This window comes from Haliotis cracherodii, unplaced genomic scaffold (genome assembly GCF_022045235.1).
Source record: "Haliotis cracherodii isolate W230 unplaced genomic scaffold, xgHalCrac1.p SCAF_1, whole genome shotgun sequence".
NCBI lineage: Eukaryota > Metazoa > Mollusca > Gastropoda > Lepetellida > Haliotidae > Haliotis > Haliotis cracherodii.
Window position 1 is genome coordinate 69,472,038 of NW_027266264.1, and position 222,681 is coordinate 69,694,718.

The 222,681-nt window shown below is 42.1% G+C and overlaps 11 protein-coding genes across 14 annotated transcripts; 3 read left to right on the top strand and 8 right to left on the bottom strand.

The window, feature by feature from the left end:
• Positions 1 to 1,454: 1,454 nt before the first annotated feature.
• Positions 1,455 to 3,721, bottom strand: LOC139457231 (ribosome-binding protein 1-like). Its single transcript, XM_071238646.1, has 2 exons — positions 3,682 to 3,721; positions 1,455 to 2,590 (listed from the first exon to the last, which is right to left on the bottom strand). Exons 1-2 carry the CDS (start codon positions 3,719 to 3,721, stop codon positions 1,455 to 1,457), a joined length of 1,176 nt encoding a protein of 391 aa, XP_071094747.1.
• An 11,183-nt stretch (positions 3,722 to 14,904) lies between these two features.
• On the bottom strand, positions 14,905 to 30,272 carry LOC139467928 (tRNA (guanine(10)-N(2))-methyltransferase homolog). Its single transcript, XM_071249518.1, has 14 exons — positions 30,168 to 30,272; positions 28,758 to 28,826; positions 28,418 to 28,491; positions 26,964 to 27,045; positions 26,248 to 26,340; positions 23,704 to 23,844; positions 22,845 to 22,905; positions 22,232 to 22,327; positions 21,348 to 21,428; positions 19,939 to 20,106; positions 19,044 to 19,110; positions 18,321 to 18,452; positions 16,748 to 16,868; positions 14,905 to 15,820 (listed from the first exon to the last, which is right to left on the bottom strand). Exons 1-14 carry the CDS (start codon positions 30,270 to 30,272, stop codon positions 15,575 to 15,577), a joined length of 1,536 nt encoding a protein of 511 aa, XP_071105619.1. The 3' UTR covers positions 14,905 to 15,574.
• A 277-nt stretch (positions 30,273 to 30,549) lies between these two features.
• LOC139465475 (proteasome inhibitor PI31 subunit-like) lies at positions 30,550 to 38,640 on the top strand. Its single transcript, XM_071247230.1, has 7 exons — positions 30,550 to 30,760; positions 31,504 to 31,656; positions 31,996 to 32,075; positions 32,523 to 32,714; positions 36,279 to 36,428; positions 37,034 to 37,093; positions 37,434 to 38,640. Exons 1-7 carry the CDS (start codon positions 30,629 to 30,631, stop codon positions 37,483 to 37,485), a joined length of 819 nt encoding a protein of 272 aa, XP_071103331.1. The 5' UTR covers positions 30,550 to 30,628; the 3' UTR covers positions 37,486 to 38,640.
• A 786-nt stretch (positions 38,641 to 39,426) lies between these two features.
• On the bottom strand, positions 39,427 to 57,854 carry LOC139465378 (neuroglian-like). The gene is made up of 12 exons (XM_071247123.1): positions 57,580 to 57,854; positions 54,518 to 54,626; positions 52,608 to 52,783; positions 51,260 to 51,445; positions 50,982 to 51,116; positions 49,187 to 49,283; positions 48,262 to 48,455; positions 46,373 to 46,519; positions 45,411 to 45,545; positions 44,176 to 44,532; positions 42,431 to 42,562; positions 39,427 to 41,715 (listed from the first exon to the last, which is right to left on the bottom strand). Exons 1-12 carry the CDS (start codon positions 57,659 to 57,661, stop codon positions 41,642 to 41,644), a joined length of 1,824 nt encoding a protein of 607 aa, XP_071103224.1. The 5' UTR covers positions 57,662 to 57,854; the 3' UTR covers positions 39,427 to 41,641.
• Positions 57,855 to 58,798: 944 nt separating this feature from the next.
• Positions 58,799 to 59,263, bottom strand: LOC139457243 (uncharacterized). The gene has a single exon (XM_071238657.1). The coding sequence runs from the start codon at positions 59,261 to 59,263 to the stop codon at positions 58,799 to 58,801; it is 465 nt and encodes a 154-aa protein (XP_071094758.1).
• A 9,343-nt stretch (positions 59,264 to 68,606) lies between these two features.
• LOC139465581 (structural maintenance of chromosomes flexible hinge domain-containing protein 1-like) lies at positions 68,607 to 144,901 on the top strand. 2 transcript variants are annotated; one of them, XM_071247320.1, is made up of 48 exons: positions 68,607 to 68,756; positions 68,913 to 68,991; positions 71,768 to 71,926; positions 73,252 to 73,334; positions 73,978 to 74,111; positions 76,588 to 76,726; positions 77,554 to 77,673; positions 78,031 to 78,194; positions 79,711 to 79,810; positions 80,474 to 80,687; positions 81,905 to 82,025; positions 82,796 to 82,855; positions 83,456 to 83,579; positions 84,706 to 84,900; positions 85,946 to 86,059; positions 86,307 to 86,413; positions 86,587 to 86,669; positions 87,815 to 87,925; positions 88,226 to 88,303; positions 88,887 to 89,006; positions 90,828 to 90,972; positions 92,056 to 92,155; positions 100,109 to 100,181; positions 101,241 to 101,377; positions 101,906 to 102,040; positions 102,145 to 102,316; positions 103,227 to 103,294; positions 104,332 to 104,477; positions 105,019 to 105,148; positions 109,126 to 109,206; positions 109,894 to 110,049; positions 110,319 to 110,444; positions 110,883 to 110,962; positions 111,899 to 112,175; positions 113,184 to 113,245; positions 115,448 to 115,532; positions 116,979 to 117,260; positions 118,383 to 118,515; positions 126,529 to 126,648; positions 127,751 to 127,836; positions 128,128 to 128,247; positions 129,140 to 129,241; positions 130,284 to 130,372; positions 136,760 to 136,866; positions 138,715 to 138,785; positions 141,935 to 142,106; positions 142,517 to 142,675; positions 143,582 to 144,901. In XM_071247320.1, the coding sequence occupies exons 1-48, from the start codon at positions 68,607 to 68,609 to the stop codon at positions 143,824 to 143,826; spliced, it is 6,114 nt and encodes a 2,037-aa protein (XP_071103421.1). In that variant the 3' UTR covers positions 143,827 to 144,901. The 2 variants fall into 2 exon arrangements, with proteins under 2 accessions (XP_071103421.1, XP_071103505.1); XM_071247404.1 differs by lacking the exon at positions 129,140 to 129,241.
• On the bottom strand, positions 120,276 to 125,104 carry LOC139465699 (protein scribble homolog). Its single transcript, XM_071247542.1, has 5 exons — positions 124,747 to 125,104; positions 122,904 to 124,257; positions 122,127 to 122,340; positions 121,130 to 121,407; positions 120,276 to 120,430 (listed from the first exon to the last, which is right to left on the bottom strand). The coding sequence occupies exons 1-5, from the start codon at positions 125,102 to 125,104 to the stop codon at positions 120,325 to 120,327; spliced, it is 2,310 nt and encodes a 769-aa protein (XP_071103643.1). The 3' UTR covers positions 120,276 to 120,324.
• Positions 144,902 to 150,423: 5,522 nt separating the features above from the next.
• LOC139465760 (solute carrier family 25 member 32-like) lies at positions 150,424 to 170,345 on the bottom strand. Its single transcript, XM_071247677.1, has 7 exons — positions 170,068 to 170,345; positions 168,734 to 168,890; positions 167,767 to 167,855; positions 163,420 to 163,583; positions 162,799 to 162,912; positions 161,122 to 161,267; positions 150,424 to 153,407 (listed from the first exon to the last, which is right to left on the bottom strand). Exons 1-7 carry the CDS (start codon positions 170,222 to 170,224, stop codon positions 153,284 to 153,286), a joined length of 951 nt encoding a protein of 316 aa, XP_071103778.1. The 5' UTR covers positions 170,225 to 170,345; the 3' UTR covers positions 150,424 to 153,283.
• Positions 170,346 to 170,831: 486 nt separating this feature from the next.
• On the top strand, positions 170,832 to 189,532 carry LOC139465826 (V-type proton ATPase subunit H-like). 2 transcript variants are annotated; one of them, XM_071247804.1, is made up of 15 exons: positions 170,832 to 171,000; positions 172,924 to 172,941; positions 177,742 to 177,823; positions 178,959 to 179,058; positions 179,816 to 179,905; positions 181,013 to 181,126; positions 182,818 to 182,922; positions 183,205 to 183,302; positions 184,088 to 184,198; positions 184,883 to 184,967; positions 185,949 to 186,127; positions 186,305 to 186,430; positions 187,515 to 187,616; positions 188,386 to 188,499; positions 188,915 to 189,532. In XM_071247804.1, the coding sequence occupies exons 1-15, from the start codon at positions 170,943 to 170,945 to the stop codon at positions 188,982 to 188,984; spliced, it is 1,452 nt and encodes a 483-aa protein (XP_071103905.1). In that variant the 5' UTR covers positions 170,832 to 170,942; the 3' UTR covers positions 188,985 to 189,532. The 2 variants fall into 2 exon arrangements, with proteins under 2 accessions (XP_071103905.1, XP_071103990.1); XM_071247889.1 differs by lacking the exon at positions 172,924 to 172,941.
• A 4,654-nt stretch (positions 189,533 to 194,186) lies between these two features.
• LOC139467936 (IgGFc-binding protein-like) lies at positions 194,187 to 201,062 on the bottom strand. Its single transcript, XM_071249531.1, has 4 exons — positions 200,954 to 201,062; positions 197,027 to 197,703; positions 195,128 to 195,722; positions 194,187 to 194,479 (listed from the first exon to the last, which is right to left on the bottom strand). The coding sequence occupies exons 1-4, from the start codon at positions 201,009 to 201,011 to the stop codon at positions 194,268 to 194,270; spliced, it is 1,542 nt and encodes a 513-aa protein (XP_071105632.1). The 5' UTR covers positions 201,012 to 201,062; the 3' UTR covers positions 194,187 to 194,267.
• A 6,453-nt stretch (positions 201,063 to 207,515) lies between these two features.
• On the bottom strand, positions 207,516 to 219,880 carry LOC139467943 (tRNA-splicing endonuclease subunit Sen2-like). Of its 2 annotated transcripts, XM_071249544.1 has the most exons (9): positions 219,613 to 219,880; positions 217,815 to 218,028; positions 216,364 to 216,491; positions 214,045 to 215,032; positions 213,648 to 213,701; positions 212,140 to 212,278; positions 210,737 to 210,897; positions 209,062 to 209,151; positions 207,516 to 208,284 (listed from the first exon to the last, which is right to left on the bottom strand). In XM_071249544.1, the coding sequence occupies exons 2-9, from the start codon at positions 218,007 to 218,009 to the stop codon at positions 208,216 to 208,218; spliced, it is 1,824 nt and encodes a 607-aa protein (XP_071105645.1). In that variant the 5' UTR covers positions 218,010 to 218,028; positions 219,613 to 219,880; the 3' UTR covers positions 207,516 to 208,215. The 2 variants fall into 2 exon arrangements, with proteins under 2 accessions (XP_071105645.1, XP_071105653.1); XM_071249552.1 differs by lacking the exons at positions 216,364 to 216,491; positions 217,815 to 218,028; positions 219,613 to 219,880 and adding an exon at positions 215,276 to 215,279.
• Between the last annotated feature and the right edge of the window lie 2,801 nt (positions 219,881 to 222,681).

Below are 222,681 nucleotides of genomic sequence, written 5' to 3' on the forward strand. Positions count from 1 at the left end.
CACAGAATGGTGGCGCCCAATCAGGACGATCTGATCGATAATCAAGATCTATATTGTGACAAAACGTGTCTTACATCGCGAAATGCATCAAATCACGTGAGCACCTTGATTAAAAACATGAAAACATTTGGAAAATATCTGCTGACAACGAGTTGGCGGTGCACATGCTTTGCAAATCCTGCAATCGATCGAAATCTGCACGACAGTTTACGAACCGGATTTCGATTTCGATTTCGATCCCGTTAGACGCCTTTTACGACAAGCATAGTCGCCTTTTACGGCAAGCAATGGTTGCTGAAGACCTATTCTACCCCGGAATCTTCACGGGTAGTTCGGTAAGGGTGGAAACTGGACTTATAGAGTCAGTAAATTCTCTTGCTTCGGGAAGATGACTAACATGTGGCTACCGCCCGATGGACGAAAAGCACCCATGGTACCATCAGGTGAAGGTAATCGTCCTTGATGCAGGGACACCTGTTCCGAAACGTTTGAAACATGTTGAGATCCATCAGCAAACAGTTTGTGCCTTGCCTCATATTGTTTCTTTTATATGTATTCTGTGCAGACACCGGCGAGGCCTGATATCCGGCAGTAGGCGCACATCATGAGAAGCCCCGTAACTGCCAGGTGTATCATTCCTGACCAGATGGATGCCTTGTTCTGTATACCGCCATAGCTGGACCAAGAGACACAGAGATACATAAAACATCAGGTCTCCTTTTGCATACTGCCATATTTAGACGAAGATTGACAGAGATATAGAAAACATCAGGTCATCTCGTGTTCTGCGTTCCATCAAATTCTTAAGATGAGACGTCACGTCCTCCATATCGCCATATATAGCTGGGCAGTGAAGTCGACACTTCACGCTTTAATAGTATTAGTACCGTATCCATTGGATGTGTTCTTATTTGTTGGTTAAACGGTGCAGCTTTATTGGATTTTCATACACATTTATACTCCCGCTTTTACAACTACTTAATCCAAGACATAGATCTTTAAACAATTTACGGAATGGGGCAGTGATTCTAGGTTAGGTGAAGTGTTGACCAACCTGTTAGTCCTGCACCATGACTGTGGAATATATTTATTTTATGAAACAAAAACACAATCTAGAAACGTATACAAAAGCAAGTCTAGCCAGCTCTTGCTTGCTCTATTCCACATATGAAATCACATCGGGAAAGTGTTTTTAATTATGTTTAGAGTCAAGAAGGGTATTGTGTAATATAAGATTTCAGACTAAATGTTAGTCTACCAACCCGTCTAAGATGCCAGCTATGCTCAGAACTCCCATGGATATCCACTGCTCGCCGCTCAGCTGCATCAACAACTGTACTGTCTTTTTACTTTTCAGGATTGCATTAGGTTGATACGATTTGTAACTTCTATACAGGGAAACAAGGAATACGTTCGCCAGCCCCAGACACTAGCTACATGTGTACCATGCCCTGTTAGTCAGTTCCCAGTTTGTCAGGGCCGTCTATGTCAGTTCCCTGTTTGGCTGGGCCGTCTATGTCAGTTACCTGTTTGTCTGGGCCGTCTAAGTCAGTTCCCTGTTTGGCTGGGCCGTCTATGTCAGTTACCTGTTTGTCTGGGCCGTCTAAGTCAGTTCCCAGTTTGTCTGGGCCGTCTAAGTCAGTTCCCTGTTTGGCTGGGCCGTCTATGTCAGTTACCTGTTTGTCAGGGCCGTCTAAGTCAGTTCCCTGTTTGTCAGGGCCGTCTAAGTCAGTTCCCTGTTTGTCTGGGCCGTCTAAGTCAGGTACCTGTTTGTCAGGGCCGTCTAAGTCAGTTCCCTGTTTGTCTGGGCCGTCTAAGTCAGTTCCCCGTTTGTCAGGGCCGTCTAAGTCAGTTCCCTGTTTGTCTGGGCCGTCTAAGTCAGTTACCTGTTTGTCAGGGCCGTCTAAGTCAGTTCCCTGTTTGTCAGGGCCGTCTAAGTCAGTTCCCTGTTTGTCAGGGCCGTCTAAGTCAGTTCCCTGTTTGTCAGGGCCGTCTAAGTCAGTTCCCTGTTTGTCAGGGCCGTCTAAGTCAGTTCCCTGTTTGTCTGGGCCGTCTATGTCAGTTCCCTGTTTGTCTGGGCCGTCTAAGTCAGTTCCCTGTTTGTCTGGGCCGTCTAAGTCAGTTCCCTGTTTGTCAGGGCCGTCTAAGTCAGTTCCCTGTTTGTCAGGGCCGTCTAAGTCAGTTCCCTGTTTGTCAGGGCCGTCTAAGTCAGTTCCCTGTTTGTCTGGGCCGTCTAAGTCAGTTACCTGTTTGTCAGGGCCGTCTAAGTCAGTTCCCTGTTTGTCAGGGCCGTCTATGTCAGTTCCCTGTTTGTCAGGGCCGTCTAAGTCAGTTCCCTGTTTGTCAGGGCCGTCTAAGTCAGTTCCCTGTTTGTCAGGGCCGTCTAAGTCAGTTCCCTGTTTGTCTTGGCCGTCTAAGTCAGTTCCCTGTTTGCCTGGGCCGTCTAAGTCAGTGCCCTGTTTGTCTGGGCCGTCTAAGTCAGTTCCCTGTTTGTCTGGGCCGTCTATGTCAGTTCCCTGTTTGTCAGGGCCGTCTAAGTCAGTTCCCTGTTTGTCTTGGCCGTCTAAGTCAGTATCCCGTTTGCCAAGTCCTATTAGTCAGACATTTCAAGTCAGTATGTTTGATCACCAAGTCCCCTGTTGTGCCCTGTTAATCATTTTTAAGTCAGTATTCTGCGCACCCAGTCCGCTATTGTACACTATGGGCATGGATATTTTTAGTCAGCATCTCATTCAACCAGCCGCTATTTTGTCATGTATAAGGGATATATGAAGATGATTTTCTATGGTCGTTAGACAAGGCAATGAGACTAGGCGTAAGATACCATCATGTCTTTATGTATCAATTTTCACATTGCATTGGACTTTTAAGTGCACAATTCATGTTCATTTAAGTATTTTATTTCAGTAGCAAATTGTTTCTGAACTCACTACAGAATGTGTTAGAGATGTATGCTTAACTTTATACAGTATGTAATGAACAAAGGAGTAAGTAAGTCGTGACCATCTCAGTGCCAGGAGTATCAAAATAAACGTTATTTATTACTCAAAACATTCCGAGTGCTGTAGCAGAACCTTCAGAAGCGCTCGTAAAATCAAAACAAAAATAGTATCACCTCCAGCCCAAATTGCATCGATGTTCATCGTAATTATCGTTGTCACGCAATACCGTAATGTAACGTTTGCGGGTGACTAAAAGAATAGGTGTAAATGCGACTGTACAGACACAGGCACTTATACCAGTGGTGGGACCTGAACCCGGCTGCTCAGGAACTCTTTCACTGGATGATGACAAGTATAGCAGTTCGAATACATCGTAGCTGGTTATTCCACAACACTTTACGTTACATCCAGTAGTAATAAAATGTTCAGTACTGAATGGCCGATTATGCCCCAGTTTACTAACCGTTGTATTATGCTCCTGTACAGTTGATTGATTGATTGGTTTGTTGTTTAACGCCGCACTCAGCAATATATTCCAGCTATATGACGGCGGTCTGTGAATAATTGAGTCTTGACCAGACAATCCAGTGTTTAATATCATGAGCATCGATCCCCCAATTGGAATCGATGACATGCATCAACCAAGTCAGCGAGCCTGACCACCCGATCCCGTTAGTCGCCTTTTACGACAAGCATAAGCGCCTTTTACGCCAAACATGGGTTGCTGAAGAATCTTCACGGGTCCTCCTGTACAGGATTGCCATGGTTGCCACCTTCATGTTGTCCTGAGTTGTCCAATTTTATTTCGTTATAAGCATTATGTAAGCCTATACACAGCAAATGAACAGGTCACAAAAACAGTTCGTTTTTGACGTGTTCGTTCTAAACGTAGTTCACTGTACATCATAAACATCTGTTATGTTTTTGCTGGGTTTTTGTTGTTGTTTAACGCCCCACTCAGCAATATTTCAGCTATATGACGGTGGTCTGTAAATAATCGATCTTGCCTAGACAATCCAGTGATTGATATCATGAACATCGATCCACGCAATTTGGATCGATGACATGAATCAACCAAGTCAGCGAGCCTGACCACCCGATCCCGTTAGTCGCCTTTTATGGCAAGCATGGGTTGCTGAAGACCTATTCTACCCCTGATCTTCACGGGTCAACATCTGTTGTCAATTAGTGATGATATCAAGCGTTGCCCTTCTTGTGGCAACCGCAACAAACACATGCAAAGGCAAGTCGTGTGTTTACCTGAAAATAAAATACGGGAACATATGGTACAACTCAAATAATGGAATTGTATCCGCAACAATTTGTCACTTTTGCCGAAACTTTGAAAATGTCCCATAGATGTCCACAATAAAACGTTTGAAAGTTTTACTGATCCCTTAGATACTGTAACCCTGGTCAAGCAGCTTTTGAGCAAGAGTATGAAGGCTGGAAGCGCTGCAATGAAGGAATAATTCTTGCCATTCAGCCTTGTGGATATTTTAATGTCACTCTGCTTTTTAATGTATTGATCTATAAATGAATCAGATGAGGCGATTTCAATGGTACAGTAAACTACGGTTATAACGAACACGCTTATAACGAACTAACGGATATAACGAACTAACTTTTTAGTCCCGACTGTATGCTGTTGTTATGCTGTATATATGCTTATAACGAATTACGGTTATAACGAACTAAAATTAGTAGTCCCTTTGAGTTCGTTATAACCGTAGTTTACTGTATCTTTTATTTCTAGCTCAGATGGGTAATTCATATACCTTCGATATACCTATGCTTAAGTTAAACTCCTTTCCATGGTTTTGATTTTGCTATCAGAGCAGAAATTCTGAGTCGTGTGCATAAAGTGAGTGAGTGAGTTGGGTTTAACGCCGCTTTTAACATTATTCCAGTTATATCAGGGCGTGGCAGCTTAATGTGGTAGGATAGCCCGAAATGATGCAGGTCTCAGACGTTTACCACTTCGGTTAAACCCACGAGCACGGGTATGGTGCTGACAAACCTTGAAACATAATCGGGGCGAACCGGGATTCGAACCCACAATCATAGAGTTCTGGCGTGCCCAAGGGACGCAACTCTGCACAGCGAATCGCGGCGCCTTAGACTGGGCCACCCGTGCCCCGTGTGCATAAGGAAACAGATCAGCCAGGAGGGTAGCACAATGGGTGCCTATGAGGATTTGCCTTGGATTCGTGTCATTTTTCAAATTAAGCAAATATGCTGTCGTAAACCTGCAACCTTGATTAAAGCAGAGCTCAACTGAACTAAGAAACATGTCCAGTGCACCTTCAATAGGCCACAATACATTCAGCACTACGTTATTTCTTCTGAGTACTCTATTTATAACAAATCCCCAATGTCTCCAAGTGGAGTACAGTATGTGTTGTATACAGCAGACTTTCACACCTCAAATGTCTTAACCACTGACTAAAGGTAATCTGTAACCGAGGTATTCTGGTTTTACTTTACAGTCATTGAACCATTTAGAATGAAAAAATGAACAAATATTTTGTTTCTGTGTTGAGAACTTTTGCCATCATTTGGAGAAAGCGCCTATGAAATGATTTACTTGCTTGATTAGTTGCTGCAAATATGGCTTAGGAGTGAGTGAGTGAGTTTGGTTTTACGCCGCTTTTAGCAATATTCCAGCAATATCACGGCGGGGGACACCAGAAATGGGCTTCACACATTGTACCCATGTCAGGAATCGAACCCGGGTCTTCGGCGTGACAAGCGAACGCTTTAACCACTAGGCTACCCGACCGCCCCTATGGCTTAGGAACGTGTTGACATGACTAGTGTCGATTATTGTATCGCATTTTATCCTTTAAAGTGTTATGATAGAATGGTGTCGACAATCCATAGATCGTCACCAAGGTGAATCTGGAATTCGAACCCACGACCTCATCCTGACACGGCTAATGGACGCATCAGCCATTTGCGGTACCTCAAACCACCAATATTCCTTGTTACGTTGATAACATAACACAATATTGTTCATTTATTTTTTTTATTTAAGATATTTTCCAATAAGTATGAACAAAGACAACCTATACTCATGTTGACACAGACGTGTTTTTTTTAAACATCGTTCTCAATCAGGTTTCTACTAACAGGGTGAGTATGCAAACATCAAGGTGAGATGGAGGCACTGTACACAAAATATACATGTACATCTGAGGGGGTAAGGCCGCTTTTAGCAGTATATAAATCTATCTGAACATCAAGAAGGACGTCATGAATGTCGGGATCGAACCCTGGTCTTAGGCTTGGAGGAGAAAACACTTTAACCACGAGGCCATACTACCACCTCACGGTAGGTTGGTTGGTTGGTTTTTTAACGCCGCACTTAGCAATAGTCCAGCTATATGACGTCGGTCTGTAAATAATCGAGTCTGGACCAGACAATCCAGTGATTGATATCATGAGCATCGATCCACGCAATTGAGATCGATGACATGCATCATCTAAGTTAGCGAGCCTGACCACCCGATCCCGTTAGTCGCCTTTTACGACATGCAGTCACCTTACCACCTCACGATTTTGTGAGCCTAAACATTAATATTGTAAAGTACACTGCGAATACACAAAACATGTCTGAATTGCTACAGATATGAAATACAATCATCACTTTAATCAATATTAGTATCACTTGTATTGGTATTTACACTGACACCGATAGAATATGACCCGGATCTGTAAAGGACCGCTTGTCTATAAAGTTGACTAAGGCTAGGTATCCCAGTGTGTACCGATACTATGGAGAACCCCTGGGCTTGTTAGGAAGGTTGTCAAATGAATACATCCAGAGCAGCATGGCTCAACCACATCTGTATATATCCTTTCTCCTGAATTGTAAACACCACTCACTTGGCGGAACCCTACGTCAACCCACAGCAACAAAACACTGAGCTTTGAATAACAAAACAATTAGTGAAATTCAAATATCTACGTTTGGTTTAATTTTTAAATATGCTTATTAAGAATGTCACTTGGCTGAATATATCCAGGGTAGCATGGCTCAACTACGCCTGTATATAGCCCCCCTCCTGACAGAGACCCAAAATAATGTGATATGTACATGTTTCAGAATCCAATGAGTATTTTCAAAACAGTTATGATGTGGTCATAGCGTTTTGTAATATTGTCCACTCTAATACCACCCAACGTGAGATTTCAGCTGACGAAAGAGAAGGCCCACTATCTGGTTGAAGATTGAATTTAGTTAACAAGGATAGTGAGTGAGTGAGTGAGTGAGTATGGTTTTACGCCGCTTTTAGCAATATTCCAGCAATATCACGGCGGAGGACACCAGAAATGGGCTTCACATATTGTACCCAAGTCGGGAATCGAACCCGGGTCTTCGGCGTGACGAGCGAACGCTTTAACCACTAGGCTACACGACCGCCCCTTACCAAGGATACTGACGCAATGGGTGTCAGTGATATTATACCACAGTTAGACAACAGCACTGACAATGATAATACTGATAGGATGTGCTGCGTTCACGGTCACAACCCAACACAGGTGTGATGCAACCTGGTCCTTAGTCCACTCCAGTCTTTGAGAATGTATACAATACAATATGTACAACATGCTGACTTGATGCAGCACAGATGGTCAGAGTCAAATCTAGTAATTAAGATTTTTGTTTGTTGTTTAACGCCGCACTCAGCAATATTCTAGCTATATGACGCCGTTTTGTACATAATCGAGTCTGGAGCAGATAATCCAGTGATTGACATAATGAGCATAGATCCACGCAATTGGGATGACTTGCATCGACCAAGTCGACGATCCTGACCACCCGATAGATGCCTCTTTTGACAAGCATAGCCGCCTTTTAAGGCAAGCATGGGTTGCTTCACGTCCTTGAGATTACGCGGAGTAAGGGCGGGAATCCAGACTAGTACACTCTCAGTTCTTGAGTTCCGATACATCGCGGAGGAAGGAAGTCCATTTCGACAAGTCCAATCTGGTCGTTGAGAGGTCGCATAAGGAGGTGGGACCTTGACCTTGAAACTTGGAGCAAAAGCCTGTTGGACAAAGTTTGCTTGATATCAATTCAGAGGATGGCTGTTTGAACATACATGTATAGACACGTTTCTGTTATATACATGGGGACATTTTGCACATTATTTGAGCAAGACGGTTTAAAGGTGCAGAATAATTAGTGTGTTATACTATACTGTTATGCCTATATACGTTTTTGCCAACTGTTGTCTCAAGTTATTATAATGATGGTGTTTTTTTCCATTGTAAACAACATGATACCGTCGTAAATTGGACGAGGTTATTTTTTTATAGGGAAGTATCCAGGGGGTTGTTCCAAATAGAGTAAGCTGGGCAAAGTCAATTAGCGCATATGGACGCAACTACTACAGAAAAGCATGCATTCCATGCAAAAGTTGACTTTTGTGCAAGCCCAATGCATTTCACAAGAATGGGTATAAAAACATGTGCGTTAACGGAATTCCATATGTATTGTTCAGCATCGTGCTGACAACAACCACTCAGAAAAACAACAAAATTACGCAATTTTTCAACATTACGAAATGGTACGCCTGTCCGAAATGGTATGCTTGAAGCAGGATCGAGGCAACGTGATGCAAGACAATTTTTTATGAAATCACGCATTTTCTGAAGTCAGTATGGCAAATTAAACCATCTGAACACTTACAGGAGTCTTTTATCTGTTACAAACCGAAATTGTTTCCGATTTGGTAAAAAACATAACTTTGCATTTAATCTTATTCAATGTCACAGGAACTTTTGTTGTTCAGTATATATTGTCAGTTATCTGAATTTGTCACAAACATGACAGGGTGGCAGAAAATTGACATTGTTACATCGCAGAGAGACACGCCCCATGTGCACCTATACATCAAGAACAAGACTGGTCGATTCTACTAAAAGTGGCAATTTTGACACATGCTTACATCACAAATTGAGTTCATAAATGTATTAGGTTTGGCATAGGTATTGTAACCTACGTTAATTAACTTTAATTAAAAACATACCCAGGAGGGAACTTTGCAAGATATTAATTTATAAACGTAGAGAAGAACATAAGAGATCAACATGAGGTAATGGGACCTGAACATGTAGAAATTGTGTTCAGATTTTATTTCACATACACCAGGAACATTTATTAAGTAAGTGAGTGAGTTGGGTTAACGCCGCTTTTAACATTATTCCAGTTATATCACGGCGTGTCAGCTTAATGTGGGAGGAAGCCCGAAGTGATGCAGGTCTCGGACGTTTACCATTTCGGTGAAACCCACGAGCACGGGTATGGTGCTGACAAACCTAGAAACATAATCGGGGCGAACCGGGATTCGGACCCACAATCATAGGTTTCTGGCGTGCCGAAGGGACGCAACTGTGCACAGCGAATCGCGGCGCCTTAGACGACTGGGCAACCCAGAATAGAATAGAATAGACCAAATGAATGTTCTGAAAACGAAAATACAGACAGGATGTCCTGTATCTACGAATAAATTAAAGATATAATTAAGATGCATACTTTTCAAACATCAAATAAAGTATATAGTTTGAAACTCACCCTTTGAATTTGTTGTGCTGAAGATGCATCCATCTTTGTGGTAGACATGAGATCACGTGTCATGTGGTGTAATCAGGGGCGGTGGCATCAGGGGAGGACCGTCCTCCAGTTCAGACATACATATATCCAGCAGTAGGTCCACTGGGGTAGTATTGCTCTTATAGCACATCATGACGTCATTCACAGGCGGGCAAACGACGCTACCCCTCATAATGCCAATGACATCGAAAATGGTCAGGAATATACTCCGTCTTTAACGTCTAGTGACAAGAATATTAATTGAAATATATTGATTCCGTAGCCAAGGGTAAATTAATATTGTACAAGAAATACTCGTGTGATAAGAGCTGCTCATTTTAAAGTACGAATAACCTTTCTGCTTTATAATCCTTCGAAAACGTCACTGACTAAAGACGCTAACTAAATACCACTACCGAGAAGATGCTTGTGAATACAACCGAGTCACCGTTCAACTAGAGGGTGTTAGCGGGTGTTTCAGGTAGGAGAACGAGCCATGAAACATAAAACACCCCTCAACACCTTAAAGCAGCCGAGTCATCAGGAAGTACACATGACCAGCCAGGTGTTGTAAGTGGACGATCGTCCGGTGAGTGAGTGAGTTGGGTTTAACGCCGCTTTTAACAGTATTCCAGTTAAATCGCGGCGTGTCAGCTTAATTTGGGAGGAAAACACGAAGTGTTGCAGGTCTCAGATGTTTTACCACTTCGGTTAAACCCACGAGCACGGTATGGTGCTGACAAACCTAGAAACATAATCGGGGCGAACCGGGATTTGAACCCTCAATCCTAGGTTTCTGGCGTGCCCAAGGGACGCAACTCTGCACAGCGAATCGCGGCGCCTTAGACGATTGGGCCACTATGTACCTTGCCCCAGTGGGCAGTAGTGACATAAGACGAGCACGAGTACAATAGCTGCTATTAACAGTAAACCATTGATTCAAGGGGAATTGCTGTGTAGGTAAAACGTTTACGTTTGTTAACTATGGCACCAACGTGTTGAGGTGAAACTGAATTAAACATGCAGATATGTTCAAAGGGCCAAAATACGGTGCTGAGATACCTTCGTTATATTGTACATTAAAGGAAGCAATAAACCTGTACATGTCCATTCAAACATTCCAACAGAAAAATAGCCTCTATAGGCTGCCCTTATTCGGACCATGGGTATAGAAATGAAGCCTAATTCCTGCACATGAAGCGATGTAACTGGCAGGTGTTAGGGAAGGTAACTGGACTGTACCAAACCTGAAGAAGAAAGATTTTTTGTTGAACAGAATAATTCAGTGGCTTTTTAAAACGTAGATAATTGCATTTGAGTTGCCAAATACTTTCGATAATGGACGAACGGATACTATTGACACTTGTTCAACAATGATATACATAGAAATAAAGCTATTTACATCTTGAACTAAAATTAAATTAAGTTCTACTGTATGTAGAGGAGCAACGCCTACTTGACTTGGTTGCTGAGGCTGGCAACAGGGTCGGTCAACTGAGGCTGTCTGACAACAGAGTAGGGCGACCGAGGTTGTCTGGCAACAAAGTAGGGCGACCGAGGCTGTCTGACAACAGAGTAGGGCGACCGAGGTTGTCTGGCAACAAAGTAGGGCGACCGAGGCTGTCTGGCAACAGAGTAGGGCGACCGAGGTTGTCTGGCAACAAAGTAGGGCGACCGAGGTTGTCTGGCAACAGAGTAGGGCGACCGAGGCTGTCTGGCAACAAAGTAGGGCGACCGAGGTTGTCTGGCAACAAAGTAGGGCGACCGAGGTTGTCTGGCAACAAAGTAGGGCGACCGAGGTTGTCTGGCAACAGAGTAGGGCGACCGAGGTTGTCTGGCAACAAAGTAGGGCGACCGAGGTTGTCTGGCAACAAAGTAGGGCGACCGAGGCTGTCTGGCAACAGAGTAGGGCGACCGAGGTTGTCTGGTATAGTTGAAGTAATGGTGTAGCAAGGTCACAGACTGACCATTTGGGATCGAACATAAGACCTAAGTCTTATTGTATGTAGAGCCTTTATCACACAGACACTGGTAGGAATCGACCATGAGTTTGACTGGGGGATCCCGGGACCATAGGTCCCGAGTCCCGTGAGTCGACCGCCACCCCGGCTGTGTCTCTCCCCATACCAGTACTTGCTTAACTTACTTAGTTTGTGTTTTAACGTGTGCTTATTTTAGCGCACAGCAAAGTATACAGTCAGTGTTATACATGATAGTGAATGCATTTACAGTAGTAAACATTCTGATTGGACAATGTACGCAATGAATATTTTACAGTTTCATTTGAATGGACTTAGACTTGATTGACATTTATGCATATCTAATATATAATGATGCTGAGACTTGACATGCATGACAGGTGGCATGTCACTTGGGGCGTCAATCAACAATCTGCAATGACAAATGATGGACATTGTCTAATTATATAATAGTATTTTTACTGTGTGACGTCAGTGCACCAGGGTTATGACTTATCATTTAAATTTATATATTATTTAAATGATTTATGCTTATACATTATGTATACACGTAAAAGTAGCTGAATGACATTATCCGTTTGGGTGCGAGTCTGCTCCACAATGAAAATATAAGCAGTATTGTTTTGAGTCTGAAGGTCTACATAATATAAAGGTATGATGCTATATATACATCGAGAAATTACATGTACGATAATACACAATATCGCGAGTGTAAGGTGTATACAAAGATTCGTGATAAATCATATACATGCTAAAACATCATAAAATACAATATCATGAATATGACAATCCGTGACATACATTATCAAGACAATACTGACAGTTTTGTGCTGGTAAGAGTATATTTTCAGTTCTAACTACCTGATGAAGATCCGGGGTAGAATAGGTCTTCAGGACCCATGCTTGCCGTAAAAGGCGGCTATGCTTGTCGTAAGAAGCAACTAATGGGATCGGGTGGTCAGGCTTGCTGACTTGGTTAGTGCATGTCATCGTATCCCGATTGTGTGGATTGATGCTCATGATGTTAATCACTGGATTGTCTGGTCCAGACTTGATTATTTACAGACCGCTGTTATATGAATGAAATATTGATGAGTGCGGCATTAAACAACAAACAAACTGTTCGAACTTTCCCAGTGATCTCCAACTTCCAATTATAGCTTTAGTGCAGGATACTCTCGTCTTAATTCTTACACTGACTTGCAAAACTGATTACTCACTTCTCTCCACAGAGAGTCAAAACTGCTCCGAAACCTTTCTGAATAGCATCTACATACAACTCAATAAAAAGAGAAAATTCACAGAAACCGGTGGTGAAAGTAAACTGGCACGTAACTCACATGATAATTGTCCCTGCTCTGGTCCTCATTCCCATATTCTCTCCAGAATCTTACTTTTCCATTTTCCTTTTCGTGGGGAATGAGGTAGAGGTTTACCCCAAGGTCTGGCGATTTGCAAAATTGGCAACAAAACGTAGATAGTAACCAGCACAGCCTAGAGAAGTTGGTCTGGGCCATGAAGACATCCTAGAGAAGTTGGTCTGGGCCATGAAGACATCCTAGAGAAGTTGGTCTGGGCCATGAAGACATCCTAGAGAAGTTGGTCTGGGCGTGAAGACATCCTAGAGAAGTTGGTCTGGACGTGAAGACATCCTAGAGAAGTTGGTCTGGACGTGAAGATATCCTAGAGAAGTTGGTCTGGGCGTGAAGACATCCAAGAGAAGTTGGTCTGGGCGTGAAGACATCCAAGAGAAGTTGGTCTGGCCATGAAGACATCCTAGAGAAGTTGGTCTGGGCGTGAAGACATTCCAAGAGAAGTTGGTCTGGGCGTGAAGACATCCAAGAGAAGTTGGTCTTCAAAACAACTGTACGCTTGTGTTCAAAGACATCTTGAATAACATCAGCTGTATGGTGGGTAACCAATGACAATCTAGCATCACATCAGATGTGTGGTGGGGAACCAATGACGATCTTGCATCACAGGTGTGTGGTGGGTAACCAATGACGATCTTGCATCACATCAGGTGTGTGGTGGGGAACCAATGACGATCTTGCATCACATCAGGTGTGTGGTGGGGAACCAATGACGATCTTGCATCACATCAGGTGTGTGGTGGGTAACCAATGACGATCTTGCATCACATAAGCTGTGTGGTGGGTAACCAAAAAGGATCTTACATCACATCAGGTGTGTGGTTGGTAACCAATGACGATCTTGCATCACATTAGCTGTGTGGTGGGTAACTAATGACGATCTTGCATCACATCAGGTGTGTGGTGGGTCACCAATGACGATCTTGCATCACATCAGGTGTGTGGTGGGTAGCCAATGACGATCTTGCATCACATCAGGTGTGTGTTGGGTAACCAATGACTGTCCAGTGACCATACCTTCATACTCATGGTTAAGGTATTTCCAAATTTCATGAAGATTTGTCAGATGTTGTTTCCATAGCATATTATGAAGACATCTTTTCCCTATAAATAACATCATAAATATTGACACCTTATGTAAAGATTGATTAGGACGTGTAAAGATAGGTAGAGAATAGGTCTCCAGCAACCCATGCTTGATGTAAGAGGAGACTATGTCGTAAGAGGTGACTAATGTGATCGGGTGGTCCCAATTGCGTGGATTGATGCTCATGTCAATCACTGGATCGTCTGGTCCAGACTCAATTATTTACAGACCGCCATCATATAGCTGGAATATTGCTGAGTGCAGCGTTCAAAAACAAACAAACAAGACTGATAACCTAAGCATTTGGTCAATGTTTTCCATCTTCTTGGGGCAGGGGATAAAAAATAAGAAAAGGATGACTATTTATTTGGCATATCACAGACACATTTGACATATAATGCACAATTTCAACATCTTAAATATATTTCTAATTATGAAAGAGAAACAAGCTCTTGTTCTAACGACACAAAACGGCCGACCTTTACCTGTAGGCATCATGCAGCCATGACTACAATCAAGATCATGTCCTGGTGAAGGTAAAGGACCATGATCAGATGGTGATATCAACAGCTTCCATGCAGTAACCATTCCACTAGGGCCGTGATTGACTAATACTACAGAGAGAGTGTTGCGTCATCAAGCTGGGCTTGGTGTCCCAAGGTGCACACTGAGTGAAGCTCAAGGTGACATACCATCATGCCATTCTTCCCCTACATACCAAAGGGTTTCTTATTTGTTATAAGTTGGCTCATAAAACATCTGGCTTAAAAGCCAATGTTGGTGGTCGAAAAAGATATGATACTTTTTAACTTCCACATTAGTACTGCTACTAATGAATGAAAAGAAACCTGTAGGTCACACCATCAAAGATGTTTCACTGCGAAATTAGACCAAAAAGAAGATTTTTATTTCTTGTTAGAATGAATATTTTTATGTATATTATTCACATTTATTACAAACAGTGACTATAAAATCAGATGTTTTTTAATTGTAATTAAAAATTATTTTTGTCAAATGTCATTTCATTTTACTTCTAATTTCAGTTTGTATTTGTCAATTGGTCTTGTAAACCAACTCCAAAAATATAAGGCCTCACTGGGATCGTAACGATTCACAGATTCAGTCCATCAGATGAGGTTTGCGTTGACATACTGTATTCAATCGTGAGGCGGTGTATGATACAAAACGATACATGTACGTATTAGGAGCACATTTTAGTTTCGATGAAATGAGAATATTGTAAAATGCTGTTTTCCAATGATTTGCACATTAGTTCTGAAACCATTGTTAGTTTCACGGATGCAGGTTAACATCATATGTTTAGGATTTGTCCCAAGTAGTTCCCCCTGGTGGTAGATATGTCCAGACCTTTTTGTGCCATTGGGATTCCATGTATCTTGGTGCTTATCGTTCCCTATCCAGATAATTGTATCACAACTAAATGTATCCTGACAGCACTACATTCCACAGCCCAGCACCTGCCCTGTTGAATAAATGCTTGTAGAATGCTGGCCCGTACATCACCTTTCCACCTGCCAGAACTATCCTTGTGCCTAGGGAGAGTGTACCGAACATACACTTCCACCAGTCGGTCATGTGCCGGTGCTGCTCTCAGGTTCTACCCAAGTCTCACCATTGTCAGACTGTTCTACAGATACTGTCTGGGAGTCGGTGCTACTCTCCACACACACTTCATCAGCTTTGCTATTGTTTTTCCTGTGATTTCTTGGACTGTTTGGGGATGAGTCTCTAGATAAAGACCTGAAGTATCTGTCGCGGAAGGAGGCGCCAGCGAAGTGGTCGACGTCGTACGTAGCTCCCAAGTCATCTTCCTCCACCTGAAACACATACACAACATGATACTGGTGAATGGGTTACTGGTAATGAGTACCAGGTAATGTCAGAATGAGAGTGATTTGATCACGAGGACCTGGTGTCATTGTAATGATAAGTCAGACCAGGAGGAGCGGAACCCTATCAACATTTAAAGAACCTTAGCATCTATAATGTTGAAACATTACAGTCTTGATAACCATTGTAAAAAAAAAGATATTCAAAAATTGTGAAAACAATTTGAGTTGCCTCTATTTGATGCATGTGAAAAGTGTTCATAAAGTGTTCAATTAGTGTCATTAGTGTTCATTTTGTGTTCATTTTGTGTTCATTTTGTGTTCATTTAGTGTTCATTTAGTGTTCTTTTTGTGTTCATTTTGTGTTCATTTAGTGTTCATTTAATGTTCATTTAGTGTTCATTTAATGTTCATTTTGTGTTCATTAAGAGTTCATTTTGTGTTCATTTAGTGTTCATTAAGTGTTCATTTTGTGTTCATTTAGTGTTTATTTTGTGTTCATTTAGTCTTCATTTTGTGTTCATTAAGAGTTCATTTTGTGTTCATTTAGTGTTCATTAAGTGTTCATTTTGTGTTCATTTTGTGTTCATGTAGTGTTCATTTTGTGTTCATTTAGTGTTCATTTTGTGTTCTTAAGTGTTCATTTTGTGTTCATTAAGTGTTCATTAAGTGTTCATTTTGTGTTCATTTTGTGTTCATTTTGTATTCATTTAGCCTTCCGCTGTTTGGGGACTCGGGTTATGATATGCTTGTTCTGGGGCAAGGATACAACTTCTATAGGACAAATTCAAGCACATTTATCAATCATTTAAATATTGACTGCCCATGTTGATAGGCATTTTGAAGAAAATGTTCTCTATTCGAGTCTGAATGAAAAGTTACTACATCACACGAAGGTGTCCAGTGACCTCCTACCTGTTGTTCCTGCACCTTCTCCATGGTGATGAGTCGGCGGCCTACGCGAGACGTCAGACACTGCTCCGAGTTGGCCACCAGGTGGAAGCACGGGTGGCGGGGCACGTTGGCGTCCGAGTACCTGCAACACAAGCATGGTATCAGTCTTCTCACGTAAGTGTGTGCTTCTCCTTGTGCATGCATGTTTGTTTTTGCATGTGAGGTGAGGGGAAATTGGGTTTAACATCGCGTCCAAGATTTTTGCACTTATATAGTGACGTGCATGCACGTGTGTGTGTGTGTGTGTGTGTGTGGCTGCTTGTACTAGACCGGACTGATGCCGATTTATAGTGCTAGCCCACTGAGATACCATGCCGCAGTTTAACATGAATACCCCACTCAGACACAGTATACTGACTCTGAGTCGACCAATCCTTGCTTTAACCCCTTAATGCCGAGCCCCAGACAGGGTAACAACAAGTACCATCTTTTAACGTCTTTTGGTATAACGCGGCCGGGGATCGAACCCCGGACCTTCCACTCTCCGGGCGGACGCTCTACCACTAGACCGCGGAGGCGGTCTTGTTTTTGCATGTGTGTGTGTCAATGTGCACATACTTATATGGGTTTGTAAGTACTCGGGGATATAGGCCATTATAGATGGATAATAGATAATGTCATAAATGTGTCTCATAATCTGAACATGATGACTAGCTTAGGTATTCTGATCACTGATCTAAGGACAGAGAGTGGGGGTATCATAAGCACTTGTCATGCCTACATTGGTTTGAAGATAGGGATCAGAGGTATCAAATGCTTGTGTGATGCCTTCACTGTTCTGAAGACAGATTGAGGCTATCATAAGCACCTGTCATGCCTACACCAACTTGAAGACAGGGTTCAGAGGTATTAATTGCTCTTGGAATGCCTACACTGATCTCAAGACAGAGATCAGAGGTATTAAATGCTCGTGGTATGCCAACACTGATCTCAAGACAGAGATCAGAGGTATTAAATGCTCGTGGTATGCCCACACTGATCTCAAGACAGAGATCAGAGGTATTAAATGCTCGTGGTATGCCCACACTGATCTCAAGACAGAGATCAGAGGTATTAAATGCTCGTGGTATGCCCACACTGATCTCAAGACAGAGATCAGAGGTATCAAATGCTCGTGGTATGCCAACACTGATCTCAAGACAGAGATCAGAGGTATTAAATGCGCGTGGTATGCCAACACTGATCTCAAGACAGAGATCAGAGGTACTAATGCTCTTTGCCCAGCTACACTGATCAGAGGTACTAATGCTCGTGGCATGCCAACACTGATCTAAAGACAGAGAGTGGGGGTATCACATGCTCTGAATCTAAAGCCTCAACGGGTCTCCCATTAAGGACTACAATTAAAGCTTGTTTGAGACAAAACCATTTATATATCTACAAGATTTATGGAGTGATTAAACTGACCAATAAGCTGGCAACATACCCAAGATTTATGAAACTAGTGGCCTGAATGATTATGTAGCACCTCCCTGATCCAGATGTCATGTTCAGTAATCACACTGCAGGGTACATGAGGGTGTCCTTTACTTACTCCGTTCTGATGGTGGGGAACCAGAAGACTAGACGACCGTGAAGACGGAGAAACTTGGCAGAGAAGTTGAGAAGATCCTTGAATATATCAGACAGCTGGTACTGTGTGCGCTGTGGGATGTGGTTCTCCCTGCTGTGGAGATGAACGCACTGATCACAAGTAGGTTTGCATATTAAGAACTGCCAACTATTTTATTCTTCTGTCTTTCGCTTATTTCACAAAATACATAAAAATAGCACAAAAGGTGTAGCTCATAAAATAATAAACAAAATGTGTATTCTCTACAACTGCTCTCACCTATTTCTACTGAAAATCCTCTTCATGCATAAATATATATATACAAACTGCAAAAATTTGAAGCAAAAATATTTTTTCTGGTATTTATGGAACAATTTGTTTTCAAAGAATACCAAGCTTCCCAACAAATGTGGTCCCTATGAACTTTGGTTTGTTTGTTATTTAGCAATACACTCAACAATATTCGGCTACATGATGGTAGTCTGCACCAAACAATACAGTGATTGATATCATGAGCATCGATCTATGCAACTGGGATACAATGATCTATGCACATTGGAATACAATGACATTCATTGACCAAGTCTGCGAGCCTGGCCGCCCAATGATGTTAGTCGCCAATTATGACAAGCATGGGTTGCTGAAGGCCAATTCGAACCCAGATCTTCATGGATCTCCTATGAAGTAACAAGCTGCTATACTGACTCATCCTCCGGGATCTCCTTTTCATTGTTGCCGATCTTCTTGGCTGGTTCTCGGATGCCATAGGGAGCTAGACATAGAATACACAGGTCAGATTCAGACACACGTCCTCAGACCTAGCAGAACAACTGGGGGATTACAACTTACAGTGATGGTTAATAAAAATACCTTCTGGGCAAAAAGAGCTTCCCTAACCAAGAATCAGGGCCTACCTTTAGAATTCAGCACCACACATGTTTACAAACACGACGAATACTCTATGATGTTTGTTTTTTTTTGTTTTATGCCACACTCAGCAATATTCTGGCTATATGACAGCGGTCTGTAAATAATCAAATCTGGACCGGACAAACCAGTGATTGACATCATGAGCATCGATCCACTAAATTGGGATCGATGACATGCATCAACCAAGTCAGCGAGCCTGACCATCCGATCCCGTTAGTCGCCTTTTACGACAAGCATGGGTTGCTGAAGACCTATTCTACCCCGGATCTTCACTGGTCACTCTATGATGTAATTTGTTGAAAAGAAAAACACACCAGCGAAACAATGCCAAGTGATGTCAGCCTATATTGACAGGATGCTTGGGTCTTCAAGTGTGCTTTAGCCCCTCTCAGTGATGTATCATCTTTTCAATATTTGCTTACTATTTATAGACTTCAGCGGTGCATTTTATGGCAAGCGCCAGTTTATAGTTTATAAATTATACTAGATGTTCATCCCTGCCCTCCTCTCCACCACACCAAGCCTCACATCTGTTGAACTTCCCTACAGACAAAGAGTACGCATGCATAAGTGTGTAATGAAAACATTTGCACTACCAATTAATAATGCTTGATGATTGATAATAACACAACATTGTCTACAGCAATGAATGGACAAGGAAACAACTTACGATCAGTAATGATTGCATCAAACATTCCCTGATGCCTCCACATCTTGTACTTGGAAGCGTCTCCCACCAACACATCAATGTAGGCCTTCTCGAACCCGTACTGACGAAGGTTGGCTCGGATACTCTCCCCCGGATCCCTCTTGGTCTGATTGTGTCGGCTCGGCTTGCCTGCAACAACATACACAGCAAGTACCTGGTTAGTGAAGGATCAACACCATCAGGGTACAATGACATGCAATCACACAAGTTATCGATTCCAACCAACCAGTTCCATAAGTCCCCTCTTATGACCAGTGTAGTTTGCTGGGGACCTATTCTAACCTGGAATCCCCATGGGGTGGAACAGCGTAGGTTCCTGGGACCAATTCTAACCTGGAATCCCCAAGGGGTGGACCAGAATAGGTTGCTTGGGATCTATTCTAACCTGGAATCCCCAGGGGTGGAACAGCGTAGGTTGCTGGGGACCTATTCTAACCTGGAATCCCCAAGGGGTGGACCAGAATAGGTTGCTTGGGATCTATTCTAACCTGGAATCCCCAAGGGGTGGAACAGCGTAGGTTGCTGGGGACCTATTCTAACCTGGAATCCCCAAGGGATGGACCAGAATAGGTTGCTTGGGATCTATTCTAACCTGGAATCACCATGGGGTGGAACAGCGTAGGTTGCTGGGGACCTATTCTAACCTGGAATCCCCAAGGGGTGGACCAGCATAGGTTGCTGGGGACGTATTCTAACCTGGAATCCCCATGGGGTGGACCAGCATAGGTTGCTTGGGACGTATTCTAACCTGGAATCCCCATGGGGTGGACCAGCATAGGTTGCTGGGGACCTATTCTAACCTGGAATCCTCAAGGGGTGGACCAGCATAGGTTGCTAGGGACGTATTCTAACCTGGAATCCCCATGGGGTGGACCAACATAGGTTACTGGGGACCTATTCGAACCCAGAATCCCCATGGGGTGGACCAGCATGGATGCTGTAGATCTATTCTAACCTGGAATCCCCATGTGGTGGACCAGCGTAGGTTGCTGGGGATCTATTCTAACCCAGAATCCCCATGGGGTGGACCAGCGTAGGTTGCTGGGGATCTATTCTAACCTGGAATCCCCATGGGGTGGACCAGCATGGATGCTGTGGACCTCTTCTAACCTGGAATCCCCATGGGGTGGACCAGCATAGGTTGCTGGGGACCTATTCTAACCTGGAATCCCCACGGGGTGGACCAGCGTAGGTTGCTGGGAACGTATTCTAACCTGGAATCCCCATGGGGTGGACCAGCGTAGGTTGCTGGGGACGTATTCTAACCTGGAATCCCCATGGGGGTAAGAACATTGGCCATTGCTGTGACCATTGTTTCCAGGTCTAATGCTGCTGGGGATACTGTAACCATGATAACTGCTTGTCCTCACCCCGAGCATGCAGCAGGAGGTAGTCGATGTCTGTCCCCATCACATAACCACCGAAGTGGGCGCTCGCCACCAACAGACTCCCTGTGACATGAGAATAGTGCAGTCAGATGTATTTTATCATCCAAATGTGTTATCATGCAAAACTAAACAGCCTTCAATCTTTATTATTTTTAAGACTAATCAAGACTTGTCCTCAGAGTTTGAGTGAGTGAGTGTATGAGTTTGATTTTACGCCGCGTTTAGCAATATTCCAGCAATATCAAGGCAGGGACACCAGAAATGGGCTTCACACATTGTACCCATCTTGGGAATCGAACCCGGGTCTTCGGCGTGACGAGTGAATGCTTTAACCACTAGGCTATCCGACCACCCCCCTCAGAGTTTGAAGCTAGACCTGATTGTAAGAGACAGAAATGGCTACTATGGTTACATTTTCTGTCAGATTTATTCAGTTCCAATTGGTAGCAAAATTGAAGCATGAGAACTGGTTTAGAATCACCATCATTGGATTTTTACTTGTCCTAACAATTTATTAGTGTTAGGCTACCGGTCTAACATGTATTTCAAAGGCTCCTATATGAATTATCCATTACCATGCACAATTGTCATAATACATGTACTGTTGATTCTGACAGCATCACCATCTTTCTCATAGTCTTAATAATCAGAGTTAGTCTCAGATGTTTACCACTTTGGGTGAAACCCATGAGCATGGATATGGTGCTGACAAACCTAGAAACATAAATGGAATTCGAACCCACAATCAGGTTTCTACAATGCTCAAGGGACACAACTCTGGCCAGCGAAATACAGCGCTTTAGACAGATAACAAATGGTATGACTATCTTAATATGCAAGGGGAAAACTAAAACTGTTCCACCCACCTGTCCCCACGAAGGGGTCAAAGACGAAGGTGTTTTCCTTGACCAGCCCCATGTTGGCCATGATGAGGGAGAGACAGGCGTCCATGCTGGTGTTCCCTGAAACAATAGTGGAGTATCTTGTCTCACAAGCACTGACGAGTTAACTCATCATGCTCATGGTTCATGTGTTCATTGTGAAATGAGAGATGGAGGTGTTCAGTCTGTTGTTCCATCAATAAATTTGAAAATAATCCCAAAGTGGTCCTTGATTAGGTTTGCTTGTTTGCTGTTTAATGCTGCACTCAGCAATGTTTTAGCTAACTGATGGCAGTGTGGGCCAGACAATCCAGTGATTGATATTGTGAGCAACGATCCATGCTGTTGAGTATGATGACACACAATCAACCCTGTTACTGAGCCTGAACACTCGACCTGATTAAGATCCCAGTACCTTGCCAGTTATACTTGGAGGGGAGTACCTGATTAAGCTCCCAGCACCTAGCCAGTTATACTTGGAGGGGAGTCCCTGATTAAGCTCCCAGCACCTAGCCAGATGTACTTCAAGTGGAGTATACTTTCAGACTGTCCACCTGGGTAACACAGGGATAACATAGCTTGTAATACCAAGTCTCACCAATAAACTGCCTCTTCTGTAGGTGGTAGGCCTGTATCTTGTCTCTCTGCCCATTAGCAATCTGGCAGTGAACATAAAGGGTTGACATAAGTGAAAGGTGTTTTAGTTTTACTCTTATGGCATGCATGTGTGTGAGGCTGCTTGTACTCGTCCGGACTAATGCCAGTCAGAGATACCATGCCACAGTTTAACATGTATCATGATGTATGCCACACTCGGAAACAGGATACTGACTCAGAACTGGCCAGTCCTTGTTTCCTCCTCCTAATGTTTGTTTGTTTGTAAATAATCGAGTCTGGACCAGACAACCCAGTGATTGAAATCATGAGCCTTGAAACACGCAATTGGGATATGATAACATGCATCAACCAAGTCAGTGAGTCTGACCACCCGATCCCGTTAGTCGCCTCTTACGACAAGTACAGTCGCTTTTGACTACAAGCAAGGGTTGCTGAAGACCTATTCTATCCCAGATCTCCACGGGTTCATCCCCCTAATGCCAAGTGCCAGGCAAGGTCACAACAAGTACCATCTTTCAATGTCTTTTGGCATCTCGTAGACCACGGATGCAATCTTCATGTCAATAGTATCACATCGTAAATCAAGTTGTTGTTTTTTTAAAACATAGATGTTAGGCGTAAAAAAAGTCTTGGTTCTCAGGCACCACACGCATCATTAAAAATTCTGTTGCACATTTTGTTTTTATTTCCATTTTCCAAAAAAATATTAAAAAATCCTAATACTTTAACACAATGCACAAAAAAAGTGAAAACGGAAACAAAAACGAAACCTGCTATGAACTTTATGATGGTGTGGGCAATGCCTGAGAACCAAGGCTATTATTTTTTTTAGCACTTACCCATCTCCCGAAGAACATGAGGTAGGGGTGGTCTGGTGGCGGGGAACCCTCAGGGCCATAGTACTCTAGCAGGCTGAAGGTGTGGGTGGGGTCTTTCAAGTTGACCTTCCCCTTGAAGCTGACAGCCTCCAGAGTGATGTCCTGTACAGAGAGAGATGCACAACACTTGGGAGGAGGCACAGCATGTGATGCACAACACCTGGGAGGAGGCACAGCATGTGATGCACAACACTTGGGAGGAGGCACAGCATGCGATACACAACACTTGGGAGGAGGCACAGCATGCGATGCACAACACTTGGGAGGAGGCACAGCATGCGATACACAACACTTGGGAGGAGGCACAGCATGCGATGCACAACACTTGGGAGGAGGCACAGCATGCGATACACAACACTTGGGAGGAGGCACAGCATGCGATGCACAACACTTGGGAGGAGGCACAGCATGCGATGCACAACACCTGGGAGGAGGCACAGCATGCGATACACAACACTTGGGAGGAGGCACAGCATGCGATACACAACACTTGGGAGGAGGCACAGCATGCGATACACAACACTTGGGAGGAGGCACAGCATGCGATGCACAACACTTGGGAGGAGGCACAGCATGCGATACACAACACTTGGGAGGAGGCACAGCATGCGATACACAACACTTGGGAGGAGGCACAGCATGCGATGCACAACACTTGGGAGGAGGCACAGCATGCGATGCACAACACTTGGGAGGAGGCACAGCATGTGATGCACAACACTTGGGAGGAGGCACAGCATGCGATGCACAACACTTGGGAGGAGGCACAGCATGCGATGCACAACACTTGGGAGGAGGCACAGCATGCGATGCACAACACTTGGGAGGAGGCACAGCATGCGATACACAACACTTGGGAGGAGGCACAGCATGCGATACACAACACTTGGGAGGAGGCACAGCATGCGATGCACAACACTTGGGAGGAGGCACAGCATGCGATGCACAACACTTGGGAGGAGGCACAGCATGCGATGCACAACACTTGGGAGGAGGCACAGCATGTGATGCACAACACTTGGGAGGAGGCACAGCATGCGATACACAACACTTGGGAGGAGGCACAGCATGCGATACACAACACTTGGGAGGAGGCACAGCATGCGATGCACAACACTTTCCTAGGAACAGTGTAAGTTGTACCATCACACCTTAACTTGAAGATAAGACATGACACAGAACACTTTAAGATGCTAAGATAAACAAAATGTCCTTTGCATTCAATCCTACCAAAGAAGCCATGAAGATGAGGCTTCAGACTTTACAGGGGATTTTGTGCAGGACTATCATGACAAGTTATATATCAGATATCTATGTCTGCTCAGAATCTGGAATTTTCACACTCTAATGTAAAGAGTCATACAGTGGTCACAATTAGCAAGCTTAGGTTGTTGGTTGGTTGTTGGTTGGTTGTTTGTTTGTTTTAGCAATATTCCAGCTCTATGACGGCGGTCTGTAAATAATCGAGTCTGGACCAGACAATCCAGTGATTGACGTCATGAACATCGATCCACGCAATTGAGATTGGTGACATGCATCAACCAAATCAGCGAGTTAATTAATATGTTACTGACAGATTAAGCACTGGTTTATATGCTGGCACACACTTCCATATATGTGCTACATACACTGTCACGCTGACATGGAGTTGTCTCTATTTGTGACGCTCCTTCACAGACACACACCATCCTCTTCATATGACACACTTTTACACACACCACCCTGTTCATATGACACACCTTTACACACACACACACCACCCTGTTCAAATGACACACTTTCTCTCTCACACACACACACACGCACGCACGCACGCACGCACGCACGCACGCACGCACGCACACACGCACGCACACACACGCACACACGCACACACCACCCTGTTCATATGACACACCTTTACACACACACACACACACACACACACACACACACACACACACACACGCACGCACGCACGCACGCACGCACGCACGCACACGCACGCACACACGCACACCACCCTGTTCATATGACACACTTTTACACACACACCAACCTCTTCATACGTCATACTTTTACACACACACCAACCTCTCTGTATGAAACACTTTCACACAGACACACATAAACCTTTTCATATGAAACACATTCATACAGACACACGCCAACGACTTCATATGAAACACTTTTACACAGACACACACCAACCTCTTCATATGAAACACATGCACACAGACACAGGCCAACGACTTCCTATGAAACACATTCACACAGACACACCTCTTCATATGATTTGGTTGGTTTGTTGTTTCCGCACTCAGCAATATTCGAGCTATATGACGGTGGTCTGTAAATAATCAAGTCTGGACCAGAATATCCAGTGATAAATATCATGAGCATCGATCTACCGAATTGGGATCTATGATATGCATCAACCAGGTCAGCGAGTCTGACCACCTGATCCCGATAGTCGCCTTTTACTGCAAGCATGGTCATCAAAAGAAGAAAGAAAACATACGCTACCTCAATTTTTTGGACTTTTTCTTTCAGCAACATTTTCTTGTTAAAGGTATCCACAACAATTTTGAATGTAGTGTCCTCCATCAAATAAGGTTTCTGAAAGAAAACAAATTACAATTGAATTGATTAACAACAAAGATGTTGTGTGCAAATATTGCAACATACAATGTATCTGGTATTTCTTTATCTCATAGTGTTAGATGTCTTACAGAGAAAGTTAGATGTCTACAGAGAAAGATTGTGAAATTGTTTAATGTCTCACTTCATGTCAATATTCAAGCTATATGACGGTGGTCTGGGCCAGACAATCCAATGATTGACATCATGAGCATCTGTCTATGCAAGTGGAATACGATGACATGCATCAGCTAAGTCAGCGAGTCGGACCAACGGATTCTGTTAGTCACATGTTTGTTTCACGCCACACTCAGCAATATTCCAGCTTTATGACAGCGATCTGTAAATATATGACGGTGGTCTGGACCAGACAATCCAGTGATTGATATCATGAGCATCGATCCACGTAAATGACATGCATCAACCAAGTCAGCGAGTCTGACCACCCAATCGCCTCTTACGACAAGTAGAAGACTTAGTCTAACCCAGATCTTCACGGGTTTGGATCCAACGTGAAGTCTATGTGTAGTCATTAATGATCATCTTGATGAAAACTTGAATAAACCGTAATATTGGCAAATGATCATGCTAGTAGTATGTACACTTAGTTCCATGGGGTAATTCCTCAAGTTGGTGTACAGCTCCTGTTTACTAGAACCCTGTCCCCACAACTCGTACAGAGACCTGAAACAGATGAGGAGAGTCATACTGCTGATGTAAAGTTACTGTATTCCAGAGGGCTCACTTCTCAGTACAGCCTTTTTCCCTTTTTTTCATCTTCACCTGCTGAAACAACAAGGGCTGGTGGCAGCCAATACATTGTACCTTGAGGACAGGGGGGTGTATCAAATACTGAGAATCCCATAGACTTACGTCTCTCAGAAATACTCCAGCTATATGATGGAGGCTAGTATACAATCGAGTTTGCACCAGACAAACCAGTGATTGACATCATGAGCATCGATCCACTCAAATGGGATCGATGACATGCATCAACCAAGTCAGCGAGCCTGACCACCCGATCCCGTTAGTCACCTTTTACGACAAGTATGGGTTGCTGAAGACCTATTCTACCCCGGATCTTCACTGGTCACTCTATGATGTAATTTGTTGAAAAGAAAAACACACCAGCGAAACAATGCCGAGTGACGTCAGCCTATATCGACAGGATGCTTGGGTCTCCAAGTGTGCTTTAGCCCCTCTCAGTGATGTATCATCTTTTCAATATTTGCTTACTAGATATAGACTTCGGCGGTGCATTTTACAGCAAGCGCCAGTTTATAGTTTATAAATTATGCTAGATGTTCATCCCTGCCCTCCTCTCCACCACACCAAGCCTCACATCTGTTGAACTTCCCTACAGACAAAGAGTACGCATGCAGAAGTGTGTAATGAAAACATTTGCACTACCAATTAATAATGCTGAGCCACAAGGATCCGTAACTAGATATGTCTGAGCAGGGTAATCATGTTGCAAAAAAGATATGCAGCTTCATTGCTAAAAATGTTCTTGTGTCCTTGAGAATAGATTTTCTACCATGTCTACAAATATGTACAGGGTGTAATTGGTGAATTGTTTGTCATCTTATGCACTGCAGGACATATATGGGCATGACGAGTGGAACACATGTTACCTGACTCAACCCTGTATCAACATGACCACATGTTTTCCTTATTATCATTGTTTATAACTTAGTCTGTAGAATTCATTTTCCAATGCATCAGGTAAGCATGGTCAGTGGTCGAAATAAAATTATGAAACAATATCTTTAAAAGTGATCGATAAATGATATAGTTGGTAGGAGGGTAAACATGGAGGAAACAATAAACTACATGACCACTGATGACCAGATTTACAACTACATGTATGAACATGATAAAAAAGAAAAACTTTCTGGAACCAGTAAGGAACAATAGCAATTATTGTAGTGAAATATAACATGATTAACAGACTCCGCAGGAATTAAAAAGAACATAAGCATAATAAATGCCCACTGTTTGTATTTTGCCATTGTTAGCCATCTTCAGCATGCTTGGCATAAACAAATCCACCTACTTCACAAGGACAGTCCGATTCATGATCCGCTTTGCATGTTCCAGTGATGGCAGCTCAACAACCAGAAAAGGATTCTGAAGAAACAAGCACAATTACAACATTCAAATACCATGATTACCAACAGGATGCATGATTACAGAGAATTAATGTTATCCAAATATAATGTTCATCTGAAAATTCCCTTCTCTATCATCTGATCATGAAAGAGTTAATAAAAGATATTTAATTGACTGCTAACCATGTTAATCACAGGGTTCTACAGGTCCCTGGTGTTTTCTACCCAATCCTTAAATAAAAAATATGTCCTTTTCACTGGATGTACATGTCATTAGTAACTTACTTTTTTTTCAAGCTTCTCTTCATTTATCTTGATGTCAAAGCCCAGCAATGACACAATTGATTTCAATTCCTGTAAGAATAAAAAACAATATGATACAAATACATGTATATATACTTGGTGACAGCAATGACACTGAAATGATGAAATGATAAACTTTTTATACAGAAACCATGGAAACATAATACGGCAACAATGCAGTTTACCGGAAGCAGCCCGAGTTCTACCATCATCAGCTCAATTACCGCGCTATAATGCGACCGCTGTCTCACTATACCGTTACCATGCCTCACACTCCAGTGACTCTCGATTCACGATCCAACACTCCTTTTCAGTCTTGGGTAAACTTACACGTCTTTACGATCCAACACCCATTTTCGGTCTTAAGGAAAGAACCAAATCACAAATGTAGACTACCTGGCATAAATTAGGACCTCAGGTGGTGGATTGTGTTCATTTCAAATAGTGAGAACAGATGCATTGTTTGGGCAACACCCCTTTTTGGTCTTAGGGAAACTTACATGTCTTTATGATCCAACACCCCTTTTCGGTCTTAGGGAAACTTACATGTCTTTATGATCCAACACCCCTTTTCAGTCTTAGGGAAACTTACATGTCTTTATGATCCAACACCCCTTTTCGGTCTTAGGGAAACTTACATGTCTTTATGATCCAACACCCCTTTTCGGTCTTAGGGAAACTTACATGTCTTTATGATCCAACACCCCTTTTCAGTCTTAGGGAAACTTACATGTCTTTATGATCCAACACCCCTTTTCGGTCCTTAGGGTTAGCTTGGTTTGGGGAAGGGTTAGCCATAAATTCTTACCTTTTCAAGTGTCAATCTGATTCACATTTGAGCCCCCACAGCACAAATTGGATCTGAAAAAGTGCACTACTCCCTATGATACCACTATTTCTGAAGGAACCGACCATGCCACTGAGTGAGTGGTTTACAGCAATATTATGGTGGGCGATACCAATAATGGGCCTCACACATTCTACCTATCTGACTTGGTTGAAGCATGTCATCGATCCCAATTGCGTGGATCGATGCACATAATATCAATCACTGGATTGTATGGTCCAGACACGATTATTAACAGACCGCCGTCGTATAGCTGGAATATTGCTGAGTGCGGCGTTAAACAACCAAAAAACCAACCAACCAAGACGAGACATTATGGTCTTACCCAGTAAACTGCATTGTTGCCAAAGTATTCCTACATCCTACATCCTAACGAATCTTTGGTTTCATGTTTACGGCTCTTGGAGTCAAAACAGGAGGACTAATCGGTGATCAGAGATGCTCATCATGAAGAAGTCTGAAAATAGCAATTTTCTATTTTTCCTTTGGAAAGGAAGCTAACATCCCCGAAAGGTCTCACAATACCGACAAAGCTGTATACTCACTGGTATTTTAAAGTCTATGTGTTCACTGGCAAAGTGAAAAAGAAATTTAGAACTAATCCCTTTAGCAGGTCCCGAAAGCACACTTTTACACATGGGCGCAGCCATGTTTTCACTCTTTGGTATTGAAAACAGCTAAAATGATACCTTCAAAAGAGACATGTGTATCTCCACTAAAACGAAAACGCCGCGTTAATATATTACAAATGTACTAGTGATGAAAATTATACTCACATAAAATTTTAAATAAAACCTATACCATCATTATCACTATTTATGTTATGCATCTACACGTCTAAATAAGACAATATAAAACATTTATTCGATTATGAATTCACTTTCCATTTCATTTTTAACGAAACACATACCGGAAGTTTACATCTGCACAACTTGCCGATTCATGACAGATAGATTACTTGTAGATTTCATCAAACTGTTGTGAAATATCGCTTTATTGGAGAAGGATGACACAGGCAGGCCTCGAACTACTGTTTGACACTGTGTCGGAGCAGCTGACATGCCCAGGGGACGCTGTCATTTGCGTCTTGCACTGGAATATAGTGTCAAATGGGTTTAAATGCACAGGAGTCGGCGAGGTATATAACTTTGGAAGAAACAGAAGTGAAAGTAGCCCATTAGTTATCACGTTCAGCTATAAGGAGTCCGTGAATATACTCCAGTCTCCTGTATTGTAAAGTGGCTTATGTATTGTATACTTGATGACATTGATGGAATAAAGCAGTTGTAATAATTTCAAAAAGCTAAACACACATATGCAGCGATAGAAACTAACAGTTTTAGACCACTAATCCTTATAATGATAACATATAGCAAAACCCTTAAAAAGGGCAAATTTCTACTTGTCCTTATGATACCTTAACTATTGGGCAGTTTGGCAAGGACTATAGGACTAGTGCCAATTTCTAACGCTGGTAATATGTAATAGTCTCTTCATTATCAATATTTTGTTTTGGGATTAGCTGTGAAGATGAAGGCATTTTTCTGTATTGGAAACTGTTCAAGAAAACTGCAGTGCCAAGATGACTTCAACACTGATGATAGATTGTGACAACAATTACTACTGTGACGTCATTACACACTGTGTTAACAACTTGTCTGTATTATGTCAGCAATGCTGCATGGCATGTGAAGTCATTGTTACTCTCGTGCTTTATATTATGTTTTTTATCAATGAGATAATCTTGAGCCATATGGATAATAAATTGATTTATCTCAAGACTTCCTGCAGCAGATGTTAAAGTGCTGTAAGATCACAGTTTTATTTACCCCTAGTGATTGTGTTTGATTCTAGTTTGTTTGATACATTTACTGATTTCAGGATGGGCTCCTGTCTAAAAAGACTGAGCGTTTACCCCAGGGATGGAACAATTCCAAAGAGCTGTACACACTCAAGTATAACCAAACCAAGTCTAATGATGACTTTGTACTTAAAGTGGTGAAAATCGATGAGAGTCTCCTTGTACATTTCATGGTAGGTAACAAAACTACTCACTGACTCTTCCTGTGTTAAGGGTCTCTGCCATTGTGTACTGTAACCATGGTAACAGTGTGTAAGTTTAACCCTGTTTGTATTCTGGGTCACAATAGCTCCTTGGCACCTCAAGCTTTTCAGTAGAGCTGTATAATATGAGGAATTATGGTTAACAGTATGCAACTTGGCAGGTAGTGTGTCAGTGTAGGCTGATGACTTGTATGGTTGCTCATGCTATCAACCACTGGTTTGCCTGTCCCATACTTGATTATTCAGAGGTCGCTGTGATGTAACTGCTGTGTATTGTTGTGCTCTAATGATATGTTTATTGTACTTCAGAGACGGAGAGATGAGAAGGTGTCGAGTATGAATATCCGTCTTGCAATGTACACAAATCAGGATCTCACAGATATGGATACGTGAGTTACATTTATATTTGTAAGACTACAATTTGTGGCAAAAATGTAAGTTTCCAATCTCACATGTCAGAGAAGATGTTGCATACACCATGTATGCATGACATCATTCTGGTTCCATCACGATCTGGATATGATGTCCTCATGGGATGCCACTCTTGTAGGATGTCTGTTTTTGTCTCAGTTATGATTGTAATATTTTTAATTGTGTTGGTTACCACAGATGTCTCATGCGTTTAATAAAATTTATTCTGTACCGGTACATATTATTTCCCAAATTACTTTGATCTGTTTGATCATCATGATTTTTTGCATCATTAGATGGTTTACAAACAGCCAGCTTCAACATTTCCATTTTATAATAGTAATAATAATAATAATGATAAGAAGAAGAAGAAGAATGATAATGATAAGTTTATTTGTTGTTAACCTTCAAAAATGTGCTTACAGAGCTTTCAAGAATTTAGGGGAGCTTGAAAAGAACATTACAAAAGAGATATTAAAAGATTTCCTGTCTGGCACCAAGACATCTTCCTCACAAGCATCAGCATCAAGGACACAGAGTAATCAAGGGAGATCGCCCTTGTTAGAAGATGATCCACTGCGAGTCCCAAGTCGTAGGCAGCCTGCCCCTCCCGACTGGTAGGTTCTCCATGTGTCATGATTATAGGATGTGGTTATTCTGTGAGTTGGGTGTTTTAGTTATGTCATGGCCTGTCAGCTCAATGTAGGAGAAAAATAACTTTATGTGAAGGTCATGGATGTTTGCCACTTTAGTGAAACAAAGAGTATGGCAGCCTTCAAAATTCACTCTAGTCCGCTAGCCCGAGACTACTGAACTGTGCTGAGGACAAGTTAGAATCAAGTGAAGGTAGTCCTTATTGACTGGTAACATTTGAGGACTGTAATTTTGAACCAGTTCTCAATGCTTCAGTTTTGCTACAGATAGGAATGGAATAAAACTGACAGAAAATGTAAACATAGTAAACATTATTTTCTTGTTCAAGGACTGCCTCCATGGCCTTGTGATAGAGGGTCTGCCCAGAGAAGGTCGGGGGTTTGATCCCCGGGCCAAGTTACGAGGGCTGGCTGAAATGTTCTAAGCCTAACTGTGAAAGACCCGTACCAAGTCGATGGTTTTCATTTATTTCTCCACATAGTCCCCTTCCAGGTTTACACACTTTTGCCAGTGATGCTGCAAGTCCTGGATGCCAGTCAAGAAGAAAATATTTTCAGCCACCATAAAAAGTCATTCAAAGCGGAAATGACGTCATCATTACTAGGAAAAGTTCCTTTTTCATTTTGGGAAACAGGTGGAAGTCTGACGGGGCTAAATCGGGTGAATAAGGGGGATGGTCAATGAGTTCGAAGCCACAATCATGGATTGCTGACATAGCAACCACTGATTTGTGAACAGGAGCATTGTCTTGGTGGAACAGGACTCCTTTGGTGAGCATGCCCTGTCGCTTACCTTTGATAGCTTCCCGCATCTGTCTCTGTAGGTCAGCATAATATCTTCCATTGATAGTCTTGCCTTTTTCAAGATAGTCAATCAGCAGAAAACCCTTGGAATCCCAAAAGACTGAAGCCATCACCTTTCCAGCAGAAGGAACCGACTTGGTTTTTTGGGGGGCTGGTGATTCCGGGTGCTTCCATTGTTTAGACTGAATTTTGGTTTCTGGTTGAACGTGATGAATCCAGGTCTCATCCATGGTTACAAATTGGGCCCAAAAATCATAGGGATCTGCATCAAAATGGCAAAAATTGTCACAGGACGTCAGGAATCTGACACGTTTCTGATCCGCTGTCAAGAGCTTTGGCACCCATCTTGCAGAAACTTTTGTCATTCCCAACTCGTTTGTGATAATGTGCTCAACCCTCTCACGAGAGATGCCCACAACACTGGCAATATGTCGAGTGGTCAATCGTCGATCAGCCATCACCATGTCATGCACCCGGGTAATGTTTTCCGGAATGGTTGCTGTTGAAGGCCTTCCTGTACGTAGGTCATCATCAAGGCTTTCTCTGCCATGCTTGAATTCCACAGCCCACTTCCTTACAGTGGAAAAGGAAGGGGCATCATCCCCTAAAGTGGAGATCATGTCAGCATATATCTATGTTGGAGTTAGCCCTTTCAGTTGCAGGTACTTGATGACTGCCCTATAGCCAGTTTTGTCCATTTTTGGTGATTTCAATGGGTAGGTTCACAAGATGGTCTTGTACAAAGACAATAATAACACTACAGTTGCATTTCTTATGTCCATGGTTCATTAAATGATTGTACTTGTTGATGGCAAAAGTTTGTTTCAATCCGATTGAGATATCCCACTTAGGCTTAGAACTTTTCAGCCAGACTTTTATATCAAAAGATGTGAAAAGATGGCACTTGTTGTTACTCTGCCTGAAGCTTGGCACTAAGGGGCTGAAGCAGGGACTGGTCGGCTCGGAGTCCGAGTGGGGTATTCATGTTAAACAGCAGCATGGTATCTCAGTGGGATAGAACTATGAAATCGGCATTAGTCCGGACTAGTACAAGCAGCCACACACACATGCATGCACATCGCTTTGTAAGTGCAATAATCTTGAACGTTTCACCTCACCTCTTGTTCAAGCAGGATCAGCTACAAACTCTAAGGATCAGTGTAATAACGTCAACACTCGTCCTCTGGACTAGTCTTAAGAAAACTGGGGGGCACGGGTGGCCCAGTTGTCTAAAGCACCGCGATTCGCTGTGCAGAGTTGTGTCCCTTGGGCACGCCAATATCCTATCATTTTGGGTTCAAATCCCGGTTTGCCATGATTATGTGTCTAGGTTTGTCAGCACCATACCCGTGCTCATGGGTTTCACTGAAGTGGAAAATGTCTGAGACCTGCATCACTTCGGGCTTTCCTCCCACATTAAGCTAACACGCTGTGATATAACTGTAATACTGTTAAAAGCGGCGTTAAACCCAACTCACTCACTTAGGAAAACTGAACTTGTAGGCTACATGGGTATTGTGCTCACGTGTGTTTGTGTTCTTATGATCTCATCTTCTAAATGTTTAAGTTTTCATTGACAGACTCTAAGTACATGTATTGCTCATGAACACTTGAGTCAAGAGCTGTATATGTCAAAGTTTAACTTTGTGCTACTATCCATCTACAAAAGACATGGCGTTGTCATTGAAAGACCCTTATGTAATAGGGAAATGCTTTCTGTTGGAACTGGTTTGCTGATCCATTTGTCTGAGATCTCACAAGCAGGACCTTCTGTATAAATTTGTGAGCCTTGACTTTGGTAATTTTAAAAATATGGCTATGTAATATTACGTATAGAACAACTTTATGAAGTAAAGAAACGACAGCTAGAAAAAACGTTATGTAATCTCGTGGCCGCTTAAGCTTGTAAAATACCCACCAAAACTTGTATGCAGTAGAGTAAATGCAACAATAGAAGGAACACCGAGGCAAGGGAACTATATAAGTCGTTTCCATGGACTTATATAGTCAGTTAACTCCCTTTGCTTGGGAAGATGCACATTCATTACCGGTCAAGGTTGTTATAACTAGAATCTGGAGATTAATCATCATTGTACAATCTGGGTTACTTTAATTAAGGATTGACTGTGTATATTTTTTCGGTTTATTGAGGTATGTATCGAAAAACCAATGTGCAAACTGTATGAATCCGTGTTAATTATTAGCAATTAACAGTGGTACAACTGCTTGCATCAAGCCACAATAAAGTAATTGTTACAGTTGCAAATTGTTCATTAATGTTAGATGGGAGCCATTTTATTTTCTATATTTTATTTTTTTAAAACAAACTGTTCAAGGCATCTGTGGACATTCAACTGTTGACAGATGCGATTCTGATGTTTATTAGGTTTATGTGTACAGGGCAGGGCTCTATTCAAGGAACTTCATGTATCTTGCATCAGGTGCATGTTGACATGAAAAATTAGTTGCACCAGACAATTAAAAATGCACTCTTGTTCCATAAAGTTATCAAAGATGAAACATAGAACATAAACTGCATAAGTACATCTCAGATCTCTGATGACTGTGTCATGATTTTACATATATATATATTGTTGTAAAACATGTAGTGATTTTCTTCATCTGTAAGTAATTGGGGAAAATAAATTGATGGGTGAGGATGAAAGTTTAAAAGAAATTGTTTTCTCAATATCTTATCGTGTTGTTGTTGTTTTCATGTTCTAGGATGCCATCCAGTGACCCATTCGCAGTCGGGCGATCTGACCTTGACCCTCTAGCTGGTGGGATGGGTGGGATGTTGATGGACCCCCGAAGGTCAGGTGTTCCTGGGTTTGCGCCTGACCCAAATGCTGGCCTACCAAGTAGGCTCCCACCGTAAGTAGTGCCGGGACTTGAAGAAACAAGTGAGGTCCAGGTCACTTTAACACCTTGAAATGCTGTAATCGTTTCAGAATCACTCACTTTTATATCCCAGATCTAAAGATGAGATATTGTGCAGATACATGTACGTAGTTGTTACCCCAAAATGTTGTGACTTTCACTTATGTACCCAGCTCATGGAGGTGTAGAATTTGAAAGAATCAACTGGTATTGATTTCTACTTAATTTCTTGGACTAGCAGCAGTGTCCTTATGAAATATGACTGTACTTCGTGACGTTATCCTGCTCAGGTTCTCATGATCAAAGGTAGCCTATACTCTCAATGAAGGAGTATGGTTTGATGATGACTTAGCAAAATGCAAGCAATATTATATCAGGGATGACCAGAAGGAAACTCACTTCATACCCATGTCGGATAACCCAGGTATTAGTTGAGTTCAGTGCTTTTATTTAGCCACTTGACTCCACATTTTGCCCTATAGACTACACACATGACCAAGTCATCATTGCATGTCATTCTGTCACAGATGTTGGTTCTGTGTTGAACATATCTGAGTGTGCTAAAGATCAAGTTATCAACAATGACTTCTACTTTCTAGGGGCTCTGTTCCACCAGGAGCGAGGTTCGACCCGTTTGGACCCCCTGGAGCCAGACCTGGGTGAGAACGGAGAACTACTGGCAGTCAGACGTGTCTATTTTACAGCTCATGCTTTCTAAAAATACATGTGCTTATGGTTCAGTGCAAAGTTCTAAAATGAGTCATACCGTATCAGTTGTGATCTATCGGACCATCATTCAGGCGATGTTTCTGACAGATCACGATCTGAAAAATACTATCATGAAAGTGTATCCAGTGGATAAGCCGACCCCTTTCTACAGAATCTTTTTTCTGGTCCTCAGAATTCGGCATATACGCGATCATGTCAACCAGTTATCATTTTTTTTAAATTGTTCTAAATTTGATGTCTTTAAACAATATGTTCTATTTCCCTTCACAGGCCTGATCCAGACCACATGAAACCCCCGGGCTATGATGACATGTTCATGTGACCTGGCTAGTACTGGATCATGTGACCTGGCTTGTACTGGATATTGTGACCTGGCTCATTCTGGATCATGTGACCTGGCTTGTACTGAATCATGTGACCTGGCTAGTACTGGATCATGTGACCTGGCTAGTACTGGATCATGTGACCTGGCTTGTACTGGATATTGTGACCTGGCTAGTACTGAACCATGTGACTTGGATTGTACTGAATCATGTGACCTGGCTTTTACTGGAACATGTGACCTTGCTAGTACTGGATCATGTGACCTGGCTATTACTGGATCATGTGACCTGGCTAGTACGGGATATTGTGACCTGGCTCATTCTGGATCATGTGACCTGGCTTGTACTGAACCATGTGACCTGGCTAGTACTGGATTATGTGACCTGGCTAGTACTGGATCATGTGACCTGGCTAGTACGGGATATTGTGACCTGGCTCATTCTGGATCATGTGACCAGGCTTGTACTGAACCATGTGACCTGGCTAGAACTGGATCATGTGACCTGGCTAGTACTGGATATTGTGACCTGGCTCATTCTGGATCATGTGACCTTGCTAGTACTGGATCATGTGACCTGGCTAGTACTGGATCATGTGACTTGGCTAGTACTGGATCATGTGACCTGGCTCATTCTGGATCATGTGACCTGGCTTGTACTGAACCATGTGACCTGGCTAGTACTGGATCATGTGACCTGGCAGTGAGGGACCACACACATGTTATAGCTGCCTGTTATACTCTTACTTCCTTGTGGTCATGGTGCTTGTTTTAACTTGTATATATTGTTTGTGGTCAAGCAGATCAAGTTCAAACTGTCAGTTATGGATTGGATGTAAAGTAACCTGTAAAACTACTCTCATGACATGTTCTTTGTTGATTCACATTCTTTGGAAATAAAACAGATTTGTTTTTAGACATATCACCAGCCATTTTCTGGAGGTTGTTGTACATGTTGTAAGATGGTGAGATATTTGGTTAGATAGAGGATTTGTTGTCAAGGGAAAACTGCCATATAAAACTGTTTTATTTTGTGAAGACACTTCTTTCCCCAATCCGGTTTAGAATAGATCCCCAGCAATCATGGCAATCTGTGCTGGTCGTAAGAGGCAATGATCGGTGGGTCAGGCTCAGTGACTTAGTTGTTGAAGTGTCACTAGACCCAGATAGCATGTTGTTCGCAATGTCAATCACTGGATTGTCAGATCGATTATTTACAGACCACCTTCACAGAGCTGGAATATTGCTCAGTGTGGCATTAACAACAAACAAACAACAGTAAAGAATGAGCCATCATTTAAAGTGCATCTGTTTCCTAGGAAGCCTTAGGCTTATAAAAAATAAAAGAACTGGTTCTCAGGCAATGACTTTTGAAATTCCAGTGCAGACAGGCCGTGTGTGTTTTTTTTTTGGCTTGTTCAAACTAGTATGTAACCAAATAACAGTTGTGTACCATCAACCTGGGAAAGAGCCTCCCTACACAAACAAGCATACAAACTCCAATTGCCACCATGACCATAACACAGGATGCACAGTAAAGCAGTGTGCATGTAAAGGGAAGTAACTGTGTACTATATTGGATTGCATTGTTTTGAAGTATTAGGATTTTTTATTTTTTTGAAAATGGAAAAAAAAAACGTAACGTGCGACCGACTTTATGAGGATGTGGGCAGTGCCTGAGAACCAAGGATATTATTTATTCTAGCCTTATAGCTTCTGATTGTAGGTTTGAAAATCTGAGTGGCCCTGATTATGAATATTTGTATTGTTGATGAAAGTCACACAGAATAGAGTGTTGGTAGTGAGCTAATTGTTCTGTCTCTTCCTTGCCTCCTGGTACCGTGGTGAGTTTCAATATGGACGTATTAGCTAGTGTGTAGTTTGCTTGCTGATAAATGTTTGTCACAAGGACCAGTAACATATCACAGTATTTTTGTTTATTTCAAACCTCAGGAATATACAACAAAATCAACTTCAAAATATATTACAAGATTTCAATGGAATGTTGCCGCTAGATTGAAACATGTTTGTACAATAAAATGAAAACCTAGTGTGAATATTATTATAGAATGTGATCATTGCATATTAACGACAAATACATAACAAAATGGAGATCCATATGACATTGTAAATATGTATATGTATACAAACATGAAAATGCTGCTCATTTAAAGAGGGACTAGTGAGCCCAAATGGCAGCCCAGTGATGTTCCATTCAGGTTGTTGAACACCAGTCACCAGGTGTGTGTATATAGCAGGTAATCGTTCCTCCATGCAATTATACAGAGATCAGGTCTCAGTCTCACATTCTGAACTCATATCTTATTAGAAATGGGCACCAGGGTGGAACATAGTCCAATTTGGTAACTCAGCATCAAAATAATTAATTTGATTCAATGTTTGACAAGAATACCTACATGTTCTACTGCCCTGAGAAGATCTAAGATAGAATTTGAACTTCAGGAACCCATGCTTGCCCTCTAAGGTGACTATGCTTGTCATAAGAGCCGACTAACGGATCGGGTGGTGAGGCTCGCTGACTTGGTTGATGCATATCATTGTATCCAAATTGCGTTGATCATGACATCAATCACTGGATTGTCTGGTCCAGACTATTATTTACAGACCGGCATCATATAACTGGAATATTGCTGAGTGCAGCATTAAACAACAAACAAACCTGTTCAACTACATTGGAGATATGTACATTTTGGTGGGAGGCATGTTTCAAGGGAGTATGGACAAGGGAGTAAACAATAACAGGCCGAACATGTACCTAAAGCTTGTATGAGAGAGAATGATTGTTTGGCCCTAACAAATCAAATATGAGTTTTGCAGAATGTCCATTTTATTAGAAAAAAGGTGTTTTTGGTCTGATCATGAATAGGTTACAGAGTTTAGGTGAAATCGCTTACAAAACAAAGTGTATGGCGATATTAAACTCTCAGGTGGTAAATCTTGAAAATCTGAAACCATTATTATAAAATCCTTGGTATTCCATCAGCTTATGAGATGCTGCATGCCCCACGAAAAATGTGCTCTTTTTGGGGGAAAGCAATAAAAGATGTGTAGAACAAATACTTGTTGTGGCCTTCCACAGAGGAGCCATGATACAGCATACAGTGCAACACATTGTTACAGTTGGTGTGCATTAGACGGGCAGATTCACTAAGCTTTTCACACATACATCAGACTTTACCCCATTACCGTGAGAATCCAGCGTACAAGATATTTACCAAAGGGATACAGGTCTATCATCTGTGTCACTTGGGCAGATCTCCCATATTAAACCAACACTGTGATTTTACAGAAATACTGTTCATATATGTAAATAAAAAATAACAGACTACAAATACATAAATGAATACTTCGTCCTCATCATAATCATCAACCTCCTCCTCCTCCCCCTCATCATCATCATCATCATCAACATCATCAACATCATCATCGCTGTCATCCACGGCAATGGTGAACCAGTATGAAAAAAACTCCTGACTTCATTATCTTTGGTTTTCAAGGGAATTACCAGGAATTTGTTTCTGTCATTTGGGTGCTACAGCTCGCATACAATAATAATGTTACAATTATATACAATAGCTAGATAATTCTCTCATTTGTGTAAGCTGTCTCACGTGGCCCTCAGGCTGACAGAAAACTATGGTCGTGGGTTCGAATCCCGGATTCCCCCTGATCATGTTTCTATGTGCTGCAGGACAAAGTGGTACTTCTTGAGACACACTTCAGGATTTCCTCCCATATCAAGCTGGCACTGTGCCATTTAACTGAAATACTGGTCCACTGGTCGTTAAACTACACGTTACTACACTCAATCACTCTGGAGGGGGCACGGTGGCCCAGTCGTCTAAGGCGCCGCGATTCGCTGTGCAGAGTTGCATCCCTTGGGCACGCCAGAAACCTATGATTGTGGGTTCGAATCCCAGTTCGCCCCGATTATGTTTCTATGTTTGTCAGCACCATACCGTGCTCGTGGGTTTCACCGAAGTGGTATCCGTCTGAGACCTGCATCACATCGGGCTTTCCTCCCACATTAAGCTGACACGCCGTGATATGACTGGACTACTGTTAAAAGCGGTGTTAAACCCAACTCACTCACTCACTCAATCACTCTGGAAATAATCACTCACTCACTCACTCTTCAGAGAGTCTGGAAATAATCATTCTCCAGATCTCGCATAGGGTCCAACTTGTTCTTCAGTTCCTTCTTCTCCACTGAAACACAGACGGAATATGTGTCAAAACACCTTGCAAATCTCTGTGGGGGGACTGTTAGCCTAAAAATGGCGGCACCACCTGTAATCAGTGAATTAGCGCCGAACTCGGCAATATTCCAGCTCTATGACGGTGGTCTGTAAATAATCGAGTCTGGACCAGACAGTCCAGTGATTGACATTATGAACATCGATCCACGCAGTTGGGATACGATAACATGCATCAACCAAGTCAGTGAGCCTGACCATCCGATCCCGTTAGTCGCATTTTACGGCAAGCATGGGTTGCTGAAGCCCTATTCTAACCGGGATCTTCACAGGCCAATCAGAGAAGTAGCACAAGGCTTCAATAAGTGAAGTTGCACAAGCTCCTTATGTTATTTCAGTATAGGTAACGGAATGTTTGTCAGGTGAACACATTTATGTGGTTTCCGTGAGATTCTCACCCAAATGCACACTTTCTTACGATTTTACTATCTGTGATTAAATACTTAAACAGGTAAATATGTTTTGGGTAGATTGGGTGGAACAAAGTTTTGGGTATCTGTGAATGTATATTGTAAACGCGCTTTGGGTACCTGTGAATAAATACTTACACAGATAACGCGCTTTGGGTACCTGTGAATGAATACTTACACAGATAACGCGCTTTGGGTATCTGTGAATGAATACTTACACAGAAAACGCGGTTTGGGTACCTGTGAATGAATACTTACATAGATAAACGCGCTTTGGATATCTGTGACGGAGAACAAAGACGATCAGGACGACGCTCCCCACCACAAGCAGCAGCCCCAACACCACCGCCAACACCCACCACATGCTCGTAGAGGCAGCCTCTATGATGCCTGCAATGGAACAACGTGTAGTGTATCATATAGCAAGCGTTGATGCCGCGTTAAACAATAACTAGCTGCTCAAATACACCCACCATAGACTGAGTACAGACAGCGTCCATAGAAGGAATCATGGGAAGAAACCACACATGACAGTTTCTCGGGGAGGGTCATAAAAAATAATACTGATTATAAAGTGGACATTTTCTTATAAAATTTTAAGTGCTTTTGCCTTTTTTTCGGGGAGGGTAAAAAAAGATACAAGATCATAGGGAGCGTTATTAAAAAAATATGACAAGCATTATTGGAGGGTAATTATTTTCAGTATGTTAGGGCATCAAAGAAAACTTGACACCCTTATTTGATCACTAAATTGCTAATATTCCCGACCAGAAATAAAGTGAAGTTATGTTATAATATACAGTGATTTCACGTAAATGCACAGTACAGGATAAGAAGGTTGCATTTGTGTTAAACCTACGGCGATCTTACATTCACACCAATATGGCCCAATTACGGACTGGAATGTGACATCTCAGATAAAGTGTATGGTTGTCTCATGTCAACACTAAGAGTGAGTGAGTGAGTTGGGTTTAACGCTCCAACACTCTTACGCCGCTTTAAACAGTATTACAGTTATATCGCGGCCTGTCGGCTTAATGTGGGAGGAAAGCCCGAAGTGATGCAGGTCTCAGACGTTTACCACTTCGGTGAAACCCACGAGCACAGTGCTGACAAATCTAGAAACATAATCGGGACGAACCGGGATTCGAACCCACAATCATAGGTTTCTGGCGTGCCCAAGGGAAGGCAAATCTGCACAGCGAATCGCGACGCCTTAGACGACTAGGCCCCCCCGGCCCCCGTCAAGGCTATAGCGGAAATTAGAGCCATGTTATAACATATGACTTGAACAGCTTGCTGACAGCATACAGTGATTTGCCTTGTAAACCTACAGCCACTTTTGCCTATTGTATTGTTGTGGGTATCTTGGTATTGTATTGTAACCTTGCGCCAGGTACTACTTGGATTCTTTTAATATGCATCTAATGTTGATTTTTGAATGGTTAAAAGTCAGATTCTTTTCTACCATGAAAATTCCATGACGTGAATCGAACCTGCAACTTCACATATCATGTTTTGTATTGTAACCCCACTGTTTTCCCACTGAGCAACCGGGGCAGGTGACGATAGGGTGTTCAATCTTACATGTCATGTATTCAGTTGTGTGCATGTTTCACATGATTTTTCTCTCGCCTGCTGTCATCGATTTCGTTTTATACTACGAGTGTTGTATTGCTTCACTCTAAGATATCCCTATGTTTTCTTATTCTTTCTGGTATTTCTTGCATTTTGACGGTTTATAAGTTAGTTGAAATACTTTTCCACTGTTCTGTTCATTTCCCGAGCCCAAGGTTTTATATTTTTAACCAAACCCGCGGAGTCGTGTTTTAACTACAATACACCTCACTATAATATCCTGGGCGATGTTGTATCCACAAAGCGAGGTTAGGGCTTTGTCGATCGTAACCCCCATTCTTTGACACTGACTTACGGCAGTCGTAGGGCTGAGATCGCCTATGGTTAGAGTTCTAAACAACACTGTCACAAACGTAAATACACACCTTCCGTGACTGGCTGCACCTCTGTTGTGGAGGGGTCTGTGGTGGGCGGCATCCTCATCACGTCGACACTGACGACCACATGCTGCACGTCGTGGCTGATCACACACGCGTATAGCCCCAACACAGTGTCCAGGTCCTCGGGGTTGAGTTCCGTGGTGTTGATGGTGATGCTGCTGTGAGTGTCGTTGCTACGCAGTGAAATACCAGGACGAGATTGTATAATGTCTTTGCTGTTGAGCGTCCAGCGGAACGCCAGCGTCCGACTGGGGTCAGTGACGGCGGAGACAGACAACGTCTTCACATCTCCATGTACCACTCGGACAACCGGAGACGGGCGGGACCCTATTGTGATTGGCGCTGGAAGGTTACAAAGAGAGTGAGTGAGTGAGTGAGTTGAAAGGGGTTTGCGCCGCTTTTAGCACTATTCCAGCAATATCAGGACGGGGAACACCAGTAATGGGCTTCATACTTTAAACCCATGTGGGGAATCGAACCAGCGTCTTTGGCAAGCGAACGCTTTAACGACGAGCCCCCCATTACAAAGAGGAATTGTAGTTGTATGCATAATCATAAACATGTATACATGCCATGCACTGAGTCACACGATTATTGTAGATTTTCCTGATTGGAACATCCTCGATTAAGTAGCATTATATCTCCTTTCTATCATGCTATATACCCTGGTCCCCTTCGCCACGATGACTTAGTTTCGGAAGTGGCATCACCTCATTCATCGTTTTTGCCTCTAACTTAGCACAAAATTTCTCTCGCCCATGAGAGTAATTTCATTGGATGGTTATTTTTAGTGTTGTACCGTTCGAATCGTGCTCAAAACGAACACATGGTATAGCGAATAGGTCCGTGGTATCAAATATAATAGTTAGTATATATTACACAGGATAATGGAGGGCGTGATTGGACTTTCTGTTTGTTTGTTTGTTGTTTAACGCTGCACTCAGCAATATTCCAATCATATCACTGGTGGTCTGTAAATACTCTGGTTGGATTGGGTTTCTGTTTTATTTTGGGATTCTGTATAATGTTGGGAAAAGACCAGTGAGAATCGAGGACTCGACACCAAGATCAGTGGATCCTGGCACGGCCAAGTGACGCAAAACTACACAGAAATTGCAAAGCCTCAGACGACTTAAACATCCGCCCCACCTCCCTCTGAGAGAAGAATAATGTATTCACACTATATACCAGAGAGCAAGGGATGACATTAGTGCACCTACTTAGAATATTCAGATATGCGTCCTTAAAGATGCTTCCAAACTCGTTTTGTACCAGACACTGCACGTTCATGATGTCCATATCACGTGACACGTGAAGCAACCGGAACTTGGTGAAATTGATGATCCTCTTGTCGTCTAGAAAAAAGCAACAATAACAGCAACCTCGCAGCAACACGTTACCATCAAGAGTAGCCTACCAAATGATATCCAATGTAACGGTCGAGTAAGTGAGTATGCTGAGTTTAACACAGATTTTAACAGTACTGCAGTTATATCAGCTTAATGTGGGAGGAAAGCCCGAAGTTATGCAGTCCACTGTAACGAATAGAATGAACACATCGCTTTTAGGCGTAGAATGGAACGTAACACATCGCTATTAGGCGTAGAATTAAACGTAACACGTCGCTATGAGGCGTACAGTGAAACGTGACACATCGCGAAACGCGTAGAGTGAAACGTGACACATCGCTATAACGCATAGAGTGAACGTAACACATCGCTATAACGCGTAGAATGAAACGTGACACATCGCTATAACGCGTAATGTGAGTGAGTGAGATAATGCTTTACGTATCCATGCCATATCGTGACGACTATAACGCGTAGAGTGAGAGTTAACTAAAGGTGTGATTGATTTGTTGGTTGTTTAACGCCGCACTCAGCAATATTCCAGCTATATGACGGCGGTCTGGACCAGACAATCCAGTGATTGAAATCATGAACATCTACCCACGCAATTGGAATACGATGACATGCATCAACCAAAACAGCGAGCTTGACTTCTCGATCCTGTTAGTCACCTCTTATGACAAGCATGGGTTGCTGAAGATCAACTCTAACCGGGATCTTCAAGAGGGTATCATGATTTTGAGTAAAATATGGCGAAATATGGCGAAAAAATGGACATCTCTATCTATCATGATATCTAACATTTATAAGACATAAAGACAGAAATGTCGTACTGTGGGGAAGCTGTTCGCCGTTCTGGTACCATATAGGAGGAGAAGGAGTGTTCTCCCTGTCTGCGCCTTTCGATATACAGTTGAACGTGACGTTGCTTCCCTCCACGACTGTCTGCGACAACGGGGGCTCCACCCACATCGGTCGGGCTGAAAACCACATGTTACAGTTATTAACAAATTATATATGCATGACAATGTCTGCATTCATGTTTGACAATGTATGTAACATGTATGACAATGTATGTAACATGTATGACAATGTTGTAACCGTGTATGACAATGTATGTAACATGTATGACAATGTCTGTAACCATGTATGACAATGTATGTGACCATGTATGACAGTGTATGTAACGATGTATAACAATGAATGTAACATGTATGACAATGTATGTAACCGTGTATGACAATGTATGTAACCTTGTATGACAATGCATGTAACATGTATGACAATGTATGTAACATGTTTGACAATGTATGTAACCGTGTATGACAATGTATGTAACCTTGTATGACAATGCATGTAACATGTATGACAATGTATGTAACCGTGTATGACAATGTATGTAACATGTATGACAATGCATGTAACATGTATGACAATGTATGTAACCGTGTATGACAATGTATGTAACATATATGACAATGTATGTAACCGTGTATGACAATGTATGCAACATGTATGACAATGTATGTAACCGTGTATGACAATGCATGTAACATGTATGACAATGTATGTAACCGTGTATGACAATGTATGTAACCTTGTATAACAATGTATGTAACATGTTTGACAATGTATGTAACCGTGTATGACAATGTATGTAACATGTATGACAAGGTATGTAACCTTTTATAACAATGTATGTAACCATGTATGACAATGTATGTTACCATGTATGACAGTGTGTGTAACGATGTATGACAATGTATGGTTGCCTTGTATCACAATGTACATGTATGTAACCATGTATGACAATGTATGGTTGCCTTGTATCACAATGTACATGTATGTAACCATGTATGACATATGTTACCATGTATGACAATGTCTGTAACCATGTCTGACAGTGTATGTTACCATGTATGACAGTGTGTGTAACATTGTATAACAATGTTTGTTACCATGTATGACAATGAGTGTTACCATGTATGACAATGTCTGTTACCAAGTATGACAGTGTGTGTAACGATGTATAGCAATGTATGTTACCATGTATGACAATGAGGGTTACCATGTATGACAATGTCTGTAACCATGTCTGACAATGTATGTTACCATGTATGACAGTGTGTGTAACATTGTATAACAATGTATGTTACCATGTATGACAATGAGTGTTACCATGTATGGCAATGTCTGTTACCAAGTATGACAGTGTGTGTAACGATGTATAACAATGTATGTTACCATGTGTGACAATGAGTGTTACCATGTATGACAATGTATGTAACCATGTATGACAATGTCTGTTACCAAGTATGACAATGTCTGTTACCATGTATGACAATGTCTGTTACCATGTATGACAATGTCTGTTACCATGTATGACAATGTCTGTTACCAAGCATAACAATGTCTGTTACCATGTATGACAATGTCTGTTACCAAGTATGACAATGAGTGTCACCATGTATGACAATGTATGTAACCATGTATGTCAATGCATGTTACCATGTATGACAATGTCTGTTACCATGTATGACCATGTCTGTAACCATGTATGACAATGCATGTAACATGTATGACAATTTATGTAACCATGTATGACAAGGTCTGTAACCGTGTATGACAATGTATGTAACATGTATGACAATGCATGTAACATGTATGACAATGCATGTAACATGTATGACAATGCATGTAACATGTATGACAATCAACGTACAGGTGACGTTGAGGAAGGTGATCTCCTTAAGTTTCCCTTGTGAGTTAGAGGCTTCACAGGTGTACTCCCCTTCGTCGTAGTCGGTGACGTTAAGAATCTCAACACGTCGCCCATGGTACTGGATGTCGAAGCGGGCGTTGCCAGGGAGTATAACCTTGTTGTACTTGTCAAACCAGCTGATTTCCGGAACAGGTCTGCCAGGAAGAAAATATTTACTTTGCAACGAGTAGTGTCAGAGCCTGTGATGTAGAACATGTCTATCACTCCTGAATAGCATGTGGTCATGGCATGTATTGATTCTAGTTCATGAAATACTTGTTTACATATCCAGGCGACTATCTTGGCATGGACTCTATACTTCGCTTGTCTGGATTTCCTGCTTCGAAGGAAGGCGTACTTAAATATAAAACGACTACACCAGAGAACAATCAGTCACGATTATCAGCCGAATCCTATTCAACTGGGCGCAAGGACAAAATAGAGGTGAAAATTCTATGAAGAGATCACTGAAAATCAGTGATGACACAAAGTCTTCACTCGTAAAGATCCAGGTAGAATAGGTCTTCAGCAACCCATGCTTGCCATAAAAGGCGACTATGCTTGTCGTAAGAGGCGACTGACGGGATCGGGTGGTCAGGCTCGCTGACTTGGTTGATGCATGTCATCGTATCCCAAATTGCGTGGATCAATGCGCATGATGTCAATCACTGGATCATCTAGTCTAGACTCGATTATTTACAGACCGCCGTCATATAGCTGGAATATTGCTGAATGCGTCGTTAAACACCAAACAAACAAACAAACCAGGTGTTCACGAAAAGGGTAAGCATGTCCTGTGTTCAAACTGTTCGAATCAAAGCATCATTGGACCAGACAGCGAGTCGTAACATGTTAACCTTGAGATGTCCTAGAAACATTATCTTACTTTCCACCGAAGAAACATTCCAGGGTGACGCTCTTGCCAATAAATCCTTTCTTCGCTCCGCTTTTGTATAGAAGGCGGGGTTTACTGTCATCGGTATCTGGGACAAAAGGGACATACAGATGTAACTACATGTAGCAGAGCCTCGTTAAAAGGTCTACATAGAGGCCCGGTGAGTGAGTGAGTGAGTGAGTGAGTGAGTTAAAGGTTCACATCGCATTGACAATATTGCAGCCACATAGTAATGATACGATAATGATAAATACATTCAGAATATATAACATCTGTCGACAAAGGACAGTAAAACAACTAGATTATCACAGAACTGTATTTATAACGAGTATGTAAGCGTAAAAAGATATGACGATACATAAAGAAAAGAGGCCAAACCCTTTCCATATTCATAAGAAATCTCGATTGTACGACTCCGACTACTAGTATATCATAAGCATGCGCTTATGAATCACTATCAAATAGTAATGATGCCAGTTATTCATGAAAAGGTGAGAGTATCCTGCCACATCGGTAGCACCCATCACAAACACATGCAAAGTCAATTGTCGACTGAAAAAAAGACCCGGAACATACGGTACAAGTCACAATAAGGAATTGCATCGGGCATAATTTGTGTCACTGATGTGTCAAATTTGGAAACGTCCTCCACATGTCTACCATAAAACTTTTTGAAAGCTACACTGCGGCCTTGAATGTTGAAACCTTGATCAAACAAGTTTTAGGCAAGAATCGTATGACGCTGTTTAAATATACTACTCAAAAGAAGTTCGGGATCACCCGATTCTTTCATATTGGTAATGTTAATCTGTCATGGCATGAGAGATTAACTATTGTAATATGAAAGAATCGGATGATCCTTAACTTCTTTTGAGAAGTATACAATACAAGACAGGCTATTCATTTGTAGATCACCAGTAACCAAAGTAAAGCCATTATACACGGTACCATGGAGACTAACGGTACATCTGCTACCTGCATGGTACCTCTTCAGCTGCTGGCGATTGATGACACATTTCGCTGAATATTGCAATAACACATATTCTACGATGAAGCTCATACAGTCTGGTTTAGATTTTACTATAGTGGTTAAAATTTATCATATTGAAAACAACAGATAGGTCACAATACCAACGCTACAATGTAATTTTATTAAATACTCAATCATTTAAGATGTCTCTAGTATACTGGGAATAGAGTAGTATCACATCCTTGATGTTATTTTTAAAAACAACAACATTATACAGCACACGCCTTGCTCTCTGAAAACAGAAGTCGTCCAAACTAAGTGATACGGGCCGACTTTTCGAACTTTTCGAGATTTCCACATAAGTATGCCCTTGATGATTATTGAACAATTACTTTAAGGCAAGGGGTGGCCGGGTAGCCTAGTGGTTAAAGCGTTCGCTCGTCACGCCGAAGACCCGGGTTCGGTTCCCGACATGGGTACAATGTGTGAAGCCCATTTCTGATGTCCCATTGCGGGAATATTGCTAAAAGCGGGGTTAAACCAAACTCACTCACTCACTCACTTTAAGACAGACAAATCCGGAATGAGTGAATATAAAAGGTCAACGTCAGAGAATAAATAATCCCGATTATCCGCTGAAACACATTGGGCCTAAAAGGCAAAATAGCTGTGGAAGTTTAGAAATCACTAAAAATCAGTAATAACTCCAGATATTCCCACAAAAAGGTAAGCATGTCCTTCCCTAACGGTGAACACGTATTTATTGCCTGTCGCAAGATATATGACCACCTTCGACGTGAGGTTTGGATGTCGTACCTGATCCAGGGACGACTGTGAGGTCGACCTTGCTGCCGAGGTAGATGTTGTCGGCCTGAGCGTTGTGGACGCCGCACGCATACAGCTTGGCTTGAATGTCGTCATCCACCTCCACGTACGCAAAATGTAGTGTTCCTAGAATACAAGGACACCATATAGACACCACACACCCAACTGTAAAACTGTCACACGTTGTAGCAATAGCGTTTAAAGACTTAGAAGTCAATTCCTTTACCGTTGCTTAGTGTTTTACAAACAGTGCTGATCAATGTACAGACCTCTCTCGTCCACGCCATGTCGCTTGGTAGGGTTGAAGCTGACTTGTTTGTCCTTGGCATCTGTGAGGTACCAGGCGAACGTGCCCGTAGGGACAGATTCAGGGGGATTTAAACACTCCATGGAAGCACTCTCCCCTGCAACCTTTGTCATCGGCCGGGCACTGACGTCATCAAACCTTTCCCCTCCTGGAAACCAAGGTACAACCTGAATCATTGTCGCATGTAACCATGTATGACAGTGTAGACAGTGTAACTATGTAGACACTTTGTAGACACACCTATATATCATCCTATATACATGTCAGACCAACTATATACCATCCTATATACATGTCAGACACACCTATATATCATCCTGTATACATGTCAGACCAACTATATATAATCCTATATACATGTCAGACACACCTATATATCATCCTGTATACATGTCAGACACACCTATATATCATCCTAAATACATGTCAGACATCTATATATCATCCTATATACATGTCAGACACACCTATATATCATCCTTTATACATGTCAGACCAACTATATAATCCTATATACATGTCAGACACACCTACATATGATCCTATATACATGTCAGACCAACTATATATAATCCTATATACATGTCAGACACACCTATATATCATCCTATATACATGTCAGACCAACTATATATCATCCTATATACATGTCAGACACACCTATATATCATCCTATATACATGTCAGACCAACTATATATAATCCTATATACATGTCAGACACACCTATATATAATCCTATATACATGTCAGACACACCTACATGTCATCCTGTATTCATGTCAGACACACCTACATGTCATCCTAAACACATGTCAGACACACCTATATATCATCCTATATACAAATCAGAGACATCTATATGTGATCCTTTATACATGTCAGACCAACTATATATCATCCTATATACATGTCAGACCATCTATATGTCATCCTATATACATGTCAGAGACAACACATGGGTACAATGTGTGAAGCTCATGTCTGGTGTTTTCCGCTGTGATATAGCTGGAACATTTAAAAAACTCACTCAGTCATTCTTACACAAGACACAAGATATGCACACAATCTTCGTGATTGACTAACTATTGTGTGTATATTATGCGTGATTGACTTACTGATTGCGTGCATTATGCGTGATTGACTTACTGATTGTGTATATATTATGCGTGATTGACTTACTGATTGCGTGCAGTAAGCGTGATTGACTTACTGATTGTGTATGTATTATGCGTGATTGACTTACTGATTGTGTATAGTATATGCATTATTGACTTACTGATTGTGTGTATTACATGCGTGATTACTTACTTATCATTGACATGTGAACCTCCTGTGACAGCGCCGTGCCCCACGTGTTGGTTGCTAGGCATCTGTACCGCCCCTGCTCACGTATCGTGGCGCTCTCCACCCACAGAAAGCCGGTGGTGGCGTTAAAATTGATGTAATCGGACGTGATGTTTGCACCATCTTTCTGCCAAGTGTACCTGTGTCAACATACGTAGCATTGGGGTGAAAGGAGATTGTGGTGCAAAAGACATAATGTTTCCTGTAAATAATACCGACTTGTAACTAGATCGATCTGGATCTATGTCAACTACCAACACTGCAGGTTGTGGAGGATACGGGAACATCATATTTCAGACCTCCAGCTCAGTTCTCTACTTCGTCCTCCCCTCCTTTCTCTCTCTTTTTCCCTTCCTCTCCCCCTCCCTCCCTCTCTCACCTTTCTCTATCTCTCTTTCTTTCTCTCTCTCTCTCCCATCTCCCTTTCTCCCTCCGACACCCTCTCTCTCCCTCCTCTCTCCCCCTTTCTCTTCCTCCCCCTCTCTCTTTCTCCCTCCCATCTTTCTATCTCACTCCCCTCTCTCACCCTTTCGTCTCTCTCTCCCTCCCGTCTCTCTCTCTCTCCCTCCCGTCTCTCTCTCTCCCTCTCTCTCCCACACACACACACACACACACACACACACACACACACACCATCCTCTTCATATGACACACTTTTACACACACCACCCTGTTCATATGACACACTTTATCACACACACACACACACACACACACACACACACACACACACACACACACACACACACACACACACACACACACACACACATACACACATACAGTGTGCACCTGGAATATACTAGCTATATACCTACTCAGGTTGTGGAGTTCCAGCGTGCACCTGGAGTATACTAGCTATATACCTACCTGACCCCTCCCACCCCTCTATAGCTATATACCTACTCAGGTTGTGGAGTTCCAGCGTGCACCTGGAGTATACTAGCTATATACCTACCTGACCCCTCCCTCCCCTCTATAGCTATATACCTACTCAGGTTGTGGAGTTCCAGTGTGCACCTGGAGTAAACTAGCTATATACCTACCTGACCCCTCCCTCCCCTCTATAGCTATATACCTACTCAGGTTGCGGGGTTCCAGCGTGCACCTGGAGTATACTAGCTATATACCTACCTAACCCCTCCCTCCCCTCTATAGCTATATACCTACTCAGGTTGCGGGGTTCCAGCGTGCACCTGGAGTATACTAGCTATATACCTACCTGACCCTTCCCACCCCTCTATAGCTATATACCTACTCAGGTTGTGGAGTTCCAGCGTGCACCTGGAGTATACTAGCTATATACCTACCTAACCCCTCCCTCCCCTCTATAGCTATATACCTACTCAGGTTGCGGGGTTCCAGTGTGCACCTGGAGTATACTAGCTATATACCTACCTGACCCCTCCCTCCCCTCTATAGCTATATACCTACTCAGGTTGTGGAGTTCCAGCGTGCACCTGGAGTATACTAGCTATATACCTACCTAACCCCTCCCTCCCCTCTATAGCTATATACCTACTCAGGTTGTGGAGTTCCAGCGTGCACCTGGAGTATACTAGCTATATACCTACCTGACCCCTCCCTCCCCTCTATAGCTATATACCTACTCAGGTTGTGGAGTTCCAGCGTGCACCTGGAGTATACTAGCTATATACCTACCTGACCCCTCCCTCCCCTCTATAGCTATATACCTACTCAGGTTGTGGAGTTCCAGTGTGCACCTGGAGTATACAAGCTATATACCTACCTGACCCCTCCCTCCCCTCTATAGCTATATACCTACTCAGGTTGTGGAGTTCCAGCGTGCACCTGGAGTATACTAGCTATATACCTACCTGACCCCTCCCTCCCCTCTACAGCTATATACCTACTCAGGTTGCGGGGTTCCAGTCGCATTACAGGACACTGTGAAGTTTAAGCCTTTGTTGAAGTACCGTGTCCGGGCGAACAGAGGAGCGTGCACGCTCGGGGGAGCTCGGACTGAAATCATAATGTCATTTTAACTTCATAGTATAAATTCATAGCTGCACTGAACAGCAGTGTATATTGTCTGATGACTACTCTGTGTGTGTGTTTGTGGAATCTGCCCCCGGAGCCACCATACAATGGCGGCGGTGTAGCGAGGAACGCAGGAAACATCCCCACACATATACATATCCGTGAAGATGTGGTGACGCACTCTGCTATCAGCCGGTTTTCTCACATCTGGTTTAGTTTCTTATATAAAAACTGACAATGGAAGTTCCCATGTATTGTGTCAGTGTAATCTAATATTAGGTGAAGCAGTCTGTCTCTGTACAGCTAATTCTGCCTACATCTCAGTCTGTCTGTGTACAGCTTATTCTGCCTACATCTAAGTCTGTCAATGTACAGCTCATTCTGCCTACATCTCAGTCTGTCTGTGTACAGCTCATTCTGCCCACATCTCAGTCTGTCTGTGTACAGCTCATTCTGCCTACATCTAAGTCTGTCTGTGTACAGCTTATTCTGCCTACATCTCAGTCTGTCTGTGTACAGCTCATTCTGCCTACATCTCAGTCTATGTACAGTTCATTCTGCCTACATCTCAGTCTGTCTGTGTACAGCTCATTCTGCCTACATCTAAGTCTGTCTCTGTACAGCTTATTCTGCCTACATCTCAGTCTGTCTCTGTACAGCTCATTCTGCCTACATCTCAGTCTGTCTCTGTACAGCTTATTCTGCCTACATCTAAGTCTGTCTGTGTACAGCTCATTCTGCCTACATCTCAGTCTATGTACAGCTCATTCTGCCTACATTTCAGTCTGTCTATGTACAGGTCATTCTGCCTACATCTCAGTCTGTCTGTGTACAGCTCATTCTGCCTACATCTCAGTCTATGTACAGCTCATTCTGCCTACATCTCAGTCTATGTACAGCTCATTCTGCCTACATCTCAGTTTGTCTGTGTACAGCTCATTCTGCCTACATCTAAGTCTGTCTGTGTACAGCTCATTCTGCCTACATCTAAGTCTGTCTGTGTACAGCTCATTCTGCCTACATCTCAGTTTGTCTGTGTACAGCTCATTCTGCCTACATCTAAGTCTGTCTGTGTACAGCTCATTCTGCCTACATCTAAGTCTGTCTGTGTACAGCTCATTCTGCCTACATCTCAGTTTGTCTGTGTACAGCTCATTCTGCCTACATCTCAGTCTGTCTGTGTACAGCTCATTCTGCCTACATCTAAGTCTGTCTGTGTACAGTTCATTCTGCCTACATCTTAGTCTATGTACCATGGCCAACGCGGGTTTAGCAGTGTCGGCCAGGGTTTTGAATGAGTGAGTGAGTATGGTTTTATGCCGCTTTTAGCAATATTCCAGCAATATCACGGCGGGGGACACCAGAACTGGGCTTCGCACATTGTACCCATGTCGGGAATCGAACCCGGGTCTTCGACGTGACGAGCGAACCCCCAGGGTTTTGAAATCCAACACAAGCACTTTAGATGTAGTCTGACAACGTGAGAGACGTTTTACGTGATGCTGACTTTGTCCGGCAATAAAAAACTGTTAACTCCTCATATTAATTCTTCCTCCTACATCAAGCTGGCACATAATGATACAAGCGGCGTTAAACACAACTCACTCACTCATACTAATGTAGATTAACATCTATTCTCTGAAATGAAAATAGTTTACGGAAAGTTGGTTTGTAGTTGGTAAATTATCGCAATAAGTTTAAAATCTCATTTTCAGAAACGGCATGTATTACAGACTAATATTAAAGCATAAGGCTATATCTTCTCCAGTCAACCATGTGCTGTTATGTCCTAGGTTGCATTTTGGTGTTTCATGTCAGGTTCTGTCCTGAGGTATCCTAGATTAACGCTGGTTAACTCTGGTTCAGTTAATCCTAATTAACCCAAGTTGCCAGAAATAGGATAACCTCAGTTGACGAAGCTCAGTCAAGTCTTAATAATCAAACGCACGTGCATATTTCGCATTCCCCGAATAAGTCGCTTCTACTCCGTCCTTCAGGAAATACAGGGCTTCTCATAGTGTGGCTTTGATCCCTGCTAATAATATGATAGGACTACTGTATCTCTGGTTGACGTTGGGTTCACTTTACGATCATAAAGTCTTCTGCTCTTTCATACAGTTAAATCAGTACTACTCTTTCCACCACTTAAACACATCTCTATGTTGCCCGAGGAGAACTCTCGCATCCTCGACCTATTCTTTCTTTCTTGCGATGCGATGCGACGCGACGCAATGCGATGCGATGCGATTCGATGCGATGTTGCTTCGGCCCTAGACCCACCTTATACGACTCGGTAATGTGCTTAAATAATCTCTGGATCACTTGATATAGTTGATATTTGTTCTAGAAGGTATTCTGGGACGACACATTCCATTCTTAGTAGAGTACTTATTTAAAAAGTATAGATTAAACAGGTTTTGATCTGTATATTATATAAAAGCATTTTTCTGTACAAAGTGCAATTCATAAAGTTGACGTTGGTATCCAGCGTACTAGTTTGAGAGCAGTAGACTAAAATTACCTACAAAAAAGACCTGCTTAGGCAAAAGAAAGTATTGGCTTTACCCAAACAATTACAAACGTTATCACAATGTTCCTAGGCTGAAAACAGTAGCGGAAACATTGCAAACTCGAGTGCCAAAACACAACTATGATACCCGTATCAAATACCCCACCATCAAAACCATTTCATTTTTAACCGGGACGGTCGGGTAGCCTAGTGGTTAAAGCGTTCGCTCGTCACGCCGAAGACCCGGGTTCGATGTGTGAAGCCCATTTCTGGTGTCCCCCGCCGTGATATTGCTGGAATATTGCTAAAAGCGGTGTAAAACCATACTCACTCACTCATTTTTAACCACCATCAAACGTGGATGGGTACTTTCTTTTGCCCTGTAGGTTACATTTGGAGATATTTATTTCACTAGATTATACTTACCATCGGACTGGGCTCGGCTTGAGGTATACCAACAGCACAGAATCAACACTATCGTCAACAGTTTCGTCTTCAACATATTCATCTCCAGTAAATAAGTACAGCAGTGTCTCTTATTCCGGTCTTAAATTTTCTGTCACCAACTCCGTGAATATTCACAGTCTTGTAGTCCGTTAACAGGTCCGGGTGCAGCTATTCCGTCCGCAGGCGTATTGTGAGTGCTGCTACTGCTGATGATGCTGGCCGCGTCAGTAGGCGTGCATGAACATCGCTGGGACGGGATGACGGCCAGGATGTAGAAGACAAGAGTATGATGGCGCAGACTCGTCCACTCCCTGCAGGCTTCTCATGGCATGCCTCACACACATCAGGCGGAACTGCGCTCTTCCGCCGTAGAGTCGGGGGAGGGGACCTAGCGTTCATCTCATGGCCTTAGGGGGAGTAGGGAGCTAGCGTCCATCTCATGGCCATTGGGGGAGGAGGGGAGCTAGCGTTCATCTCATGGCCTTTGGGGGAGTAGGGAGCTAGCGTCCATCTTATGGCCTTTGGGGGAAGGAGGGGAGCTAGCGTCCATCTTATGGCCTTTGGGGGAGTAGGGAGCTAGCGACCATCTTATGGCCTTTGGGGGAAGGAAGGGAGCTAGCGTCCATCTTATGGCCTTTGGGGGAGTAGGGAGCTAGCGTCCATCTCATGGCCTTTGGGGGAGTAGGGAGCTAGCGTCCATCTCATGGCCATTGGGGGAGGAGGGGAGCTAGCGTCCATCTTATGGCCTTTGGGGGAGTAGGGAGCTAGCGACCATCTTATGGCCTTTGGGGGAAGGAGGGGAGCTAGCGTCCATCTTATGGCCTTTGGGGGAAGGAGGGGAGCTAGCGTCCATCTTATGGCCTTTGGGGGAAGGAGGGGAGCTAGCGTCCATCTTATGGCCTTTGGGGGAAGGAGGGTAGCTAGCGTCCATCTTATGGCCTTTGGGGGAGTAGGGAGCTAGCGTCCATCTCATGGCCTTTGGGGGAGTAGGGAGCTAGCGTCCATCTCATGGCCATTGGGGGAGGAGGGGAGCTAGCGTCCATCTTATGGCCTTTGGGGGAGTAGGGAGCTAGCGACCATCTTATGGCCTTTGGGGGAAGGAGGGGAGCTAGCGTCCATCTTATGGCCTTTGGGGGAAGGAGGGGAGCTAGCGTCCATCTTATGGCCTTTGGGGGAAGGAGGGGAGCTAGCGTCCATCTTATGGCCTTTGGGGGAGTAGGGAGCTAGTGACCATCTTATGGCCATTGGGGGAAGGAGTAGAGCTAGCGTCCATCTTATAGCCTTTGGGGGAGTAGGGAGCTAGCGACCATCTTATGGACTTTTGGGGGAGTAGGGAGCTAGCGTCCATCTCATGGCCATTGGGGGAGGGAGGGGGGATAGGGTCCATCTCATGGCCTTTGGGGGAAGGAGGGGAGCTAGCGTCCATCTCATGGCCATTTGAGGAGGGAGGGGTGATAGGGTCCATCTCATGGCCATTTGGGGAGGGAGGGGAGCTAGCGTCCATCTCATGGCCCTTTGGGGAGGGAGGGGGGATAGGGTCCATCTCATGGCCATTGGATGAGGGGGGGGGGGGGATAGGGTCCAGCTCATGGCCATTTGGGGAGGGAAGGGGGATAGGGTCCATCTCATGGCCATTTGGGGAGGGAGGGGGGATAGGGTCCATCTCATGGCCATTGGATGAGGGGGGGGGGGGATAGGGTCCAGCTCATGGCCATTTGGGGAGGGAAGGGGGATAGGGTCCATCTCATGGCCATTTGGGGAGGGAGGGGGGATAGGGTCCATCTCATGGCCATTGGATGAGGGGGGGGGGGGGGATAGGGTCCAGCTCATGGCCATTTGGGGAGGGAAGGGGGATAGGGTCCATCTCATGGCCATTTGGGGAGGGAGGGGTGATAGGGTCCATACCATGGCCCTTTGGGGAGGGAGGGGTGATAGCGTCCATCTCATGGCCATTGGGGGAGGAGGGGGGGATAGGGTCCCTCTCGTTATCAGCTCATTATCAAAGCTGGCATATCAACTCACGGTTGAAGCTGGTATATCAACTCACGGCTGAAGCTGGTATGTTAACCTACTGTTGAAGCAGGTATATCAGGTCATTCTCTTGGCTGTTATATCAGCTCATTATCAAAGCTGGTACATTAACCAACGATTGAAGCTGGTATATCAACTCGCGATTGCAGCTGGTAGATCAATCATCGGTTGAAGCTGGCATGTTTACTCATTCTCGAAGCTGTTATATCAGCTCATTACAAAAGCTGGTATATTAACTCACGATTGAAGCTGGTAGTCAACTCACGGTTGAAGCTGGTATATTAACTCATTCTCGAAGCTGGTAAATCAGTTCATTACCAAAGCTGGTATATTAACTCACGATTGAAGCTGGTAGATCAACTCACGGTTGAAGCTGGTGTATTAACTCATTCTCGAAGCTTGTACATCAACCCACGATTAAAGCTTGTATATTAACTCACGAATGAAGCTGGTAGATCAACTCACGAATGAAGCTGGTAGATCAACTCACGAATGAAGCTCGTAGATCAACCCACGATTGAAGCTTGTATGAGACAAGTAGCGCTATACGCTTGGGCCAGTCTATGAGACACCATCGCTTCCACCAATGCAGCCAGGGACACGCTCAACACACGAGAAGAATACACGCAGTTCATAATATTTGATTTCTTTGTTTGATTTCATCCCAGAACGGTTTTCTATGTCGATGATCCGTGCCTGCGTGAAATGCAGGGAAGTGTCTGTCGAATACTGGTACGAAGGCCATGCTGATACCAGGTTTACCTATGCTGACCTCTCTCCCATGTCCTCCGCAGGGACCCGGTTGCCTTCCATGCTGTTGTGTTCTGTAGCTAGAGCCGCCATCAGCTGATGATCATTTCGTGTATACAAGCCGCTGGCGTGTATTTAGCTATCAAATGAGGACCATTGATTCTCATCTTGTCGAACACACGCTATGGTGATAATTGGCGTCATTGCACGTTACATTGTTCTTATACAGAGTGTATTAATGGGATATTTCATTCTACTTTCACAAACACACATCCTGAATAGTGTAACTTAACGTCACTCGTGTTGCTGGGAGTCTATACTTGTGGACGGGGGAAGGTGGGGGCAGCTGGTATTTAAAGGCGCACTCTTCATCACTACAGACAAGGGGTAGCATCGTGGTTGGACCGTTCGTGCTAAATGCCCTGGTTCAAACTCAGTGTGTAAAATCAGTTCTTGGAGAGTGCCTTTTTTGCTAACAGCGTGGTAAAGACACTCACACAATAATGTACATCTCCCACGAATGACGGGGCTGTAGGTGTTGATGAAGGTATTGTAACTACACAGACGTTACTTTATCAAAGCTGGAGGAGAAGTGGAGCTTTGATGGTTCCAGACAGTATGCAGCCCTACAAGATGATGCACTTCAGAATGCTGCACTACAAGATGATGCACAATATGCAGCACTACAATATACAGCACAAGATGCTGCACAATAGTTGGTGCACTACAAGATACAGCACTTCAAGATGCTGCACTATAATATGGATACTGCAAAATGTAGCATAAGATGCATCACTACAATATGCAGCACTACAAGATGCTGCACTATAATATGGATACTGCAAAATGTAGCATAAGATGCATCACTACAATATGCAGCACTACAAGATGCTGCACTATAATATGGATACTGCAAAATGTAGCATAAGATGCATCACTACAATATGCAGCACTACAAGATGCTGCACAACAGGATGCAGCACTACAAGATGCAGCACAAGATAAGCACTAAAAGACGAAGCACCAAATATGCAGCACAAGAAACAGCACTACAATATGCAGCACAAGCTGAAGCACTACAACTAGCAGCACTACAGGATGCAGCACAAGATACAGCACTACAATATGCAGCACTACAAGATACAGCACTGCAAGATGTTTCACTACAAGATACAGCGCTACTAAATGCAGCACTACAATATGCAGCACAAGATTCTGCACTACAATATGCAGCACTACAAGATGCTGCAATAGAAGACTTCAAACAAAACAAGATTTCAAACTTGGTCTTTAAATTTATTATTAAAGTGATTCGATTGTATTATATGAGGCAAAAACATGGGTCTTGTCCCCGGTAATCAGTAATTTGAGTGAAAGTGTCCAAATGATGGCGTTAAGCTCTTCTTAGGGGTTAAAAAACACCCTAAACCATGTTACCAGAGTTGAATGTGGGCGATGTCCGTTTTATATCTATGCATACAATGGCGTTGTCAAATATTGGTGTCCACTTCAGAAAATGTCAGATTCCAGATATGTAAAAGAAGCTACTTCACGCAACAACAGGCATTCTTCAGTAATGGGTAAATACACTGGTTCTAAAAAGTTGACTCTTTATCAGAACTGGTATAGTCGTGTTCGATGTAGTTCTCATCACCTTGGGACTGAGTCAGGTAGACATTGGAAGGTTGAAACTCTGCTGGGATACCATGCTGGTAGCAGAGGCACCGTAAGTCCCCATGTAATAGTCCTTCGTAAAGTGGCCTACCTTGGTTGGCTGGCGATCTGCAGCCTGAGTTTTGATAGTGTCCTTGTTTAAAGGTCTGTTCTTAACATTCTTTTCAAACTAGTTTTAAATTCAAATCTGTGATGTTTCTCTAGCGGTTATTTTATCATCATATGATGACAGGGTGTTAGGAAATATAACTACATTACCTAGTCCGTCACGACATGGTTGAAATACTGCCGACTCTCTCAGCTCCAATCACATAATCTTTCCGAAACTACATGGGTTTTGGCAACTGTTCATGTTCCTTTAGACGTCATGTGCACGTCCTCTGTTGTCCTCTGTGCACGTCCTCTGTTGTGAGATGCACATTGCTATGATGCATGTGATATCGCCAACGATACCCGTATCAAATACTAGTACATCGCCATAGATTAACCATTTCTCGTTTGCTTCATTTTTAGCAAGTGTATACTTTCGGCATTTTGTTTTAACTATATTTAGTCACCCGCTTTACTCACACAGCTGACACGCAGTTTGGTTAAAACATAGTTCATTGTCCAAGAGGACAGTGGGGTTGAGCACAAATGCAACCCTTATTGACGCCTTCACCATATATTTAAACACACTTTGCAGTATCCCAGCTATATGACAGCGGTCTGTAAATAATCGAGTCTAGGCCAGACAATCCAGTGACTGACATCATGAGCATATATCCACGCAAGTGGGATACGATGACATGCATCAACAAAGTCAGCGTGCCTGACCACCCGATCCCGTTAGTCGACCCTTACCACAAGCATAGTCACCTTTTACGGCAAGCATGGGTTGCTGAAGACCTATTTATAAATACAGTTAAACATAATATTACATAATAGAAATAAGCAATGTACAATTGAAGAATGCCATTATGGAAAAAACAATACCATAGTACTGATATACTGTATAATATTGTGCACTGTCTATCGACTATATCTTTAAGGGTACATTGTGCTTTTCCATTATGTAATATTATATATAGTCTATATTCATAATGTGCTGGAAAGTGAAAATAGTGTAGATCTCATAATTTGCAAATATACAGTTTAGTGTTTAAATATACATTTGACAATACATATAGTTATTATTATTTGGAAACAATGATATGGTAACAACCGTATGTCGTGACAATCACGTAACTAACACACCTCTGTTCGAACACGGACGTATATATACGTCTTTGGTTCAAACAATTACAGTTCGTCCACTCACGGCACTATTCATTCTGTGGCATACAGTTTACATATGGCCATATTGTACTAGCGGGGCTGCATAGGAAGAGGCTCGATGTTAACCTCTGGTGCGGTGACAATAGCAAGTGTTCGTCATAGTGTTAGGAAGGATATACTTGTCTATTCTTAGTTCTTCATTGCGTTGCAAACAATACGCGAGTGGGTACAGTATGCCGACATTTTCAGTCACTTAAAACAGACAGCGGAAGGGAATGTTACACGCGTGTTTATAGTTACGACTGTATAACGAATGTCCGAATTAAGGTTTATGTGGTATTGAAAAAAATAAAGTGTCCCCAAAAATTCTTGAAAATAATAATTGTTGAAAACAAATATCTAATCTTGAAACAAAATCCCAAATATTCGAAGTAACGAGAAAAAACTTGCTATTTAAAGAAACATCATCGAAAAACCGAGAAAATAATCGTTATTTCGAGTAAATAATTGAAATAACGAGAAATTTCAATTTATAAAATAAATAATGCAAGCAAAGTGGCACCATTAGACTTTCGTATATTTACACATTTGGGCCCCAAATATGGTATGGTTCAGTTCAGCTACATCGTTTGTCTGCATCAGAAAACTTATATAATATAGAATACAAATATATTCATACATTGTGTGTTGATTGTTGAACAATTGTAATGTTATTACTTTGTGTGATCTGCTTCTATATCGAAAGAATACTTAAGTAAGTGTTTTCGAATTATTACTTAGATCATGAAACAGATTGGTTAAACGTCCCATGTTCATAGTTCACTTAATTTGTTCTTGTGCACCCTGCGTAACCCTATACCACCCTACGTAACCCTATACAGCCTGCTTAACCCTAAACCACCCTGCATAACCCTAAACCACCCTGCATAACCCTATACCACCCTGCGTAACCCTTAACCACTCTGCGTAACCCCAAACTACCCCGTATAACCCTATACATCCCTACGTAGCCCTAAACCACCCTGCGTAAGCACTATACCACCCTGAGTAACCCTAAACCACCCTGCGTAGCCCTACACCGACCTGCGTAACCCTAAACCACCCTGCATAACCCTAAACAACCATGCGTAGGCCTATACATCCCTACGTAGCCATAAAACGCCATGTGTTAACCTATATCACCCTGCATTACCCGTTATCCCCTGCGTTACCCTATACCACCCTACGTTACCCGTTAAACCGTTACCCTATACCACCCTGCATTACCTGTTATCCCCTGCGTTAACCTATACCACCCTACGTAACCCATTATCCCCTGCGTTACGCTATACCACCCTGCATTACCTGTTATCCCATGTTACCCTATACCACCCTACGTAACCAATTATACCCTGCGTTACCCTATACCACCCTGCACTACCCATTACCCTATACCACACTACGTAACCCATTATACCCTGCGTTACCCGTTATCCCCTGTGTTACCCTATACCACCCTACGTAACTCTATACCGCCCTGCATTACCCTCTTTCCCCTGTATTACCTGTTTTCCCCTGTGTTACCCTTTACCACCCTGCTATACCCTATACCACCATGGGTTACCTGTTATTCGCCGCATTACCCAATGATCACCTTAACCAGCCCTCAATCACAAAACAAGTACCCTCAGTTAGTCTGTAATCAGCCCTCACTTTGTCTGTAAACAGCCCTTGGTTATACAAGTACCCTCAGTTAGTCTGTAATCAGCCCTCACTTTGTCTGTAAACAGCCCTTGGTTATAAAACAACTTACCCTCAATTAGTCTGTAATTAACCCTTGGTTATTATATCAATATTATACAGCCCCAGAGAGGACTGTTAATTCCCAATGTGCCTACATCCGAATTTGCCTAAAATTAATTACTATGTTTCAACCCTATTTATTGGAAAGGACTGAACCACTTACCACTATTCTTTTATCTACTTTGGCTAAGAGAAACGTGTAAGAATAAAACTGTTAGTAAATAAAAAAGACTGGGAAGAGTAATTATATACTTATTACTTTATTAAACAACAACAAAGATAATATAACCAAAAACATCAAGTAACTATTTAAAAGATATGTCTTTACAAGTTCAACTCTAATGAATGTAAAAGTATTGTCATCACCAAAATTGTTCTATTTTTTCTGTTAATATATGATAAATGTATTAAATCTGTGACTTTCATTATGTGTTCTATTTATTGTTTCATTACAAAAGTGTTTCCCATTGTAGGGAGGGGGGGGGGGGGGGGGGGGGGGGGGGTGTGTCTCAAGAGTTTCATGGCTGACATGATTCACTCGGTATTTAGTCCAATTAACGACACAGCTGAGGATTAACCCTCGCGTTGCACCAAGCAGGAAAAGTTAGTTGGTTCATTGTAGATTAATCCTATTTAAGCATTAATTGAGTGTAAACTTATTGAAAGTTGTATACTAAATACATGTACTAACCTTCAAGTAAACCACATTGCTTAAGAATACAAAAACAATGCAACCACAATTCAGTGACTGCTGATGGGACCACCAAAAAGCGTCTGAATTTGGAATACATAGATCTCTGATTACAGAGAGTCTACTGTAATCGAAACTTGGCCTTGAGACCAGTGGTCAATAGCACAAGAAACAAACCAGGCCGTCTAGGTACGAAGACACAATATAGCAAATCTTACAACCAAATATTGCATAACACAATTTTGAAACTATTCACCCCGAAATACAAAACTTCTTTGAGAGGCATTTAGAAGTTGGAGTACTAACCTAAAAGGCTTCAAAATCAGAAAACTACAAGAAGCCATCAACATGAAAAGACTTCAACAATCAATCAACTGTGATCAAGGCTATTACATACCTCTTGCATACCATCAACTCATCAAAAAACCCAATAAGTCATAATCCTTTAGGTTTTTATTACTGTCTTCACCCATTTGTTCTTACTGAAAGTGGATAACTGCTTTGTTAAATCTTTATTAGAAAAAATAATGACTTTTTCAATATAATTACAACGTTTTTCATCTTATATTTTTGAATATCTGCGAGTACCGGCACATGTCTTGCAGTCCGACTTCGCAGTGTTTTTTGCCTGTCACTTCCTGGTTCGGCTTATCTGCGGGTCATATCATTTTCTTTCGTATTTCAATGGTCAAGTTAACACCTCGGCTTATCTACGGGGTCGGCTTATCCGCGGTCATATACGGTACATACTTCACTGGTTAAATGTTAACCCTTTTGTGTACATAACATGCTTCCCCACTCCCGTGTAACTACATACCAATCTACTCTACTGTATAAACACTGCCTCCAGAGCTCCAGATAAGCTGCGTATCTGCGTGAAATACGCATCAGAAATGCAGAAATATGCAGTAAAATAAAATCCAAGCGTATCAACTACGCAACGAACATTACAGATACGCTTCAAAAATAAAACTTGTGCGTATCATAAAAATATTGTGAAGTAACCCTGCGTATTCGATTAGCAAATCAGCAACTTATTTTGAAATTATAAATGGGCATTCCGTCAACCTTGCCAAACGTTGACAGTTACATCATGATCATTTGCCATCACACTTTCTTGTGGAAGTATCGTGGTATTTTTGAGTCCCATAAAGCTCTCGAACCCTCACGACACCAGTTTGCAGGGACTAGATGAAGTGTTTTTAAATATTCAACTTAAATACCCACATGTGTAAAAACTAGTGGGTAACAGAAATTTGAATACCAAGATAGAATCACCGATACCCAATGATTTTAAAATGCATGGGTAAAATACCCACAACACCAAAAGCTTATCTGGAGCTCTGACTGCCTCATACCTGTATATATATATATATATATATATATGCTTGTATGCTTGTATATATGTATATATGTATACGCTTGCAACCATACTGTACATCCCTTGCTTGACAACGATGTTAGAACCTACACTGAATCGTCGCTCCTAATTGTAATAAAGAAGTTGTTCATCCGTATATCTTATCCTTACCCAAATACAAAGTTGAAGTAAAGGGAAACAGGGTTTTAAAGATTATTACACTTAGAGTGTGTGTGTGTGTTAAGGCTGGGACGGGTAACTCGGGTCGTGTGGGTACTGAGAAGGACCTGGGCCCACTTGCACAAAGCAATCTTAGCGCTAAGACTATTGTAAGCCTATGTTAAAGTATGGGAGTTACGATCATCTTAGCGCTAAGATCGCTTTGTGCAAGTGGGCCCAGGGTACCCACAGGACTATCCAAACTCATGAACATTGTACGCCCGTGAACAGAGTCTACACCAATCAGAGTATATATATGATCTTAGAACTGGAGCAGTCTCCATTTTATTACCCCTATGCAAATAATGTATCAAAAACCTTTATTAGGGGTGTAAGGTATTACCTGTATATAGGTAAATTGATGTTCTTTCTTTACATGTATCACAATATCATTTTTTCATGCTCAACAGCATGAGAAATTGGGACTAGTCCTGTAGTCCTTGCCAAACTGCCCAATAGTTAAGGTATCATAAAGTAAAGTAGAAATTTGCCCTTTTTAGGAGTTTTACTATTTGTTATCATTATAAGGACTGGTGGACTAAAATAGTTAGTTTCTATCGCTGCTTGATATATCGGGTGATTTTTTTAAATTGGGATTTTTATCACATGTTTAATGTGGTATACTTGCCAAAATTTTTGCCTTCGCTGCCCTGGGGCGAACATCCGGGGGCCCAAGATGTCTGCGTATTTATTGAATGAGTAAACACTATGGTACCAGCATCTTGTTTAGTTCCATTTGTGAACTTCAGTTCATACCTTTATCATGTTAATGTATCAGATTGCTTCAGAATTGATAAATTAGAATTACACAATTTATCATGATAGATATCGCAATACAGCCTTGTGCATTGCAAATTATTCTGATACACTTTTATCCTCCAATACCCATCCCTAATACATGTAAATGAAAAAATTGTCACTATATAATCACTATCCTGCTTTTGGGTCTCTTTGCCATCAAGCAAATGTGAAAACGTCCTTTCCCTTGCTGTAGTAGAAAATAATAACCAGTCATTTCATATACATATTCGTGTCAACAACTAAAAACAAATAAACCATCTTCTACGTTGAAAAAATAAGAAATCGATCAACGATGATCAGTTTACAGTTTCTTGCAGAGACCATATACCGATATATCGGTATATGGTCTCTGGTTTCTCGGAGTCGTGATTGATCATCAGGCGATGAAAGGGAGATAACTGTTGAAAACCTACATACGGGCATTCCACATATCGCGGATAAATGGCGTCATCAAAGATGGCAGCCCCCACTGTGGAGGACGATGATGCTTTTGTTTTTGTGTTTGACAGACGATCCACAGATGCACCCGAAGTTAAAATTCCTACCGGAGGGTTGTTTAATTTCGTTGATTTCAAAGAGAGAGTCAGAGAGGTAATGTGCATTGCTAACATTTGCAGAGCACGGTTGTAAACCATCGCAATATGCAATTGCTGATTTCCAAAATATGTTTGTTTGAAAATGAAATACAAACTCCTTTCCATGCCACTAGTCAGTATGTTGTAATAACCTACTCTTGCAATTTTACAGGCGCTTGATATAACGAAGAGAGACCAGTTTGTCATCGCAACTACCAATCGCGATGAGATCAAGGATGATGAATCTTGGGGTTTGTTTTTGTTTTGATTTGATGTTGTCCTGTTTTCGTGCACGCAATCTCAGTCTTTGCTTCCGGTCATTTGGAACCGGCTTACCATGAGTACGAGCTGTAAAGTCATTATATGGAAAGATAATTATGATTTTTAAAAATTAATTTTATTAATATAATGCTAAATTTAAGAAAACGTTTTATTTATTTTGTTTATTTTAACGTTTAACTGATTATTTTCGTCTTTGACTTCACTGGCAGTTCTCATTATTACAGAAACAGGAGTAGTGCACTTTACTGGGCACAGTTTTTCAGATCCAGTTAGTGCTGTGGGGGATTAAACGTGCTTCGCCGGCTCACTGCTCTACCACGAGCGCTATCACATGTAATCAGTGCTTGTTTGACGGGTCATTAGCACCCCAATAACATGCATGCGTAATTCAGTAAACAATGATGTCACGGTCCACTCTCCCATTGATCTTTTCTTGAAACCACACCTGCCATTGTTTATGTCAACATGACCGACCAATTGGATTAACCAGATTAACGCTTGAAAAAAAGGTAAGAATTGATGGTTAACCCTTGCCCTAAGCACTCTAACCCTAAAGACCGAAAAGGGCTGTTGGATCGTAAAGACGTGTAAGTTTCCCTTAGACTGTAAAGGAGTGTTGGATCGTGAAGCGAGATTCAATGGAGCGTGAGGCACGGTAACGGTATCTATAGCGAGACAGCGGTCGCATTATAGCATGGTAATTGAGCGGATGGTAGAGCTCTGGCTGCGCCCTGTAAACTGCATTGTTGCCCAGAAACATAGGAGAAAAACTTGCAAGATCTTTGAACAATTTTAGAAAAAAATCTGAATTGTTATGCATTATACCCGACCCCTATCCGCCATGTTTGTTTGATACCACTAATAAAGCCGCATGCGACAGCATCACTATTTAAACAATAAAGGCATTAAAGCTTTAAAAAAGCAGAAAAATTACCCCGATGCGTTTGTACACAGGCTCGTGTTGACCAACAAGTAATGAAAAAGGGGTACACATGCATTATACCCTATCCGCCATGTTTGTTTGATGCTACTAATAGAGCATCAATATTTGAAAATAGGGCGATAAAGCTCAAAATAAGCAGAAAAAGTTTCCCGGCTTACATTTGTATGGTTTAATGTGATTAAACCTTGAAATTGAATATCAAGGTGATGCATAAACGTTGAAAATTGGACATCAACATCAAAAAAGTACTCGAAAATTGAAGTTCCATCATTGCATGCTCATCAGCATGATCAGTGACAGTTGTCGGAGCCACATTTCAATGAACACATATTTTGTATCTACTGTGGTAATTAAACATTTTATTTACCTAGAAAGCATTAAATTCAAGATGTTGAGTGTTATTTTAGTGGCGTCTTAAAAACTTAGAAACTTACAAAGGAATGAGCTTGTGCACATCCCTTACCAAAATGTCGGAAGGTGTCTGGTATGCTGCATTCATGCCAGTATTTACATGTTCACTTTTGTTTTAATCCTTCTGCAAGATATATGAAGATGTGGTGACAATATAGATCTGCCAAACAATGCTAATACAGATCTGTCTCATTTGCCAGTGTTATATCATGAACACCTATGGAGATTTGCACAGCTGTACACTTTGACATCCAAGTAATCAGAGCACTTAGTATTGAACATGGTGAAGATATGGCTTGTATGGACTCTCACCTGAGTTTCTTTTGATCATGTTGATAATCTCATCACTTCCCAAATCTGTTTTTCTGAATTTGTCTACAAGTACGACAAGTTTTTATCTACATGATATCATAAGACATGTGGGTGAGATTTTTTTATTATCACTTATCAAAACTATGTATAAATCATGTTAATTTGTTGACCACTTTGATATTTTTTTACTCATCCTGATATTATTTAGGTGCACCACCTTGCAAGAAAATATCAAAATGTATTTCTTTATTTTTTTTCTGAAATATTTGCAGGCTAACTACGTATGATGTAATGGTTTACTATCTTTTTATTTCGTTGCATTTTGGGAAGAAGAAGAATGGAAATAGAGTCTATGTCTTTCATGTAAAATGTTGACATGTGATAAGTCATGTGAAGATTTGATTTGATTCGAAGGTTAGAATTGATCTTGAGCAACCAATGGTTGTCGGAACCGCCTCTGTGGTCTAGTGGTAAAGTGTCTGCCTGGAGAGCGGAAGGTACGGGGTTCGATCCCCGGCTGCGTCATACCAAAAGACGTCAAAAGACGTTAAAAGATGGTACTTGTTGTTACCCTGTCTGGCGCTCGGCATTAAGGGGCTAAAACAAGAATACCCCACTCAGACACAGTATACTGACTCCGAGCCGACCAGTCCATATTAAACTGCGGTATGGTATCTCAGTGGGCTAGCACTATAAATTGGCATCAGTCCGGACTAGTACAAGCAGCCACACACACACACACACACGTGCATGCACGTCGCTTTATAAGTGCAATAATCTTTGACGCGACGTTAAGTTCACCTCACCATGGTTGTCGTAAGAGGTAACTGATGGGATCAGGTGTTGGGACTTGCTGACTTTGTTGATGCATGTCATTTTATCCCAATTGCTTAGATCGATGTTCATGATGTCAATCACAGGATCATCTGGTCCAGACTTGATTATTTACAACTGCTGCCATATAGCCAGAATAGTGCTGAGTGCACCATGTAACAACAAACAAACACAAGTGATGTCTCCTGCCTAAACCAGTATCCTATAATAAATGTGCTTATTCTGACTTTGTTTTTCTCCACCAGATATGATTGACAAGGGGGACACCCTGTACGTCATGAAACATGTCCAGCAAGAGCTGTGTGCCCCAGCCCAGGAGCGTGTCAACTACCTGCCTCACTATGATACCATTGTCAAAGGTGGCATGTACGAGTATTATGCCTCTGAAGGACAAAATCCTCTCCGTAAGTTGCAGGCAAAGTGGTGGAAAACAAAGGAAAAAGTAACCGTGATCATGTTTTTCTTGTGATATTGACATGATTGAGATTTGTATGTCATCTAAACATACTTCTTTTTTCCAACTCTAAAAGTTTAGATCAGAATAGTGAGGTGGGGGGCACAGAGGCACCGCTATAGGACAATGACAGCGCAGCTGGGAGCGAGCTTCACATATTTAACTTGGTTCCTTTCAGAATGCATTGCCAGCCTTGGGACATGGCTTTCTATCATGTCTATTTGCAGTGTGGTTTATGCAACACACACCTGCGAAACTGTTCATGATCATGATTATTACAAATCAGGAGTGTTTATCAGCATGATCAGGTTTTGAAGCATTGGATGTCATTTTGGTACAACTGTGAATTTAGGTTGGAGTGGTTAGGAAATCAAAATAAAAATGTGATCCAAACTCCCTACCAATGTTCTTTCAAGAATTTATTTTGATCTTGTGGCCTTAAAAGGAACATCTCAACAATGCTTAAGCTCCTCTCTCTCTCTCTCTCTTGTAACGTTTAAAGTGACTGGTGTTTGATCATGCTAATTTCACTGAAGATGGATCTGCAGTCTTTCTAGACATGCTAGATATTACTTTGATTTGAAATTGTAATTACAACATTCAAATTCTGTCAGGCAGTGTTTGTGTTCTTTGCAAGGTAATGCTGAAAGGTGTTGCTATAATCGTTCCCTATTTGGCTATATATAAATGTACAGTAATGTAAACATGTCAAAAGGGAAAGAAACAATCAGGTCATGGCACTGTTGTATAACATGTATAAGTAAGGACACTGTTTTGTCTGCTTCAGAGTTGTTTAACATGTGTATTGTTCATGCATAGTGTCATCTGTAACAGCTGTTACAATGCTTCAACAGTGGGGAAAGTACGAGGGGCGTTCTATAAGTTTTGCAACTACAATATAAGACCAAGTCGCAGAATATCTTTTGCACTTTTATTTTTCAATATAATCTCCATTCAGCTCAATACACTTAATCCATTTGTCCTTCAAGCTTTTAATACCACTTTTATAGAAATCCGCAGATTGACCCTCTAACCACACCTCTGTGGCAGCCTTTATGTCCTCGTCATCCTGGAAGCGTCTTCCACGTAGGGCAGATTTCATTTGTCGGAACAGGAAATAGTCACTGGGGGCTAGGTATGGGCTGTAGGGTGGGTGATTTAACTGTACAGCCCAGACTTAGCCCCAAGTGCTAAAGATATTCTGCGACTAGGTCTTATATTGAAGTTACAAAACGTATTGAATGCCCCTTGTACCATGGTTACTGTGTGTTGCAGCCTATGCGTTTGCAGAGCTGATCGATAATGCTCTGGCAGCTACAGCTGACAACAATGGGCCCAGGAAGATAGACATTAGACTTGTGAGTTATTTTTGAAGTCTTATTTAACATATTTAACATGTGTTTAATTTATTTATATATATTTTTTTAATTTATTTCAATTAGAACAAATTCTACGTACAATACAAGGTCGTTATGTTTATATTTTAAAGAAAGTCACATTTGTATTTCTAGCTTAACATGTTTAACTCCCATGAAGATTCTGGGTTAAACTTGGTCTTCAGCAACCCATGCTTCTTGTAAGAGGCCACTTATGGGATCGGGTGGTCAGGCTTGCTGACTTGGTTGATGCATGTCATCGTATTGTAATTGCGTGCATTGATGCTCATGATATCAATCACTGGATCGTCAGGTCCAGACTCGATTATTTATAGACTGCCGTCATGTAGCTTGAATAGTGCTGAGTGCGGCATTAAACAACAAACAACCAAACTTCTAGCTTACCTGTCTGTAGTTTCAATATTAATAAATCAATGAGAGATTCGCGGAAGATTGTTTCATTCACTGCTCTCAGTTTACTTTTGTGCATTAACAGTTTTGAATACTTGTATCAACTTTATCTAATGATAACTGATTGGAATAGCTGATTGATCTGTAACCCTAAACGTGTCTCATTGTGGTGGCATTAGAAAACATTTACTCACTCACTCATTTGCTGTTACAGCATTTTGACGATGCCAATCCAAGCAGGAGCTGCATCTCTGTGATTGACAATGGCAAGGGCATGACCCCACGGCAGCTGAACAACTGGGCCATCTACAGACTGTCCAAGTTCATCAGGAAGGAGAAAGGCCGAGGGTGAGTGTGGCAGGCAGGCAGTTTCTACAATATAGAAGTGATTCACCTGATAACAGCTACAGGATTTTCTCATACAAGTTTTACTTAACATGCTTAGTTGATGTTGTCCAACATTTACCAGCTGGCTTTTGTTCTTCTTGATGTAAAATGTGCATACAACTTGCTCATCACTTTTTGTTGATAGCATGATATTGAACGTGTTAATTGAGTCAGTTGGGTTTACACCGTTTTGAACAGTGTTCCAGTTATATCATGGCGTGTCAGCTTATTGTTAGAGGAAAGCCTGAAATGATGCAGGTCTCAGACATTTACCATTTTGGTGAAACCCATGAGCATGGGTATGGGGCTGACAAACCTAGAAACATAATCAGGGTTCACCAGGATTCAAATCCTCAGTGATAGGTTTCTGGTGTGGATGAAACAATGTAGTGTGCGCAAGATTATGTTGGATGAACTAATGCCCTGTTCATAAGATTATGGTGAATGGACTGATGCCCTGTTCATAAGATTATGTTGAATTAAGTGATGCCCGGTTCATAAGATGATGTTGAATGAAGTGATGCCCGGTTCATAAGATGATGTTGAATGAACTGATGCCCTGTTCATAAGATTATGTTGAATTAAGTGATGCCCGGTTCATAAGATGATGTTGAATGAAGTGATGCCCTGTTCATAAGATTATGTTGAATTAAGTGATGCCCTGTTCATAAGATTATGTTGAATGAACTAATGCCCTGTTCATAAGATGATATTGAATGAACTGATGCCCTGTTCATAAGATTATGTTGGATGAACTGATGCCCTGTTCATAAGATGATGTTGAATGAACTTATGCCCTGTTCATAAGATGATGTTGAATGAACTGATGCGCTGTTCATAAGATTATGTTGAATTAAGTGATGCCCTGTTCATAAGATTATGTTGAATGAACTAATGCCCTGTTCATAAGATGATGTTGAATAAACTGATGCCCTGTTCATAAAATTATGTTGAATTAAGTGGTGCCCTGTTCATAAGATGATGTTGAATGAACTGATGCCCTGTTCATAAGATAATGTTGAATGAACTGATGCCCGGTTCATAAGATTATGTTGAATTATGTGATGCCCGGTTCATAAGATGATGTTGAATGAACTAATGCCCTGTTCATAAGATGATGTTGAATGAACTGATGCCCTGTTCATAAGATTATGTTGAATTAAGTGATGCCCTGTTCATAAGATGATGTTGAATAAACTGATGCCCTGTTCATAAAATTATGTTGAATTAAGTGGTGCCCTGTTCATAAGATGATGTTGAATGAACTGATGCCCTGTTCATAAGATGATGTTGAATGAACTGATGCCCTGTTCATAAGATTATGTTGAATTATGTGATGCCCGGTTCATAAGATGATGTTGAATGAACTAATGCCCTGTTAATAAGATGATGTTGAATGAACTGATGCCCTGCTCATAAGATTATGTTGAATTAAGTGATGCCCGGTTCATAAGATTATGTTGAATGAACTAATGCCCTGTTCATAAGATTATGTTGAATTAAGTGATGCCCGGTTCATAAAATGATGTTGAATGAACTGATGCCCTGTTCATAAGATTATGTTTAGTGAAATGATGCCCTGTTCATAAGATTATGTTGAATGAACTGATGCCCTGTTCACAAGATTATGTTGGATGAACTGATGCCCTGTTCACAAGATTATGTTGGATGAACTGATGCCCTGTTCACAAGATTATGTTGGATGAACTGATGCCCTGTTCACAAGATTATGTTGGATGAACTGATGCCATGTTCACGAAATTATGTTGAATGAACTGATGCCCTGTTTGTAAGATTATGTTGAATGAACTGATGCCCTGTTCACAAGATTATGTTGGATGAACTGATGCCATGTTCACGAGATTTTGTTGGAAGAACTGATGCCATGTTCACGAGATTATGTTGGATGAACTGATGCCCTGTTCACAAGATTATGTTGGATGAACTGATGCCATGTTCACGAGATTATGTTGGATGAACTGATGCCCTGTTCACAAGATTATGTTGTATGAACTGATGCCATGTTCACGAAATTATGTTGAATGAACTGATGCCCTGTTTGTAATATTATGTTGAATGAACTGATGCCCTGTTCACAAGATTTTGTTGGAAGAACTTATGCCATGTTCACGAGATTATGGTGGATGAACTGATGCTATGTTCACGAGATTATGTTGAATGAACTGATGCCCTGTTTGTAAGATTATGTTGGATGAACTGATGCCATGTTCACAAGATTAATATGTTGAATGAACTGATGCCCTGTTCACGAGATTATGTTGAATGAAATGATGCCCTGTTTGTAAGATTATGTTGGATGAACTGATGCCCTGTTTGTAAGATTATGTTGAATGAACTGATGCCCTGTTCACAAGATTATGCTGGATGGATTTGGTGAAGCAGTTGGTTTTTTAAATAAAAAAGCTCATCTTTCCAGTCCTGGCTCAGAGGCCCGAGATTCCAACAACTTGTCATTTGTTGGGGAGGAGAATGTCCCCCGCTACATGAACAGCGACATCTCCTACTTCGGTGTCGGTGGCAAACAGGCAATATTCTACATCGGCAGCTCAACCCGGGTAAGTATCCAAGTCCTACTGTGTATGTATGAGGACTGATTCAAGTGTGAGTTGCAAGAGATGAAAGTCTTTCAGATGACTTCCTTGATCTTCCAGTGAGTTGCATCTCCATTATGATCAATTCTCTGGACCCATTAGTTAGTTAGGATTAAGTTAAGGTGGCAAATGTGGCCAGGGTATATATCATCATACAATGGATATATGATACACATGATAACTGACATGACAGTCAATGCGGTTTGGAGCATGTACAGTTTTGAGCCCTTTACATTGCTTCATATTGCAGGGGTCAGATCATTGACCCTGAAAAATACAAAGGAAACTCCATTTCAATATTGGTCTCAAGGCCCTATAATTATTAAACCTCGTAACTCATTTTCCCCTTGTAATGGCTCGCTTAACCTATTAGTTAGTCTGAAGCTCTGGTATCAGTCGGGAAATCCTACCGTTTCGTCATTCACTGTGACATGTTTGTGACTTGTTATGTATCAGTGCAAGATCAGTTCCATGATATATTGGTACTGGACCCGTGAAGATCCGGGGTAGAATAGGTCTTCAGCAAACCCATACTTGCCGTAAAAGGCGACTATGCTTGTCGTAAGAAGCTACTAACAGGATCAGGTGGTAAGGCTTGCTGACTTGGTTGATGCATGTCATCGTATTCCAATATCGTTGATCCATGCTCATGATGTTAGTCACTGGATTGTCTGGTCTGGACTCTTTTATTTACAGACTGCGGTCAGATAGCTTGAATATTGCTGAGTGCGGCGTTAAACAGCAAACAAATAAACATTGGTGCTGATTGTGAAGGTTTTTTTTTTGTCCAGATGATCAGCAAACCGAAAGATTCCAGAGATGTTCACGAGTTGACGATATCAAAAGAGGAATTTGAGAAGAAGGAGAAAAACAATGAAGCAATATACAGTGGATTTATCAGGAACAGAAAGGTCAGAGTTCATATCCAAATGTTGAGAACAAGATTATGTTGTACTATGAACTCAAAAAGGATCGCGGTCGGTCGGGTAGCCTAGTGGTTAAGCGTTCGCTCGTCATGCTGAAGACCCGGGTTCAATTCCTAACATGGGTACAATGTGTGAAGTCCCTTTCTGGTGTCCCCCGCAGTGATATTGCTGGAATATTGCTAAAAGCGACGTAAAACCATACTCACTCAAAAAGGTCGCCAGTCCAAACAAATGAGGATTGAATGGTGAGAATGTTTGACCTGCTGGTCGTGTGTTATTGCACTGTTTGTACCTCGATGATGTGGTTGGTTGCTCATGCCGGAACATATGTTTCTCTTGTAGCCATGTGACAACTCTCATATTCCTGCGGAGGATGAGATTATCCGACGACTCGTCCTGGAGGAGAACAAGCGTGAGAGTTTCACGGCTGTCGTGATCCAGCTCATCAACCCGTCACACATTCCATACCTCAAACACAAGATGAAGGAGTGGACACGACAGCTATCGTATGTAGTCTTCATCCGAAGTAACATGGAGCATACCAGTTTTAAACATTAGATAGACTTCACAGAATCGTTCTTGATTATTAGTTTAGTATATGTATACTCTCTGTTAACCAATCCATACCATGTGTTTGTGTTATAACAGGTAGATAATAAGGAGATAAACCTATTCTGTTTCAAATTCTGAGGTGGTTCATTGTTGATTAAATACAGCTAAATGTTATTTATAACTGAATGCGTTATTTATAACCTAACATGATAGCATGAGGTTGCAAATGTAACTTTTAGCGTTGTTAATCAACGATGAACCATCCAAAATTTAAAACAGAATAAGTTTATCTCCATTGTACCATAACTAAACTGAGTTTTTTAAACACACTCTTTTTGCCCACGTACTCGCTGCAGTGATGTGTTCGGAACTTTGTTGACTACCATTTCTTGGAATCGCAATTGTACAGCCCATTGTTAGTTTGGGGGGACTCCTTGAGAGACATGATATCTTAACGATTTTTATGTCTTGGGGACTTTATTGTTGGGACTTTATCATATGTACTTGTAGTGCAAAATAACCGGGAAAATTATAACATTGATTGATCCAGGATCTAGTTTTGCGTGGTGAGATCATTACCATCCAACACCCCTACATTAAAAAGAGTCAACTATGACCTAGATCAATAGTTGATAACCACACAACTGTTACCAATTTGAAAGCCAGACATTCCAGCCTGGATACTCTGAGAAACATTCAACATGGATATGAAAACACAATACCATTTAGGAAGTGGTCAGATTTTAACAAGTGTTATGTTTTGGATAGCACTTTCTTAGTAAAGTACAAATTCTGGTACTTTTTTTGGGTTGAGTCCGGGGTCAGTCAGGTAGCCTAGTGGTTAAAGCATTCTCTTGTCACACCGAAGACCCAGGTTCGATTCCCGACATGGGTACAATGTGTGAAGCCCATTTCTGGTGTCCCCCGCCGTGATACTGCTGGAATATTGCTAAAAGCAGTGTAAAACCATACTCACTCACCCACTGACTGGTTGCGTCCGGGACAGTGCTACTAGTACTTTGGGCCGTATTTTCATCAACGTTGTGCAGGAGAGCTGTACATCACAAGTTCATATTTTGATTACCAAACAGTGGACATGAGATCATTTTTATTTATTTACCGGTAGATGGATTGATTACATTCTCGCTTGCAATTATTTGTATATATTTTGCAATTGCTAATGGCCCCGTCCATGTCGTAATTGTCAAACATGTTGCTGTTTGAAAAATTATCGATAGTCGATCATAGGTATCACTCATTAACCACTTTAAATTTAGCATGTTTAGTAAAATTAACCAACAAATTAGATCACCCTCCAATGTGATGGTAGAATGTATATTTGAAGCATCACATTGCAATGATTAACGCAATTGGTGTTAGTAATGAAAGGGATATGTTTGTGTCTTAAAGTTTATACATGTTAAAGTGCTGCTTGTTTGTAGTGTATTTATGTCTACCCTGCACCCACAGTCACATCTACCACTACTATCTACATGGACCTGACGGCAATGTAGATGACGACACTCTGGCAAGCAAGCAGAACAACCCATTCAAAAACATAGATATCGAGGTAGGGAGACTCGTGAGATTGCCTTTATGGCTTATGTGATTGGGTAACGTTTTTGTGTCATGGTGACCTCTTCCAGGCAAGATGTAGCCGTAATTAACTTACATTATTATTTTAAACTGACTACCAACATGTTCGCATGATCGTTGTTTTCACAAAACTTTGGACTATAATAAGCTTACACGTCTTGATAAAACTATAGTCATGATAATTCTGTTTAGAGCAGTGTTAATCTGGACTTGCTCATTCAATGTAATTGAGAATTGACTTCAGTATTTTTTGCTTTTATGCAGGTAGAAACATGATATATGTAAAAACAAGTGTTCACACTTTGTAAATTTGTGTAATCATTTTTTATTAATAAAAAGGTCAACAATAGCAAGTTTACAGACTGCTAATTTAATCCTTAACACACAAAAATGTTGACAGCGATACGAAATCAGTGACATCGTCCAGCACAAATGGAACATAAGCCTGTCCTTTCTCTTGTCAGCCAATCCTGAAACAGTAGTCTGTTAGTGGGCGTGGCCTAAGTTTTTGTGTGTGCTTGGTTAACCAGTTAAATGCCATGGAATCACTTCCTATGCATTAATTAGCGTTGTTAGCAATTTTGTTATGTTTAAAGTAGTAAATGACAGGGATATTGAGGATGTGTTTTGGGTGCAGGTGAGCCTATACACCAGAGGTGGGCCCCAGCCCAAGGTGGTCAATCTGCGAGATGTAGGCGACGACATGCAGTCCATGTTCCTGCACACTGCTTCCAGCAACTTTGAGTTCAAGGCTCTCGTAGACGGGACAAACATTGTGGAGGGGGTCCTCCGGTACCACCCCTTCCTGTACGACAGAGAGACCTTCCCTTCAGAGGCTTATGATCCAAGAAGTAAGATGTTTTTTTGAATTATTTAACATGTTTGGTTTTGAGAAAAACTTTCCCAGAACATCCCAGATGTGAATAAACTTGTATCATTTTACTTCCTGTCAGCAATACCAAGGTTGTTAGCAATCTTCAGTAATGAAAAAATACTTTGCAGTAAGTCAATATCTGACAGAGGCATCACTTTAATGTGTTTTTCTTGTCAATTATGGAAACAATTTGTCCTTCATTTTATTCTTTTTGTTTCATCCATTATGAATAAGTTTAACATGTAAGCATCATTTACATGTGCAAAGCTTCACCAATATTAAACCTTTTTTGTTTTAGTAGTTGCTTGCATAGTAGTGACCGTGAGGTTGGTAGAGTCCGTTAAGCCTGTAAGACTAACCAAATCACCAGATTTGGAAATTTACTGAAATTCTCAGGGTGATATTTTTTATTATAATTTAACACCAAAAGAAACGCGAACCATAGAAACATATAGAGAAGTATGTACATTAAGAAGAGATGTTTCCAGTGTGGAGAGAAGTATGTATGTTAAGAAGAGATGTTTCCAGTATTTACCTCTTACGAACAAAACTAACAATCAGTCAAGTGGTACCACAGTGGTCTTTATTCTGATCACAATATGCTGCACGTGATTTCTAAACTTTACACGCTAATCCTTCACGAGACAAATGGTGTATCTGGAGTCACGGGTCTATGATGTCACATGTGATGCGTTTATGAGTGTTAATTCACACAACATACCAGTATGTTTCGTTTGTGGGTCGAACCAATCTAATACCACTTGAATGTGAGTAATTCTTCATAGATTAACCAACAAGTATGGTATTGGCGTTTCTTTTGTGTGTGAGTATATGTGTTGTTATTTGAACATGTTGACATATAGAGAAATTTTAGCTGTCTTTTCTAATGAATAAGGAAAGGATTTTGTCGATTTTATTTATTTAACTGCACAGTAAATGACTTTTGTGCAACCTGGTTAGCTCAGAGTCAGAATACCGTGTCTGAGTGGGGTATTCATGCTAAACTGCTGCATGGTATCTCAGTGGGCTAGCACTATAAATTGGCATCAGTCGGGACTAGTACAAGCAGCCACACATACACACACGTACATGCACGTGGCTATATTTATAAGTGCAATAATCTTAGACGCAAGGGTAAACCCCATTTCACCTCAACTTTCACCTGTGGTGTAACTGTCACTGTATGTTCTCCAGTGGACCCCGAGCCAGAGGATGACCACGACTACGCCATCAATGACAGACCAGCTAGGGGAAGAAGACCTGTGTTTGAGTGCTACTGGAATGGACGACTCATACCATACACCCTGATTGAGGAGTAAGTTAGCCCCTTGTAAACATCCGGGTTAGAATTAGTCTTCAGCAACTCATGCTTGTCGTAAGAGGCGACTTACGGGATGGGGTGGTCAAGAGGTGACTAATGGATCAGGTTTTCAGGCTCATGCCGTCTTTGATGCGTGTTATTGTACCACAATTTGGTAGATCGAGGCTCATGATGTCAATGGGATTATCTGGTCCAGGCTTGGTTATTTAGAGAATATTGTTGAGTGCGGCATTAAACAAAAAACAACAAACAAAGGAATTATACCCTCGACTCTCACTTAGGTAAAATCTCATTCTTGGCATTGGTTGAGTACCTGGAAGGATGATATGGCAATGTGACTGTTAACTTTCTAGCGCCTGACAGGCAGCTTGGGCTGTATACTCCCCAGGGAGCTGAGAATGAAAACAGAGTGCACACTGAATGATTGGCCGGAGTAATAACATCATGCCATGAGTATTCACTAGAGTGGATTTTGGCACACTAGACAATAGACAGTTTATTATTATTAATTATTATTGTAGCAGTTTCTCCTCACAGGTGCACAAGCCTTTACCCTATTTTAGTGAGTATTCTTTCAGGGAATGCAAACAGCACCGATCTCAGGGTAGTTGTCTGTTAACCTCTGTTAACCCGATCTGGGGAGATCTGTTCAAGCTTTTAGATGGACACTGTTAGTTCTAGTGGTTCTGTGTTTGACTTGCTAGGAGTAAATCTATTCATGTGGTGTGTCATACGGTGTCAGAGTGTGTTGTATTTACCCACAGCTTTGAGTGGTGCTGCCCTCCCAAGAAGCCCAAGGCCATTCCATCCGATTGTTACAACAGGTAGGTGAATAATCAAGCTGTCCTTACAGGGCTTCAGGTAGGTGGACCTGTCTGTGAGGGGTAGTTATAAAGGGCATTTGATACAGAACCTCTCTCTTTGAACTATCATGCTCCAGGGACGTACAGGGGTGGACATGGTGGTCTGTGGCTTGTGGATGTACTAGGGGTAGGTGAAGCGGGACGATGAAGCTTCATAACTGACAGCTTGGGTTGGGGAGGAGGGTGCTCAATAACAGAAAAGTTGGGACAAATGTCAAAATAAATTGAGATGACAGGTCAAATATTGAGCATAAAGAAATTGAGTCTGTTTGTATTTAGTTACTGTTCTGGCAACAGTTCCTGTGGACATTATTATAATGCTACTACTACTACTAGGACATGTGGCAGTGGCAATGAAGTGTGCATTGTAGGAGGTGTAAGAGGATGGTTGTAGATCATTCCTAATGTATGCAGTTTGTCTTAGTTTCTTTTTCAACAGAACCCCTGTCTTTGAAATTGCAGGACTGTATTTAAGGATGTAATTGGAGTTAGTTCTTGAAGGTGTTTCATTGATACCGGTACTAAATATTCTCCTAAATCTTTTCTTCCCAATATCCTTAGAGTGTCGGGGGTGCTCTGGACCAATGACAGCTTCCAAGTGAGCACCAACAAGCTGACGTTCCTGGACCTGGAGATGAAACTGCGAGACAAGAGTACCAGCTTCAGCCGGATACACAGCGGCCATGTGAGTACAGCTGTCCCCCCCATGAAGATCTGGGTTAGAATTGGTCTTCAGCAACCCATGCTTGTCTCCCCCATGAAGATCTGGGTTAGAATTGGTCTTCAGCAACCCATGCTTGTCTCCCCCATGAAGATCTGGGTTAGAATTGGTCTTCAGCAACCCATGCTTGTCTCCCTCGCGAAGATCCTAGCTAGAATTGGTTTTAGGCAACCATGCTTGTTGTAAGAGGCGGCTAATGGGATTGGGTGGTCAGCCTCGCTGACTTGGTCTGCCATTGTATTCAAATTGCGTAGATTTTATGCTCATGATATCGATCACAGGACTGCCTGGTACATATTGTACCGTGTAATAACTTTCTGATATTTGCACATGTACATGTCAGTGATTCTCAGCGCTGATTGGTCAATTCATCATGTTCATTGTTGAGAACTTGGTGCATGCAGACATAAGTATCGGGTTGCATATTTCAATAATAGGTTGCACTGCTGCATGTTTTTATAGTTAAATCAAGCCCTTGTTACTCCTTATACTTCAATCCTGGTGTGGAAATGTCCTAGAACAGAGTTTCCAGCTTCATAAAACAACTCACCCACACACATTCCGTACATCACTATTGTCACTACTGTAATAATGGGTCATGCACCACTACAATCCTTCGATCCCTTGCGATCCAATCACCTGACATTCCCTGCCAGATTTCAAACTGACATAGGATATATTTTATGATCATCCATTTCGTGAAATAGTCGAGGCATTATTAATCATGTTAATGATAGTCTGTTAAATACACAGGAGTTTGATGAGGTAAGGATGTCAATGAAAAGATGGATGTCTGGTTTGACTGTACTGGGAACTGAAGGAGTCAAGTTGTATGTTACATACAATATATAAATTGCAAGTGATTCCATCGGGTTTCGCTCACCAAGCAAATATTTTTGGATTAATGTTTCGACATTAAATTAAATAGGCTACGCCCACAAGAGGAAAGTTTGTTTCTTGATTGGCTGATAATATAGTGGATGTTGCTTGTGTCATCCTCTGTCATTCTCAGATGTTATGGGTCCTGATAAATTGTATATCTATATATCATTATCTCATATATTTGATGTTCATATTTTTTGGCATCCAGGAAAAGAGAACATCTATCGAGAAGGAGTTTGTGTCATGGCTGAAGGAGTGTCATGACAAGCATGACAAACAGATCTTCTTCAGTAGTTTCCGTGGGACCATCACCAGGACGGACCTCCCCAAACACAAGCAGTCGCCGTGGGCAGTGTACGACCAAGTCGAGTGGGACGGTAGACTCTACAAGAAGGGCTCCCTGGTGAGTCTACTGTCGTGTTCTGTGGGGGATGATAGATCATAGAGATATCCAAAGTGAGATAGGTTATGCATTTGCTTGACTTGACTTTTAGTCTTTGCAGGTATTTACCATATTTCCTTGATTTAATGACCCTGGCGTAAATTTTACCCCCAGAGTTTAATTGTAAAGATAATAGTAAAGAGAAATGCATGCATGAATCCTGAGTTGTGTTTAATCAAAGATCCGGGGCATAATAGGTCTTCAGCAACCCATGCTTGCTGTAACAGTTGACTATGCTTTTCGTAAAAGGCAACTAACAGGATCGGGTGGTCAGGTTCGCTGACTTGGTTGACACATGTCATTGTATCCCAATTGCGTGGATAGATGCTCATGATGTCAATCACTGGATTATCTGGTCCAGGCTTGATTCTTTACAGACCGCCGTCATACAGCTGAAATATTGCTGAGTGCGGTGTTGAAACAATAAACAAACAAACAGAGTTTAATTAAGGCCCACGTTCAATCGAGATCCTGGCATTTATCTGAGGCCGGATGTTTAATCGATATGGTACAAGAATAAGCTTATGGCAGGAACAGTGTACGGTATGTGTAAAGTGGAGGTCAGTACATCTGTATTGGACAAAGGAACCCTTTCAATAAAACCAGGAGTAGGGTGTAAGAAACAGTCTCCGTTATGTTTCAATATTGTTCAGAAAGAATCTGTTTGTGAGAGTTATGCTGATAAGAAAAATATGTTTGTTATTCTGTAGTACTTATTCTGAAATAAAGTACAGCGATAGAAACTAACATTTTTTGTCCACTAGTCCTTATAATGATAACATATTGCAAGACTCTTAAAAATGGCAAATTTCTACTGGTCCTTATGATACCTTAACTATTGGGCGCTTTGGCAAGGACTACAGGACTAGTGCCAATCTCTAATGCTGAAGTACAAGTGAATGTTTAAGGTCATGTTTATGTCTGTTACGGACATGATAGACATGATAGAGGGTGTGGGAAGTGAGAAGGTGTTGGAGGAAGTTGAACATGATGTTGTCGGTTCCAGGTGAAGATCATGCGCACGCTGCCGCCCATGATGGGGACAATCAAGTGTTTCATGTTGTACGGAGACCACGATGGAGAAGTATACTCCACTGGGGGCGACCTCGAGATCATACAGGTTGGAATCACATACTGTTCAACAAATGTATCATTGACTGGTTGCAAAGGATTATTTTGGCTGAAACATTTGTACAGGACGATTAGAGTGCCTTGTGGCCATTAGGTTTGAGTGTGGTAACTCGCAAGTGTGAATCGTAATGTAATCGTACTTGTAATGCCACAAATATGCAGCTGGAAGAGTGGGAGTGTCTTCATTTTGTTGTTTGTTGAACCCTTAAGTGTTACCCCAGACTCTATACTTCCAGGAACCCAGATCGGTGTATGACGACACCAAGATAGTTCCGCTGTCCCGCCTTGACCGTACGGCCTCCCACCACGTGGTCAAGAAGTTTATTGAAGATGAAGAGGCCAAGTAAGATAACAAATTCAGATCGTGTACTGAAGTAAGGCAAAATTGTGCTTCATTCCCTAGGCTATCCAAAGCAGCCATCACTATCTGTCATAATTACATAAGGCCTCAAAACATTATCAGTGACACTGCCAGTCTGTATGTGGGGAATGATTGACTGACATCTGTTGTTGCAGACTCCCCGATAGCTTGATCATCAGTTGGCCAGAAGGTAATGAGGTGAAGCAGAATGGCCGCCGCCCAGCAGGAGAGACCGTTGGTAAGAATGGACTGTGGGTTGTGTGGACAATTTGCTGAAATATTGTAACCTGAATTAGAGTGAGTGAGTGAAGTTTGGTTTTACGCCGCTTTTAGCAATATTCCAGCAACATCACGGCGGGGGACACCAGAAATGGGCTTCACACATTGTACCCATGTCGGGAATCGAACCTGGGTCTTCGGCGTTATGAGCGAACGCTTTAACCACTAGGCTACCCAACCGCCCCTAACCTGAATTAGAGAAGTTCTACATACCAGGATTGTAGGTCCAAGTGGAAATGGAAATGTCCTTTTGTTCCTCATCTGTTTGTTGTCTGTCGGGTGACTAGAAGCTGCTCCCTTTACCATGCAACTATAGGGATGAGGAGGAAGACTGAATGTCTTTTAGAATCATTTTCATGTAAACCACAAGGCCTGAGAAGGGCCTCACCCTGTACAGACCCTGGTTAGAATGTGTTTCCAGCACCCATTGCTAGTTGTATGAGGCAATTATACTGGGAATCCATTTGGACTCTGGGTTAGAATTTGTCCCTAGCAACCTATGCCAGTTTACATGGAAAGTAATTAACACCATCATAACAGCCACCCTTTTCTTACCTGAAGATTTCTGTACATACTTTCATCCTACTCTGAATGTGTGTGTTGAGCTGCAATGCCTTGGGTGAGGTGAGGTGAAATAGGGTTTATCGTCGCGTCCGAGATTATTGCACTTATATAGCGACATGCATGTACGTGTGTGTGTTTGTGTGGCTGCTTGTACTAGTCAGGACTGATGCCGATTTATAGTGCTAGCTCACTGAGATACCATGCCATAGTTTAACATGAATACCCCACTCAGACACAGTATGCTGACTCCGAGCTGACCAGTCCTTGTTTTAGCCCCTGAATGCCAAGCGCCAGACAGGGTAACAACAAGTACCATCTTTTAACGTCTTTTGGTATGACGCGGCCGGGGATCAAACCCCGGGCCTTCCGCTCTACGGGCGGACGCTCTACCATTAGACCACGGAGGCGGTCAAAACGCCTTGGGACTCACACTGGAGTTTATTGTGCTTACATATTGATGTGTTGTCAAGTGATGTGAACTTGGAGATTTCCACAACACCTGTACAATGTAGAGTTGATCCTACACCTGATTGTCTGCAGGTGATGTGAAGGTAGAGATCTGTAACAAAAGGGGAGAAATGATCAGCAAGCTACCTGGGACAGCAGCCACATCCAAGAAGCTGCTGGTCGAGCTCAAGATCATCTGGCATTGTAAGTCTCACACTCGAACTTACGACTGTTCCTAATTTACATGGCAACTCCAAACATAATTCATCGTTGAAGTTTACAAAATCGTATGATGCTCCTGGAATCCCAGTGTGCACGATTCGCATCAGTTTGGTAGCTGGTAATTACCTAATGTTGTGATTTATCTATGTTTAGAGTTACTGTGATTTGAAATACACATGCATTATGTGATATTTAGACAACATAGGTTTCCACTGAAACTGTATCCATTCAGTGACATTGGAAGTGTTGTCACTTATGACTATGTAATTGTTGATGCTGCAGCTCCAGATGGCGACGAGGTGATTGTGTCTCACATCAGTCAGCATGGCAAGAACTGGCCATACTGGTTCAGGAAGATGGGTATGTTCATCTTACTTCTATTTCCATCAGTAACATTGAGACATGTCCCCCCACATCTGTCAGTGACATTGAGACATGTCCCTCCACATCCATCACTGAGACATGTCCCTCCACATCCATCACTGAGACATGTCCCTCCACATCCATCACTGAGACATGTCCCTCCACATCCATCAGTAACACTGAGACTTGTCCCTCCACATCCATCACTGAGACTTGTCCCTCCACATCCATCACTGAGACATGTCCCTCCACATCCATCACTGAGACATGTCCCTCCACATCCATCACTGAGACATGTCCTTCCACATCCATCACTGAGACATGTCCCTCCACATCCATCACTGAGACATGTCCCTCCACATCCATCACTGAGACATGTCACCCCACATCCATCAGTAACACTGAGACATGTCCCTCCACTTCCATCACTGAGACATGTCCCTCCACATCCATCACTGAGACATGTCCCTCCACATCCATCACTGAGACATGTCCCTCCACATCCATCACTAAGACATGTCCCTCCACATCCATCACTAAGACCTGTAGATAGTAATGATCAATGTGTAACATGTTGCAGAGAATGTGAAGAATCTTGGCCCCCACACACTACAGCTGCAGACAGTTCTCAATGAGAGTGGAGCCACGATGTTTGCAGGGAAGGAGCTTCCTTCATACAAGATCCGCTTTACTGTCACAGGTAGATACTCATATTCAAATCCACAGAAACAGCCTATCGCATAAAGGAGCACCTGCCCATCCGCCCAGATTAAGGAAGTCTGCTGGTCTGGATTCAGAATGTTTTACTTTCCTGATAAAAATTAGTTAAACCTCGAAGACATGAATGTTTCCAACTGAAAAAGGATGGCGGTTAGTGTGCATTATATTTCATGCTACACATTTTTTAAAGACCGTGCAGACCGCCTCCATGGTCCTGTGGTAGAGCGTCTGCCCGGAAAGCGGAAGGTCCGAAGTTCGATCCCCGATCGTGTCACACCAAAAGACGTTAAAAGATGGTACTTATTGTTACCCTGTCTGGCGCTCGGCATTAAGGGGCTAAAACAAGGACTGGTCGGCTCGGAGTCAGTATACTGTGTCTGAATGGGGTATTCATGTTAAACTGCGGCATGGTATCTCAGTGAGCTAGCACTATAAATCGGCATCAGTCCGGACTAGTACAAGCAGCCACACAAACACACACACGTACATGCACCTCGCTATATAAGTGCAATAATCTTGGATGCGACGTTAAACCCCATTTCACCTCACCTACAGACCATGCCAAATTCACACTTCATTATAGAGGCACAGGAGGCATAGGCCTGTGGGGAAATAACTCACAGTGTTCACAGCTTCACAGAAAAGTGTGATTGATAACATTTTAACGTTTTTAGACATTTTGATTTTTCTGTATGTTAGAGCTAATAGACTAAAACATATTCCTTTACGCTCTTGCTACTGCTGGGACGAGTCCATATTTATTACCCGGGCGCCCACCCTGCTATTACCTGACCCTACTGGGTACCCGATCATGGCGATGTAAGTCTCAAGAGTTGGGGAAAAAAATGTCCAATTGGGAATAGTTTGACCGTAGCCCTGGCAAAATGTATTTATAAACACTTTAAAAGCGTTCTGGTCATGCATACACTGATGTTGACGGAAGTTTTATTTTTTTTCAAACATATAAAGGTCAGAAGGAATTGGTGCATAGTCAGAAAGAAATGCAGCATTAGTGACTTGTAGTAAACCTTAATTCTAGATATTTTTTTTCATAAAACAATATATCATGTGACTAACCACAGGTCCAGGTAATCCTGTGGGTACCAAGGTCCTGCTGAGTACCCACCCGACCCGAGTACCCTAGTTACCCGTCCCAGCCCTAGTACTTGCCTTCATATCTAATGTGCAGCGAAGTTTCACTGATGATGTCATACAATGTTTTAATGCAGTGATGTCATAGCTTTTAGAACATTGCAGTGCTAGGCTCATTCGCATTTGCCGTAAGCAAAACGGAAATTTCTTCCCTTTTTGTTTAGTATTTGACTCATTATTCTGAACTATTTGAAGTTTAGTCTATGATTCTTGCCTTCGTATTGTGTCAAATATGTCACTGAAAGACTCGCGATACAAAACAATTCAGGATGTACAGTGAACATAGTGTCTTACCAGCAGACATCTTTATTGGAAAGACTGAGATAGTCCTTCAGTGTTTGTTGGCAATACAATTTAGCATTATAGCAATAATTAACATATTGGCACGTGTTTGAGTTCCTGTCTTGGGCCTATGTTTTTAGTCTGAATGTATTTCACAAATAGTTCACATACAGTTTGGGGATATATGTAGAAGCTAAATCTTTAGCAGAAGCTAAATCTTTAGCTAGCAAGCTAAAAGTGTTAGTTGTTTTGACATGTGCCACATCAGACCTACACTCCTAGTGGAAAACAGCCCATGCCTGGCATTATTCATACAGCCAATAAGCTATCCTGTACAGCATAATGAGTGAAGTGTACATACTTCTAGAGGCAGAGCCAGAAAGGTTCACCGTGGGCCTGCTGGATGGCCCGTTCAAGGTGGGCGTGCCCTTCCAGATACCGCTGGAGTTCCAGGACAAATACAACCACCCAGCCAAGCCTCCCTCCAAACTCAAGCCGGACTTCACTGCTGCGTAAGTCTGTTAAATACAAGGTGTATGTATGTTATTTTATGAACAGCGAACACTAAGGATTGAATCATGGAGGACAGTATCCATGAACTGTGAATCAAGATACACCTGCATTGAACAACATGCACACACTCCTGTGTGTTGACAAACAAATATTGGTACATTAAAACTGCAAGTACAAGAATATGTCTAAAACCTCTCATGAAAATAGTCCATTCTTCAATGTTACGAATTGGCAATGCTTTTGTGGTCAAATATAAATCTTATGCTTTTAGATAAAACTTGGCTTAAAGTAGATTTCAAATTGTGCTGACATCACCATGATGTATACAGTAGATGTTGATTGGTAGTCTTAAGACTTACAGTAGATTTCAAATTGTGCTGACATCACCATGATGTATACAGTAGATGTTGATTGGTAGTGTAAGACACATATGACCTAAGCTCTAATAATATCTACAGGTCCTGTGAAATGTTTTTGTATGTAAGCAGTATGTTTTGTATACCAGTCAGTAGACTGCATCAGTATTTCAGTGGAGAATTGGTCCCAAAAAATCTATGCTTGTTGTAAGATGACAAAGTTAATTGGAAGTTCGACTCTAACGTGGGGCGTTGCTCATAATATCAATCACTGTTTTGTGTGGTCGATACTCCATTGTTAACATTGTTATCATTGTTATACTGCTGGAATGTTACTACATGTCGTTCTGGAGAGCGGAAGGTCCGGGGTTTGATCCCCGATCGCGTCATACCAAAAGACGTTAAAAGATGGTACTTGTTGTTACCCTGTCTGGCGCTCGGCATTAAGGGGCTAAAACAAGGACTGGTCGGCTCGGAGTCAGTATACTGTGTCTGAGTGGGGTATTCATGTTAAACTGCGGCATGGTATCTCAGTGAGCTAGCACTATAAATCGGCATCTGTCCGGACTAGTACAAACAGCCACACAAACACACACACGTACATGCACGACGCTATATAAGTGCAATAATCTTGGACGCGACGTTAAACCCCATTTCACCTCACCTACTACATGTCATTAAGCTACAAACAAACAGTGACTGTTGTCATGCTGCTGTTGTTTACAGGGGACTGGAGTTGTCCTACAGTGATGCTCACATCAAGGGGAACAGCATCATCATCCGGGGAGTGGAAGCAAGGGGCACCGTCACAACCAGTGCCGGCAAGGTGAGGAGGGATACAGACACCAACAATATACACTTCTCACCTTGAAGCAGGCATACGGCCATGAGGGGCTGGCCTCCATGTGCTGATAACCTTAGGCTTGATATTATCAGTGCCGTGTATGAACTTGAAACATTGTCTCTGTGTATTCAGGGTGATCATAAATTGCTAGATTGATATGTACTAGTCAATATTTAATAGGGGTATTCTCAGTGTCCAGGGTGGGGGAAATCATTCTGTTGTTTGGAGATGTTGTTGTATGAATAGGATGTGATTTAGTTCCATGCCCAAATCACATCCTATTTGTTGGTCCTCACCAACAGGGGGCACGGGTGGCCCAGTCGTCTAAGGCGCCGCAATTCGCTGTGCAGAGTTGCGTTCCTTGGACACGCCAGAAACCTATGTTTGTGGGTTCGAATCCCGGTTCGCCCACATTATGTTTCTAGGTTTGACAACACCATACCCGTGCTCGTGGGTTTCACCGAAGTGTTAAACGTCTAAGACCTGCATCACTTTGGGCTTTCCTCCCACATGAAGCTGACACGCCGCGATATAACTGGAATAATGTTAAAAGCGGCGTTAAACCCAACTCACTCACTCACTCACTCACTCACTCCTACACCAACATCCCGTCAGATTTATCCCCCATCTGTACACTCAGAATATCCCTATCAAATGTTGTGTTGTATACTTCATGGTAAGATTTGCTTGGATCACGCCGGCTATGACCCCTCATGGAGCCTTGCCTGGTCCTCCTTCAACAATTAATGTCTTGGGAAGGATACTTTGTGCTAGGTATCAAGTGTAACCAACTGATCTCTTGAAATAATTGAACAATTTTTTATGTATTGGAGAAAACACGCTCACAAGGTTTTGGTAGACAGAGCATGCCCTGGGGAAAGGGAAACACCAAGGGGGCGAAGCCCCCGCGGTTTTTCCGGACCCCCAGGGCATGCTCTGTAAAACCGAGGGAAAGTGTTTTTCCATGCTTATAAACCGAAAAAAGAAACTTAAAACAACATTTATCAACATTTTTATGTTTCGAACACGTACGTAAAATATCTGTTGCTGGCGTACGGATCTTGAAAAGGACATTCTAAAAACCAGTGAGGCTTATCAATACCTCTGTAGCCTCGTGGTACACTCACTGGGCTACAGATATGAAGGTTGCGAGTTCGATCCTCGGGAATATAAAGAAAACATTTGTCATTTGATTTTACATTTCATTACATGTTACAATCTGAACGGAAGTTATATTAATAAAATACCCAGGACATTATATAAAATCCCTGGGATATTATATAAAATACCAGGGACATTACAACGTCCCTGTTTATGAGATTTAACCCGACTGGAAAGTAAAACCTACCAATAGTTCTCTTTCTGATTAAATCCTCCTTGGGGCACTTATTGCATTTTCCTTGCTCAAGAAAATCTACATGACATAGTTGTAACCATTTTCCTTAATAAAAAATGTTACCACACAAAAAACTTCGTTTTTGTATGATATACGACCACCCTTACGGGGCCTCACCACCAACGGCGCCTCACGCCAGGGGGAGCAACTCTCACCCAAATCACTTTCCTTATGTCATCTGTAAGAGACAGACGTGTTGATTTTTCACACAAGACAAAATAAGAGAAATCTATCGTTCGAAAGAACCATGGCTGACCAAACTGTATGTATGGTACATTTCTTTCATTGCAAAGGCGTAATACCTCGCATTGTGAAGTTATAGAGTTGTAATTATACGCCACGTGCACGGTACCTTTGAATTCAAATGGCCGTAATGGCGTCCATATTGTAGTTCCACGGGCTGATACATGTAACACCAAGGCCATTAAGAAACGGCTTGGGGTTTTGTTATATCACACAGCATTGGTCTACAATTTTTTCCTTTACAAAACCCAAGGTGGTGTGTTAATTCATAAACTACACTTACCTTTTTTACGGGTTTTACACCTTAGCGCGTAACACGCCACTTTGGTGTTATAATTATACTACGACATTGGCTATTAGTTTCGCGTTACAAATCGCATTCTACATTATGCCTTTGCTTCTAGTTTCACAATTTATGCACGTATCTTTCCGATCTTTATATCGCACTGATACACGTTAATACCCTTCCCGCCCACCTCAGAAATTACGGTCTTGTTTACAAGACCTTCAAACTGTGTACGGGTTGTTCTAAGACAGGCACGAACGCTGCCTAATATGTCTGGCGGAGGACATTGCCTTTACCCCCCGGGGCCCCAAAAAGAGACAAGTTGACTTGTTCCACTTTAAAGAGGTCTATTAAAGGCGGGGGTAGATATCAGATCTACTAAGACATCCCCCCCCTTCCCATCTAAAAAGGGTAAAACAGCTGCCGAGATTGTCTCCCCCGCTCCCTCTCCGGGGGCCGGGGGAGAAGGCTCGAGGGTCCCCGTAGTAAGCACTGCACCCTCTCCTGCACTCTTTGGCAGACTTTTCTGCGTTACTTAAGTTGCCGATGGCATCGATGATGGAGGAGGTGAAGTCTCGGCTCCGGCAGGAGCTACGGGCTGAGCCTTCCCCGTTGTTGGCGGCAGACGCGGCTTCGAGATCTGTGTTATGCCCGGCGTCGGCCGAGGCAGACCACTTGGTCTCGGGGACGATTCGAGACCGGGCTTCGGCTCCGGCTCGAGGTCGCTCCCCAGCGGAGGGGTGGCGGGTGCCGGCCCGTGCACTACCTACGCACAATTTTCCCTAGCGGAGCCAGACGCCTCTCCCGAGGCCGAGGCTTCCACTAGTGGATACCTAGCCCAGAGCCAGGGGGGTTCCCTTGGTCTCGGGGACGATCCGAGACTGAGCTTCGGCTCCGGTTCGTGGTCGCTCAACAGCGTAGTGGTGGCGGGCGCCGGCCCGTGCACTACCGACGCACAATTTTCCCTAGCGGAGCCAGACGCCTCTTCCGAGGCCGAGGCTTCCACTAGTGGATACCTAGCCCGGAGCCAGGTTGGTTCCCTTTGTCTCGGGGACGATCCGAGACCGAGCTCTGGCTCTGGCTCGAGGTCGCTCCCCAGCGGAGGGGTGGCAGGAGGGGTGGCAGGCGCCGGCCCGTGCACTACCGACGCACAATTTTCCCTAGCGGAGCCAGACGCCTCTTCCGAGGTCAAGGCTTCCACTAGTGGATACCTAGCCCAGTGCCAGGTAGGTTCCCTTGAACCTCCGGCACCTCGGCACCGGAACTTGGCCTCGGGCCGGGTGCAGAGGCACGTGCGGGACAGGATTGTCCAGGTACTGCCTCAGGTGGCTGCGCCCATGCCAGAGTCGGAGACACCCAACTTGACTAAGGTCAAGCAGGGCCGGCGGTTGCCCCCCTTTCCCGCGTGCGGTGCGGAGTTGAAGGCTGCTTACATATGCTTCGAGGAGCAATATCATAATGCATGCCAACAGCTCCGTGTGTCCGTACACTCCGCGTATCTGTCGACTGTACAGAGGGAGTTAGCGGGAGAGGGGCCGGCCGACTCTTCGGAGTTGGCCGCGCAACTAACGGAAGTTCTGTTATCTTGCGCGGGACGCTATTCGTAGCTGTGCCTCGCAGATGATGTGCGCTGTTATGGGCATGCGCAGGCGGTGGATGTTGGTATCTAAATACTCGACTTGCACACGCCAAGACCTACTTGCTTTGCCGTATAAGAGGGTGCCACCCTCTTCCCTGGGGCTCAGCAGGTGGTCCGAGGGGCCGCTCAATTGTATACTTCCATCAAAGACTCATAAGGCCTTGTTGGAGGTACCAAGCGTTAAAACCGCGTAAGCGGGCCTCTCCACTTGTCCCCTCCTACGCTAACGCACGGGTCAGACGTCCACACCTGCTTGGAAGCCGCCGCTTCCTTCAGGTATAAGGGCGCCGGGAGGAGCAAGAGAGGCACGGGCCGGGGCAAGGCAGCTGGTCGAGACCAACAGCTTATTCGCGGGGCTGGGAACGATGGGTTCCCATTAGCGCCCGAAGAGCCCCGGGTGAACCCACAGTCGCAAGTTATCGAACTGCCGACAGCCGGGGTCCACTGCCTCCAGCCGGATGTCCCCGTAGGCGGCCGACTGGCTCTATTCCTGAAGGAATCGGAGAAAGTTACATCACAATCCCCGGACCCCGTCCATTTTAAGGGATGGCCATTTGCCTCGGTGGAAACATCATCCGCCCCTCCCCTTCTCCGGGATAAAGCACACTCCGGTGCCTGCTACCCGAGAGAAGGCGGAATTCCTCCGTGCCGAGGTCGACGCACTTCTTATGAAAGCTGCGATCGAACCGGGTCCCGAGGGACAGGAAAGCGAGGGCTTCTACTCGACTTGTTTCCTAGTCACCAAACAGTGATCTCACCTGTCGAGACAGGAGAATGGCTAACGTCAATAGACTTAAATACGCCTATCTCCTCATACCAATACACCCCGAGCTCAAGAAATACCTGAGGTTTTCTTTCGACGGGAGGTGTTATCAGTTCAGGGTTCTACCATTCGGGATCTCCACGGCCCCGAGGGTGTTCACCAAGCTGATGTTGATTCCCGCCCAAGTGGCCAGGTCAAAAGGTCGGTTCTGCCATCCGTACCTCGACGACTGGTTACTAAGAGCTCTATCGCAATCCCTGAGTCAGATAGCTACACAACAAGTGATAGATATTCTGATCACTCTAGGGTGGATGGTCAATCTCAAGAAGTCAGATCTGAGCCCCACTCAGAATCTAGTCTTCCTAGTGGCTAATATCAACACGGTGAGAGGACGTGTATCTCTGTCACAAGATATCAAGTCCCTTAAGCGCACGTCACACTGCTCGTACATAGCTCCAGTTACTGGACAACATGGCGGCGACAGTGGATTTGGTCTGGCGGGGTGCTTGAGAATGAGTCCCATTCAACAAGCACTCTGTCGACTTTGGGCTAACTCGGAAGATCTCGAGACTGTGCTCGAGACTCCGTAGTGGCTCATTACACACCTCCAGTGGTGGACCGAGGTCGGGAATCTGTCCCGGGGGCTCCCCCTCGACACTCCCGTTCCGTCTCTCACAGTTCAAACAGACGCGTCACTCTCCGGCTGGGGAGGCGTTCTGAATGATCACACTGCCTCGGGACTATGGTCCCAGCAGGAGATCAAACTGCATATCAATGTGCTAGAACTGAGAGCGGTCAGGTTGGTGTTCCAACGCTTCCCGGGTCTGCTTCGTGGCCAAGTGGTTCGTCTAGAGATGGACAACCAAACGGCGATGACTTACATCCGGAAGCAGGGGGGAACGGCGTCTCCGTCGCTTCGACGAAAGACGTGGCAGTTCCTACTATAGTGCGACTCTCACGATATCAGGGTGCTACCTGTTTATCTCCCGGGGGTGGACAACGTCCGTACGGACGCTCTGTCTCGCCGGATCCTCGCTCCTCACGAGTGGAGGCTCGACCCGGGGATATTCGGGATTTTCTCCCTGTTATACAGGCCATTACAGGTGGATCTGTTTGCGTCTGTGATGAATCACCAGACACCAACGTTCTGCTCCCGAGTCCACGACCCGAGGTCGGTGGCACCGGACGCCTTGCAGCTAGATTGGACGGACAGAATTCTGTGGGCATTCCCCCCAGTACCTCTGATTTCCAAGGTCCTGTCTCAGCTAAGCACTCAGCCTGCGCGACTAATTGTGCTCCTGGCACCTCTTTAGTCGGCGCAGAGTGGGTTTCAAGTAATACTCAGGTGTCTGGCTCAGCCTCCTGTTATATTACCTTTATGACCGGACCTCCTATCCCAGAACGGGGCCCTCCACCCGAATCCCAGGATTCAAGGGGTGGCTTGGCCACTGTCAGGAATCGCCTCCAGAAGAGCGGTATTCCTGCACGAGTTGCAGACACAATACTGGCTTCGCGGAGGGATTCGACAAACGTTCAGTACGATAGATAGGCCTGCTATGCTCCCTGGTGTGTCGATAGAGGGATTGCAGATCTTTTTTTCTGCAGATCTCATATCCGTGCTTGAGTTTCTTCAGTCGCGACTAGATGACGGCCTGGCCGCATCAACAGTCCGGGGGTACTCTACAGCTATTGCAGCTTTTCACGTCACTGTCGACGGGGCACTTCTGGGTGCACACCCATTAGTGCAGCGCTTTTTAGCAGGTGTGGACAGGATCCGACCGCCAGTCCGGCGGATCAGTCCCCCTTGGGACTTGTCAATCATTCTCGATTGGCTGTCCGGTCCTTCCTTTCGGGATCCGTCGTCTCTCTCTCTTCAGCTGTTGAGCTGGGAGACGGCGTTCCTTGTGGTGGTAACGTCCGGCAGACGGGTAGGCGACATTCGTGTTATGTCAGCCGATCCCGAAATAACTGTCTTCCATGCGGTCGATAAATATCACCGGGACAGAGTCAGTTTTCGACTACCGGACTCTTACCGTCAAAGGGTCGCACACGCTTCTACGTGAACGGCTCCTATTGAGCTACCTGCTCTTTCACAGCCTTCCTCGTCGGGGACCACTGCAAGACATGCTCATGTCTTGGATGTCCGCACGACTCTCAAGGCCTATATCAGCAGAAATATTGGTGTCCGTAAGGATAACCAACTATTTTGCTGTTACGGCGGTAGGAAGGTTGGCTCACCTGCGAGTAAACAACCTATCTCGAGGTGGATAGTTTCAACCATTTGTACAGCGTATACGCTTACAGGCAGGGACCCCCCCTACCAGGTTGAAGGCTCATTAGGTTAGAGCAGTGGCTGCATCAAAAGCGTACGCCGCGGCTCTGCACATTGAGCAGATCTGCTCCGCGGCTATTTGGAGCCAGCCGAGCACGATTCATCAAACCTTACCAACTCGACAAACACTCAAGCGAGCGTACTCGGTTTGGTCAGTCAGTTCTCCGAACGGGGCAAAGTTATAATCTCTAGCCGATTGAGCATTCGAGATTTTAGACAGTCCTCCGGTTATACTGCTCAGTAATGGTCCGGATTTTATCATTTGCGGTCGATAAATATCAGTCCTTACTACTCGATAATACTCGTATTTTGCGCACGCGCTCCTTCGATCTTCGGGTACCCTCTGGCCTAGCTCAGCGCTGGTTATGGTCTCTCGTGATCTACGCCCCTATATCATTTGTTCAAAAAAAGTGTGGGGGTGGGAGGTGTTTCGAGTTCTCAACTTATGACAAGCCGCAAAAACAGGCTTTATCATAATATATGGTCGACCACGCCCTGTCTCTAGCCCCCGCCTTTCGACGGTGGTGCCTCACGATAAGGTTGGTTCCATTTATTGAACTCAATATTTTATTCTGTTGAATAATCAAATACGATGTATTTATTTACGCCTGTTGCTGACGGATGCCACTTCCTAGATTATCTTTGGGAGTCTGTCCTGATGCAATAAGTGCCCCAAGGAGGATTTAATCAGAAAGAGAATTTTACAAACCTGTAGAGGTTATGAATTCTCTGATGAAATCCTCCTTGGGGCACGGCCACCCACCTCCCCACATTCCGTCAGCATTTGACATATGGAAAGTGATTTGGTGAGAGTTGCTCCCCCTGGCGTGAGGCGCCGTTGGTGGTGAGGCCCCGTAAGGGTGGTCGTATATCATACAAAAGCGAAGTTTTTTGTGTGGTAACATTTTTTATTAAGGAAAATGGTTACAACTATGTCATGTAGATTTTCTTGAGCAAGGAAAATGCAATAAGTGCCCCAAGGAGGATTTCATCAGAGAATTCATAACCTCTACAGGTTTGTAAAAGTTTTAATGCCTATAGAAAGAAGTCTCTTACTTAATAGCGATCCAAATGAATAGGTTAATAAGCTCTCATTATGGAGTAGTCTTTTCTTTGAGCAGATAATTCAGATCCACTTGCCCGATTATTAGTAAACTGAAAGGATGCTTACACAACTGGACTGAATGAAGGTGTGGAAGTTGTGTTGAGGTATTCCTATTTGGGTTGTACTGGCCAGACTACTGATGTATGGCGATTGTTGCTGTCTGTGTTCCAGAACTTTAATCTAACTGTGAAGATCCCAGGGCTGGAGGAAGATTCACAATCTTTGAAGATACGGCTGTTACCAGGTACTGTTTCCCCACAATCTCTAGCTGCTACGTAGCCAACTGTCTCATATCCTTGTGGTCGAGTGGATACACTACCCTGAGAGGTGAAGGGGTGTGGTTCGTTCATGTCATACCAAAAGACATTATGAAATGGTTCTTGTTTCCCTGCCTGGCGCTCGGCATTAACAGGCTAAAACTGGTCAGCTCGGAGTCAGTATACTGTGTCTGAGTTGGGTATTCATGTTAAACTGCGGCATGGTATCTCAGTGAGCTAGCACTATAAATCTGGCATTAGTCTGGACTGGTACAGCAGCCACACAAACATACACACGTGCATGCACGTCGCTATATAAGTACAATCATTTTGGAAGCGACGTTAAATCCCATTTCCCCTCATCTCTCACACATGTGCTTGCACATCATTATATAAGTGGAATAATCTTGAATAAGATGTTGAACCCCATTTCCTGGGACCTCACCTCTTTCTATCCTCATACCTGACATCACAGAGTAGGACACATGGATGTTAGCCTTGTTCATTGAGATGGGGGTGCCCCAGGTGGCACAGGTGTCTGAGCTGCATCAACTTCCGGTCTCAACTGACCCCTAAAAACTTTAAGCCAAATTTTATTGCAAGAATTTCAGCTGCAGAAATATATCTCATACCTATTTCAATCTACTCAAGTTATTTGGTTAGCTAAATCTGTTAACATGAATGAAATGGTCGGCCACAAGTCATTAGAATTCCCAAATTTGAATTATAAATTTACCAGTTCATGCAATAACTAGTTGTGTTGCTTTGCAGAGGTAACCTGTATTTTACTTATAACACAATCAATGAAGAGTAAGAGGTTTTAATGTTAGGTTAATAATATTGTATTGAATCAATCCCATAATACAATGTTAAAATATCTCTGTATTTAAGAAAATAAGAACTTCTAAGACATCCCAGTTTGAATAACAATGATTTTATTCCTCAAATTGGCCGCCAGGGGCACTAAGTTATGATTTCTAGCGATGTCCCTGTACACTGTACAAGTTGAGTCAGGGGCTGTACCTCCATGTTGGGCAATGTTCCAGGTCCTGCCAACGCACTGGTCGTCACTCCGGAGGATATGCAGGAGATCGAGAACGGCAGCCCTGTGTCCTTCAATGTGGTCGTCCAAGACGTAGCCAATAATGTCACATCTGAAGGGAAGCAGATTATAACATGCAAGGTAAGAAAGACATTCGTAGTTTCTATAGTACACTGGTTTGTCTGGTACAGTGTGGATATACTTCTTGGATTGTGACAGCCTCAACCATTAATGTAGGGCTGGTATTGTTGAGTACTGTAAATTCCTTCAATACCCTGTCCCTGATCTGCCCCCATATGCTGTATGATACTATTCTGGGGTAGAGCAGCTTCCAACACAAACAGTCCAAGCTTAGGATTTCGGTGGTTCAATGTGTGACCTGGCTGAGTCATTGTACGATGACAGCATTTTATCACTCTATCCGATGCCGATTCCAGAGCATAAGAGGTCCCAAGTACCCTTTCTTTCAGAGAGAGCTGATAAAAATTAACTTGACCAGGGGTCCGTTCCTCAGAACTACCGTGGCACTAAGGTGATCACTCCCATACTTTAGCATAGAATTGCAACTGTTGTTGCGCTAGGATCGCCTCGAACAGGGCTCAGGCTGACTGTCTTCTGTTGTTCTCAGGCTGCGTGGAACGTTGCTCATCTCTGAGTTACTGTTGACAGTTTTCCGGTGCATCTGGCCTTCCGACGTACATAGCTGACTGCAGCAACAGCAGCAGCTGCACCCTGACTGGCGACGCCCTCACGCTGAAGAAGCTTGTCAAGGAGCAGGTCATCACAGCCAAAATAGACATTCAGGTGAGGCAGACATGCTAAGTAGGAATGTAATGATCTCTTTCGGCTTCGCTTATGAATATTTGTTTGCCCTGGACTCTTACTAAAGTCATATGTGTATTTTCTAGGGCATGAAGAATGTTCAGTCAGTCGAGAAGAAAATCCTTGTGAAGCCAAGTTTTCGTGTGACCAGCTTTAACTTGACCTATGGTTCTGAGGCTAACAACAAAGTTACCAGGGTCAGCATACCTAGCTCAGGGGAGATAACTGGTATTGCTGGGCAGCCTATCAAAGATATCTGTGAGTGAGGGGGTATACATGGGTGCTCTGGGTGTTGATCTTCTCTTGATTCTGAGTACATTCTACAACTTCATGTGTTATGCGTGACAGATAAACAGAGCACCCACTAAGAGACCGGACCACCTCTGTGGTCTAGTGGTAGAGTATCCGCCCGGCCGCGTCATACTAAAAGACGTTAAAAGATGGTACTTGTTGTTACCCTGTCTGGCGCTAGGCATTAAGGGGCTAAAACATGGACTTGTCGGCTCGGAGTCAGTATACTGCGTCTGAGTGGGATATTCATGTTAAACTGCGGCATGGTATCTCAGTGAGCTAGCACTATAAATCGGCATCAGTCCGGACTAGTACAAGCAGCCACACAAACACACACACATGCATGCACGTCGCTATACAAGTGCAATAATCTTGGACGCGATGTTAAACCACATTTCACCTAACCTCACCCACAAAGAGACTGGTCATTTATTACTGGGAGGTGATGGGTCAGAGTTTTTTTGTGTACTAATGTACAGAAAATAATGACCCTCCTCTAATGCTTGTCATGTTTTTCATTAACCTCTCCATGTCCTTTGGACATCCTTTTCATGATGTTATATTTTTTGTTGTCCCTCCTTCCTTCACTTTTTCAGCCTTCATGATAAAATTTTTTCATGATAAATTAAACTCCTTGATTGTTTTGCTTAATAATGTATTTATGTGTGATTATTTACACATTTATTGACACCCACACTCATTTATTGACATTTATTGGTATCAAATTTTATTGATTAATGGCATTTACAATTGTTCATTGCACAGAGAGTAGCATGCATCGATTATAATTACTAACTGTCAGATGACTGGCATGAACCACTGTATCCTGGTTAGCGATCTCCTCCCTGACTGAGAGTGTTCACCCTGTGTTTGCCAGGTTTCAAGCTGTTCGATGAGGGAGGACGTGAAACTACACTCGATGAACAGCTGGCAAGTAAGGTCAAGGTCAGTAGTTGTTGGCCTGAAATAGACCAGCTTTTAGATCTGATGATGTTCTGTCTGAAATCTGCATCGGCTCCAGTGTGTGAGTGGTAGGATCTGCTGTTTACTCTAAGTAAATACACTAACTTAACTATAATATGGAAGACATATATATTGGGATTTACATCAAGTTTTCTTTCTCATCTTTTCATTCCTCATAATTGGATTTGTTATCAGTTCCAAATATCAGGATACATTTGTGGGTTCCCTTAATTGTTTCATATGTATTAACAATTTCATTAATTCACTTGATGAGAAACTGGTCAGGGCTACTGATAATACGAGTGTGTTGTGTGTCAAGTCAACTGATTATAAGTGTGATGTGATGTCAAGTCAACTGATTATAAGTGTGATGTGATGTCAAGTCAACTGATTATAAGTGTGATGTGATGTCAGGTCAACTGATTATAAGTGTGATGTGATGTCAAGTCAACTGATTATAAGTGTGATGAGATGTCAAGTCAACTGATTATAAGTGTGATGTGATGTCAAGTCAACTGATTATAAGTGTGATGTGATGTCAAGTCAACTGATTATAAGTGTGATGTGATGTCAAGTCAACTGATTATAAGTGTGATGTGATGTCAAGTCAACTGATTATAAGTGTGATGTGATGTCAAGTCAACTGATTATAAGTGTGATGTGATGTCAAGTCAACTGATTATAAGTGTGATGTGATGTCAAGTCAACTGATTATAAGTGTGATGTGATGTCAGGTCAACTGATTATAAGTGTGATGTCAAGTCAACTGATTATAAGTGTGATGTGATGTCAAGTCAACTGATTATAAGTGTGATGTGATGTCAAGTCAACTGATTATAAGTGTGATGTGATGTCAAGTCAACTGATTATAAGTGTGATGTGATATCAAGTCAACTGATTATAAGAGTGTGTTGTGTGTCAAGTCTGATTATAAGTGTGATGTGATGTCAAGTCAACTGATTGTATGAGGTTGTCCTGTCTCTTAGAGCAACAGATTGTAAGTGTGTGTTGTGTATCAGGTCAACTGGGTGCCAAAGGTGTCAAGAGAGGTGATTCTCCAGGGAAAGCTGCCAGACATCAAGATCCCCAACTCTGTCAGCGAGTCCAAGTACTGTCACGTCAACCTGCTCCAGGGGCCGGGGGTAGAGTTCACCTTCACCGTCAGGTCAGTTGTATTCAGTGTTAGGACCTGGCCTAGACTGGGCGTCCACCACTCTTTTGATTTGTCTTAAGAGGCAACTTAACCACATATGGTTGACTGGGTCTCATTGTACCTTGTTTTATGGAATGCTGCTCATAATATATGCTACTTACATTTCCAGCAAAACCATGAAGCTGTTATATTGCTGACTGTGGTTCAGGTATGTGTGTCAGGGTAACACCGGATCTCTAGACATGTTGTTGTTGTAGGTGTGTCTCCTCTCACAGCTCAAGTGTGTGTGTCAGGGTAACACCGGCCTCTCTAGACATGTTGATGTTGTAGGTGTGTCTCCACTCACAGCTCAAGTGTGTGTGTGTCAGGGTAACACCGGCCTCTCTAGACATGTTAATGTTGTAAGTGTGTCTCCGCTCACAGCTCAAGTGTGTGTGTGTCAGGGTAACACCGGCCTCTATAGACATGTTGATGTTGTAGGTGTGTCTCCACTCACAGCTCAAGTGTGTGTGTCAGGGTAACACCGGCCCCTATAGACATGTTGATGTTGTAGGTGTGTCCCCGGTCCCCCCTCACAGCTCAAGTGTGTGTGTCAGGGTACCAAGGCTCTCCAGGTTGGCCAAGAGCTGGACCAACCCATCCTGGTCACTATCAAGGACAAGCATGGAAACAGCATCAATGATGTGAGTATTGAGATTGGCTCATGCTGGTATATGTGGACTCTATACTCATGTACTTTGGGTTCTGTTGAAAGTCAGGAGTTGGCTGTAAAATAGGAAAATGTACACATTAGCAAAATTTAATGTTTTATGTTGCTTTACTCATTCTGTGATGCTTTTGAGAAGTATGTAACTCAACAGTCCTCATTTACTTGAAGATTTAAAATGTACTGATGTTTAGTGAGGCTGATGATGCACAGGGGTATTGATACTGTTATTATGGCTGAAGACATGGAACTTATGGATAACTACTTCTGTGTTGTTCGTAACAACGTTTCAGGGGTACTTCTTGCCCATTCATCAGATGAATACTGAGTAGGTGTAGTGAGTTAATATATATACATGCTGATTGTTGATCGGTATTGTCCTGACTTTCCTGTTGCCAGTTATTGCAATGATGATTCAGATATTGCAATATGTACATAGAGGTTATCACGCGAGTGTGTTTGGGGATGGTAAATATCCTGCATTTGGAATAAACATTGTATTTAGCAAGCCTTGGCAAGCTAAATACATAGTGTTAATTCCTAATACAGGATATTCACCATCCCCAAACACACAAGCGTGATAACCTCTTTATCATATAATGGCATTCTTTAATTCTGTGCTTGAAAATAGCTTTCCCTCTCTCACAAACATTACCGAAATATTGCGAGTATTCCTGGAATGTGCGCATTAATATTTATTATGTCACAGGGTAAGTGATGTGTCAGTCGGACTGTCACAGTAGCCAATATAGGTCCAACTAAAATCTGTTTCTTACACAGTGGCGAAGCAACATATACGCAAAACAACAATTGTTTTTACTTGCCTTTCGCGGCAATCCATCGGTCTGTCCGCTAGAGTAACTGCCCTTTGTCAAAGGGAAGCTACTCTAACCGTAGTCTATGAGACATCACGGCCACGTTCAGACGTTGTTGACAGTTGGTCTGTCCTGTCATAACGTTAAGTACAGTCAGATGTACACAGAGCGACAAAACGAAACAAGGTAACAATTCAAACATATTTCGGCCAAATCCAACTATTTTAATTTGTGGAAAAGGTTTCAAGCCGCAGAGGTCTACAAGCACAGATATGGCTACTGATCCCGCTTTATATCTCCAAGTGTCCAAAAGCTATAAAATGCCTTGGCTACATCACAGTAAGACACTGATTTTCAGTATATTAGACTGTTCTTTTGATAATGATAGCAATTATCCCCTTAGTTTATCCAGATTCCCCATGGTTAATTCTGACTCGATTGTCGAATGACAAGGGCGACGCCATGTTTGTTTGTAAACACTGAAAGTAGTCCCTACCTGACCTTTGATATTTGCATGTCTATCCGCATATGACTCCAACGGATATCGTTTTTATCTGTTGGCTTTATCCTGCCGAGAAACCTACCCATTATATGATGATACAATATATTAGATGAGTTTTTTTCATCTATCGTTTGTGAAGCCCATTTCTGGTGTCCCCCGCCGTGATATTGCTCGAATATTGCTAAAAGCGGCGTAAAACCATACTCACTCACTCACTCACTCATCTATTGTTTGTTATGAACCTATCAACTTCATAGTAGTCTGCCATTTTGTTGGATGTTGCTATGGTCACAATAGATGTGTAATAGATGCATAATATATGGGAATCTGGTCACAAAAAATATCCCTTTTTCGGTTGCTAATTTCTAAATTTCTTAAATTTTAAATTTTTTCCTATCTCACACTATGCATTTCTTCCTTTCTGTTTTGATCTTGGTTTGGAAACGTCCTACAACAGAGATTCCAGCTTCTAAACCATTTCATCCAAACATCCCTTGCATCAACGAAGTCACCACCCAAAGAAACGGGTCATGCACATCAATCCTGTGCGACCTGATCTAAGAGGTTTGATTACCTGACACCCTATGCCACATCATTGACTTTCTTATTCCTACATTCTGGACTAGCTGCGAATAGCTGGAATATTGCTGATGCGGCTTAAAACATGTACTCACTCACTCCAACATTCTGGCAGTATCCCATTGGCAGGAGATCTCCGAGCGTCGCACCTCATAATCCAGTCGGACAATTTCTCAGTCATCTGGTATGTCAACAAGATGCGCTCCATCTAGTCATCACACCTCTTCTAAGGCGTTTTACGATCACAAATGGAAAGCCTTTGAGGGATATTGTTGTGGCTGTGACATCACTTCTGTAATCACTGCTTATCCACAACAGGTTGCCGAATATTTCCAGCATCTCTGGTCTACCATGACTGGCATGAAGATTTCCAAGGTTGCAGAACTCCAAGCTCTCATCTGCTCTTACAAGCTTGCTGACCAATCGTCCCGGTTTTGCCCACCTACTTGGGACCTGAATGTCATCCTGTGTCACCTGACTAGAAAGATCTGGAGCATGTCCCCCGGAAGATGTTCTTCCTCCTGGCTCTAGCAACAGCTGCTAGAGTCAGTGAGATTCATGCTCTTGACGTCAGTAAAGTCAGGTTTGAGAGGCACAATCAGGGCAAGGTTCATTTGGGTCTGCTGGGGCTTCATTTGTGAAGAATCAACTTCCGGGTCAACCAGACAGGCTGTTCATCCCATCCATCTTAAATTTGGGGGAACATGAAGACATCTCCTTCCGTCAGAGTGCGACGTATGTACTTCAAGGCTTTGGCGACGTGCTGACGTTCACGGAAGGGACTCTTCATCATGTTATCCACAGTGGCCAACTCAGAAGTCTCTCATCCTAGGGTTTTCTTCTGGTTACGCTCGACAATCCTGTGAGCTTACACCTGTGCCGGCTTGCCTACCCCTACAACATCTAATCCCCATGAGACGAGAGCTGTTGCCTCAATGATGGTACTGCACAGTAACTGCACTGGTTGCCATCATGGAGGGCTGCTTTTGGCATAGTCTGACATAGTCTTCGCTTCCCATTACCTATTGGACATATCAAGGCCTCCACTAATTTGGTCCGTTGGTGTTTGCACAACAGTTAACGACAGCTCATCGACACAGATAGAAGATACACATACCTGCTGCCACAGACTCATACTTCGTATCCTGTACATACTGAATATATGTTGGAACCCCATTCCTTTGTTTATTATTGGTACCACTAGGGTTCCCAGACTGAGTACCAATTGGAGGGTGACACCACTCGTCTGTAGAGGCTTCGGTCTTCAAGGGAGTTGCAACAAGCCCCGGTGTTTCGGAGGTGTCCCAAACCTTAACCTGCTCAGCTGTGCCTTAAGCATGTGATGTCTTAGTACTGGTTTGATCAAATGGTGGTATGCTGGTAATTGCACACGTCTAATGGTGATATGTTTACACAAGGTAGGATTAATGTACAAAGATAACAATATGATGAGGAAGCCAACAGGATTAACAGGAGAGAAGAAGGTCAAGTGCAGTGTGAAAGGATGGGTGTGTACATTATTCCTACTTTGTTCAAATATGCATACTCAGTATTCTCCTGATGATAGACGATGGTAAATAAGTTGTTATCCACAAGTTTCATGTCTTCAGCCATTATAACAGTAGACCAGTGAAGACCCGGGGTGGAATAGGTCTTCAGCAACCCATGCTTGCCGTAACAGGTGAACTATTGGGATCCAGTGGTCAGGCTCGCTGATTTGGTTGATGCATATCATCGTATCCCAATTGTGTGGATTGATACATAACTGGATTGTCTGGTCAAGACTTGCTTATTTACAGACTGCCATCATATAGCTGGAATATTGCTGAGTATGGCATTAAACAACAAACAAACAAACAAACAAACAAACATTGTAACAGTTCCCGTTTTAATAGATGAAGAGGAAAGAAGTAACCGTGAAACGTCATAACAAACAATACAGAATTTGTCATCCATTGTTTCGTGACTTTATGTTCTTCCAACTTCTATATATCTATTAAAGTCTTTATTATGATGCCTTTCAATGAAGCTGTGGTAAATTATGATGCAATATTTCAGCTGCCGCCATCAACAGCTCGTGAGATCAAGGTTTCTGGGGCGTTATTGAACTCTGACAGCATCCGGGTGTCATCACAGCAGGTTTGTGTATTTAACGATGAACTATCATGTATTGGTACCTGTGACCATACACTTGGAGCATCCATTATCAACTGATTATGTACAGCAGGAACTATCTTGTGGAACCTTTTTCCTTCGAATATCTCAGTATCTCTAATTTAGCATCATCAACGACTGTCTATTTCATCCAGTCATAGTCACAGTGACTTTCACAATCACTGAAGTGGGTAACTTAAGCCTTCCTTTCCACCCGTGAAGATCCGGGGTAGAATAGGTCTTCAGCCACCCATGCTTGCCATAAAAGGCTACTATGCTTGTCGTAAGAGGAGAATAACAGGATCGGGTGATCAGGCTTGCTGACTTGTTTGAAGCATGTCATGGTATCACAATTGCGTAGATTTATGCTCATGATGTCAATCTCTGGATTGTCTGGTCCAGACTTACTTATTTACAGATTGCCATCATTTAACTGGAATATTGTGTGAGAGCTGTGTTAAACAAACAAAACAAATTGTTATCACTTTTACGAAGTCTTTATATTTTCTTAATAGAGAATAGAGAATAATTAATAAAATGCACAATTAAGCAGAGGATTGTCATCTCAACGTAACATCATTAGTGTTATAGACAAGACTGATATATGTGTTTTTTTGTGCTATATAGTTTTAGCAATTGTACCATGTCAAGTTTACTGTTTCTGTGTTCCAGAAAAACTTTGTAGTTCATGGAGTGAAGTTTGACAAGGCTGGGGTGGGAACACAGGAGCTGGAGGTCACCTGGAATGGCCTCAAAGACTATGTGCGTCTCGAGGTCGCTGCAGGACCCCCTGCCCAGCTGGAGCTGATTGGCTGGACACTGGAGCAGGTCAGTGTCGCCCCAACATCCTGTGTGCTTGTCAGCATCTTTTCTTAGCCAGATTAGGCTTCTGGGACACTCTTGCTTGCTGTAACGGAGCACTTCAAAGGTTTTGAGACATCACCCCTCACGCACTTAAACAATTTTGACTTCCCCTTAGAGATAATTTTACTCCTTTGCATATAATGTAATAAAATGTAGTACAACATTGACACATATAAAATCTTTTTTCAGATTCATTGTTTCCTCCATTTGATGAAATGTCTGTTGTATTGCAGGCTGTGGCTGTGTACAATGACAGCAAGCTGCCCCATTCACTCAAAGTACAGCTTTTGGATGAGGCAGGGAATCCATCAAAAACTGCAGATATAAAAATACAGATCGCCAAGGATCCCAAGATAAAGGTGAGGAGGCTTACCATGCTGACGGCAGCTGCTGACGGATGTCACTATGAGGCATTGAGAAGCTGCAGGATCAGTGGATTGGTCATAGAGATAGTAGTATCTGCACCTAAACATCACATTAACAGCCTTCAATGTTACTGTGAGAGTGGTCCCAATCTGTATTATCATGGTACCATATGTGTAACCACACTTTCTATATATTTTCATTAATAACGCAAACATTTTGAAGTTTGGGTATTTTCCACTAAACAAAGTATTTGCGTGTTTTTTACCCTTGCTAGTGTACAATTAATTTTGTGCATATTTCTGAACAAATGATTCATTTTATGAAGTTTCCTCTTCATCTTTGAAATCAAACAGATGCTCCAATAGGTAATCATTGTGCAGTAGAACATTATTTTATCCTGATGTTACACCACACGTGTTGTGTTCCTCCAGCTGATACCAGCACCGCAGCCTCTGAAGACAAATGCTCAGGGTATTACTGATTTTGGGCTGCTCACAGTCAGTGCCACAAGGTAAGAAGTGAGATGGGTCATCACCAGTAGCCATTCTGGGTAACGAAAAGTATGATATCCACATATCCCCTCCGGCAGTTGTCATTTCAAAACTCTTAGTAATAGAAAGAGAAATGGCCAATTGTCTGTCATAGGAACATGTCCAATAGCTTTCCTAACAATTTTAAAAAAGCTTTTTTGTAACTTTGAGATCTGACACTTCCAGTGCTGCAACAATATAAGTTGCAGCAAGGTCACGGGGGATACATGGGGTTTTATGCGTCCAGCATTAGGTTTCAAACCACTCGCCTCCAGCTCATGGTATAAAACCTAACATGGGACGCATAAAACCCCCTGTATCCCTCGTGATCCTGCTGCAATGAATTTATCTTACCGGCATGTTTTAAAGTGACATTGTAAAAGAATTAACACAAATTCAAAAATTGATAGAATACAGCTGTTTGATAGTGCGGAGGTTTGAAAGTGAGTAGGTTAACTTGTTCTATGTCATGTGACTTCCATTGACTCAGGGGGAAAAGCGTGTGGATTTTAGTTTGAAGTGTGGTATAAGGGATTTATTCTGCCTCTCAGAAATTCACATGCAGACTGTATTGCTCATGGCGGGGTTTATGAAATTTGTTTCCCCGCTGAGAAATGTATTCCCGGTACACAGTATTTTATCAAGATCACATGGACCAATCAGATCTCATCATTCTGACATGGAGATATGATAATGAGTTGTATTTGCCCTTCTCACATTTGTATTTTGGGAATTGTCTATGAATTTGTAAGCTAGAAGGTACTGAGTTCTGTCTGTTCAATGTGGGTTTGAATGTCCTGCATGTAAAACTAACCCAGTACTCAGTCACTCATGTTGGTACTAGTTTATTATTTTGTGGTGTGCAGCAATTGTTCATGGAGACAAAAAATATTGGTGCTGAATTTGTATAATTTTAGAGGTGTGTATGACATTCAACCGAAAGCATTCTACAACAAGTCTGTGATATCAGGACCAAAAATAAAGCTGAACGTGCAGTCCGATCCCACGCGGCCTGTGGAGCTGCAGGTGGACTATAGCAAGAATGCAGCCTTCGTAGCAGGCGACATCTTCCCAGAGTTCTCAGTGAAGGTCATGGCCGAAGATGACAGTGTAATGGCGACTGCCAACCCAACACATCTCAGCATGAAGTTGTGGAAGTGTGACTCTGCCAATCAGAATATGCCCCCCTCAAGGGTGAGATTTATTGTGTGGTAACACTTTCTATGTTTTTCCTTATTTCAGAATCAACCAACTTGAGCCAAGAGCACATGTACAGAAAATAACATGAAATCTTAGATGGACAAGAAAAATAAATATGTAATAATAATAATAATAATAAATAATCATAAATAATCATAAATTCATTTGTATTGCGCAGCATTCACTGTGCATAAGTGCTCTGTGCGCTTTAAAAAATCTAAGGAAAAGTATCTGTTTCAGAAATTTACTATAATATATTGTGTCTCTTGGTAGGGCTGGGATGAATCCAAATTTACTACCCGGGCACCCGACCCTACCTGGATATCTTCTGTAGCTTCAAGAGTTGTGTACAAAATGTCAGATTAGGAACAGGGGGCACGGGTGTCCCAGTCGTCTAAGGCGCAGTGATTCGCTGGGCAGAGTTGCATCCTTTGGGCACGCCAGAAACCTATGATTACGGGTTTGAATCCTGGTTCGCCCCGGTTATGTTTCTAGGTTTGTCAGCACTGTACCCTTTCTCGTGGGTTTCACCGAAGTGGTAAACATCTGAGACTTGCATCACTTTGGGCTTTCCTCCCACATTAAGCTGACACGCCATGATATAACTGGAATACTGTTAAAAGCGGCGTTAAACCCAACTCACTCACTCACTCACTACTAAACCAGGAAACTGACAATCTGGACTCGCTCACTCACTCACTCACTCACTCACTCACTCACTCACTCACTCACTCACTCACTCCACAAGCTTCTCACACGGTAACCACTTCTCTGTTTCCTAGTAATAAGGTTAGTTCTGTTCCAACTGAAAATGTTATGACTTTGATGTAGTGTATTACGTGAACCTCCAAAACACTGTTGCATCTTGTAAACGGCAAATTTACAAATTTGAATATCTCTATGACACTGATGATTATATATGGGAATCTCAACCCAGAAATATATGTGGAAGCCAGTTTTGGATGATGATTGTGTTAGCACTACACAAAGCAACTCTTTCAGACTGCAACGTCCATGAGCCCTGACACCCCACTGAAGTCAGACAAGGGAGTGTTTCATTTTAGGTAAGTTTAGAGAAAACTTGTAAGTTTTCACATAGCTACAACACATGATGCCATACTCACAACTTACAATAACATCAATTCCATTCACATTTGAGCACATAAACAACTTCATGGAATGAGAGTTTTCACCCTTGCATCCTCACAGTGTGACGTCTGTTTTCTGGTAGTAACAACTCCATTATGTAGGGATATGTTATAGAACAGCATTTGTTGAATCACTTGGAACCAAAGTTGTTGACCAGTTGGAGTTCACGCTAATCTGCTCCCCTGAGACTACTTTCAAGTAAAAATCCAATCATGGTAGCCCTTTTTGACTAGTTGCATTTGAGAGCTATAATTCTGAACCAGTTCTCAATGCTTCAGTTTTACTACAACTTGGAACTGAAAGGAACTGACAGAATACGTAAACAGAAACCATTTTTGGGAGGTCTCATTCAAACAGGACTAGCTGCAAACTCTGAGGACTAGTGACATAAGGTTTACACTAGTCATCTTGAATAGTCTTAAAAATCAAAGTTCTAAGGCTGCACTTGCTACACATCTTTGTATGCTCAGCTAGTAGGGACATACAATCAGCTAGTAGTGACATACAGTCAGCTAGTAGTCACATACAGTCAGCTAGTAGTGACATACAGTCAGCTAGTAGTGACATACAGTCAGCTAGTAGTGACATACAGTCAGCTCGTAGTGACATACAGTCAGCTCGTAGTGACATACAGTCAGCTCGTAGTGACATACAGTCAGCTCGTAGTGACATACAGTCAGCTCGTAGTGACATACAGTCAGCTCGTAGTGACATACAGTCAGCTAGTAGTGACATAGTCAGCTCGTAGTGACATACAGTCAGCTCGTAGTGACATACAGTCAGCTCGTAGTGACATACAGTCAGCTCGTAGTGACATACAGTCAGCTCGTAGTGACATACAGTCAGCTAGTAGTGACATACAGTCAGCTAGTAGTGACATACAGTCAGCTCGTAGTGACATACAGTCAGCTCGTAGTGACATACAGTCAGCTAGTAGTGACATACAGTCAGCTAGTAGTGACATACAGTCAGCTCTTAGTGACATACAGTCAGCTAGTAGTGACATACAGTCAGCTAGTAGTGACATACAGTCAGCTCGTAGTGACATACAGTCAGCTCGTATTGACATACAGTCAGCTCGTAGTGACATACAGTCAGCTAGTAGTGACATACAGTCAGCTCGTAGTGACATACAGTCAGCTCGTAGTGACATACAGTCAGCTCGTAGTGACATACAGTCAGCTCGTAGTGACATACAGTCAGCTCGTAGTGACATACAGTCAGCTAGTAGTGACATAGTCAGCTCGTAGTGACATGCAGTCAGCTCGTAGTGACATACAGTCAGCTCGTAGTGACATACAGTCAGCTCGTAGTGACATACAGTCAGCTCGTAGTGACATACAGTCAGCTCGTAGTGACATACAGTCAGCTAGTAGTGACATACAGTCAGCTAGTAGTGACATACAGTCAGCTCGTAGTGACATACAGTCAGCTCGTAGTGACATACAGTCAGCTAGTAGTGACATACAGTCAGCTAGTAGTGACATACAGTCAGCTCTTAGTGACATACAGTCAGCTAGTAGTGACATACAGTCAGCTAGTAGTGACATACAGTCAGCTCGTAGTGACATACAGTCAGCTCGTATTGACATACAGTCAGCTCGTAGTGACATACAGTCAGCTAGTAGTGACATACAGTCAGCTAGTAGTGACATACAGTCAGCTCGTAGTGACATACAGTCAGCTAGTAGTGACATACAGTCAGCTCGTAGAGACATACAGTCAGCTAGTAGTGACATATAGTAGTAATTTTCAGATATTCCTCTGGATTAATGAATGTTGATTACGTATAGGTGAATGTCTGAAATCTCGCTACAAGTTTCACGTGCGAAAATATTCACGAGATTTCATACCTTCCCCTACTTACAACAAAGTTGGATCAAGTTAATGTCCCAAACTAATCTTCAAGGAATATTCTCTATACTATGCTACACCATGGGAGGGTGACCGCTCTTGTTTAACTATGAGAGGGGAACCTTTTAATGAAGACTATGGGGCGATTTCGTACCCATATTCAAACTATTGGAGTGTTAGCAAAATGAATGCGTCTGTCACGTAAGATTGTTTTAACTGGAAGCTAACACTGATCTTTGACATGACTTGTTTATCCCTGACAGGAAGAGGAGCGTCCCGGAACAGGCTGGGGCCTATAATGTGATGTTTGTGTTCTTTGATGGGAAGCATGAGCTGTACAGCACAGTGGTAGGTCAGGGCCCACAGCTTCACAATAATTAGCCTCAATAAGGGACCACAAAGTAGACACAATTTATGGATAATAACTTCTTTAATACTGTCAAGACGACGTTTTGGTATAGATTAAGGAATTTAGATTTTTATCCAAAATAGCACTTTTTAACTGGTCCCTAAGCATGTCCAGCTTACTTTCTGATCACGTCTGTGTCAGCATCTAGCAGTTGAATCAGTAGTGGGCTAAGTCACGTCTTCTTTCATATTTGCCTTCAGTAAGAAAATATCTCAAACAGACAATTTTCAGAGTTATCCTTTTTTCTGCTATTAAACCTAATGCAACCCTATTGTTGAGATTCCAGGGTGCACTTGCACAAAGTGAAATTTGCACTAAGATGATTGTGACTCCCATATTTGAACATAGACTTATGATGGTCAGAGCTGAGATTGCTTTGTGCAAGTGGGCCCAGGGAAGAGCAGGTCCCCAGTATCTGATGCATGTCAAAAAGTCTGTCTGAACAGAAGACAGGGGATTACCATGTATGACCAGGCCGATTATGTGTCATTGTTCCCTGAGAGCAGGGATTGTGTCTCATGTTATCAATCACTGGTTTGCCAAATCCATAGTCAGGTATTTACTTGTGATATTGTTGGAGTATTTCTGACTGTGGTGTAAATAAATTACTCACTAACTTGTGTTGCAAATTGCCACCTCTCTGTTATCTCCCTTATACCAGCTATTTAGGGATTACATTATCAGCGTTTGAAATTAGGGGGTTCTGTTGTCCTTTGGGTTTCCTGTTGTAGTATTTGAAACTGGGGACTCCCTCAATTTAAAAAGTGTAGAATTAGGGTTATGACAAAGTCCCCATGATTTCAAGACCCGATTTTCAAACACCCGTGAAGATCCAGGGTAGAATAGGTCTTCAGCAACTATGCTTATCGTAAAAGGTGACTAACGGGATCGGGTGGTCTTGCTTGATGACTTGGTTGATGATGCATGTCATTGTATCCCAATTGCATGGATTGATGCTCATGATGTCAATCACTGGATTGTCTGCTCCAGTCTTGAATATATACGGACTGCGGTCATATAGGTGGAATATTGCTGAGTGTGGCTTTAAACAACAAACAATCAAACACTGTATTACCCGCAATGCATGTTTGTTGTTTAATGCCACATTTAGCAATATCCCAGCTATATGACTGCAGTCTGTAAATAAATGAGTCTCAACCAGACAATCCAGTGACTGACTACATGAGTTTTGATTAAAGCAGGTGGGATACGATGACATGCAATCAGCCAAGTCACCGTACCTGATCACCTGATCCATTTAGTTGCCTCTTAAGGCAAGCATAGGTTGCTAGGGACCTACATTCTTACCTGGAATCATTACTTACCACTCCCATACAGTTTTCATTGTCACAATTCTTGACAGAAAATGTGTTATGTTTATGTAGATCTCCATCAATGTGATGCCTGGGCAGCCTGTGGAGATATCACCCCAAGACTCCCCAGGTACACCGACTGTGTCCAACACACGCAATGCTGCCTCGCGCTGCCTCATCAGACATCTCAAGCTCACATTGAAGGATAAGTTCGGCAACCATATGGGGGAGAAGTACAATGGCAGACTGACACTAGAGATTACGGCCCCTGAGGGAGTCACCGAGATACCCTGCTTTGTCGGCGGCACCAAGTCCCTGGACATGTCCATGCTGAATGGACAGGTGCACCTTCAGGTAACACTCTAACACGGCCAAGTATTATTACATTAATAGAGTACAATTTGTGTTGGGTATCTATGTATGGTGTTGCTCAATATACATGGTGTGATGTCACTGTGAAATATACACTGTGATGTTAACACTGTGACAGGTACACTGGGATGTCGTCATGGTGACTGATGCAGTGTGATGATATCATAGTGACTGATGATGTGATAGTGACAGATGCAGTGTTATGTCATGGTGACTGACGCAGTGTAATGTTGTCATGTTCACTGATACATTGTGATGCCATGGTGACTGAATAGTGTCATGTCTCTGTGACAGATGCAGTGTGATGTCATGGTGACTGATGCAGTGTGATGATGTTATGGTGACTGATGCATTATGATGTCATTGTGACTGATGGAGTATAATGTTGTCTTGGTGACTGAATAGTCTGATGTCACTGTGACATATGCAATATGATCTCATGGTGCCTGATACAGTGTAATGTTGTCGTGGTGACTGATGCATTGTGATGCCATGGTGACTGATGCATTATAATGTCATGATGACTGATGCAGTGATGTGTCACTGTGACTGATGCAGTGTGATGTCATGGTGACTGATGCATTGTGATGTCATGGTGACTGATGCAGTGATGTGTCACTGTGACTGATGCAGTGTGATGCATTGTGATGTCATGGTGACTGATGCATTGTGATGTCATGGTGACTGATGTAGTGTGATGTCATGGTGACTGATGCAGTGATGTGTCACTGTGACTGATGCAGTGTGATGCATTGTGATGTCATGGTAACTGATGCAGTGATGTGTCACTGTGACTGATGCAGTGTGATGCATTGTGATGTCATGGTGACTGATGCAGTGATGTGTCACTGTGACTGATGCATTGTGATGTCATGGTGACTGATGCAGTGATGTGTCACTGTGACTGATGCATTGTGATGTAATGGTGACTGATGCATTGTGATGTCATGGTGACTGATGCAGTGATGTGTCACTGTGACTGATGCATTGTGATGTCATGGTGACTGATGCATTGTGATGTCATGGTCACTGATGCAGTGATGTGTCACTGTGACTGATGCAGTGTGATGGGGTTATGGTGACTGACACAGTGGTTTGTTGCAGAACCTGATGTTACAAGAGAACACGCCTGGCAAAGATGGACTGGAGTATGTCCTGAAGTGCCACGTATCATGTGACATCATCCCCAGAAACAGATCCATTCCACATTATGAAATACCATTCCTCTTCTATAATGGTGAGTACCAGACTGGTTTCAGGACATCTTCAAGGTAAAATACAACTACAAATGCAAGATAGAAAAAACATTTATTCTACATACATACACAACAATCTTCATGCAAATACACACTTTTCTCCGTCACAGTGACATGTCCACATTCTCATACCCCAAAATGTGACCATTTGACTGTCCACTTAAGGGATTCATGTCTGTATCCTCATGACTCCTCTGTATTCATAAACATAAACTAAACTTTCCAGGGAGCTCTACATTGCCACAGAGTCCATCCTAGATTTAATCATGTGTCCTTCATCCCAGTTTACTACATGACCATTCTGATGTGACTTTGGTTATTTGAATGTGTCACACCTACATTAACATGCCTCAAACCACGAAAATGTATTTATCAGAAACTATAGGCATTTCATTTCTTTCACAAACTCAATCTGCAGAGAAAATGTTTCATACTTTTGTAAACTTACTTTCGAGAAAAGCCAGTCACAAAACTTTGTTGAAAATGTAGCAACACAAACTCACAGACACTACATGTCTAGGGTGTTCAAACAGTGGTGTTTTTCATCTTCTTCCAGCAAGGAAGATATGTTTCTTCAACAATAGTTAATTAAAGTGCAGTTGCATGTAAGAGTTGGCTGGTGTAGTGCCGGTGTTGCTGCAACTGTAGCATGTCTACAGGTCAGTTATTCCATCTGAGATTGACCAGCTGTACATTGTCAGCCAAGATTGTGCAAACTGATGATACAGGGCTAGAGAAAAACAACTGGAGAACATCAAATTGTGAGAGGTTTGAAGATGTGTCATTCGTTGTGTTATGCTGCAGTCCATATTCCAGATATATGGGACCATTGAAGATCCCGGGGTAGAATAGGTCTTCGGCAACCCATGCTTGCCGTAAAGGGTGACTATGCTTGTCGTAAAAGGCGACTAACGGGATCGGGTGGTCAGGCTCGCTGACTTGGTTGATGCATGTCATCGATCCCAATGGCGTGGATTGATGCTCATGATATTAATCACTGGATTGTCTGGTCCAGACTCGATTATTTACAGACCGCCGTCATATAGCTGTAATATTGCTGAGTGCGGCGTTAAACAACAAACCAACCAACCAACCAGCTGTATGGCGGAGTTCTGTAAATAATGGAGCCTGGACCAGACAAACCTGGGGATGATATGATGACCACCACAGAACATCATGTAAGTGACCAAGTGACCAAGGCTGACAACCCCCTGTCCACTATTGACGCCTCCAATGAAGATGTCCTGACTCCCTTCCAGGCCTCTGATGGTACTTATCAGCAGTTGTCGTTGTTATAACTTACCACACACTGTCACCAGCCACCAATCAGTTAATAAATCAGTTATAGCACAAACGAGGCAGTAGATAGCACCTCACAACCTGCATAACACACAGTTCCAGTGCATCCACAGGGAACACAACTGATGTGATTCACAACACACAATAAAGATCCAGCAACATCACGTCCTGTTACTACATTTCATCATTCTAGCATTCCCTTTTCGATATTGGCTGAGAGAATACCCAATACGTCATTCAAGATGGCAGTTCTGTTATCCTACACCGTCTTTTACAGAATTTTCTCCTGATGTATGACTTCAGTTATCCGTTCCTTTCTGTTGGACCACAGTTATCTGCCCTTTTTTTGTTGGACTTCAGTTTCCCGCACCTTTCTGTCAGACCTCACTTATCTGCCTGTATATGCAGGACCACAGTTATCTGCCCTTTTTTTGGACCTCAGTTATCTGTCCCTATCTGTTGGACCACGGTTATCTGCCCTTTCTTGGACTTCAGTTATCTGCCCCTTTCTGTCGTACACCAAGACTCTGAAGCAGCTCCTCCACTGACTTGCATGCCTTGTACTTACACTTGGCCTTTGTCACCACCGCCACCTTCCTGAAATGGCATCGCAACAAGTTCAGCAGTTTTAATGGACTATATTTTGACCTAGCATGCATGCTAAGAGAGTGTGGTTGTTTTTACATGTTTTTAACACGAGTGGTAAAATGCAATCCATTTGAATCTGTGTTGAACTCTAGAAACTCCATATACAAGATGATGTATCTTTATTGAAGATGATATATCTTTATTGTCCTAGCAGAATCTTTTTTGGCAGTCTGATTTGATGTCAACACGCGGTTGTCTTGAACAATGGATAAGTCCGTATATTTTCCATGGCCCTGTGGACTTAGGATTTAAAACAATTTCAGTGTATTATGATGGCATCTTGTGATCATAAAAAGCTGTCAAACATCCTGTGAGGAAACACTGAGGGGGAGCGTCTCGTATATCACCCCTACTGGATTTAACGGATAAGTGAGTGAATGTTGTTGCAAGTGGCCTGTAAATATTGGAGTCTGAACCAGGCTGACAGTATGAACAACCCTCCATGTCACTGAGGCACAGGAACTACAATAACACAGGTCACAGATCGTAACCACACAATCTTCATCCTCTGTCACCATTCACTCACTATTCCTGCCTATAGCTGGAGAGTAATTGTGGAATTAACCAGACACTGCCCACGGATATGTTGAGTCAGTGGGATGCAGTGTTGTGTAACATGTTGTAGAGAAGGAAACAAGTCGTACTCACCCTGTCAAGTGCCAGGCATTGAAGGTGACCGCTCCTTTTGCTGACTGGTAGCCACTTGAACAGGGCGTACAGGAGTTGTCTGCCCTTACAGTCACAACCATCAGGTGACCACGTCTCATTTCGGGGGGAGCTGGGATGGTGATTGTCACAGCACTGTTGATGACAGCCTGTGACTCTAGGAGCTTGAAATAAATTATGGGGCCAACGGCTAGCAGATTTTCGACATAACGGTCCATGGACTTGATCTTTGCCAGCAGGCTGTGCTTGATGCGAAGGACCTGATTAAAGATCCAATGTTTATCATATTTTCAAGTGAAAACACATCAATATCACATTTTGATGAAGTAGATATTTTGATGGAGTAGATATTTTGATGGAGGTAGATATCTAACATTTGATGTTTGTCAATTATGAAAAAAGATGAGATAAAATTCCCTGACTTATCTGAGCCAAAATACTTTCAAAACAGTAACTTCAAACATCCATTCAAAAATAAAAGTGTTTTGATAATAGTTACCAGGGAGTTACATACGCGTTTTACACTATCGTGTTTAATGTAAAAAGATCTGTAATATGCAAAAATAAATCCAGATTGTCAGTTTTCTGGTTTAGTAGTGAGTGAGTTGGGTTGAACGCCGCTTTTAACAATATTTCAGTTATATCGCGGCGTGTCCGCTTAATGTGGGAGGAAAGCCGAAGTGATGCAGGTCTCAGACGTTTACCACTTCAGTGAAACCCACGAGCACGGGTATGGTGCTGACAAACCTGGAAACATAATCGGGGCAAACCGGGAATCGAACCCACAATCATAGGTTTCTGGCATGTCCAAGGGATGCAACTCTGCACAGCAAATCGTGGCCCCTTAGATGACTGGGCCACACGTGCCCCCTCTGGTTTTAGTAACAGGGACTCAAGGTCTATGGTTGTTAGGGGGTACTCATTGGTCAGGGGGCGTTTGATACAGTAAACATGGTAAGTGTGAATGGTGTGGACAAACCTGAAGTGTAGCATGTACCGTGTTGATGAAGGCATTGGTGGGAGCAGTGACCTGTATGCGGCTGTCGAAGCTGGAGACATAGGAGCCTCCGGACTGCGTGATGGTGAATGTCTCGGGCTGACTGTACTCCAGGCCATAATTCTCCACAGTCGCATCCTGACTCAGTCGCCACACCCCAGTCTGGGTTTTCTGTATCGTGCGGTCATCAGAGAATCTAGAACACATACAACGTCATTGGTATGCAGGGCAATGTGTGACAAAAGGCCAGTAATCAGTGAATTATAAGATACAGTAAATCCAATTCCAGGGCAGAGTTGTTCCCTGACACTGTGGATCGTTGATGTAATACAGCTGCAATATTACTGACCCGGACTTGACAGATAGACCAGTCTATTTGTAATTGTATTGAGTGAGAGAATGGCTATTGTCTTAGGCCAGTATGTACCAGCTATTTCAGCAGCCTGTAAATAACCAAGTCTAGCCTTACAAAGAATTTTGGTGAAAAATACACAAATGGTTCAGTCACAAAAATCTTCTGTGGTAGTCCCACAAGAGAGCAGTGGTCCCACTGAGCAGCCATTGAGACCTCCATATCCACACTGTAGTTCTCCCTAAACATATACAGAATCTGGAGATTAAATGTTTGATTGTGCTATAACTGTTGACTGTATGTAATAAGATTAACTTTTCTGTACAGAGATCACTATGGATTAATTATGGGTATACAAATTTTAGGGTAAAAAGCCTAAAGAGTCCACAATGTTGTACTCTACTGACCTCTTCCCTATGGTGTTGTTGGCAATGACAGGATGCAGTAGCTGCTTGTTGAGCATCATCTCGAGCTGGTTGCAGACACCCAGCAGCGTGTAGTCGGTCACCTGTGGCATCAGGTCACCGAGTGGTGGCTCAGTCCGGGCCACGCCTGAGTCGGGAGACTTGCCAATCTTTGTCAGGTTTGGCTCACTGCGATAGGTCCTGATCGATGTCCTGGAATCCAGACTCATACTGTCTTCCTCAAGAAACAGTGTGCTGAGTTCCTTAGTCTGATATTCCAAGGCTGACTTCTTCCCCTTTGTCTGGTATTCCTTGGCTGACATCCTCCCCATGAGCGTTTCACTTCTAGACCTTCTGTTACCTTTCGGTGGAGGCTTGGAAAAATTATGACCGAGACTCTTTGAACCATCTCTTGGGATGGGTCTTCTTGTCAAAGGTCTTGATGATCTGAAAGTATTTGACTTTGAATTCTCATCTGTTACAGGGTCTTTCTTTTTGAAAATTCCAAACAGCCTCTTTGACTCTTTCTCTGGCTGAACATTCTTGGCCATGTTCTTGACATGAACAATGGTGTTGCCCTTGATATTAAACTTGTGCAGGTTCTCCAACTTGTACATGTTGTCAGGCAAGGCGTTGATCTTGTTATAGCTGAGGTCAAGGGTTTGGAGTTTGGTCAGCTGGACAATCTGGGGGTTGATGTCATAGATCTTATTTTGCTCCATACGCAGGTACTTCAGATGAGTGAGGTCAAAAATACCCTGGGGAAGAGACTCCAGTTTGTTGTGAGCAGCATTCAGGCAGATCAGGTTCTTCATGCGTGACACTGAGAAACTGGTGAAGTCATTGCTGGAGATGTTAAGATATTGCAGGTTATCAAATTTGTCGGGGATGGTTGTGAGCTTGTTGCCCTGGACATGGAGCACTCGGAGTGCTTGCAGTCGAGTCAGTTCATTGGGAAGAACAGTGAGTCTGTTTTTGGAGATGTTAAGGAACTTGAGATGTCTCATTCGTGTAACCATGGTGTTGAGTGAGGTGAACTGGTTGAGGCTGATGTTGAGTTCCCTGAGTTGCTTCAAGGAGTCAAAATCTGGTGGGAGAGCAGCGAGCCTGTTCTGAGAGAGGTTGAGGACATGGAGGGAGGACAGTTTGCATACCGGGACCGGGACCTGGTCCAGGAGGTTGTTGGCCAGGTTCAGGAACAGTAGCTTGCTGAGACTCTGGATGGAGAAGGGCAGATACCACAGCTTATTCTGGTGCAAGTCCAGGTGTTTCAGGTTGGTCAGTAGGCCCACTTCATGGGGAATCTGCTCTAAATCGTTCTCTCCAATCTGGAGGACTTTCAGGAGATGCAGCGAACCTCGATAAAAAACAGTGTTAATTAACCAATCCTGGGAAAAAATATGTAGTCCATTTTCCGTACACAGTGCAACTTTTTAAGTATAATAAGTTTGGAAACTTCACTACATTTCAGTTGGGGATGTCCTGTAATTATGACAATATTCCGTAACAATGATTCATTAATCAGGAATCCAGTTTCACTTATAAGATTTATCTTATTTCTTCAGTCTGATTCAATAGTGGTTTGAGTGGTTTCAGTCATATTTTGTTAGGTTATTTTTCATAGTACCTGATAAATCATTTGAGGCAATGGTAGCATAGAGGAAAATATTTCAACATGCCAAAGACCCAGGGTTAATTCCCAATAAGTTTACAGTTGTGCCATTTCCATTGCTGTGAAATTGTATAACATTGTCAAATGTGGCATATTACTGCCTTCATAAATACATTACATCAAGGATCTCAGACCTGAAAGGATGTGGTTGCTTTGAACGTAATTGCAACTTACATACACTTTTGGGCAGCGATGACAGCCTGTTCTTGGTGAGGTTGAGCTCGGTCAGATGTTTACAGTTGATAAGTGTCTGTGGTAGAGATGTGATGAGGTTGTTCTGGAGCTGGAGGAGCCGTAGACCTCGGAGATAGGACAGCATGACCGGGAGCTGCTCCAGCTTGTTGTGGGACAGCTTGAGGACCTCGATCCTGGTGAACTGGAACACCTCGGGGGGCACCACGGACAAGTTCCGGTTGTGCAGGTCCAGCTCCACATAGCCTTTTGAGTTGGTCACCACGCGCAGGCGGATACGTGGTTTGCGAGGCAAGGTGGATGCATGATCGAGCCAGGCGTCCACAGTAGCTTTGCTCATGATGCTGTCTGAAAAACATATTGTTCAATGGTTCAGAATTTTTTAATAATTTTTATTGGAAAAGTTGAAATATGTTCAGTTTTGAGAAGAGAAGCACCTTACTCTAAATATAGACCTTTTCATCTGCCTTAGGGACTTGCCATGTATTCAAGCCTGAGATTAAGGGTGGGGGAGGGGGTGGGGTGTGCATCGTGTCATGAAAAAGCGACACAGCGAAAGAAGGGGGTTGGTTCACCAAAACTCATCATTCCAGTGGGGTGTGTGTGCAAAGATAACAGTTCTATTTTTTTATATGGAAAAAATTATACATTTGATCATTATATAGGGACTGGTCATTTATTATAGAAGAGGAGTAGGTTGGTGTCATGAAATGTTTGTGCTTGTATTGGGGGTGGAGGTGGGGGGTCATGAAAATGTTACATAAAATGGAGGAGGGGTTGGCAGAATTTGATATAGTCCTAAGACCAATCTCACACCCCTTATGATAAATGACCAGGTCCTTATTTCATATAAGTGTCTCCCCTTCCTGTTAAATCTACCAGCCCTTTCAGCTGGAATCATGAAGAGCTATTGCTGATCTGTATTGTTAGTGACTGAAATAACCATTCTTGTTTAATATGACCGGTTAGTGTTATATAATCAGCACTGAGACACTCCTCTCATATGTCATTTGCTGCTGTAGTTGGTTGGGTTAAAACTACACACTGCTTACCTTGGGAGAGAAAGGGTAACTAAATCTAAATGTATTGGGGAAGTTGATGTTACCGTATAAGACGTAATAAGCGCCCAGGGCGCTCTCAAAATTAGAAATAGGGAGCTCTTATTAGGATATAATTTTGGTGAAAGAGTTGAAAGATCGTAAATTTCGTGGTTTATGCTGACAGCCTGAAATGATACAAAAGTCTGTGCGTATTGTACATGACAGATATATTTTTCCAGAATTTAACTGCCCGTAATTATGGTTGCATATAACACACGAGTGAGTATTATACACGAATAAATAAGTCTTGTGTACATTAATCAATTGGAAGGGTGCTAGTTGGGATTGTTCACTAGCCAAAATATTAGCAAACATCACCGTGGGTGCTTATTAGAGCGGGGCGCTTATTACATCGAATACGGTAATTAAAATCTGGTACTCTATTCACCTAACAGTGAATGGATACCCAGTCGGAAGAGGTTGTTAACCTTCCAGCACCTAACAGGTAGCTTTGGCTGTATGCTTCTCAGGGAGCAGAGAATGATTGTTAAGAGCAAACTGATCCAGTGACTCTAATAATAGTGCTTTGAGCATGCCTTTGTGGTGTGGAAATATGCTCAATATAAATGTATTATTATTATTATTATTATTATCATAGCTAGCAACAATACTATATATAGGGAATGATGTAGAGGTAGAATGACAACAAGGTGTTGTATTTCAGATGCCAAGAAGCAGTCCCAGATGGCGGCGCTGTCGAAGGAGCGGGACAACCTGCAGTCAACCATCAGAGCCTACAAGTCTATGTTCGAGACCCAGCAGCAGCTCGTCAGTGAACTCCGGAGTAAGTCTAGCATGATAATGTCATTTTGTCCTAGCAGTGTAGAATGAGGGCTTATGTCCTAGCAGTAGTGTAGAATGAAGGCTTATGTCCTAGCAGTAGTGTAGAATGAGGGCTTATATCCTGGCAGTAGTGTAGAATGAAGGCTTATGTCCTAGCAGTAGTGTAGAATGAGGGCTGATATCCTAGCAGTAGTGTAGAATGAGGGCTGATATCCTAGCAGTAGTGTAGAATGAGGGCTGATATCCTAGCAGTAGTGTAGAATGAGGGCTTATATCCTGGCAGTAGTGTTGAATGAGGGCTTATGTCCTAGCAGTAGTGTGGAATGAGGGCTGATATCCTAGCAGTAGTGTAGAATGAGGGCTTATGTCCTAGCAGTAGTGTAGAATGAAGGCTTATGTCCTAGCAGTAGTGTAGAATGAGGGCTGATATCCTAGCAGTAGTGTAGAATGAGGGCTGATATCCTAGCAGTAGTGTAGAATGAGGGCTTATGTCCTAGCAGTAGTGTAGAATGAGGGCTTATGTCCTAGCAGTAGTGTAGAATGAGGGCTTATATCCTAGCAGTAGTGTAGAATAAGGTTTTATATCCTAGCAGTAGTGTAGAATGAGGGTTTATATCCTTGCAGTAATGTAGAATGAAGGCTTATCTCTTTGCAGTATGTAATGAATAATTTAGTGTAGTATGAATACTTCAGTGAAGACTGAAAATCTACCACTATTGCAATATTCTCACGTTCTGTAGAGGAGAGTAAGGATATGAGGGTAAATGTTGAGTCTAAACTTCTAGTTATTACTGCTTTGTTTAGCTGACCAGCTGTAGGTGTTGAGCTGACAAGCAATCAGTGACTGATAACATCTTGATTAGAATGGTCGATGTCCCGCCAGAACACACGGCTACTCGCTGATCTTACAGGCTGCTGGTAAAACATCATGACAGCGTGCTTATGTTCTCTCTAGTACTGCTCTGTGACACGTGAAGTTGGATTGAGAAAATATGAACTGATTTCAGAATATATTTGGTTTCATTTAATGATGGTTCAGCCAGAGACCATTCCTACACTTCCTGCGAGTCTGTTGTTTATGAATGTTATTCCTTGCCTTCCAGTCTCAGTTCTTGAAGCTACAAGGGAGGAACAAAACATTCGGGGTGAACTCCGCAAACAAAACATTCCTGCATCCCAGCTTCAAGATGTAAGTTTGATAATCTGAGTCAATGAGTATGGTTTTTATGCCGCTTTTAGCAACATTTTAGCAATATTCCAGCAACATTCCAGCAGGGGACACCAGAAATAGGCTTCACACATTGTACCCATGTGGAGAATCAAACCCAGGTCTTCGGCACGATGAGCGAACGCTTTAACCACTAGGCTACCCCAGGGCCACTTGGAATAAGGTCCCAATATCTAAATGTATATATATTGTTTACATTTCGGTGTCAAAAGCATGACATTTTGTATAAATTTAAGCGATGGTGTGTTTCAGATGGGTGTGGTAGACAAACTTGTGGCAGCCCGTGTTAAAGAGAGGGAGCAACTGCTGAAAGTTCCAAGACGGCTCTGTGGCCTGCCCCCAGCACCCAAGGACCATGAGGTCTTAGGAAAAGTAAGTTTCATAGGTTTGTGCATTAATGAGGTGGTTTGTCACCATTTGCTATAATATACTCGTCGCCAAAAGAAACAACATATAGAGAAGTATGTACGTTAAGAAGAGATGTTTCCAATGTGTTCCAAATAATGACAGAACTAACAATCAGTCAAGTGTTACCACAGAGTGTCTTTATTCTTATCACGATATGCTGCGTGTGATTTTCTAACTTTACACACTAATCCTGCTAGAAACAAATGGTGCATCTCGAGTCATGGGTCTGTGTCGTCACATGTGATGCGTCAATGTTCGTTGATTCTCACAACATACCCGTGTGTTCGTTTGTGCGTCAAACCAATCTAATATCTTTTGACTATGAGTAATTTTTCATATACGAACCAACATGTAAGGTATTTGCGTTTCTTTTGTCAGTGAGTATATATCAGTTTTACCACATTGTGTTATCTTTATGTTTAACACTTGGATACCCTTGAGACCTGTGAAGATCCGGGGTAGAATAGGTCTTCAGCAAACCATGCTTGCCGTAAAAGGTGACTATGCTTGTCGTAAAAGGCAACTAACAGGATTGGGTGGTCAGGCTATCTGACTTGGTTCATGCATGTCATCCATCCCAATTGTGCGGATCGATGCTCATGATATATATCACTGGATTGTCTGGTGCAGACTCGATTATTTACAGACCGCCGTCATATAGCTGGAATATTGCTGAGTGTGGCGTTAAACAACAAACCAACAACAACAAATGGATACCCTTGATTAAGGTGCTGACAGACAAGCAGATCCTCACATCTAAGGGATGCAACTCTGCTTGTCACCAGTAACCCCAATGTTGTATGTGAGAGTATTAGAGGCTCTGTGGAGGTTGTTAACTGTTGTGTTGTTGTTACAGATAGCACACCTGGGTCGGGTTGAAGATAACGACATTGCACGTGTCATGTCATGGCATATGTCAGCTGACATGGACTGTGTCGTCACTCTCTCCACAAAGAAGGTATGTTAAGATCAGAAGGTGGATAAGATAGGACTTATCCCAAGGGAAGTTCATATTGCACTGTTGATTAGCACTAAAATATATAAAAAAGACAGTATATGATGTTGCTCTCAAACTACTAACTGTAATTACTGTAATCGTTGTAATATGTGCCCTCCTTATAATGGCTCCACTGTTTGTAATACTGAGCTACAAGACACCAACCCAGCTCAATAATTCAATCCAATACAATAATATTTAGGACATATAAAAATGACCCAAGTGCACTTGTAGGTGATATTAGTTAGTGTATGTTAACCACTGTATTGAGGTTCAGGGGGAAAAGGTTTGTTTACCAGTCTGGAAACATCATGTGACATAACTCCTTTTTTTTGTTTTTTTGTTTGTTGTTTAACGCCACACTCAACAATATTCCAGCTATATGACGGCGGTCTGTAAAATAATCGAGTCTGGACCAGACAATCCAGTGATTGACATCATGAGCATTGATCAACGCAATTAGGATCGCTCCAGTTAGCGAGCCTGACCACCCGATCCCGTTAGTCGCCTTTTACGACAAACATAGTCGCCTTTTACGGCAAGTATGGGTTGCTGAAGACCTATTCTAACCCGGAATCTTCACGGGTCACATAACTCCTAGACAACAGCCTAATGCACTCCATATTTTGACACTGACCTGGTACATGCCAGGGTTCTAGGTGTGTTTACAGCAGTGTATGTTTTGTTTGTTGTTTATCGCCACACTCAGCAATATTCAAGCTCTGTGACAGCAGTCTGTAAATAATCGAGTCTGGACCAGACAATCCAGTGATTGATATCATGAGCATCGATCCACGCAATTGCAATACGATGACATACAACCCAGTCAGTATGCCTGACCACCCGATCCCTTTTTACGGTAAGCATGGGTTGCTGAAGACCTATTTTACCACGGATCTTCATGGATCACTTCAGTGTATGAATATATCTAGTTTATGCAGTTGTAGTGCTTCCAAATACACTGAACATGATGTCTAGCTTGACAACTGTGTTTCCTCTCCAGGCCAAGGAGATCTATCACCAGACCAACGGGAAGCAGCAGGTGCTCCCCCTGGACTCCATCTACAGGAAGAACCTGCCAGACTGGGGCAAGTGAGTACACATCTAGTACTGGGAGGGTTGGTTGGTTGGTTGGTTGGTTTGTTGTTTAACGCTGCACTCAGCAATATTCCAGCTATATGACAGCGGTCTGTAAATAATCGAGTCTGGACCAGACAATCCAGTGATATCATGAGCATCCATCCAGGCAATTGGGATTGATGACATGCATCAACCAAGTCAGCGAGTCTGACCACCCGATCCTGTTAGTCGCCTTTTACGAAAGGCATAGTCACCTTTTACGGCAAGCATGGGTTGCTGAAGACCAATTCTACCCTGGAATCTTCGCTGGGAGGGAGTAAATATTGTTTTTTATAACCTACGAGGGCAAACATATCGGGGTTCATAAATATCATATGTGCCCTAGGGTCATATCAAGTGTTGTTTCTGTCATCCGGACGGCATTGTTGACGTCATTCGAATCTTATTGTGACTTGAGGTTGGAATGACGTCACACTAGAAACGATGTCATAGCTGAAGATTGTTGACGTCATTCGACATATTGTGGTTCCGATGCTGCTGCGACTTTCTGTCCTTGTAGGTAAACACCAAAATTCATCTCTGTATGTAGACATCTTCTTTCAGTAATAAATAGAGCATTATATTCTTTTTCATGTCATACTATGTTTATTTCTGGAATTTAGACACTCGTGTCGGAAACATACTATGACACTCATATAATATCCTTTATATGCTTCAGTCAGTGTCTTAACAATTGGCTGAAGGCATGAACAATGGCCATGTGGTCGGATGTGATGACATGCAATCAGGCAGGTCAGACACTGTGAGCATCCAGTCCCATGTTATCATGCACAAGAGTTCCCATGGACATCCCAAAGTAAACCCATTCCAATTCTGTTTAACTGATTTTCCTGTCAATAAATAAATTGCAAGCAAATCCATAGCATTTGATTGGCTGACCAAGCAGTTTTTATTTGTTTATGTTTCCATAAGCTAAAAAGAATTAGGCCACGCCCACTACAGTTTCTTGATTAACTGATGTTAGAATGGGCTGGGTTTGTGTTGCATTATTGCTCTGAACAATGCCACTGATTTCATATCGCTTTTAAATAAGTGACTTGTATTTGTGTTTATGGAGTTATAAACGTAACAAACAGGTGTGCAAACTGTGTAAACCCGCATAAATTGCGGGTTTACACAGTTTGCATAAAAAGCTCCAGATATTTATGTATTTATATTAATATTAGTATTTCAATATTTCACTTTTTTTTTTATGACCTATAACAGAATTAGAAAAATAGGTCTGGCTTAACATATGAACAATATCAACTTTCTCCATAGCACATACAGTACCATTATGATAGTGTCGAGATTCAGTACTCCCATTCAATTTAAGCCAGAACCTGGGTAACAGCAAGCTGCCTTTGTTGCCATGACGCACTGTGCAGAGCAGCATCCCTGGGTGTGCTGGGATCCACTGATCGTCAGGTTCAAATCCTAGAATTGCACTGATTATGATCCTTGGTTTGTCTGCACCATTCTCTTGCGTGTAACTGTCTACAACCTGTGTTTGTTTGGTCAAACCTCCCACATTTAACTGACAGATAGCTGTATAACTGAAATACTGTTCAAACACTTGATTTTATACATACTATTTCCTCCAGTGGTGCAATCTCATTAAAATCAGACCTCAGTTCTCGCTACCGCTAAACAAAGATCTGAGGACATCCCGTCACGGGTCACGTCAGAACGACCTTTCATCCGACTAATCAGAGCCTCACTTACCAGATTATGAAAGTGACAGTCGGAATGTGATTTCTGATCATGCAGTCTCGAAAACTTTAACTCCGAATGATAGTTACGGGTTAACGACTGTATCCAAACAATCTAGACCATCTATTAGCCATTCCAGAATGTTCTTTTGTTCAGGTTTCAAATTTGTAATCGAGAATTTGTCAAAATATGTTTCGAAGCGTAGTCGCCAATTTGAAATTAGTGCTGTAAAGCACGAGAAAGCTGCCTTCTGATTGGTCATTCCATTGGTCGGTCAAAGTTCGCGTAAGGTCGGTCTGACGTGACCCGTAATGGGATGTCCTCAGATCTTTGTTTAGCGGTAGCGAGAACTAAGATCTGATTTTAATGAGATTGTCCAGTGGTCAGAATGTGCTTGGATCTGAGCAGAGATTGTGGAGTTTCAAGTTACAAAATGACATTTCAATAACAGGCTCAGTGCTGTCCTTATGCAGAGAGGGCTAGGGATAGCGGGGATCATATTACCAAGCAAAAAACACTGTGTAACAAAGTTTTCAAGCAGTTGGGATATAGAGAATCTCACCCGAGTATCTTTTGATATCAAATATATCAACACGAGTTGATAAAAGTGGGAAAACTACGAGGCTTGCCGAGGATTTTTTTCCACTTTTATCAACGAGTGTTGATATATTTGATATCAAAAGACACTCGGGTGAGATTCTCTATATCATCCAACATCATTCTTCCAACGTTTTCAGTTTGTAGAAAGTAATAAGCAGTGTCTTAAGTGTAAAAGGTACTGCTAACAGCTTCAGTAGCAGAGCCATTAGTGCATTAGCCATGTCATTTGATTGTGACGTCATGGTAACCAATGACGTCACAATGGCCTGCAAAGCATTGTGATGCAATTTCATTGCAGCCATATCTACTGTATAGATATCGTTTGATCTCACCCAAGCGATATCTCCTGTTGAGCCAGTTTTGGATGATAAATTGCCTTTCAACAACAATCACTCACTAGAACTCTTGACCACCCTGTTATTATTCCACCTTAAGAAGCATTGTGAGAGACTAGTTGTTTGTGTATAGCTGTTAATTAGGCTGCCAGAATGTGCTCATATTGGTTAAAGAAGAGAGTCTATTGTGAACACCTGAATATTGAGAAATCTTTGCATGTGGTCAATATTGCATGGGAATATCACAAACATATGGTATTAATGACATCAAAATAAATTAATATGGAACCACATACATGAATTTTCAAAGAAAATATTTGTGCTCAGTAGAGTTGTTAGAGAAAAGACAGGCCCTTGTTTGTAAAGTGGAAGTATTGGAATATTAAGTGTAGCTGTACAATAATCAAGGTAGTTTATCAGAATTACTGACAACTTGATTATAAGCCATGTGTTGGGGTTGGTGAATGAGTGAGTGAGTATGGTTTTACACCACTTTGAGCAATATTCCAGCAATATCACGGCGGGGGACACCAGAAATGGGCTTCACACATTGTACCTACCCATGTCAGGAATCGAATCCGGGTCTTCGGCGTAACGAGCAAATGCTTTAACCACTAGGCTAGTTGTGGTTGGTATCTGACTACCGGTACTTGAGAGCTGGATAGGACTGAATTAATCAATATGTGTATGTCCTAGGGCTGGGACAGGTAACTCGGGTACCCACAGGTTTACCCGGATCCGTGGTTATTCTTGTTATATATTATTTCATGACAAAAAAATCACCATAACTACATGGTTATACAAGTAACTGATGTTTGTATTCATGCCTATGAACGCATTCCTTATGACTTAAATATGTTTGAATAAAGATAAAACTTTAGTCAACTTTAGTGTATATGCATGACCAGATGGTTCTAAATACAGTTTGTTCGAGCTACTGTCAAACTCTTCTTAATCGGATAGTTTGTACCTATCTCTTGAAACCAACAGCGGGTACCCGGGTAGGGTCGGGTAATAGAGGTGTGGGTATCCTGGTAGTAAATTTGGACTCGTCCCAGCCCTAGTATGTCCACAAAGATTGTCAATACACTTTCTGTCTGCCAAGAGAGGACTTCTTTAATGCTTAATCATAGACAGCAGAACTGTACAGCTATTTCCCCAGTGATCCCAACAATCAGCATACCTGGTACTGCTTCTGAGTGGCTGCACCCACATTGAATGTGTTTGCAGGGATGTTAAATGCCCCAGACCCCACTAGACTTTTCCTCTTTTTTCGTGAAAACCTGCTCACATCCCTATGTTTGTGTGTGTGAAATTCCATATTCCCCAAGGCAAGGGAGTTAACGAGCTTTAAAAGTTTAGTTTCAACTCTTGTCGAACTAGGATGGTATTTCTGGGTCCATATCGTAGAGCCAGCAGTGTTTTTTACGAGTTATGTCCCTTCTATATCCATCCTATGAACCAATCAGATTTCTGATTTCATATCACTTGTTATTGTGATCAGCAATCCACACTGTCAGGGTATGATGACACCAATCAACCAAGTCGCCAAGCGTGACCACCTGATCCGTTTGGTTGTCTCTTACAACCAGCATAGGTTGCTTGGGTCCGGGTCTAACCCAGAATCACTACGGGGTAAACGTGGTACTACTCACCGCCAGTCTTTGGTGTTAACCTGTAGTGTCCTGTCTGTGTTGTCTTTACTAGTCTATCAATGGCCGCTCCCCTCTAGCTCCGTGGCCCAACTGATGATCCTCGTCATCAGCTTCAGGGATGTTATAACCATGGTTTCAGCCAAACTGACCTGCTTGATTACTGGCCTCATTATTTATTGATGGCTGCTTGATTAAAAGTCAGCCATGGATTGGCCTTGTAATTATTGATTGAGTGATGCCTCATTATCATGGAAGAGCAAGCTGGTGGCGTGTTTTTTTAATGTGTTATTGTGTTTAGTGTAATTTCTTGATAGAGTTTATTAATGATGAAATCTAAATGGTCAACAATTCACTGAAAGCTATTGTGTTGTTTGAGCTATGGTTTGGCATTTAATATATACTACTTAAAAGAAGTTAAAGAACACCCAATGTTTTCTATGACTATAGTTAATCTGTCATTAACTATAGTCATATGAAAAAATCAGGTGTTCTTTAACTTCTTTTGAGTAGTATATCTGAATTATATTTTACTGATGAATGCATTTACGACCACAGGATCTAAGGGTTTTCATTTGTGTGTGTCTTCAATCTTTGTGTTTTGATGTTTGAAGTATTATTAACTGAAATATCGTTGTTTTATTTCTATAGTTCAAACTAAATGTTACAATTTTTGGAATCAACATTTTTTATCAATGCTTCACATTTTTATTTAATGAGAATTTATCTTTGAAGATACCAATAATATTAACTGCAGGTTCTGAAGAAGATCAAATAATGAATGTAAACATAAGAAAACATACAAGTTTGTGGATGACAATGTTTGGTTTATTGCATAAAGGGATTTTTTGATGTAGGGTCTTACACCGTTATCAAACTGGAGAGAATAGTAGCATCTAGGAAAATATGCCTTGAGCATGATTTAGACTGGTACATGACTGGTTTTGATAAGCGTGAATGGTATACTTCTATACATCAGCCTGGAACCATCACAATGATCCCGCAATCAAACAAGAATCCATGGAGTGGAATCACTTCTGGTCTCCCCAAACCAGTGGGGAACAACGAATGGTGAATGGTATGCAAACTTTGAAAATATTGAAAAGATTGTTTTGCAAATCTGTCAAAGAGAAGCATCAGGCAGATTTGATGTGGTACTCTCCTCTGATGCATTTTGCTTACACTTGTATAACTATGGTACACAACATGAGAGAGAAGGTAGGGGTCATCTCAAAAACAAAACCGGGACGTAAAAGTTTATTAGACAATGTGATAAGAGGACGATAAGGCATACAGTGTACAAGCTCTACGAGCAGAAGGTACCCCCAATTTGTTGTAGAATTCGGGAGGAAATAATAGACTATTAATGTTTCCCGGACTACATTAGTTATTTCTGTCCAAGAGATGGGGTTTCGATAGACTGCACATGGCGATGACCGAGCAGTTTTCAGGGGAAAATATTCTGTCCTGTCTATGAAGTCACATTATCTCGGTCCCATTCGTAAATATCACGGTCAGGGCTTCCAGACCACTTAACTTGATGAAACCTGGGTGAATAAGAATCATTCCACTGAGTACATGTGGCTACCATCAGATGGACAAAAAGCACTGATGGTACCATCAGGTAAAGGTTATCGTGTCATTGTTTTGCATGCCAGAACCCATCATTTAGGGTTATTGGTGGATGTGAGCTATTTTTTGAGGCGAAAAAGAAATCTGGTGATTACCAAAAGAAAATGAATAGTGCAGTGTTCATAGACTGGTTAGAACATCAGCTACAGCCCAATCTAAACAACCCCAGTGTCATTGTCATAGATAACACTAGTGATCATAACGGCTGGGAACCAGATACCGCCAACCATGAGTAGTCTGAAGGCGACCATGCAGGAATATCTGACAACTTGCAATGTCGACTTCAGACCATCTGAAACGAAAGTTCAACTCATGGAGAAACATCCTTCTGAATAAGAAACCAGCAAAGTACAAGACATGTGCTGGCGGCACGACACGGTCACGCCAGTATGTGATGACAGACGACTGATGACCTGTTTGTCTTTCAGGCCGCTGCCCCACACGAGGTTCCGCCCCAGCTGGACTCCGCCCGGCAACCCTGTGTATGCCCGAGATATGCTGCTGTTTCCGCAGGATCAGGAAAACTGCAGAATAGGTGAGATTCTGGACAGACCCAGTTATTGCTCCTGGAAATCTTGAGTTTATACTATTCATTGTCTTTGATGTAAGCAACCGATCTAAGTGGGTGCCATGACTACATTGCTGTGTGAGGCAATCCGAAATTGTCTATCATACTAGGCGCTGAGATGTGTGTTATGTGAGGCGCTGTGATTTGTGTCATGTGAGGTGCTGAGATGTGTGTTATGTGAGGTGCTGTGATGTGTGTCATGTGAGGTGCTGTGATGTGTGTCATGTGAGGTGCTGTGATGTGTGTTATGTGAGGTGCTGTGATGTGTGTTATGTGAGGTGCTGTGATGTGTGTTATGTGAGGTGCTGTGATGTGTGTAATGTGAGGCGCTGTGATGTGTGTTATGTGAGGTGCTGTGATGTGTGTCATGTGAGGTGCTGTGATGTGTGTTATGTGAGGTGCTGTGATGTGTGTCATGTGAGGCGCTGTGATGTGTGTTATGTGAGGTGCTGTGATGTGTGTCATGTGAGGTGCTGTGATGTGTGTTATGTGAGGTGCTGTGATGTGTGTTATGTGAGGTGCTGTGATGTGTGTCATGTGAGGCGCTGTGATGTGTGTTATGTGAGGTGCTGTGATGTGTGTCATGTGAGGTGCTGTGATGTGTGTTATGTGAGGTGCTGTGATGTGTGTCATGTGAGGCGCTGTGATGTGTGTTATGTGAGGTGCTGTGATGTGTGTCATGTGAGGTGCTGTGATGTGTGTTATGTGAGGTGCTGTGATGTGTGTTATGTGAGGTGCTGTGATGTGTGTCATGTGAGGCGCTGTGATGTGTGTTATGTGAGGTGCTGTGATGTGTGTCATGTGAGGTGCTGTGATGTGTGTCATGTGAGGTGCTGTGATGTGTGTTATGTGAGGCGCTGTGATGTGTGTTATGTGAGGTGCTGTGATGTGTGTTATGTGAGGTGCTGTGATGTGTGTTATGTGAGGTGCTGTGATGTGTGTCATGTGAGGTGCTGTGATGTGTGTTATGTGAGGTGCTGTGATGTGTGTCATGTGAGGTGCTGTGATGTGTGTCATGTGAGGTGCTGTGATGTGTTATGTGAGGTGCTGTGATGTGTGTCATGTGAGGTGCTGTGATGTGTGTTATGTGAGGTGCTGTGATGTGTGTCATGTGAGGTGCTGTGATTTGTGTTATGTGAGGTGCTGTGATGTGTGTCATGTGAGGCGCTGTGATGTGTGTCATGTGAGGCGCTGTGATGTGTGTTATGTGAGGTGCTGTGATGTGTGTCATGTGAGGTGCTGTGATGTGTGTCATGTGAGGCGCTGTGATGTGTGTTATGTGAGGTGCTGTGATGTGTGTCATGTGAGGTGCTGTGATGTGTGTTATGTAAGGTGCTGTGATGTGTGTCATGTGAGGTGCTGTGATGTGTTGTGTGAGGTGCTGTGATAATGTGTGTCATTTGAGATGCTGTGATGTGTGTCATGTGAGCTGCTGTGATCTATGTACAGTGTCATGTGAGGTGCTGTGATCTATGTACAGTGTCATGTGGGTACAGTGATCTATGTACAGCGTCATGTGAGGTGCTGTGATCTATGTACAGTGTCATGTGGGTGCTGTGATCTATGTACAGTGTCATGTGGGTACAGTGATCTATGTACAGTGTCATGTGAGGTGCTGTGATCTATGTACAGTGTCATGTGAGGTGCTGTGATCTATGTACAGTGTCATGTGGGTACAGTGATCTATGTACAGTGTCATGTGAGGTGCTGTGATCTATGTACAGTGTCATGTGGGTGCTGTGATCTATGTACAGTGTCATGTGGGTACAGTGATTTATGCACAGTGTCATGTGGGTACTGTGTTGTGTGTTGCAGTGTTCGGCATGCTGCTGGGGGACACACTCATCCTGGACACACTGGACCACGCCAACTCTTACAGACAGGAGGTCAGTCTCTCACACATCTTCCACGTAATAAGCGCCCCGCTCTAATAAGCGCCCATGGCGAAATTTGCTGATATATTCAACAACAAAAGTTCCTGTGACACCAATATTTTAGTATATTTACTAAACAAGTAAAGTTTGGTTTTCAATATTGTAGTACATGTATGGAATCAACTCACAAAAACGCAACTGCTACAGAAAAGCATGCATTCCTTGCAAAAGTTGACTTTTATGCAAGCCCCATGCATTTCACTACCCAAGAATGGGTATAAAAACATGTGCATTAACAGGATTCCATATGCATTGTTTAGCATCGTGCTGACAACAGCCACTCAGAAAAAGAACAAAATTAATGCAATTATTCAATATTACGAAATGCCACGCCTGTCCGAAAATGAGCCATTAGTATGCTTGAAGCAGGATCGAGTCAACGTGATGTTGCAAGACACTTTAACGTCCACAGAAACACCATTTGGTGTTTATGGCCATGTTGGTAACAGACGAATGCAGTCAGAGACTATCCTCGGAGTGGCAGGCCACGCATAACCAATAATCGACAAGACAACTGGATTCGAACAACACACCTACGAAATCGATTCCAGCCAGCAACAGTGACTACAAGAAGCATCCCTGGCCTTCGACGAATTTCTTCACAAACTGTACGTCGTCGCCTCAGATGTGCAGGGATTATCGCCAGAAGACCCGCCAGAGGTCCCATTTTGACAGGAAACCAGTGAGACAAGTTCTATTCACTGACAAGTCTCGTTTTCACCTCAGCCACAGCGATGGACGGATTCGAGTGTACTGACGTCGAGGTGAACGTTTCGTCAATCATTGTGTCATGAAAGAAGATCAGTTCGGGGGCGGCAGCGTTATGTCATGGGGTGGGATTACAGCAAGACAGAAGACCCTTTTGATAGTGGTAGAGGGAAATCTCAATGGACAGCGCTACCGCGACGAGATCATCGACCCTGTTGTTCTACCGTTATTGCGTCGTCATGACCCAGGCATTATCTTTCAACATGACAACACCCGGCCTCATATTGCTCGACTTGGTCAGGATGCTCTTCAATAAAACAACTTGAATGTCATCCCCTGGCTGGCTCGCTCCCCTGATCTTTCACCAATCGAGCACATGTGGGATGAGATGGATCGGTGCCTTCGATGTCAACCACGTGTTCCACAGACACTCCAGAAACTTCAAAACATGCTCCAGCAGATATGGACAGATATCCCACAGGACTTTGTGCGAAGCCTGGTCAATTCCATGAGACGGAAATGTGTTGCTTGCATCGCAACCAGAGGTGGACACACACACTATGGATTTGTAAATTGACATTTTGGCATGTTCATGTTTTTTATGAAATGACACATTTTCTGAAATCAGTATGGCAAATTAAACCATTTGAACACTAACAGGAGTCTTTTTTCCGTTGCAAACCGAAATTGTTTCAGATTTGGTAAAAAACATAACTTTACATTAAATCTTATTCAGTGTCACTGGAACTTTTGTTGTTCAGTATGTATTGCTAGTGAACAATCCGAATTAGTTCCCTTTCCGATTGATCAATGTACACAAGACAAGACTTAAATTTATTTGTGTATAATACACACTCATGTGTTTTATGTGCCCTTAATTATGGGCAATTCAGTTCTGGAAAATATGTCTGTCATATATAAACATCTGTCATTAAAACCACGAAATAAACAATCTTTCAACTCTGTTTTTTTCACCAAAATAATATTCAAATCAGAGCCCCGTGTTTCTAATTTTGAGAGCGCCCTGAACCTTTTATGTAGAATACAGTACTTGACAACCACTGTGTATTTTACCTCAGGAGTGGTAACTCAGTCTCACACACATACTTGACAACCACTGTGTATTTTACCTCAGGAGTGGTAACTCAGTCTCACACACATACTTGACAACCACTGTGTATTTTACCTCAGCAGTGGTATCTCAGTCTCACACACATACTTGACAACCACTGTGTATTTTACCTCAGCAGTGGTATCTCAGTCTCACACACATACTTGACAACCACTGTGTATTTTACCTCAGCAGTGGTATCTCAGTCTCACACACATACTTGACAACCACTGTGTATTTTACCTCAGCAGTGGTATCTCAGTCTCACACACATACTTGACAACCACTGTGTATTTTACCTCAGCAGTGCTATCTCAGTCTCACACACATACTTGACAACCACTGTGTATTTTACCTCAGCAGTGCTATCTCAGTCTCACACACGTACTTGACAACCACTGTGTATTTCACCTCAGCAGTGCTATCTCAGTCTCACACACATACTTGACAACCACTGTGTATTTTACCTCAGCAGTGGTATCTCAGTCTCACACACATACTTGACAACCACTGTGTATTTTACCTCAGCAGTGGTATCTCAGTCTCACACACGTACTTGACAACCACTGTGTATTTTACCTCAGCAGTGGTAAATCCGTCTCACACACATACTTGACAACCACTGTGTATTTTACCTCAGCAGTGGTAAATCCATCTCACACATATACTTGACAATCAGCTTGTTTTTTTCCCTTAGCAGTAGCAAATCAGTCTCACACATATATTTGACAACCACTATGTATTTTACCTCACAGTGGTAAATCTTTTCTATTGGAGCTGTTCGTGAGACGTATTAGTGTCTTTAGATATTTTAATCCGCTGCAATCGACAAGAAATACACAAATGGTCTTTGAGATTGAGTTGTGATTGTGTTTTACCCATCATTACTTTGTTTTTCTTCGTGGCTGGCATGCGAAATCACAACGACATGCAATCCTCTCCATATCACCAACACAAGGGAGATAACTAAAAGATAATTATTACGGACTAAAGAAAAGAACAAAAGAGCACAAAAGAAATAATCACACGAACTGTAAACAAATTAATGCTAAGTCATTAACAGGGGCAGTAGACCTATAACATACCCCGGTATATGGAACATGTTGCAAATGGCTCAAGAGCACAACCCAATGATTGTTGCCAATGATCCATTAACAATTCAGGATTATCTGGTCCAGACTCAAATCTTTTCAGGCCGCTGTGATATAGCTTGAATATTGCTGAGTGCTAACAAACAAAACAAATTACGGGGAGATGTATCACTAGAATTTGATTGTTACAGATCATCAAACACACACACTGCCCCACCATCTTGACCCGCAATGGGGACAGAATCCGCAGCAATGGCAAGTTTGGAGGCACAATGAACAAGGCCCTGCCTGTAGAAAAGCTGAGAGGTGCTGTGTTTAGTGAGCCTCTGCCTATGGCTTATCATGCGTTATGTACCCAGATAGGTGAGTGACTTGAGATAGCAAAGATGGGAATTTTGATACAGTTTTGAATATCCTTTATTCTAATTGTTGCCCCCAGTGAAGAAGCACGTTAGAATTGGTCTTCAGCAATCCATGCTTGCTGACTTGGATGCTGCATGTCATCGTATCCAAATTGCGTTGATCAATGCTCTTGATGTCAGTCACTGGATTGTCTGGTCCAGACTTGATTATTTACAGACTGCTGTCATATAGCTGGAATATTGCTGAGTGGGGCGTTAAACAAAAGAAACAAAGCTATTTAATTGTTGCATAATATGATTACAACATCTTTGTATGTATGTATGAAGCTTCTTGTGATGACAGTGTAGCCTTGTGTGACATGTTATTTACTTAGGACTTGCACTCCCACAGTTTGCTTTCTGCTGTTACAGACACACTGCAGAGTTACAAGGGGGCCTTGGAGAGACAGAGCAAGGCCAAGACTGACCTTCAGGAACAAATAGAATGCCAGAAACTACCAGAGATGGTAAACAAATACACAGAGTGTCAGGATGCACAGAGGCAGCTCAAGGACATAGAACACAAGCTGGGTGAGTTCCGACTCTCGATGGTGTGAGGTGGGGTGGGGTAGTTATGGTGTGTGGTGGTGTTGGGTGGGGTGGGTTGATGTCAGCGAGGTGGGGTGGGGTGGGATGGGGTAGGTATATGTGGAGTGAGTTAGGGTGGGATGGGTTGATGTCAGAGAGGTGGGGTGGGGTAGGTTTTGAGTGTGTGTGTGGGGGGGGAGGGGGAGGTGTGTGAGGTGGGGTAGGATAGTCTAGTTGGGTGGGGGGTGGTGGTGCCATGTGTGTTGAGGTTGTGTGTGGTAGGGTAGGATGGCGTGATGTGAGGTTTGTTTGGGTGGTGTGGTGTGGTGTGGATTGGGGTGGGTTAGACAGGTCCTCTGGTTCTCACTGTCACTCACATTGAGCACAGCTTGGTGAATGAGGTTGGGCAGGGCAGGGCAGGGCTGGGATGAAGTGATGTTGGTTGGTTGGGGTGAATTTGTGTGGGGGAGGGTTGGATGGGTTGAAGTTGCAAAAAGTGTTCTAATGCTCAGTAGTTGCTCAAAGATATCTAGCATAAGAATGGTGAGTCTCAAGGTAGGCTGGTGAGGTGGGATTGGGTGGGGTGAGTTGATGTCAGCGAGGTGGGGTGGGGTCGGGTAGGGTAGGTTGATGTGAATTGAGGTTGGATGGGGTGGGTTGATGTCAGCGAGGTGGGGTGGGGTGGGGTGGGGTAGGTATATGTGGAGTGAGTTAGGGTGGGATGGGTTGATGTGAAGTGGGGTTGGGTGAGGTGGAGGGCTCAGCTTTTAGTAGCTTCTCAAGAATGTCGGGTATTAGCAGTTACAGAGTTGGGCAGTTGCTCTGATGGACAGCCCTGGGTGAGTTTTTAGCATTGGTTATGTCTTTCGACATGAATCAGTTAGCACATTGTGTTTTCATTTTTTCCAGGTGTGGGGCTCCAGCCTCGACAACGACCTCCTAGTAGCAACAGCGATCCCCGGCTTAAGAACAGTAATACCACAGAAACACCGTCCAAACGTCAGAGAACATTATCTGGCTCCTCCTCATCAACAACAGTGTCCAACAGCCATCAGAATGGAGAAGTGACGACGCCCACTCGAGCCAGCAAGAGGATTGCCTCGATGACAACAGTGGTGGCAGAGGATGGTCGGAAGAAGCTGCGCAAAACATGATAGAATTGTGGTTTATTCCTCTGTGCCTTGTTGACTGTGTTGTGATGGCATCCTGATAGTCTGCCTGCAGGACCACCTCAGCGTTCTCTCTCTCTTCTCCAAATGTGATGTGGGTAAACCAGATGAGGTGCTGGGGTGTAAGGGGAGTAACTCCTCCCTCTCATGGAAATACAACTCAACAAGCAACTGTGAGGCAACGTTTGAGTGTATTCATGTTACAGGGCCTTAGTGATTCCCAATTTGGCCCTAAAGCTCTATCCTTTCAACTTCATTGACACTGTTAAGGGGTTGTCAAAAAGTTAAAAGGAATGATATAATGAATTAACTTACAGTTTACAGGAAATAAGCTGTTTGATCAATTTGTCTGATGGGAATGAGGAACTGTCGGGCAAATTGTGACATTTTGGGGTTTGGTCAGTCAATAAACTGCATATTCTATTGACGTAAGATTAAAAGAAAGTCCTAAAAAAAGGCACATTAATGGGGTAAAGATTGATATTTATGATAATGGTATGTGTGTAGTCATTTGTGAATCATGTCATTTCTCTGGTTACACAGGTTTTTTTATATGAGTTTGTAGGTCAACATTGTTATGTTAAGGTGGATACAAACTGCAATAAGTATGTTACAAGTCTGTGACATTTATATAGAAAGAATATTTTCATATTAATTGCTAGTCACGAGCTTGGAGCAGACAATAGACAAACCATAAACTGTGTCGTCTCTTGATGTTCATTTCACAAGATATATATACTTGTCTGTCAGTCATGATCCTGTGTGACCTCACTCCCTCAAAACAATAATATATACTTACAGCATCACATGTTCTCATTCATTTCATGTCGTTAATGTCAGCCTGGTTTATCAGTTTTAGAAATCCAAAATTTCAGTTTCACTTCATATTTCAACACTGTGTTCATTTGCCATAAATTGTATCATTAAAGCTACTCACCAAGTGAGACCATGGAAGTATACATTTTGTAATGGTGGGGAGTGCCATGAGGATGGGTTGTGCATCATGATGGGAGGGTGTGTCATGATGGGAAGGTGTGTCATGATAGGGGGGTGTCATGATGGGAGGTGTGTTATGATGGGAAGGTGTGTCATGATGGATAGGTGTGTCATGATGGGAGGGTGTGTCATGATGGGAGGGTGTGTCATGATGGGAAGGTGTGTCATGATGGGAGGGTGTCATAATGGGAGCTGTGTCATGATGGGGGGTGTCATGATGGGAGGTGTGTCATGATGGGGGGTGTCATGATGGGAGGTGTGTCATGATGGGAGGGTGTCATGATGGGAGCTGTGTCATGATGGGGGGTGTCATGATGGGAGGTGTGTCATGATGGGAGGTGTGTCATGATGGGAGGTGTGTCATAATGGTGAGAGGTGTGTCATGATGGGAGGGTGTGTCATGATGGTGAGAGGTGTGTCATGATGGGAGGTGTGTCATGATGGGAGGGTGTGTCATGATTGGAAGGTGTGTCATAATGGTGAGAGGTGTGTCATGATGGGGGTGTGCATCATGATGGGAGGGTGTGTCATGATTGGAAGGTGTGTCATAATGGTGGGAGGTGTGTCATGATGGAAGGGTGTGTCATGATGGGAGGACTGGCTGAGAGTGTACGGGTTAAGAGGAGCATCGCCGAGGGTGGCTGAGCCTTGAGGCAGGCATTTCCAGAATGAGTGTTCTAGAGTCGCTAGGGTGAATGGCCCAGAGGATTCAGTTTGGGAGGACGAGTGTCTCGTGATGAGGATGGAACCTGCACGTCTTTTCCCAGTGTCCATTCACATTTCTTTTTCAAGCATCAATAGTTTTGTTTATAGACAACTGTTCAAATACATGTATTTAAAGTGCTGATACAGTGTATGTTTATATGTACTGGAGGAGATCTGTCCTGAGTTTTCCTTTGTTTGATAGATATATGCAAACCAGAACCATATAGCCACCTTGATATTTATTGTAATTCAGATCAGACAGATATTGTGCCCAACCATATGTGTTGTTTGTTTTCGAAGGTCATTTAAACCAAGGTTATTTGAACCAAGGTCATTTGAACCAACATAAAATGATGATCCAGTTGAAGACTTGAATGACTCTCTAGCAAGTCACTGTCCTGATCTCGGGTTGAAGGTATATTGTTGAAGTTGATGAGAACTTTCTTCATCATCAACTTTACGCTATGAAATAAGGCAGCATTATGTATCATAGAGTGCTACATTATCAATTTCCATTTGAATGTTTTTGTGATTATTTGTAGTATTAACCGACTGTGTGAGGAAGTGATGGAAACTGATGCTGTGGTATCACAATGTTATTGTCACAATCTTATGCAAATTGGAGAGTAAAATGTTAATGAAACAAATTGTTTCGATGTATTACAGACATGTTGATGTAGTGTTGGAAACACTTGGTTTGGTGTTGATAGTACATTTCATAAAGGGCTCATTCAGCAATACAACACTGAACGTTCCACATGTAAAGTCATCTAAGAGAGTTTTTTTCAACCAGGGTAGACACCACTGGTCAAATCCAACCAGTCTGCAGCTCATTTCAGACTAGTGTCTCATTTAAAGTAACTCCATTTTGTGAGAAAACAACAAGTCTCTATGGATTTTCACAGTCTCTGGCTAATGGACTCGTGGCTGTGTCTATCTCTTGTTTTCTACTCTGTAGTGTTGAGATAATCGGAAGACAGTTAAACACTGGATATTGGTTTCCAGATCTGTATGAATCATAATGGGAGTAGTAATTGTTCTTTGACTGTAATCTGCTGATAGATGAGAAATATTAATAACTGATTCTCAAACAACACTAAGGCATTTTATTTTTAATATAAAAATCAGACACTTTGGAATCATATTTGGTTATTACCTGACAAGGTTTTATTCCAGCCTTTTGGGAACTGGGTACTGTGCTTTCTCTTGTGTTTGTATGGGCAGCAGCTCGGCCAATACTCACTAGCAGTTGAGGTGACTTGTCTGTGTTCACCACTTTTTCCTTCACTTGTTTAGCTCACCTGACTGAAAGTCAAGTGAGCTCATGTAATGGCCTGTTTGTCCAGTGTTCACTGTAAACATCTTCTCTTCAGAAACCACGAAAGCTGAAATATGACATACTTGGTCCCACAATGATGACATCTCAATTTGTTCAAGAGTTTCGAACCTGATTTTCAATATAAACCTTGATTTGATTTTGCTTTGTGACTTTGCTCCTAAATTCTCCCAAAATGCATTCCCACACACCGCAAACTTTGTTAAGTGGCTATCTTTTTATGACATTTTAAACAGTTGACTACATATCCAGGTGAGCTACAGTGATGTGGCACTATTTTTTCTTCTGTAGGATACTACCTGTTCATGTTGGTCTATATTTCTACAGATATCATTCTAACATGCTTTGTATGTTTACACACAACATTTTATCATTCCATTGTCAACTTATCACTGTTCCATTTTAAATAATAAAGTCCTAAGGAAGAGGAAATGGTTGGTTGTCTTTGTCACACCAAAGAATTGAAGCAAGAGTGTTTGAAATGTGTTGTTTTGGCCATAGTGAACACACTTACAGATATATCACAGCAGTATGTAATTAAAAGAGTTTCAGGTCAGGAACACCAGTGAGTGATTGCATGGGAAAGATCCACATTCCACTTGGAACATCACACATCCTTATTTATGGCATCTCTTATGACAAACATTGGGTAATGGGAATAGTAACTGACCCTGAATCTCCACAGAGGAACATGCATCAGGTACTTAGGACCTCTTCTGCCCAGAATCTCCACAGAGGAACATGCATCAGGTACTTAGGACCTCTTCTGCCCTGAATCTCCACAGAGGAACATGCATCAGGTACTTAGGACCTCTTCTGCCCAGAATCTCCACAGAGGAACATGCATCAGGTACTTAGGACCTCTTCTGCCCGGAATCTCCACAGAGGAAAATGAATCAGGTACCTAGGACCTCTTCTGCCCGGAATCTCCAAAGGGGAACATGCATCAGGTACTTAGGACCTCTTCTGCCCGGAATCTCCACAGAGGAACATGCATCAGGTACTTCGGACCTCTTCTGCCCGGAATCTCCAAAGAGGAACATGCATCAGGTACTTCGGACCTCTTCTGCCCGGAATCTCCAAAGGGGAACATGCATCAGGTACTTAGGACCTCTTCTGCCCGGAATCTCCACAGAGGAACATGCATCAGGTACTTAGGACCTCTTCTGTCCGGAATCTCGACAGAGGAACATGAATCAGGTACTTAGGACCTCTTCTGTCCGGAATCTCGACAGAGGAACATGCATCAGGTACTTAGGACCTTTTCTGCCCGGAATATCCACAGCTTTGGTGTCTGAAGAATAACTGGGCTGGGACGGGTATCTTGGGAACTCCGGTTGGATGGGTCCTGAGTAGGACCCGGGTACCCACTGGACTACCCAGACCTGTGGTTAGTCATGTGAAATATTGTTTAATGACAATAATAAAATTTCATTGTTACACAAGAACAAGTTGCTAATGTTTGCATATCTATCTGACTATGCGCACATTCCTTCTGAATTTATATTTTTGAGTAAAGACAAAAGCTTCAGTCAAATTCAGTGTTTGCACAATCAGATTGTTTTATTCCGTATCTAAATTCTTTTTGCCAGGGCTGTACATTTTTGACCCAAGTTGAGGTGAGGTGAAATGAGGTTTAACATCGCGTCCAAGATTATTGCACTTATAAAGTGATGTGCATGCATGTGTGTTTGTGTAGCTGCTTGTTCTAGTCCGGACTGATGCCAATTTATAGTGCTATCCCACTGAGATACCATGCGGCAGTTTAACATGAACACCCCACTCAGACACAGTATACTGACTCCGAGCCGACAAGTCTTTGTTTTAGCCCCTTAATGCCGGGCGCCAGACAGGGTAACAACAAGTACCATCTTTTAACGTCTTTAGGTATGACACGGCCAGTGATCGAACCCTGGACATTCCGCTCTCCGGGCGGACGTGTTACCACCAGACCACGGAGGCGGTCCATAAGTTGAGACCTACAAACTGTACCCAGGAGTTCAGGTAATATGGGGACAGTTACACAGGAAGTAAATTTGGACTCGCCCCAGCCCTACTTTGTATACATACATATCATACAACCCACAATGATGTTGGGATTCTGGGTTAAAATAGGTCCCCTCTGTGTATGCTTGTTTTGAGAGGCGAGTGGATGGATCAGGTGATCAGACTTTGTGATTTGGTAGACGTCTTCACCCAGGTAGAGTACCCATAATGCAGTGTTTATTAAAAACAAGCAAAGCATCAAACCTCAGTTCAGGAATTGTAGCTTTTCGCTATATTTTTTTATGGAATTATGACTTTGAGTTTGGAAAATATATATGTAACATTGCTATTAAATTAAAAGTTCTGTCTATATGAAAGTACCATAACTCATTTGGTAATGGCGACAGTATTGAAAGCATTTAAAGAATAGAGGGAATTATTAGTCATCAGGCATAATGTCAGTACTCACAAGCTTTGGGATTAATCCTGTTTTGTGTAATGATCATGATGATTGTATAACATACTTTTTAGTGACTTTATTAAACATATACCACTCAAAAGCAGTTACATAACACCCGACTCTTTAATATTACTATAGTTAATCTGTCATAGCATAATATGAAAGAATCAAGTGTTCATTAACTTTTTTTGAGTAGTATAATTAAAAGCGTGGGGTAATCTCATTAAAATCAAATCTTAGTTTTCGCTACCGCTAAACAAAGATCTGAGGACACCCCATTACGGGTCACATCAGAACGACCTTTCGCAAATTTTGACCGACCAATGAAACGACTGACAAGAAATCGACATTAGCCAATCAGAAAGCAGCTTTTTCGAGCTTTACGACACTAGTTTCAAACTGGCGACTACGCTTCGAAACATATTCTTACGTATTCTCGATTAAAAAAATTAAAACTAATAAGAAGAACATTCTGGAATGGCTTATAGATGGCCTAGATTGTATGGATATAATCATAAAACCCGTAACTATCGTTCAGAATACCCTGTGTTAAATTAGAATGATTAGAAAACACATTCCGACTGTCACTTTCATGATCTGGTAAGCGACGCTCTGATTGGTTGGATGAAAGGTCGTTCTGACGTGACCCGTAATGGGATGAACTCAGATCTTTGTTTAGCGATGAATTGTGGTGGATATTGGTGACTTTGTCTTCATGTTTTTTCAGTGAGTGAATTTTCTAAAAAAAATTAGTACCGGTAAGTCAATCTAATATGTTACTTTATCATGTGTATATTCATACCTACAAAGATTTCTTTTCATAGCATTCATAAAATACTCCTGGTAACACGCTTGTGTTGTGAGTCATCCAGGTGACCCCTGGTTGTGAGTGAAGTAGTGAGTACAGTTTTACGCTGCTTTTAGCAATATTCCAGCAATATCACCGCAGGGCACACCAGAAACGGGCTTCACACATTGTACCCATGCCGGTACCAACCCGGGTTTTCGGCGTGACGAGCAAACGCTTTAACCACTTGGCTACCCGACCGCCGTTCCCTGGTTGTGAATGAAATCACACAACATTTAGTCATCTTCATTATAGTTTATTATCAGAATATATTTATTTCTCCAGGAAATAGTGGAGAAACTGCATCTTTCTGAATAGCATTCACACAATTCAAGCATCCAGAGGCACTTCCTGAGATTTCAGTCAATCTGAATAATTCACATTCAAATCAGAAAATCACAACAATGTAGCAAGCACATCAACCTGAAACAAAGAACCACACGTGATCACCCATGTTTACTGGCTCCGAATTTATCATGTCTTCATCCAAACCCAACATCTCTTCAGAAGTCAGTGAAGGTGAACTACACAATATTGTAGTATAAGGGGAGGTAACTAGTGTTACCATACATGTACGGGCAGTGTAAGGGGGATAACTCTAAAAGGATGTAGAGCCATTATGGCTGACAAAGGGGATGGGTAGCTAGGTAAGCAGATGCACGGTCAGAATAGAAGGAAGGAGAGGCCAGTTAGACCATCTTCAATCACCCAGTCGCTTTTACTGAATATGAGACATCTTTCAACAAACAAAAATCAGTGGATTCAAGAAGAACCCCAAACAGATAATGATAATACAGATGAGTAGCTGCAGATATTTGAATGCACCTGTTGTGAGATCTTGTCCAGCTACTCATCACATTATGATGAGGATGCAATACACAATCTAGATTTTGTTTGTTGTTACTCAGCAACATTCCAGCTATATGACAGCAGTCTAAATAATCGAGTCGGGGCCACACAATCTAGTGAATGACATGAGCACCAAATAATGCAATTAGGATACTATGACATGCATCAACCAAGTCAGGGAGTCTGACCACCCGTCTCTTATGACAAGCATGGGCTGCTGAAGACCAATTCTAACCTGGGTCTTCATGGGGAACACAATCTAGAGTCTAATGTATCGATGTGAACGTATAGTGAAATGAGATCATATGATGAGAGAAAGAGTTCTAAAACACGGATTTTCATGTCCAGCTTATCACACACAACACTCGAAAGACATAACAAATAACATAATTATCACAAATCTAAAGTGGCGATGCCTAAAAATGACTGTACATCATTCCCTACTGTGGAGGAACATTCTCACCCTCTGTACAAAACAAGGCTGTACACTATGGACTGTACAGTCATACTGAAAACAACAAACACACCTAACACATTTAAAATCATCTCCAACTTACCATTAAAACTATTGCTGTACATTTGATAACTCTGAGTAAGATAACAAACCAACTTCCCCACCCTCCAGGAGAAGCCCTGTCACCCTCAAGGATGACAAGCTACATCTCATGCCCACAAATAACATCCTCATCACTGGATGGCATCATACCTAGGATAACATATCATGTAGCACAGTATGTTCTAAAACCAGAAAAGTAGCATTAAATAGAAAACGGGAGTGTTTGAACAGGGATTTATACTCATCATTATTGAAGGGTCACCAAGACATGAAGGATGTCAACCAGGAACATATGCCAACAACGTCCATAGGTCCGAGTATACTGACAACATGATTAACAGTGGAAGAATAGGTTGTTTATGGCTGTCACTGATTGGATGCCCTTTACAAACTAGATAGCAAACAACAACTACTAAAAACATTAAAAAGGGCAAGATTGAAGGTGATAGAAAAAACTACCCAAAACACACGCCTGAAGTCAGTGCAGCCAATGCACATGCAATGCATAAGTAACATTCAAAGTGGGTATAAAATTCTTAATTCCAAGTACAACTAAAACGCACTCTTGGAATATGAAAATGAGATATTTTTAATATATTTATTATCTGTGTGACCCCTCAATAATGATGCTCAGTATGTATCAAGATGGATGACGCGATAAGTAAGCTTCACATTTTGTACCCATACAAGGAATTGAACCGAGGCCTCAGGCATGATGAGCAAACACTTTACTCACTAGGCTACCCCTTTGACTGAAGAAAGGAAATACACAAAACAGTGATGTCCTGGTTGCCACACATCTCAATAATTTAGAAAATCATTAATATAACACCTCCATACACTTTCACTATAACATACTTAGATGGGATTGGCTTGGGGTCTCTTTTCCTGCCTGCTTCTGACACAGAAACCCAACAACAGGAAGGTGTCGTGGTTGATAGTCTGTCAACAATATACTGCTAAAAAGAAGTTAAAGGACACTGATTCGTTCCTACAAAGTTCCCGCGGTATTGCGCTCTCAATATAGCGCTAACGCGGTTATAGCACACAGTAAAGCATAGCTCCTACAATTTACTGACATTTTCAATAAACTCAAGTTTTCCAATGACACGCTGTTTTCCCCAATCTCAGAAAACGTTATCAGCGGATCACCGCGATCACGTAACACCGGAAATACCAGTCATCAAATCTGAACTGTAATACGCAATTTAGTCCTAAATCATAATAATAACTGGTTATAAAATAAATGTTCATTGATTATCTAGACTAATGTTTACTATTTATTTTATTAATTATATTCGACATTTCATTCAATAATTATAATAATGTTTACAATAATTTCCGCGAAACCGTATGCGAAGTGATCGATAGATCGCACAACTCACCGTTATTTACGGTCAGATTACCGCTACACTATGTATTACTATAGTTAATCTGTTGACAGCATAGATTAACTATAGTCATATGAAAGAATCGACTGTTCTTTAACTTCCTTTGGGTAATATATAACATGAGATAATATTAGTGATAAACTCTAGTAATCAGCATTCTTCTACACAAGCATCACTGTCAACATCCTAAACAGCTGTATTGTGATGTGGAGCTTGTAGCAAGGAGTGTCTCAAATCAACCAGTATTTTGTCCATGCAGCATGACCTTCATATCCACCACTCATCCACGCTGCTACAGGTGCTGCTTGTGCTGGGGCTAGGACGGTTTGATCAGCATAGTGACCATGTTCTCATATACCACAAATGTGATGGCACATGCTGGTGTCACTCGTAACAGGCTTGGAGCCAGACCTTTGTAGAACCCATACACGCCCTCGTATCTGGTGAAAGATGACAAAATCTGAAGTTAAAACTTGACACAGTCCAGGATAGCAGTAGACTACTTGCTCACGAGAAAGACGCGGACTATTCTTGGCATTTCTGTGGATTGGGGAATTCTCCCTTTATTGATAAATACTGTCATATGAAGACAAAAACGGGAACAGCAGAAAATATTTTAGCTGAGTTGTAACAATAAATGTTAATCAGGAAGAAGCAGTTCACATCAACAGTTACACCAAGCAATGGCCCTGTCCGCGTTGTGAGGGACAGTTCAATTCTCTGAGCAAAGCATCTGTTGCAGCCACTTAAGTACATCACAAACACAATCATCATATCATATCACCGTATCTCTCTATGGCAGCAACACAGGTCACTGGACAATCATGATGCCATCCTTGGGTATTCATGCTAGTACACTGGCCCGAGACTACTTGGTTGGTTGGTTCGATTGATGACATGCATCAACCGTCAGCGAGCCTGACCACCCGACCCTGTTAGTCGCCTCTAATGACAAACATAGTCGCCTATTAAGGCAAGCATGGGTTGCTGAAGACCTACCCTATCCCGGATCTTCATCCAGATACTACTAAATTGTCCTACATAGTCCTCTTTGACTTGTTGCTTTAGAGGGCTATTATTCTGAAACAGTTCTCTATGCTTCAATTTTGCTAAAAATTGAAACTGGATAAAACTGACAGAAAATGTCAACATAGTAAACAGTTTTGTCTCAATCGAGCAGAACTAGCTACAAACCCTGTGGACAAGTGACATAAGGTTTCCTCTGGGACTTGCCTTAAAAAATAAAAATTTCTAAGGTTGAGCATGCTGTATGTTATGAATGGACACTGTCCAGGTGTATCAGTAAGTGTAGATGTGTATCTGATAATGTACATGTTTTATCCTATCCATTTTTGTCCTGTAAAATCTGCATGACATGCAAGATCAGATCTGTAATGCATGCTCTGATTAAGAACTTTTATCATGTGGTTATGCACATATATCTTTTTCCATAACAAGGAAGTTCAAGAACACCCGATTCTTTCATATTACTAAAGTCTGTTATGAACTGGATGTTCTTGAAATTGTTTTGAGTGGTATAATACTTGTTCCCTTATTAGTGTATGACTAATGTGTACAGATGTACTGACATTTAATTTAATCCTTGTCAGAGACTGGTGCCTGGCTGTACTTGAGTTGCATCACTATGTGATCAGACACATCCGTGTTTAGACTTTCCCTTAGGACAAGGCCCACTGAGACTCAGCTGATGTCTTTGTACAGGACAAGGTAACGTATATGTTTGTATTGAATGTTTCCAAGATCAAATAGAACTCGCACAAAATATTTAAGATTGAAAACCTGATCGTGTTCATTTAAGTAGTGGGTGCCAATATGTTTGCCAGTATGTGAACTTCTCCAGCTGAAAAGGATGACTATAAACCAAGTCACACAATGGATCATCGCAACATGTAATTTAATATCATTTTTTATTTATGTACACATGTACACATCACACATTTCAATCAATCACATCGCCTGAATATTAGACATGACAAAGTACATAAAGATTCATTTCCTACATCCATGAGGACAAACAATGCCCTCAATAACAGTAACCATGGTAACTGTCCAAATACACTGACGTCCTGGACTCTGAAGCTCACCTGGCTCTATCAATAGAAGTGTTCCAAATTAAGGAGTGTCCTGGGGTCCTTGAAGTCTTGCCCCATGTATCAAGGATCCCCTTAATCCTTAACATTTAACATTAGGGTTGTGACAAGGACCCGTGGACGCCTGTGCTTAATTTCGAACACTGAATACATGCTAAACAGACAAATAGGACTCACTCCCTCAGAGTGGATGAAACTTCAATAAATAATAGCTCTGCTGAATAAGGTTGTCATGACAACTACAATGATGTCTGATCAAAAGGAATAAAGATGCTTTTTATGTCTGTTTAAGTAGTATTGCAACAATATCAGGGAAGGGAGACAACTCGGGTAATCAGATGTATGTTGAAAACTTTAACCACAAAGCTACCCAGTCGCCTCAGATCTGACATTCAGGCACTGACACAACATACAGTGTTCACCTGATTTATATTACAGCATTAGGAGTGGGTTAAGTGAGTGAGTTGAAACGGTAAGTAAAATCGGCAATATTTCAGCCATATTTCAGACAGTAATGAATAATGATGAAGTTGTAAGATTTGTCATCTATGTTCAAAACTTGCTATAGAATACACAATATGCTTATATTAAAACAGAAGTTCATGTGAATGAGCTGACGATTGTGATTGATGATGCTGAGACTGGAATGTAATGAGATCTGTGGAAACATCACTATTATGTCCTTTGTTCATACTGTCACCAATAATACTTCATATGTTGGATAATAATATAATATCAACATGGTAAATATGGAAAATAATCTACATATATGTAAGTCAATGTTACAATATGGTACTATACAATAAAGTTCACAAACATGACGGCAGTACCGCAGAACACCAGTTACCTTTCCCTGGGCTAAACCAGACACAATGTATGCATCGGTAGTATTAGAACTGGATTAAAACGATCGCAAAATTGAGAGTTCTGCCTCACAATCACCCCCCCCATCCCCCCCTCTCTCAAAAAAATATATATCAGAGATGGGTATTGGAGGTTTGAAGTGTATCACAATGTTTTACAATGCACAAGGCCATATTGTGATACGTATCACAATATATTGCATAATTCTAAATTTTGAATTCAGGAGCAATTTGAAACACCATTGTATGAATTGAAGTTTATAAATTGAACAAAACAAGATGCTGGAACAAATTAAAAAAAACATGCACGAATGCACTATCAGGATGCACGCTCTGGGTATTTGGCAACCTTTGAACATGAAACGCATGATAAAAATAGGTTTTTGAAATAACCCGATATATCATGCATTAAAATATGATATTGTGATACGTATCGTGGAAAGAGTAAAAAGAGGTTTATATATGTGTGTGTGTGTGTGTGTGTGTGTGTGTGTGTGTGTGTGTGTGTGTGTGTGTGTGTGTGTGTGTGTGTGTGTGTGTGTGTGTGTGTTTAAGAAAAGCACAGTAAAGATCTAACTCTCAGGCACAATATAGTGATAATTAAATAAGTGGAGTAACATTGAGCACAGTTTTAATAGGCTAGCGCTTTCAAATCGTACCACGTACGTGTCTCATCAGGCCATAACTGAATAACGGACATGAAGTAGTAACATATAGTTACGTGACGTCATAACATTTAGGAAACTATGACGTCACCATACCAAGGTGACAATGGACAAATAACTTACGCCTTTTCATTTAACTTAGGCGCATATTTATATTTATCATATAATGGGTAGGTTTCTCGGCAGGATAAAGCCAACGGATAAAAACGATATCTGTTGGGGTCATATGCGGATAGAGATGCAAATATCAAAGGTCAAGTAGGGACTACTTTCACTGTTTATAAACAAACATGGCATCGTCCTCATCATTCGGCGATCGAGTCACAATTAACCATCGGGAATCTGGATAAACTACAGGGATAATTGCTATCATTATCAAAAGAACAGTCTAATATACTGAAAATCAGTCTCTAACTGTGACGTAGCTAAGGCATTTTATAAGTTTGGGCAACTTTAGAGATATAAATTTCGAAACAATTTTGCGAGGGCACGAGGCCTAGCCAAGCTTGTAGACCTCTGCGGCTTGAAACCTTCTCCACAAATCAAAATAGTTGGATTTGTCCGAAATATGTTTGAATTGTTACCTTGTTTCGTTTTGTCGCTGTGTGTACATCTGACTACACTTCTTAACGTTATGACAGGACAGACCGACTGTCAACAACGACTGACCGTTGCCGTGACGTCTCATAGACTAGGGTTAGAGTAGCTTCCCTTTGACAAAGGGCAGTTACTCTAGCGGACAGACAGATGGATTGCCGCGAAAGGCAATTAAAAACAATTGTTGTTTTGCGTATATGTTGCTTCGCAACTGTATAAGAAACTGATTTCAGTTGGAACTATATTGGCTACTGTCACTGTCCGACTGACACATCACTTACCCTGTGACGTAATAAATATTAATGCGCGCATTCCAGAAAAACTCGCAATGTTTCGGTTATGTATGTGAGAGAGGGAAAGCGATTTTGAAGCACAGAATTAAAGAATGCCATTATATGATAAAGAGGTTATCACGCTTGTGTGTTTGGGGATGGTAAATATCCTGTATTAGGAATAAACACTATGTTTATTCCTAATGCAGGATATCTACCATCCCCAAACACACAAGCGTGATAACATCTATGTATATGTGTGTGTGTGTGTGTGTGTGTGTGTGTGTGTGTGTGTGTGTGTGTGTGTGTGTGTATACATATATATATATATATATACACACACACACAGATACAACCATAATCTGCACTTCACATAATTTACTATCATGATTATCTAAACGATGCAAAATAAAGTGATGAAATGTGTCTACATTACCTGTACATGGCTCCTTTACAGGGACTATAGATAACTGGCCAATGTTACTTTTTTCAAAAAGATATGTCACTGTATGTAGTGATTACAAGTACATTGATAAATACAGGATATTGCAAGTTTTTTTTTGTTGTTGTTGTTTAACGCCGCACTCAGCAATATTCCAGCTATATGACGGGGGTCTGTAAAATAATCGAGTCTGGGCCAGACAATCCAGTGATTGACATCATGAGCATCGATCCACCCATTTGGGATGGATGACATGTATCAACCAAGTCAGCGAGCCTGACCACCCGATCCCGTTAGTCGCCTCTTACGACAAGCATAGTCGCCTGATATTGCAAGTACTATCAGCTAGTTTACCTGTAGATTTTACCACGCTAAATTGAATTTGGAACAGAACGTGCAGCGTGAGGTTTCAAGTGTTAATTGAGCGTGGTTAAATCTACAGGTAACCTACCTCTACATTGAGAACACTGTATGTTTCTCTCCATTCTACTATGGCTTAATAAAATGCGAACTCTTTGGTGTTAGCAATTACATTGAGTGAAGCGGCATGGGTTGTGTCCAGTGCTTTGAGTTGGTTGTTGATCTGAATTATGACGTCATAACGCTTATTGTGATGCAAAAGATATGATGTCACAGTCGTATATTGAGAAGCAAAACCTACCCAATGATGAGCATGTCCTGTTGACATGATCATGAAGATGTGTGATAACATATGTACTGGTACAGCAAACTACGTTTATAACGAACACGCTTATAACGAACTGACCAATATAACAATCTGCTTTTTTTGTCCCGTCCATTCACTGTTTACATTCTTATAACTAACTATGGTAAAAACAAACTAAAATAAGTGGTCTTTCTGAGTTCGTTATAATCGTAGTTTACTGTAAACATATCAAATTACATGAGATTCAGACATTTGACAATCTTTCGACAATCTTTCATGATATAACGATTCACAATTGCACATTTGTAAAACAACACAAGAAACAAAAGTCCCCTCGACAAATAGATCCCATTATCTTCCAACAATGGTCATAACAATGTGTTGAGGAAATGAAATACCTGTAACGCAACATGATAAAACTTCAAATGACAAACAAAGTTGTGTTAAATAAATAATTCCTTTTCATGAGCAGTAACAGGCAAGATTTACATATTCATGATTGTTACCCCAAACAACCAAATGTTAGAATAATCGAGTGACTTCCCCATTAAAATCGGGTAAATTATCAGAATGATCGAAATAGCAGAATCTGTATGCACTGTCTGCACGTGACAGAGTGTGCAACACCATGCACAGTGTGGGTGCAGACAAACGGTGCTGTTTCCACGTACATGCACACATGATTGGCAATACACCTGGCCTGCCACCCAAGTATAGGGCAGCAAGCTGTACAGTGTCCCTTCACTTGCCAGATGAAGCTCACTTAGAGGATAAGCTATGAACATGATGAACAGCTATTTTCATTTGACATATGGATATAGGATGAATTCCCTGAAGACTTGACCTCATCAGTTTCACGGGACTCTGGGTCGTAAATAGTCATCATCCACCTCTTCATCCATCTTCCAGCGCACACAAACATCAAATTGCCATTGAATTTGTTGCCTACCATGAATATAGCTAACAGTCATGTATCTGATACTGATGTTAAGTTTTCCTCTTGTAAAAAGTCTTGTATTTATTATAAAGAAAAATCAACGTACAAAAGTTGCATTAATTCCGCTGGCCAAATATGTTGACGTTTCTTGTTTCCCAAAGCGTGAAGTCCAGTGAGAAGAAAGGCCTCTGTAAAGGGTTCGATCAGCTGTGGTTCTCAGGGAGGCTGCTTTTCCAGTTTGTGATATATTCGTACAGCAGAAACACTATACATATGTTAGGGGTGACGTGCCACAGATAGACGCCAAGGCCTTTATACAGCCCTCGTATACCCTCGTACCTGGTGAAAATAAGCTACGTGGAACCACACATCTGACCAGGAGTACATGGAGTAATGGCATGCTAAAATAACTGGAAAAATGTTGGACCAATGGGATATCTAACATATCATCTACCCAGAATGCAGCAGCATTGCAGCAACTAGTGAGTGAATGTTCTTCAACAGTCAGCAATATTTCAGCTATGTCACAGTGACCTGTAAGTATGAGTCACTGGTTGAAAGCAAGAACATCAATTTTCTGAACAAGATTCCGTGACACAACCTTCCGTCAGAAATAATCACTAAGTCATTAATACTTGAATCTTACAACCATCTTCCCGAAGGTAAGGGAGTTAACTGACTATAGAGTCCAGTTTCCACCCTTGCCGAGCCAGGCTGGAATTCTGGAGTTATATTTTGGCTTCATTAACAAGTCTATGCATAGTATGATCAAAATCATGTAACGAACTAGAAATTCAGTTCGTAAACAACATGGATTTCAACATGCAGATTTCATCCAACTGCAGGATTTGCAAAGCATGTGGACCATCGACTGGTCGTCGACAGATAATTTCCTAATTTTTTCATGTTTTTAATCAAGGTACTCAAGTGATTTGATGCACTTCGAGGTAAGACCTGTTTTATTACAATATGGATATTGATTATCGATGAGAGAATCTTGACAGGGCGCCAACATTTTGTTTGAAGCAAATGCAAGTGATATGAAAGTTGGAATCTGATTGGTCAAAAGGTGGAACATAGAAGGGTCATAACTTGTCATAGCCACTGATGGTGCTACGATTGGGCCATGAAATTTCAGCCTAGTTCCACAAGGGTTGAAACTGGACTTTTATAATCAGTAAATTCCCTTGCCTTGGGAAGATGATGATTTAACAAGCTTATTAATATCTAAAATATTTGATATCTTTGTATACTTATTCTTCATTACATATACTGCAATCTCTTGCCACAGAGCTAAAATCCAAAACCCTAAAAGAAATCGCTATCCCAGAGACAAACACTTCCATAAAACGAATAGCACAAACACACCCAACCACCAGGCATCACATGTGCCAAGCTGCACTTCCATGTAATGCAGGATAAGTTAGAAATATGAGTTACTTGGGACCATCTAAAGTAACCATGGTAACGGTCAGTGGCTAAGCCTTACACCCAAATGAACCTAAGTAAAGCATGTATACTTAGATATTTGTACTTGCAACACAACTGACTTGGAAACAAAACACAGCACACCCAGTAAAGTAGTAAACAAAATACTTACTTGAATATCTGTCGGACTATATCTCGTATGCCTCCATACTCTCTGTGCTGGTCCTGTATGCGAGACCGGAGGACTTGGTAGGGATATGTAGTTGAAGCAGCAAACATCTTAGACAAGGCCGCAAATACAACATACTCAGCAGAGCCCTGGGGATTAAAGACACAACTTCACATCATTCGTCAAGTCTTCAAATGCATTCTCATTCCATGGAAACAGAAAAAGAGAAAATTTAGAAAAAAAATTAAACAGCAAACTGGCAAAAGGCACCAGTTCAGTTGTATACAATGCATATGCCAAGTTTTCAAGTAATCCTGGTTATTGATTGCTCGGAATAGGATTGGAACAACAATGCCAATGAGAACTAAGCCAAGAACTATTCATCTACCCTCCCTCTGCGGGGAGACATAATGAAACAAGATATATAGAGAAAACTACACTCATTCTTGTTAGATACCATTTTTACGAAACGAGTGGACTTTCTATGGTATCTGATCGAGCAAAAGCTGACCATGTACTCTGACGTTGACCATGTCTGTGTAGAGGTGATGTGTGACGTCGACCATATCTGTGAAGAGGTGATGTTGTGTGACATCGACCATGTCTGTGTAGAGGTGATGTTGTGTGATGTCGACCATATCTGTGAAGAGGTGATGTTGTGTGACGTCGACCATGTCTGTGTAGAGGTGATGTTGTGTGACGTCGACCATATCTGTGAAGAGGTGATGTTGTGTGACGTCGACCATGTCTGTGTAGAGGTGATGTTGTGTGACATCAACCATGTCTGTGTAGAGGTGATGTTGTGTGACATCGACCATGTCTGTGAAGAGGTGATGTTGTGTGACGTCGACCATGTCTGTGTAGAGGTGATGTTGTGTGACATCGACCATGTCCATGTAGAGGTGATGTTGTGTGACATCGACCATGTCTGTGTAGAGGTGATGTTGTGTGACGTCGACCATGTCTGTGAAGAGGTGATGTTGTGTGACATCGACCATGTCCATGTAGAGGTGATGTTGTGTGACATCGACCATGTCTGTGTAGAGGTGATGTTGTGTGACGTCGACCATGTCTGTGTAGAGGTGATGTTGTGTGACGTCGACCATGTCTGTGTAGAGGTGATGTTGTGTGACGTCGACCATGTCTGTGTAGAGGTGATGTTGTGTGATGTAGACTGTGTCTGTGTAGAGGTGATGTGTGATGTCGACTGTGTCTGTGTAGAGGTGATGTTGTGTGACATCGACCATGTCCATGTAGAGGTGATGTTGTGTGACATCGACCATGTCTGTGTAGAGGTGATGTTGTGTGACGTCGACCATTTACATCAGTCTTTGCTGAATAAAGTATTTGGTAAGGATATGGGGTGGGAATAGGTCCACAGTATCCTACAGCTGTAATGGACCAGGTGGCTGAACAGATCAACGAGTCTGTTCGTTTGGCTGAACAGATCAACGAGTCTGTTCGTTTGGCTGAACGGATCACTGAGTCGTTCACTTGTCATCATACCCATCCTAATAGCATGGGATATTGTTCATGATATCATTCACTGTTCTGTCAAGTCCAGACTTGATTATTTACAGGCTGCAGTAATATAGACGGAATATTGTGGACCGACAACAAACAATCAAACCTGGTAAATGAAAGACAAATGTTAATGCTAGTTCCTGCATGAAGGCTTACCAGTCGCGTGTCGATGGCTTGATTCCTGTAAGTATTGTATACTGTCTTCATCTCCTCATAGGCCATGAACTGGAGAGCACCATGGGAGATCCCAAACACACCAGGTACAAAGCCCTACAAATCAGATGACACGAGTCAAACATTTCCATTATATGTACATCCAACAAATATTATAGATACTTGCTAGCATTACAATAGGAACAAACACTATTGCCATGCTTGTGCAAAAGTAGTGCAACAATAGCAATAATCTTAGGATGGTACGATTTACCTCCCAAAATGAACATTTCCTTAGTTCAGCAGGTTGCAAGGGATGTTCTGATTATTATCTGATATGAATATATGTCCATGCTGTGAATGAACACCCATATTCCTTCAAACATAGCATATTTTGGATAGAAACAAATAAAAAATAACTGATTATCAATATCTAGACAACTTATTATACGTAAACTATCAAATGTAGCATGATCGCTGTAATGATTCAAATCTGAACTCATAAATGATGTATTTCCTAATTTTAAAGTCCATAGATAGTTCAGCGATTGTTACACTTCACACCCCATTACGACGCTGCATGCATATGGCATCCATTTATCTTGAATAGATGCAGAAACATACCTTGTAAAGACCCCTAATGCCCTCAAACTTATAGATCTTGAAAAGGGCATCGGCCATTCCCTTGTAGTGCACACTGGACGTGGGTGCACCTGGCTTGTCGTACTGCAGGCACAGGCGGGTCTTGGTCACCCAGATAGGGTTCGTCAACACCAGGGTGGTGAATCCTACAACACACAGCCCACTACAGTCACCTAGATAGGGTTCGTCAACACCAGGGTGGTGAATCCTACAACACACAGCCCAACATCAACCCACTACAGTCACCTAGATAGGGTTTGTCAACACCAAGGTGGTGAATACTACAACACACAGCCCACTACAGTCACCTAGATAGGGTTTGTCAACACCAGGGTGGTGAATCCTACAACACACAGCCCACTACAGTCACCTAGATAGGGTTAGTCAACACCAAGGTGGTGAATCCTACAACACACAGCCCACTACAGTCACCTAGATAGGGTTTGTCAACAACGGAGTGGTGAATCCTACAACACACAGCCTACTACAGTCACCTAGATAGGGTTTGTCAACACCAAGGTGGTGAATCCTACAACACACAGCCCACTACAGTCACCTAGATAGGGTTAGTCAACACCAGGGTGGTGAATCCTACAACACACAGCCCACTACAGTCACCTAGATAGGGTTTGTCAACACCAAGGTGGTGAATCCTACAACACACAGCCCACTACAGTCACCTAGATAGGGTTAGTCAACACCAAGGTGGTGAATCCTACAACACACAGCCCACTACAGTCACCTAGATAGGGTAAGTCAACACCAGGGTGGTGAATCCTACAACACACAGCCCACTACAGTCACCTAGATAGGGTTTGTCAACAACGGAGTGGTGAATCCTACAACACACAGCCTACTACAGTCACCTAGATAGGGTTAGTCAACACCAGAGTGGTGAATCCTACAACACACAGCCCACAACAGTCACCTAGATGGGGTTCGTCAATACCAGGGTGGTAAATCCTACAACACACAGCCCACTACAGTCACCTAGATGGGGTTCGTCAATACCAGAGGGGTGAATCCTACAACACACAGCCTACTACAGTCACCTAGATAGGGTTTGTCAACACCAGAGTGGTGAATCCTACAACACACAGCCCACTACAGTCACCTAGATGGGGTTTGTAAATACCAGAGGAGTGAATCCTACAACACACAGCCCACTACAGTCACCTAGATAGGGTTTGTCAACACCAGAGTGGTGAATCCTACAACACACAGCCTACTACAGTCACCTAGATGGGGTTCGTCAATACCAGAGGGGTGAATCCTACAACACACAGCCCACTACAGTCACCTAGATGGGGTTTGTCAACACCAGAGTGGTGAATCCTACAACACACAGCCTACTACAGTCACCTAGATAGGGTTTGTCAACAGCGGAGTGGTGAATCCTACAACACACAGCCCACTACAGTCACCTAGATGGGGTTCGTCAACACCAGAGTGGTGAATCCTACAACACACAGCCTACTACAGTCACCTAGATGGGGTTCGTCAACACCAGAGTGGTGAATCCTACAACACACAGCCTACTACAGTCACCTAGATAGGGTTTGTCAACAGCGGAGTGGTGAATCCTACAACACACAGCCCACTACAGTCACCTAGATGGGGTTCGTCAACACCAGAGTGGTGAATCCTACAACACACAGCCTACTACAGTCACCTAGATAGGGTTTGTCAACAGCGGAGTGGTGAATCCTACAACACACAGCCCACTACAGTCACCTAGATGGGGTTTGTCAACACCAGAGTGGTGAATCCTACAACACACAGCCTACTACAGTCACCTAGATAGGGTTTGTCAACAGCAGAGTGGTGAATCCTACAACACACAGCCTACTACAGTCACCAAGATAGGGTTTGTCAACACCAGAGTGGTGAATCCTACAACACACAGCCCACTACAGTCACCTAGATGGGGTTCGTCAACACCAGAGTGGTGAATCCTACAACACACAGCCCACTACAGTCACCTAGATGGGGTTTGTCAACACCAGAGTGGTGAATCCTACAACACACAGCCTACTACAGTCACCTAGATAGGGTTTGTCAACAGCGGAGTGGTGAATACTACAACACACAGCCCACTACAGTCACCTAGATGGGGTTCGTCAATACCAGAGGGGTGAATCCTACAACACACAGCCTACTACAGTCACCTAGATAGGGTTTGTCAACACCAGAGTGGTGAATCCTACAACACACAGCCCACTACAGTCACCCAGATAGGGTTCGTCAACACTGGAGTGGTGAATCCTACAACACACAGCCAAACATCAGCCCACTACAGTCAGCACTGAGTACATGGATGAAAGCATTCTTGTTTCATTTTCACAACTAGTCGACCCCTGGACCCCCCTGGATCCGCCTATGTCAGTAAACATAGTGAAGATATTATGTGGTCACAAAAGTAACACATATTCAACATGTCCAACTAACTTACTATGAAGAGCATTGAGCTTTTCCCTCTGTTTGTCTTGTGCTACAGTTAGCAATATTTCTGCAATGTTCATGGTGTCCGTAACCAGGGTATATAAGCACATCTAGCCACACCAGTTCTTGTTACCATGGTAATGTCCCAAGTCATTGGTTCAGACACAGACCGTTGGCGTGCACACTCCAGAGCAGTGAAGACCATCATGACATAGCATTACACTACCACAAGCTAACTTGCATATCATGTGACAGACATTTCTTTCATATGCTCTCAAACACGCTTGTTCTGAAATCAAAGCAGCCCAGCCTACTGAAAGCCTTTCAATGCAATTTGCAGATTGTTTTGCATAATCACAAAAATATGCTACCATAACTGTGACATGGAAGTGTATGACTATATATTGACATACCGTATTTTCTTGAGTATAGTGCGCACTTTTTTTTGGAAAAACACAGCTGTGTAGAAGGGGGTGCGCATTATACACGAATTAAGAGTTTGGATGTTTTTTCCTCCCATGGAAAGACATTACCGTGAGCACGAAACACCGGAAATACCATGTCAACAAATCCATACTGAAGTACGCAAAATAATTATGTAATTACACTGTCTGTCTATAAAAAGTGTTCTTTGTATTTCTGGACTTATGTTTGTAACTTACTTCATTAATTTTATTCAAAATTCCTTATAATATTGTTTTTATTAATTTCGGCGAAATCGTGTGTGAAGCGATCGGAAGATCGCACAACTCACCGTTATTAACAGCAACCACGGTCAGAATACCGCTATTGACGCCTTGAAACGAACTTTAGTTGACAGAGAATGGATACATATATCATAAATGACATACTTTGACTCGTTAAAAGTCATATTTGTTTTTGTTTGACGATTCTATGTCAACATGAAATTCTCGCGCTCACGTGCTCACGTGCGCGTGAGCCTTGACGGTGACTGGTCAGATATGTTCCATGTAAAAAATAATACCCGGGAATAGCGATCAGCTGCTTCGCTTAGGGTTATTATTATTTTAAATATGTTTAGTAAAGGCTGCATATAATTAATAAAATAATGGAATATATTATTCCTGATAAATAAAATAGTTTCAGATACAATTGTTGCCGATCCTTGCATTAAAAATCCTATAAAGTTATATCATTGGGTGTGTCTTGACTGAATCACCGGTCGCTTCCAAGAAAACGTGTGTACAGCTGATTGCTGTTTCCGGCTTAGTTTACGAGAAAATACACAAGGTAATCTTAATCCCTAGATATAAAACAATGCCTAGCAGAACAATAAATACTATTTAAACGGTAAATAAACATGTCTGGTGATTTTTTATCTCAAATTTCGAATTTGTACTGACGAAGTTTCTCAGCACCCGTTCGTTTGCCGGACTTCGCTGAAAGGGTACGGTGTAAATTTTTTCTGCGCATAATATTCAAATTTCTTTTTTTCCAAAATATTGAACCCGCTAGAGGGGGGTGCGCATTATACATGGGTGCGCACTATACTCAAGAAAATACGGTATCAAAGTATCCTGGCATTGCTCATTATCCAAAGGTATTTGAGGTCTTCATTAGGAACCATATAACCATTGTAAACAAAATTGTGGGCATGTTGGGAACTAGTTTTTCACATGGGATATTCTCTCAATGAACAATTTCATGAAATATATTTATCTAAAGGAATGAAACAGATGAAAAACATTGTAATTTTGTTGGACGGGCTGCGTACCATAGTACCTCGACCACAGGCCAACGAGATGTGAGTAATCCTCCCATGTCGCCGACTTGTGGCAGAGGTACATGGTCCATCGCAAGGACGTCTGAGTAGGAGTGTGATGTTTGAGCAGTGGCACCTATGTCACAGACAGAATGTGTGTTTACCTGCGCCAGTAGCTGCCATGATGTGACAGCCAGGTCCCAGGTTGCGCTTAGAGTCACCCTCATTCATCTTAGTTTTGATGGAGTTGTAGCTGAAACAGTAGTTCTCGTGGATAACAATCTCATACATGGTGCAAACATAAACATATCCTGATTACAAATAATGTGATGTCTTTTACTGAGCATGCCAAGTAGTTGTCAAGCTGAACAAGTGAGAATGAATGTTGCTTAACACCACAGTCAGTAATACTACAGCTATGTCATGGTGGCCTGTGAGCAATAAAGAGTCTGGACCAGACAAACCAGTGATAGAAAGCAAGAGTAACTGTCCCTATGATCTGGACATGACACATGATCAGCCAAGTTGCGGAGTTGGACTACCCAATGAATTGTCAGCCTTCAGGTTTCTAATGCTATTCCAGAGGACTTGTTGAAACAGTATTTCACTAGTTCACTATGGTCACATTTTCTGTCAGTTTCATTCAGTTCCAAGTTGGAGAAAAACAAGCACTGACAACTAGTTCACAATTATAGCCCTCAAATACTACTAGTCAACTAGCATCATTGGAGTTTTGCTTTTGCTTGAGTAGTCCCATGTTGGCAGACTAGCATGAATTTCAATGCTGATATATATATACAGGACATTGTTCAAAATTAAGCATGAAGGTTTGGGGGGTCCCTAAACATGATAGTTACAAATACCATAGGAGAATATTTTGCTTTGTTTGTTGTTTAACGCCACACTCAGTAATATTCCAGCTATGACGGCAGTCTGGACCAGACAATCCAGTTATTGATACCATCGACATCTATCTACACAATTGGGATACAATGACATGCATCAAGTCAGTGAGTCTGACCATCCAAAATGTGTTAGTTGCCTCTTACGAAGAAGTTGAAGAAAGCAATTTTAACCGGAATCCTCACAGGCCATGGCTTGTGGGAGTATATAACTGCTGGTGAAACTTACAAGAAGAAGTACAATCCCCAGGACATGCCAGCACCCCAGATGTTGGGTGTGACTCCCTGATAGAGGCCCACAAAACCATCACTTCTAGCTATACTTCGCAATGCATGGACAATTCCATTGTACTTCGGTCTTTTAGTCACACCATAACCTTCGTTTACTGAAAACAGACATAGAAATGAACATGACAATAAAATCAGAATTAACATGATCACATAACTATCAGCCAACTGAACATCATGATTCAATCATGCTCATTTAAAACATCATAAAGATGTGAAGGGCCTACCTTTAGGATACAGTACCACAAACTTTTCAAACACGTGACAATACCCTATGATGTAATTTGTAGTATTTTGTTGCCAGTCACACCGTCAGGGGTCATTGGGTTAGGGAAGGTGAGCCCTTGGATCTCCTTTACGATCAGTCACCCCTTAACAATCATTAGGGTTAGGTACCCGTTTAGTGGCTATTATAGATTCTATAGCAGCTCTTAATATTCTCCGCACAAAAACGTCGAGTAGAAAGGATGAAATGGTTCGAGTTCGATGTCTGACGCCAGGAGCCATTTTCAATTCGCGCCATATCGGGTCATTCCTCACCACTCAGTATCTTGTAGATTACGGAATGATATGAGTGTGCCAAATGGCATTGGGATCATTCATAAGTGTCCGTAGACTAAAGTCATGAGACACCATGCCTACCCATAACCTTCGTAAATGTCCGTCACCTATTCAACCCTTTTCATTCAGTTCCGTCACAGACATGACCAGGTAAATTTGCACTTAGTTTCACAGTGTGGACACAGCTTAGTCGGCTAGCTGTCAGGCTAACAATCCGAAGGTCGCGAGTTCGCGTCCGACGGACTCTCACAAAAACTGGTTGCTTGTCTTTGAGACATGTGACCTATGGCAGATATCGTCGTCACGAGAAGGTTTGGTACTATATTCTAAAGGAGCTCCGATGTGAAGCTTTAAACATGTTAAACATGATAAATATCTCCTCCACCATGCCCACAACTTCTGGGAAGAGGTGAAATGGGATTTAACATCTATTTAACGTTCTATGTGCTCTATCCACAAGCCGACAGAGGCGGACAGAAGTACGATGAAACAGTTGTGTCAATTTTAAGAAATGCAGAGTACATGGTAAAGACCTAAAAAAGAAATAAATGACGTCACTTTCCTTGTGGCCGATTGGAACTCTATATAATATTGACTGTAATGTCCGACGTGTGATGATGCAATCTTTCCCAAATTCTCTGTATTCGGGTAATAGTGGTACATTAATGTGTCTGCTTATTTTGGATGTCTTGTTTAATTAAAAAAATTACTTGCCTTGAAATCTTATTTTAACCAAGTCCAGAGGATGAAGTACCAGCGTAGAAACCACCCCACCAGAGATTCCAGCCACCAAATATTCCCATTTGATGTTTCTGACCATCGAGTAGAGGCGCGACGACCCAGTATCCGTTTCTACCGATGGTCTGGCCATGCTGTATACTTTATTAAACAACAAATATACGTTTTGTTAAATACTGTAAATCAATCAAAATATTAATCCTTGGAAACCAAGGATTTTGTGTTCGTCAACTGCCACCTGTGTTTGTGCCGACGGCCATCTTTGTCAGTAATAACGAATGCATAAATAAAATTACAATAACAGAAGTATATTATATGTATCTCAGACCAGATTTCCATACACGCTAACAAGTATGCTATATAGAAACATAAAAATGAAATCAATGAACCTTTAATTTCATAAAACGTTTAAAGGATCCATACACTTATTTTAAAGTTTATCCCTTAGTATTAAATAAAACGATCTCGTTGTAACATATAACCTCGTGAGAAATTGCGAGAACTCCTGTTGTATTTTCTTAAGAACTCCTATTTGTGGTAGAATGTAATTTGTGTTATACTGATGAAATCATAGTATCTTCTTCATTTTGATATACCTTTATATTTTAAAAATGAAGTGTTATATACTGATTATTTATTACAGTGAACGTTTATCGTTTTGAATATAAGTTTGTATTCCGTTAAACTACTTAATAAAATAAGCTATAAGTATAAATCAATGCACTATTTGAGTGTGTCACATGATCACATTAGCAGATGATAACCTTGATGTTCTCAAAGTGATCTTCATTTTAAGTGCCAGATAATTTCTTATATACTGCGACAACTGTTTTCTAGAGCCACCAAAAATAATGGCTGGCATTGAGAGTTTCGGTAATGTTATTTCAAATATAGAAGATCTGGAGAAAGGTAAATGCAATTGTCATCTTGTTAGAAAATATGTCTCATTGAAAAAATACATTCATACGGACATGTATCAGGATATACTATATAGCCTGTTTGAGAGTCGTGTCCGACATTAGTAACTTGAAACGTATTAATATTCATGAAACATAAATCTTGTAATGATTGGGAGGTATTGTTTTGTGTGCGGTCAGATCATAATGTTAATACTGTAACATACCCCCATCATGTATGTTTTTCACAAGATTACCATCATAATCATGCACCCTCGCAATCATCATGATCATAGAGTCTATGGTGCCATATGTATAATATCCTGTTAACATTTAATTACAACACTCTGTACAGCCAACATGAATGTATACTAATATGTGAACACAGTATTTACTCATTGCGAACAATATAAACATAGGTATATAACTGTATGATAGTACACTCGTATTAAGGGGTTTTCAGACATTTTAAGAAACATTCACAGCTTTATTGTTAATTACATGAATAACTGTAAAACATCTCACTCACCAAAAGAAGTCAAGTTATCTTAAAAATATGCTATCACCTGAGTATCTACAACGTCACGCTCCTCGTTGAGGCGTGAGAAATTGTGATAAACATGTCCATCCGGAAACGGACGATGTCAGAAAACATATAATCTGATGATTAACAGAATCAGAAGTCATCCTTTCAGCATTTATAGGGTCAAGAACTTTTATTTCAGTATCGAACAGAACATGTAGGTCATTGACATGCTTGGCATAGTCAGTATTACTCAGTAAATGACTTCAGTCTTATTTACATTTATGTACAATTCAAAACAGGAAACATGAATTTATGTAGCATCTGTGAACACAGTGTTTACTCATTGTAAGTATGATAGCGTATTTGAGCTCCAGGAACTTTAGCTGTAGAGTCATTGTTTGTAGAATTAACACCTAACATCAGGCTTAAACATCACCTGGCGAAGAAAATAGTGTAAAGAGAAACTGTTATGTTCTAATAAGAACCTCCAGACACTCGATTACCATTCTGAAACTCTATGGTGTCTGTACATTACCATTGGAAGCATGTTTAGATGTTTATGTACGTACAAACTCCTACAATATAAGAGATATAGGAAGGACCAATTTTCTTTTACTTAAACATGCTTTAGCATTTAGTTTAGTGACCAATGATTATGGCTGAACATTTATTGTGTATTTTTATAGATAGTAGAAACAATCTACATGGTAAAATGTCTATGGACACTAAAGTTACATGTTTAAAAGATTTGTTTTGTAGCATGAATCGTAAGTTTTGCAAGTATTTTGGCTTGGGATTTTGATTGATGACACTTTGCTTTTTCATCATGTTTAAAATGTGGCTGTATTAGATGAATAGTGGCACTGACCTTCATAGATGGAGCATGACAGGTTTCCAACCATGTATTATGGTTCTGTTCTGATCTTCAAAACCTTCCAAATGGCATGCTGGTTTTCTTGGGGGAATTAGTTAGCAAAGAGTTGGAGTCACAGGAGACAAGTTACAATTTATTTACAAGAACAATAGACAATTTACAATATCTTAAAATATAGCTGAGGTCTGCTTGGTTAGAGCGACAAACCCCTTCTGCTTAACATTTTGCTTCTGTATGTATTTAACAAAAATTAGAACAATAAAAAAGAATATGATACACAATGAGGTGTGCCCTACAGTTAATGATTGGCTAGACAGAGGGAAATAGTTAATCCTGTTTGACTGGCACTAATTTTGTTGACATACTTACTGGTTAATAACTGTTAATTCAAGATATCTGATCTTATCTTTGAAATTTAGCTGTTAAGATAAGGCTTAACAAAGATGATTTCGAAAATCTAGACCTTGTACCTGCATGCAGTTATATCATTACCAGTAGCTTAGTAATTGTTTGATTTTCTCTTATCTAACTTCCAGGAGCAGGAAAAGGCTTTGGTGAGCATGGCAACATGATGCAATATGATAGTTAACACATATCAGTATGTCCTATGAGGTATAACAACAGTAGTTCTTATCTACTCACCATACATCAGTGCCGTGGTATATGTTAATCTGTTTTCATAGTAGAGAGTTTGTGAAAGGGAAGGTGTGTAAGAATCAAAGAACAAGTACTAGTCTAGTCCCTCTTGCACTGGTAGCTGCACCCTTGTATTTCAAGATTTATTTTTAAGTTAAACTAAATTTGAGTTTTGTGCTTAATCATTATCATGATTATGCATCTGCACTTTGTTTTCAAATGCCATTACGCTAAAACAAAAAGGGAAATGTTTCTTGGGCACTGGTGCATACCTTTTTTTCCTGCATGTCAGTCATTTTGATTGCCATTAAATTACATACTTTTCGAATTCCCCACATTGTATGATGCAGAGTTACTCATGCTTGACAATTGACATTGTATTGAAGAGCCGAGTTCGATATGTGCCCACTTGTTTGTTTAGTTTGTATTCTAGTAGGATCATAGAGAAGGTATTACTCTCTCACCATGTTTGTCTTCAATACAAAAATATATAAAAGTTCTACTACCTCTCTCATCTCATTCAGTGAAATGTGCCCGAGAAACATTTTCCTCTGCAGCATTATCAGGCATTTTGTCCATACAATGCAGAGATGGTCGGCCAGAATATATGTTTGACATATCTCCCTCATACACCAATTGAATGAGGTCAGTAGTCACCCCATTATGTCATATTCTGGGTCGGGGGCACGGGTGGCCCAGTCGTCTAAGGCGCTGCGATTCGCTGTGCAGAGTTGCGTTCTTTGGGCACGCCAGAAACCTATGATTGTGGGTTCGAATCCCGGTTCGCCTCGATTATGTTTCTAGGTTTGTCAGCACCATACCCGTGCTCGTGGGTTTCACTGAAGTGGTAAACGTCTAAGACCTGCATCACTTCGGGCTTTCCTCCCACATTAAGCTGACACGCTGTGATATAACTGGAATAATGTTCAAAGCAGCGTTAAACCCAACTCACTCACTCACCCACTCATATTCTGGGTCACCTAGGTTGGCTGAATTCATCCATACTAAGTCAATCAGTCGACTATTTTGCTGAGAAATGTATGTGACTTTGTGAAGTGACACTGATCATGTGATGTGGACTGCATGTGTGCATGTTTCTGTACGAACGAAACTGTTCAATCTGTGGACCCCATAATACTGCATGACTGAAATGTATATATCTGTTCTTATCTGTACGTGTTGTGTGCTCACAAACAACACAACCCAAGGGAGATGAAGCATTCAAATTGCTTCATACACGATTTCAGACAATGCTTCTGGACACTTTCCTCATGGCGAAAGGAACTAGTATAATCATAAGTGTAGGTTATATTGATAGGTTGGAATGAAGATATGTCCTCGAAAAGTATGTACATTGTTGAAATTTGCTGTAAAAAATTGATGTATTTGTACAAATTTAGATTACAGCCATATTCTTTCATCAAAATTTAAAACTTTCATTTACTTTTGTAATTTTCAAAATGGTCCTCAATATATTATGCTTAGTGTGAGGTAAAGAAACATTCCATGAATTGGTCATAACACAACCAGGTGGTGCCTCTTACATGAGTCACAGGGATCAGATTATTAGGACGCATGTACTACTCTACTATTAGACAGACCATGAGACCTGTGAAGATCAGGGTAGAGAATAGGTCTTCAGCAACTCATGCTTGCCATAAGAGGCGACTATGCTTGTCGTAAGAGGAGACTAACGGGATTGGGTGGTCAGGCTCTCTGACTTGGTCATATCCAAATTGCGTGGATCGATTCTCATGATGTTAATCACTGGATTGTCAAGTCCAGACTCTACTAATTACAGACCGCCGCCATAAAGCTGGAATATTGCTGAGAGCTGCGTTAAACAACAAACAAACAAACAGACCATGAGAATGTTATTCCATGTCCAGATGGGTGTTGAGGAAACTATAGAAGTTAGATTAATAGGTTTTAGTAAACATGGTAAACAAGTATTGTTTTTATGTGTAAATGCATATGTGGTGTCACACCTGATGTGTGCCTGATACATTGACTGGAGTGCTTGTATGTAGAGCTCTGATGCATGCACTGTGTATAGTGTAGTGAGCTCTGATGCATGCACTGTGTATAACATAGTGAGCTCTGATGCATGCACTGTGTATAGTGTAGTGAGCTCTGATGCATGAACTGTGTATAGTGTAGTGAGCTCTGATGCATGCACTGTGTATAGCGTAGTGAGCTCTGATGCATGCACTGTGTATAGTGTAGTGAGCTCTGATGCATGCACTGTGTATAGCATAGTGAGCTCTGATGCATGCACTGTGTATAGCATAGTGAGCTCTGATGCATGCACTGTGTATAGCATAGTGAGCTCTGATGCATGCACTGTGTATAGCATAGTGAGCTCTGATGCATGCACTGTGTATAGCATAGTGAGCTCTGATGCATGCACTGTGTATAGCATAGTGAGCTCTGATGCATGCACTGTGTATAGCATAGTGAGCTATGATGCATGCACTGTGTATAGCATAGTGAGCTCTGATGCATGAACTGTGTATAGCATAGTGAGCTCTGATGCATGCACTGTGTATAGTGTATTCAGGTCTTATGTATGCACTGTATAGTGTTGTGAGCTATGATGCATGCAGTGTATGGTGTACTCTGATGCATCAAGTATTAGTACTGTACGAACGCTTGCTGGATATACAACCATCCTATGCAGAGACAGGCACATACTAATATTGTCACTGCAAGCATCATGTTAACTAACACATAAAATATACCTCCAACTAACATAACACTGTATTGTCCTAATGTAACCAAGTCACACATATCACTTTGAGATACATGCACATATTAATCCATGAATTTGACTCAAAATCTGTGTAGGCACCTCAAATGGAGACCTTTTATGGTGAAAAACTTGTATTTACCAGGTAAGGCTATTTTATTTAGAAATAATGAACAGCCCCAGAGAAAGCCTAGGTAAATCTGTGCATGTTCTCTGTATTTTGATTTCACTTTGTAATTGTTGAAGAAAGGCCACTATCAGTGTTTCTCACAAAGCCAGTTTGACGAGCCAGCTGTTGTAGTGATTGTTTGTTTCTACACTGATGACCATACCGCGATGACCATGTTTGCCTGACAACATGGCTGTGTGGCCTCGTGGCTGGCCATGTCCACCAGTCATCTGTCACACTTATATCAAACCATGCCAAGCGTAGTTGTAGCAGGATATAATATCTATTGTTTCTTATTCCAAGTTTTAATAGGAAGAACATAGGAAATCATTTTTTTTCTTAGGAAATTGTTAATTAGTTAGGTAAAACTTATTTTTTAAAGTTATTATTTTTTTATTATATACTACTCCACTTTTGATAGGGATATTTTATACTCTCCTTGACACACACTAAATCTCATAGTATGTCAAGTGTATATTTAAATATAATTACATACCGTATTTGACATAATAAGCGCCCAGGGCGCTCTCACAATTAGAAATAGGGGGCTCTTATTAGAATATTATTTTGGTGAAAAACAACAGGGTTAAAAGATCGTAAATTTCGTGGTTTAGGCTGACAGCCTGAAATGTTTATATACGACAGATGTATTTTTCCAGAATCTAATTTCCCACAATTAAGGATGCATATAACACACGTATTATACACAAATAAATAAGTCTTGTGTACATTGATCAATCAGAAGTGGTGCTAATTGGGATTGTTCACTAGCCAATATATTAGCAAATATTGCCGTGGGCGCTTATTTGAGCGGGGTGCATATTACGTCGAATACGGTATCTGTTTATCCCTGTCAAAAGTTGAGTAGTATATTTACCGAGAAAAGTGTATATGTTGCAGTTTTACACATGTGAACAAACATTCCAATATGCCTGTGTAGTGTAACATGCTAAAATTCATAGTGGATGGTTGTTCAAGGAGGTCTGTCAGTCAGCACTGTGTTTTGGGGTTCCACTCCACATCAATGAAGTCCATCAACAAATACTTTCCTCCCACATTACAACGGTTTAAACTGGAATGCTGTGTAAATCAGCATTAAATCAAACACACACATTAATGAAATACCCTTCAAGAACCTTTCAAGTCAAAAGATGACCCCTTCTCTTTAGTGGATGGGGCATCCAATACCCAAGACACTAAAAGATGCTACTTTTTGTTACCTTGCCTTGTACTCTAAATTAAAGGGAGAATACTCAGAGTCGTTGTCTGAGTAGGGTATACATATTAAACTGTAACATGGTATCTCTTTTGGCCAGTACTATGAAACTGGCATTAGTCCGGACTAGTACAAGCAGCCCTACACAGGCATGCACACACACTCGCTCTCTCGCAGACAGACACACACCACTCACACAAGCACACACAAGCACACACAAGCACACACGTGCAAATCAAAATATAAGTGTAATGATCTTGAATGCAACATTTAACCCCATTTCACCACACCCACCGTGTTAAAAGACAACAATACCAAAAGAAATTAAGTTGTCATGGAATATCAATGATCCCACACACACAGAGGCATCTGGAAAGAAACGGTTATCAATGGACATCCAATGACACCAGCTGTGTCATGGCTAGATCTCCGAATGCTTAATAATCAGTACAGTTGTATCAGCAGTGTGATGGTCAACTCGGTCAGTGGCAGACATGTTTGTATTTACAGGACTGTGAGGGGGGTGATTTCTCATGCTAATGCTCTGTAGAGTGGTGCTGACAGTGAAGCATTGTATCATTCAGGTGCACAAGTAGCCACCAGTCTTCTACAAGAAAGAGCCAACGATGTCCGAGCCAACAGAGTCAACTGGCAGTCGTACCTACAGTGAGTTGTTACTGGGTTGGGGTCGGGTACTGTCTGGTAGGGTACTGAGTAGAATCAGGGTACCCAGATGACTACCCGGACCCGTGGATAGTCACATAATATATTTTTTAATGACGAAAATTACCTGGAACTCCATGTTTACACTACAAATTGCTTACATTGGCATTTCTTTCTGACAGTGCACGCAAAGCTTCTGACTTATATATGTTTGAATAAAGATGAAGCTTCTGTCCTCTGAAGTGTATATGTAATCAGATAGTTTTATAGTGTAGGAGAGTAAATCTAAACACTATTTGTCAGAGTTCCGTTCAAATTCTCAATCGGACATTTTGTACTTATCTCTTGCGACCTACAGTGGGTACCTGGGTAGGGTTGGGTAAGAGGGATCGGGCACTCGGGTAGTAACTTTTGTCTTGTCCCAATCCTAGTTGTTTCATACCCCTCAGGTGACCAACGACAAGATTTCCCTCAGTTTCTGGAAACTGGGAGTGGTCACTGCACAATTTAGAGAGACCTGCTTGAATTGAACTTTTCATCTACAGGAAATCATACACAACAAATAACTTCAAACAAGACATGGTTTTGTTTCATCCTTGCCTATGAACATGTTCAAGAATGTTCAGATCATTGAAGCAGATTATAGTTTAAAAAGTCCTGTTTTAGTCCATGTATGTTTCTCTAGGAAATGTCTGGATGTACTGACCAATAAAAATATGTTGCATAAAAATATACAAATTACCATTTGGACGAAAAATATATCTTGGCATTCTGTATGTATATTCTGCGCTACTCTCTTGTTTCAGTAGATTTTACGCATGAGCTGTCATAGACTCGACTTAGACCAAAGGAAATTTAACTAGACCATAGTTCTAGTTGTTGAATGTCAAAGATTGATAAGTATTGAATTTAGTCTGAATCTATTTGAACCCTTAGGAAGAGAATATATGGATGTCAACTTCTTTATTCTGAGGAACACAACGTTTCTAAATGCCTTTCAAAGACCTATTTCAACCCTGTGTGGTCCCCAGTATCCAACTTGCCCAATGCTTGTCACAAGAGTAAAAAAATTGTTTGATATCAAATCTTCTGGACCATCTCCACTGGCCCACTAATGGTTGTCTTTTGTTGTGTGAAGAGGCCAGATGATCTCCCCGGAGGTGTATAACTTCATCTCTAAGTTTGACATGGCAAACATGGAGGTCCGGACGGCCATGCTGCAGGAAAACCCACAACAGGTACACACAGACAGGGACAGGCCATGATAAGGTTCTCAACCGACATCTGCACACTCCATTATAGTCATTTATCTACAGGACAGCCTCTGTGGTGTTAATGTCCACTCAGGGGGCGGAAGGTTGGTGGTTTGATCTCCGACCTCGCCATACCAATACATGTTGAGAGATACTACTTGATGTCATCCCGCCTGCCGCTCGTCATTAAGGGGATAAAACAAGGACTGATAGGCTCAGTCAGTATACTGTGTCTGATTGGCGTATGCATGTTAAATTGTGGCACTATAAAAATAAGCAAAATTCTGGACTAGTACAAGCAGCCACACACTAGTGTACATGCATGTCACTCACTATATGAGTGAAATAATCTTGTGATGTGATGTGACGTTGAGCCCCATTTCACCTCACCTCATTTATCTACAGCAGCATATATAACCTGTTGACGTTAACGGTTTGACTCAGTCGGAGGGAAAAACATTGCAAGCTACTTGCCCAAATGGTATTTTGGCATCACTTTCAGGAGATGTTAGTGTCAATATAAATAAATGGACTATCATTAGCTGAGCTTACTAGATAGAAAGGCATTTTACTAGATTCACATTTTGAGCAAATGGTAAAGTAGCGATCAGTGAAAATTTTGTTCTTGTCTTTTTGTTTTGGTCACATGGAAGGATTCCTGTTGAGATGATTTGATGTGAAGTGAGATTATTATGATGATTTTGTCTGTACCTTATACTGTATTATGTATATATGTTGCCAGTTTGCGGCGACATTCTACAGCCTGATCAACCAGATCGCCAAGGACCAAACACTGGAGTACATTCTCACCATGCTGGACGATGCCCTGCAGGTATAGAAATCTGAAAGTTGGTGGTGAAAACTTTCCAATCTATTTGTTGTTCCAATTATTGAATGAATATTGATGTATTGATGTAATATTGATAATCAGTATAATATATGTCTTTAAATATTCTTTGAAAGTTTCTCAAAGAGGAATCCCACTTTGTGAAGGATGTGTTGGAAAAAACGAGATCTCTAATGGTATTTAAATCTTTGGACCCCCTAAATCTTTCATGCCTTGTTTCCAACTTGGACGGGCTGCAATGATGCAGTGGACACAACACAATATGTTTCTTGATACTGAGAACCCAACCTCCATGGGGATTCCAGGGAAAAGTGGTCCAGATATGCCATGTGCTCTCCTAAGAGGTGTTTAAGAAGCATGGGGTGGTCGGACTCAGTGACTTGGCCAATGATTGTGTGTCAACGCGCTCATGTTCATGTGTCAAGTTGCTCATGCTTCCAATCACTGGATTGCCATGTCCTGACTTTATTGATTACAGGCTTTTATTATATACCTCGAAAACTGCTGACTGCAGCACTGAATGCAACGCTCATTTAGGTGATAAGATGGAGTGAGTGAGTTGGGTTTAATGCTGCTTTGAACAGCATTACTGTTAAATCACAGCATGTCAGCTTATTGTGGGAGTAAAGCTTGTAGTGATGCAGGTCTCAGATGTTTACCACTTTGGTGATAATTGAGCACAGATATGGTGCTGACAAGACTGAAAACGTAGTAGGGATAATCCAGGATTCGAACCCACAAGCATAGCTTTCTGGACTGCCCAAGGGACATAACTCTGTACAGAGAATTGTGACACCTTAGACAACTGGGCCACCCATGCCTCCTGATGGAACTCAACATTTGCCATGTCAGAGAGTATTCGACCATCTAAGAAAATGACTAGAAACCCGAACAAAACATATGAAGTAAATCTGCATCAATTAAACAGGTTCACATACTTTTATAGCAGTAGAAATAGTACTTTTACAAATCTATACTGTTTATTGTTTGTATCAACACATTACCCTAGATATTATAGATCATGGTATTGCATGTATGGCCATAAACCGCGCTGTCCATGAATGGCTACAACTTGGTTTGTATGTGTTCCAGGAGGATAAGGCTCGTGTGGACTTTTTCAAGGAGTACGCCAAGAAGAAGAAGGAGTCGGTATGGAATCCCTTCTTCCACCTCCTGGACAGAGAGGACAAGTTCATCGTCTACCAGGTAACAGCTTGTCAACACTGCGCACCACACACGATATGTCAGCACAGTAGTTCACAATGTTGGTGTCTGTCCGAAGAAGCAGCTAACATTGGGATCAGGGCTCTGTTGCACAAAGATATTTTAGCACTAAGGTGATCGTAACTCCCATGCTTTAACATAGGCTTACGACAGTCACAGCGCTAAGATCGTTTGTGCACAGGGGCCCATGGCCTCATTTCACATAGTGATCTTACACACTAGCTCTAAGGCGATCGTAACTCCCATTCTTAAACGTAGATTTATGACAGTCATAGTGCTAAGACTTTGTCGTGAAGTAGGCCTAGATGATCATTGTTCTAAGGTGTTTAGAGTGAGAACACCTTTTGAACAAGGGGATCACCTTAGAATTCAGTACCACAACTTCTAATGATGATGATCTCTTCTCTGGGATTGTTAGACGACTGAGTTATGTCCACACTGTAAAATCAGTGGACATTTACCTAGTCAACGATTATAAAAATGAAAGGCAAGGGACGAAGTGGTAACAGACACATACAAAGGTAGTCATGGGGTCACTTACAAGAGGTTATGCTGCCATTTGGCGCGACTGCAGTCTACTGGATCCCGAATTGTAAGGAATGATCTGATCACGCTGATTCACTGTCAACGGCTCCAGGCATCAGATGTTGAGTTCAGGAGCAGGCATTACTAATTCGTTGGGTGATTTTATGACAGACAAGTGTGGGAAGGATAATGTGGATCATAGTAAGGAAGAAGGAAGGTATAGGCATTGATAATGAAGCCGTGAGGGTGATTTGGCTTTAGAATCATATCTGGGTAGATGTAGCGAGTGCAAGTGGCATGGGCCCAAGTTCGATGACAGTTCCCTCTTGCACATCTTACCACTTCTTCTTGCTGGCTTAAAGTGTTTGTGTGAAGAATGCAAGGGAAATCAATAAAATACCATGACAAGCTCGACTCCCTTGCTGTAAAATGCATAGACTGGTGCTTTCTATAAAATGCGCCACCGCAGGGTATGTTTAGTCAACAATATTGAAAACTCCCATCATTGCTGGGCTTATTCAATGATAGGTGTAGATATGATAGATCACTGAGTGGAGCTAACGCACTCCTTATGACCCCATCAAAACCTGTTGCTATGCTGACATCACAGGGCATTGTGGGGGCGTTCGGTAGCCTAGTGGTTAAAGCGTTCGCTCTTCACCCCGAAGACCTGGGGTCGATTCCAGACATAGGTACAATGTGTGAAGCCCATTTCTGGTGTCGCACCCTGTGTTATCTCTGGGATATTGCTAAAAGTGGCGTAAAACAATACTCACTCACTCACTCACTCACTCACTCACTCACTCACTCACTCTTTCACTCACTCACTCACTCACTCACTCACTCACTCACTCACTCTTGGGCAGCATAGTAGGGTACTGAGACTTATTTTGTTCAAATATAATATGAACGTGCTTGGCCCCACGTTGGGCACCAATGTAGCGGCCATTAAATTTCCAAGTCCCGCGATGGGATACCAACCACAGAACTCATCCGAGGTCAGAGGCCTTGTCCACATGACCAAAGAGGCTGACAAAGTAAGGATGTCATCTGTGGGATGACTCAACTCTGTGCTACAGAAACATGACATTGTTGTAATGTTGTTCAGTAAAGTATAAGACTCTCTCCATATATTTCTTCTTCTCCAGTCCAGTCGAATTATTGGTAAGATTGCCTGCTGGAGCAAGGAGCCCATGGACAAGAGGAATCTGCAGTTCTACCTCAACTGGATCAAGGATCAACTCAAGTCACCTGTAAGTTGACAGGAAAATACCTCTTTACTGTGCATATGACGACGTGTTCCTCCCTTCAGCTATGGGGTGAAAGGGTAGCTTAGCAAGACTTGGGTTAATTCCCCAATTGTATAGAAGCCATATCTGGTGTTCCCCATTATGCTATTGCTGGAATAAGCAGCACAAAAACATACGCACTCAGTCCTTCAGAGAGTGTTGATGTATTTCCTTCAGAGAGTGTTGATGTATTTCCTTCAGAGAGTGTTGATGTATTTCCTTCAGAGAGTGTTGATGTATTTCCAGAGCAACGAGTACCTCCAGACAGCTGCCCGATGTCTGCAGATGATGCTGAGGATTGACATGTACCGTTGGGCCTTCGTGGACGTTGAGGGGATCTCCGCGTAAGTATAGGCTGATTACTTTAGTGAGTGTTAAAACAGGCTTAAGATATAAACAGTCTTTATTTATGATCTTCTTAAGTACATGATGTATGATCATAGATGGACCATATTGCAAATGTTGTGGTAAAGGCTCTATAAATGGATTCATCCAATTTAATATTTTCGAAATTGTCTCAATGGCATTTGCTTACTCACCAGAATATGATATACAGCAAATCTGTTATAAACAAACCAAAACATGAGTTCGCTTTATCTGTTATAAACAAACAAACAGATAAGCAAACTCATATTTTGGTCCCGGCCATTTGCTGTAAATATGCTGTACATATGCTTTTAACGACCGAGGTTTATAACGAACTAATATTAGTTGTCCCTTTGAGTTTGTTAAAGCTGTAGTGTACTGTGTATATCCTTCATTTTGCATATTATATTCAGCTGATCCCAGAGTGTAGTAAAATGCTGTTTGGCCCTCAACTGATGATAGTTCACTCTAAATTCTACTGAAAATGATGCCAAACTAAGACAATTTTGACACAGACTGAGTTATCACTTGTTTGAGACAACCTGTTTGCAACTATAATGCCATGGTGCCAATAAGGATTCCGTACATTGTGCTGCACATGCGACATCCATTTGGAGTTTCTGATAAAAAGGTTTCACTGTATAGGCAACAGATCTGAACAGGTTATTGTGTTGTTTGGAACATTTACTCATATTGGTAACCAAAGTTCCGGGCATTCCCCTGATGTTTTGGTGAGGGTTTAAGTTACCCATTACTGTTCCAGGATCGTGTCTGTGTTGGCCGGCAGCAAAGTCGGCTTCCAGATTCAGTACCAGCTGACCTTCTGTCTGTGGTGTCTGACCTTCAACAGCATGCTGGCAGAACGCATGACGAGGTACGTCTGGGTAGGAATGTTACAACCTTGAGATGCATGGCTACAAGTTGTGTCCAGTCCAAGTACAGAAAGAGGAATGTCCTACGGCTGATTGAAATGTTTCCTTCCTGTCCTTATCCTGTTATTTTACAAATAAAGAACAAATTATTTTAGATGTTAGAGATCATTCACATGGGTTTTGTGGTATGATGCATTTAGGCTGGTCACTGATACTGTGTAGAGAGAGTGAGTATGGCTTTACCCACTTTTAGCAATATTTCAACAATATCATAATGGGGGACACAAGAAATGGGCTTCACACATGTCAGGAATTGAAGTCGGGCCTTTGGCGTGAGGAGTGAATGTTTTAACCGCTAGGCTACCCGACAGCCCCTTTTTTAGAAAATGGGATTCACCTTGGCTGTTGGGTGAGGGATAAGAAAATATATCCATGCTTGAAACAGCCTAAAGTTTCACTACATGTCAGCCTGTCCGAAATAGCTGTTGACAGCTATGTTATGAAAGCATTGGTTTCTACCTTTAGCACTCTATGTCCCTATTTTCTGAAACTCCAAAAAAGAGTTTCACCTACAAGTTTCTCTTAATTTGATTTTGGGTTAATATTTTAAAATATATTCAGCAGTATTGGTATGTTCCCTCACTTATGATGGCTTTTGTTATATCTGCTTCTTGTCTGCTCCCTAGATACAACATCATCCCCATCCTGGCTGACATCCTCAGTGAGTCGGTCAAGGAGAAGGTCACCAGGATCATCCTAGCCACATTCAGGGTAGGTCGACCTTCAGGCAAACAGGGACGGAGTAGATAGCACATGGACATACATCACACTGGCTTAGAGAGCTACACAATGTTAACAGCTTCCTTTCTCTTTAAGGGGACAGGTGGCACAGTATTCTGAAGTAATACAATTCGCTTTTACAAGTTTTGGTTTGTCAGCATTATACCTATGCTTGTGGGTTTTTCAAAGGATAACATTGTGTCCTGCATTTCTTTAAGTTTTCTTCCCATATTAGGCTGAAACACCATCATGTACTACTAAAAAGTAGTTAAAGAACACCCACTGTTTTCATATGACTGTAGTTAATTAGTTATGGCTGATGGTAGGCCTGGGGCAGATTACTGGGGTTTGGAAGGGTCCTGAGCAGGCCCGTGGTTAGTCACATGATTCGTTAGTTTGTTGTTTAACGCCACACTCACCAATATTCCAGCTATATGACGGCGGTCTGTAAATAATCGAGTCCTGACCAGACAATCCAGTGATTGATATCATGAGCATTGATCCACGCAATTGGGATTGTTGACATGCATCAACCAAGTCAGTGAGCCTGACCACCCGATCCCGTTAGTCGCCTCTGTTAATCACATGATATATTGTTTAATGACAATAATAATAAAAATCCCTGGTTACACTACAAGTCGCTATTGTTCACATACTTCAGTGTATGCATGATCAGATCACTTTATATGTGATCAGATCACTAAATACATTGTAGGTTTTGCCAGGCCTCTGGTGAAACAATTCGTAATCAGACACAACTTTTGTACACAACTTGTACCCATCAATAGGGACCAGGTAGGTTCGGGTAATAGGTGGTCGGGTACCTTGGGAGTAACTGTAGATTTGTCCCAGCCCTAGCTGGTGGGTATTGCAACATACAGCCTTCCAGTTGTGGGTGTTCTTTAACCTGTGTTGAGGAGTATCTGTTCAAAATGAAGTTAAACCCAACTCCTCCCTCCCATGTGGTTGTAGAATCTGTTAGAGAAGCCAGAGGACCGTGATATTGTGCAGGACCATGCCCTGTCCATGGTGCAGTGTAAGGTGCTCAAGCAGCTAGAGCTGCTGGACGGACGCAAGTTTGACGACCAGGACATCGTCGACGACCTCGCCTACCTCAATGAGAAGCTGCAGCGCTCTGTCGCCGACCTCAGGTTGGTGGTGTTGATGTTACCTGGCTACCTTGATCTTAAGCTTTGTTAGTAATTTGTTTGGGGTAGAATCTTGAATCTTTAGTTTGATGACGATGCATTATTTGTGAAATGTTAACATATTGCTGTACAAGGATTTAAAGCAGATGGTTTCATATCTGGATTTTGTGTGGGTTCCAGCTCATTTGATGAGTATTCTACTGAAGTAAAATCTGGCCGACTGGAGTGGAGCCCAGTCCACAAATCTGACAGATTCTGGCGGGAGAATGCCATCAGACTCAATGAGAAGAGTTACGAACTGCTCAAGTAAGTTTGTTTGTTTTGTTTGTTTGTTTGTTGTTTAACGTAGCACTCAGAAATATTCCAGCTATATGACGGCGGTCATTTGACTCTGGATCAGACAATCCAGTGATTGACATCATGAGCATCGGTCTATGCAATTGGGATATGATGACATGCATCAACCAAGTCAGCAAGTCTGACCACCCGATCCCGTTAGTCGCCTCTTACGACAAACATAGTCGCCTTTTATGGCAAGCTGAAGACCAATTCTAACCTGTATCTTCACGGGTCTCTCAAGTAAACCTCAGCACAGCATGCTGACATGTAAAGTGTGTAACGTCATTCCAAGTAATGAAAATGTAACACTGATTCCTTGTTCACTCTACTTGTAACAACACCTTCCTTTATCTCACAGTTTGTCATGTAATATTCTAGCTGTGACATTACAGTATTGGCATGAAGGACGAGGGGGGTTAGAGCCGCTATTCTGCTAGTCCTAGCCTGGTGAAAATCCAGATGGACCAGTTGTTTTCTACCCAAATCTAGGTAGTTTGCATAAGCCACTAGTCCGAAATTGTGCTCTGGACTAATTCGATTTGACCAATGGTGTCTACCCCTTGGGTCCTTGTCACAACACTAGTGTAAATAGCTAGCAGTGTGTATGGTGTTCCTGGATTCAGTTACTATGGTAGTAACCCTCAGGATCCCCTTATTAACAGACCGCCTCCGTGGTCTAGTGGTTGAGCGTTCCGTCCAGAGAGCGGAAGGTCCACGTGCATATATATGTACAATGATCTTGGATGCGATGTTAAACCCCATTTCACCTCACCTTATTTACAATGGGATTATATACCTTATTTGACAGGGTTTGACCAGACAAAAATGTATGCATAATAATAAATATTATCCACTCTGATTTATGTACATAAGATTTATCTTACATTTCTGGGTAGGGTGGAGTATGTTGGACTCCCTTTTCAATGCCTAGGACCCCAAATATTTAGTACCAAGAGTTCTCCGGATGTGCAAATATATAAACCATTTCAAATCCTTGCTTAGAAGAATCATGATGGTTCTTATACTGAACTTGACATTGACTCTTTCCTAGGATACTTGTTCGTCTGCTGGAGACCAGTAAAGACCCTCTCATCCTGTCTGTAGCGGCACATGACATCGGGGAGTACGTCCGGTACTACCCTAGAGGCAAGAAGTAAGTGAGGAGCTGTCACACCATCTTGTTACCATCTGCTCATAGCTGCCAACTATGCTGATTATTTCGTATTTGTAACAAATTTGCGAATGAAATACAAATATATGACTTCTTCCTTAATTCATGTGCACATCACATGGATCATTTTTTTCTAGACAAGAGGGGGTAATTATTGATCTGTATTTATTTAGCCTTACGCTTACATGTATGCATGGTTTGTGTTGTAAGTCAAGTAGGAAGTTAATAATGATCTCAGTCTTGTGAAAAGGTGTCGAGTTAGATGACTGTCAGTGGGTCAGTGTTAGGCCTGAACATATGGTTTACATGATGGCATGGGTGTGCAGTGAACAATACCTGTCTGGGGAGCTATACACAGCCTTCAAGTTCACACCAGCCCGCTAGCCCAAGACTACTTAGTTCTGCTCAACACAAATAAAAATCGTGTGCGAAATACGCTACAGTCGGAAAGCGCACGTTAAATCTCCTATATCAGTCAGTCAGTCAAATAAAAATTGACTGATGGTTGCACACTTTAACTAGTAGCATTTGAAGAATATGATTCTGAACCAGTTCTCACTGCTTCAATTTTGCTAGAAATTGAAACTGAATAAAACTGACAGAAAGCGTATACATAGCAAACAATAAGATCTCATTCAGCAGGACAAGCTCCAAACACTGGAGATTAGTGAAAGTTTTCTCTAGTCCTCTGGACTAGTCTTAAAAAGTGAATTTCTAAGGCTGAATACATGTGCTGAATCTTCTCCTGCAGTGTGATCGAGCAGCTTGGGGCCAAGCATATCGTCATGCAGTATCTCAGCCACGAGGACCCCAATGTCCGATATGAAGCGCTCATTGCTGTACAGAAGCTTATGGTCCACAACTGGTGAGTGGTAGAAATGTCTGTGTCTAAGTCACTGTCCTACCATGTATTATCCCAGTGATATCTTTTTTCGAGAGGATACTTATCTTGATTAAACAGACCTGGATTTACATTGTCGTATGTGATATATCATTGTTACCAATCACTGCAATAGAGTGAGTGAGTGAGTATGGTTTATTGCTGATGGTACTTGTTACCCTGCCTGGGGCTCGGCATGTCCTTAGTACAGGTATATGCAGATAATCCTATTAGTAATTACCAACATGATTTGCTGTAGGTTAAATTTCACATGCCTAAAAGTGTGACTGAACATGCAGTTGTATTTTTGGCTGTGTGGCGTTCATATATTAATTATTAGGATGTTAAGAAGAATATATCTGTAAGAAAATGCAACAGAAGAATTACTTTTGTGTTTCAGGGAATACTTGGGCAAGCAGTTGGAGGCTCCAAAGACAGACACACCAGTAATGTCAGCAGCTAAAGCATAGATGATAACATCGACAACATCATCACAACATCGCCTGTAGATCAGTTTCGGTATTCACCTGGTGCAGTAGAAGATGAAAACTAAATATTTAATCTATGAAGCAATGAACCTGATATTATGCACAGCTGCAGTAGATGGTGGCACATGCTGGTCTATAGTCGGGGTCTGTGTACCGCTACAGTAGCACTTGACTAGACATGGCACTCAGATGGCAGGAACTCATTTTGTTCTTTGAACTATCAGTACAAGAATTTATCAACGATTCCAAACAATGCCTCAGGCAGGCTATTTGGGAAAAAAGACATAACTTTATTCAGAACTAGGATTTTCTTAAAGTCCATATTTTCTTGAATTCAGGGGTGTCTTTATATTTCATTCTAAGCAGAAAATGTAAAACTAACCATTATACCTTCTTGTTATTGGTCTTTTAGTTTGCAAGTCACCTCTGTAGATCCATAACTTTAGTTAAAAAATATAATAACATGACTGTATTCTAACTTGGGGATATTTGCAGACATTTGCTTCAGACTTTGCTCCAAATATCGGTCTCTGTAGCCTAGATAAATCCCTGCAGTGCCTATGTTGTTATTTACTTGTAACTAGTGGTTTTGAAGACACTGAAAACCCAGTTGTACAATGCATCACAGTGTCTTTGTGGGAAAGTTAGGACTGTGTACAAATGGTATGTTAGTGTCAAGAGATTGAATCAAATGCTTTGTCTTAGTGCTATATCAGTCACAAGTTGACAGTTTGGAGTATATGTAGACATAATACGCAATATTGGGGTTGTACAGCAATATGTCATGGGGATATATCTATCATGATAACCTGGAACTATTAGTCATGCTCTGGTTGCCACGGTGCCTGGTAGACATGGTGGAAGTATGTAGACACTGAGCCCTAGACAGCTGGGTGCTGGACTTCCAGGGATATAAGTACATGTACATGATCAGGTCACTTCGACTGCAAAATATTTACTTTTTCTTTTTATTAACATTTTGTTTCTTTGATGATAAGTTTTCCTATTGCTTATCTAGTTAGTCACTGTATCTATTCTTTCTGGTCTTGGAAATCTTTTTAATGATTGGGGTTAGGTTATTTGAAAGGATTTTATAAAACTATATACATTTTTCAAGGTATGTTTTACTAATTACTGCTATTCAGATATGCTGTGTAGAGGGTACTGAACATTGCCTACGTCCAGCAACTCGTGTACTGCCATGTCCCCCTGTACACAGGGTAGATGTACTTGTAGATATACCTGTAACAAGGTAGTGGTGTCGTGTTTTGTTGAGACTGGGGACTTGTTGGACATGAATTCCTTGACATGTACATTCCACACAATGTCATGTTGTTTTGGCTGTGAACTATGTTGGTATATGTGTGTATATATCGGATCTGATTGTCTAGTCAACTCTTCCTGCATTCTGTACGTGTGCATATGTATGTAGGGCCTTGTATTTTTTAAGAGTTGCTTTAATTTTGGAATTTCAACTTCTAGATTAGTACGGCTACTAATGAATGGAAAACAAACTCTTAGGTCAAGCCATCACGGAAGTATGAATATGAAATGATACTGAAAGTTTCAGCTCATTATCAAAAGAAGTGAATCAAGAAAGGCAAAAGTCCATTATTATTTTCTACTTTCAGTTGTTTTTTTGTCGGTGAGTCAGTCTCTTAAACCAACTAAAAAAATAAAAGGCCTGGAGGTAACTCTCCTGCCACACAGCTGGTACCACCCCTGTTGATGAAGTACCTCATCTTGTTTGTCACGTGATGAAGCATGCACACATAAACAGGCAAGGTCATTAAAATCAGAATCAGATCTTTTACTCCGATACAATACCTCTACATGAACACATTTCTGGTGTCCCCTGCCATGATATTGCTGGAATATTGCTAAAAGTGGTGTAAAACCAAACTCACTCACTCTACATGAACATCTGAGGACGCCTTCATAGATTAGATCAGGTGAAATTTCTAGTCGGTCAATCAGTCAATCAGTGATGATGCTTCTAAATTGTAAAGAAATTAACACGAATCATTTTAGAAAACTGACATCAGATTCGCTGAAGAACCTGTGCAACCTTCACTAAGATTGGGTGCTCAAATTTTGCACAGGGTTCACCCAGCCTGACCTTCTATGAAGGTGTCCTTGGATCAGATTCGCTGAAGAACCTGTGCAACCTTCGCTAAGATTGGGTGCTCAAATTTTGCACAGGGTTCACCCGGCCTGACCTTCTGTGAAGGTGACCTTGGATCAGACCATGACATGGAGAGGTAACATCTGGGAGTAAAAGATCTTCTTTGACATAGCTTGCATTAATGTCATTCTCATTTTTATATGTTGATTGAGTTTTGTCTGTTCTAAATCATAGCAAACACTTGTTCACCTTGACATTGTGTTGTGGGACTGTTCCCTCACGCTCAAACATATCAGTGTATCATCCAAGTAGCCATCTGGCAGATTTATGTAGCAACCATGAACAAAATATCGGCCACTTTGTTTTGTCGGATCCATGTGGAGTTGATACTTGTAATTACTGTCTTTCTCTGTTATATTATCATCAAATGATCAAGCAAATAAATAATGATTTTTACTTATTATATTTGGCTCTTGAAAGTTTTGTACCAACAGTCACCAGTGATAAACAGCACCAAATGCTGTCCAATGTTTCATTCCCAGATTACCCAGGTGTGATTTTCTGTCAGTGTTGCACCTGCCTGTAAGGGTCCGGGTAAGACTTGATCCTCAGTAACCTAAGCTGGTCGTAGGTAGCGACTAAATGGATCAAGTGGTCAGACTCGGTGACTTGGTTGATTGTGTGTCATTGTACTACGATGGCCTGGCATGGATGGCCTTGGTCGTCTATGGTCCCACTTCCGCTGTGCAGACATACTTGTTTGCTCATTTGTTGTTGAAAGCTGGAATATTCCAGCTATATGGCGGAGGTCTGTAAATAAGTCAAGTCTGGACCAGACAGTCCAGTGATTGATAGGGTAGCCTAGTGGTTAAAGCGTGTCCTCTGCCATAATATTGCTGGAATATTGCTGGGATATTGCTAATAGCAGCATAAAACACTACTCACTTTCTTACCTGACATCATGAGCATTGATCCACTCAATTTGGATAGATGACATGAGTCAACCAATGAGCCCAATACCATAAGCAAAGGTTACTTGGGACCTATGTGCTTACCTGTAACCTTCGATGCTGTGTGCTGTCGTATGTCAATGGTACACATAAATTCTGAGTGGAGGAAACTGACATATACCTGTACCTTTAGAGAGTACTGAAGGTATATTGGATAGGTGATCAGTGGGGGAGATGAAAATGTGGTAGAGTAACCGCACCCCATTGTAATTTATTAGGAATAATGGTGTGGAAAAGTTACTACCGGTACTAGCTATACATTAAGACCATATTCTATTCTGATGCAGCATGAACCATGACCAGGGAATATTAAGATTCAACACCAGTAAACATGGTACTTGATGGATAACTGCCTTTTGTTATACAAGTCTAAAAGTACCCTAGGGAAACCTAATAGGACAAAATTGAACCATGTTAAAACTGACATTAATCCGGATTAGTACTAGCAGGTACATATACACGTGCATGCACTTTGGTGTGTCAATAAAATCATCTTGAACATTGCTGTTGGGTCTTGTGCAGAACTGAATGGAATATATGTCCAGGTTCCACGGAGGGTCCACGGAGGGTCCACGGATGGTCCACGGAGGGTCCATGGATGGTCCACGGATGGTCCACAGATACTTGTGCAGCAGAAGACTACATTGTGGGTATTCCGGGACTAAATTTGTCAGTTGTACCACATGCTTGGTGTAAGCCGACAGAAGAGTGTCGGCTGGTTACAATATGTGACATGCTGATGGCTCCTCTGGCACACACTTGCTGTTTCCAGGCTGCCTGTGGTATAGCTTGAATATTGGTGACAGTTGCCTCACACACAATTATTATATTTTTGATACTAAGGATGTGTCAAATTTAATTACTGTTTTGCAGGGAGTCTATCAATATATGAAAGCCATAAAATCTGTCGATCATAGCCACTTCAGCGGGATATATGTTTTGACAGGGAGTATTAGGTTTATATATTCCCTGAGTTAAGTATGTTAAATATAGAAATATCTAAATATTCACTGAAGTCAATTCAAATTAGATAACAGCATGGGACACCAGGGGCCAAATCATCTGAGGCACCGCAGTTGTGTAGAGTTGCCTCGTTTGGCCACGCCGGGAGATATGATCGAATCCGGTTCGCCCCGATTATGTTTTTAGGTTTGTCAGCACCATATCTGTGCTTGTGGGTTTCGCCAAAGTGGTAAAGGTCTGAAATGTGCACCACTTTGGGCTTTCTTCCCACATTAAGCTGACACTATAATATAATTTGAACACTTTATAAGAAGCCTTAAACCCAACTCACTCCCGAGACAACAGCACCAGGTTATTGTTATCACGAGAGCATTCTAGAATCATGGTCAGCTCCCTGCCATTAAAGGTAAGGTGAGGTGAAATGGGGTTTAACGTCAAGTCCAAGATTATTGCACTTATATAACGACGTGCATGCACGTGTGTGTGTGGCTGCTTGTACTAGTCCGGACTAATGCCGATTTATAGTGCTAGCCCACTGAGATACCAGTTTAACATGAATACCCCACTCAGACACAGTATACTGACTCCGAGCCGACCAGTCCTTGTTTTAGCCTCTTAATGTCGAGCGCTAGACAGAGTAGCAACGAGAACCATCTTTAAACGTCCTTTGGTATGACGCGGCCGGATCAAGCCCCGGACCTTCCGCTCTCCGGGCCGACGCTCTACCACTAGACCACGGAGGCGGTCCTGTCATGAAAGAGAATGGTTGCTTGGCCACTGAAGCTTGGCCTTTTGGATGAGGTGCGGGATACTGCAGGCTGACATACAGGTGTGGCATGTACACGTGGCAGTCAGTGATTCGCCTTGTGATTTCGCTTAATAATGGTATGCTTTGAGTTAATCGAGACTTGACCCTTGGACAGCCGGAAGGCTGGCTGGCTGACCAACTCCTCCAGGATGCCTGGCTACTGTTCTATTCTATTATCATCATGTATTTATTAACATCGCGAATAAAAGTGTTGTGAACTCAAACATGGACTTTTGTGATTAAAGAACAGATTATATTCAAAATCTAATAAGCTCGGGATCCTTGTTCATTGAACTCCTTTATTCCACCATAGCACTATTTGAGTTCAACAGTCCTGTCTAACATAAAGACCTGGTTGCCTAGCCAACAAGACAGCTGCCTGGTGAAGTGCAGTCTGAACATAGATTACAAAATTTCGGACAGTAGTGTTTAGCACCATCCGGGTTCGTGCAGATGCCTATGGATGCGTTGAGGACTTTGCAGTCGACACCAGGGCTGTCCACACAAGTGGTGACTGTGGTGGCCGGTTTTGGTGTATGCGGGCCTGGGTGCCGTGTGGGCGGTGCGTGATCTGGAGGAAAGGAACATGTCTTGACTGACGCATACAATTATGACTTTGTAGTATGATATATGGACTTAACGCCGATTTGAACAGTATTTCAGTTATGTCACGGTATGTGAGCTTCATTTGGCAGGAAGGAACATGGATGTTTGTTTGTTGTTTAACGCCGCACGCAGCAATATTCCTGCTATATGATGGCGGTCTGTAAATAATCGAGTCTTGACCATACAATCCAGTGATTGGCATCATGCGCATCGATCTACATAATTGATATACGATGACACATGCATCAATCAACCAAGTCAGCTAGCCTGACCACCCGATCCCGTTGGTCGCCTCTTACGACAAGCATGGGTTGCGATAAAGGAATAGTCACGCGACACGTGCACACGTAGGGTGCTGATGGATTGAGTAGCATAATTAGTGCAAATTGAAGGATCGGACCTGTGATCAGCGGATCCTGGTAAGACCAAGGAACACGATTATGTACAGTGATACCTGGTTCGATTCCCAGATGCATACAACGTGTACAACGTTCCTTATCTGTGTCCTGTCGTGATATTGCTTGAATATTTATAAGGGCGGTATAAACCCATAGTAACTCGTCCATCTATGACTTAATCAAGTTTCGAACTGGTTTACACATGGAACACGTACGAAGAGGTAGTTTGTCGAAATAGTATCCTCCCTGGAAGGCATAGGAAGACACGCCATCATAGCCGTACACTTGCGCCATGAAGTTGTCGTCTGCTTCTATCCGGTGGTTGCCAGGGGTGATGGAAACAATGGCCACAGAGTACCCAAGATCTCTCACGCGTTGCCATTTTGAAGGATCTACTTCGGACCCGTCTATGGTTACAAAAGGCGCTGAATCGCTATCTACCACGAGATTTAGGTAGCTGAGGAAGAATTTAGACGTCGGGTTGTCCATGGTGGAGAATGTGTAGTTCCAGCCGTAGCTCTTCACAGCCGGGATCGGGATGCTGAAAGGTGTTGAGCTGCCATCATACTGGGTGACATGGATCCCGTTGTTGGAGAATATCTCTAACGTTGTACCGTCTGGAACCGTGTACTCCCTGAAGTTCCCCTTGTCGATGTCCTCCTGGTAGCTGTGGACGGTGAAGTCTTTGTGGTGCTCATAGACGAAGATGTGGGTGGAGTCAAAGGCTGCCACCACCTTCACTTTGTAGTTACTGTTGTCGAAGAGGTCGGGAATGATGAAACGATCGCCTAGCAGTTCATTTGGAACAACCTACAACACAAACATTTAATGAGCGAGTGAGTTTGATTTACGCCGCTTTGAACAGTATTCCGACCAGTTATATCACGGCGTGTCAGTTTAATGTGGGAGGAAAGCCCGTGGTGATGCGTGTCTCAGACGTTTAGCACGAGCATGGGTATGATGCTGACAAACCTAGAAATATAATCGGGATTCGAACCCACGAACATAGGTTTCTCGCATACCCAAGGGACGGGGTGTGTGTGGTGTGGTGTGTGTGTGTGTGTGTGTTTGTGTGTTATTATTATTTTACAGTGCTAGCCAAATAAAATACCATGCCGCGTTTTAACATGAGTACCCCACTCAATATGCTGACCCCGAGCCGACAAGTCCTTGTTTTAGCCCCTTAATGCCGAGTTCCAGGCAGAGTAACAACAAGTACCATCTTTTAACATCTTTTGGTATGACGCAGCCAGGGATCAAACCTCCGACCTTCCACTTTCCGTGAAGCTGTTCTACAACAAGAGCACGGAGGTAGTTTGAAAGACACAGGCAACCCTCAGTATACTGACCCCAAGCCGACAGTCCTTGTTTTAGCCCCTTAATGCCGAGTTCCAGGCAGAGTAACAACAAGTACCATCTTTTAACATCTTTTGGTATGACGCAGCCAGGGATCAAACCTCCGACCTTCCACTTTCCGTGAAGCTGCTCTACAACAAGAGCACGGAGGTAGTTTGAAAGACACAGACAACCCTCAGTATACTGACCCCAAGCCGACAGTCCTTGTTTTAGCCCCTTAATGCCGAGTTCCAGGCAGAGTAACAACAAGTACCATCTTTTAACGTTTTTTGGTATGACGCAGCCAGGGATCGAACCTCCGACCTTCCACTTTCCGTGAAGCTGCTCTACCACTAGACTACGGATGCGGTCCAGAAATAAAGGTGTGGTGAAATGGGGTTGAACGTCGCGTCCAAGATTATTGCACTTATATAGCGACGTGCATGCACGTGTGTGTGTTTGTGTGGCTGCTTGTACTAGTCCGGACTGATGCCGAATTATAGTGCTAGCTCACTGAGATACCATGCCGCAGTTTAACATCAATACCCCACTCAGACACAGTATACTGACTCCGAGCCGACCAGTCCTTGTTTTAGCCCCCTAATGCCGAGTTCCAGGCAGACTAACAACGAGTACCATCTTTTAACATCTTTTGGTATGACGCAGCCAGGGATCGAACCTCCGACCTTCCACTTTCCGTGAAGATGCTCTACCACTAGACCGCGGATGCGGTCCAGAAATAAAGAGTTATTGAAGACAATATATCAGACAAAGCCCACCTGCTCCATGAAGTGATCACACCCAGAGGACCTCGTGGTGTAGAAGCAGGCAGACCCAGAATACACTGCCACCGGCTGACTAGCGTTCACAACAGTACCAGCAAAGTCACAACTACTCTTCGTAGAGAAGGAAGAAATAATCTGGAAGACGTCCGACTTTCCAACAGTTTCTGTGAAAGTACTGCCACCTTTATATGTATGCCCCTTGTATTTTATGCTACAGGTAGACGCCAGTGACACTGTTACAACGGTATTGGCTGTAACTCCAGCGACAAGGATGATGGGATTTTTAGACGGCGTTGGAATGACGTAGTTGACAGACAGCGCTGACACGGGAAGGATTTCTGCAGCGTCGGCCGCGGAAGCGTTGACGTTGTCATTCATGGCGTACACAGAAATGTCCACATTAGAAGTGATGGAGATGCCCCGGGGCTCCAGTGTCATCGTCTTGGGCATCTCGGACTGGTTTGGGATGTCAACCCTGAGGGTAGTTCCACCTGTCAGGTTGTGGGTGGACTTCCAGGGTGGGGCACTCGCCACCTGTGACATACTCAGCTGCACCGTACCGTCCGCTTCTGACGATATGAACACGTAGTTCGCCGTAACGTTGTCTTCTCCGACGCCGTAGTTATACATGAAGCCGACCATGAACTCTCTTCCTTTGGAGAAACCTCCATCTGTAAGCAATCATGGGATACATTTATTGAACTATTTGACAAGGTGACTTTATATACCATATGTATCTATCATTATTGCCAGAAATGTACTTCAGTAACATGTTCTAAAAACGAATCAAAATCCATCCAAGTATTTTAGGATGTAAAACTTCGTTGACCTTGACCTATATATATCCCAAAACTTCCTAAAATATATATCTCTATGTTTCACAGCGATCAGAAACTCTAGAAACATTTTCCAATTTCATAACTTTATTTCACGTTTTTGAGGTCATGCTCGTCACATTTTGTTTTCTCTTCTTTTAGAAACGACAGCAGGGAAATACATGCTATAAAATACGTTTCTCCCATGTGGGAATTGAACCAGCAAAGTCCAGTGGGATGGCCCAGCGAAACTGGAAAATAATGCGTTATTGATCAGGTGTATCTTCACAAAATTGTCTGATCAATATGAACAGTTAATATGACGTTAATTGAAAGCAAATTAAAAGCCTAAACAATAATGAATAAGTGCTCGCGCATCCAGCGCAGACAATATACCGTGGACCAGGCCAGATTCACAGGGGCTTGTAACGCTAAAATAGCAGCAAGATATATATATATATTTATATAGCGCTATGACACCTGTAGTGACAATATTTGCTTTCATTGGGAAATAGTATATTAAGACTGTAGTCATCATAACGACGCTTGTAGTCTGTAAGTCATGTCAGTTAATGATCCAAGTTGCAAATCTATATACTATAGTCTACTAGTATCGGATTGGTTTATGGCTTCGACAACGCTCTCCATTATGGGATAAATATTTCTTCTAGATTCAACATTCGACCCATGTTCATCTTAATAATATTTAGAAACGTAAACACCACTTCTTGTGAATTAAATTGTGTCCGCCTCTATCAGATGGAGGTGAGGTGAAACGGGATTTAACGTCGCGTTCAAGGTTATTGCACTTATAAAGCGACGTGCATGCACGTGTGTGTGTTTGTGTGGCTGCTTGTACTAGTCCCGACTAATGCCGATGTTATAATGCAGGCCCACTGAGATGCCATGCCACAGTTAATGCCGAGGGCCAGACAGGGGAACAACACGTACAATCTATTAACTTCTTTTCGTATGACGTGGCCGGGGATCAAACTCCGGACCCTCCACACTCCGGAGGGAGGTAGTTTGAAAGACACAGACAACTAACTTGAAACATCAATGAACTATCACGACAGGATAAAAACGATCGTGAAACATATCTACCATACATACTCCTGGAAATTAAAATCACAAACAACGATAAGTTTTGAAAATGAGAAAGTTGCAGCCACATATTAGATATTATGGCTCTTTTCCTACACCATACCATTGCTAATACCACTGTCAACGCGCTTGATGTTGCACAAACTGCTCGTGAAACACAAAACCTATCAAATATCTAAATACACATATTGGTCGTGAAACATTGCAGGTGCACATTTCTCAACACATGAGGGGCACGGGTGGCCCAGTCGTCTGAGGCGCCGCGATTCGCTGTGCAGAGTTGCGTCCCTTGGGCACCCCAGAAACCAGTGATTGTGGGTTCGAATCCCGGTTCGCCCCGATTATGTTTCTAGGTTTGTCAGTCCCATACCCGTGCTCGTAGGTTTCACCGAAGCGCGAAACGTACGTGACCTGCATCACTTCGGGCTTTAATCAAATATTAAGCTGACACGCCGTGATTTAACTGGAATACTGTTAAACCCAACTCACTCACTCTTGCTAAAGCAAGCCATTACAACAGTCCCAATCCTTGCATTTCCCAACCCAAACAAACCCTTTATCCTCACAACTGATGCATCTCGAACTGCTATAGGGTAAACATGTTATGCGTAACTTGGAATGATGTTGTTAATTCATGTCTTAAGACCATACAAGTATCTTCCTGTTCTGTTTTTAGGGACAAACAATGTTGATTGGTAACGTTTCGTTTGCTCGTCATTTCCAAGTAAGATTATATGATGCCTAATGGTCATTTCCCATCACAGTCAACTAGTGTTACTGCCTCTTGAAATGAAAGATTCGAAATTATTATCAGTAGATAAGTGTCTCATGGTTATGTCTCTCTATCAAAGATTATGGCTTTGCCTACATTTTCTGTATTAATGAGGATTGCCAAAATTGAGGCTGAGTTGCTTTTTTTTTAAGCAAATGGAGGCTGTGTTTTTTATTTACACAAAATTATGAGCTGTGTTTTGTTTTTCCAAAACCCAGCCCCCCTACCCCCTCTTAAGGAATGAAATGGTCTGCCCCTTGGACGACGTCCATTTGACAACAATACAGTTTTATATGCAAAATGGCTACCAGGCAGCCTGATTTCAACCCGAACCATCAGAAATCGTCTGAACAGCTGGCTAGAGAGCCAGAAGACCAATCAAACGTCATGCATCATAGTGTAGTGTCCATCTTTCTGATAAAGGTCGGTTTCTGTTACACATGGTAGACGGCCGTAGACGAGTTTTGAGGCTGGCAAATACAGAGACCCATCCTTTTAGTGGGGGGACGGTAATGGTATTGGGAGACAGTAGTTAGCCTCCATTTTGACAACCATGCGTTGACCTGTCTTCATGGATAACGCTAGATCACTGCTGATCACGTGCTGTTCTGGAATGTCAGATTACCATCGATACACTTCCCTGGCCATTAAGAAATCCAGACCTTAATCCAACAGAACATCTGTGGGACATTCTAGGCTGTCACCTTCAAGACCCACCTGCCTAGAATTTACGTAAACTTGCTGCTGCTCTGCATGCGGGATGGGCTAGAACGCCTCAACGTCAAGTGCAACGCCTGATTCCTGGAACCGCTTGGCGGCAGTCGTTCGTGTGCAAAGTGGTTACACCAAGTATTGACGAGAACTGTTTCTTGCATCGACGGATATTGGTATAGGATTTCTATGATACAGATTGGCGTGAAGCAGTTTAGTTTTTATAGAGCGACAATAGTAATTCCCACTTCGTTTTCGATGAATACCAGTATAACGTCTTACTTCAAAATGCCAACAATTCTGACTCAATGTCATTGTTCCAATTTAAACCCTTGTTTTCATCTTGATTGATAACTCTGGTAAGCAGTAAACATCACTAGATACTGTTATCTCGAACGCATTTTGCACTTGGCCGCAAGTAAATTGACTTATTCGTGAAAAATCAATTTCCAGGTGTTTATGTCTCACGCATGTTCAATGGAAAGAGTAAACTATATTGTATAGAGAAGATTGGTTTACCTGCCTCTACAGCTACTGCCCCCAGCAGAACCAAACTTATCAGAGCTGTCGGACCCATGGCCGCTAGTGAACTCGTGGCATCGAGCGAGATTCGCACCTGTACGTGTTGACAGTTATATATACCATATCCTATATGATAAGAATGTTTTCGCGATTGGAGTGTCCTCTTATCTTGGAATCTGACTGAACTATAGTTAAGTAGTTACAGTTCAAGTTAGTGATATATTGGGAGTCAGGTTTTACGCCGCTATTCTAACCATCATGGCGGGGTATTCCAAGAAGGCGACATGGTGAAGACACATGTGGTTACAAAAGGATGCATAGCGTTCATGATGCAAAGTGACGCAGGTCACTGATGTTTGTCACGTTATATCCCGTGACGATTCCGGGTTAGAACTGATCTTCAGCAACCATGCTTGTCGTAAGAGGCGACTTACTAAATGGATCGGGAGGCAAGGCTCGTATCCTAATTGTGTGGATCGATGCTCGTGGTCCCAATCACTGGGTTGTCTGGTCCAGACATGACTATTTACACGAAACCCATGTCAAGGAGCCGACCAGGGATCGTAATGGGAGGGAGGGGTATTAGTCTACCACCATCTACATGCCCTTGGTAGGCGCTGCTGTCATGGTGAAGCATGGGCGGAACAGCTCATTTGTAACAACATGGGGCACATAAGCTTAGTTATGCATAAAGAACCATGCTAATAGCGGAGGAAAATCCACAGTGACACAGGGTGTGGAAGTTTGCAAGGTATGGTGTCTGACATTACAAGGGTCGTAGTCGGATCTCATGATCACCGGATCCTGGTACGGATCTTATACATCAGCTGCATCACACACATCAGCTGCATTCCTTTTCGGAAGTAACTAATCAACCATTTGGGTGTTTATTGTATAATACATATATCTTTTTAAAGTGCAAACGGGGCGGTGGGGTAGCCTGGTGGTTAAAGCGTTCGCTCGTCGCGCCGAAGACCCGGGTTCGATTCCCCACATGGGTACAATGAGTGAAGCTCATTTCTTTTCTAGTGTCCCCCGCCGTGACAATGCTTGAATATTGTTAAAAGCTGCGTTAAACCATACTCACTCACTTAAAGTGCAAACGCTGCAACTAATCAGTATGGCCTTTATATAATGTCCACTTATAATGCGTCATTCCACTTAAGTGAATGCTCAATGCGATACATTATTATTCCCCGGTCAATGGATCATTGGGCACTTGATTATCATTCTCAGCTCCATGGGTAGTGTACAACCCAAGCTACCTGTGAGGTGCTAGAAGGTTAAGTCACATTACCATCTCATCCTACCGGGTACCCATTCACTGCTGGGTGAACAGAGGCATTTCTGAACAAAGTCTCTTGCCTAAGGAGACACCACGTGTGCTTACATGTGTTTCAGTGTGGGGCAGGAGCGAAGCCCGAGAACTGTCAGGAGTCAAGCTGCCGAACTCGTTCACCCCTCCAAGTACTCTCCGCGACCGACCTCCCTAACTTCATCTGATATGTGACATGTGAGATGTGCACTGTATGAGTGAGTTTGGTATAATGTCACTTTGGACGGTATTTCATTTATATCATAGCGTTTCAGCTTAATGTGGGAGGACAGCCCGAAATTATGTAGATGTAGATGTTTGTTTATTTGTTGTTTAACACCGCACTCAGCAATATTCCAGCTATATGACGGCGGTCTGCAAAATAATCGACTCTGGATCAGACAATCCAGTGATTGACACCATGAGCATCGATCCACGGAATTGGGATCGATGACATGTATCAATCAAGTCAGCGAGCCTGACCAGCCGATCCCGTTAGTCGCCTCTTAGGACAAGCATAGTCGCCTTTCACGACAAGCATGGGTTGCTGAAGACCTAGTCTACCCTGGATCTTCACGGGTCAGATGTAGATGTAGCTCGGAAGCAGAGGCAGTAACGATAGGGAGGCTGCATCAGTGACGTGTGGGTGCTGGCGTAAGAGTGAAGCAGTCGGAAAAATCTAAATTATTACATTAATAAGTCGCTGTCGCTCACCTGACATGCTTTTGAATATTTAAGAAACAGGACCAAACTATTTTGATCAAAATATGTTTTTTTATGGTAGATCTGAAAGGATCCTATAGAAAAAAGTACAAAATATCCTATAATAATGTGATGGTGTTCATGAATACACTACTGTTGCATTGCGCCCCACCAAACTAAACATTATTGACTTTTTTTATTTTAATGTTTATGTTTGTTTCTTACTTCTGAGACCAGAGATAATCAACTCAAAGTCTCAGTGAAACATTCTTCTTAATCCGGGACGATGTCAGATTTTATACATACCAATTTTAACACGTGAAATTACACATTGAAATAGAAGGAAAAGACAAACTAGCCTTTAGATTATGGGTGACCCAGCGGTCATGTTGAAATTCGAAACAGTTTTCTTGTACATGCCCGCCGACATATAGCTGGAAGATTGCGGCGTAAAGGAACATCAGAAACATGCATTTGTGTATTCCTTTCGAAGGCGTATACGAACAGTTAACGAGGTTTAACGTTAGCAATTGGCTCATTGTATTGCCCATAATTGTGAAACCAATATAAACTCAACGCTAACATTGTCAAGAAATCATTTCACAATTTTTCATTATTACATCATGAAATTCTTGTTGTTTCGTTTGTTTGTTGTTTAACCCCGGACTCAGCTACAGGACGGCGGTCTGTAAATAATCGAGTCTGGACGAGACAATCCAGTGATTGACATCCTGAGCATCGCTCCACACAATTGGGATATGATGACATACGATGATCAACCTAGTAATCGAGCCTGACCACCCGATCCCGTAAGTCGCCTCTCAAGACAAGCATAGTCGCTTTTTACGGCAAACATGGAATAAGCATTTTGTACCAGAAACGCGGCATTCATAAATTAAACACAACTACAGTCCATGTGAAATTTTTACCTGAGTAGGCAGGGCAGATCAAAGCAAAAGACATCACAACGAAGGCGACTGTTTTCATTGCAACTTCTGACCTAATTAAACAGATGGTAATAGTGCTGGGTATTATCTATTGTCGGTGACCTTGAGGAGATCGGATAAGGATGACCAGTGATTGACCCACCAAGGGTCAAGCTGGGATATCCATGGTATTAAGCTATATATGTTATACATACAAGGATTGACTGAAAAGTTTTGATCCTTTGTATGACGGACTGCGTTGATGGCATTGGTTACTAATTATATTTCAGCATAATCCCTTCCGATGTCCACACACTCCCACAAACGATGCTGGAGTGCCTGGATCCCACTGGTCTAGAGGGCTTCCTTCGGGTGGTGTAAAAAGTCCTCAACTTCAGGAATAATGCTTGCGCGATCCTTCTTTTTCAAGTTTGGGAAGAGGTATAAATCTTACGGTGGCAAATCTGGTGATGACGGAGAATGTTCAATGAGTTCCAAGCCACAGTCATGCATTGCACACACATGCATTGCCAATGGTTGAAGAACGCACCTTTGGTGAGTGTTTTCCCGCGAAGTTTAGCATTGATAGACATACGCAGTTCCCTAAATAGGTTTGCCCAGCATTGGCCATTAATGGCCCGAACTTCGTGAGGTAGTCCACCAGTAGGATTCCTTTGAAAACCAAAGCCATCACCTTGCCAAATGTTGGAACGACACTGGCACCTGCATTCAAGATAAGCATTTAGGCACACTACATTGTGGCTTCATATACTATGTAACAGAGCTCATCCTGTGTACGAGAGGGGGAACTCCTCTTTATATAGGACCAGCAATAGGATTCTGGAAAGTCTAACCAGTGACTCTACCTGCTCCATGGAGACCTGCATCGTGACTTTTGCTCTTGGAAGTGAGAGAGTTGGGTTTAAGGCGGCTTTGGACAGACATTATTCCAGTTATATCTGAGCATGTCAGCTTATGTGGGATTAAAGTCTGAGGTGATGCAGATCTCAGATGTTTACCACTTAGGTGAAACCCACAAGCATGGGTATGCTGCTGACAAACATTGAAACACAATCTCTGCGAACCAGGATTTGAACCCATCATCATAAGTTCCTGACGTGCCCAAGGGAAAGACCTTTGCACTATGAAATGCAGCACTTACACTGGACAGCCCTATGCCCCCTTTTGCTCTTGGACCGCCTCCGTGGTCTAGTAGTAGAGCGTCCGCCCGGAGAGCGGAAGGTCCGGGGTTCGATCAAGTCTCGATTAACTCAAAGCATACCATTATTATGCGAAATCACAAGGCGAATCACTGACTGCCACGTGTACATGCCACACCTGTATGTCAGCCTGCAGTATCCCGCACCTCATCCAAAAGGCCAAGCTTCAGTGGCCAACCAGCCATTCTCTTTCATGACAGGACTGCCTCCGTGGTCTAGTGTTAGAGCGTCCGCCCGGAGAGCGGAAGGTCCGGGGTTGGATCCCCGGCCGCGTCATACCAAAAGACGTTAAAAGATGGTACTTGTTGTTACCCTGTCTGGCGCTCGGCATTAAGGGGCTAAAACAAGGACTGGTCGGCTTGGAGTCAGTATACTGTGTCTGAGTGGGGTATTCATGTTAAACTGTGGCATGGTATCTCAGTGGGCTAGCACTATAAATCGGCATCAGTCCGGACTAGTACAAGCAGCCACACACACACACGTGCATGCACGTCGCTATATAAGTGCAATAATCTTGGACGCGACGTCCAATTTCACCTCACCACCTCACCTTTTACTCTTGGGAGAAAACCCCCAGAAATGAATAAGACGTAACTGCATGTGCAAGAGCAGCAGGTAACTACGAAGTATGTGTACCAGTGACATTATTATCGTCAGGAATGCCACTAAAAGACCGACCTTTGCATATGAAGCAGTGCATGTATCAAGGCACTATGTCCTAGCAAGAGCATATTAACGATTCCTGCTGTTCGTTCCCAAATCAAAGTTAAAGACCTTAGAGTCCAATTCTTTCAGCATTGCTGTCACTTCTTTGTGGAACTCACTCCCTCTCACGCAGAAATCAGCGCCAACAGTCCTTCAAGTCTAGACTTAAACAATCTCTACAAGCACTATTCCCACTGACAGTTCAGGTTGATTAGCAAATTTTGAGCAAACAGCAATCGCCAGTCTTGGTGGTGAAATATTTGCAGAATTTAAATGGCCATATGATTTACTATTATGTATCTCATCTACCGGAGTAGTTCTCAACTAATAAACATTTACCCACCCTGCAATGTATAACATTTACCCACCCTGCAATGTATAACATTTACCCACCCTGCAATGTATAACATTTACCCACCCTGTGATGTATAACATTTACCCACCCTGTGATGTACAACATTTACCCACCCTGCGATGTACAACATTTACCCACCCTAAGATGTATAACATTTACCCACCCTAAGATGTATAACATTTACCCACCCTAAGATGTATAACATTTACCCACCCTGAGATGTATAACGTTTACCCACCCTGTGATATATAACATTTACCCACCCTGCTATGCATAACATTTACCCACCCTGCGATGTATAACATTTACCCACCCAAAGATGTATAACATTTACCCACCCTGCAATGTATAACATTTACCCACCTTGCGATGTATAACATTTACCCACCCTGTGATGTATAACATTTACCCACCCTGTGATGTATAACATGTACCCACCCTGCGATGTATAACATTTACCCACCCTGCGATGTACAACATTTACCCACCCTGAGATGTATAACATTTACCCACCCTGTGATACATAACATTTACCCACCCTGCTATGCATAACATTTACCCACCCTGCGATGTATAACATTTACCCACCCTGCATTGTATAACATTTACCCACCCTAAGATGTATAACATTTACCCACCCTAAGATGTATAACATTTACCCACCCTGTGATGTATAACATTTACCCACCCTGTGATGTATAACATTTACCCACCTTGCGATGTATAACATTTACCTATCCTGCTATGGTATAACATTTACCCACCCTGCGATGTACATTTGCCCATCCTGCGATGTATAACATTCCCTGTGATCCATGAGATGGTAATAGTGTTGTGTGTGTACACTTTGTAATCATGATCTAATCATACTTTTAGTTGTACAGTGAGTTGATTTAACGCTTCTTTGAATAGTATTTAAGCTATGTGACCTGTATCATGTTAACCTCTGAGTGAGTGAGTGAGTGAGTGAGTATGGTTTTACGCCACTTTTAGCAATATTCCAGCATTATCACGGCGGGGGACACCAGAAATGGGCTTCACACATTTTACCCATGTCGTTAATCGAACCCGGGTCTTCGGCATGACGAGCGAACGCTTTAACCACTGGGCTACCTGACCGTCCCTGTTAATCTCTGAAGAAAGGCCCAAGTTTCCAGCTAAACAGGTTTCACTGTACAGTTGGTCACGGACGTATATATGTCTTTGAGTTGGTCAAGGGATAACACAGAACCTGGTCTTGAAGCCGTTTGTGTAAAACAGAACATTGGACAGCATGAGCAGGTGACGAGTAGGATGACATTTATTGACATGACATGCTGATGATCACCATGGCGATTCCAGCTTCCCACAACCCATCCCAAGACTTTTGTAAACACTAGCCCAGAAGACTAGTGGAAACCTTATTTCACTAGTCCTCAGAGTTTGCAGTTGTCCTGCTTGAACGAGACAAAAAAGTTTACTACATTTTTTATCAGTCATAGTCCGTTCCAATTTGTAGCAAATTTTAGACAACCATCAGAGTGATTTTACTTGACCTCAGCATAAGTCAGTAGTCTCGGGCTAGAGGACTAGCATTGATGTTGAAGGATACCCATGCTGGTATCTCTGTTTGGTTTCTGGGGTAAATACATCCCCAATGCACCATGCTTGTCTCTCTGTAGCTATTCCCAGGCAAAGTCCCCAGTACTCCATGTTTGTCTCTGTAGACATTCCGGGGCAAATAAGTCTTCAGTACCAGATGCTTGTATCTCTGTAGACATTCCGGGGCAAATAAGTCCCCAGTACCCCATGCTTGTCGTCACAGCGCAGTGAGGAGTGAGTGGCTACACTGTGTCCTGGCTGATTGAGTGTCATTATTATGGGGAAGACATGGACTGTTGTTTGTGCTCTCTACAACTCGATGACTCCATTAGTAAATACCACTGTGAAATAGCTGGAATAAGGCAGTGGCATTAAAACAACATTCACTCTGTCAGTGGCTGTATTAACGCTGGCACATCTCAATCGGAGGGAATAGATGACAGTCAAGGTCAAGGTCAAGGGAACTCTTCAACCTCCTTCTCCTGCCTCTCTTGTGACGACACCCATCTTGACACAAGGACTTCCTGGAACCATGACACAATGATACCGTTAGATGAAGGACCAATTGTCCATGTTCCTAACACTTATTGAAAAAAATATTTCTTCGTTAACTAGAATAATCATATGAATACTTACAAAAAATATTTCTCCTAATACAAGTACTTTCACTCTCCTTATGATCAGATGGACTCTTTGCATGCTACACTGGTGTAGAACTTCAACTTCGTCCTTTCAATACAATGTTTCGGAGGAGATGCTAGTAACTTTTTATACACTGAAAGCTAAAATTCAGCTATTTTCATATGACACGGATGGGGATTGAACAACTGACCTTCTGCTCTGCGGGCAGACGCTTAATCCACTTGACCACAGAGGCGGTCTTATTTCAAAGGAGCATAACACTTAATTCTTGATTATTTTTTAAGTTGACATCGAAAGTAGACCTCCTTTGCTTTTTCGTTTGAGAACATGTAACTTTGTGGTGCCGGCAAACTCTGTATAAGCTCTCTCATATTCAGTGGCACTCTGCTTGTCAGATAACTCGATATACTATATTCACCACAAAATGCTAAAAGTGGTAAGAATATTCACAAAGAGGTTGCTTATTAAAACCATACACAGCTGATACACAACAAGTTAAATTTGTCTTCTGGGAATACGAGGTAGTTAACAAATTTGGTTAAATGTCTGTGAAACTGGAAAAGCGAATGAGGGTTTGAGTGGGATATTCTACCTCCTGTGGTGAGATCGAGAACTAGACGACACCCTACACATCCACCACGACATGCTGTGTCACTCACCTGAACTTTAAATTGTGGTATGCAGGCAGGTGACATGAGACTTTCCTCAGTTACTCCCCTTGGTTTTATAACATAACAAATCAGCAGTTCCTGCAAATAGAAACAGTCGTTGAGTCGAGTTAACAAGGAAGACTAGAAAGTCTCCATTTTTATCGTATAAAAAGCGTGTCAAAAAGTTTCACAGTACCCTAAAGAAGCAAACAAACAAACTGCAACGAAAACACAAATCCAAATTAAAAAATTCAAATCACTACAAAAGCAGGTACATACTTGAAATTACACAACATATTATTATCTGATAATAGTAATGACTGCCGAATTGATTATAATCAATTACTGATGGGCTAGTTAGTACAAACAGATTAGGATCAATGATTAGCTCCTGAACAAATAGTGTTGGAATAGAAAGAATATTTATTCTCTTACAAATCAAGGTGGACAGACATACACATACTTTCACAGGAAATATACCACCTGCAAATATCAACCTACCTGTCGTTTGAGTGAATGGAGTGGAACTGTTTTGATACTACAACTCTGCAGCAGGAAAATACGAAAGTGTGGTTGGTCTAATATGATGTTTGTCCCATCAGCTATAGTCCTCATCTGTGAATTGCATTCTATAGTGCAATTTGCCAAGGTCAATGTCAATTTGTACGAGTGAACACACGGTTTGGGTTGTCTTCTGTCATTGCCAAACAAGGTCCAATAAATAGGTACACTTTTTGCACTGCTTTTGTTTATCTTGAAAAAGCAGCCGGATAAAACTTTCCTTCTATCTTCTTATGTTCACACTAAAGAGCGGGAGAACCCTTCCCAGTATTCAGCTACTATGCTTTACATAACTGAGTCAGGATCAGGCAAACCAGTGATTGAAAGCATGAGCAACAATCCACGTCATAACAGGATGTTTACACAAACTCGGCCAACTCACAGAGCCTGACATCTTCCCAAGGCAAGGCAGTTAACGGACTACAAAAGTCCAGTTTCCACCTTTGCCGAACAAGGTAGGAATTATGGAGTTATGTATCTTTGCTGGACTAACGAGTCCATGCATTGTCAAATCAAAATCGCATAACGAAATTGACATCAAGTTCGTCAACTGCCATGTAGATTTTGGTCAACTTCAGGATTTGTAAAGCATGTGTACCAGGTGTACCGTCAACTTGGCATGAACAGATATTTTCCAAATCTTTACATGTTTCTAATCAAGGTGCTCACGTGATTTGATGCACTTTGAAAATTTTAATTAGAAATATTTTTAAACATGGATCTTGATTATCAATCTGATCAGCTTGACTGGGCGCTGCCATTTTGTTTAAAGCAAATGCAAGTGATACGAGAGGTTGAATCTGATTGGTCAATAGAAGGGATATAGAAGGGACAAAACTCGTAATAGCCACTGGTGGCGCTACGATTGAGCCCAGAAATGCAAGCCTAGTTTGGGAAGGGTGGAAACTGGACTTTTACAGTCAGTTAACTCCCTTGCCTCGGAAAGATGAGAGCCTGACCACCCTATCCCAAGGTTACTTGAGGACTGATTCTGCCATGGAATCATCCCCTGACATTCTAACATGTGCTACCATGACACTGCTGCAATGTAGATAACTAAGTCTGGCAAACCAGTGACTGAAAGCATGAGCAGAGGGCAGATACAGATTTACTATGTCTGTACCTTGGCCACGTGTTCTGTGATGCGGTTGAGTCCGGCAAGGGAAATCCATGACAGAGGTCTGTGGGTGGACCCGAGATGTTCCGTGAGCGTCTCCTCATCCACGAGCCGGACCAGCACCGAGTAGCTGCCATGGTAGAACGGGGGGCCCTCCTTATACACTACTGCAACATCAGATAATATGTGGTGGTTAGTGTGTTGTGTAGATATACACTATAGTCCATAGTCCATACCTTAACGCCTTATGTTTAACATTGTTGAAGGAGGGTCCTGATGGTGCATACTGTTAAAAGTAAATAAAATAACTAAAAAAACCCACTTTTTTATCGTAAAAGATTGATGTAATATGTCCATAAAAACTGCTTAGCATTAATTATAATTTTATTGTACAACATAATCATGCTAAAAACCTTGAAAAGGTTGTATATAACTAGATCTAGCAGCACAACAAAACCTTTCTGCAAAACAACAAAACAATTCAGAGTTTGGAATTTACAGAAATACAAATTGTAGTGATGAAATAAAAGCAGCACCAGCTGTCCCCATGTTTCCCTACAGACAGACGATCCACACTCACATAGAGAAAATTTGGCATTTTAGATTCAACTTGACAGCCTATCCCCTATTCGTGTGTGCTTTTTACTAAGACGAAAAAATAATGACTACTGACTAAAGGCCCCAAATTTCACAAAATACTGACTTGCGACACACCCATCAGGACCCTCTTTAAAGGTCTTGCAACCAACCTCCTGGAGTGTTTGTTTTTGGTTTTCTTTGTTTTTTAACGCTGCACTCAGCAATATTCCAGCTATATGACGGTGGTCTGTAAATAATCAAGTCTGGACCAGACTATCCAGTGATTGACATCATGAGCATCGATCCACACAATTCGGATACAATGACATGCATCAACCAAGTCAACAAGCCTGACCACCCGATCCCGTTGGTCGCCCCGGATCTTCACAGGTCTTGCCTGGAGTTAGATGCAACATATATTTTGCAAGAGGTCATTGTCTAAAGTTTGTTTTTTGTTGTATGCCTCTTATTGCAATGTTCAAGCTATGTGACAGCGGCCCATAAATAATCGAGTCTGGGGTTTGATGACACGTTATCAACCAAGTCACCGAGCCTGACCCTCTGATCCCTTTGGTCGCCTTTTACAACCAGCAAAGATTACTGGGCACCTATGCTAACCCGGAATCTCAACGGATTCCTCATTGACAAGAAAGTTGAGGTTAGCACCTTAAATCAAGGTGGGTCGGAAATCGGAATGACATAATGCTCTAAGACCTTATAACAAGTTTATCATGTGTGATTTTCAGAACCATTTTTATCATGATGAGTCTTAATACAATAAAGCGAAAGTATTCCTGAATGTGCTGTTGATATTAGAGGGTAACACCTACTGAAGTCACAGCCAAACTTGAGTCCAGTCTTGGGCACCCACCCCTTGCTGCGGTAATAGTGGTAGGCGATGTAGCTGGGGCAGAAGTCAGCTCGACACGAACAGAACCGTTGCCATAGAGATGACAGACTGAGGTTACTCTGTAGGGACAAAGAGTTCGGTTACCATGGTTACAGTTACAAACCTCTTTCTCATATCGAAGAGTGGCTTTCATCAAGGCAATACAGTGAAACGTCTTTAGTTGGTAACTTTAACTTCCAGAAGATCATGTTGGGGACATGACAGATGAACTATTGTCATGTGAAAGAATAGTGTGTTCTTTAATTTCTTTTGAGTAGTATATACATAAAGTAACATTCCTCCACTCCCAGAATTCAATAATCATCTAAATCCAAATTTGTGTTGATCCAGATGATTTCACTAGGAATGATACCCTCATCACTATGGACAATGGAGGCTTCACTGTACACTATGAACATCCCTATCCTGACTATCACCATTCTTCATGGGCTTGAGGCAGAATCCTGAAGATGTTGTTATACGGACAGTATTTATTCTTTGCCATGGAACGGACATTTACCAGTGCTTACTGGTTCATTTAAAATAAAGAAAAATATGAACATGTATTTCATAGCAGTATGAACACCTTACCAAAAGTTGAGCAGTCTATTTTTTGAGTATTCATCAACAAATAAGGCCTTAAATATTTTATATACCGGTATGGTTTATGCAACTGACCGACACAAAAACCTGAAATTAGAAAGAGAAAAAACTAGACCTTTTACAAAACATTTTGGTTGACTCTTTTTTATAACTTTTTCCTAGTGTTCAAGTATATGAAGATGTGGATTGAGTGTGGTTCAGTGTTACTTTAAACATGTTAGTAATAGTATCATGAATATGTAGCAGGGCGTGGAGTCATCCCACAGATGGGTTAACCTCTTTGATCATGTGGACAAGGCGTCCGACCTCTGATCAGAAGGTCCGTGGTTCATATCCCATCACGGGACTCGGAAATTTTATGGCCGCTACATTGGCGCCCAACATGGGGCTGAGCACGTTCATATTAAATTTGAGCAAAATAAGCCTCAGTACCCTTTTATGCGGCCCAGGACGTGCCTCCTGTTGACGGGGGAGTATGTAGCAGGGCACGGAGTCATCCTACAGATGACATCCTTACCTTGTCAGCTTGCTGACGGGGTAAACCTCTTTGGTAATGTGGACAAGGCATCCAGCCTCTGATCAGAAGGTCCGTGGTTCGAATCCCATCACGGGACTCGGAAATTTTATGGCCGCAACAAATACAGTAGGACAATCAAATGACACAGCTGGTGATTGCCGTTTAAAAGTTTGGTGACACTGATGAACATCATGAAGAGGCAAGGGAACGGTCCTGACTGCTCTAGAATCATAATCAAGTCATAAAATATATATGGAATTCAAACCAGCAGATCCTGGTAAAAAAGGGGTATATCTCTGCACAGTGAGATGCTGAAAATGTCTAATTACCTGTTTTTCATCAGTCACTACCAAACATCCCAGGCCATATGACAGAAAAAATGTCTGGAAAAAACAAAAAATACTGATTATCATCATGATCATGATGATGTCAGAAACAAATACCAGGATGCAAAGATACATAACTGTGTATTATCAGATCTGTCACATCAGAATGACTTTGAACATGTTTAAACTTCTATGAAGTTTATCTATAGGACTGTCTGATTGAGCGAGTTAGGTATAATGTCGCTCTGGGCCCCGTTCCACAAAGTGATCTTAGTGCTATGACTGTCTTAAGCGAATTCTAAAGTATACAAATTACAATCGTCTGAGGGCCAACTTTGTGGAACTGGGACAGTTATTCAGGTATATATCAGATTAATGCTGGAGGAAACCCCAAACTCACCTCTTCAAAGCTGAGCTGGAGATGCTCCACAACAGGGTATGGGTCTTTCTTCAACACGGGACGCCATCTTCTCTTTGTCATCTTTCTTTGATTCTTACAATCATCTTCATCACTATCCGCCATCACAAACACATCCCCATCAAGGTCATCACTGTGGCATAAGGGGTCATATTCTACAGGGTCAAGGTCATTGCACTGCCCATTTTCACCATCTCCCTGCTGTATATGGACATCATCGCGACACTCTTTCAGACCAGTCTCCCCGGGAGGTGATGTGGTGGCTTTACCAATATTTGTCTCTGATTGGAATGTTTCTGCATTTGAAATTTGCTTGTCATTTACATTTGCACTACCTGATGTCCCATGTTCTGCCACGGACATCATATCACAGGTTTTATTATGACAGTCTACATTGCTACTTTCTTGAGCATTTGTCCCGGTTGCTTCACTTTTTGCAGATTCTGACCAGCTGTGTGGTTCTCCAGTTCTCGGACTGTCCTCATCCTGGTTTTCCCCTATCTTAGCGTGTTCCTTCTCATCCTTCACCATCTTCTGTTTTACATCTCCACTCCCACTCTCACCCCAGAACTCTGCATCTGCCTCTTGTGTTGCCCAAGCATCCCCAACCTTCTGCTTTACAACCCCACTCTCACCCACGCCCCAGAACTCTGCATCTTCAGTTGTGTCCCATGATGCACCAGTCTCATCTGCTTTTTCGTCTTTGTCAGTACAGACGTCTGCCTCCTCCTCCTCCAAATCTCTGTACTCAGTGCCTGTCTTCAATGACACGGAACTGGAGTCGAAGGAAACATCTTTATTCCCTGAATCTGACACATGCAAGTTAATATCCCCTTCTCTCTGGGCTGGCTTGGTGTGAGCTGTGACCTGATCATCTCGGGTATCCATCATGGCTGTCTCCTCCTCTGATGAAGAGTCTAGTGGCTCATCAGCTACATTCGTCCCAGCCCACCTCATGCGCTGTTTGAACCTGGTGTCAAAATAATACCATGAGAGAAGCAAATACCATGTCATGTTTCATTTGCGTTTTCAATAAACATTTATCATCTAACTCTGTGACTAATTCCTCTCTTACAACACCGAAACGTCGCACTAATTGTAATAAAGAAGTTGTTCATCCATAGAACTCGTCTTACTTAATCACTCCAACTTCTAAATGCCACTGAAAGAAACTAAGTGTGCCAACAGCTGCAGTTAGACAGCTGACACTTACACTCTGTGACTCAATTCTCTCTAACAACTAAGTGTGTCACCGGCTGCAGTTAGACAGCTGACACTTATACTCTGTGACTAAATTCTCTCTAACAACTAAGTGTGTCACCAACTGCAGTTAGACAGCTGACACTTACACTCTGTGACTCAATTCTCTCTAACAACTAAGTGTGTCACCGGCTGCAGTTAGACAGCTGACACTTATACTCTGTGACTAAATTCTCTCTAACAACTAAGTGTGTCACCAACTGCAGTTAGACAGCTGACACTTACACTCTGTGACTAAATTCTCTCTAACAACTAAGTGTGTCACCGACTGCAGTTAGACAGCTGACACTTACACTCTGTGACTAAATTCTCTCTAACAACTAAGTGTGTCACCAACTGCAGTTAGACAGCTGACACTTACACTCTGTGACTAAATTCTCTCTAACAACTAAGTGTGTCACCGGCTGCAGTTAGACAGCTGACACTTACACTCTGTGACTCAATTCTCTCTAACAACTAAGTGTGTCACCAACTGCAGTTAGACAGCTGACACTTATACTCTGTGACTAAATTCTCTCTAACGACTAAGTGTGTCACCGGCTGCAGTTAGACAGCTGACACTTACACTCTGTGACTAAATTCTCTCTAACAACTAAGTGTGTCACCGGCTGCAGTTAGACAGCTGACACTTACACTCTGTGACTGATTCCTCTCTAACAACTAAGTGTGTCACCAACTGCAGTTAGACAGCTGACACTTACACTCTGTGACTAAATTCTCTCTAACAACTAAGTGTGTCACCGGCTGCAGTTAGACAGCTGACACTTACACTCTGTGACTCAATTCTCTCTAACAACTAAGTGTGTCACCAGCTGCAGTTAGACAGCTGACACTTACACTCTGTGACTCAATTCTCTCTAACAACTAAGTGTGTCACCGGCTGCAGTTAGACAGCTGACACTTACACTCTGTGACTAATTCCTCTCTAACAACTAAGTGTGTCACCGACTGCAGTTAGACAGCTGACACTTACACTCTGTGACTGATCCCTCTCTTACAACTAAGTGTGTCACCGACTGCAGTTAGACAGCTGACACTTACACTCTGTGACTGATGACCCGGGGCTGAATGATGCTGTCTACATCAGCTGGGTGTGGCACACGTACTGTGCGGTATCTGTGATTAAATTCAGGCTGTGATCGAGACAGGTTGCCCTTTCCAAAGAATCCCTACAAAAGAATGTAAAAGTCTATTGCAATAGTACTGACATTAAACAATCAAATACATACAATTATTACCACAGTATTCCGATCAGTTGACGAATACCTGTCCCATCTTACAACGTAGACTTCCTGGCAACATTCGACATGATGACAAAGCCACGCACATCTACCAAGCCCTAGATTCAGCAAGTTGTTTGTGAAGTTGTTACCATCTTTTACATGTTTAAGGTGGTTGACTGTCTGATATTAATTCATGGACATTTGCTGAATGAACACCCACATAACTATTCAAGAAAGGACTACTTTGTTTAACATGTTTAAAAAAAAGGATGGAAAAGTAAACAATTAACATTTTAAAATGTTTATTATGTCTACATATAACTTTGATAGTGTAGCCATCAATGTCAACAATACATTATTGACAGTTTCCTTGTCACTGATGTATGGGACATGGGCAATTGTGATGCACAACCAAATAGCTGAAAACCAATCAATCACAAACTACTATTGATATCCTACTACTGAAATGATGGTAAGGACCACCTGATTCTTTGATATTACTATAGTTCATCTGTCATGCCACAACACATTAACTACTATTGATATCCTACTACTGAAATGATGGTAAGGACCACCTGATTCTTTGATATTACTATAGTTCATCTGTCATGCCACAACACATTAACTACTATTGATATCCTACTACTGAAATGATGGTAAGGACCACCAGATTCTTTGATATTACTATAGTTCATCTGTCATGCCACAACACATTAACTACTATTGATATCCTACTACTGAAATGATGGTAAGGACCATCTGATTCTTTCATATTACTATAGTTCATCTGTCATGCCACAACACACAAACTACTATTGATATCCTACTACTGAAATGATGGTAAGGACCACCTGATTCTTTAATATTACTATAGTTCATCTGTCATGCGACAACACATTAACTACTATTGATATCCTACTACTGAAATGATGGTAAGGACCACCTGATTCTTTAATATTACTATAGTTCATCTGTCATGCCACAACACATTAACTATAGTAATATGCAAGAATTGTGTGGTCCTTAGTTTCTATTCAGTAATACAAGACATCACACCTCTGTTATTGAAGTCTGTGGAACTTCTCATGGAGCCTGGATCATTGCTCACAATGTCAATCACCGGATTGTCTGATCTTAATATGATTATTTATAGGCTGTCGTCATATATCAGAAATATTGCAAAGTGTGGCATTAAAAAATGAAAAAAAGGAAATTACACCTACGCTTATTTCTATGCATAGTGGTCTTTCTTCATCTCAAATGACTCACCATCTTAAACAGGAAGTTGATATCCCCTGAATGCCTGACTGTCACAGTGTTGCCCGTGAGGTATGCAGTGTAGAAGAACCACTGGTCAGCGCCAACGGATTCATGGGTAATGCTTTCAATGGGGACTGGGAAAGGGGATTCCTTGGTGCAGAATACTCTCTTCTTCCGTCGAGGAGCAACCAGTCTGGCCATCATACAAATCTCAGTAACCTGGCTGAAAACAAATCATGTGTGCATGTTCAGAAAGATTGAAAATGTTAATCATGGTAACAGTGAGTGGGTGAGTGAGTTTAACGCCACTTTTAACAGTATTCCAGTTATATCACGGCATGTCAGCTTAATATGGGAGGAAAGCCCGGAGTGATGCAGGTCTCAGACGTTTACCACTTCGGTGAAACCCACGAGCACGGGTATGGTGCTGACAAACCTAGAAACATAATCGGGACAAACTGGTATTCAAACCCACAATCATAGGTTTCTGGTGTGCCCAAGGGACGCAACTCTGCACAGCAAATCGCGGCACCTTAGATGACTGGGCCACCTGTGCTCCCTCATGGTAACAGAACACGTCGTCTACATGTTCTGACAACTTGTAAAGTGGCAACAACGGCAACAATGCAGTTTACCGGGCGCAGCCCGAGCTCTACCATCCACTCAATTACCGCGCTATAGTGCCACCGCTGTCTCGTTATACCGTTACCGTGCCTCACGCTCTGGTGACTCTCGCTTCACGATCCAACACCCGTTTTCGATCTTAGGGAAACTTACACATCTTTACAATCAAACACCCCTTTTCGGTCTTAGGGAAACTTACACGTCTTTACGATCCAACACCCGTTTATCGGTCTTAGGGAAACTTACACGTCTTTACGATCCAACACCCGTTTTCGGTCATTAGGGTTCGCCTGCTTTGGGCAAGGGTGAGCCATAAATTCTTACCTTTACAAGCGTTAATCCTTTTAATCCCATTGGTCGGTCATGCTGACAAAAACAATTGGTGACTCTCGCTTCACGATCCAACACCCGTTTTCGATCTTAGGGAAACTTACACATCTTTACAATCAAACACCCCTTTTCGGTCTTAGGGAAACTTACACGTCTTTACGATCCAACACCCGTTTATCGGTCTTAGGGAAACTTACACGTCTTTACGATCCAACACCCGTTTTCGGTCATTAGGGTTCGCCTGCTTTGGGCAAGGGTGAGCCATAAATTCTTACCTTTACAAGCGTTAATCCTTTTAATCCCATTGGTCGGTCATGCTGACAAAAACAATTGCGGGTGTGGTTTCAAGAAAAGATGAATGGGAGCGCGGACCGTGACGTCATACGCATGCGCAATTCATTGTTTACTGATTACGCGTGCATGTCAATGGTGATTCTAATGACCCGTTGAACGAGCAATAATTACATGTGATAGCGCCTGTGGTCCAGTGGTAGGGCATCGACTAATTAACGCATTAATTAGCAGAACCGGTGAGCCGGCGAAGCGCGTTCGAGCCCCCACAGCGCTAATTGGATCTGAAAAAGTGCGCCCGGTAAAGTGCACTACTCCCGCAACAACAAATGTTAGAAAATTAATCACGAACAGGAATTCCTTCATTTATAGATCATGAAATGTATTTTAATGAAAACCAAATTCAATTAAATAAATAAATTTCATAGTTCAGATACAACTTCAAATCTATCTCAACATATACTAGCACAGGGCTTGCATCGCAAATATCTATGTGTGTTGTCAAACAATCAAATACAGATTACCAGGATTATATAAAGGAATTATAACACATAAAACCTACTGTCAAATGGTTTAGATCTAAGCTAGGCTCAGTCTCTCCAGCAGTTAATTGCCAGGCGAGCCCGAGCCGAGTTACCGGTACTCCCGGTAGTCTACAGCTGCATACACCTAGTTTCAAAAATCAAGTACATAACAAATTGATGAATAGACCACAGCTGAGGCCAGTCAAATGGCCTGTAAATTCCCTATATGATGTATTGTGACATAATACATCAACCGCATACACAGGATATAAATAAATCACACTAGCATGATCAAATGTGGCGCAAGGAGGCTGCCATCTTGAAAGGGAGAAATCTTTGCGGTGATTAGAGTGACCGGTTATATTTGTAACCTTTGCAAATAGGCCTAATTAAAACATGATATTAAATAATAGATAATGTTAAATATAACATAAGAATACTACATTTTGGATAATATTCAATTCACATGGAACAAATTCAGTTACAACAAAAAGGTAAATAGCAGCTCCCAATCAGAGTTATCGTCCCTGAATCATCGAAACAATTTAGAGAAGCGGACGTACATTGCCTCGGTGTTGCCCCAGGACTCAGAGTAACCAGTGTGTGATTGAAGGTTGTTTAACGCCGCATTGTCGGTAAAATAATCTCTTTTTAAAAAAAAATAAAAGTTGAAAGATTTCACCTCATCTATCATAATATTTTATGGAAAACACTGAATGAAACGATTGTTTCGAAAGATGGAGAGTGTCCCGGAAACATATGCTCCTAACTGTTTGATTGGCATTCTTGATGTATTGAGCTTCTCCGGATGGTAATGTAGACGTAGTATGCCAACAGAGGGTGATTTTGCGGATGTTTCATACACCATTAGTGTTTGTTTTGTGGTTTAACAACAACAACAACAACAACAACAACAACAACAACACAAGCATGGGTTGCTGAAGACCAATTCTGTTCCGGATCTTCGCGGGTCGTTAGTGTCTGTAATATCAGTGAATCTATATACGTTATCTTAGCTCTTTATACGACTCCCTGGCAATACTTATTGAATATATATCACGTTGAAATAAAGGCACATATTTTTTTATGTGCAGTCGTCTTTCAAAATTAGTGTGTTCCTTGTCATTCAATCAAACACCACAGTGACGAAAAGTGGCCAGTTGGTGAATTATTTGTTTCTTAAGTTCTCAAACGCCACACTGAGTAATATTCCAGCAATATGGCGGCGGTCTGTATTTAATTGAGTTTGGAACAGACATCATGAGCATTGATCTGTACAACTGGGTTACGATGACATGCATCAACCTAGTCACCGAGGCAGACCACCCGATCCATCTTATCTCCTCTGATGACAAGTGTAGGTTGCTTGGAACCTATATTCTTACCGGGAATCCCCAAAGGGGAATTGGTGAATTAAGGCTAAAGTCAACTAGTCCATGCAATACTTCAGATATATCCTAACGTTGTTAGTTCGATGTGTGCTGCTCTTACTATGAACCTTTTGACAGATGAATAATTATGTCAAAACTGTCTATCATAATAATATCGACTATCTTATCGAATCTGGAGATATCTAAAACGCAAACAGGACTTAGGAAGAATAAAAAAAATCTTCCAATATTGACTACCCAAGACTTTAGCAGGATTGAATTCGAATGATTTTGCTATAAATTGCTTTGAAGTCATTTGAGAGAGTTTCCAACCCGTACATTACATCGCGTGTATCATGGACTGTGACGAACGTCATAGTACGTCACGATTCCAACCTGGAGAATACCTATGTAGTACACAGTGTATGTAAGACACGGGACCTCTGTTCCACAAACCCATCTGCGCTACTACTGTCATACGTAGATGTCTACTAAGGCGTTTTTCTTATTACTTGGTTCACGGATCCGCCAATTTCAATTTTTCTACACCAAAAATGAGAATAGTATTTTTGTATTACAACACTCTTAATGAAAAACAACTCTAAAGTAGTGAAATAGAGCAGGGGAAGTTTATCCCTTTGATTTCTATTTCCAGCACCGATTTATCTCTCGTTAATATGTTCATTGTTTCCCGCACACTTCATTAGGGGGATCGGGGGGTCGTATATTGTTTGGTCATTGCTGTGAATAACATCACATCTCAATATTTTCTTTCCATTTTTCCTACTTTCTACATTCCACGCACCCGAATATCCGGACTATTCTGTTTGATCTCTATTCTATTCTAATAAAATGGGTATATTTTGCAATGGATAATCAGTTTATAGTGAGTGAGTATGGTTTTACGCCGTGTTTAGCAATATTCCAGCAATATCTCGGCGTGGGACACCAGAAATGGGCTTCACACATTGTACCCATGTCGGGACTCGAACCCGGGTCTTCGGCGTGGCGAGCGAACGCTTTAACCACTAGGCTACCCGACAGCCCCCGTTAACCTATTGAAAAGCAAGTCAGAGGTACAAGTAAGGGAATCCTTATGAGTGCACGAAAACATGTTGTTTAACGCCGTAGTCATCAGGAATACAGCTACATTATGCCGACGACCTCTAAATACTCAAGTCTTGACCAGGCAAACCAAACATGTGGTTGACAGCATGAGGACGACCAACGGAAGCAGCAAGGTGACACATTCGATCCTCATTATTCCACTCTTACCACAATCAAGGGTTGCTGGGGATCTAGTCTGCCCAGAATCCACGCGGGTGTGTAATGCGTAGACAGGCATTTGTTACGGAGACCTTTTAGAGCCATTTGTTTTTATAGTTTGGTCTTGAAATTTCAGGAAACTAATTTGAAATTTCAAGATAATAAGTTGATATTTCAAGTAAGTATCTGAAGATGCTATGTTGAAATTTCAAGATACATATCAAGATAATGATCTTAAAAAATTCGAGATAAGATGAAAGTTTAAGATTTTGACCTGAAATTGACCTGAAATTTAAGATACTAAGTTGAAATTGCTAGATGCTATGTTGAAATTTCGAAATTTCAAATGAGTATTTTGATATTTCAACATAACATATTGAAATTTCAACTCATTATCTTGAAATTTCAATGAAAAAATAAAAAAGCAAATGACCCTGAAAGGCTTCCGTAACTTGTTGTAGGCATCAAATC

Excerpts from the sequence above, each read along its gene's own strand:
- LOC139457231 (XM_071238646.1), bottom strand. The coding sequence starts at position 3,721 with ATGAAGGTGGCAACCATGGCAATCCTGTACAGGAGGACCC. Across the intron at positions 2,591-3,681 it reads AATCCTGTACAGGAGGACCC|GACTTGGCAAACGGGATACT; the intron begins GTGAAGATTCTT and ends TCTGACTAATAG.
- LOC139467928 (XM_071249518.1), bottom strand. The coding sequence starts at position 30,272 with ATGGCTGCGCCCATGTGTAAAAGTGTGCTTTCGGGACCTGCTAAAGGG. Across the intron at positions 28,492-28,757 it reads AAGAGAAGCTTGAAAAAAAA|AATCCTTTTCTGGTTGTTGA; the intron begins GTAAGTTACTAA and ends TTGTTTCTTCAG. Across the intron at positions 20,107-21,347 it reads CCTCCTGCTGCATGCTCGGG|GCAAGCCGAGCCGACACAAT; the intron begins GTGAGGACAAGC and ends ATGTTGTTGCAG.
- LOC139465475 (XM_071247230.1), top strand. The coding sequence starts at position 30,629 with ATGACACAGGCAGGCCTCGAACTACTGTTTGACACTGTGTCGGAGCAG. Across the intron at positions 31,657-31,995 it reads GTCTCCTTGTACATTTCATG|AGACGGAGAGATGAGAAGGT; the intron begins GTAGGTAACAAA and ends ATTGTACTTCAG. Across the intron at positions 37,094-37,433 it reads CCCCCTGGAGCCAGACCTGG|GCCTGATCCAGACCACATGA; the intron begins GTGAGAACGGAG and ends TTCCCTTCACAG.
- LOC139465378 (XM_071247123.1), bottom strand. The coding sequence starts at position 57,661 with ATGAATATGTTGAAGACGAAACTGTTGACGATAGTGTTGATTCTGTGC. Across the intron at positions 51,446-52,607 it reads GGTTCACATGTCAATGATAA|GAGGGGAAAGGTTTGATGAC; the intron begins GTAAGTAATCAC and ends CTTGGTTTCCAG. Across the intron at positions 45,546-46,372 it reads CGGCGAACAGCTTCCCCACA|ACGACAAGAGGATCATCAAT; the intron begins GTACGACATTTC and ends GCTTTTTTCTAG.
- LOC139457243 (XM_071238657.1), bottom strand. The coding sequence starts at position 59,263 with ATGGACCCTATCCCCCCTCCCTCCCCAAATGGCCATGAGATGGACCCT.
- LOC139465581 (XM_071247320.1), top strand. The coding sequence starts at position 68,607 with ATGGCGTCATCAAAGATGGCAGCCCCCACTGTGGAGGACGATGATGCT. Across the intron at positions 73,335-73,977 it reads GGAAGATAGACATTAGACTT|CATTTTGACGATGCCAATCC; the intron begins GTGAGTTATTTT and ends TTGCTGTTACAG. Across the intron at positions 100,182-101,240 it reads GAAGATACGGCTGTTACCAG|GTCCTGCCAACGCACTGGTC; the intron begins GTACTGTTTCCC and ends GCAATGTTCCAG.
- LOC139465699 (XM_071247542.1), bottom strand. The coding sequence starts at position 125,104 with ATGAGCAAAGCTACTGTGGACGCCTGGCTCGATCATGCATCCACCTTG. Across the intron at positions 124,258-124,746 it reads ATCGCTGCCCAAAAGTGTAT|GTTCGCTGCATCTCCTGAAA; the intron begins GTAAGTTGCAAT and ends TTTTTTATCGAG. Across the intron at positions 121,408-122,126 it reads CGGTACATGCTACACTTCAG|GTCCTTCGCATCAAGCACAG; the intron begins GTTTGTCCACAC and ends ATCTTTAATCAG.
- LOC139465760 (XM_071247677.1), bottom strand. The coding sequence starts at position 170,224 with ATGGCCAGACCATCGGTAGAAACGGATACTGGGTCGTCGCGCCTCTAC. Across the intron at positions 167,856-168,733 it reads TGGGGATTGTACTTCTTCTT|CTACAACTCCATCAAAACTA; the intron begins GTAAGTTTCACC and ends CTACTGTTTCAG. Across the intron at positions 163,584-167,766 it reads CATGGCAGCTACTGGCGCAG|GATTCACCACCCTGGTGTTG; the intron begins GTAAACACACAT and ends TGTGTGTTGTAG.
- LOC139465826 (XM_071247804.1), top strand. The coding sequence starts at position 170,943 with ATGGCTGGCATTGAGAGTTTCGGTAATGTTATTTCAAATATAGAAGAT. Across the intron at positions 177,824-178,958 it reads AACTGGCAGTCGTACCTACA|AGGCCAGATGATCTCCCCGG; the intron begins GTGAGTTGTTAC and ends TGTTGTGTGAAG. Across the intron at positions 179,906-181,012 it reads TGCTGGACGATGCCCTGCAG|GAGGATAAGGCTCGTGTGGA; the intron begins GTATAGAAATCT and ends TATGTGTTCCAG.
- LOC139467936 (XM_071249531.1), bottom strand. The coding sequence starts at position 201,011 with ATGGGTCCGACAGCTCTGATAAGTTTGGTTCTGCTGGGGGCAGTAGCT. Across the intron at positions 197,704-200,953 it reads GGCAGTAGCTGTAGAGGCAG|ATGGAGGTTTCTCCAAAGGA; the intron begins GTAAACCAATCT and ends GATTGCTTACAG. Across the intron at positions 194,480-195,127 it reads TTTCGACAAACTACCTCTTC|ATCACGCACCGCCCACACGG; the intron begins GTACGTGTTCCA and ends CCTTTCCTCCAG.
- LOC139467943 (XM_071249544.1), bottom strand. The coding sequence starts at position 218,009 with ATGATGGCCAGACTGGTTGCTCCTCGACGGAAGAAGAGAGTATTCTGC. Across the intron at positions 215,033-216,363 it reads CGGGTCATCAGTCACAGAGT|GTTCAAACAGCGCATGAGGT; the intron begins GTAAGTGTCAGC and ends TTTTGACACCAG. Across the intron at positions 209,152-210,736 it reads TCACAGAACACGTGGCCAAG|GAACTGCTGATTTGTTATGT; the intron begins GTACAGACATAG and ends TTCTATTTGCAG.